General features: G+C 44.5%; 23 protein-coding genes, 3 long non-coding RNA genes and 1 pseudogene across 34 annotated transcripts; 13 read left to right on the top strand and 14 right to left on the bottom strand.

The window, feature by feature from the left end:
- Nucleotides 1-18,458: 18,458 nt before the first annotated feature.
- Nucleotides 18,459-20,852, bottom strand: LOC112890762. 2 transcript variants are annotated; one of them, XR_003228338.1, is made up of 3 exons: nucleotides 20,458-20,852; nucleotides 19,328-19,413; nucleotides 18,459-18,726 (listed from the first exon to the last, which is right to left on the bottom strand). It is a non-coding gene; the product is annotated as an uncharacterized LOC112890762 (long non-coding RNA). The 2 variants fall into 2 exon arrangements; XR_003228339.1 differs by having other exon boundaries at nucleotides 18,459-18,708.
- Nucleotides 20,853-21,486: 634 nt separating this feature from the next.
- Nucleotides 21,487-24,389, top strand: LOC112889152. The gene is made up of 5 exons (XM_025955642.1): nucleotides 21,487-21,713; nucleotides 22,357-22,592; nucleotides 22,728-23,253; nucleotides 23,364-23,516; nucleotides 23,874-24,389. Exons 1-5 carry the CDS (start codon nucleotides 21,582-21,584, stop codon nucleotides 24,183-24,185), a joined length of 1,359 nt encoding a protein of 452 aa, XP_025811427.1. The 5' UTR covers nucleotides 21,487-21,581; the 3' UTR covers nucleotides 24,186-24,389.
- Nucleotides 24,390-26,218: 1,829 nt separating this feature from the next.
- Nucleotides 26,219-29,146, bottom strand: LOC112888710. The gene is made up of 5 exons (XM_025955001.1): nucleotides 28,673-29,146; nucleotides 27,744-27,879; nucleotides 26,996-27,219; nucleotides 26,703-26,876; nucleotides 26,219-26,614 (listed from the first exon to the last, which is right to left on the bottom strand). The coding sequence occupies exons 1-5, from the start codon at nucleotides 28,859-28,861 to the stop codon at nucleotides 26,528-26,530; spliced, it is 810 nt and encodes a 269-aa protein (XP_025810786.1). The 5' UTR covers nucleotides 28,862-29,146; the 3' UTR covers nucleotides 26,219-26,527.
- A 495-nt stretch (nucleotides 29,147-29,641) lies between these two features.
- On the bottom strand, nucleotides 29,642-37,597 carry LOC112888708 (PX domain-containing protein EREL1). The gene is made up of 10 exons (XM_025955000.1): nucleotides 37,129-37,597; nucleotides 35,637-35,765; nucleotides 35,070-35,168; nucleotides 34,048-34,140; nucleotides 33,814-33,922; nucleotides 33,044-33,702; nucleotides 32,644-32,808; nucleotides 32,317-32,559; nucleotides 31,318-31,536; nucleotides 29,642-30,441 (listed from the first exon to the last, which is right to left on the bottom strand). Exons 1-10 carry the CDS (start codon nucleotides 37,231-37,233, stop codon nucleotides 30,163-30,165), a joined length of 2,100 nt encoding a protein of 699 aa, XP_025810785.1. The 5' UTR covers nucleotides 37,234-37,597; the 3' UTR covers nucleotides 29,642-30,162.
- Nucleotides 37,598-39,553: 1,956 nt separating this feature from the next.
- Nucleotides 39,554-43,257, bottom strand: LOC112891093 (proteasome subunit beta type-3-like). The gene is made up of 7 exons (XM_025958002.1): nucleotides 43,084-43,257; nucleotides 42,812-42,993; nucleotides 42,615-42,722; nucleotides 41,320-41,409; nucleotides 40,271-40,355; nucleotides 39,983-40,077; nucleotides 39,554-39,791 (listed from the first exon to the last, which is right to left on the bottom strand). Exons 1-7 carry the CDS (start codon nucleotides 43,087-43,089, stop codon nucleotides 39,743-39,745), a joined length of 615 nt encoding a protein of 204 aa, XP_025813787.1. The 5' UTR covers nucleotides 43,090-43,257; the 3' UTR covers nucleotides 39,554-39,742.
- Nucleotides 43,258-44,353: 1,096 nt separating this feature from the next.
- LOC112889060 (ESCRT-related protein CHMP1) lies at nucleotides 44,354-49,369 on the top strand. Of its 2 annotated transcripts, none has more exons than XM_025955540.1 (2): nucleotides 44,354-45,237; nucleotides 49,096-49,369. In XM_025955540.1, the coding sequence occupies exon 1, from the start codon at nucleotides 44,595-44,597 to the stop codon at nucleotides 45,207-45,209; it is 615 nt and encodes a 204-aa protein (XP_025811325.1). In that variant the 5' UTR covers nucleotides 44,354-44,594; the 3' UTR covers nucleotides 45,210-45,237; nucleotides 49,096-49,369. The 2 variants fall into 2 exon arrangements, with proteins under 2 accessions (XP_025811325.1, XP_025811324.1); XM_025955539.1 differs by having other exon boundaries at nucleotides 44,358-45,237; nucleotides 49,108-49,369.
- An 8,797-nt stretch (nucleotides 49,370-58,166) lies between these two features.
- Nucleotides 58,167-59,751, top strand: LOC112889575 (repetitive proline-rich cell wall protein-like). Its single transcript, XM_025956290.1, has 2 exons — nucleotides 58,167-59,296; nucleotides 59,400-59,751. Exon 1 carries the CDS (start codon nucleotides 58,212-58,214, stop codon nucleotides 59,268-59,270), a length of 1,059 nt encoding a protein of 352 aa, XP_025812075.1. The 5' UTR covers nucleotides 58,167-58,211; the 3' UTR covers nucleotides 59,271-59,296; nucleotides 59,400-59,751.
- Nucleotides 59,752-60,925: 1,174 nt separating this feature from the next.
- On the bottom strand, nucleotides 60,926-64,126 carry LOC112889703 (formamidopyrimidine-DNA glycosylase). 2 transcript variants are annotated; one of them, XM_025956457.1, is made up of 10 exons: nucleotides 63,751-64,087; nucleotides 63,418-63,469; nucleotides 63,274-63,331; nucleotides 62,586-62,654; nucleotides 62,370-62,495; nucleotides 62,223-62,273; nucleotides 62,063-62,140; nucleotides 61,867-61,966; nucleotides 61,657-61,691; nucleotides 60,926-61,575 (listed from the first exon to the last, which is right to left on the bottom strand). In XM_025956457.1, exons 1-10 carry the CDS (start codon nucleotides 63,980-63,982, stop codon nucleotides 61,177-61,179), a joined length of 1,200 nt encoding a protein of 399 aa, XP_025812242.1. In that variant the 5' UTR covers nucleotides 63,983-64,087; the 3' UTR covers nucleotides 60,926-61,176. The 2 variants fall into 2 exon arrangements, with proteins under 2 accessions (XP_025812242.1, XP_025812241.1); XM_025956456.1 differs by having other exon boundaries at nucleotides 61,495-61,575; nucleotides 61,657-61,708; nucleotides 63,751-64,126.
- Nucleotides 64,127-64,941: 815 nt separating this feature from the next.
- On the bottom strand, nucleotides 64,942-67,923 carry LOC112889702 (heptahelical transmembrane protein ADIPOR1-like). The gene is made up of 4 exons (XM_025956455.1): nucleotides 67,392-67,923; nucleotides 67,202-67,297; nucleotides 66,754-66,808; nucleotides 64,942-65,813 (listed from the first exon to the last, which is right to left on the bottom strand). Exons 1-4 carry the CDS (start codon nucleotides 67,679-67,681, stop codon nucleotides 65,142-65,144), a joined length of 1,113 nt encoding a protein of 370 aa, XP_025812240.1. The 5' UTR covers nucleotides 67,682-67,923; the 3' UTR covers nucleotides 64,942-65,141.
- Nucleotides 67,924-71,225: 3,302 nt separating this feature from the next.
- Nucleotides 71,226-79,719, bottom strand: LOC112889701 (probable sucrose-phosphate synthase 3). Of its 4 annotated transcripts, none has more exons than XM_025956452.1 (13): nucleotides 79,365-79,719; nucleotides 79,070-79,178; nucleotides 76,667-76,799; nucleotides 76,198-76,261; nucleotides 75,302-76,000; nucleotides 75,046-75,153; nucleotides 74,765-74,896; nucleotides 74,457-74,633; nucleotides 74,158-74,211; nucleotides 74,010-74,072; nucleotides 73,227-73,928; nucleotides 72,967-73,094; nucleotides 71,226-71,977 (listed from the first exon to the last, which is right to left on the bottom strand). In XM_025956452.1, exons 1-13 carry the CDS (start codon nucleotides 79,623-79,625, stop codon nucleotides 71,701-71,703), a joined length of 2,907 nt encoding a protein of 968 aa, XP_025812237.1. In that variant the 5' UTR covers nucleotides 79,626-79,719; the 3' UTR covers nucleotides 71,226-71,700. The 4 variants fall into 4 exon arrangements, with proteins under 4 accessions (XP_025812237.1, XP_025812236.1, XP_025812239.1 ...); XM_025956451.1 differs by having other exon boundaries at nucleotides 76,667-76,875; nucleotides 79,089-79,178; XM_025956454.1 differs by having other exon boundaries at nucleotides 79,089-79,178; nucleotides 79,365-79,401.
- A 2,346-nt stretch (nucleotides 79,720-82,065) lies between these two features.
- LOC112889340 (phosphoenolpyruvate phosphatase) lies at nucleotides 82,066-87,656 on the bottom strand. Of its 2 annotated transcripts, none has more exons than XM_025955915.1 (10): nucleotides 87,450-87,656; nucleotides 85,923-86,121; nucleotides 85,637-85,837; nucleotides 85,114-85,225; nucleotides 84,521-84,744; nucleotides 83,964-84,102; nucleotides 83,357-83,577; nucleotides 83,089-83,210; nucleotides 82,693-82,854; nucleotides 82,066-82,491 (listed from the first exon to the last, which is right to left on the bottom strand). In XM_025955915.1, the coding sequence occupies exons 2-10, from the start codon at nucleotides 86,091-86,093 to the stop codon at nucleotides 82,410-82,412; spliced, it is 1,434 nt and encodes a 477-aa protein (XP_025811700.1). In that variant the 5' UTR covers nucleotides 86,094-86,121; nucleotides 87,450-87,656; the 3' UTR covers nucleotides 82,066-82,409. The 2 variants fall into 2 exon arrangements, with proteins under 2 accessions (XP_025811700.1, XP_025811699.1); XM_025955914.1 differs by having other exon boundaries at nucleotides 87,447-87,655.
- A 293-nt stretch (nucleotides 87,657-87,949) lies between these two features.
- LOC112888436 (ER membrane protein complex subunit 7 homolog) lies at nucleotides 87,950-91,095 on the top strand. Its single transcript, XM_025954648.1, has 7 exons — nucleotides 87,950-88,130; nucleotides 88,238-88,281; nucleotides 89,225-89,333; nucleotides 89,644-89,707; nucleotides 89,792-89,908; nucleotides 90,019-90,127; nucleotides 90,742-91,095. The coding sequence occupies exons 1-7, from the start codon at nucleotides 88,036-88,038 to the stop codon at nucleotides 90,825-90,827; spliced, it is 624 nt and encodes a 207-aa protein (XP_025810433.1). The 5' UTR covers nucleotides 87,950-88,035; the 3' UTR covers nucleotides 90,828-91,095.
- A 988-nt stretch (nucleotides 91,096-92,083) lies between these two features.
- Nucleotides 92,084-93,564, top strand: LOC112890036. The gene is made up of 2 exons (XR_003228246.1): nucleotides 92,084-93,145; nucleotides 93,223-93,564. It is a non-coding gene; the product is annotated as an uncharacterized LOC112890036 (long non-coding RNA).
- Nucleotides 93,565-97,191: 3,627 nt separating this feature from the next.
- Nucleotides 97,192-102,025, top strand: LOC112890035 (pyrophosphate-energized vacuolar membrane proton pump-like). The gene is made up of 8 exons (XM_025956860.1): nucleotides 97,192-97,558; nucleotides 99,063-99,637; nucleotides 99,780-100,159; nucleotides 100,243-100,329; nucleotides 100,420-100,750; nucleotides 100,856-101,266; nucleotides 101,351-101,410; nucleotides 101,507-102,025. Exons 1-8 carry the CDS (start codon nucleotides 97,300-97,302, stop codon nucleotides 101,711-101,713), a joined length of 2,310 nt encoding a protein of 769 aa, XP_025812645.1. The 5' UTR covers nucleotides 97,192-97,299; the 3' UTR covers nucleotides 101,714-102,025.
- Nucleotides 102,026-103,703: 1,678 nt separating this feature from the next.
- On the top strand, nucleotides 103,704-106,668 carry LOC112889151. The gene is made up of 7 exons (XM_025955641.1): nucleotides 103,704-104,216; nucleotides 104,624-104,803; nucleotides 104,906-104,950; nucleotides 105,083-105,178; nucleotides 105,368-105,421; nucleotides 105,861-105,917; nucleotides 106,276-106,668. Exons 1-7 carry the CDS (start codon nucleotides 103,977-103,979, stop codon nucleotides 106,453-106,455), a joined length of 852 nt encoding a protein of 283 aa, XP_025811426.1. The 5' UTR covers nucleotides 103,704-103,976; the 3' UTR covers nucleotides 106,456-106,668.
- A 1,489-nt stretch (nucleotides 106,669-108,157) lies between these two features.
- LOC112890158 lies at nucleotides 108,158-109,197 on the bottom strand. The gene is made up of 2 exons (XR_003228274.1): nucleotides 109,009-109,197; nucleotides 108,158-108,917 (listed from the first exon to the last, which is right to left on the bottom strand). It is a non-coding gene; the product is annotated as an uncharacterized LOC112890158 (long non-coding RNA).
- A 4,128-nt stretch (nucleotides 109,198-113,325) lies between these two features.
- LOC112888699 (uncharacterized protein At2g29880-like) lies at nucleotides 113,326-114,460 on the top strand. Its single transcript, XM_025954989.1, has 3 exons — nucleotides 113,326-113,374; nucleotides 113,460-113,849; nucleotides 113,937-114,460. The coding sequence occupies exons 1-3, from the start codon at nucleotides 113,326-113,328 to the stop codon at nucleotides 114,458-114,460; spliced, it is 963 nt and encodes a 320-aa protein (XP_025810774.1).
- A 2,794-nt stretch (nucleotides 114,461-117,254) lies between these two features.
- LOC112889465 (protein S-acyltransferase 24-like) lies at nucleotides 117,255-123,929 on the top strand. Its single transcript, XM_025956129.1, has 13 exons — nucleotides 117,255-117,757; nucleotides 118,736-118,876; nucleotides 119,140-119,252; nucleotides 119,390-119,469; nucleotides 119,577-119,740; nucleotides 120,550-120,688; nucleotides 120,770-120,869; nucleotides 121,250-121,307; nucleotides 121,468-121,545; nucleotides 121,630-121,728; nucleotides 122,056-122,134; nucleotides 122,209-122,357; nucleotides 122,854-123,929. Exons 1-13 carry the CDS (start codon nucleotides 117,461-117,463, stop codon nucleotides 123,280-123,282), a joined length of 1,926 nt encoding a protein of 641 aa, XP_025811914.1. The 5' UTR covers nucleotides 117,255-117,460; the 3' UTR covers nucleotides 123,283-123,929.
- Nucleotides 123,930-124,499: 570 nt separating this feature from the next.
- LOC112888905 (U3 small nucleolar RNA-associated protein 21 homolog) lies at nucleotides 124,500-133,340 on the top strand. The gene is made up of 19 exons (XM_025955296.1): nucleotides 124,500-124,817; nucleotides 125,203-125,230; nucleotides 125,313-125,413; nucleotides 125,712-125,915; nucleotides 126,019-126,262; nucleotides 127,043-127,218; nucleotides 127,634-127,716; nucleotides 127,800-127,872; nucleotides 128,694-128,759; nucleotides 128,853-128,895; nucleotides 129,767-129,906; nucleotides 130,043-130,255; nucleotides 130,539-130,623; nucleotides 130,708-131,002; nucleotides 131,235-131,490; nucleotides 131,639-131,855; nucleotides 132,120-132,334; nucleotides 132,446-132,601; nucleotides 132,910-133,340. Exons 1-18 carry the CDS (start codon nucleotides 124,689-124,691, stop codon nucleotides 132,593-132,595), a joined length of 2,718 nt encoding a protein of 905 aa, XP_025811081.1. The 5' UTR covers nucleotides 124,500-124,688; the 3' UTR covers nucleotides 132,596-132,601; nucleotides 132,910-133,340.
- A 359-nt stretch (nucleotides 133,341-133,699) lies between these two features.
- LOC112888906 (amino acid transporter AVT6E) lies at nucleotides 133,700-136,190 on the bottom strand. The gene has a single exon (XM_025955297.1). The coding sequence runs from the start codon at nucleotides 135,645-135,647 to the stop codon at nucleotides 134,172-134,174; it is 1,476 nt and encodes a 491-aa protein (XP_025811082.1). The 5' UTR covers nucleotides 135,648-136,190; the 3' UTR covers nucleotides 133,700-134,171.
- A 1,156-nt stretch (nucleotides 136,191-137,346) lies between these two features.
- LOC112891146 (protein OS-9 homolog) lies at nucleotides 137,347-141,076 on the bottom strand. Its single transcript, XM_025958078.1, has 8 exons — nucleotides 140,894-141,076; nucleotides 140,492-140,568; nucleotides 139,900-140,100; nucleotides 139,726-139,797; nucleotides 138,306-138,421; nucleotides 138,137-138,203; nucleotides 137,903-138,009; nucleotides 137,347-137,826 (listed from the first exon to the last, which is right to left on the bottom strand). Exons 1-8 carry the CDS (start codon nucleotides 140,976-140,978, stop codon nucleotides 137,661-137,663), a joined length of 891 nt encoding a protein of 296 aa, XP_025813863.1. The 5' UTR covers nucleotides 140,979-141,076; the 3' UTR covers nucleotides 137,347-137,660.
- A 3,405-nt stretch (nucleotides 141,077-144,481) lies between these two features.
- Nucleotides 144,482-157,675, top strand: LOC112888831 (isoleucine--tRNA ligase, cytoplasmic). The gene is made up of 27 exons (XM_025955173.1): nucleotides 144,482-145,015; nucleotides 145,989-146,054; nucleotides 146,135-146,278; nucleotides 146,427-146,623; nucleotides 147,173-147,335; nucleotides 147,945-148,058; nucleotides 148,207-148,304; nucleotides 148,763-148,841; nucleotides 150,065-150,223; nucleotides 150,453-150,542; nucleotides 151,150-151,283; nucleotides 152,201-152,360; nucleotides 152,467-152,550; nucleotides 152,719-152,931; nucleotides 153,015-153,140; nucleotides 153,389-153,526; nucleotides 153,618-153,721; nucleotides 154,166-154,229; nucleotides 154,419-154,507; nucleotides 154,580-154,721; nucleotides 155,053-155,116; nucleotides 155,197-155,264; nucleotides 155,693-155,815; nucleotides 155,893-155,958; nucleotides 156,366-156,471; nucleotides 156,599-156,690; nucleotides 156,784-157,675. Exons 1-27 carry the CDS (start codon nucleotides 144,482-144,484, stop codon nucleotides 156,883-156,885), a joined length of 3,519 nt encoding a protein of 1,172 aa, XP_025810958.1. The 3' UTR covers nucleotides 156,886-157,675.
- A 244-nt stretch (nucleotides 157,676-157,919) lies between these two features.
- On the bottom strand, nucleotides 157,920-159,578 carry LOC112888832. The gene has a single exon (XM_025955174.1). The coding sequence runs from the start codon at nucleotides 158,852-158,854 to the stop codon at nucleotides 158,204-158,206; it is 651 nt and encodes a 216-aa protein (XP_025810959.1). The 5' UTR covers nucleotides 158,855-159,578; the 3' UTR covers nucleotides 157,920-158,203.
- A 42,854-nt stretch (nucleotides 159,579-202,432) lies between these two features.
- Nucleotides 202,433-203,455, top strand: LOC112889150 (annotated as a pseudogene).
- Nucleotides 203,456-211,578: 8,123 nt separating this feature from the next.
- LOC112889149 (protein STRICTOSIDINE SYNTHASE-LIKE 10-like) lies at nucleotides 211,579-212,610 on the top strand. Its single transcript, XM_025955640.1, has one exon. It carries the CDS (start codon nucleotides 211,579-211,581, stop codon nucleotides 212,608-212,610), a length of 1,032 nt encoding a protein of 343 aa, XP_025811425.1.
- A 2,254-nt stretch (nucleotides 212,611-214,864) lies between these two features.
- Nucleotides 214,865-217,794, bottom strand: LOC112889842. Its single transcript, XM_025956618.1, has 9 exons — nucleotides 217,524-217,794; nucleotides 217,315-217,430; nucleotides 216,988-217,172; nucleotides 216,614-216,898; nucleotides 216,436-216,494; nucleotides 216,251-216,287; nucleotides 216,054-216,125; nucleotides 215,523-215,850; nucleotides 214,865-215,442 (listed from the first exon to the last, which is right to left on the bottom strand). Exons 1-9 carry the CDS (start codon nucleotides 217,594-217,596, stop codon nucleotides 215,017-215,019), a joined length of 1,581 nt encoding a protein of 526 aa, XP_025812403.1. The 5' UTR covers nucleotides 217,597-217,794; the 3' UTR covers nucleotides 214,865-215,016.
- A 1,479-nt stretch (nucleotides 217,795-219,273) lies between these two features.
- On the bottom strand, nucleotides 219,274-236,573 carry LOC112888497 (transcription initiation factor TFIID subunit 1). 2 transcript variants are annotated; one of them, XM_025954718.1, is made up of 21 exons: nucleotides 236,111-236,573; nucleotides 235,268-235,380; nucleotides 234,181-234,243; nucleotides 234,056-234,098; nucleotides 233,631-233,879; nucleotides 232,999-233,111; nucleotides 232,711-232,882; nucleotides 230,916-231,909; nucleotides 229,946-230,148; nucleotides 229,496-229,733; nucleotides 228,530-228,866; nucleotides 227,501-227,707; nucleotides 227,307-227,399; nucleotides 224,402-224,608; nucleotides 223,476-223,679; nucleotides 222,470-222,953; nucleotides 222,228-222,397; nucleotides 221,997-222,119; nucleotides 221,443-221,496; nucleotides 220,403-221,350; nucleotides 219,274-220,014 (listed from the first exon to the last, which is right to left on the bottom strand). In XM_025954718.1, the coding sequence occupies exons 1-21, from the start codon at nucleotides 236,160-236,162 to the stop codon at nucleotides 219,661-219,663; spliced, it is 5,421 nt and encodes a 1,806-aa protein (XP_025810503.1). In that variant the 5' UTR covers nucleotides 236,163-236,573; the 3' UTR covers nucleotides 219,274-219,660. The 2 variants fall into 2 exon arrangements, with proteins under 2 accessions (XP_025810503.1, XP_025810504.1); XM_025954719.1 differs by having other exon boundaries at nucleotides 232,711-232,879.
- Between the last annotated feature and the right edge of the window lie 5,082 nt (nucleotides 236,574-241,655).

The following is a 241,655-nucleotide window of genomic DNA, read 5'->3' as shown; positions in this document are numbered from 1 at the left end:
CTACTCATTGATGCATATGCCACTAATGTTGTGCCCAAGCTTGCCTCTTCTAGGGAAAAGGAATTGATGGATCAAGTGGCAAGCCTCAAGAGTAGTGTGGAGAAACTCTCAAGGGGAGAATACATCCACAAGGAGATTCTCTTTAACAATGCCCGTGACTATGGTAAGAGAGGTCTTGGTTCATTTCCGGAGCCAAACATGGCTACAACTCCTTCTCCGGAGATCAAGACAGGCTTCATCAAGGAAGTTGGCTCATATTGCCAACATTGCCAAGTCACCGGGCACCACACTAGGGAGTGCACTTTACCATCACGTCCTCTTCCTAAATTACCCAAGAATTACTCATCAATGTTTCAAAATAATCATTTCTCTTGAGTAAAGTGAAGGGCAAGGTGAAGGCCAAGTTCATTGGCAAAATTGCTAAGGAGTCGAAGAAGAAGCTCCCCAAGCAACTTTGGGTCCCAAAATCTCTTGTCACACATGTGCAAGGCCCAAAGCTTGTTTGGGTTCCGAAAACTCAAAAATAAATTCTCATGTGTGTAGGTGAACTACAAAGCCGGTGGAAAATATTGGGTACTTGATAGCGGTTGCTCTCAACATATGACCGGCAATGATAGCATGTTCACCTCACTTGAAGACCCCGGCGATCATGAACATGTCACCTATGGTGATAACTCAAAGGGGAAAGTCTTAGGTTTGGGTAGAATTGCAATTTCAAAAGATTTATCCATTTCAAATGTTTTGTTTGTAGAAGCACTTAGTTTTAACCTCATTTCTATTGCACAATTGTGTGATCTTGGACTAACGTGTGCCTTTGACAAGAATGGTGTTGCAGTGACTCATGAAAAAGACAAGTCATTGGCATTCACGGGGTTTAGGCATGGCAATATCTATTTGGTGGATTTCTCTTCAAAGCAAACAAGCACCATGACTTGCCTCTTCACCAAGTCGTCTCTTGGGTGGCTTTGGCATAGAAGAATTGCTCATATTGGCATGAGCAACCTCAAGAAAGCCCACAAGAGAGGGATGATCACCGGCATAAAGGACGTCACTTTTGACAAAAACAAGCTATGCAAAGCATGTCAAGCCGGGAAGCAAGTTGCAACTCATCATCCTATCAAGACGATGTTGTCTACCTCCAAGCCGCTCGAGCTACTACACATGGATCTCTTTGGTCCAACTTCATACAAGAGCATTGGTGGTAACCTCTATTGCCTAGTAATCGTTGATGATTTTTCACGTTACACTTGGGTCATGTTTTTAGGCGATAAGGGTGAAACTCCGGAAATCTTCAAGACATTTGCAAGAAAAGCTCAAAGGGAATATAATTCTCCAATTGTGAAGATTCGGAGTGACAACGGCACCGAGTTCAAAAATATGAAGATTGAAGAATGGTGCGATGAAGAAGGAGTCAAACATGAGTTTTCCGCCACCTACACGCCCCAACAAAATGGTGTGGTGGAAAGAAAGAACAAGACACTCATCACCCTAGCAAGAGCAATGCTGGATGATTATGGCACGTCCGAGAAGTTTTGGGCGGAAGCAATCAACACGGCGTGTCATGCATCCAACCGTGTGTATCCTCACCGACTCCTCAAGAAAACTCCATATGAGCTCATCACCGGGAAGAAACCAAATATATCATACTTTCGGGTCTTTGGTTGCAAATGCTTCATTTATAAGAAGAAAAGGCTCGGTAAGTTTGAAAGTAGATGTGATGAAGGTTTCTTTCTTGGTTATGCATCAAACTCCAAAGCATATAGAGTATTCAATCAAACCTCCGGGTTAGTTGAAGAAACATGTGATGTGGAGTTTGATGAATCTAATGGCTCCCAAGAGGAGGTTGTTGGCTATGAAAATGTAGGGGATGAAGAGATTGAAGAAGCCTTAAAGAAGATGTCCATTGGGGATATCAAGCCGGAAGAGGTGCATGAAGACAATGATCAAGGGGGAGGAACTTCCTCATCTTTGCCAAACACCTCCACGGCACCCCAAGTGAATGAAGATCAAGATAAAGTTGATCCACTACCTCAAGAAAATGTGTCAACGCCAACACCTCAAGTCCAAGAACAAGAAGAGCAAAATGTTCCACCACAAGCACAAGTCACTCATGATCCACCCCAACAAGCATCCACGCAAATACCGCTAGTGAAGCATGGTCGCATCTCCAAGGATCATCCAATTGGTCAAATCATTGGTAGTCCTTCCAAAGGAGTAAGAACTCGTTCTAAGCATGCTTCATTTTGCGAACATCACTCGTTTGTTTCTTGTATTGAACCCACTAGCATAAAGGAAGCACTTGAGGACTCGGATTGGGTGATGGCCATGCAAGAAGAGTTGAATAATTTCACCCGCAATGAAGTATGGGTCCTCGAAGCTCCTCCGAAAGACAAGAACATCATCGGCACAAAGTGGGTCTTTCGAAACAAGCAAGATGAACACGGGGTGGTGGTACGCAACAAAGCAAGACTTGTGGCAAAAGGGTTTTCTCAAGTTGAAGGTTTGGATTTTGGTGAAACTTTTGCTCCGGTCGCAAGACTTGAAGCTATCCGCATTCTTCTTACTTACTCTTCACATCATAATATCAAGTTATATCAAATGGATGTGAAAAGTGCTTTCTTAAATGGCTTTATTAACGAACTTGTTTATGTTGAGCAACCTCCCGGGTTTGTAGATCCGAGAAATCCTAACCATGTTTATAGGTTGCACAAGGCACTCTATGGACTCAAACAAGCTCCAAGGGCTTGGTATGAGAGACTTCGTGACTTCCTAATCATGCAAGGTTTCAAGATCGGGAGGGTGGACACCACTTTGTTCACAAAAGACGTCAACGGGGATCTTTTCATTTGTCAAATTTATGTTGACGATATTATCTTTGGCTCAACTAATGATTTACTAAGCCATGAGTTTGCTACCATGATGTCTAGGGAATTCGAGATGTCCATGATTGGTGAATTGACTTTCTTCCTTGGTTTTCAAGTCAAACAAATGAAGGAAGGGACATTCATCTATCAAGAAAAATATACTAGAGATATCTTGAAGAAGTTCAAGATGGATGAATGCAAGCCAATTAAGACTCCTATGGCTACAAATGGGCATCTCGACTTGGATGTGGACGGTAAACCTGTTGATCAATCCCTCTATCGTTCAATGATAGGGTCTTTGCTTTACCTTACCGCATCTAGGCCCGATATAATGTTTAGCGTGTGCTTGTGTGCCCGTTTTCAAGCTAACCCTAAGGAATCACATCTTTCTGCTGTGAATAGGATCCTTCGGTATCTCAAGCACACTCCTAGCATAGGCTTGTGGTACCCCAAAGGCGCTAGTTTAGATCTCTTGGGATACTCGGATTCGGATTTTGCCGGAAGCCGTGTGGATCGCAAGAGTACCTCCGGGGGTTGCCACTTGCTTGGGCGTTCTCTAGTTTCTTGGTCGAGTAAGAAGCAAAATTCCGTGGCTTTGTCCACCGCGGAAGCGGAATATATAGCTGCCGGTGCATGTTGTGCCCAAATTCTATATATGAAGCAAACCCTTTTGGACTTTGGTGTGAAACTAGGAAGAATACCACTCCTTTGTGACAATGAAAGTGCCGTAAAAATTGCCAAGAATCCAGTTCAACACTCTCGCACAAAGCACATTGATATTCGCCATCACTTCTTGCGTGATCACGAAGCCAAGGGGGACATTTCCCTTCAAGGTGTGAGATCCGAGGAGCAATTGGCGGATATTTTCACAAAACCTTTAGACGAGAGTACCTTTGTTAGGCTAAGAAATGAGCTAAATGTGTTAGATGCGGCAAACGTCATGTAAGTTGCCATGTCATATAGAAAAATGCATACATATAGGACACTTGTCTAACCATGGTAAGATAGTAATGAGCAAGGGTTTAGCTAGAGGTGGTGGTCCACTTGTTTTCCTCTAGGCTTGTAGAAAGGCTCATCATGATGAAGCTTTCCGTGGGATCAAACTTGACAAGTAGATCTTAAATTCTCGCTATGCATTTCTTGTCATATAGTTGTGCATCTCATGTTTACCTTTCTTTCGCATGTGTTTGTGATTTGCATTATCATTGCATGCGTAAAAGTCACAAAGGAGATCACTTGATGAAGATGAGACTTGTTTTTACATGCAAGATCTTAATTCATGAGAAGTGAAGAGAGTAAAGTGTTAGGTGCGTTATTGCCTAGTGAGCAATGTCATTGTGAGTTTGAAGCTTTCCTCCTTCAATATTCCTATGACATGGCTCATACATTTTAATTTGGCGCTTTGTCTCTCTTGCGACTTATCCTTGATTTTGAAAAGAAAAAACTATTTAAGTTATTAAGCTATCCTATTTTGAGGGGTAAAGTCGCCTATGCAAGTCCATTAACTTGAGTTTAGTTGAATCTTATAAGTTCATTGGACTTAGCATAGAAAAGTGAGCTGAGAGAGGGTTTTTGGGTTCACCGGTTAAACCGACGGTCAATGGATCTACACCCATCGGTTTAACCGGCGTTACTAAGTGTCAGCCACAGCTCAGTCATTTCAGGCGTTCAACCGGCGTATAAAAAGTTTGCAGCATCGGATCAACCGATGAACAGAACACACTTTTGACCTGAAAATCAACTGATATTTGCTTCGTTCAACCGACGAGTTCACTCTTCAGATCATCGGTTCAACCGGCGTACAGATACAGATTTGGCAGAGTTTCTGGTAAACTACACCGACGCAATCAACCGGTGTTCAAAACCTAAGCGTCGGATCAACCGGCGATATGAAAAACTTCGGGGTCCACATGTCATATTTCTCTCTTGCCCGCCTGCGACCCCTCACACGTTTTCGTTTCCCGCTCGACCCCTCGCCTTCGCCCTCGCTCCGGTCACCGCCGCCGTCGTCCGCCGCCTTGCGCCGCCCGCACGCGCCGCCGTCCGCCGCCTTGCGCCGCCCGCACGCGCCGCCGTACGCCGCCCGCGCCGCCTCGCTCCGCCGCCCGTCGCGCCGCCGCCCGTGCATTCCCTCGCGCCGCCGTCACACCGCCGCCCTCGCGCCGCCGCCGCTTTCCACCGCGCGCCCAGCCGCGCCCGTGCATCACCAGCACTGCCTCCGCACCATCACACCGCCGCCCGCGCGCACGCGCACCACCGCCCTCCACGCCTGCGCCAGCGCCGCCCACGCATCGTGCCACCACCACTGCCGCTCTACCACTACCGTCCTGCACACCACTGTGCCACCCGCGCATCACCGCGTCGCCCGCTTGCCACCGCATCGTCGCGTCCGTGTTACTCACTGTGTCGAGATGGGTCGTGACAAAAGGAAGGGTAAGGAGATCGTGGTTGAGGAGCCCGCGCGCAAGCGGACTCGCGCAGCGAGAGAGGCCGAGAGGGCCGAGATGGTGGCTAAGGCCGCCGAGGAGCAGGCGTCTGGCCGTGCTCGTCCGTTTGCGATCAGAGATCCGGCAGCCAGGGGCAGAGGCAGAGGCAGAGGCATGGGCAGAGTCAGAGGTGCCAGGGCCACCAGAGCCGCAGCAGCAGCAGCAGAGTCAGCGCAGTCACTCTCAGCGGCAGAGTCCGATTCAGTTTCAGAGTCAGAGCAGTCAGAGCAGTCTCAGGGGCAGGGTACACAGCAGTCACCAGCTCTACGACGTTCTGGCCGCACCCGGCAGACGTCCCCCGCAGAGGAGACTTCACCTGCGACCGAGCGTCGCACCGGACCTAGGACGCGAGGAGGCCACCAGCCACAGGAGCCTCGCAGGTCCACCGCAGCAGCAGCAGCAGCTCGACGAGCCGAGGCCCTAGCGGCCGAGCGCGCAGTGTTCCGCATGGACACTGTCGTGCGTCTGGAGCCAGGTGTGCTGCTCCAGAACTTGACCAAGGCCAATGCGGCGAAGGTCAAGAGGCTCAGGTGGAGTGTACAGGAGGAGGAGTGGTTCCCGGTGACACGAGACAGCAGGGTCGATCGTAGATTCTGGACGCTCCTTCAGGCCAGTTTCTATGAGACCTATCAGAGGCGGGGCCACAGGATTTTCCCTCACCGAGTACTGGACTGGGTTTCACTGAGGACAGCTGCAGGGGGAGCCGATGTCCGGGAGCACTTCGATCACTTCAGGGGTCTGCCCAGGTTGCTCTCGATTGAGAGGAACAGATACATTGAGGACTGGGTCAGAGTTTTCTATGCCACTGCTTGGATAGCCCCAGAGCGCAGAGCTGTTCACTTCATGTTCGGAGGGCAGGTATTTGGTTTGTCCAGAGCGACACTCGCAGGGATTCTAGGAGTTGACTTGGTTGACGTCTCCCTGCACGAGATGGTATATGGTGATGCTGATCCACCGCGCAGAGCCATGATTGGCGGAATAGCACCTTCTCACGAGGCTATCTCACAGTGCTTCCGCCAGCCCTTCCCGGCTTCCTACGCCAGAGTACCGAGCTTGCTGACCCCAGAGGCCTACGCTGTTCACATGGCACTCCGGAGGACGTTGCTCCCGAGGAGTGGCTACCCTGAGGGGTTCACAGGTCTGCAGCAGCTGCTTCTACTTCACATCCTCACTCACGAGCCGTTCGATATTGTTGATTTTATTCTGGCAGAGATCGAGGATGTTATCACTGACGGGATGGGCGTAGTACGACAGTTTCCTTATGCTCACTGGATCAGTTTCATTTGCTCCATGATAGTACCAGCTGAGTCACCCGTCAGTGCAGTCTTCAGACAGGATGAGACTCCCTGGTTCCCAGTTTACCGTCCTACAGCTCCTTCGGACCGGAGGAGAGGCAGGCAGGCTGATAGAGCTGCCATGGCACGATTGTCGCCGGAGGTACAGGCCCGAGTGGCCCAGGAGGACGAGGCATTACTTGCTGCAGAGGCACAGCTTCCCGGGGGAGATGATGAGATTCATTGGTCAGACCTAGAGTCAGACTCCTCCGAGGACGAGGAATACTTCCCTGCACCTGCTCCAGCTAGTCATGATCACGAGGCAGGAGGTTCCGGAGAGCCAGCTCCAGTGACAGCTGCTACTACAGTTTCAGAGTCTCAGGTGTCTCAGCCGTCTGAGCTCACCGCACTTCTACAGCAGCTGGTCACACAGCAGAGAGAGGATCGCCGTGCTCAGGAGGAGGCCAGGAGAGCCCATGAGGCCCAGCTTGCACAGATTCAGAGGGAGGCCGCCCGAGAGCGAGCTGCTACAGAGGAGCGTTTCGTCGGCCTTATTGACAGAGTCTCTCAGAGGATGGACGCTCAGTTTCAGCAGATGCAGCAGGGCATGATGGCGATGTTCGGGATGATTTCACAGCTATATTCTCACACCGGACTCGCCCCTCAGCAGCCAGGACAGTCAGGCCTTCAGGGCACCGGAGCACCTCCACTTGCAGTTACACCAGCTCCGGTCACTACTGCTCCAGCTTCTTCCGCGACCCCAGAGATCATGTTCTCACTGTCAGCATTACTTGGGTCTGCGTGTCGTCCTCTCTTCTCTCCACTGCCTGCGACCTCACTCTTCCAGGAGTCACCTTCAGCAGTGCAGTCAATTGGCCTCCCCGTCGTACCACAGCCATTACCTTCAGGGGGAGGCGGAGAGGTGTCCTTACTTCAGCAGTCGTCACAGCCGGCAGCATCAGCACTCACTACTTCAGATGTTGACACATCTTCTGCTGAGCCGGCTACTACTTCCACGGACCCTCTCCCAGGCAGTGCTAGCACCAGGGCCTCGACGATAGCCTCGACGACAGCTACACCTCCGGTCAGCTCAGCACCAGCAGGCCCTTCAGATCAGCAGCTACCGGCAGTCACTGAGGATCCACCGTCTGACGACGACGACGACGACGATGACCCGGATCGCTTCCTCGCCGTCCCTCGTCACCCGGATCAGTAGCTACCCTTTTTGGGCTTGGATGCCAAAGGGGGAGAGGGAGTGAGAGTCAGAGGGAGGGTAGCACTAGACAGAGCTCGATCAGGACTTTGTTGTCTCTTATTGTATTATATATTGTCTTATATCTGGTTTTAGTTCATGGATATGTACATTTGTCATTTGAGCATGCTGAGCTTTTGAGACATATCTATGGATTTCGTTTGAGCCTTTGAGCTCTTTGGTTCCTTTCTTTCGAGTTTGCCTGTGTTTATTCCTGCCATATCTTTCTCGCTCTCTCATTATTTATGTCTGTGTTGTCATCAATCACCAAAAAGGGGGAGATTGTAAGCATCTAGGCCCTTAAGGTATGTTTCGGTGATTAATGACAACCATTATTGTGACTAATGAGTTTGTGCAGCTTTATAGATCATTATTGCTCATTTGGTTATATGTCAAAAGAGGCCCCTAATTTTCATTATTCAAAAAGGCGATCTCGGCTTTCAACTCAATAATATGTCAAGACTAAGGATCTTTCTAATCCTAAGTGTCATAAGGTTGAGAAGGACACTTAGGTTAGTATAGGTTTTATAGTTTTGTAGTGATCGCTCTATTAAGAGGGGTTTAGGCTTAGTAACTTGAGCATGGACATGGTCATTTGAAAATGGATGCACACAAAGGTCACTCAGGTTTCTAGAAGCTCAAATAAGTGGTTCTCAACTTATATCTCAAGAATATTTGGATTTCATTCAAGACTCAAGTCAGAATAGGCAAAATCAGAAAAATCATATTCACCGGTTTAACCGACGCTTCAAGTTTTATATACGTCGGTTAAACGAGGTCAGCAGGACTGGACAAGTCAATACACCGGTTAAACCGACGTTATTTGAATTTTGACGTCGGTGCAGTTGTCCAGAGACTCGGTTTTCAGTTGATCAGTGGACAACTACACTCACCGGTTAAACCGACGCTATTTGAAATTGGACGTCGGTGCAGTTGTCCAGTGACTTGGTATTTCTGTTGATCAATGGATGATTACACTCACCGGTTAAACCGATGCAACGATGGTTAATCTGCCCAAGCTGTAACGGCTAGTTTTCAGAAGTGGCAGTTTACATTCACCGGTTAAACCGACGATGACTATTGGAGGGACGTCGGATTAACCGGCGCTACGAAGTTTTCTGGCAGCTTTTTCTCCAACGGCTCTATTCGTGTGAGCTGCCCATATATACCCCTCCAATGAGTCATTCTACCACTCTTGACACCAGGCAACATCCAAACACACATACTATAGTCAAGAGCCACCTTGAGCTTCAACATTTCATACACTTGTTCATTCAATCATTCAAGAAGCAAGATTAAGGACTTGAGTAGAGAGAAGCTTGTGTGCATCCATTCTTGGTGATTGGTTCTTGCTCAAGTGAAGGCCTTAGCTTGTTACTCTTGGTGATTGGCATCACCTAGGCGATCTTGGTGATCGAGGTGATTCTCGCGGAGCTTGCCAAGGATTGTGGAAGCCCGGAGAAGAGATTTGTACGTGGCTTGATCTCCACCACACCGGGATGGTGAACGGAGACTCTTAGTGAGCGCCCTCGTCTTGGTGACTTGGGAGGTGACAATACTCTTTGTGAGTGTCACAACGTGGATTAGGGGTGTGTGCCAACACATCGATACCACGGGAAAAATCCGGTTGTCTCTTGTCCACTTTACTTTTTCAAGCATTATCTTTCATGCAATTCATTCATGTGCTTGATTTAGGAATCACTAGTTAGATCTACCTTGCTAGGCTTTATCTCTTTTCATCTTAACTAGCTTGTGTAGGTTGTTTAGTTATCCGGTTGGTGAATTGGAGCCTTTCTAGTTTTTGCATAGGTTAAGGTTGTTTTACCTTGTTTTAGAAATTGAAAAAGGCCCAATTCACCCCCCCTCTTGGTCCATCGATCCTTTCAGCAGGGGATGGCGGCAGACTGCTCGGACGAGCGTTTTGAAGAGTACCTGCGTGAAGCCCAACCTGTAGCAGAACAAATTGTACACAGTGTACTGCAGGATTAGGGTATGAGGAACAAGTACTCGTTCTCTTGTATATATGTTTATGTCGTTGTCTCTACTTGTGTGTGTGTGCCTATGCTGAGCGAATGTCCAGGCTTACAAGGCGCAAGTAGCAGACACTACCCCGGGGTGCAACGACCCTGAAGGTAGCCGTAGCTCCGTGTAGGAACTCATCTAACAAGTGGCCCACAACCCGAAATTGTAGGCCTAGACTCGTTAGGAAGGAACGCGAGCATCGTCGTGGGTTTGCCGTGCGTAGGGCAAAAAATTAGGACTAGCTCGAGTGCGGCGACTCTGAGTGTAGTCGAAAATCGCTCCTGCTTATGAGCGTGCTCCGTAAGCTGTGTGAGACCCGGGCGGACGGATCGGGCTTATTAGGAGCAGGTGCGGTCGTTGCCGCGTTTTGGCCATTCTTTTGGCAAAAACATGACTGTTCTGAGTGCCGCCACTCAGGATGTAGTCGAGGTAGCTCTTCATGCGAGCCTGTCCAACGTGCTGTTTTTGAGCCAGTCGAGCGGATCAACTGAGTTGGACAAGGTGCGACTTCGGTCGCGTGCGACCACCCAAGGTCGCGGCGGAACTCGATATATCGAGGAGTTGTAGCCGGAGCAGATGGTTCGACAAAAAGTAAAGTCGATAAATTGTGAATGTAGTCACAACTTTATTCACGACGAGCGGCCAGTCTACACGAGTGTTGGTTCGTGGCCGTGGCCGTCGTGCGCCGGAGAATGAATGTTCAACCCGAATATTGTGGCTCATAGCCTCCAATATGCATCGAAAAAAGGAGATCGTCCAAGCCCTTGAGGAATTCGGATATCACCAGGTATTTGCTTATGGGTAGAACTTGCGCAGGTGTTGGACGTTCCAGGAGTTTGGGATGTCCTGGCCCTCGGGGCATTGTAGTCGATACGATCCTGGCCGTGTGACCTGCTCGACGACGAACGGGCCCTCCCACCTTGGATTGAGTTTGTGTAGGCCAGATTCGTCCTGGATACGACGTAAAACCAGGTCGCCAACGCTGAATGACCGCTCCTTGACGTTGTGATCATGGTATCGGCGGATCCCCTGCAGGTACCTAGCTGACTGGACAAGGGCGGTGCAACGAGCTTCTTCCACAGAATCGAGCTCTAACCGCCTCGCTTCGTCCGCCTCACCTTCATTGTACATTTCAACCCTTGGGGACTTCCACATGATATCGGCTGGTAAAATGGCTTCAGATCCATATACGAGGAAGAAAGGTGTTTGGCCTGTGGCTTTGGACGGCTGAGTCCGAAGCCCCCAGACTACATGCGGCAGCTCGTGTACCCATTTGCCTCCCTTCTTGCTGTTTTCATCGTATAGTCGCTTCTTGAGACCGTCGATTATCAAGCCGTTCGCCCGTTCGACTTGTCCATTGGTCCGCGGGTGTGCAACTGAGACATATTTGACTTCGATGCAAGCGTTCTCGCAGAATTCCCAGAAATGGTTGGCCATGAAATTTGACCCCAAGTCCGTGATGATAGTGTTGGGGAAGCCGAACCGGTGCAAAATATCTGAGATGAAGTCAACGACCCGGTCTGGCGTGAGCTTGGCGATTGGCTTGTACTCGATCCACTTCGTAAACTTGTCGATAGCCACCAGAACATGAGTAAAACCGCCTGGCGCCATCGTGAAGGGCCCGATCATGTCGAGACTCCAACAAGCAAAAGGCCACGATGGTGGTATAGTGATGAGGCTATGAGCAGGAACATGGGTCTGTTTGCCGAAGAATTGGCAGTTTTGACACCTGCGCACGAGATCCTCCGCGTCGGTTACTGCAGTGGGCCACCAGAAGCCGGCCCTGTATGCTTTCCCAACCAGCGTTCTTGACGCCGCATGGTTGCCGCAGATGCCTTCGTGGATCTCTCGTAGTATGTTGTACCCATCTTCCTTCTTGACGCACTTCATAAGAACTCCTGACCGAGCGCCACGCCTGTAGAGCTTGCCGTTGACCAGGACGAAGCCCTTGCTTCTTCTTAAGACGCGCGCCGCTTCCGCACTCTTAGCGTCAATTCCCGCTGGTAGCCGCTGGTCTTGAATGAAGTTGATGAAAGCCGCTCGCCAGTCCTCCCCCAGCGTCAGAACCTCTCGATCGGGTTGTTGGGAACCCGAGTCGATGGTTACTTGCGGAGAAGGCTTGATGGATGGCTGATCAAGCTCCTGGACGAAGACTCCCGGCGGGACTTGAGCGCGCGTTGACCCTAACTTGGACAGGATATCCGCGCCAACGTTGTGCTCCCGTAGCACATGGTGAACCTCCAAGCCAGAAAACTTGCCTTCCAGCTTGCGCACTTCCTGGAAGTATGCATCCATTGTTTCCTTGTTGCAGTCCCACTCCTTATTGACCTGCTGAACGACAAGAAGAGAATCGCCATACACAAGTAATCGCTTGATCCCTAGTGATATCGCCAAACGAAGCCCGTGAAGCAAGGCTTCATACTCGGCTTCGTTATTAGATACCTTCCATAAGATCTGAAGGACGTACTTCAATTGTTCGCCTCGTGGGGAGATGAGCAAGACACCAGCGCCTCCGCCGTCGAGCTTGAGGGACCCATCAAAATACATGGTCCAGTGCTCTGGCTTGTCCACTGGGGTTGGGACTTGATTCTCCCTCCATTCAGCCATGAAGTCGACTAGAGCCTGTGACTTGATGGCAGTGCGTGGCTTGAAGTCGATTGACAAAGCCCCCAGTTCCACTGCCCACTTAGATATGCGTCCCGTGGCATCTTGATTATGGAGAATATCCGCCAGCGGGAAGTCCGTAATCACAGTGATCTTGTACTCGTTGAAGTAATGGCGCAACTTTCTTGATGTGATCAAAATTGCATATAAGAGCTTTTGAACAGCTGGGTACCGTACTTTTGACTCGGAGAGGACCTCGCTGACGAAATAGACGGGCCTCTGCACTCCGAACGCATGGCCTTCTTCGCCTCGCTCGACTACAATAGCGCTGCTGACAACATGGGCTGTTGCCGCAATGTAGAGTAGTAGATCCTCTTCCGGTAGCGGAGCGGTAAGGATTGGAGGCGACTGGAGGTGAATTTTCAAGTCTTGTAGAGCTCGCTCGGCCTCCTCCGTCCATTGAAACTTGTCTTGGTGTTTTAGGAGCTTGAAGAAAGGTAGTCCTCTCTCCCCGAGTCGGGAGATGAACCTATTCAGGGCCGCCATACAACCTGTCAACTTCTGCACATCCTTGATTGTGGCCGGAGCCTCCATATCAGTGATGGCCGTGATCTTGACAGGGTTGGCCTCGATGCCCCGGTTGCTGACGATGAACCCAAGCAATTTCCCAGAAGGTACTCCAAAGACGCACTTGGTGGGATTGAGTTTCCACCGATACCTGCGTAGACTATTAAATGTTTCTTCCAAATCTTCGATCAGGCTATCGGAATCCCTGGTCTTGATGACCACATCATCCACATAAGCCTCAACATTCCGGTGCAGCTGATCCGCGAAACACATCTGGATCGCGCGTTGGTATGTTGCTCCTGCATTCTTCAACCCAAAAGACATTGTTTTGTACGCATAAGTCCCGTATGGGGTGATGAATGCCGTCTTGATTTGGTCCTCCTCCCTGAGCGCAATCTGATGATACCCTGAGTAGCAATCAAGAAAACAAAGAAGGACACACCCAGCCGTCGAATCGACGACTTGGTCAATGCGCGGCAGCCCAAAATGATCTTTTGGGCAATGCTTGTTGAGATCGGTGTAGTCGACACACATTCTCCATTCATTGTTCTTTTTCTTTACAAGCACGGGATTCGCTACCCACTCTGGATGAATTACTTCTTTAATGAATCCAGCCGCGAGGAGTTTAGCGATCTCTTGTTTAATGGCCTCACGCTTGTCGTGAGCAAACCTCCGGAGGCGTTGCTTTTTGGGCATGGCCTTCGGGTCTACATTCAAAGCATGCTCGATCAACTCCCTGGGCACCCCTGGCATGTCCGCAGGTTTCCATGCGAATATGTCTCGGTTAGCCCGAAGAAAGCTGACGAGCGCGAGTTCCTATTTGTCGCCTAAGCCCGCGCCAATGACGGCGGTCTTAGATGGATCTCCCTCCTGGAGCTGGATCGACTTGAGGGCCACGCCATCAGTCGACTGGATGCTCGACTTGCTGGCCTTCTTGGAGGGAATTTCTAGCCCAGACTGGGAAAGCTGCTGCGCGGCCGCGAGTACTTCTCCCGAAGCATCTGGCACACGAGTAGTCGAAGCATATTGGATCGCCTCCTGGTTGCAGTCGTATGACTTCTTCAAGTCGCCACGGAGGGTGAGCACTCCACCGAGCCCTGGCATCTTAAGAAGCAGATAAACATAGTGCGGCACTGCCATGAACTTAGCTAGTGCCGGACGACCCAATATTGCATGGTAAGAGGAATCAAAAGTAGCCACCTCAAACTTGATGAACTCGGTACGATAGTTCTCCCGCGTGCCAAAGGTGACTGGGAGGACCACCGTGCTAAGCGGATGCGCCGCATTACATGGGACGATCCCGTAAAAGGGGGACTTGCTGGGCACCAGCATATCCTTGAAATCCAGGCCCATCTTCTTCAGAGTACTGACGAAGATGAGATTGAGCCCGCTTCCGCCATCGATGAGGACCTTGGTAAGCTTGACCTCTGCCACCACAGGATCCAGGACCAATGGGAACTTACCGGGCTCCGAGAAGCTCGTCCACTGATCGTCGCGAGAGAACGAGATGGGGACCTCCGACCAACGGAGCGGCCGTGGTACCGCCGGCTCGACGGACAAGATCTCCCGAAGAAGCAGCTTCTGGTCCCTCCTGGAACCGAAATCCTCATCACCGCCGAAGATAACGTTGACGACCTTCGAGGCATCCTGAAACTTCGGATTACGCCCCTGGTCATCGTGATCGTCATCCTCGGGTTCTTTGTCAGCAGGCTTCTTATTCTTCCTTCCACCACCGGTGTTGCTGAACGTCCTCCGGAGGTGGTAGCAGTCAATGGCGGCATGGCTGGCGCCCGGATGCCATGGGCACTTCTTCTGCAGGAGTTTCTCGAATTCCTCCTGCGTCGTCGACTTCTTGCCCCGCGAAGGACGATCGATAGCCGCGATGACATCATCTGGCTTTCGTTTCCGGGGTGGCCCGGAAAAGTCCCGCTGGCCTTTGTCGCTGCGGTTGTCGTTTGGACGCCGCAGATTACTATCATGGCGCCGCGGGAACCGCTCCCGCATCTTCTCCTCCTGCTCGGACCAATCGTGCATCATATCACGAAGGCCCGCAACGGTCTTCGGCCTGTTCCGCCCGAAATCTCTGTATATGCTCGGGTCGGTGATGCCGTTGTAAAAGTAGTCGATGATGTCCTCCTCCGAGATGTTCGCGATGGTGGCGCGGACGTCGAAGAAGCGACGCGTGTAGGACCGTAGAAGCTCGTTACGTTCCTGCTTGCACTGGGCAAGATCGTGTCGAGTACCTGCACGGGTAATTGCTCCCTGGAAATTATCGATGAAGACCTTCTTAAGTCGTTCCCAGGAGTCGATTGTGTTGCTGCCGAGGCTCTCCAACCAAGTGAGCGGCGCAGGGTCCAAAGCCATCGGGAAGTAGACGACTTTGGTGATATTTGAGCCCCCCGCGACGTCAATGGCCGTGGAGTAGCAACGAAGCCACTGCTGGGGAGCCTGCTTGCCGTCGTACTTGGTGATGCCGATCGGTTTGAAGCCCTTCGGGTACTTGTAGCTGCTGAAACGAGCAGAAAAAGCAGGAAATCGATCGCTGCAGTCAGTACCTTCATTCTCGACTTCTTCACGGGTCTTGCGCCTGGAAGAAATCACGGTGCGCGCATCGCGGCCTTCATTGATGTGTTGGCGCAGATCCTCCGAAGGGAGTCGATGATGGGCTTGTCGTGGCTGACCCCCTTGCGGTGGCTGCTGCCTCCCGCCAAGGGTCTGGCTCCCGCAAGCGTTGTCGTTGCTGGGTTGACGTCGAGGACGGCCGCCAGCCGTTCGGCTGTGGGCCTGACTTCGACTCTCTCCCACACGCTCCTCCCTAATGGTAGGCGCCGGGTTGTGTTGATCCAACTGGATCCAAGCCCTCTGCGCGTACAAGAGTGCTTGACGTACCTCTGGGTCATGGCTGCGCTCGAGGATGGCCGTAACCCTGGCGATGTTGGCCACCGGAGTCCGAAACCCCCGTTCGCTGACGGCGGCGAACTCAGGATCAAGCTCGCGATGCATAGATCGCCTACGCTCGTTAGCCCTCCTCCGCCGGATTGTGCGGGCCCTGTTTCTGGCCCTCCGCGCTTCACGATCGGCGTCGTTCTCGTCACCAACATTGGCCGTGATCTCATCCTCGGAGATCGCTTCAAAATTGTCGATGAGAAAATCCCCACCGTCCTCGCCTTCTTCGGCCATCAGCACCTGGCGGGAGGAAAGCTCATGAGAACCTTCGTCGACTAGTTCAGTCGTCCCCTCCGCCGCGGTGGCCAACGGCCTGCCTTCCTGAAAAGGCAAGGGCTCGAGGTGAGCCACGAGTCGACCCTCTGCTTCGAGTGGTTTGGGGAGCGTTACGCCCCTCCAGTGCACCACGTGCCCCCCCCCGGCAGGGAGGTGACCACCAGATCACCGGCACCGGAACAACCCGAAGCCTCCCGACACGCGGTGGCTTCAAGTTTTCCGATCTGGAGTAACAAGTTCAGGTCCTTCTCAAACATGGAGAGGGACCCAAAGGCGTTGGCCTCCTGAAGACCAGTGGCCGATTCGCACAAACCGAGCTGAGATCGGCTAAGCGAATCCCTAGATTGGAACAAGTCCAAACCAGGGAGAGTTGCCGCAACACCAGAAGAAGTCGAGGCTAAAGCGGACTCCACCTTGTCCTGTGCTGCGGGAGCGTGGAGCGGCAAGTTGTCGAGGTCGTCGACAAACTTGTCGAGGTCGCTGCGGAAATCCGTAGCGGAGGTTCTTGGCTTCATGTCGACAAGGAATCGCCGGAAACTGCCCGCACCATCTGCGATGCAGACCCATGAACCAAAAACAAACGTCGTGCCCTGAGAGGGAACCGACCTGACGAATCTGAACGAAGCCATCGAGCTCGCCGGTGGATCTTCGACGCGCTCCCCTATCTGGCGCGCCAGCTGTCGGTGTTTAACCGGCTGCCCACCGAGGGATATACCCAAGGTGGTAAGTTTTGGGTGAGGGAACGCCGAGATCAGGAACTCGAAGGTGCAAAGAACACAAGACTTTAGACAGGTTCGGGCCGCACGGAGCGTAACACCCTACGTCCTGTACGGTGGTTTGTATTCTCTTTGGTGTAGAATGACCTAATGATCTTCTGTTTTGAGGGGGTCCCTGACCTCCCTTATATACCCGAGAGGTCAGAGTTACAAAGATGCTAACTAACCCCCACCGAGGGATCACACCAGAACTGATCTCGAGTAGATCCTCTCCGTGTTGGTTAGCCCTATCTCCTATTTAAACGGGATAAACAAGAGATAAACAAAATGAATAAGAGATAAGACGGGCTTAATCTCTTAAACTTCGTGACATGCCCAGTCCGGTGGCCACGGGTCTGACAGTGTGGGTGCAAGGGTGGGAGGGTGAATCGGAGGCGAAATCGACGCGGGAAATAGGAGCGAGGCGAGATGGCGAGGAAGGCGCGCTCAACAAAGATGCCGAGGGAAGAGGAGGAGATACAGAGCGGGATGGAGAAGCGAGGTAGATGGCGAGTCCGTTGGAACTAAATTTTACCGTCATTTTTCTTTTTTTACCGAGTAGGATGGGTTTATCGAGTTTGTTGGAGTTGCTATTACTTTGTTCCGGTCCTGCTTTTGAGTGTTGCGCACCGTTAAGGTCTAAATCGAGCGCCCTTTGTTACTAGACCCATTAGTGTTTGAGGCACTGTTGTCTCCGTGAGAGGCGGTCCAACAAGGGTGTTATACTGTTAGTGTTATTGCTGTTACCTGCCCAATTATGGAGTCACGTGACATTGAGCATATAGTAATATAACGAACGGATGTGTTTGTTTCTTTGGGCAACTTAGTAAAAAGAACAGAAAATTAATACAACAGATAAAAAATAACTAGATACATTTGTTGGAACTACTAGAATACAAGTAAAAATTAAAAGAAAAAACAACAGATAAAAACATGTCATGTTTTTTTCTAACTTTAGTAAAACAAATTGTAAAATAAACAACAAATAAAAAGAAATACAAAAACTTTAGGCAGACAAGAATACAAACAAAACTCACAAGAAAAAAATAATAAACAAAAAATGTATTCTTCGAAAAGAAAAATAAACACAACAAATAAAAACAAATCATTTTTTAGGTTGACTAGGATAAAAAAACACCAGAAATAAACAACAAATAAAAACTTGGTGGTCTTTATTTGCCAACTTGAGTACAAACAAAAGTAGCAAAAAAAACAAATAAAATATTGCAGATGATTTTTTTGGCTGACTAGAATACAAACAAAACTCACTTGAAAAAAAAGCAAATAAAAACATGTTTTTTGCATCTTGAGTACAAACAAAAATAGAAAAATAACAAGAAATAAAAGAATTAAAGATATTTTATTTGGGCTGATTAGAATACAAACAAAAATAACAAAAAAAAGACAACAAATAAAAAATACAGTACATTTTTTGGGCTGGCATATATTTCCATTTACAATTTACCCATCTTTCATACAAACAAGAGGCAGGCCATGGTGCACATTTTCAAGTAATCTGTGTATTAGATATATGTATAGCACTAGTACTTGACTTAAAGAACAAATGTACGGTTTGTCCATCTGAAAAATGAATAATTAAGATCTTGTGGCCAGTTTGATGCCGTTGTTGTGGCTTTGCAACTGTCATCAGAAGAGGATCAGCTGAAAAGAATCCAAGGGCTGCATGCAGTAAGTATTAGATAATCAGATTAATTTAGCAAGCACTAATTTTTCTAGGATGGACATCAGGCTAACTCCTGTAAAATTTTGTGCAAATCTGAAATATGTATGCAGAGAATGAAGTTGTTGGACTGGTTCTTTAGAAACAACTTGAAGCTACCAGGTAACATGCTTCTCCCTAATCTAAGTTCCTGCGGCTCCATGAATTTCTTAGGATGGTATGGAACTAGGGATCGATACTAATATGATGAATCTTGCTGTTGTTTAACGAAGCAACAAACAATTATATAGTTTAAAGAAGCTAGATTAATATGCATGTAAATTTGAAGAAGAAGACAGATTAGTATGCATGTAAGTTTTGCTTTTAACTCCCCTGCTCCTTTTCTTAGGGCCTACAGCTCTCATCGAGCCTCTGGCATGGAAGTATTGTGACAAAATCATATAGTTCTCGAAAGATTGCTTAGACATAATGCCGTAACATTGATAATTCTCAGAGGATTGCATAGACATACAGGCTAAGTATTGTGTAAAATTCTAGCAAATCTGATTTTGTACACTAACTAATAGTTATAGCAGGAAGAATTAACCAATAGATACATACTTCATTGCGCGATAGAGAGGCCTATACCACATCAAGTAGGACAAATGGGTACTATATATGCTATCCAGGAAAATATAGTTTGGAATCTGCAAGAATAATAGTATCCAAGATTTAGCAGTGCTGCACTAAAAGACATAACAGTAAAAATTCACTGCTAATTCATAACAGGGAAATTTTGTAAAAAAATTAATTATAGCAAGTTAAAATGGAAAATTAGAAGCAAAAGAAATCACTTTTAATTCAGTTATTTACAGGTTGTGACCTATGCATAGTACTACTACAAGCTGGGGTATTCAGGGTGTATAAAGCTTAATTATCACAATTTGAAAAACCCACACAGCTCATAGAAGAAAAGATTCTTCATAATAAAAATTGACAGTGAGCTATCAGGCTTATTTTAAAAAGAGAATTAGAGCGAGATAGATTATAAAAAAATGTAGAGTCAATACGTTAAAATTTTAAGATATATATGTATAGAATGTAAGAACTATATACAAATATACAACAAATCAGTATGCCAAAAGGGGGTGCTGCCAGGGGCAATTGCACAAACTGAACGTGGACAATCGAACATCATCCCTACTAACTAAAATGAAGTCTCGTAGAGAGGGCAAGTTTAGTTCAAACAAAGCTGCTTATTATTGTGTTCGCAACCGTGAACTTGTACTGGAGGATTTGACCTCTCAATCAAATGCAACAAAAAAATGGAGGGGAACACAATGATAACTGAAGACGTGTGACATGGTGAGTGCTGGACACCATGAGAGCAACAAAAGAAACAGATTCCCTGACAACATCCCTACTAAAACTGAGACCAAATGGCTAAATGGATTACAAAGGAGCTTGCGCATGCTAAGACGTGCCGTGCTGCCTGCTCTACAGAGCACTAATGGACAATGGAACCGATCACTACCACTACCTGATGCCCCCCAAATAGTGAAGCCCCTAAATCAGCCATTACCATTAATTGATCCAAGCATCAAGGTCCTATATTAACAGATCAACGAACATCAATTCGACAACTAAACTATCGCAAATCCCCCACAAATAGAAACATTGAACAGCACACATGCAATGATGCAACACAAAATGGAAGACGCCAGCAGACATTCGATACATGAACTGCAAACCTAATCGCTGGCAAGCTGATGTCGACGAGCCTGACGCGGTGCCGAATCGCCGCCCTCTGCGCCTACCTCGCCCCTACATGAACCCGATATGAAGAATTGGAGAGACGACGTCACTAAGGTTGAATCACCCACCGGGGAAACACGCCGCCGCCCCCGACAGTAATCCGTGCTTGACCGTGGGGAGTCTCGCCGCTGCTTCCGTCAGGAAGCTACACTCACCCGCCGGGAGCCACACCACCGCCCCCGCCGGGAAGCCAGGCATCCCGAGGTCCTCTTTGCTGGGGCCATCGCGCGACCCCTCGACCTCCTCGCCCTCTCTGTAATCTGTCGCCAGAAAAAAATTAAAGAACGAATGGATAAGGAGGATATGGAGGGACCAGAACGACGGGTCTTGGCGTTGCTCACCCGCTAACTAACATGTAAACGGGCACAGAATCGCACAACAGAGAACTCGATTACAGCAATGTGATATCGACCGTCCAGAGCAGATCCAAGGAATGAACCATCAATCGCTTGACAAGGAGCAAATCTCTTATTTTATTTTTTCCTCTTTTGACTCGCCCGTACTTTACCATCCTCGTATCGTACGATTCCCCAACCGTACTCCATTGATCTAATAAAGAAGATGATGGTCTAGCTTCATCTTGTGTGTATCCAATTTGTATTTCCACGGTTGCAGCAATCAAGAAAGACGGAGGAAGAAGATTTGCTTGCTGATGACGTAGTATTTAAAAACAAAGGCCAACAGAAATTCAAGATGCCTAGTAGAACTGAAAAGCAACGCAATGTTTCCTTGACCGTACTATAATCTTGGCATGTGCACGGTTTCCTCGTCCATGTCCAGCTCCTCCGGAGCGGCGCCTCCTGGGAGCTCCCAGTCGAAACGAAAGAGGAGGCTGGCGAGACACCGAGCTCCATGACCACGACGGCGAGCGCAAGGCCGGGGCAGATCCTCCGGCCCGCACGAACTCGAAGTCCGTGCCCCTGAAGTCTGTCCACGTCGACGCCCCCGAACCGCTCCGGCCCGAACTCCTCGGCGTCGCGGCCCCAGCTCCAGGTCCGATCAGTACTTCGATACAAGGGGGAAAATCGGGGGGCTTTATAAGAAGCAGCCTCTCCTCCCCATGGAAACGGATCAGAATCACCACCGTACCACGACACGGCCGCCGGCAACCATTGCCGATGCGGCGGCGGTCACAAGCACGAGACCTGGCGGAAGCAACTCGATCGAGATGGCGGAAACGACGACGACCCAGGTGATCCCCCCGTCCCTTTAATTTGGGTTTCTGCTATCGATCGTCCTGTTTTTACTAAGGTTTTAAATATCCTGGTTTTAAATATCCTGCTAAGGTACTTAGCGGTTACCTTTTCAAAGGGTAAGAAAAGTCTATATCCGGCTATAGCCTTAGCTAACCCATTTAGCTGTTTTGCAAATCAAGTTAACAGTTTTAGAATATTCTGTACATCATCAATTCATCATGTAGAGAAACAAGATAGGACTTCAACTTCATGCTTTCACAAATCCAACACAAAATTCAGATGATGCAACAACCATAAGTTAGCGGCCTAAATGATGCATTGTGTTTAGCAGGTCGGCCAGCGACAGCGACCCATTCGATCTCCGGTCAAAATTTAGCGGGCTAAGAGATGGTAATTTAGCTGATTTAGCTGGCTATAGCGGGTTATTAGCGGGCTATCCTGCTTAGCGCCAAATGGACCTTCTCCTAGCGTTTATGCTCCCAGAAGGCTAAATCCGGCTATAGCTGCGCTATAGCCGGTTATTTAAAATCTTGATTTTTACTGCAGCTTAATATTAGTTGTTTATCCTCCTCCCTGTGCTACTCCGTCAAATCTAACATTACTACAGTATTATTATTATTATTATTATTATTAGTACAGAGCCATGAACAGGACGATAGGCTAAGCAATCTTCCAGATGACGTTCTCGTTCACATCTTGAACAAGCTCGACCTGTTACAGGATGCTGCGAGGACCACTGTCCTTTCAAAACGCTGGAGGCATTTGTTAGGTTTCCGTTCCGAGATCGTTCTGGATGTACTGAACTTCAACACCACGGATGACGATTCCGAGTATACTATCGACGAGTTGGCGGCTTGGCGCCAACTAAAGTCTCCGTAGTTGAAGCCACGAAGAGCATCCTGGAACAGAACTATCTGCACACCATCGAGCTCATGAGCATAACGTTCTACTTGAGGGACGAGTCCATTGCCATTGTTCGGTCCGTAGACGAAACCATGGCGAACTGGAAGATCCTCACAGCGGAGTTCACAATCATACCAGAGGTGTGAGACGACGACTGCACAGATGATGACATGCTCGCGTATGGAGCACGTTTCATGGCATTTTTTTTATGCCTATCCCCGTGCATTTGGTGGTCTCACGGACCTGAGTCTACACAGTCTAAGGCTTGGCGAATCTGACATGCCTAATGTGCCGAGTACATGTAAGAAGCTGGAGTACCTTAGTCTGGAGAACTGTGATGCTGGGATTGAATCTGTCTTACAGACAGAGCATTCACAACTTGTTGAGTTGATCATTATTTTCGATGGATTTGAAACTGTTGAGCTCAAGTGGCTTCCAAGACTCACGCATTTGACATGTCAAAGCTGGCTACCCTCACAAGATCAATATCCATTGCCGTTGGGCCATGTTCCACAGCTTTGGGTGCTAAATCTAAATAATGCTGGCACGACTCGGAACAAAACTATTAAGCCAAGTGAGTTCCTTGGCAATGCAACCGTTGGTGAACTTGATATGAATTTCCTATGTGAAAGGGTGAGTAGTAAGTTGCACTTTTGTAAACGTGTTTATGTTTCCCAGCGAAGATACTTAGAGTTGTAATAGGGTTTTTTTTGTTTATATTTTCTCTACTTTATTTTGAGCAGATTTGGATTCAACCTGAAGGTCCAAAGCGACTAGCTCCTCTACTGCAGAATTTGAGGGTCGTTACACTACGCTTTATCCATGAAGAGTATGACCTAATGTGGACATTATTCATCTTAGAAGCTGCACCCCTCTTAGATGAAATTAACATGCAGGTATCTTTCTAATATCTAAAGCAACTCAAAATATTAACGCCATTTTCAATAGTACTGAGCATAGGATCTCTATATACAAATGTGTTAATGTGTTATTGAAGCAAATGAAAAGTTAAAGCTGCACTGCAGCCTTTTTTTGATCCAGACTATGCAAGGTTTGTATAGGATTGGATTATTTATTTCATTATTCCTAAATCAATGACTAAATTCTAACTCTTCCAAACAAGCTCTCCAAAAGACTATTTATGACAAGTCTGACAAAATTTCTGCTACTCCTAATTGGTCCCATGCTAATTTGCAGGATCCATAAACATATATCACAAGGATCAGTGCTAACTTTTGACTCTCTTGCTGCAGATGTCATACCATACATGTTACTCAGATGAAGAGGATGATTACAATCAAAATGATGAGAGTCCACGAGAAATCTTTCAAAAGGCTCCTGATTTACTAAAATGGGAGACTCGTCATGATTTCAGTCACTGTAATATGAGAAAACTCTCCATCGAGGGGTTTCAAATCGAAGAGAAGTTCACAAGATATATAGACCGTGTCATGGAAGCAGCGGTGAATTTGGAACTTGTATCACTGCTTGAAGTCGTCCCTGTTTGCGTTGTGAGTTTCTTCCATCAACTGTATATCCACGGACTCACAAGGAGAGAGATCTGATCAAGAAACAAATTTCAGGCTGGAGGTCCTCACCTATTGAAATAGAGATTCTGTGATCATATTTTTGTAATTATCTATCTGTCTTCCTTAGTGAAGAATGTATTATGGCTCGTGCGTGGCTGCTACCAGTTCAACCTTCTCGGTTGGCAACATTATAAGCATAATCCATATTATGGCTTATTGCCATGAGAAGTTGCACGCCTATTTATGCGGGGGTTTTCTTAGGAATCGATCCCATAGAGCCTTTAGATCGACATCGGGCAAGTGTAACCAATAGTCTGCACCTTGCACCAAGCATTCTATTTGACTAAAAATTCTCCTTTCCTCTTTATTTGCACGAAAAAGCACTTTCTTTTGGGCTGCAAGTCTGGAGTTTTTTTGGGATGAGAAAAATGGCTATTGTACGAAGGGATGATTGTACTTATTCATTCGCCTTCCATTAAAGCCCACCAAAGAAGTCTTTGTGGCCCATCCAGCATTCTTAAGGTCTATACTAGTGTAGGCAGCACCCAATCAGCATCACCTCATCAGTGACACCTATCTCTATCTCTAGTCTGATGCACCCTAACACAATAGAAGAAATATTCCGCGGTGTTGGGGGGAAACTCTCCAATTTGTTTCTTCAAAAATAATTATAGGATGAATGTATAGTTTTCCATCCGGCTCGAGACCCGTGGGCCGGCCCACAGCACGGCTTTTTGGCACGACATGGGCCCGGCATGGCACGAAGTTAATCAGGCCTGGCCGGCTCGACACGGGCCTTGTGCCATGCTTGAGCCGACGCCTCGGCACGTGGGCTGGCCCGGCACGAATAAGCCTCAGCCCGACTAGGCATGGTGGGTCGGCCCGAGCCCGGGAGGCCCGCAAATTAACAGCCAGCCCAAATAAAAACACACCCACACTAGCCCACATATATATACTTCAATCCCTCCAAATCCTAGCTGCAACCTGCCTACCTCTCCTAAACGTCGCCGCCACTCCATCCTTTCTTTCTCACGTGGCGCCTTCTCCGCGCCGCTGCGCGTGAGCCTGCTGCGCGGCACCTTCTCTCCCTGCGCGGTGGTGCGGCCGGCGCCACCCCTCCACCACGCCGCGGCCGCTTCATCCCCTCCCCTCGTGGCCTTGCGCCGAGCAGCACCGCTCCCTTCTCCCCTCCCCACGTCGCCGCGGGCGGCCGGCGGTGCCTGCTCCTCCCTTTCGCTCTGGACGCTGCGGCACGACCGCTGCCTACCGCACCTCCTCAAGCAGCACCTCTTCTCCATGCGCGGCCGGCGCCTGAACCTCGGCGCTCACCCTGTTGCCCATCCCTTCCATGCCAAGCGGGCCAATCGGGCCTGCTCCTGCTAAACAGGCTGATCGGGCTAGCCCGACACAGAAAACAGGCCTTCGTGCCGAGGCCTCAGCATGTGGGTCGGCCTGGCACGGCCGGGCCAATCGTGCCAGCCTTCTCCCCCCTGAGAGCACATAGCCGCCAGCGGCCACAGACTGGACAGTCACGACCAGCAGAAGCAAGGAGTGGGGCGACAGTGCCGAGCACATAGCCGGCAGTAATCGATATAATAGATGCTGAAATGGGAACACACCAACGAAACCGAGGAGTGCAGAAGACAGCACAATTTAAGCCATGATTAAAGAAGGCAATTTTTTCGAATTAAGGACAAGTGTGCCCTTATTATGTGATATGTCTAATTCTCAATTTGCCCCTCGTGATAATAAGTATGTCAATTGCTTCACTGCACCTACTCTTTGTACATGGGTCATAATACATTTGTACCCAGTACCCACTTTGATTCGCACATTTGCCCCGTTGTTTCAAAAACATAGGCGAAGGCTTCAACTGGGTAAAGCAAGGCAATGGCATATAGTGGTTTTCAGACAAATAGACAAATTCGTGACTAAAGTCAGTGCTCGTTTGACCCAATGTAATACAAATTCAATTAGATCCTAAAAATTCCTAGAGCAATCCCCCTCTTCCAAAGTAGCTGTATTGACTATGGAGACCTGGAGAGAGGGAGAGATCGCGAGACCAAATGAACTTGAATATGGTATTTCATTTGAAGTTGAAAGCAGCATTTCATCTAAACTACCATGAGACAATACTCTCTATATATCACATTGCCGAATATGCTAGCCATAGATCAAAAACCATACACTGCACCATGGAAAAACATTATGTAGGATAGCCAAATTGCATGAAGGCAGCACATTTAAATATATATTGTAAATTTTGGACCCATGGGCAGTGAATCCACCAGTCCCACATCCCCATTTCCAGGGGGAGTTGGTAAAACATGACATCTTCATAAATTATTAATCTGAAGGGGGTCATCCTGCAGCTATGCTTAGAAGACATCAGGATTGAAACGCCCAGGTATGGAGTTGTTCTGCTGAGCCTGCTTGAGGTGCATTGTGAGGGCATAGTTGTTTATCTGCAGTACATGAACAAAACCCAAAATTTTCGTTAGTTGACATGTCACAGAAAAGAAACATGGCTGCAGGAAGGACTAGTATTATTACCTCCAATGTCCTCACTTGTTCCTGGTACTGCAAAACAAGTTGCTTCAAGCTTTGGACTTCATGAGACCTTTCATCAAACTCCTTTTGGCGCTCATGCTGAATGGCGACTGCCCGCTTCAGGACAGCATTCTCTCGCAGAACGACTGTCAATTGCTCCTTGAGCATCATGTTTTCCTATATGACAAGGAAATGTGCAAGTATTATTAATGAACATGCCATCCTCACTCATCAAGATTTCTACAAAATTAATCAAATGCTACAGGTAATTACAGGATGTAGTAACCCGTGGGTACCTTATGCAGATTTTGTGAAGCTTCAGCTCCAGCACGCTCTACAATGGACTTCTCCAAAGCTTCCAAAGCTCTAGACGCACGAGCCCGTGCATCATCTATGTCAGAAGCATTAGTCATCTCTCTGACAAATAGCTCAACCCATTCAGAGCCATTATTACTTGTCTGATAATTATCGGCGGCAGGCGGATGTTCTGTAGCAGTATCCACGCCACCATTAGGAATGCCTGTCAAGGATGCAAAATCATTGCTACTATCAGTAATACAATCTGGAAAACTAGGGTCGCTTTTCAGAAATTAAAAAAATGAATTAGGAAATAAATTGTGGTACAATCATATTTACCATGGCAGTAATACTATTCTAGGGGATACATCAATATGTTAACCACTAAATGCAGTGCAAGAGCTCACAGCTTAATGTTATGTCAAGGTGAAGTTATGAGTAAAACCAGAGATAAAGCAGTATGATCCAATTCTATGTATTATAGATTTATGATCCAAGCATGAGTTTGAGAAAGTGCATGATGGTAACAAATTTATGAATTAACAAATGAAGGAAACCTTAGTAAAATAATAGGGCCCCAAATAATACTGATCGACAAATTCAAATGGGAGTATCAACGCCCAAACTTCCATCAATTCATTGTCTGGTAACTATCATAAGAATGACAAGAACTAAACAGATGAGGAGGTATGATTGTTGAAACATGATTGCATCGAAGGAAAACAAGGGTCTTTGGTGGAAAACAACCTTCAACAGATGGCTGAATTACAGTATGCTGGCCATTTTCGGATTTGAAACCAGTGGACTCCAAGCGCAGCTCGTTCAAACTCTTTATTGCAGAATCTAAGTCATCTCCAGATGCTTCCAGCGCCTTTTCAAGCAACTACAATTTTTTCAAATAACCACTGTCAGCTTAGTTGCACATATAGTATAGATATTAGCAGGGAAAGTAAATATCTGCGTTTAGTATAAATAATACCTAGTTCATACTACACAGAAATAATTCAAACCATTAGGAGCCAGCAGGAGAATATTTTTGTGCCTATGTAGGAAAACCTTGTAGATTAAAGAAATTCATTTTGTGTGCTGGGGACATCACATTCTTGAAGCAGCTACAGGACATGATGTGTACAGCTTCAGAAGTGAGACGAATTAACTATGGCTAATCCATATATTCATAGACCTTCTCTTAGCAATTAGCATTGTAAAAGAAAGCATACATAGGATATCAGTTGATGAAAACATATTAACAAACAATTTTCAGTGCCACCATGCCCCAAAGCCATCAAATGCAGTAGTGGCAACACATTCTAGAATTCTATTTCGATCTTCACAGTATCACAAGCATCTAAGCATATATTAATCAAAGACAACACAGGAAATGGGACATTTCAGCCTATCATCTCGTAGTTTGTAAGTAAAAGATATCAATCCCAGAAAAGGAGCTCCATTCCAGCTTCCAGGCGCCATGATCTTCCGATTCCGCGCCCAAATACCCATCAGCACATGATAAAATCGCTGGGGATCACAAATTTACCAGCAGCGAAAACGCGCCTCAGCGTCAGAGTACCGATCCCACCCGAAGAGGACTAGATCATGGGGACCGAAACCGCATCTCGCAATCTACCACCTACAACTCATGGGGGAAAGGAAAGGATAAAGCTCGGAAGGCGTACCTGGGGATCCATGTCGGGGAAGAGGGGGATCAGCTGGAGCAGGAGCGCCTCCCGGCGGCCGCGGTGCGGCGGGGAGCGGCGGGACCTCTTGGCCGCCGGGTGGTGGTGGTGAGGGGAGGGAGGGGACGGCGGGAGGAGCTCGTCGGCGAAGATGGAGGAGGACCTCTTGCCACAGACTACCGCAGACATGGTGCCGCCGCCCTCCCGCGCCGCCGCCTCGTCGCGCCGCCGCAGCCCCCGGTCCCCGCCGCCGCCGTCGCCCTAGTCCCCGCCGCCGCGGGACATCCGGCACGCGCGCGCTTCCTCCCCGCACCCCACCAGCGATCCCACGGCCGGGCCTCGACCCCGCTCCCTCTCTGGTCGCCGCCGCGTCGGAGCCTCCCTGATTGGTTTGGTCCCGGGTCGCGCGAGATGGGCTGATGGGTTGGGTTGGGTTCGCGACGGCTTCGTCCGCGCTCGCCGAGAGCGGGGGTATTTATCGCGCTGTCCCTTCTCGTTTACCGTTGATTTTTTTTCCGCTCCCTCTTCTCTTTTCCTTTTTAAATAATCTGTTTACGTTGGCTTGTGGGAATTCGCTGCCTGCCTGCGAGTGATCTGCGCGTTCTTTTTTTGGGTAGTGGAACGTGAGTGTGTTCACACGCCGCAGCTTTGCCGCGTGCTGTCTGGCCGACATGTGGGTCCGGGTTGGGGCTTTCGGGCCCCAGCGCGGGGCGCTTTTTCCATCTGACCGTCCGTCCCGTGCCCTAGGGTGATTTCCGTGTGGAATGTCCCTCGAGTGAGTCATGCCAACGCAGCTGCGACGGGTCTCTGCATGATTTGATCAAGGGGCCGCAGATAAGATGCGAAGAACGACTTTGTATCATCCTGACAGCGATTGCGACCAGGATCTGTTCGGACACCGATGATGATACGCACGGGCATACGGACAGGGCACTGACAGTTGAATGATGCACCATAAGAACAACACACTTCCAAAAGCCTGTCAAAAAATGAGAAAAACATGGTGGAACACTCGTTCAAACTGAGATACACATTAATACAACTGACCGCACCTGTTACTCCGTCAGTTCATGGGAGAAGACTGGTCTAGTGTGATGCCACTGTGTATAGTCATGCTGGTGATCCACCGGCTGAGAGCTAGAAACATATCTGTACATACAGGTATCCGCCAGCTTTTAATTACATATATATGATGCAAAAACGGGGGCTCTATCAATCTAACCCCAACTGCGAGTTTATCAATAGCTGGGCAACCTTACTATCCTCGCAACAGGATCACCAATATAACAAGCCCACTAAATGTACTATCCTCCAGTGATTTCCATGTAGATAAGCAATCGTACAACAGCATGTCAAGCTTCCAGGCTCCCTCGGCATGGAGGCAATGTTTATCCTGAGGCTACTCTCTGGCGGAATGCTCATCATATAATTTTGATCAAGCCGCATAGGTTTTGAGGATCTAATTCACAAGAATATACATCGGTGCTTTCTCATCTGTCTAGCAACCAGTTAAGGACCGTCTTCTTAGGGAGAATTTCACCGCTGCCTTCTTTCTCTGGCTTCACGGCGGTATTTACAGCATTGCGGATGACAGCATTGAGGCGCATCCTCAGCTGCGCATTATCGATAAGCAGATCAGACAGCATTTTTGTTGTATCTTCATCAGTAACGTTTGCCTCTTCAGTGCCCATAGTTAATGAGGATCTACTATCAGAATTGTCACCATCATCAGAAGAGTGTTGCTCATCATCTCGTGCTAGAAGTTGAGCCTGGAGGTATGAATGCAGAGCATAGATTACAGATTAGTACAGGCACCCACATTAAGAAGTGGTGGAATGAAGTTGAGTGTTGACCACATGAAATTTGTTTTCCAGAGTGAAAAAAATTCTACAACTTAAACCAAAAGATTCAAGGATCCAATGCAGCCATATCCATGTAAAAATTCATCATACGCGTCTCAGACTCCAAATTCGGAACCAAAGAAAAACTAGCTTCTACTGAAGAAGGCATTGTTACAAAAATTCCAAACAGGAGTTACAACTCAGAGTGGAAGCCCTTGTTGCAGAACTAGATGTGGCGAACTTGTGATTCATCTTAATAATTATAAAGCTAGGAAATTGGTGGGGAACTGGGGACATTATCCAAGTTCACCAAACTACACCCAGTTTCACAACACTGAAAACAATCTAGCTTTAAGAAAAATAATTCAGAAACTAAGCTATTTCACAAGACTGCTCCAGCGCCAGCTTCGCAGCTGGATTAATCGTTTCTATGTTACTATGTTAGGATAAAATATACTCCCACCGTTTCAAATTATAGGTCGTTTTGGCTTTTCTAGATACATAGCATTTGCTATGTGCCTAGATGTAGGTTAGTAAAGACTGTGTATCTAGAAAAGTCAAAACGATCTATAATTTGAAACGGAGGGACTAACACAATTCTAATCTTCTTGCATAACATTCTACTTTACCATAGGGACAAAAAGTATCTTTTTCTATATTGAAGAAAAGAAACATAGCTTGGGCTGCTCTCTAGGAATACAAAACTAGAATTTGGCCAAGAAGACCCAGGTAATAAATGACATTAGTCTACATACATTTAAAGGTAATAAATGACATTAGTCTACCATAACATTTAAATTTTACCTCTGCAACGAGTAGGCGTATTCTGTTGTCTGATGTTGCCAGAAGATCTAGTGCATCAGGCAAGGACGACGGATCAATAGTAAAGTTGTCTTGTTCTTCTGCTAGAAATTTAGCACTACATTCCTGTAGACGCTCACGCAGCAGTCTGCACTCATGAAGAATTTTTTCTCGGGATAACCTCATACGTGTTGACCGCTGCTTCTCTCTATTAATAACCATCTGGAACAAAAAAAGATACAATTAAAAATATTAAAAATACTGAATGCATAAAATTTGAAATTGCAGAATTACAAGCATACAGAAGCTTGGATTTAAGGAAAACCAAAATAAAATCAGAATGATTAATTGATCTGAAGATGTTAGCATGCATAAAAATACACATCCCCTTTCTTCAGCTCATGTAATTTATAAGTAAATAAAGAAACAGCATTAAATTCGAATACCCAAAATCAGGAATGTACAAAGAGAAATCCTTTTAGACCATAGCTTGTGTAAATAGATCAAGCTTTATCCATCCAAGTTTGATAAGAGGAATCGCATGGAGATAACAAAATAAAACAAAGTGTTCATGCATTTATTGATCTTAAGAGCAATCGCAGCCTTTACTGCTCTTCCTAGCTTGATAAAGCAACTTCATCCCATCCATGATTGGGGGAAAAAAAAGAAACACGGAGAGATGTTAAAAACCAACAGAAAAAATACTGATGGTCTAGTGATTGAGATAGTCATATTTTTTAATGCTTGAACATCTTATCAGCTAGCATGCACCAAGCTTAACGTGGCAACAGTTCTATAGGATTTTAAGTTTTAAGTTCCAGGGTACACAAGTGAAAGGAAGGGCAGTTAGTTAGCCATATTGGTCCAACAAGCTTACAAGCAGCTGAAAATGTTGAACATGCTGTCAGTAAGAGCAAACAAGTATTGCTAGAAAACCACCAAAATTGCTATTGCTATAACAATGTTAGAGGGATATCATTTTAGATATTAGGTTCACTATACCTCTAAATCAGTCTTCTCCTCAAGATACTGATTCAGCACTTTCTTCATCTCTTTTTGGGAGTTTCTAAGAGACTTGACCTCTTTGACAAGAACCTTTATATCTGCTTTAGACTTTGCCTCAACTTCTCCCAGACGCTGTTTCAAACTCTCAGCTTCTTTTCGTTTGATTTCCAATTCTTCAAGTAATGTTTCATTTTCACCACTAGCAGATGTTATCTCTGACTCCGCACGAGTTTTCTCATTCTGCACATTACAGCATGAGGAAATCAGTACCATCATATGGCTAATAAAATAACTAGACCACCGAAAAAGTGAAGAAAAAGTTACTTGTTCAGTCTTCAGATTTGACTCCATCTCAGAATACTTCCTGCGGAGCTCATCCATATCCCATTGCATCTGGGTAATCCTCTCTCTTTCAGCCAGGATAGCTTGTTGTAGTGTCTCTCGACCTTTTTGCTTTGTGGCTTCCAATTCAACCTCCAAATCTTTAACCTAAATCAGAAATCATAAATACTAAATAGAGTGCCTAGAATCCACAGAATGGTTGATACACACAAATCCATTGATTGTAACTAACAATGCACAAAACTAACAAAACATAATAACTTGAAAAACTATACAACATGGAAACTGAAAGCACATTTTGTTTTTAAGCATGAACCTCTAACACTAAGTAGAGCTCAATGCATGCAAATCATCAAGTAATGAATAGTATGAAAAGCAATACCTTTGTAGTAAGATACTCTTTGACAGCTGCTTCCTGATTTAGTCGTGCTATGAGATCCTCCATATCAGTTTTCGCTGTCCCTATTCTTCGTTGCATGGTGATCAAAAGTCTAGATAACTTCTGTTTTTGATCATTTGGAAGGATGACTTGTGTATCCACATCATACAAAAGCTGCATATCTAAACCAGGAAGATGCTCTGTTTGACTAATATGTCCATCCACTGGACCATCCCATAGGGAACTACTAGCACCTGGAACAGAGAGTTCACTTCCTCTTAAAGAGCTCAAATCACTACCAATACTTTCAGAAGACTCCTTCCTAGCATGACCGGGATTAGAATCATGATCCTCTTCAGAAACAACTCCCCTGTAAGACGCTACCGAGCCATTTCTACCATCATGTTCCAAAAACACAAGGTTCCCTTTCCTGTGATTCGGGACGCTACTAACATGCTCATCGGGCTGATCTAAGATAGCTTCCCCCAACACACCATTGCCAGTTGCTCCTGTCAGACTGCTACCACGAGTAAGTGCATGATTTATTTGATTGGACTCAGCGAGAGAACCAGAAGCAGGTCCATCAGGATGCGGAGAAGAGTCGGCACTACTTTTAGCAGAAGAACCTGCTTCAGAAGGACGCCCATTCCGTTCTTGGAAATCTAAATTTAGTACAACAATATAATTTAATTCTCTGCTATTATGTTCGGTGTGCACAATTAAGGCAATGAATAATTTACAGTTAGGGAAAATATAAATCAAATAGCACATACATGAACGTGCGGCAGCTTCAAGTTCAAGAAAAGCAGCAACAGGAGCACTTCTTGACAAGTCAATGTCAGAAAGCAACTTTTGCATCCACTCCTCCAATGCATGCCTTCTCTGCAACCAGAACAGTTTGAGCACACAAAGTCTAAGAACAACACAAAATAGTTAACTACTTAACATAAAGTATCCAGGTGACATGGGGAAAATTAACAAGTATATTGAGTCAAGATACATCTTACCTCTTCTAGAAGCAACCTGCTTGTATTTATTCTCAAGAAAGCATGCTTCGGAGGAGCCGACGGGACATCTTTTCTGGGAAATGCACTCTTAAGCTGCAGCATGGAAGAATTGAAGTATGAGAAAGAAAATACTGAACTTGAAAGAAAGCACATGGTTATAAAATGATATATCAAGAGCTAATGAATATGGAATAGCAGAGTTTCCTTGGCATATCATATTCAGGAAATCACCAAGTTAAATAACACGACAAGATTCTCCATAAAAACTAATCATAGCAAATGAAACATATCAACATCAATGATCAACAAAAAAAATCATATCAACATCAGAACAATGCATAGATCATTTTTTTCTGAGGATAACAAGGACAACTGTGCAAACTAGCGTTGGTACAAACTTGTAACTTTAAGAACAATGTAACCGGAAGTGTTAGATGATGAACCACTGCATATAGATGTAATGCATCGCAACAGGTAATCCAGCAATAAGTAGCACAACATCAGTAAGTTTGTGCAGTACATATTCAAGTCATTATCAACACAACTAATTATGTTTAACTACATAATGATACTTACAGACTGAATGCATTTCTAAAACTTGCTAGAGTAGCTCGCTAGTGCACATTCAAATTACTATCGACACAAATTGGTTACTTAGAGCTACACAGTGATTTTTTCATGATGATTGCATTCTAAAACTTAATGTCAGCCCGAGCAGCTTGCCAGGTTAGTTGGGCTAAAGAAGATTGTTCTTTTCAAAAGGAGCATGACTTTATTTTCAAAAAGACCAACTATTCAAAGACTTGTTTCAGTTTGTCATTGATTGTTCAACATTTTCAACCCATAGAACTACATACCCATAGCTATTATCGGTAAGTAATAATGGTATACTCAGATAGTGTGAGCAGATTTTGAGTAACAGGAAGAAAAATAGCACAAGTTTAAGATGCTTGACATTTGAAACAACAAATGGCAATACTTGGAATATTTGAAATAACATGACAACAGTTGCCTCTACTTACATCAGAACATAACTTCAAAAAGTCACTAAACCTTCGGAGAATTCCATGGCTTGAGCTAAAGCCTTCTGGAGATTGTATACCGACATGTATCCTGTAAAACTGTCCTTTATGGGCATTAAAGAGAGATACATAAAAAGAAGAACGGCAAAGTTTAGATAAATCAAGATTCAAGATTTCCACGACATACAAATGATAAGTGTTTTTTCCTGTTGATTGCAACTATTCGCATCACACGCAAAAAAAAGGAATATGTAACACAATCTTTTAGAAACGTATTGAAGTTCCAAACTATAGTTGATAACACAATAAGATGTCTAAATACTGTAAATGGAGACATCCTTAAAAGAAAAACAGTTTTTGCTGAATAATTTCTTTCCTCCATTTTCTATTGGTTCATAAAAGTTTTGTGACACATGTAGCTAAATTTATTGTATAATAATGATAATCCCAGAAACACCTTCCTATTGGCATATGGAATGCAACTAAATTGAGTGTATTCAAGTCATTTATGGCATGCATTGATACAAATGGGAGAAATAAGAAGCCTACAAGGTAAACAGTACTTACAACGACAGATTTTAAAAAGCTGTCAGCTGTCACACCAGCTTCAGGTGTCTGAGTGATCCAAGAAGGTATCATCACACAGTAACTCCATCCTGTTTGAGGGTTATGTGGCCATATGGTGTTCCTTCCCTCCTGCATGCAGGCAACAAACCCATGGGCAGCGTCAACCAATAGACAGTTTCAGAGCATTTTGCTGAAACCAATAAAGTACAAGAAATGTCTCTTGATGGAGGATGAAGGGAGGTAAAGCGATGGGTCCCGATGGCATCCCCATTGAGGTGTGGAGATGCCTGGGCGAGAGGGTGGTAGTATGGTTAACTAACCTTTTTAACCTAATTTTCCGGTCAAACAAGATGCCGGAGGAATGGAGGAGAAGTATATTAGTACCGATCTTCAAGAACAAGGGAGATGTTCAAAGTTGTACTAACTACAGGGGGATTAAGCTGATGAGCCATACGATGAAGCTTTGGGAGAGGGTTATCGAGCATCGCCTAAGAAGATTGACAAGGGTGACCCAAAACTTGCTTGGGACAAAAGGCTAAGTTGTTGTTGTTGTAAATGTCTCTTGATGGAAGCCCTATAGAATAGGGACGCCTTTTCATGGAAACTCTGCCACGGTTTATAGTTTTGTGCATTAGCGAATTTTCCAAATTAAGCATACAGAATTATTTCAGGCAAAAATGTGCTAAAGGTGCCACTGATCATACTAACTCGAAACCTTGATAACTGACACAGCATAGGCAGAAATTTAAATCATGCAATAACGCTGAAGGATCAAAACATTAACCAGCTAAATTACCACGGACACCTGTGATCCTGGAAAAAGAAGCTTTCAGGCTCCACTGCTACTGAGTAACAAGGCAATCAACATGGAGTACAACTGGTTTTTAGAATCCCACTCTCATCAAAAGTACACCATGAAACACAAAATCTACTCCTTACAAGATAAATATAATCCAAAACCCTAGTAAAAAGAGCAGCCTCAAAATTGACTCATCCACTCCCACACTCAGTAAACTAATGCGTAAAGCGCATATCCTACTCCTTGCAAGTGAAATACGACAAATCCAAAACCCTAACGGAAGGAAAGCTCTAAGCTACTGAATCAGCAATTGCGTACAACGTGGCGCTCTACTCGGCGAATTTGGCTGCAGATCCCAACCCACACATTTAATACCCGGACACATGCAGCAACATACAAGTACGCCCAACGCAGCTGCAGCGAAATCCAACCCGAAACCGCCTGCCCCATCGAACGATCGGCAACACCCCAAGCACGGCGAACACACCTACATCCAGCGGAATCGAGCAAAGCAGCACCGAATCCAGCCCGGAACCGGGATCGCCAGCGCCCCACAGGCGCCGGCGGCGGAAGCCGCATCTGCCCCCGAGATCAGAGCGGGAGCCGGATCGAGACGGCCCAAAGCGGGGCAGGGGCGGCGCGACGGGGTTGGGAGCAGGAGATGCGAGAGGGGATCGCGGCGGGGGCGCTTACCCATCTCTTCGGGGGAGGGCTCCAGTCCATGCCGAGCGGCAGCGGCGAGGTGCCGTCGTGGCGGTGTTTCGGGGGGCTGGGGGTCTTCTTCCGCGCCGTCGCCATCGCCGCCGCGCCGAGCGGAACGGCGGCGGCGGTGGGATCGGGGAGGACGAATCTGCCGAGGCGTCGCGCCGACGATTCCTTAGTTTCCCACTAGAGCTGGAGGGAGATTAGAGGCAGCCGCGGAGGGGAGGCGATGGGAGCAGCGGCCTGAGGCGGACGCGGTGGCGAACGGACGGGCGGACGCTCCCGCGGTCGCATCTAGCTGTCAACGCCAGCAAAGGCAGCGTCCGCCCCGCCGTCCCTTCCACGGTTTGGTTCCGCCGCCGCTGTGTGCTGATGGCGCTGGTGGGGAGCTGGGCCGGCCGGCTGGACGGGAGCGGCGGTCGCTTTGGGGGAGCGGTGCGGTTTGGCTCGGTTGGATCTGGACCTCTCGGGCCACGATTTGAGTCAGATTGTTCTGCTTGTGATCGCCTTGTTTCTATTGCTCCCTCCGGCCACAAAGAAATTCTCCCTACTTGAAAAGTCAAATAATTTTAAATTTAATCAAATTTATATAAAATAGTATTAATATTTATATTAAAATAAGTATTATTAGATTAATTTATTTGAAGATATAAATATTAGTGCTATTTTGTATAAATTTGGTCAAATTTAAAATTATTTATTTTTTAGGAAGCGAGAGTTGCATTTTTTTGTTTTTAAACGGAGGGAGTATGCTCAAGAGCTTTTCCGTGCTGAGTGTGAGTAAGAGCTTTTCCGTGCTAGGTGTGAATGCGATCGCCTTGTTTCTAATAATTCTAAATTATGGATTATTGCTGGAATAAGTTATCCATGAAGAATGTGATCATTATTTTCAATGTTGTTTATTGTCTTTATCTCTTAAAGCACTATGGATCGTTCACACATCGATCTGATGAACAAAATAAGTATTTTCTCTGTTCCAAAATGTAGGTCGTTTTGATAAATCTAGATGCATAATTTTTGCTATATATTTAGATACAATGTTTATCTAGGTGCATAGCAAAATCTAGATTTGCCAAAATGATCTACATTTTGAAACAAAGGGAATAGTTGATTTTTTTCTTTCTTTTTGGAATTTGCTTGCCATCTGTCACCAATATTGGTCACATTTTCCTACCATCCAATGCGAGTGAGCTCGTATCTAACATGAAATTAGGGATTTCAGATTGTTGGATTATGTGACCTCCTGCTGTAGAAGATGGCTGGGAAGATCGCTGACCTGGCAATGGTAGCGGTCGCAGGGGTGGAGCGACGAAACAGCGGGGACGTTACTGGCCCCAGACGGCAGAGGACCCCTGGTTAAGCGGGGATGGTGGAAGGGATATCTTGATCGAAGTGGTTAGCGTAGAGGTGGGCTGGGGTGGTGAATCCAGCCAGCTGCGGGAGTCGCTAGAGATAAAGGAGGAGAGCGAGGTGGGGGCGTCTTGCTAGAAATGAAGAAGAAAAAAACATCTCGGTGAAGAACTTCGGCGCTGGGGAGGACTGTTTGTGAGGAGTTTAATGATGACAAGAGGGAATGAGGGACTGAGGGAGTGCAGAAGAGAGAAGGCCACGGTTTGCTGATGTTCGTTTTGTCATGGCTAGTCGAGAGGATGAAGGTAAAGATTATAACGAAAGGAGGATGAATCCAAATCACTGGCATCAGGTCCAATGGGCGAAAAAATTGACATAATATAAGGAAAGAATATGTCATCAAATAAGTAGACACTTCCTTTTTTGAGGCTATAAGTTTATAGCACATATACATGAAGTATTTTAGTAATCAATAGATAACATATGACTAATTATCACCTATAAAAACTTATCACCCATACACTTCATGGAGTACTAGGCATGCGTGTTGGCTTGCTAGGGGCCTGCTAGGGTAAAAATATTTATCAAAACGACTTCGCACAGCTCATGCCCTTAGGGGATGTTTTGGGAGGTCTGTTTCCAAAAACAGATTCGCCAATGAAGCAAAATTTGGTGAACCGAAAACGAATGATTTTAACAGGCCTACATTGATTTTTTTCCTCGGTTTACAAAACAACTTCTCACTACAATATCTCAATTTCGTAAAAATAAGTGAAGCCGAAGTCATTAAAAATCCCACGGAACTAGTCCTTAGTGCAAGCAGTCTTAAACACTGTGGTCATTGCAATAGCTAAATACTACTACCACAGAGCCCAGTCATATAGACCATTTGGTCCAAATACAACGTTGTTGTCCTTAGTCTTGACTGTTGACATAACCGTACAGTCACCACAATCTGCTATTCTGGTGATTTCTGCAAAGAGTACCTTCCTCCAGCTAGAATAATAGTGTCGATTCAGTATTCCACCATTAAGCTGAAATGCACCATGCATAAGAGGCACAAGTCTCGCCAAACAAAGATAGTGGTAATGGGGTAAATAAATCAAATGTTCCCTCTCAGAGAATGTAACATCAACTGTGATGATACAATGTTACTTCACAATCCAAACACAACACGGATATACTGCTGTCAGACCGGAGGTAACATGCCGGCATCAAAGCATCGGAAAGCGGCTAAGAATTCTAGGGTGCTGATTTAGTCCATCCTGCCCTTCACCACATGTTCTCTCACTTCAGTCGGTGTTCTGCACCCACAAGCGCAACACGTAAGGTGATAATAAGCAAATGAAGTTCCCTCGTACTAAAGAGTCAAGCTAGTTTCTTAATGCATACTAAGTAGTAACAGAAAGTTCATTCCAGTGAACTTTTTTTTTTCTCGAACACGCAGGAGGACTGCGTATCAATATATTAAGAAGAAACATTCCAGTGAACTTACACGATCAGCACATAGCCTCCCCACCCGCTAAGGCAGTCACGATCTACTGATGACATCAGAGCTTGGGATACAGTCTCGAAGAGTTCGTCAGGTTCCTATGTTATGAGAAAAAAAAAGGATGATGCCGTTTCACTTTGCTCAAAATAAGAACAGAACAAACTGAAGTAAAAGTACAGCCCAGAAAAGGAACTTCATAAACATGGTAGACCCGAAACAAATGTGAAAAATGCCATCTGCCATGGTTTCTTCTCAAGAAAACAGGCTAATCAAGCGTATCAAAGAGCATACCATGTTTGGCTTGTACATGGATTCACAAGCACCATACAAAGATTCCGATGCTGTCCCAGAAACAACAAAATCCTTGGCTAGTTCCCTGCGTAGGAAGACACATCTTCAATCAGCTCACTAGAACACAGCACTAACAGAGGCATAATGAGGGAGATGAACAAGAGTTATCAAATTTGGTGGACAAACAAATTATCATCAAGCACAGTTCCCCTATTACAAACATTGTTTTAGGATTCTAGTTGGTCAAACACTCAAACTTCTTTAATGTGAAACATCAATAAGTACAAAGTTACATAGATTGACAAATAAATAATTGATGTTACTAGATTCACTGTACAAAATACTTTCATAGTATACAACTTTCTGTAATTAAAATAGCACTACTATTAAAAAAATGCAAGTCAAAGTGTCATATTAGAGACAGTATAGATGTCCTAAAGAACTTACATTTGAAACCAGAGGGAGAACATATGATTTGAGGAGCAAGTTCCAACACTCAGATTATCAATAGATTTTTTTTTTGTCTGAAAAAATTGTGATCAACCATGTATTTGTTTACAATATACAGGTTGCATTCATGTGCACCAAGTGGGAGAATCAAATGAACAATATCGAACATTCAGAATTGTATCTTAGCACAGTTTTTTCTTTTTGCTAAATAACATGTTACATTACCATGCCCTATTTATTGTGAAATCTATCCCCCAGACGAACAAGAACTTAAGTAGGCGTATCAACACAGTAAAATTGATGCAGATGATAGGAAGAGGGGAATTTTCATTCCATCATTCCATGGCATTGAGAATTTTTCACATTCCTTTGGCGTCATGACTTTTTTCAGAACTGGTTCGAACTTCTAGCATGGTTGTTAGTGCCATTTTCAGGACAATAATTGCGAACTTTAAGGACAACTTCTACAAACCAGTGGCATGAGACGATGAGACTCATTAGCCAAAAAAAATGATTTCACTAGTACCATAAAATGCAATTTTCCAAGCAGAAAATACACCAAGGTTCAAAAAGTTAAAACAACATAATCAGGTACCTACTTTGCACCAATGCAGTCCATGGTACAAATAAACGGCTTGTTGTCATCTCCAAGTCCAGCAATGACTGGTTGGCAGAAATATGGCCCGAATCTGAAAATTTCATGTGGCATGATAAAAATTAGATGAACATTGCTAATTTCCATAAGTCAGTACCAGTACTGGAACACAAGAGCTAATTTATGAGCAACTACGAATTAAAAGGCTTCAAAAAACAGTGCATATCAATCAGAATCTTCATAAATATGAGCATACCTACCCTAGTTCCTTAGATAATGATTTAGTTTCATCTTCCTCCTTTAAGAAAAAACTTTGCAACATATCATTCTAGTTGTAACAAGGCTTCTTTAAAATTGTCAATGAGGTTGGTTTATGTTCAGCTAATTCTGGATAGCATCATAGCTAACAGAAATTAGATAACTCATAGCTTGACTATAACAAGCATACAAAGTACATATGAAGTACTCCCCTAGTGTAGCAGCAAGTCTAGAAGACAAAACAACACATCTAGCGTCAAAGTTCTGCATCCCCAAATATTATTACAGTATGGTGTTGAATATTCTGACCAATTACAAAACCTATTATCTTGTGCACAGAAAAGTATGTACTTATTTCTCGATCTAAATGAAACAATTAATGGTGGCAACACCGATGTATAGTTCATAGAAAGCACATTCAGCACAAAGCCGCAAACGGACAAACCGTGCAACATACACTAGCATAAAACTTTCATAGCATAACGGTCAAATCCCTAGGTGCAGGAGCTGCCGGCCAGGGCCCAAACCCTAAAAAAAAGGGCCCTCACTGGCGACCCTAAAAAAAATAGTTGCAGGGTGCCAGTAGCCCTACAGGGGTAGTGGCAGTGGTTGCCAGCCCAGGTAATGGTGCGGCCTGGCCCAGGTAATGGTGCGGCACTATAGGGGTGAAGCTGGGGTTCGGGGCCTTTTCTTGGTCGGTTGACTGAGCTTCTTCTTAGTGCAATACTGTGGGGCGGTCTTTCCCCACCAGCTGAGTTTTCTAAAAAACTTTAGACATAAATTTGTGTGAGCACAAAGCTTCACTTCCATTCCCAAAAATACATATCAACATTAAAATCAATGTACTTGTCTCCAATAGACCTTCCTATGACCAAACCTCAAGCAGCATCAATCTATACTAACAGCCAGCATATCCAGTAAATTTTCCATCAATGTCTGACTATCTGGCAGGACATCAAAACAAAAAACTACCAAGCAAGGTCTATCCACTATTGACTATCCTACACAATTCCACCAAAATTACGCTCGTAAAATTCTGACCTCTTCTCATAAAGGAGTGCAGAGACGAGGCTGGCGAAGGTCTCCGGCTTCATGTCCCTCTCCTCCCGCAGCTGATACAGCTTGTGCCTAAACACCAGCCTCTGGTACCTGCACAGGGACCCAAAACCCTAAGCCGCCGAACCAAAAACAGCAACCTGTGGGGCGGGCGTGGGCTGAATCCGGCAGCCGCGACTCACAGCGTCTGGGCGTCGGTGCCGAGCCCCGAGAGGCCGACGTATAGCTTGTCGTGGATCTTGAACACCCGCTGGAAATCGGTGGCGATGGTCTGCAGCTGCACGCCCAGCCGCCGGTCGCTGGCGATAGCGAAGCAGTTCTTCCCCACCATCGCCATCACGGCGGACCCGTTGTACTCGAAGATCTGCGAGGGGCGGGGGTCGAACCCGTCAGGGAATCGAGATCCGGAGGGGGGGAGGAAGGCACGGGGAGCGGCGGGGTTCGGGGGACTCACCGACATGGCCGGAGCTGCGGCGAGGTCGCGGAGGAGGGTTCGGATGGGTGCGTCGGCGACTCGGCGTCGAGGAGAGGAGCGGAGCGGGGGTGGTAGTGGCGACGGAGGTGGGCTTATGATGGACGCGAGTTGGGCTTCTTGGTGAGCAAGAAGGTCCAGCGATGCCGGAGCCGTCCGACCTCAGTTTGTGAGCGACTTGCGCTCGGGTTTGTATTCGAGTGATCAAGAGCCAGCATGGCTAGTTGGCTACTAACGGTGTCTCTCAAATTCAAACTATACAATTTGATTTTTAAGATAATATCTATTTATGTTTGCAGCAGTCTGTAGCTAGGAGTAGTCGATGCAACGGTGGAACCTTTTGCAATGCTTACAAATATTATTAGGAGATTTAAAATTCACTAACAACTCATTTCAAATAACCTGTACAATCTAACATGTAAGTTTTATATATTTTCAGATACTCTTTCTATACCGATTGATCAAAAAATATAACTGTTTTATAACCTCATGGATGAGTTGCCTTGTTAGAAATTTTACCATGCTTTGATATGTGAGAGCATCAAGAGTAATTCTATTTTCCTTAAGTCTGACATCATAGTACTACATGATTCTCTTATTTTAAAAGCTTTGCACAATTGTGAGATACGTGATTCTTCAACTATCTTCTTATGATGTATGAAAACTAATTCAAATAAAAATGAAGAGTTAAATAATAATTATATTAGTTGGTCGACGGATGCATGATAAATATGAAATCATATAAGATTTCGCCCGGTATATGGAATTCTTCCCTAATTTTTAGATTCTCAATACGAGAGTCATCCTATATCTTTATACTTTCTTTATTTCACATGAGGTAATATATGTAATTGTAATGAATTTATTTGATATTGTTTCTTTTAGCAATTTCGGTTTGCAGTTGCAAGTCCATGCAGCTCTACGGTATAACCATTGCTACAACTACATCACGTTTAGAAAATAATTAAAAGATGACATAATAGGTATTTAAGATAAGCCAATCGGCTGGATTGCAGCTACAATTGCTAGGGCTCGTAGTTGCAACTTGCAACCGAAGCCGCTGTAAAAAATATAGAACGAAACAGCCTCAGAAAGTCAAAATAGATGAGAGTTTTCTATCACTTTTTGGAAAAAGAAAGTCAGCCAAGAAGGAGCGTTGGATGTCCACGAACGGTGGATACGTAGCCGAGAGGCCCGTATCATCAACGGCCGGGACACGGACGCCACGCGACGACCCCACACGCAGCCACCCAAACGGCAGCGCGTTGCTTCGCCGTGTTGCCCCCAAACCGCGTGGTCGTCTTCCCTGATCAAAATCGTATCCAATCCCCCAAACCCGATCGCCTTGACAAAATCCCCATTTGTTCCCCCCCTCCTCCTCGCCGCCGCGAAACCTCCCCGATTCCCCACCTCGATCTCCTCCCGATCTTCCCCAAACCCTCGCCGAATCCCAGATCCAGCCCAGCCCGCCAGACTCCCGCCCGCCGGCCGCCATGGGGAACCCCGAGAAGCTGATGAACCAGATCTTCGACCTCAAGTTCACCTCCAAGTCGCTGCAGCGGCAGGCGCGCAAGTGCGAGAAGGAGGAGAAGGAGCAGAAGCTCAAGGTGAAGAAGGCGATCGAGAAGGGCAACGTGGACGGCGCCCGCATCTACGCCGAGAACGCCATCCGCAAGCGCACCGAGCACATGAACTACCTCCGCCTCGCCTCCCGCCTCGACGCCGTCGTGGCCCGCCTCGACACGCAGGCCAAGATGCAGGTCATCGGCAAGTCCATGCAGTCCATCGTCAAGTCGCTCGACTCCGCGCTCGCCACCGGGAACCTCCAGAAGATGTCCGAGACCATGGACAACTTCGAGCGCCAGTTCGTCAACATGGAGGTCCAGGCCGAGTTCATGGAGGGCGCCATGGCCGGCTCCACCTCGCTCTCCACGCCCGAGACCGAGGTTAACAGCCTTATGCAGCAGGTCGCCGATGACTACGGGCTTGAGGTCTCCGTCGGCCTGCCGCAGGCCGCGGCGCATGCCATCCCTGCTGCCAAGGATAAGGAGAAGGTCGACGAGGACGACCTCTCTCGCCGCCTTGCCGAGCTCAAGGCCCGCGGTTGAGCTCCTTTCAGGCTTTCAGCCTTTTCAGGTGATGATAGATTGATCCTAGCCCCCAAGCAGTTAATGTATGTTTTGCTGTGGCAGCCTACGGATATTGTCGCATACTACTATATTGATTGCGTTGCTGGATAACATTGTGCTCGATTGCAAGTGAATGTGGTTCTGTATGTATCTACTATCATTTGAACCAAGCTTGAGTTTTTGAGTTACAGAGTAGGACAAATACACTTAGCAATTAATGATGTACCTTCTCTTCAAGTTTTTACTACTAAATATGTCCAAGATATACATATTGAAAATGTGGTACTTATTATTTTTTGCACTTAAGATATCTGTATAGTTATTACAGGTGTTATTGTCTGTAGATGCCTAAAGCAGCATAGCACCACCTAAAAGACTAAAATCACTATTATGGATGCTACATGGTTGGCAATGACTCGCAGTATTATAACTAAATCTGATAATGCCATAGACATAAGTTTCTATAGGTAGCATCTTGTGACAGTGGCTTTCATGTCACAAAATGTCTGGTCAATTCTGGGTACGAGGACTATTTTGCTAAAATCACTTGCCCCAGTAATAGTTGACTACGAGGACCCTGCACATTTTTTTTTGTTTTTCCTTGTAATATTCAAGTTCCATTTTGTCTTAAGGAATTGATCACATGAATGCTGTTCCATAAGTTGCTAGTCCCAGCTATAGCCTGAGTGTTTTCTTGGAAAATATTATGTGAACAATTGCATACGCTTCTTGAAGTTACAGCGTATGGAACATGCTCATCTTGTGCTCCAGTATAATGTATAGTATATTTGTTGATGGTGCTGTTACCTGATTACCCATGTGGCTGTGCGTACTGTTGCGGTTTTACCTTTGCTGAAGCATAGGCATGAATAAGTCTAAGATAAGGTCAGATAGAGTTGTCGTAAATTTGATTTAAGGTTAATATTAGAGTATATTTGGTAGTTTAGATATCCCTATCATAGACTCCCATATGTATCCGAGGGGTTGCCTTACCCCCTAAGTCTCTGTAATCTTATATATACCGGCCGAGGCCTCAATGCAATACATCCATAGATTACATGCATCTATTCTCCTACATGGTATCACGAGTTTAGGGTTTTTGCTGCCTCTCGCTGCGCTCCTGTCCTACGCACACCGCAGGCCATCCTCCACGGCGCGCATCCAGCGCGCCCCCTTGACGGCCTCCTAGCGCGCCCCCGGGGAGGTTGCCCATGACCTCCACCAGAGGCAGCGCCCTCCGTCTCCGCGGCAGATCCGTTTAATCTGCGGCACTCCAACGTCAAGCATCAACAGATCGACGTGTACCCCGCCATCCGCCAAGGAAGCCATCGATGACGACCCGTCTCGCGCTGCCGTGGTGGCAGCCGCGGTCTCCCTCCGCTGCCCGTGCTCTACCCTGTGCTGCCGTGGTGGTAGTAGGGGCCTCTGCGTGGTGCATCGACCTCGTCACTGGTGGATTCTCTTGCGGCTGCGCCGCTTCACCCTGTCACCCCCCCCCCTTCGAGGCGGGGTTCATCGCTCCGCGCCGCGCGCCGGGTTGTGCCCCCTCCACGTCGTGGGGCGGGTTCTTCCGCTCCGTGCCGTGCACCAGGGTCTAGCCTCGAGCTCCTCCGTCGTGGAGCCTGGCCTCCGGCCCCTTCACATCCGGCAGTGTGGCTCCACCCGTGCCCTTAGCGGCGGGCGACTTCTCCGCCCCTAGCCCTGCACCACCGGCGGATTGGTTCCGCTCCGACTCCCCGTCCACGCCGCTACCTACCGGACCGCGCTCACCCCTCTAATTCTTTCTCTCTCTCGCACTCTGATCTTTGACCGTGCTAGGCAGAAGAAAGGAAACAGATAAGGGTGAGGGCACCCCGCCGGCTACGTGCACCCCGGGGTTCTATGCGGAGATTTGCTGCTGTGTCGTCTTCTTTTGCCCGATCAGAGATCGGGATTGCATCGCCTACCGCCTGTCGACCTCGTACCTTAACCTCGACGTCAGCATCGACTTCACCGGCTTCTTTCACACCTTCGACTGTGCGGCACGGCAATGTGGACGACGCCCTAGGGAACACCTGTCTGCATTGCCCTCCTCGACGCTTCGCACGTACATCGACCCTCGCTGGCTTGTCTTCGCCTCCACCGATCGGGACCGCCTCCGCCGACTTCGCCCACCGTTGTCTCGCCTTGCGCATACTCGATCTGATCAGCCGATAAGCATGATCCACCCGGCTCCCGTGATGTCCGTCCTCGTCGTGCGTGCCTCTTCACCGAGTACGGAGGGCTGCCGCTGCGTCACCTCTTTGGGCAGCAGCGGTGCCACCCGTGGTCTCCTCCGCCGTTGCATCCTCACCGCCGCTGACCACGTCCAAGTCCTTGTCGTCGATTACGTGTCGCTGCGCCCTGCGCGTATGGTCTTCATCAAACTGTTCGAGTTGTTCGCCATCTCCTTCGAGCTCCACTGCCGCGTCATCCGGATCATCAAGCTTTGTGTCAGATCGTCTGGGTCTACCTCCTCGCTTCGTCTAGCACCACCTCGTTGCCAGCGTCACTGTCTAATCTCCACCTTGTTCGTCTACTCTAGCAACTGCGGGCTGCATCGGCATCTTCTACCACACCGTTCTTCTACGCCTGTGACTGCCGTGGAGACCTTCTCTGTTAGTCCCTCAGACAATGGCACTTGGTTGTGCACTCTCCCTTGCACATCCGGTATTGGCAACACTGGTGCGTGCCATTGTCCCCGGTGTGTTCCTGGGCCTGGCAAACCCGGGAATGTCTTGCTCGATGGCCTGACCGCGTCGACTTTAGCATCGACCCTCCTCTACGATTGCCTCGACGTGTCGCCATCTTCGTCTCCGGCATCTTCTCCGTTACGCCACCATCATGGCGCCTCCTCGTGCGCCCGTGGCTTCATGTGCGGCTACCTCGTCTTCGGCAACCTCCGCGGCTACTCCACGCACAGCTTCCTCGACCATGGCTACTCGCTCTCCAACTCGGCCACCTCGACATCGGCACAAAGGGCTATCATCCGCATGAGTTACTCGCCGGTTTTCTCTCCAGTCGCAGCATCCGCACCACCAACGTTCTAACTGCGGGGGGATGTCAGTCCGTCAACTTCTGCCTTCGGCTTCTTCTCCAGTCTCACCATCTGCGGTGCTCCCACTATGACTGCGGGGGAGTATTAGAGTATATTTGGTAGTTTAGATATCCCTATCATAGACTGCCATATGTATCCGGGGGGTTGCCTTACCCCCTAAGTCTATGTACTCTTATATATACCGGCCGAGGCCTCAATGCAATACATCCATAGATTACACGCATCTATTCTCCTACAGTTAGTATATGAAGTCAGTTCTACTGATACCAATTCATTAGCATGCTCACAGAATTAGCAGAACCATTCGTAGTATGGATGAACTACTAGTATCACTTCAATTTTGTTTTGATATGCTCCTCATTTACTGTATGTTGCCATTTAGATTGCATATCTACAAATGAATTTCTGAAGCACACATGACATTTTGCAAACCATCAGTAGTTTGTCTTGTATATAGAAGCTTTTTTGCTAAAACTTGCAACTTTATGTCTTTATCAAAGAAAACAATGATAATGAATTTTGTGCTGTTGTTGCTAAGATACTATGTGATCCAACTTTCAAACTTCTGAGCTATAAGCCTATAATACTGTTAACTCTGGTCTGTTTATTTATGGTAAGTCATAACTCATAAATGCTCTGCAAATGTCCTCTAACTTATGTGTGCCCTAAACTAATTGATGCTGAGTATCCTCATTATTCCTCTGATTGCTCTTTACCATAATGCAAAATGCTTCCGGTTCATGCTTTTGACTTATTGAACTTACCTTCTGTATACTAATGTCATTGTAGCTCTTTTTGCAGATGCCATTCATGCTATGCTATCGAGCGGCAATTACCCAGTGTCACTTGGACTGCTACTCATATTTGGTAGATTCGTAAATACTGTTATGCTTAAGTGTGTTGGCATCGCCATGGGGGGTCTGTGGACTTGAAAACTTTGCTGTGTCATCTTGTACTATAAAATCCATAATTTGCGGGCTTGTAAACATCTGTGGACAATCCACATCTCGTCTGAACAATGTTGAAGTTGTCAATGCTTGGCATCAGTTTGCCATACCGTTCATCCCCTTGCATTAAGATCAAACTGTTATCAAAGGTGTACTCGTGATGCTGTGCACCTAATTTGATAAAAATGTGCTCCAGCTCGTCTACAAATGGTTTTAGTTGTGAATTGATCTCAATTGCAACTATGATTATCCTGGGTTCTTTGTTTGGTTAATCCTCTCGAAAGAGTTTGAGGGGATTTTGACTTGAAGGTAATTTAAGTGTCATTTGGATGCAGCATGGGTATGAAGAGGATAAGGCTCGGGAGGATATGTGTATCCAGTCATTTTCCAATGTAACTCTGGGTTTTGGACTGGGGTACATTTTTCTAGCAATGAAAATACCCCTTACTAATTCAAGTCCTTTTCCAGTGAAACACTTAAGTTATGGATTGGAATACAATCGTTTTAATAATCAAAATGCCCCTCGTATGGCCAAAATGAAATGAAATCTCGTTGAAAAATCAGAATATGTCTCATGCCACCTCTCAAGCGCTCTTCAATTTGTAACAACATGGATCATTCCTTTCTTCGAAAATAAAAAAACACAAAAAGATGGTGGTCCGTTGGAGTAGGCTGCGAGGCCCGTTGTGGGCCGAGAGCGCAGCGGCCCGTTATCCTTCCACCGTTGGAAGCGGGCAGTTGTCGCTGCTCTGTGAAGCCAGCCTCACGCTGTGCCTGCCACATTATGGATCGTGAGGCCCAGCTTTCGCTTAAGCCCCGCCGACCAACTACCAACTTGGAACCGGGCGGGCCAGCAAGAGCGCAACCGGCCCAGGCCCGCAGCCATACAACAACGTCCAATCACCACCTTAACGCCCCCGCTCGGGTAACAAGCTCGCGCTGCTGAGCTCGGCGAATGGCGGGTTGGGAGTCGATTTTTTAAGCTGTGCGGCGCTTCACTCGTTTCCCGAGGTGGGACTAAAGGAGACGGAATGGGGACCCGCGCCGCGGTTCAGTTGCTGGTGGGGACTGGGGAGTGTGCTTCGACCGCGCACTACCACTTGTGGGCTGTCCAGTCACATTAGCTCCCGGCCCAAATTCGAAAACGAGCACAAGTGCGCGACCCAAGCGTGAAGTGTGTTCCTCTCTGGGAGAGAAAAATCTAAACCAGTAGCTCACAGTTGAAGCGAACTATTTGATGATATATTTTTTTATGGCATATATGGAAATCAACATGGATTTGCTACCTAACAAAGAAGGGGAAAATTTACTACCAATGCGCAGTGAACTTTTGACGAAACGGAATTGGAGATCTATCGGTCTGTTGGTTTGGGGAATGTCCCCGTCGAATGAACCAATACATTGTTTGGTTTTGCTGAACAGAGTGGACCCATACACTGCTTGGTTTAGAGGATGAGTAACAAGAGTATCTCCAGCGATGGCCTCAAATTAGATTTTTTTAAACTCAACTCCAGCAATAACATCTAAATCTCACCTTTTTCTTTTAGTCTGAAGGTGGATCCATTTGTCAGTGGATAAGTGGCTGCCAGAGATTTGGAGATCTTTCCAAAATGAGAGCTTGTTATTTATTTAGAGAGTTTGCAGGAGTTGGTCTAAGATTCTAATTACATGTTAATTCTGTTATGCAAACAACCAAAGAAAATTACATGCACACACCTATGATTTGAACTAGAGAGAGCATTACATGCGCGCGCCACACACACGTAATTCTAAACCAAACAACATATGTGTACCGAGATGTGAACGGCAGGCAGCGCGAAGTTGATTAGCAAGGAGTATTTTGGAGCAGTTCACTACTTTAAACTCTCTCTCTCTCTGTGTGTTCTTTTTGCAAAGAAGCACTATTTTAAATTCTCATGTGAGCGTCCAATTGGCAAGCAAGTTGCACAAGGCGACACCACACACGCTTATCCAGGCAATGATTAAAGTTTGTCCCAGTCACACACGGTTCTGTACATTACTTTGAGCGAGGATATGATGCATGGGTGACAAAAAAACACAGCTCGCATGAACATCTCTGAAAGATCTCTCTCAGTACGCCGAGTTGGGATACCATGCAAGGGCGAGCGCACATGGACCGCACGCCACTATTGCTATTTAGCAGGACGAGAACAAGAGGACTTCCACACAAACATCCAAATACGACTATACCCCATCGCCTCATGTGACCAAATTGTTAAACATATATGCATGCAGCTCATCAGGGACAGCGATATTATTATTTTACGGGAACCCGAATCTAACAATCTCTTGTTTTATGTTACTAGCTAACAATTTAATATGTAATCTTTTATAGAAGTTATCCGATGCAACGGGAGATGCATGCTGGATTGTGTACGCTCGCTAAAACACAAATAAGCCGTGAAGTTTTGTATGTAATATATCATTATTTTTCACAAATTATTTTTTGCTCGACCGAAAAATGAAGAATTGGTTGGTATTCACCCAAACGCAAAAAAGTTTACTATTTTCAGTCGCGGCTAGAGTTAGGCACGGAGTTTATTTAAGGAGGTGCGCCGAGCAATGTATTAGATATCGGCCTTTGACATTTACAGCGAAGAGATCTACTCGGCCGCTATAGCCCGCTGTTTATTACAACACTGTCGTGGAGGCAAGTATCATCGATTGCTATAGTTTCACCAAGCTTAGAAGCCTGAGCTGCGGAGGATAGCGGTTGGATGGCATTAGCAGCGAGGGAGTCACAAAATGAAAAGGTTAGTTTCGCAAAAAGAAAATGAAAAGGTTAGCACGAGAAGAGGCAGCGGGAAGGACACCAGGGACGGGAGGAAGTCGGTGGTAGGAAAGAAGAATAGTGAAAGCTGATACGAAGGACGAAGAAAAGAGCAGGACCACCGGATCTCCATCAAATGGATTATATTGTCGTATTTAACCAAGGCAATTATTTACTGTAGGCATCCGTGGAATAGTACCTCTCTTATTTCATCATTGCATACCTCTGTTAGGATCGAAACTTATACTTAGTGCACGCTCCATTTTTTTTTCCATTTTATAAGACACATACGCATTTGAATGTTTAAACTTTCTAGTATTTGGCCAACTATTTGTCTAGTAATAATTGTGGTTGGAAGTGTTTTGAAATGATCACAATGTTGCTGCAAATTCCCACGTTAATCAAAAAAAGAGAAAAACCTGCACCATTGGATTTTATGAATATCTAATAGTCTAGCCTAACTCAAATAGTCCATATCAAATATGATTAATAAATATATATTTTAAAAATAACAAATAAGAAAAATAGGAGCGTCTAGAAATTTCCATGTTAATCTAAAAAGAGAAGAACCCTAAACCTACACTGTTAGATTTTATAAAGAACTAATAGTTTAGGCTAACTCAAAGAGTCCATATCAAATACGATTAATAAATATATATTTTCAGAATTAATAATAAGAAAAATAGGACTTCATCAAAGAGTCCTTGTGGAATACGATGAGTAAATAGCTAAATTTGAAATTGAAAAATTAGTAGATAGTTAAATTTGCAATTAAACCAATAAAAAAATAGCACTTGTGACAAAAGAGTACATGTAGTAATTTCATTAGTAAATAACTAAATTTGGAAATTAAAAACATAAGGTAATTAATAGTTGATCAAATAATAAAAATTGATAGTTTGATTTCTGTCGGTACATACAGATAGGGGTACCTCCTATTAGGGTGCCCAACCTGATAAGCGCGAGGTTATCCGTGACCTTGCTCCTGGCCTTTGGGTGACGAGGCGTACGGTCCGGGTCTGACAGCTGGGATTATGGTCTCCGGACCTCCCTCGTGCTCTTATAGGTCTGACGCCTCCACGTACCCACAAGGGCAAGGTGCTCGGGTCTGGCCTCCACAGGCCCGAACCACCGCGGGGTGGTCCGGTGCCGCCACGTGTGGAAGCCGGACCCCCAGGGGGCCTGCGCACCTGGGTCGGCCTCGGCGGCCCGGACCTCCCTTCCCTCCGGGGAGGAGGTCCGGTGCCGCCACGTGCCTCTGAGAAAGCGGCTGCTAAGCCAGCTCTGCCACGGGCTCTCCGTGGGACGCCAGCCCAACTACCGCATTAAATACGGGCAGGTGGGCTGCGCGCGCCCAAGACAGGGTATGGCCTGTCCACTGACACACTAGGCAGGTATGCTGACACCACGATAAGCCCGCCTGTTTCCTAGGCGGCGCATCGCATCACTGAGCACTGTGCGCGGGCAGACGGCGTGCATTCAACTCATAGCGCCGCGTGTGTGAGCGAGGGGTGATGATGGTCTGCTGCAGGAGAGCTGAGGCGTGTGCTGCCACAGTGTGCGCGGAGGCGACGGCGCGGCGGGTAAGCGCAGCCCCTTCGCCTGTCAGAGAGTACTAGCCCAACAGTGACGGCACGTCTTCCACTATGCGTAACACTGACAGCAGGTACTGTGCCGGTAAGGCGGCACATGACCATATCCTGGCTGCAGATACACACATCAACTTCTCGATCGAGAGAACTACAGGAAAGAGCTGGAGAGGAAGATCTTCATATCTCTCGTATTACATGCTCCAGTCGCCGGGCCCACCTATCGGGGCCCGTATATTGTACATGCTCCCCTTGAGTCTATAAGAGGGAGAGTGCGCTCGTTAGAATACAAGGTTCCAAAAAGCTCTCTAGGACTCATAAGTTCTCTGGGACTCACAAGGTTCTCAAGGTCCAATAATTTTTCAAGGTTTCTCAAGCAATACAACACACAAGTGGACGTTGGGTATTACGCTCTGGCGGCCCAAACCACTCTAAATTCCTGTGTCTTTTCTATGTTCATTCACCATTTGATCAAGCGTTCGTAGGTCTCCCATACTCATCCTAAACTAGGATTATAGGATTAGGCGGATGCATTCCGCCACCCGGCTGGAGATTTCCTCCGACAGTTTTTATTGAGTTTGAGAAAGAAAAAGTTTTATGTAAATAGCCCATGCGCTACATTTAGAAATATAGCTTGAAAATTGCCACACTAATAAAAGTGATAAACAATATTAACTTTTATTATAATCTAATGGTTTAAGTTAATCCAAAGATTTTGTTGAATATAATTAATATATAGTTTAGCTTAAAATTAAAATAGTATAAAATATATAGTATTATATATGAATTTGGAGGGAAATATAAAAATAAAAGGTGCATATAAATAACAATTATAAATAACTAAATTATAAATAAAAATAATGAAAAATGGTACCTAAATTTTGAAGCACATTACTTAAATAAAAGGCGTAGGCCCCTAAATTTTTCACGCTTGCCGTTTGTTTTCATGCTACTACCACTACTGATACATGCTTTTATAAACAATTAACCATTGATATTGGTACAATGACCATCATAATTATTAGGGTCTGTTTGTTAGGGTTTCTTCAGCGGGTAAAATAAAACGAGTTCACACAATAAGCCCACGTAAAGCCCACAACACTTACACTATAGTGGAGGAGGAAAAAAAGGTGCATCAATCGTAAGACACTATGGGAGCATGCATGCATGAGGCTTCAGGTACTAGAGATTAGAGAATAAAGAAAAGAAAGGAGATTAGAGAACAAAGAAAAGAAAGAAGATTATTTGCTTCTACTTTATACATTGAACTACTCATCTAGGTCTTCTCTAAAAATATGAGAAAGATTTTACATGCCCAGTGATAGAAACTCTTAAGGAAAAAAGTTTATCGCCAGTTAAAAATGTGAGGATAATTTTACATACCTAGTGATGAAAACTCTTAAGGAAAAAGTTTATCGCCAGTTCAAAATTTTAAACATTATATATTGCCAAAAATATTTCAGGTAATCCAAATATGGGGCACTAAAAATAGAAAAAGTATGTTTGTATATAAGATATTATTACTTTTTCTCCTGAATTTAAGTTCTAGAAATACTAACATAATGTTGCAAAAATGTACTCGACATAATATAACAGATATGAAAAGGCATAGATGTTTCCTCAGTTTAGGCATATGGAAAAACAGTTATAATGACATCATTCAAAAAAATCATTTACATCTATTTTTAAATAAAAAATAATATATTGGATAATAAAACTAGATACCCGCGCTATTAGCACGAGAAACCTTGCTAGTTATATTCTATATAAGAGAAACCGTACATCATATTCTACCTATATTCTATATTTCAAAGTGGAGAGATTAATTCATAGTACATCTAGATGCAGAATGTATATAGTAGATACAGCTGAGATCCCTCAGCGCTCTCTCACTAATGTAGAACACTCGACATGACATCGCGCACTGCAATCTACCAAATCGTGAAGCCCTGCAGTACGTAGGCCCCGGCGGCGCTGGCCGCCGGCCGCCCGCGTGGATCCTAAGCAAAACCACTCGTCCAATCGGACGCCCATAGACTTATGCGAGAGACCAGAACCAGAGCCGGAATGAAGAAGGCGACAAGTTAAGGAGGCAGGCAGCGCTGGGCAGCTGGCCAGCTATGGCAGGAGGTCCGGATGGACGATCGGAGCTGAGGTACTGAGGAGGGAAAGAGATAGCGCCGGCCAGCTAGCAGTAGCAGGGCGTCCGCACGGTCGACCGGAAGAGGATAGGGCGTGGCCCGCGCCGCCGGGTTCACGAGTCGCATAAGGCCACGTCCGGTACGCGCCCGGCCCACATCCCTCACGGACGCGCCGGATCGACCGAGAGCTGGCCGGCTGGCCGGCCGCGCAAGTGCAGTGCATGTGCATCATGGCCGCCGCGAACCTGCTGCGGCGTGCGTCGTCGTCTCCCACGCGCGCACAGAGGGATGGAGGATCAGAGGCGGCGTATCTGCACCGTACTGGCCGGTCGTGGCCGATCGACGAGCCGGACGAGCGAGGGCCCGGTGCGTCTGGCTGGGCACGATTCGCGCGCCGGCGCCGACGAGGCGGCGACCGGTCAGTGGAGGTGGCGGTGGCGATCGACATGGCGTGTACCCCCGGTCCCCCACCAACGACGAGCTTGTCGTACGTACGGGGGCGACATCTACTGGTGGCGGCGATGGACGGCATATCCAATCGGCAGCTAGCGGCTGTCAAATCGGCGCTGCCGATCGAGTACGGCGAAGGATTCCGGGGGGCATCCACGGTGCACGCACGCCGACGAGGGCAGCGTCGGTCGGTCGGCCGCGCCGCTCGATCTCCAGACTCAATGGCGCGTGCTGTGTACTGCTAGTGTACGATGTATGTACTGTACTTCACCGGAGGACTCAGCTGTAGCCGTGCCGTGCATGATTTGCGGGTTTGCCTACCATGTGCGATGCGTGCCGGACTACCGGTGCGCTTTCTCTAGACTTTAATTTCGAGATAGGACAAGGTCCGTAGGAGAAATGACACGACAGGATTTGATTTGAGATTCGTGCAACTTTCTTCTTCAGCCAATTTCTTCTATCTGCTCCTGAGACGTCTTCTTCTCCGTCGAATTGAAGTTCGGGTTTAGACGTCTTCTCCTCCGTCGAATTGAAGTTCGGGTTTAGACGTGTTGTGTAGGTGAATTTGAAAGATTCTCAACCTTTAGGTTCGGTGTATATTAATAAGAAGAAGATAATTGATCCAGTTTATAGATAAACCAGATCCGAAAATGTACAACACAACTACATCACCTACAACTCTCCGATCGGTTGGATTAGAACATCAACACAAGCCGCACAACACCATCGCACAATACACCACTCAAACTCAACTCAACAACAACACTAGCCGGTTGGATCGAGACATCAACCGCGATGCCGCACCACTCATCGCACTACTCAACAAACAGGCCGGTTGCATTGGATTGGGACAACAATCCATGCCTCACGACACAAAGCTTTCCAATGGTAAAACCTCCCGATGTAAAAGGTTGGCCCAGAAATAAAAGGTGACTACTTGTAGGCTTGTAGCTGCCAACCATGGGCGGCGGTGAGCACCGCCTATTGTTCAGCTAGGGATGGCTAATGGACAAGTCATGGTATGAGCGCATGTGGACCCGATGGTAGGAGCCACTGGAGACCGAGAAGAAGAAGATATGATGAGGCGTCATTACGGGGCAAATTGAGTTAGTGACTGCGATAAGCACGTCATGGGTAAGTACTGGGTGTGGTCTTCGACGGATCTTAGAAATGCCAAAGGTACCAGTACAACACCGGCCAATAAGACATTGCAAGGTGTGTGGAGCACGTGATGAATAATGAATGATCTATCGGGCTAGGATAATGTTCTGCAACGTCCGTGTTACGTGTAGGGGGTTTAGTTGGATTAGGGCTAGGGAGCAAGGGCGAAGGAGATCTAGGACATCCAATCAAGATTAATCCAAAGGTCACGAACCTGATAGATTTTATGCTCAAAGTTTGTCAAAAGATAACTATATCATAATTCATAACCCTTGTTCTAATACGGCATGTTAGAAGTTCAAGAGTCTTTTTAGAAGTAGACTCATTTGATCATTAGTTTCTGTATTTATAAAACTTTTTATAATAATTATTTTTTTGTTCAATTAACTATAGATGATGCTCAAAACCCATCAAGTTTGATTTTTGTCATCCATTATATAAAATGAAAACAAATGCATTATGTAGGTAGAGGTTAGCTTATGGTAACTGAATATACATGCATTTTTTACTGGACTGCTAAGTGTTAACTGTTACACAACCACGTGATGATCACCATGAAGACATGAACTATCAGTAAATAAAGTCTTACTCCAGTCCACACCCCACAGTAACTTGACTACGTCAGTGACTCCCACAATTGTACACATCCAGAACACTACTAGCTGCACTAGTATACTCCTACCTAGATACCCTAGAGGCCTAGAACTCACTCACGGGCGCCCCTTTACAATCCCTCGCTCTCTTCTATAAAACCACACTACCTCGAAACCCTAGAGTGCACACTCCTGCCCTCTAGCTAGTACCACCACCACCACCTCCAGCAGCCATGGCGGCGAGCGGCAAGAAGCTCCCGCCGTTCCTCTTCACGCTTCTGCTGCTGCTCTCCACCGCTGTGACGCCCATCCTCTCGCTGCCGGCCGCCGACCACGAGGTCGACTGCGACTGCGACAAGCCCAAGGCGCCCAAGCCGTCGCACCCGCCCAAGACCAAGCCCTCCTACCCGTCGCCCAAGCCCAAGAACCCCAAGCCGCCCAAGGGCCCCTCCTACCCGTCGCCGGTGACGCGCCCGCCCAAGGGCCGCCCCTCCTACGCCCCGCCGGTCACTCGTCCTCGTCCTCCGGTCGTCGGTCCGCCCAAGGGCCGCCCCTCCTACGCCCCGCCGGTCACTCGTCCTCGTCCTCCGGTCGTCGGTCCGCCCAAGGGCCCCGTCACGCGCCCGCCGGTCGTCGGGCCACCGGTCACGCGCCCTCCGGTCACGCGTCCCCCGGTCGTCGGGCCGCCGGTGACCTACCCGCCGATCACCGGCCCTCCGACGACGCCACCAGTCGTCGGGCCGCCGGTGACCTACCCGCCGATCACCGGCCCTCCGACGACGCCACCAGTCGTCGGGCCGCCGGTGACCTACCCGCCGATCACCGGCCCTCCGACGACGCCACCAGTCGTCGGGCCACCGGTGACCTACCCGCCGATCACCGGCCCACCGGTCACGGTCCCCCCGATCACCGGCCCGCCCTCGACGACGCCTCCGGTCACCGGCCCGCCCGTGACCTACCCTCCCGGCGGCGGCGGCAGCAGCTCGACGCCGTGTCCGCCTCCTCCTCCCGCCACCCCGACGCCGTCGTCGCCGACGTGCCCGGCGGACTCGCTGAAGCTGGGCGCGTGCGTGGACCTGCTGGGCGGGCTGGTGCACGTCGGGCTTGGCGACCCCGTGGTGAACAAGTGCTGCCCGCTGCTGGAGGGCCTGGTGGAGCTGGAGGCGGCCGTGTGCCTCTGCACCACCATCAAGCTCAAGCTCCTCAACATCAACATCTACCTGCCCCTGGCGCTCCAGCTCCTCCTCACCTGTGGCAAGACGCCGCCGCCCGGCTACACCTGCACCGTCTGATCGATCAACTAGTAACCCGTGCACATGTACACGTCACTACTACCCATAGTCTCTCTGATCTGCTGCAAGCTCATGACATACACACGCATGGTAGCCTGACTCTGATCGATCTGTTTCTACGACGTGCAGATGCAGGGGTTTTGGAGTGAGTTTCTTCGGTATTTTGAAGAGAGATCGACATGAGAGGATGTCATCGTCTGCTTCTTCAATTCCTAGCTAGGCTCCAGAAGAGGAGCACGTCGATCTGCCGATGGATCAAGATCGCTCTAGCTACCTGTGTTTTGTTGTGTTTTCTGCTGTGGTTCGTTCTTAACCGGCCTGTTGAGTTGTTTCAGTTAATTTGGCTGGCCTCGGCAGCTTGCTTGTTCGTGTGGTGTCGTTTCTGTTCGAGGCGAGAGGGTTGGCGGTTGATTTCTATTGCCATGAGCTTGTGATTGTTGCATTGCATATCTCCAATAATTTGTGCACCTATCTTTAATTTTGCCTAAGGTTTATGCCTGTGAAACCTACTAATCTTTTTTTTGAAACGTGAAACCTACTAATCAGTGGCCATCTCAAGTGACACTGGGATCATGCATGAGTACGGCAAGCTCGTACGGCCGATGAGAAAAAATAAAAGCATGAGGTGTCGATGGCTGATTTGCTGCCCGCCTGAATCTGAATATCTGAATTTCTAATTGGAGATTTGGATCTACATGCTTGGCTTTGATGTCAGTGCGTGTGAGACACTGCACAGCCACAGAGATGTTGCCGGGGCTCTCGGTCCGAGCGATCTCTCACATGAGTAAGTGACGCATCGACGCGCGTGGCGATCCATCAGCTAGTATAGTCTTCTCCGGCCGCAAAACCCTAGAGAATAGTTTGACGACGACGGCGGCCCGGAGCTGCTGGCTTCTGCAAGCTCTGCAGAATGCGGCCGACCGGGGCACGCCGTGATAGGCGCAAAAGTGACGCGCGGGCATGTGTCGTTTGGCGCTTTGTCACCCGTGATCCAGCGAGCGAGCGAGCGCGTTGTACAGCGACGTTCGCAGCTGATCGCCGCTTGTTTCCATCGATGTGGCCTGCAACAGTCGCTGCTGTCTGCTTTCTTACCATGTACACTTCGGCCTGAAGCTTTTGGACGCCGGCCGGCCGGACGGACGGCATGTGAAAGTTGAAGCCTCCAACTATCACCAATCAGAGCATGGTCCGATCCCTTGAGCATAGAAAGCGTGCATCATGCATAGCTAATTGGTGGCTGATGATTGGCTTCTCAGTCCACAAGCTAAACAGAAAGGCTCTCTGTTTATGCACCATCTTGCCTGCTTTCGTCAAGAAAAGCTTGTTGAATCTTACCTTGGGATCTCGGTTCAACGGTCCAGATCACTCCGGCAGGCCTTTCAGGAACCATCCTCGAGGCAGATGCAAATTTGAGAGAATGACCGATCTTCAGAAATTTTCATTCGGCAGATATTCAGCAATGTAACAAGAATGAAGAATGACACACAATCGCGTACACACTGCAAGTAGAGAATCAAATGTGGAACTGCACACGCCCAAACAGAGGAAAAGGTCTTTTACCTCTTCCATAGCACCACCACCATGGAGTACATGAACATGAATGCATTGTTACCTAGACTGTTCATAGCACTGAAGAGCTGCGCCACTCACAGGGGTGATAGTAGGGAAAACACGCGTTGAGTAGTGTAAATTCCCCAAGAACATGTGACACGTGTCAAGGACTCAAGGTACAGAATACAGTGATGCATACAAGTAACCAAAAGAGAGAGGGCCAATGATCCCTCCATGTTTCAAGGGATTTCACTCAGATGAGTGGCATACATCCAGCACAAATCTGCTGGCTACATATATAAACCAAAATGCCGTATGCAAATTTCCATTGAACTAAAGGATCGGTCTGATCTATTTACTTGCGGGGTTTCACTTTCCTTGATGATCTTCTTATAACCTGATCTGAGTTGTTGACTGCATTACTGCTGGGTTGGTCCAAATCTTGCTGGCCGTTGCTTTCGGCAACAGCCATTTTCGGGGCCACAGCCTCAGCGTTGGTACCTGGTTTTCTACTGCCACCACCATTTCCCCTTGCTTTTCTGGAACTGGAACCTACGCTATCTTTGTTTTGCTGTCCCCTGACAGCCCTGGAGGTTGTAGCTCGCTTTTTGGGCTTCAACATATCAGCGTCTTCTCCGTCAGTCTCTGGATCCTTGGCATCACCGTTCTCAACCATTTGCTCCAGGTTAGCGGCTATCATTTTGCTGGATTGGGCTCCAGTCAGTTTCTGCAATTGCGGCACATAGGCTGTCGTCTGTGTAAAGAGAGTAGATATCAGAAGCTAGATGCGTCTGGCATAGCTGAAGGTCAAGTACTGAAGAGGACAATCACTTACCCTGCCACCAGCTGTTATGAATTCAATCTTCTTTCCTGCAAGGGTCAGAAACCTTCTAACACCTCAGAAGTAATCAAAATCTACTAGTGCATATGAAGAATTGGAACTAGCATGTTTGATTATTAGTTATAGGCATCACACCAAAAACAGATATACGCAAACTTTGCCCATTCAGTAAAATCATGGTGAAACTTCAGGAAAGAATCTCACCATTGACTGTACCAGGCTTCTTGCCCCAACGGTGATGAAATAACCATTCCTTTGGAAAGCGCTCAAGGTCAGCATCAACTTCAACAGCATATTTCACAACCTATAGCAAGTTCTTGGTCAGGAGTTATGTATTATGCAGGGCTGCATCAGTAGAACGTATTTCAGTTCCTCAAAGCAATCTCAAAGTTAGACCCACCTCTTGGATACTTTGGTGCAGTGCTTCACAACTCTCTCCAGACAGATTTGAAGCAATCTGTAATGGATGGATCCTTGACTGAAAAGAAAAAGGAAACAGATCAAATTTAATTGCTACATTTTATGCAAGCTACATCAACTGTTCTAGAATGGACAAATACCTGGTAAAGCACTTCATCCGCAATCCAATTACCAATGCCTGATATAAAGCTCTGCTCATTTCATAATAAGTGAAACAAGTCAAGTGTGTATAATGCAGGTAAAACCTTTTTGTTGAGGCAAGCTAATATTGGTTGGATGCCGATCACCTGATCAAGTAAAAGAGCTTTTATTCCGATCTTCTTTCTACCCAGGGAGTGCAAAAAATTGTCAACAGACATTGGCTCAAAGAGAGCATCTGGACCTAGCTCAGAAATTGGGGGTACAGTTTCAGGCTGCAAGCATTACCAAGGTGAGAAAGTTTGGATGATAAATAGAAACATACTCCAGATAAATTAGAAAAAAAAAACTGTGACAGTACTTACATCTTCAAACAAACGAACTCTAGCAAAGCGCCTTTTATCAGTGAAGGAAAACTCCAAGCCATCATCAAGCTGTAAATCAAGAAAAAAGGTTATAAAAGTTCAAAACAAAACATCACCTGAGCCAACTTTTGAGTTCTACAAAAATAAAATTGAATTGAGATTAATATTACAATCCGTACAGTCTTTGGACTAAAGAACCGATAAAATAGTCATCATAGGTGAAGTTGAGGTTAGACAACAATCAGATCTGTTTTTTTTCTTTAAAAAAAAAACTTGCCTGCCATGTCTCCCAACTATCGATCCTATTAGGCAGTGCGAAAATCCCAGACTTTGCTACTTATCCATGAGCCTATTCCTTTATTTTATCAAATCAATTTATCACTGAAAACCCAAGCCCTAAGATGGACTCAGGGCTCTAAGCCCTGCTTAGCAAAGATGGGGACATTAACAACCACAGTCCATTTGAAATGATACGTCACTGGCTCATCTGAAGATGAATTTTGCTGCAAGACATTTCTTGCTTATTGAATGTCATTCTACAAACGAACAGTAGTGTGCAAGAACGAGAATTCTATGTTGATCTAAACTCACCAACTGCTACTTCACATCATATTTCATCAGTATATACAAGCACAGTTGCAAAAGCAACATAGTGGGATTGATGATATGTTGTGTTTGGGCTTGTTACCTCAGCAAAGAATTTAGAGTATTTGGAGGGCCACTCATCTTCGGAATTGACAACCGATCTGCAGCCATTTACGAAGAATTATTCCTAACAACATATTGCTGAACTCGCATAGTCGCAAAGTGTGAACTGGAGAAGACCACTCGCCTCTTATAATTTGTAACAGGAACGCCCTTTATATATATCGCACCTGCCATCCCTGCAATCCAAAGCAAGCTCTTACAAGCCCTCACTTCCTCAGAATTAGACAATAGCAAAGCAGCAGAAATAGTGGGTTTGCTAAGGAGAGTTCAACATAAATCACAGCTAATTTAATAAATTTTCGTACAATTGCATAGGAGCACGAACTAAATCGCGACAATTGACCTAACAGCTTCTGAATAACAGCATATTAAAACAGGTTTTAGCAAGACATGGGCTGTGAAGCCAGTAGTAGCATTGTAGCAAAGACAAGCCAGCATAGTACGCAGATATACTGACCGAACTGGAAGGACGGGAAGGGCGGCGCGTCGAGCTGCAGCCAGAGGTTTTTCCCCTTCCGGCGCGCGGCGACGATGGTCCGGCCGACCATGGCGCGCTCGAAGGCCGCGCGGCCGGCGGGCGCGACGACCACCTTGGCGTCGTCCGCCACGGCGCAGCGCGCGATGCGCCTCCCCACGCAGTGCGCCTGCAGCGCCCGCCGCGCCGCCTCCACCTCCGGCAGCTCCGGCATCGCCGTGCGCTCTGCCTCTCTCCCTCTTCCCGTCCCCCTCGACTCATGAGAGGCTTCCTTCTCCACCCGGCCCAGTGAGCCAGCCCACACGTTTGGATCAGCGCGGCCCACGTTTGCCAAGACCAAACAGCTTGACACTGGTTGGTTAGTACGGACATCATTTTTTTTCCTAAAAAGCAGCCAAACAGATATTTGTTAATTATGGTTTTATATGGAAATTAGCACATAAAAATCCTCATCTATTATTTTTCTATTATCACTTGTGACTCTCGATTTCGGATGCGATTGGAACGTATTGGTTGGACATGTATCTAGGAACAACACGTGATCAGCAATTTATCATGGCCAACTCCTTGATGAAATTGCTGGCCAGGTCGGCAAGTCACATCTTATGCAATCTGAAATTCTGAATGGCTCTGCTCCGGATGTACCGAAGCCATTTACCAGTAACCTGGATCCGGCGCAGAGGCAGCCAGCACGTCGTCGTACCGGCGGCGGTGGCAGGAATGCCTCGCGGTCGCGCCGTGATTGGGTTGGCACTCGGCAGCGCCGGCCCGGCTGACGATGCCGACGGCGACGTGCATTCGACGGCGAAAAAGCCCTCTGGCCGGTGGCCGAACGGGGCGTTAAATGGCACGAATGGACGGCCAGTCTACCGGACCGACCGCCGCAACGAGCTCAGGTCCGTTCGGTTGTTGGGCGGGTCGTCCGCCATTTATGAGTCCGGCCGGCCGGCCGGTGAGCGCCACCACCTCTAATGCCCACGGCTCCATCTGTATTGGGTCTCGTCGTCTCCGCCTGAAAGCAACTGCATACTGGAGGAGTAGCGTGCTCGCGTAGTCACCGCAGACGCGTACGTGACGTCTGAACGAGAAACTAAAAACTTGGCATGCAGCCAGGACCTCTACCTGCACATCACCTCTTTGATCAATCAAATCCCTTTTCTTTGGATTTGCAGATTGGATTCAAGCCGGGAAAGAATCGATTAACCAATCATGATCTTCTTCTATGTACAAATTGGGAACGAATCTGTAACGACAATCAACTGTCATTCATCGGAAGGCGGTAATTTCAATATTGCACACTTGCTGCTGCTGCTGCTGCTGCTGCTGTAAGTAAAGCTGTAAAGCAAAACGATCTCTTCCCGGCGGCGGCGGTGCTACGCCGGACAGCCCATCTCGTCGCGGGCCTTGAGGAACACGATGGCGGCGCCGTAGTGCGCGAGCGCGCCGGCGATGACGAGCGCGTGGAAGATCTGGTGGCTGTGCCCGGCGAGGTCGAACGCGCCGGGCCTCCACCGCTCGGGCACCCGGGTCAGGTAGAACGCGGTGCCCGTCAGGTATGACGCCGCCATGGCGCCCTCGTACGCCAGCGTCACGTTCCGCCGGGGCTCGTGCCAGTTCACGGCGGCCGCGTGCACCGCCGGCACCACCCCCGACAGGCCCATCCCCACGAACAGCAGCGCGCGGTGGGCGCGGTACCGGGCGGCGCTCAGCCGCGGGGACATGAGCGCGTACACCGTGCCCACGCCCGCCGCCGAGATCGCCGACAGGTACACCACCTGCCAGTGCGGCTCGCACTGGAAGATGTAGTAGATGGGAGGGAAGAAGGACACCACGATCATGACGGCGATGCCCGTGTAGTCGAGCCGGATCAGGAACAGGTTCAGCCGGTGCGAGTGGCACGAAAGCAGGTGGCACGCGCTGCTGCTCAGCAGGCAGAACATGGCGCCGGCGAGGAACACGAAGAAGGGCCACCGCGTCGTCTGCGACGTCACCGCCATGCCGTACGAGGCCAGGGTCGGGTTCGTCTGGATGAACATCGCCGCACCCTGAACCATGCATGCATCAGATAAATGTGTACCGAGTTAATCACTGCCATGACAGTTACCAGGGTTAACAAGTAGTAGTAAATTCTGACACGCTTCCATTAAACATTGAAAGCAATGTTCTTCGAATAATCTTATGACATCTGAAAACAATGTGCCCCAAATAGTAGTAATTGAAGTGACAGTACAGTGTGAATGCTACATCCAACCATATATATTCTCTCCGAACATTTGGGAAACCATGACAAGCGAGTGAATTCAGATGAAGGCTTGCTATACATTATCAATTAAGCATCAGCATGTTTGCAAACCCAGGATCAACAGTAAAAGCATCAAGTGAAAATGGAAGGTTGATATGAAATCCTTTAGGAAATATGGGTTCATACGGAAACTCAGTACACACATGGCATAGCATCCAAGATCATGCAAATTGCGTCGTGTGCCACAATACATGACACTATCACATCACCTAACCTCCAAGCAATATTCATGATGATATATTGTTTCAAACACGAGGAATTGGCCTGGAAAGAAAGCGGTGACAACACAAGAGCCGTGTCCTTGTGGTCATGACCTCGGGATGAACATAAGCACATCACTAGATCACAATCCAATCCTCTGAACACATCATGAAAAGTTAACTTGTTGTGATGAAGTGAAGCAACAACACATTTGTGCTTTTTTTTTTATCATGGGGACCAGAAAAAAAGGCGCCATAAAAAAGTTAAATCTAGCCATCAAGTCAAGCAATCAGAAGCTCACCCACCCTTGCCTTCCATGTCATGCACACCAGAACAAACAAAAGGCAACAAACCAGTACAGAAAAGTTGATGCATTCAAAGTAGCTGACAGAATTCTATTTCTAACCAGGGCAATTTTACTGCAATCCAGTATATTCTCCAAGAATTACCACGAACTGTTTCAGGAAATGGAAGTTACTTACCGATAAGACATCCCCAATATTGCTGGAGACATTTTCAGCAACCTTTGAGATTGGCCTGCAGTAAAAAGAGAGAGAGGGGATTTGTATAAGCAACTTCTCAATTGTGGAACTACTTCTTTACTCATTTACTCAGCGATCTTATCATAGCAGAATCAAACATATGTAGTATCGCTGTCAAGGTTAGGTGTATCAGAATTAAATTCAGTTGGTGAGACCTGTGAATACAGCTAGATTTAGTAGCACAAAGGTTTCAGTACAAACTCGCAACAATCATCGGCTCCTTGAACCAGAAGTTAAGCATGATGTAAAATCCTAGTGGATAATTTATGGTGTTTCCTTAAGAGCCACTGTAACATCATTATATTGCAACACTAATTCCAACTACGCATTCAACAAAACTAACCAATTTGCACTGACGGAGAGTAGCATAATCTGAAGAGAAGCTCACCAGGAAAGGTTCCCAATCAGATCAGCAACCTGGGGGAAGTACTGGCCGAGATGCACCAGGGTGAGGCCGAAGAAGAGCATGAAGCCAAGGAGATGCCTGAACCCCACAAGAAACACAGGCTCCAACATCAGCAACGAGATTCAGAGAAGAAGAAATAATGGCGATGCGATTGAATCCGCTTCATACTCACGTCCAGATGTTGATGGTCTCGTTGTGCCAGGAGAAGAGGCTGAGGACGGCATTGAGGATGGGCCACTCGGAGCGGTAGTAGTTGAGGATGAACTCGTTCTCCTTCATGTAGTCCGGCAGCTCGTGGTAGCTCACCAGCTTGTACTTCTTCCTCTCCCCGCCTTCTCCCCCTCTCCGCTGCCCCTTCCTCCTCCTCTTGCCGCCCCCTCCTCCCCCCTTCACGGCCGCCGCCGCCGCCGCCGATTCTTGGTGGCCGCAGAGTGCGGCGCCCTCCTCGCTCTCCATGGCCATGCCTTCTCAGCTCTCTCCCTCTCTCTCACCCCTCTGCCCTCCCCTCTCTCTCTAGAATTATCACGGGGCCGGAAAAGGCTTGCCTATAAAGGCCCCGAGCTGGAGATGGGTGCAGTGAACACTGCACCGCAGCACAGTGGTATAGTATGGTGTGAGCTGCACACGGGAGGAACGAAGCTGCAAGCCAAGCCAAGCCAAGCCAAGTCTGCGAGAGGTTGTTGCAACCAAGGCAGGGAAACGCGAGGGGTGCAGGGCTATTTAAGCTGCTCTCGTTTCATCCCCGGAAACGTCCAGCACTGTGTTGCTCCAGGGCTCACATGTCGCCGGCCACGCATGATGGAAGAAGTTATGGTAGATGACAGCGCGTTGCTTGGAGTGGTAGTGCGTGTACACACGAGGGGGCGGGGGTGGCGTGGCTTTGATTGCGCTGAAGGGGACATGGACAAATACACATACAGGTAGGGCAGGAGGACAACCACACCTGGCATCAACAATGTTTGGGAGGTAAATTGGAAGAGCCCACACCAATCATCTTTTTCATTTTACTATTACAAGGACAAAAGGGAGAGGAATAACAATAACCAAACAGTAACAACAGAAGAGAGTCCACTGGCACGTGGCCCCTGCCTATTTAATTTCGAATGGCATCTAAAAGCAACATCAATATGCAAGCGAGAAATTGTATCAAAACTGTACCTTTCTTGCTACATTTTTCCAAAAATTCAGTGTATCTAAACTGACGATGTAGGCTCATCACTGTAAGATCCACATACTTGTGTTTCTGAATGCACAAATCCTTGTACCCAGACCCTAAATTCAGAGAACTGGATGAACTTCCTTGCTTGTGCAGCTACCCACATGCATCTTTTTTAGTCTCTTCACTAATCTTATTAGTAAAACTCTACTTTCAATTTTCAAATAGTTCCACGCCCGGCCATTGAAAAATGCTTCATGGTGTCTTTGCAGCCGCATAGAATTTGGTAGTTGTTGTTGCTCGCCTGGCCCCACATGGAAACCTCCGAGTTGACCCGTTGGACGACCCGTTTGGGCTCTGTTGGTGCTTGCTGGCCACCCATCCTCCCAACCGCCGCCATGAATTCTCCAGCCCAGCCGCCTCTCCTTGACTCCTCCCCGCTGAGGCGTGCGGGCAACCGTCGGGGCGCCGAGAAAAGCGCGGGCCCAGCGCCACCGCGTCAGCGCGCGCGCGCGGCGGCCGACCTCCTGGCCTGGCTTCCCGGTTGGTTGGGAGCTCGCAACCAACCGCCGCGACCTCGACGGATCCGGCGAGGGGTCGGGGGCTGCTTCCGCCCGCTCCCGCGTTCCGACCGACCGGCCGGGCATGAAGCGGTGGCGTGACCCGACGTGTGCCGGTGTAGGCTGGCTGGTGTTAGCTGGAGCTGGAAACGTGCGGGTTCCGGGCGAGGTTGACGGCGGTGATGATTCGGGAATGATGATGGGTCGATGAACAGTGCACGCGCAAGGGTCAGAGATGGCTTCAGCTTCAGTCATCAACTCTTCGCTGATGCCGATGGCCATGGGAAAGATGTGCTATTTTGAATGATAAAATAATTTTGAAGTGGTTCACGGTACGGTGCGTATCCCGCCTGTTTCTGTTTGAGGTGCCGTCATGTTATCGCAGCAGTCTTGCACTTGGAAGTTGGATGAGTGGCAAAGCACATGTGCCACAGGATGGTTAATAACACGTCCTATGCATACATGTCTCGGCGTACCGTCAAATCCAACTGAGGTAGGATATGCAGTGTTGATTTTGATAGATTTTACAGAAAAATTGTAGAACTTTGTTACACGCGTTCATGCCGATTTCGACTTGACGTACTCTGCTTTCAAAATGATTCAATACAGTAATTAATCATATAAGACTATCCGTTAACTATTACATCACTTAACGTATCGCAGGGTGAAAGGATGTCGGATTAGAATGACTAAACTTTTAGATGCTTATGGGTATCATCCATTTTCGTATGTTGACAAAACTATCAGGACGTAGATTCTTGATTCTATGTATGATCTAGCGACATTCATATGCTACTATCGTCCATTTTCGCCACAAAACTATCATCCTCGACATTCTATGTATGATCTATCAGTTTCGTATCACACAAGGATACGTAAACGGGCCAGCGCAGTAGGATTATAGGATTCCAAGGTACATACCGAAGATCTTGGTGCGAATGAACGTACGAAACTGAGGGCTTGTGGTTGCTCATCTAGAAATGTAGGACAACCCCCGTGTACACAATAAATGCCACCCTAAAATGCATGTGGTCAACCTTGGGCACGCAGTTTAGCTTTCTTGTGCGAGGATGATACATGGCAGTGATGTACTTAGAGAAAACACGATGGCTGAAGATTTGCACTGAAGACTATACACATATCCTAAACAACTAGTAATCAAAATGGTGGAAGCATATATTGGACTATAAAGGCATGCTTGGTGAGCTTGGCACTTGTTCTGTTACATGAAGTTGTGTACAGAAATGGCAACTGCTCCTCGGAATGAACCAGAAAGGCAGAAACAAACGAGACCAAGCGTGTAACCCGCATTTTCTTGGGCAACATTTTTTTTTTGAAAGTAGCCAGGAGCACTAGCCTGTCAGTAAGAGGTTAGACGCCCACGCTGACCGGACTCAACGCAGACGAGGCTGCTCGAGTAGTCTCGGGACACGCCATACTGAGCCACTCACACCTCCACACACACACACCCACCCACGCACGCACCGTCTCGGCACCCGGTGAGACACCTGCTGGGTTGCGATTGCTGAGGATCGGGGGGGGGGGGGGGGGGGGGGGGGGGGGGGCTGCCTGGACACCTGCAGCGCTAGCCATCCGAGCTACGCTCGGTTCTCTTGGGCAACACTTTCACCATCTGCTAGCCACCTAATGCATATATACAAATACCCATAGCTGTCACGACTTTGATTCTGATATTATTTCATGTATGTGTTCAAGAAAAGCAGACGTATCACAGTCGTTCCTGATATAGATGGCCAACCACAAACCGATAACCAATCAGTCCAACTGCTCTCCAGTTTTTCAGAACTGATATCGGTTACCATCAATACCAAACTCTTTAATACAGTGGAAAAAAGCTAAACGAAACGATTCTATGAATTCAGAAAAACAAGCAACATGGGACCAAATCAGGTCAAACAAATGGCAAAAGGAAGTAAAAATGTTTTTCATTGAAAAGATGGGTATGGAAGGTGATCATCCCTGGGATAGTGCTAGAAGAAAAGCACATGCACATGGTGTAATTGTTGCAGCTACTACACCAAACGTAGCAGCTGCTTTGAGTGCAAGGCATATCAACACTTATGTCTATGTAGATAAATAGATAATGCAAGGGTTTACATAATAATGAGGTCATAGTTTGGTAAGAGCACTATAGTTGCCACAATAATTTCATAACCACTACAGCAGCAGATAGATACGGTTATTAATGATGTAACCACAGGCTGTTGTAAAAACACGCAACAAAAGAAACATTTTTTGCATATAATATAATATGTGAAAACACACACACAAAAAAAACGTATATATGTATAATGCTCAATTGTGGCACAAAGTATTTACACAATTATAAGGCACCCCTCCTAGAGCAAAAATTAAAAAAGAGTTTAGAGGGTTGCACAGTAATCATACACTCAACTCCCGCGGTGATGGAAAATTGCGAGCTCGGCCAGCTTTGGTATATTGGAAGCTTGTTTGCTGAAAATGCTTCCATAAGATGTTTTTACTATCAACATTTGAACAAATTTGTTTCGTCTGTACAGCTTGGTGTATCCATTAACACGTTCTTCACTCCAAAAATTCCAATGTGAGGATCCAGGGGAATGTCATTCACAGCCCCAAGTAGGGACCACATACACTAAATGACTGGCAGGCAAGATCGGGCATTTCCATTAGAGTGGAAATGATAGTATTTGTATCGTATATTTGTATTGTCCATTTCTTTGTTTCTTTCTTTCTATTAATAACAAAACAGAGCGCACTTGGTGTCATTGTGTGGGTATACCAAGCTGTTGCATTGCAGACCTGATGTCACCACTGCTGAAACCCTCAATTCCAATGATATTTGAGCTATCAAGAGCAACAACATCCTGTAAAGGGTACCTTCTGACCGTATGGATTCTATTTGCAGGAGTATTGAATCCACCCTTAAGGATGATTGTCTTGTGAAGACCTCCAAACAGTTCTTCATAATCAGAATCACCGGATTCGCCAACGATAACAACAGCATCTGGCAACTCCATGCCCCAGCGAATTGACAAATACCTATAATAGAAAATTGTGTTACTAGGTTTGCACACAGGTTCGCTGCAAGGTGCATGTGGAAATTAAATACATAAAACATTCCCCAAAGAGACCACACAATCAAAGAGTACTGATCCCGCATCAATGTACATTTTATTAATGGGTGGCAGTATTCACTATTGCAAAAGAGCTGACGATTTTTGGTCTGCAGCAAATATTTGACAGGTATAAATATAGAAAACATTCCTTTTTCTTTAAGGAAAAAAAAACTTGTACCATCAACTTAAACACTCAATGTAGCCAGTAGCACTGGAGTTCTGTACTCAAGGTTGCACTTATAGGATTTCTTACTTAGCTAGGCTTACTTATAGTCAAATTGCTTTTCACCCATCTGAATTTAAACTGGTTCGGATATTTAACACCTATTTATATCTGATCCTGACCCATTTTGACCAAGTTATAGATTCCCTATTATATTCTGGTAACAACCCAGTTCCCAATCATTTTCCATCAAACCGGCGGGTTATGAGACTAAGTAGGTAAGATCCACTACCAGTTTTGGTATAACCTTGGTTATAGATAATCAGCTGGGACCCAAACAAAGCACTAAGGTAAGGTTTCACACTCCCACTATGTCTAATCTTCTATTGAAAATGTTTATCATTGGAAATTTGGAATAAACCATCCAATGTGGAGAATATTGCTCAGTGCCATCACAATGGTCGCCAAGTTCATAAATAGAATCCAGTGTGGCCTTGAAATGTGGTCTCTGGCGCTATAGGTCATTGTCACGGTGGTATATTCAATTGGCACCTTTTATGATGGCAATGATTCAATTTTTCTCATAAAAAGGAAATAAGAAATTCACATCTTGAAACAGTTTTATAATAAAAAAAAGTATTCGCATTAAATTATATTGCAACTAATTTGCAACAGAAGATAAATGATTCCTCTAGAAAAAAAGGAACAATTTAAATAATAGAAGAATGAAGAAAAATTAAGCACCAAACCTTAGAGCCTGAGATCGTGATGCATGAATTGGAATTACGGATAGCCTGGTAGCACCATGGTTATACAGAGCATGACAACGTAGTGACTGGATTCTCATCAACTTTTGCAGCTCTTTCAAAGGAGGCAACTACAATATATAAACAAAGTTAGAAACTAAAATGTTGTATAATGAACTGTAATAAAGCAATGAATCTGAATGGCCCAAATAATGAATGAGTAAATTTTCAACCAAACTAGAAAATTCTGGAAAGAAGCTTACATGATTTGGATTAACCACTCTAAATGCTAGACAGTATGTTGAAGAGTGTTCCGAATCTTCAAATATGACTTGCTTTTCAGTTCTTCCCCTTCTCTCTACTACTGAAGAAGCCCACTTAACCAAGTACTTCCTTAAACCCTCCCCTCCCCAACGATACTCGATATGTGATCGGTAATTATTGTCCAATGCAAATGTAACAAGAGAATTACTTGGCACATCATTAGACTGTGAAGGATAATATATATCACTCCCACCATTGCATATGAAGGCATCAAAATCTGTAGGGCGCATGCCTGTGTATTTTATTAGAGAACGTATCTCTGCTATTGTCAATGAAGTCGACAGCACGAAACCTGTCGAACCCGACAAAGTTCCGGTGCGAGTAGCCTCGATAGAATTTCTGATAATTTGAATTAAATCTTCCTTGCTAACAGAGTCCACAGCAATAACAAGGATATGCCTCCTGCAGTTCACAGGCACCTTCTGGTCTTCTTTGTTCCCAAAAGCAGGATGCCTTGGGCCAAGAGTTAATATCCTTGACAAGTAATTCTTGCAATGTTCAGGCCAAGAAAATTGGTGTATATTTTTCAGTCCATTCTCTCGACATCTTGACCAAAACTGCTTTTCAGAAAGCATCTTATAGAGGGCATCTGCGATTGAATGCTGATCATGGGGATCAACAAGAAGACCATTGTCCAGAACCTGCGAGAAAAGATGCAGTCTGTTACAGCTGTAAGTTGGTAAGATATTAATTCAAGAAATGGTGCAATGTTATTCATCAACCTGATGGATTTCAACAGGAGCCCCATTTTTTGTTGCAATTACAGGCAACCCATGCATGGCAGCCTGCTCACCAAATGAGCAGATAGGTGGTAAGGATACATAAATGATATGGGATACAAAAATGAATTTCGATTTCAATAGTTATGACCTCTATCAATGTGACACCAAATTGCTCAAAGTAAGCAACATTTACAAAAGTGCCCTGCAGATGTTCAACAGATGATGTCAGTATTGACATACATATAAAAAGAAAACTTGTACTGGTGAATGCCATTTAAAATAAGAAAACACCTACTGTATTGCACACTTGTATATAATCATGAATACTTGTTGAAAGAAAATTTTAAAAAGATAACTATCAAAGGCAAACTACTTCAAGTTTTTGGCATTCAATCGAAGGGGGAAAAAATATGGCACCACCAATTTTCTTTGCTAAAAACAATATACCTTTGTTCTTGCTGCTAAACGATAAATATCAGGAATTTCAGAGTGCTTGTGATGCTTTGGGTATGCCACTTGACCATATAAATCATATTCATCAATCAATGTAAGCACCGATGTCAAAACAGCTGCACTGACTTTATTCATTTTGGAAATCGCCTCACGGTTACCCATTATCAATGTCTGGAATGCAAAATCAAAAGGTGAAGGAAAAGAGTGTCAAAATTCTAGATTATTGACAGCTTTAATACTTATGATATTGGAGCATGATATGTCTGAAACACGAAAATGTTAGGTTCTTAGTCTTATCTTACAAGGTTAGCAAGCTCTCTCAATGGATGGCATTCACCAAATGCCTTCACAAGCGTTGTAATATTCTTTTCAGCATATGGACGGGCAATAGCCAGAATCATAGGTTTCCTAGGATTTGTGAAGAATCGCATTATCTGCCATCACAAACATATCATCAGCACACAAGCTTTAAACATAACATAGGATTAATAGGAATAAACAAGTCACTGCTAATATCAGTTATTGAATAAGTCAAATAAAAAGTGAGGTCTTGCGAGTACAAATCTGAGGATAATTTCACAACCTCAAACCAAATAGATGGATCCTCAGAGGCTGGAGACGGGCTATCTTCATCTCCGTACAAATCAAAATCATGAATGATGTGGCCGAATTCAACACCTGGAGGAATTATCTGCAGAGCAAGTAATAGAGAACTAAAGTGTTTTAAACCTCTATAATAGATGAAAACAACAAGCATCCAAGAAATACAGTTCGCATAAGTGCTACTGTGCTAGTAATAATTGATTGTTCAAGAAAACAGAGTAATAGTGTTTACTCACAACCATACGAGGCATATAGCGACCAAAACAGTTAGCACCACGTTTGACTAGTGCACGGAGCTTCCTTGCAAGCATGACCTCAAAACCGTCATACAAGTTCCACTGCTCTTCTATCTCTTGCCTTGTGCTTGCGATAACTATTTCGGAAGCATCGAGAGACAACTCCTCTGCCTCAATTCGGCGCATTATTTTGTATGTCATGTTTATTTGTTCCCTTGTTTGTCTCCCTTGCTTGAGAAGCCCTTCCAACTTATCTTTCCCAAGAAAATGCCCTGTAAACACCATAGGAACATTGAGCGCTCCAGATAGTAGGGTAGCAGCAACTCCTGCACTGGCATAATGGCCATGGATCACAGCAGGCCAAACTGGACACCCACTGCCAATTTCTTCGCCTATTGTTTTTGACATCCGCACTACATGACCCAGTGCACCATCAACAAATTCTTGAATGAAAGGCCAGATATTTTCTTTAGCTAGATGCTTGTCTTTGGGGCCAAACGGTATTCTGATGATATGTGCACCACTGTTCTCTCCTCTTTCAAATTTTAAGTTCTTGAAGCTTGTCAAAGCCAGCATCTCATCTGGTTCACCGTAGCCACGGTCAAAATTTGGGGCTAAGATTTGTCTTGTCAATAGATCAACACGGTAAACTCCAGGAGATGAACTTAATGCTTTAGCAAGTTCCACGACGTATTTGACCTATGAAACAGCACATAATGGATGCAAGTGAAATCATGCCTTGTATGATATTCTTTTAGTGGATATTTTCGAAGGATAAAATGCAAGTGACAGCCGCTCCACTTAATTATAGGGTATGGCTTGAGTTATTCATTCTGAAGAAAGGAAGAAACACTTTTACTTGCTTCTATAATTAAAAGCATTGACAATACTATTACCTGGCCACCAGTATCTGAATCACGGCCAAGCTCCATATTCTCTCCACGAATCAGGCCATGAAGGCTACAGTACAATACATCATAACACAAATTTAATGGCAAATAGATTACATTAAAAATACCAACTAGCCAAAGGATTACATCATATTTAAACCAGGCTACATGGACACCATGTGAAACCAACAATACTAATAGTATAAACACTGTGCACTGTTCAGGTTAGGAAGTTGGTTTCCTTGTGTGTGTGTTTTGGGGCAATAGACAGAGGACCTCTTGGCACGCAATGGTATAAATTTATTAACCTTCTTCAATTTACTGTATATCATTTTGCAACAATTATGAATAGCATCTCATTAGATGATGAATAAATCACATGCAACTTAATCAATCTGTAACATGTACTTTACAAGTTTACATCGAAGTATAAAAAAATATACAGTAAGAAGTTGCTAAACAAAATACTCCATACCTGATCAACACTATGTATAGCTTGTCAAATGAACTGATCTTAGGTGTGTTCCCAGTTGTGCTATCACCATAGGCAACAGAAGGATCACCAGCATCCTCTCCCTTCACTCCTTCAAAGAGATCTTCAGACATATCTGCAGTAGCATCATTTCGTTGCTTCTCAGTCTCTAGACGGCGTTTTGACAAGCGACTGGCTTCCTCTTTCTCAAACTGAATATTTAAACATTTATGTAACAAACAAACACTACATTAATTGAAAGAGATAGAAGTTCAAATATAAGTGATGATGTAATTATCATATAAGGTGGAAATGTGAAAGTAAACTGGCATCAAATCTACATTTGACGACAATATATCAGATTAGAAGTCAAAATACCCAATGCACCAAGTGCACAAAAAAAAACTTGCTTATAGTGCTTAATAAGGTTGTCATCAAGCCAGCGGATAAGAGCACAGCAACAATAATTTATCTTGTATCTATATATCCCAAGCATTCCGGACTCCAGATCATCTAAGTTATAAGCCCTTGGTGCCTGTATTGCAGGTAACTAAGAGTAACTGCAAATTCTAAGAAAAAGGAGGGAAATGGTAGCGTCTGAAAATGAACACTTCAGTCAAATACCACAAGAAGGGTTTGTTGCAGCTTTGACTTTTTTTCATTCGTTTGACTCTTCATCTTTTCTACAAATATTTATGCAAATAGATAAAACTACAAGTTAAATCTAAAGTACTTTTGATGATAGACGTACTGGTACTTATTTTACTTTGTTTAACTAATTCATTAAATAAATATCATTGGTCAAAGTTTGAGTAAAAAAGTCAACGGTGTCATATATTTAAGAACGGAGGTAGTGCCACTCAACCCCATTTGTCTTCAGAATGTGAAAAATTTGTAGAAAGTATGCTGGATATTAACATAGCGGTAAAAAGACTGACATACTGATCTTTGAGCAGAATTAAAATGTGCCAAAATCTTTCAACGCTGCATTGATAATGAGTTGTAGATGCTACATAGCCATTTTTGCCCATAATAAATCTTCATCAAATTAAAATCCGAATACACATTGAAGACCTTGAAATAAGGTGTGCACAAAAGTTGCTCTGCAGGAATGTCCTTATCAATTGAAGGTTCCACTTCTGCTTGTTCATCCAAACAGATCTCAAATTATAGGTTTAGTGGAGTGTAAATGGAACTTCCAATATACTTTCCAGGCAGCAGATAAGAAATGGCAACCAGGAATGGAGAAGACCATTGAGAATGTTTCCAGATTTTTTTTTTGGGGGGGGGGGCGGCGGGGGGGGGGGGGGGTGGGGGGTTGCCGTGTAAGATATTCTTAGTCTACTACAGATTAAAATCTTCAGTCTATTTTGACCACATGAAGCACACCTCAGCCGTTTTACTGGCATTGAATGATGAATGGACTTAAAGGGACAGAATTAAATGCAGAAGAAAAAACTCTTGGAATTGATAAAAGAAAATGGAATATTAGGATTTGTGCGTAAAAGGTAGAAATTTAGTCTTGATAGCTGAACTTCTTGGCTTTTGAGTTTTGAGGTTGCAATACAGAAACAACCTAAATGGACCCTCCACCTGCCAAAATCATTGTCCAGTGCATTTCTCCATAATTTTCTATTAGCAAAAGAAATTTTCCTTTTCAGAATATGTGGGAGAACACCACGTGGCCTGCACTCTACTAACCAACATGAGTATGCAATTATTACAGATTTTCCAAAGGAAAAGCATATCATTCCATCGCCCATAATATTTTATTGTGGATTGTATTGACACCGATAGCAGCAAAAAACACTTTTGCTCCATCTTTCTATCTAGATCTATAGTGTTTCAAGCTAAATTTCACCAGTCTCACTTTATCTGTTAGTATTGTCGCTGATGAAAACAAAAATAGACTAATATGAGTGGCTGCTTAGTAGAAAGCTTTGCAGTCAGTGTATCCATACATCTATAAGGGAGGTGATGTATGCCTGTATGTTCTTCACATTATACCACTTTATCAAGCAAATTAGACAGTGTGAGAAGTTACCGGGGGGGGGGGGGGGGAAGATGACAAACAGGAGGCCAGGTGATGATAATAGCTAACTCACATAATCCGATTACACATGAAACTTGAAAGGCTTGGCATAATGTTCCCCATCATTGGGGCACTTCTGGCACAATACTGCTCATCGAGAAGGACCATAGCTGGATGAGTGTATGATCATTGCATTCTATCGAACAGATCCCGGTGCTCTCTAAAATGCACCACTAACTGCTAATCTAACCCACTGCTCCTCTTTCGGGGGCCCAACGTCTGTATTGAATTATCGAAAACGGATGGGCACACATCCTCTCGTACCGCATCATCAGGAACAAAACAAGCAGCACGAAGAGAGAGAAGAAACGAACCAAGAGCGAAAAGTCGCACCTCCTTCTTCTTCCTGGCGAGGTTCCAGATCCTCCAGGTCATGTTCTCCAGGCGCGTGTTCTTCTCCTGCGGGCTCCGCATCGCGTTCGCCTGCGCCCACCCACCACGTGCACGCGCGGTCACACACAACACACAGATCGATCAGCACATCCCGCGGATCACCAGCCAAGGAAGAACGGCGGCGAGCAGGGGAGCCAGGGATTCGGAGCGCGTGCCCACCCTCCGCCCACGGCGCACGCCTGGGGGAAGGAGCGGAGCCGCGCCGCGAGCGCGTACCCGGAGCCAGGTCTTGTAGAGGTCCGTCTCGTCGTACCCGGTGATGACCTCCTCGACGAAGTAGCGGGCGGGGGAGAAGTGGCCGCGCTCGCGGAGGAGCAGCGAGGGCCGGTCTCCGTACCCGCCGCCGACGCCGACGCCGCCTCCGCCACGGCCCCTGGCGGCGGCGCCGCCCGCGCCCGCGCCCGCGCCCGCAGCGCCCTTGCCGGCATCGAGGATGGCGTCGAGGTAGCTGTTGATCCAGTTGTCGTTGCCGTACATCGCCGGCGAAATCGAGGCGAATGGGGGAGGCGCGCGGCGGGTGCGGGTGGGAGGGGAGGGAAGTGGTGGTGGTGGCGACGGGGGCGGCGACGAGAAAGAGAGACAGAAATGGAAAAGAAATGGGCAATGGAATTGGAAACGGGTTGTGGTTATTGCCTTGCACCAAGCGCCAGCGACAGCTCCACGGGGCGGGGCGCGGGGTGATCCTGGCCGTTGGATCCAGATCCAACGGCGTAGCCCCTGTCGTATTCGTATCTCAGTGGCAGCCTTTTCTGTCAGTGTGCTGTGCTGCGCAATTTTTTATGACCGTGAAAATTCGATAGCTGCATTCATATGTCAAAAATCAAGAAAAATCTGTACAAAATTGTCATGCCCTAGCTGGTATAGCGAGAATTTGTGTGGTGACAATATGTTACTCACAGGTCGAAAATGTTCGCATTTCGCTTGCAATTCTCAGTTCCTCAAGAAAACGGTTCATTTTTTAAATGAAGAAAACAGTTCATTCACTCAAATTCGCAACAAACCAGCAGGTAAAAGGATTACAAGAATTCGATTTGGTCATAGCTTTTGTTTTTCGAAAGACCAGTCCTAGTGGGGTGGCGTCCACTCCACACTCAATAATGCGTCCATATGCCATACGATCCTCCAACCGATCTCCTTGAGCAAAAGAGATTCCTGCGTTACTTGCTGGGCCAGCTGGATTGGTCTAGTACATGCATACTAGACGAGCATTCGTCAATTCGTACCTTTTTCATTTCGCAAAAGTCCATGCCCTGCTCTGCAGGAAAAGGCATTTCGGCGAGACCACCCAACCTGCTCTTCTGCATAAACATCACGATATATTCCGGAAAGGGAAGTTCAATGCACGCCTGACCTTGGACGCTTTCTCCCCCAGCTTTGTACGGATTCGGAAACAAGGTGACCAGGTATGAACCGGGGCGATGGCCAACGGGCATGGGGCAGCATCGTTTACCTTTCCCGCTTGCCAAGGCAACGGAGTTTGACCTGCAGGAGCAGGGCTCCTTCGCCGTTGAGACCGTGACACCAACGGTCGTTGATGTTCTTTCATGGCTTGAGAGGGCGTGCTATTTTTTAGCCCAACGATTCCGCGGAAGTACTAGCAGCAACGTCTGAACATGTGTCAGCGAATCACCGGAATTGGAATACCATGCGGACGTTGTTAAATTCGACTCGGAAAAAAGGAGGAACTCTCGAGAGAATTGTAACAAATAGACAAATGAATTGAATTGCATCCTGCGAAACAAACCACTCCCCCACACGGCGGCATGCAGCAACCTGCCAACCCATGATCCCTGCCGGTCGCCGTCGCGCGTCGCCGGTCTCGTTTATTGGCCCACTTGCCGTTGTCCGGGCGCGGCCCGCTGACGCGGCGGCAGTCGGTCCCTGTCCGCCTGGCCCGCGGCCGCGCCAACACGGCGCCCTTTACCGTGCGCCAAGCGGTGGCGGCCGGCGGCGCCGCCGCTGCCAGGGCAAGCCCGCCTCGCCGGTCGGTTCCTCCAGACGCGCTCAGGTGACCGTCTCGGATCCGAGTCACCATGCGGAGCTGTGCGGTACGAGCAGGGCTTGGCTAGACCACCACCTGACCACCAGGTGGGTGGTTTTATTAATGCCCGGGCTTATCCTGAGGGAATATTTGCACGGTTGTTTAACTGCTAAGCGGAGGAGGAGGAGGGGAGCCTGATCAAGGTGTGGTCTCTTGCACAGCTCGGATCTAGCGTAGTTTATCATTTCCGTGGCAGTTGGATTCGCTCTTGGTTGGAGTTGGCGGCGAAGAACTCTCTCTTCTCGTGACACTGCTTGCGGCGACGGGGCTTTCCGTTCTTGGGAAAGCCGCTCTCCTCCTGGCGCGAGCTTCTGGCCACGTCGATCGTGAAGCGCCCTGAGCCACTTGCCGGTTTAAAATTCTTTGGATGAAAGTTTTTGAACCACAGGTAGGATGCTGTGTTTGATCTTTTTTTTTTTCGATTTTCCAGAGGGGCAGAAAACAGGGCTTTTCTTTGTGGCATGGATTTAACTGTCCGAATCATAAAGCGAAGAGCACGTGGATTCCGACTGTGACGCGGACGATTCGGTGAAACGGCACTAGATTACGATTCTGACGTGGACGGCTCGAACGGAACGGCAATGAGCTGCTCAGGTGACGCGTGACCGATATAAGAAAGAGAGTTGGCTGGGCAGAGAACGCAGACTATTAAAAAAGGTGTTGAAACTCGAAAGCAACCGGTCAAGCAGGAACTAGTCATTGCCAATTCGGGGGCTGGCTGCCTTCATGGGATTGGGCCAGGTCTGTGGATTTAAGAACGGTCTACTTGACCTGCCACACTTGGCACCTGCCCGTTTCTCGACGGGAAGGGGGAATTCATAGCGCCAGCATGTGTCCACATCAGGATCATAATCCCGTGACGAAATGGAGAGGGAGTAATCCACAGACAACGAATTCCCACTGGCAACGACGCCGACAAGAGGAAATGCATGGTTCCCGGACAAGGGTGGGAAATGATGTTCATTGTATGTAAAGTGATCACATCTGTACTGACGACGACGAACCTCGTATTATTTCTCGCTATATTCATACAGTCCAGCATTCAGATCCACAGGGGTCAGCATGACTGCTTTGGCCTGAAGTCGGGTTGCTGGACTTGCAATGGCTGGTCTGATCGCCGGCCTTGCTGCTCCGAAGAGCACCGGACACTAGCAACGGTGCTATTCGGCCATTGCTCCATGAAGGCCATGCCGCGCAGCGGGCAGGACTAGCCAGCTCTCCTAGAATAGGGAGATCAGATCCTCGAGGTTCTCGAGATGGAAATGGTTCTTCTTCAGCCTCCTGCGGCGCGTGCTGCTTGTCCTGCGGGCAAACAATGTCCGTTCAATCAGATGGATGGCATCAGCAGTCAGAGCTTCGAAAAACAATTGCAGATTATGAAAGGTTATAGTCTGACTATCAGGACAAACTGGCAGGGTATTAAGCTCATAAAAGAAGCAACCGATGAACATTACAGTTAGAACAATAATTGCCCTAGATAAAAGCCGTTAGCAGGGCACTCACCAGTGTTGGTTATGAAACACCACGGTGTCTGCTGGAACGTTATTCCCATCGTCATTTCTATTCCACTGGTAGACAGCATGAGTCCTGTTTTTCAGTTGTAAAATTGAATGGCCGTAACTGGCCTCCCTGAATGCAGAGTAGTCTGGCTGGGGGTCATTAAACCTGCGTCATGGTGGGTTAGCTCATCAGGCAAGCCTCTTAAGAGCTTGCTAAAGAAAAGGAAGAAGCAATAATGCGCAGGAGGAACTGTGTATCTCCGATGCTGAGGTGAGCACGGACTTGAAAGTTCAAACCATGGCCTCAAACACCACAAACCTTGTGGCTACTAGGCCAGATGGGTGTAAGAGTTCAGTAAACGAAATAGTACCAATAATAAGTTTGGCTATTTCCTCTCACCTTGAAGCAAGTCCTTCCTGGTTGCCTCCATCACCAACAGTTATGTAAACAGGAGCAGATTTGTCTGGCACTGGATATCGATTCCCCGATGTTATGTTGTAGTTGACATTTGAAATGCGGTACTGCAAGTAATTTATAAGGTACCAATGAGAAATTAACATTCAAATCTCTAATTCAACTCCAAAGGAACAAATTCACGAAATCCGGACCATGCTCAGCTTGTCTACCACGCCAAATGGAGGACACTTTGCTGAATGGAAGAACTTACTGATCTCTCATAAGCATGAACATGCCCTGCAAATACCAAGTCGACCTTGTACTTCACAAACCATTTCTCAAAAGCATCCCTCATACTCTCACCCTCCATATAATGTGCCTCATTGCTGTTGTACATGGGAGAATGCATGAGAACTATAAGCCAAGGTGTCTTCTCCCTGTCCACGCGCTTGAGTTCATTCTTCAGCCACCACCATTGAGGAGTGTATTTTACTAATAAACATCAGAAGTAAGTTCAGAAGTTAGGACACATACTTGAATCGGAATATGCCACAAAAAACTAACAAATCAGTTAACTCAGTAAAAAGCTATCCAGCTACTAAATCAAACATGCTTCTGAAATCTAGCAATATATATGATGTCAATATAAAGGGACTACTGTAGTCTTCTATTCATTAAGGAAGCGTCAATACCTGTTAACACACAACACTAAAAGTTACAAGTTCATAACACTTAGTTGCAGCTTCAAACTTTCACCAAAACCAAAAGAAATCATAGATATAGAAATCAAAGTATCAAACTGTAACAGACAAATGACTTTAAATATCACAATATTGCATGGAAGAAACAAAACAAAGCGAGCTGGAAGAGCATGTTACCAAATGGTGAGTAGCTAGACAACACGATAATATGAGCAGATGCACGCCTGACAGCATACCACATAGGAGAACTGCTCTTTGATGCCAAGTATGGAGTCATATATCTATGCAGATATGGCTTAAATGTAGAAGTTTCTCCCTGAAAATATCAAATAATAATAGAGATAGAGTCGCTGAACAAAAAGACAACAGGCATCAGTAAAATTTTCCTTTTAAAAGCAGGTTTAGGCAGTTATGTTCAAATGGAAGGTGTTGCTCTGGTCATGTGATAATGTTATAAGAATAAATCCTTGGCAAGGTATGAAACCACACAGCCATAATAGGTAGTTACAACTGACAACCTAACTAACAAGAACATCATTACAGTCTATATCGCGAACTCTCTACAGTGACCCTTTAGTCGCACTTGCCATCGCTTGAGCATGCTTAAACAAGAAACAATAACACAGAAAAGCTTCCAGAGGATAGGCCATAAATGTCGGGAATTTTGCCAACTTGTTATCATTGTCTGGGGCTTTCACCAGTAAAAAAAATGCAAACATGTGAATATAAATTACCAGATCAGGCCTGTATTCTATTTCATGGTTTCCAGAATTCCAAATCCATGGCTGGTATGCAGTACTGCGTTCAACAAGTCGACCCCAAGAATCCCAACGAATGCCATCATCATGTTCATATCTATCAGCATATGACAAGTCCCCAACAAATAGAACAGTTTGTCCTCCGGTTTTCTCATAATGTTGAAGAGTTGATAGAGAATTAAATGTTTGCCCCAGATCACCTGGAACAACAGAGACAGGAAGTGTTGAGATAAAGCTGCCCAAAGCGCTGAACAGCTAATACTATGGCAATATCATTCACCTAATTTCTGTCCATGATAACTATTTATTTTTCTACTCTACCAGAATGCTTTTTATGGAAGGACAGAATGCATTTGGGAGTGATTTCAGGATACAAACTCAGGTAAGATTGTAAATATAGCCATTAGCCATGCTCAATCATTACATAGTTTAAACTGACCAAAATCATCATATGCTTGTGCTCAACTGCAGCTCTGTGTCTAGGGCAGGAGTTGTTCGAGTTCCAATGCAATTAAACAGCAATATGCAGGGAACCAAAATTAATAATAGTTAAATAAGAAAAGACAAACCTATGATGCCAAATGTGTATGATGCATCTGGATCAATTGCTGGAGGTGTTTCAAACCAAAATTCTCGAGCTGAATCTCCACTTCCAATCTTATAATAATATTTAGTGTTATACTGCAAAGTGCAAACAGTAAAGTTATAGCATATTTTTGGAAGTTTACATAGGAACTCACAATGTAAAGAAAGGGCTAAAGACTAGCTCTGCAGAAATGAGAAAATGTCTCAAATCAATTTCAATAGCTGCACGTTATGTTCAAATAAAATAACCTTGTACAACTGAATTTCGATAAATAAAAATTATGTGGCCAGGACTAATAATAATTGAGTGATAGCTGCACAAATAGCATTGTAAAAAGTAGCTGGACTAATAGATTTTCTTTAAACAAGAGATGTCATCTCTATCTAGAAGCGTTGCATTTCAGCTATCACATTTAGCAGGGTGAACAGTGTGCATGGCAAACATTTTGGATAAGAATATAACATAAGAATATATGAGAAGGAAAATGAAGCCTATTAGCATATTACCTCAAGGCCATCAACAAGACAGTGGTGTATGTATCCAGATTTGTAGTCGTAAAACGTATAATTTGTTGTTGTGCCTTCTGCTTTCTGGTCGTATTGCTTCTCCTTCTTGCCATAAAACACTTCACTTGGCCCGGGTTCTTCTGGAGTAACCCAAGATACTATAACTGCCTTTCCATCATAGTCACCTTGAGTGATATGAACCTGAAACATCATGATGTAAGCACTAAGCAGAGTATACAATGATAACACTGACAATTAGCTGGAGTCTGGTGACAAAGCTATTTACCTGCTGCGGTGCATTGTATCCCTTTGGAATTGCAAACCATTCACTTTCTAGTGGTATATCCGTAGACGGGAACTCTGTACGCACATAAGGGCTCGTGCGACCAGAGGCAACACCACTAACTAGGCATGAAAAAACATGTAGAGATAACAACAGAAAACCCCAGCCCTTCATTGATTTAGGATAGCGTTGATGACTCAGCCTAAAATTACAAAATCAATTTGTAAGAATACTTAAGAGATTAATGGGATTGCAAAAATGACCTAGTTTTTCTAATCACTGATCATACAACATAAATATTTACTAATGAACTAGCAATATTGTATTGCATTTGCTACTACACAAAGGACATGGTGAAAATAATAGAAAACTAAAATTATTATATTGTGTAAGCGCAGTAGAACACATAGGCCACATTAGTTTGATATTGCCACGATTAGCTTGGCATCGCCATTGCGCTCTTAGATCCAATGCCAGAAGATGAGCTAAAGAAAAACTAGCTCTGCCTCATTACTTGTCAAACCATGGCAGTATTGCCCTCTTATGAAAATACGAGCAGTCATCTACTACATATTAAAAGTAGATGGCAGCCCTTTTACGGGCACTAAACAAAGAGGAATATGTGGGGAAAAATCTCACTAAAAAAGAAGCATCCAATTTCCTGCTATTAATATTGTCAATCCTACCCCATGACTATAGATCATATCCATTTGAGGTTACTAGGAACCTATTTGAATCCAATTGCAAAAGGATAGAAAAAATATTGAATAATGGGAACCCCATGACTATAGATCATATCTATAGCTTGTACTACAGCATGAAAAGAAGAGAATAAGATAACAGAACCAAACTACACCTTTATTAGCAGTAAAAAGCTGTCATTCAAGAACTTTTTTTTAACTAAGAAATAATAAGAGCAAACAATAGAAGAGAAAAAACATAGTACGAAACAGCATCAAGTGTACGAGTAACGAGTGAGGAAGGTCAAACAATGACAAAGAACGTCTTCTCAACAGGTTCCTTAGGGCGCTCAACCTGATAACAGTCTACTTCTCTGTACTGGTTTTTTCCTTAATGAGCTAAAGATGTGTAGAAACTAGAAAATCTATTCTAACTCCTGGATTTATTTCAACCTGGGATTCGTACTCACGTTCATCTTCATATGAGTAGTAGGTTCTGACTGATTTTTCTTAATATATCAGTGCGCCATATAAGATAACCATTGCAAAAGGTGTTTGCTTTTGTTTATACTCTCTGCACGAACGGCACAAAAAGTTGCGGAACCCGCACTAGGTTCACTTGAATCCCGACGATTTTGTTTGGAAAATAAGCTGCAGTGCACTGGACCTCAAAAAGTCGAGTGTGGCGATCCTAAGCCTGAAGAAGCAAACGAACCTAGCCAAAACATGATAGACGGATGGATTTGGACTAACAGGGCACAACGCAGTATAAAAATCCACAACAAACTGAATGAATATAGAGATAGAGACAGAGAGACTTGGATCTGGTTGGGAACTAAGACCGTACCACCTCTTAGCACCTGAGGAGACCAATTGGCTCCCGGATGAATGAATGGGCGGATGGATCTCCGGTCCGCACGACGGAGATCACGGCGGCGGCAGCGCACTCCGGAGCGGCGGGTGGAGGGAACGTCCCGGCGGGCTCGTCCTCGGCGGCGCTGCCGCTGCGTTGCGTTGGCAATTGGTTTGGCGACGAGCAAGGCAAGCCGTGACGGAACGGGAAACAGCCCACTCCACAGCTGAGTCACTGACAGAGGCAGCCGTGTCCGTCACGATCCCCCTCGTAACTCGTGAGATTGGTTGGTTGGAGGGCCCTGTCACTGTGGGCCCGCCGTCCCTCGTCCCCATCTGTGCCAACACTCTCACAGATTCCGTGGGCTTACGGGCCGGATCTGACCTGCCCGATCACTGGCCCAACACAGGCCCCAACATAGCCCATGGAGTAGAGCCCACCAAGAGAAGAGCCCGTTATTCGCCGTGTCCTCGAAGCCCACGCCGAGACCACCAAACCGAGCCGAAGGCCGCGACGAGCCTCTCCTCTCACCTTCTCTTTCGGCCTTCCGCGACCGCGGCGAGCAACGACGACCACGGCGAAGATGGCCGCTTCCTTTGCCCCCCACGGTCACCTCCTCCTCCTCCTCCTCCTCGTCGCCGTCGTGTTGGCTTGCCTCGGCACCGCTGCCGCGGCTGGGTAGGTGCCCCGCTGCCCTTGCCTCCTCTCGTTTCCTCCATGATCCGATCGGCCGGATGCTTTGCTGACAGTTCTCCCGATTTGACTCTTGTTTCTGGTGGTTCTAGATCTGGCGAGGGGTACACGATCGCCGGCCGCATCAAGATCGATGGTAAGTGATCCAGCTCCTATCCAATTCTTCCGGATGCGTATTTGAGTTGTTGCTAGGTTTGTAGCGTTCAGGGGTCGTATGACCGTAGCTCAGTGGCAAATTAGATGCGTCCGCTGTTATATTTAGGGGGTCCGATCTGTTGGAATTTATATTCCTAGATCACTATGTAGCTTGCTGTGCTTCATAGTTCATTCACGTTACGTTACTTGTCTAAACCTTGGCATTGAAACATTAGTCAAGCGTCCACAACAGTTTGGGATCTATTGGCAATAGCTTCGACGGGAATGGGCAAGTTTTAGCTAAGGTTATAGCTTACAAACCTAAGCGCAATCCTTAATTGTGGAAGAGTGTGTGCTATACTGCTATTCCTGCAATCTGTTGTTTGGAATAACTGAATTAAGGTGTGTTGTGTCCAAAATTAAGGAGTTGCCAAATGTGCAATCTGTTTCAGAAGTTGATTTTTGCTACATCATTTCAATAACCGAATGAACTAGAGATGAGATCTCACTTTTATTCTAGATTGATACTGTGCCACCATGGTTTATGAGAAGTCGCATGAAATAAGTGTAGGCATTCTGATATATTTCTGTTGAGTCTCTACCATGCTGCCCCTACCCCAAGCTAGTTTCTTTGTTTCATGAATGTGTTGCCATGACGTTTGAACCAATATTTTTCTACCAGACTTACCAGAAGTAGTCCAAAATTAACACATTTAACATTGGTTTTATGTAATGTTTCCTTTTCTAACCTGTTGTGTGTTGTCCCCCTCCGAGTAGTTTTGCCTAAATATTGAATTATGGAAATCTGAGCGTTGGATTTATTATCTGGATTGTTACTGCTCCTTGAGCCACGTTTGGAGCCTAAAAGTTTCAAGCTGAAAGCTCGTAATTACCTCACTGCTATTTGTCTGTTGTCTGATGTTATTTATTTGCTATGGCTATAGGTGCGAATGCGAAGGGCTTTGGTCTTCCAGCTAAGACATCAAACACAAAAGTGATACTTAATGGTGGTCAGAGGGTTACATTTGCCAGGCCAGATGGCTACTTTGCTTTGTATCCTACAAAATATGTGAATCCACAAGTTTCAGCTTTATCTTGAAACTCTGATGAACGCTAAATCACCTATTACACTGTGTCTCTGGTTACCATACCTTTTCAGGTTGTTACTTTGTTTTGAGGAAAAAATACAATAGAATAGTAGCCTGCTAAGCAAAGAAATTGTAGCTCTCAGCCTGTCATCAAATGCATGCCGCTAGTTTCTTGTCTGCTCTTGTGTAAATCTTTCTGTGTACATATTCTTAGTGCAGTGTTAGCTTAGCATACTATATTGCTTATTGTTGCTTCTTGACCATATATACTTAAGCCACAATGTGCCAGCTGGAACTCATTTGATTGAAGTTTCCTCAATCGGTTACTTCTTTTCCCCTGTAAGTACTTATTACTTGATTTTTTTGGATAAGGTGAGCAAAAATGAGCTTCAGAAATTTACTCCCTATTCTGTTGCATGATAGGTTCGAGTAGACATCAGTGCAAGGAATCCTGGCTATATTCAAGCAGCATTGACTGAAACCAGAAGAGTTCTAAATGAGCTTGTGCTGGAACCTCTGAAGGAAGAGCAGTACTATGAGGTATCTATTGCTATCTTTTTTTTTCCTAAATATGTTTCTTCACTTATTGATTTTGTCAAGTATCTCACGAAAACAACCTTCATAATTGTTTTCCTTTTCAACCTTTTAAGGTGAGGGAGCCTTTCTCCGTTATGTCACTTCTGAAGAGTCCCATGGGGTTGATGGTCGGTTTTATGGTCCTAATGGTCTTCGTGATGCCCAAGATGATGGAGAACATAGGTAAGTTTCAACCCTTTTACACCCATGAATTGGACAACCTTTCAATATTTAGTATATTACACTATATGCTAAGAAACTAGCACATGGCAGCTTAGAAGAGCAGTGTTCTCTTAATAGTTTAGAGGTGCATTATATAATATAGTAGACTGTGGTTGTATTTATTGAGCTTTGTGCACTGGATAATTTTTTGATCTAGTTGAGACTGTCGCTCTTCTGGATTTATGGTTATAATTTTAGTCCTGATGAAGTAATATGAAATAATTTTTGGTCATGATTTCCTTTATTCAAAACTATTTTTTTATGCCTGTTAAACAATTTATGTTCCTTTACTTAATTATCTGCTACCTATACAGTTTTACATTGTCTTGTCTGTTTCATTTTAACACTATAAGTTGGCAACACTAGCATTTTCTAATCATTTGTAGGCTTCATGATGCCCTCTAGAGAGCTTGTAGATTGGTTAGCCCTTGTCAAAATTTTTTTTGTGTGGATATTTTTGGTTTTTGTTAATACTGAAAGTACAGTTGTGTTTTAATTCAATAACTTTCTTGCTGATGCCTCAAAAATGCTAGTGTTTATATGTGGCTAACTGACTTTACTCTTTGTGGTTGAAGATCCTGAGGAGATGAAGCAAGCTCAAGAACAAATGAGGAACAACCCTGTTTCATTCTCAAGCTTGCTAGCCAGAGCGCAGGGCTAGAAGTAGAATATGGGGATAACGCAAAGGGGTCTGTCTAGTCGATAATGTGATGAAGAGCTGTACTAAAGTGCTTCACACGTCGCTAAGAGTGATTTCCTGGGGATGTGGAAATTCTTTCCCCTATTTTTACTGTATTTTAAGCTGTAATTTATCTGTGATGTAGAACCTTCTGAAACCTCTAGCTGAACTAGTCATGCAGTACATTAACATATACCCGGCAGGTTGAGTTATTTTGTTGAAAATATACGTTTTGTTTGAATCAGCTGAATCTTTGACGCCTCACCTAGTCATCGACCACAGCTGTAAGACATTATTGTTTTTGAGCTGTGGTGTAGTGGTGCGTCAGAGACCTCACCGGATGGACAATGGCTTGCCCATTCTTCTGTTTTGGTCAAAATAGGATTGCCAACTTGTGTTACAATTATAATCAGGTTCCTATCTCAGGGCAAATAGATATGGAATTCAACTGAACAGTCTTGAGGATATGTCTTTGCTGTACTTATCTTATTGAGCCCATGACCCATCGTGCCCTTTTTAGTAAGATTTAAGCTTTAGCCCTTTTGAGTAATGGACTTGGCTCCACTGATAGATTGTGATCTGCCAAAGAAAGTAGACGAACTCTACCATTGTTCAAAAGTCTTGGGTTTTTGACAAGGGTCCATTTCTCCTTGTGTAAAGTCATGAATACGCATGGAGCATCAAGATTAGCATGGAAAGACAACGGTGCCTATCCTAATCCATAGCAGTTTGAAGATTGGTTATGCGCTAAAGCAACGTACAGGCATCGGTTCCTTTGTTTTTTAGAACTTCTGCATACCGTGTCTTGGCATTAGTGGTTCTTGATACTTCCAAGATGACTAGAACATGTGTACATCTCTTCTAGAGATAAGAGGGAGGGGGGTTGTCACCAACTACTGAACTACGTAGACTTGTGCGTCTCCTGGCAGCTGAAAATGACCATGCAGGAGTGAACTTGGTTGTGTGAATTCAGACGTTCACATCTCTTTTAGCACTTTATTTTATCAGAAACGTGCGTGGTCATCCTTCCAGATCTTTCCTAGTGATGTAGCTGATGCTTAGTACATTTCTTCATTAGCCTTTCTATGAGTAAGCAAGAGTTCGCGAAGTATATACATAATAAAGAACTCTTATGATGCCGACACAATCAATCGCTTCATGCAATCCTTTGAACTTTCAACGAAATTGTTAAGTGAGTTTCAACTATGATTTAAAAAAATATCTGGTCGACAGTACTGACATATTCTAGGGTAAACCTTGGCCAAAAAAAAAATTATTCCCTAAAACACTTGAATTTACTTCCCTGCTAAAGTGAAACCTGATGGAAAGGAAGTGAAAAAAAGAAGTGACTATCAGGGGAAAAAAAGAAGTGAATATCAGAGAAAAAATCCTGCTTAATTTGACATCTGGCAACAACCAGACAAGGCCACAGAACATGCTCGGCTAGAGTACAATCTATGCACTATCTCACAACATCCGGTCACACTAGCAAGTCACAGGCTCACAGCCATGGAAATTTGTGTTCTCCCATGGCTTGAAGGAGATAAGAGACGCCAAGGAAGCCGGCCAATGCCTGAACCAGATTGCACCTTGGGAGCTTGACAGGGACCTGCTGCATCCACAGAATCATACGCCATTTGCCTCCTGGCGTTGTCTTCCCAAGCTGGTTGTTCTCCGAGGGCGAAAATTCTCCTCCTTTCGTTCGAGTTTTGAGATCAGAGGAGCCATGGTGCTTGGGACCATCACCAATTCACCATGATGCCTGTCATGGTGGTCCGTGCTAGCTAGCTAGCACAAGCGGGATATCATCGTCGTCTTCGATGGCGTCCCAAGCAAGCCGAATCTACAATTTGGCATTTCTTTTCCTCTCCTTTTTCGCGTCCCAATTTCTTTTTTGCTGGAATATATTCTTGAGAAAAGGATCGTAATAATGTAGGGAAAGAAAGCCCACTTGCAGTAGTAAATGCTGTGACATAGATAGGAAAGGAAGGTGATCGATAAATAGAGAAAGCGGTGTTTGAGCTGTACCAACAGTTGCTTCAGGCCACTTGCTGTGCAGTGTGCAGTGTGCACAGCATAAAACTACCTACTGGTGTTTCTATCTTTATGCCAACAACCAAGAACATGTCAGTTACATTGGCACCTTCTCTCTAGTTACATAGACACAGAAGCAACAGCACGGATAGCTTGTCTTCTCTCTTCTAGGGCACCTCCATTTCAGATCCAAGATGTCCAACCAGGATTGATGGAAGCCGTCTAGTGATTTAATAGCCTGCCGTGTTAACCATGGATTATTGCAGGTAGGTCTCGTTCCAAATCTGACCAAACTGATGTTCTGTATTTCCCCCATTGTTTCTTTATTTATTCCTCCTTGTAGAGAAGAAAGTGTCGGCACCGCACCCCGGTGCATGGCAATATGATGCTCCCATGAATCTACAGAGCACTGGCATGGCGTCACTGTCAAGTGCCTCACCTGCCATTATCATCAAGACAAAACATGATTAATAAATTAATCAAATAAACAAACCTCAATTCACTGAGAGAGAAAAAAAATCTGAACCAGACTACCTTACATGCTGGTCATGCGTGTGAGAGAGATCTGCCTACCGTCCATCCATGGCTATGTGGGTGTGACAGATCATCTGTAGACAAACCTGAGCAGGATGCTTTCTCCATAACTGATTCTATCATGTAGTACCAGAATTTACTTCGTGTTAAATCATGCGATGGAACATCAAACATCTAACTGCTAACTAGTATCTCACAAGCATATGCTCCCATGTACAGGCCGGATCTTCCTGATCCCATTCCTTGACCCAACTACCCTCTTCCAGGTGTGTATTCATTGTGAAACCAGTCGTGCTACCTTTTTGCACAGCTGCACTACAGATTTTTTTTTTAGGACTATGAATTGTTTTGAAGGCGCCATCAGGTCGCATTCGGTTCAGATCCGTGAAACTGCAACTTACAGCTCAATGCCAACTGCCATGAGAATGCACTCATGCATGCATGTTACAGATCCACATCACAAAAAGTTCTATTTTAAAACGACTAATACATAAAACGTTGCAGACAAGATCTCCTACAGTTATGTTTTCTTGTCGTTTTGGCTTTGATCGCAAAACTAATCACAGTACATAGTGGAAATTAAATAAGTGGTATTTACATGGTAAAGACTATATATGTAAATGTTGGTTTTGGAAGATGAATTAGCATGGTAGATTCACAAAATTTTAACACAAAACATGTGCTAGCTACAAATTCTGGACCTGGATCTACCAATTGTTAGGGCAGCTGTTGCTATTGCAGTGATGCAACTGATGTCTCCCCCAAACCAACAAACCAACAGCAGCCTTTGCAGAATAATTAACTCCTCACCACCATGTGATTATATCCTCCCATCTGCTCACACTACTACTACTCGACAACCGCCAGCTGATTAATCCTACTACTACTAGTATTTTTTAAGTAATCCTCCTGCAGCTAGTCCGTCAGGCTGCAGCTGCATGCTCTTCACTGAACATAGAGCACATGCACTGTGTAGTAATAGTAGTATTATTAGTATATTTGAGCTGGCATGATTTTTTTTTTTGCTCTCCTCTGACTTAGCCATTGCTGTTCTGCTCCTGTAAGATCTCCAAATCCAGCTCAAGTCCACTCCCATGGCCTGTCTGGGCTGCATGAGAAATCCAAAATATAAACCATAAATTAACAAGAAATTAAAAAAATATGCATTTTATAAATAGCACCGACATTTATTTATTTTTTTATGCCTATGGAAAGTCCAAATAATGTAGTACAACAACAACGATCGATACACGTGCAGGGAGCTAGATGTAGATTTCCAAAGGGCATTTGGTGAATGCATGCCAATGCAATCATGGAGCAAGGTTGTTAGCCACTAGCAGGCTAGCCAGGACCATGCATGCTCCCAGCACTTGGGCTTAATTACTCCCTTCGTTTTTCTAATTAGGAGTGTACAAAATCTAAGACAAGTTAATTAGTTTATCAATTATATGCGCAAGCTAATTATATAATATGTGCACTCCTTATCTTGGTGTTGCGGCAGCAAGTGACTTTTGCCAAAGTGAACCTGATGGACTGAATCATTGAGGAGTGGAGTGCCATGTGGAATTCGCTCTGCCGGCTCACCTTATAGATACCGTACCATGGATGCTTCGTCTTTCACCTCTCTCTTCCGTGTGTGCGTTGATTAAGGAGGCAAAGTATCATGATTCCCGCAACATTTTTTTTATAGACGCTGCAATTCCTTTTTACGAGCACTTCTCCACAATCTTTTAAAAATCATATTCGAGCACCTCCGCATTTAATTTATTCCAAGGGTGCGTTTAGAAGGAGTGTTCCTCGCACCGACTCATATTTGAATATAGCACATTTTTTTTATAAAAAAATTAGGCGCAATAATTAGTAGCAGCAGCATAGCATTGTTCTAGAAAGTTGAGTTGTCGAGGGCTTGAGGCTTTGCTTGCCCAGACGCAACGGAGCTGACGTGGAGCCGAGCATTCCGAGCCAAAGCCGCCGCCTTCACCCGGGCCGGGAGGCCGGGGACTGATTGCTCCACGTCAGCGCCAGGCCAGCAGACAGCCGCAGAGCTAGTAATCCTAGTATCCATTTCCGAACTGCTACGTCGGCGGCGCTGCTGCCGTTCTACGCGAGGTTCCGCCGCACCCACCCGTACCAGGCCTCCACGTCGGATGGCCTTGGGGCCTTGCGCGTGGGGTAACCTGTGCGGTGGGTAACCCGCGGCCGAGGGAAGAGAGAGGAGGGGATCAGGCGACGTACGTGGCCACACGCTACCCCATGAAACGGATGGGCGTTTGCTGCCACGTCATTTGCCTCCTGTTCCTACCGTTTCGTCTTCACCAAAAGCAGAGTTGTTGAGCTGAGCCGTAGTAGCAGTAGTGAACTTGGGGAAATATAATATACTAGGCTTTTAGAGATAGAGTTGCTCACGAGCAAAATATTAGCATTAGGTTATTGTAGCAGTATTTAATTGTAAAACTGAATACTTATTTCAACAGTAAACGGCCATCCTATACTTTTGGAGGAGCGTGTAACTTTAAATTAAGAAAAGAAAGTAGGCACCAGAATTCGTAATTTTGTACTGAAACCTAATTGCAGTCTTTCAATAAATTTGTTAGACTCCGTTATTAGTTCCAACAAAATTTGTAGTCTTTGAAAAAGAAAAAGAAAAGTAAATTTGCAGGAACATTGATAATATTTGTGAGCTCCACCATTTCCAGTGTCCTTTTTCTTAACAATGAAATTTGTACGTACCAAACAGCTCATAAAATCAGTTGTGTTACTTGGTAGTTTGGAAACGAGATGGATGAGCTCAGCCAAGTAGGTTTGGCATTGACTAATAACATGAGTAAGTGATGAGTCATCGCCTTTTCGTTTAAGCAACCGTTCAAATATACTACTACCACCACTGGCTTGCTTGCTTGCTGCACATTTTAGACCTGGCCATTTATTAGTGGCAGTCAGATCACACACAGTTATAGATCACGGCGTTAATTAAACGAGTATTACGAATTCTATATCGTACTAATGACGCGTCAAAATCATCCATCCATATCCAAGGAGCAAACATAAAAAAAAAATACTTTTATTGAATTCGTGGTAATTCTCTCATCAAAGGCAATCTAAGCATGTCGAAACATTTGTGGTAAAAAAATAGCACTCTCTTTTAGTAAAAAAAATGATTCCGTAGGGTTTATCCAACGTACCTTTTATCCTGGGTTCCGGTAGATGGATAGAGATGAGGAGAATCCAAGAGAGTCTGGTCCACGTGCAAACCAGTCACACAGCCGAACCGTTGGAACGAACTCCAATAGGACCGAGGGCTCGTCAAAAACACATTTGAATACGAAAGAAGTGCTTTAAATTTGTTGTTTTTTATGCAAACATGAAACATCATTAGCAAACAAGTAGTAAAACATTACAAATCTATCAGTCGATAGTATGAACACGCCCAGTAATATCATGAGTTTATGACTTGACTTCAATAATTCCCGGTCCAGATTATACATTTGTACCTCCCTTTGAACACGATCAATCCCAATCCTACAACATTGCAGCACTTCACCAATTTTTCACTCTCGTAGCCATACATCATGAGAAGACATTTATAGTGAAAAAGATCAAATTAAGAAACCAGCATCAAGATAAGCACGAAATTTACCAGAAAATGGTATCAAACAGGAATCCAAACTCCCGAAAATTACCGAAACACCCTCATCCTCATCGCCTGCCCGCACTCGCTCCTCCAGTGGCCTCGCCTCCCTATAAAACGGTGACTCCTCGCACCGCCCGTCTCCTCCTCTCCTCTCCCTCTCCTTCCCTCCCTCCCCGTGCGCTCGAGCGAATTCCCGCACGGGATTCTCCTCGGTAGAGGAACCCTAGCGCTCCCCGGATCCCGCCGCGGGGTGCAATGGCCGCGCCGGCGTTCCTGCCCGAGCTGGCCACGCAGGTGGTGGTGCCCGTCGCGGCCGTCGTCGGCATCGCGTTCGCGGTGCTGCAGTGGGTGCTGGTCTCCAAGGTGAAGCTCTCCCCCGAGCCGCGGCGCGGGGACGGATCCTCCGCGAAGAGCGGCGCCGGCCCCAGCGAGTACCTCATCGAGGAGGAGGAGGGGCTCAACGAGCACAACGTCGTCGTCAAGTGCGCCGAGATCCAGAACGCCATCTCCGAAGGTGAGGCTGAGCGCCTGCGCCCGTGTTCGTGTTTTTTTTTTTGAATTTTGGGGGATCTGAGGGCGCTTAATCAGTAGATCTTGCGCTCCTGGCGGTTTAGTGGTTGATGTATTCGGAATTTGGTGGTAATTTTGCTACTGTTCTGGTTTATTTTGTTTGCTTGTGGTGCCTGAAAAATTGCTTTACATATGAGGCATGTGAAGCGGATCAGTTTGCTGCAGTACATAGTCCCAATTAGGCATGGGAATACAATTTTAGTCGTTCCTAACGCAATTCACTCTAAAACTATGCTTTGGATCAGCTTGTGTTCCGTGTTTAGTGTTTGTTAGTTTGTCGCATCGTCCTCAGTATTTTTTTCTGCCGTGCGTCCTGCGTTCTTTGTAGCTGTGCGCCTGGGTTATAGATATTTACTGTTATATTACTCCTAGTTGTAAGTTGGATCTAACAATAAACTACTGATGTTCCCGCTTTACCCAACACATGTTATAATAATCCTTGGTCCAGTGTGTCCTAACAGCAGTAATTTTTTTTTCTCCCCCGTTAGATTTTTTTGTGAGATATTTGTGGTGGGGGTTAGTTGTTCATATAGAAGTGGTAGTGCTATGTTCTTAAGAGGTCCCAGTACAATCCCTGCGGTGACCATGCTGTGGGGATAGGATGAGTTACTGGAGGTGGCAGATAGTCGTTGCTGCACCTGTGGTCCTTGCTGCCCGATGTAGGATAAGAAGATAATGAACTTTCCGTGCGTTCGTATTATTGTAACAGGTAGGAATTAGTTTGTTTTCAACCACATCCGCCTAGCTTGGAACTTGGAAGGAATCCTAGAAATGACGCACATGGACTGGATCTTGTGGTCCACACAACAGTGTTTCATGTAAGGTAATTATTGGAGCACTGTCTCCGTCTGAAGGTACCTGCTAATTCGGTTTGTCCTATGCTGGACGCTGCATTGCTGGCTGGTTCATGGTAGATATAGGCTGGCTTCTGTCCATGTCGTCGGTCATGATTTCTTTCTAATAAGGATTAGGATGCTCTGGTTGTGCTTTCTTTGTGGCACCACACTGCTCATTGTCTTTCTTCACACGAACCAGCATAGTAGACACAGAAAGAACTTTTATGGCTCTTTTCCTATTATATGTGGACCCTATTAGTACTTCAGTATCATTACTGCTTGCTTTGCTTCCCTTTCTTGTGAAATAGGAAGGAAGCTTTGATTTCATTGGATTTTGAGAAGATAAGGATTATGGTGAATCATTTATTTTTCACTTAGCTATTATTCATTGTCCGTTTTGACGCTGATGTGCTTCTACAAGAAGATAGGATAATTACTGCTCATTATCCTATTGCAAATTTTTACTGCTATGTTGATTAATCTTCAGTGTTTGATATTTCTGTCATCATTTTTCTTATTGTTAGGCCTTGTTTTAGTAAACAGTTATTCTCTAATTATGTTGTAAAATTGTATACACTTCTGTCTCTAAATGGAATTGCTTTGTTTTAACAGGAGCAACTTCTTTCCTTTTCACTGAATACAAGTATGTTGGACTATTCATGGGCATCTTTGCTGTCCTGATCTTCGTCTTCCTTGGCTCTGTTGAGGGGTTCAGTACCAAGAGTCAGCCTTGCCACTACAGCAAGGGCAAGACGTGCAAGCCTGCCCTTGCCAATGCTCTTTTCAGCACCATTGCCTTTGTGCTTGGTGCAGTCACCTCACTTGTTTCTGGGTTTCTTGGAATGAAGATTGCAACATATGCAAATGCCAGGACAACTCTTGAGGCAAGGAAGGGTGTCGGAAAGGCATTCATTACTGCTTTCCGCTCTGGTGCTGTGATGGGCTTCCTGCTTGCTGCCAGTGGCCTTTTTGTTCTTTATATTGCAATCAACTTGTTCGGAATTTATTATGGTGATGACTGGGAGGGCCTTTATGAGGCTATCACTGGTTATGGTCTTGGTGGTTCTTCTATGGCTCTTTTTGGCCGTGTTGGTGGTGGAATATACACCAAAGCTGCTGATGTTGGTGCTGATCTCGTTGGGAAAGTTGAAAGGAATATCCCTGAAGACGATCCAAGAAACCCAGCCGTAAGTCCTTTCTTAAGAGTCACATCTTAAAAAGCTTTAATGAAATCCTTTGTGTTGAAGTTTTGTAGTGATCGTGATAGTGTCATTTTGGTGGTTATTTGTATCGAAATGTTACAATGAGCATTCCTTTTGCTTCTTGTAGGTTATTGCGGACAATGTTGGTGACAACGTTGGAGATATTGCTGGAATGGGGTCGGATCTCTTTGGCTCCTATGCTGAGTCTTCATGTGCTGCTTTAGTTGTTGCCTCAATCTCTTCTTTTGGGATCAATCATGAATTCACTCCTATGTTGTACCCACTCCTCGTTAGCTCTGTGGGTATCATAGCTTGCTTGATAACGACTCTTTTCGCAACCGATTTCTTCGAGATCAAGGCTGTAGATGAAATTGAGCCGGCTCTCAAGAAGCAACTTATAATTTCAACTGCTGTGATGACTGTTGGCATTGCACTTGTCAGTTGGCTAGGGCTCCCATATACATTCACAATCTTCAATTTTGGTGCACAGAAGACGGTGTATAACTGGTACTGCCATTTCTTAAATGGATTTCCATATTTTGAGCCGAATCTTTTTAATACATTACCTCACTTTGATATTAATTTGGTAGGCAATTATTCCTCTGCGTGGCTGTTGGTTTGTGGGCTGGACTAGTTATTGGATTTGTTACAGAGTATTACACGAGCAATGCATACAGGTGCTTTTACAATTTTGGTCATACTTAATAGCGGATGTAATTTGCAGAATGTTTTTCAAGCATCTGACAACTTGAAAAAAAATTTCGCAGCCCTGTGCAGGATGTTGCTGACTCCTGCAGAACTGGAGCTGCTACAAATGTCATCTTTGGCCTTGCTCTGGGATACAAATCAGTCATTATCCCTATTTTTGCTATTGCTTTCAGTATTTTCCTCAGCTTCAGCCTTGCTGCAATGTACGGTGTTGCTGTGGCTGCTCTTGGAATGCTCAGCACAATTGCTACTGGCCTTGCCATTGATGCCTATGGTCCTATTAGTGATAATGCTGGAGGAATTGCTGAAATGGCTGGCATGAGCCACAGAATCCGTGAGAGAACAGATGCTCTTGATGCTGCTGGAAACACTACTGCTGCCATTGGGAAGGTAAATGCCAATCTCAGCGTTAGTTTAAATGTGCCTCTTCAGAGTTGGGCAAACTTTTCATTTTCGAAGTACCAAATTCTCATCGTCATGATTTTGTGCATGTAGGGTTTTGCCATTGGTTCAGCAGCCTTGGTATCTCTTGCCCTCTTTGGTGCTTTTGTGAGCCGTGCTGAGATCCAAACTGTTGATGTTTTGACACCTAAAGTTTTCATTGGACTGATTGTTGGTGCCATGCTCCCATACTGGTTCTCAGCAATGACCATGAAGAGTGTTGGCAGTGCAGCACTCAAGATGGTTGAGGAAGTCCGCAGGCAGTTCAACACCATCCCTGGGCTCATGGAGGGCACCACCAAGCCTGACTATGCAACATGTGTCAAGATCTCCACTGATGCATCCATCAAGGAGATGATCCCCCCTGGTGCACTTGTCATGCTCACCCCTCTTATTGTTGGAATCTTGTTTGGTGTTGAGACCCTCTCTGGAGTTCTTGCTGGTGCTCTTGTTTCTGGTGTCCAGGTTGGTACTTGTTTCCTTGGTAACTATCTTCACAACCGTGATATCTTGCCATATTTCATTCATAACTATGTTGTTTCCATTCAGATTGCCATCTCTGCATCCAACACTGGAGGTGCCTGGGACAACGCCAAGAAATACATTGAGGTAAAAATGTTGAAAACAGCACCATAAGTCATCAGCAGGTTTCTTACCACTCATATTTACCAGACGATTAACTTCTGTTCTCTCCATGGTTTACAGGCTGGTGCATCTGAGCATGCAAGAACCCTAGGCCCGAAAGGCTCAGACCCACACAAGGCTGCCGTCATCGGTGACACCATCGGTGATCCCCTCAAGGACACCTCAGGCCCCTCACTGAATATCCTCATCAAGCTCATGGCCGTCGAGTCCCTGGTCTTTGCCCCCTTCTTCGCCACCCATGGAGGCATCCTCTTCAAATGGCTTTAGAGAAAGATTGATGGATCGGTTACTTTAATTTTGCCGGGGAGAGCACTAGATTTATCTATGCCATAGAGAAGTTTCAGTTTACCCATATAGTGCCTTCATTTCCGTCTCGCCTGTATTGTGTTACGTCATGTTGAAACCTACCAGCCATGGTGTCACCTAGTTTTCGGTTGTAGTTGCAGTAGCCGAGTGGAGAAATCTCTGGCCATTCTACAGGTTTGGACTTTCGACATTTGGTGTATTGGGTGTTGCCTGTAGATATTTCGATGATGATGATCAAGGAATGCGCAATTCAGATTTCCTGTCTTAGTGAAACACTGAGCTTCAGTTTTTTTTTAGACCGAAGACCATTTCGGCCCAGCTTATATTGAAAGCAAGATTGTATGTTTGGGCTGGGGTTACCAGCGCTTACAGACAGTAGGAATAAAAGGACTCCACAAAGATGTGAATCTGGCTAACAAAAGTTGGCGAAAGTGTGAAGACCTCTCTCACACACCCTCTAAACAACACTGGAGTTTCAGTTGTTTCTATGTAGATGATAATTGGATGTCCGTTTGCTGTGTCTGCTGCATCCTTTTTCTTTTGTTGGGCTGTTGGCAAATTTATGTCATCGTTAAAATATACATCCGTCAGTCCAATATTGAAACAGGCGTCCCATCAGAGATTGGATTAGCAAGGAGAAACTCGAAGATTTGGAATCGAGGATGAGTTGGATGTGACTTGCGACTACAGCAGTATTAAAAAAAAGTACCAAAGGAATACTCGTTGAAAACGAAGTCGACGCCTTGTACATGCGCGTCGCTGACCGCCATGCGACCGACTCGTTGGCCAACTGTCATCGGCGAGGAGCGTCGGCCACCGGCGACGAGCCCCGCGGAGGAGGAGCCATGATGTCGCTCTGCCAAGTAGTATCCTATATTTATTTTTACATTTTACTGGTTGGATACAAGATAAACAGCACTCACCAACTCTCATGGCCCGTGAGTCCCTGTGCCCAACCATGAAACCAACTAAATTAAACTAGAGCCAGGATCAAATTAAACTTTCGTATTCTGTCCCAACCATTTTTCGAGCTGAGGCATCATGCAAACACATTTCACTCGTCCCTGTCCCCGTAATTTAACAACCACATGCACCATTGATTTTTGCCATCCCCATGACTTACTGTATTCACATCTCTTTCATCTTAATTTAGCATTAATTCAGGAAGTGGTGGGAGAGAGCAATTGGTGAATATTAATTGTTTTCCATAAAGACAACAAATCTTTTCATCAGTTGAGCCGAGTGCATTTCTTTACCATATCTTTCTTACAGCTAGTGTTCCCCGCAAAAAAAAATCTTATAGCTAGTGGAATAATAATTTCGTCTCATAGCATGGGGCGCAAGAATTTTGTATGTGGTTATTAATATAAAAATATCTAGGAATAGTTGATTTCTGTACATTGTTTAAGCAGAATCCATTTATGTTACATATATCTATCTCTTAGAACAATACTAGTTGCCGGTATTTTATCGCCACGCCCATCGAGAGATACCCCTGAGGTCGTGAGTTTGTAGGTATGGTGTCGCCGAGACCAGAAACTCGAAGTTGCAAGGGACACAAAGTTTAGACAGGTTCGGACTGCCAAGAGCGTAATACCCTACGTCATGTATAGTTTGTATTGTCTTAGGTGGTGATCGAGTGATCTCCTGTTTGGAGGAGGTCTCTGTCCGCTCTTATACACAGTTTGGGGGGACAGGGTTTCATGGAAGTCCTAGTCGGATACGAGCCCAGGAGTCCTACCCGAATATTTTTCGGGTAGTTTCCTACTGTCTACGACTAGTTTTACTACTGTATGAGTAGTTCTCCTACGCTGCGAGTAGTTATAAGCGGTGTAGGGCATAGCCCATATCCCGCCCCAGATGTAGTCCAGGTGCGCAGTCCCGTAGGCCCGAGTGTGACACTAGTTTAGTTTATTTCATTTAGAGCATTGAGCGTAGTATATATCCACAATATAATATATAGTATTCAAATTTATAGGAGTAATTACTTATATGCATTAATTCAGGAGAATGCAATCCTTTAGCCATGCATATCTATCTATTAGAGAATTATTAATTGCTACCTATGATTGATGCATCGTATCCAAATCTACAATAATATTAATTGCTTTGGATTGGTCGATCAGAATGATTTTCTTTAGCCATCTATATCTATTAAAATATTCAAGCACCAATATTTCATCTATATAAAGTGCTGGAACCTACTTCCCCCATCATATCTCTAATGAAGGAGGGGGAGGTATTGTTTGAAGTATTTACACCACTTGTGGGAAAAATGTGGAGATTGGTCCAGTTTGTTGTGCTACTCTCTGTCTTCTGTTCGAAAGGAGTTGCTACAACATCATTGTGCGGCAAGAACCCGCACCTTTGCATGCACATGCTATTCAAAGAAGAGGTATCATCTAATCGGAGCTTGATGCCGATCAAAGAAGAAGCATCCGACAGTTCAGCATATATACACCATGTAAGTAGACACATGGTGAAATGAATTTGATTTATCTTAATCAACCAGATTTTTAACGTGTATAGGGATGTGTTCCTTACTGCTTGATGAATCTGATTTTCCCAGACAATCTTTCCCAGCAGACCAGATCTATATGCATGACAAGTGAATTTTGAATTTGATTTATCTTAATCGATCTTTTTTACAAAAATTATATATTGACCTCAGATTTTGTTATAAACATTTCAAATTAGTATATTGTAAGTCCATAATCTCTTCTATCTCTTGTCCAGCAGTAGTGAGCTCCAGACATCCAAAGAGCGATCTATCCGTGCATGTTTACAGAACTTCAAGGCCTTCCTTAGTATATGTTACCATGACAACTTCTTAAAAATCTTGCTACTGATTGTTTTGCTCTCTCTTGGCAGCATGCAATTTACCAATCAAATACAGGCTATGATTCCGTAGTATACGGTACCATGGCAACTTTAAGTGTTCATGAGTTTCCGGCCATCAAGAAGGGGCAAAATATATTGGCTACTATTAAGGTAGGGAATTTCCAACGGGGCCATAAGGAATATACTAATGCTGTGCATGCTGGATGGGCAGTAAGTCAACAAAATCCTCTATAAGATATTGTTATGCAAGGTACACTTGAAGTGTTTATGGAGACATGGAGTTTTGAAGCACATTTGTTTTTCTTCATGCAGATTCAACCATCATTCTACGGTGACAGCAAAACTCATTTTACGACAGTACGTACTCATCACTCATGGCAACAAGATATTTTATTTGTATTTGCGTTTTCTGATCTTTAGCACCTCAAGGCTAAAATATATAGGGATTTGACTTTTACTTCTTTCCCCCCACTTTATCATAATAACCAGGCTGATGGATACAAATCTACCAGGTGTATTGACTTAAAATGTAATGGATTCGTGCCGGTTAACTATGCACCAATTACCCCAGGAGATACTCCCTCCGTCCAAAGAAACAAGTCATTCTAAGATTCAAAATTTATCCCAAAAACAAATCATCTTACCTTATTTAGAAAGTGCATGTACATGCAAGAATTAATTAGTGTCAAATATGGGTAATAAATAGGGGCAAATACGATCATTTTATCTTCTTGTTAATTTATCCTGAAATTCCTAGGATAACTTATTTTTTAGGACGGAGGGAGTAGTTTGGAGGGGCAAAGTAAGATATCAATCAAGATATTCAAGGTACAAATTAGAAGTGAATGCCTACAATGTCACCAAGATACTAAATTTCATCATGCAAATACTACTCCCTCCATTTTTAAACATATGACGTGTAGGAAAAGCTATCATATATTAAAAATGGAGGGAGTATTTATATAATAAACCCCCACCGTACTTGTACATCGATTTAAATTTCAAAATATCATTTTTTATGTTGCTTTACAATTGGTGAAACAATAATTTCGTGAGAAAGTTAAAAATTATTTATGAGAAGATTAACTAGCAGTAGTAGACTGGTTTAGTAACTAGCTAGTAATGATTGAGGGACAACATATAGCTTCAATCACGTCGAAAACAATCAAACAACCCCTGTACTATATTGAACTTGAACCAGAGACATAGTAGTTTCTTGTGGAGTTCATTTCATATAATAATAGGAATGCTTGGACTTATTTCGCAGAAAAAGGATGATGGAGATTGGTGGCTGTACTTTGGTCATGATGGTCAAAACCTTAGGGCCTGTTTAGTTCCTTCCGCAAAAACGCAAAAAAGCTCTAAACGCAAAGATGCTAAAGGAATCTTGCTAATTTGAAGTATTAAATGAATTCTATTTACAAAACTTTTTGCATAGATGGGTTGTAAATAGCGAGACGAATCTAATGAGCCTACTTAATCCATGTTTTGCAACAGTGATGCTACAGTAATCATCCGCTAATTATTGCTTAATCATGGATTAATTAGCATCATTAGATTCGTCTCGTGATTTACAACCCATCCATGCAAAAAGTTTTGTAAATAGACTTCATTTAGTACTTCAAATTGGTAAGATTCCTTTGCAAAATTTTTTTTTCATTTTTGCAAAATGATCTAAACAGGCCCTTCCCGTGGGATTTTGGCCAAAGAATATCTTCAACAGTTTGGCAGACCATGCAAATATAATAACTTGGGGAGGCTACACAGGATCTTATTCAGGAGATTCCAGCCCGCCAATGGGGAATAACATGTTCTACTGTGGGGTCCGGGAGGTTGTCGTGATTAGAATCATTATTCACTAAAAGATCCGTGTCCAATAAAAATAAATCAAAAGATCCATGCCATTGCCTAGTCAACATGCCACTCGGACGGTTGAATGGAAGTCCTGAAGATTTGGATCCATATGACACAATTAGCAAGTCTGAAAATTTAAATGTGCATTTTAGAAGTTTGATGATCCAGTTAGATGACACAGTCGGACAAGTTCATGTACCATCCATGCATTTTACTCCGCTTCTTTTTCAAGCGGGGGCGACACTCACGGAGAGTATCGCGTGCCTGCGTGCAACAATCAAATACTACCTAATCAGAATGCAGACACTGATAGTCCAGTGCTAACATACCTTTCCTGAATCTGCACAGATGGCGATCAACGTATTACTGACACACAACGCTTTCTCGCGAGCAAGCTCAAGCGGAAGCTAGCATTGGCAATCTGGCTTAGAGAAACAACTATAATCGCGTGTGCGAGCAATAACCACACAAAACCAGTTCATCACACATTCACACAATTAAGAACCAGTAGTTCACAAGAAAGGTACCAACAATAATGCAGTGAGCAATAATATAATAATCCTGTAAACATTTGTCAGAGAAACAAGAAGGGCAGGTCGATCTGGTCATCTGAGAGATTATGTGCCTGCAACCATAAGGTGCGCATCAGGCTAGGTAGGACGACACGATAGAACCCGGTCCGTTGGGCATGATCCGCTGGCATGAAATGCACACGAGCGGTCTGACTAGATGATGAACACACAAACAGGATTTGCTTTGAGATTAGTGCTAGGTTTTTAGGAGAGTGAGTATATACCGTACCATGCATAGCATGCATGGGCATGATCAGGCTGCTGTGTCCGCAGGCGAAACGGGCGCCCTGCAAACTGGGCACCGGGGGTCGTGGTCGACGGCCAGCGTGATGCAGAGTCGGTGGTACGGGTGGCCGCAGGGGCAGCGTGACCGCGTCCTCACCCTGCTCGACGTCGTCCTGGCACACCGTGCACATCGGGATCGGGGGCTGTGGCTGGGGCGCCCTCCGGCGGCGACACCACCACCTCGCCCCGCGCGCTTGGCGAGCCAGATGAGCAGAAGCGTGGCGAGCAGCGCGCCAGCGATGATGAGCATGAACTTCCACCGCCAGTCTGGGCCGAGCGCCCGCACGATGGGGCTGGCATCGTCTGGGTCATCGATATCGACGTCGGTGCGCGTCTCGAGTACTGCGCCACCCATCCCCTGCGGTAGACAGTAATAATAATTTACTCCGTAGTAGACAAGACGTATGGCATATATGCAATTAGGGCAAGTACAACAGTGTAGACAGCTGCTGTATTTTTGTCACAAATAGACAGCTGAACAGACAGCTTGTACAATATGTTGTCTATTTGGCTGTCTGCAGAGTAATTAATTCATCCTTTAACACACAAACTCATGATGATCTGGTACATATTTGATCTTTGTAGCCATTTTGTTACATACACGAGACAACACACAATACATTCAAATAATTCGAGCTCTGCTGTTAGAGGCCAAATTTGAGGATGTGCTTGAAAGGAAAAATGTAGCCAAATGTCAGGTCTACAACTTTTATGTTGAGCGTTTTTTATGTTTACATGTGAAATTTGGAGATCCAAGGGCTGCAAGTTTCGGGTTCAGAGAGAGTGCAACTCAAATTCAGAAAATGCACACTAAGTCCGACGTATTCAGAGCCCTTTTTGAGAAAGATATAGGTTGAATTAAGCATATGTCTGTAACAAAAATTGAAGAGGAATATGAATTCTACAAATCTCCTATTGGCCGATTTCAAAGTTCATACACAAATTTTGGAGATCTTTGGGCCTGAAGTCACGGGTTCAGAAAAGAAAGGAGCAGAACACAACAGATAACAGGGCAGCTCGAGCTTATCCATGGCCGGCATCGTCAGTTGGTTCCCGTGTAAATTCAAAGCACTCCACGCATCCTACATGCAGGAGGACAACACACCAAGCACTAGCATGAGGTGGCCAATCCTGGGGCAGTGCTAATTCAAATAAAAACCACCGTGAGACAGTCATCTTCAACCTCCTGTCATTCTCCCCCTTTGCACGAGCTGTCTTCTCCGGTGAAATTCGCCGTGGTTGCTTGCCCTCCTTTAAATTCCTTGAACACACAGCCTCACCACACCATTAGCGACCCGTTTGAGTTGTTCCCGAGTTGAATCTACCATGGGAGCACCAAATTCCGATCATCTTCTTTCTCAGTCCGCCGCCGTTCAAAAAAAGGCAGTTCCGCCACAAGCAGGCAGGCCGCCGGAATTGACCTCCTAGAGAGGAAATTCCCCCAGCGCGCGGTGGATCCGAGCTTCCGGCGTCTCCCCGCAGCAGCTCCTACAACGGGCTCCGAGTCGTCGCTCCGGCCTCGGAGCACGCGCTCCGCTCGTAGACGAACGAGACGACAAGGGCGCGTTTACCGCAGTCGCAAAGGGGGATTTCTGCAAAATTTCATTGCATGTCTACGGGTCTCGACGACCCGTTGTACTTGCCCTTAGCAGCAGAGATCACCAAGACAATAAAGAACGAGCGCAACGCTAGATTTCTTCATACCTCTCGGCCGGCGAGGAAGAACGAAGCAGGACGTGTCGACGAGGAGTCGAGCTAGGACCCTTCTCCTTCTCCCTGATCTCTCTTCTCTCTGCGATGGACTGACAGGAAACCTCTATTTGTAGCATTACGCCATTACCTGATCGAATGCGGGGAAAGATAATGCATGCGCTTCAAGCTGGCAACTGATTCAGAGAACTACTGGAGGTGAGTGGAGACGAGGAGTTACCGTTTTGGGGTGTTTACATCGTCTTCCATACGCTTCCTTCATCCTCTCTTAGACTCTGCAAGAAATGGGGTTTCCATGTCAGATATGCCCAGGTCGTGACGCCTATTGTACAAGGAATTTGATTCAGTGGTTCTCCCTTTAGTTCAAGATACATGTCATTTTACTTTGACGACCGTTAATAAAATCTTTAGAAAGATTGACAATATAAGATAAAAGTTGCCAGATTCACCGTGAAAAGTACTTTTAATATATTTAGTTACCAATATTTGAAACATCATATATTATAGAAATTATCGGTGAAATCTTTACCTAGTAGACCATAAGGGGTATCCTAAAGGACATGTAGTTTAAAGAGGAAGTAGAGTTGATTTTTTTGCAGAAAAAAAAATGTTTAGCAAGATTGCTAACTCTTGAATTTTCACGAGTGGCCAATGGTTTTTTTATATTTAGCTAACTAACCACAAAACTGTGGTAATGAGATTATTGTAAGCCATTATGTTGCTGGCAATTTGCCAAAACTGAGGGAAAGCTTGAAATTAATTAGTGTGAATTGATGGAGCTTTGGGTTGGAAGGCTCATTCAGACTATTTCGAGAAGGATATGTTTTCTTTAATTTCAAGGAGTGCACCATAAGATGGACACAGCTAGATCAGATTTCTTCTAGCATGGGCCTGGGTTGAAGGAAAAAAATCACATAGTAGTTAGATGGGATGTTGGGAACTAATTCCATGCCTAAAGACTATGGAGGGCTGGTTTCGCAGAAACTAGAGTGATGAATATTAGTCTACTTGCAAAATGGATTTTCATATTAGAATCTGGTGACCAATGTTTATGCTGCACTCTGCTGAGGAAAAAGTACCTAGAAGGGCATGGTTTTTCTTTTTAGTAGCAATGACTGGTGTGCCAGAGGCATGAAATACAAGCTTGGAAATGGAAAGGTAATTAGGTACTGGCAAGATGTCTGGATATATAGAAGAACGTCCCCTCAAAGTCAACAAAATTTATGAGTACTATACTCAAAAGGACTGGTCAGTGACTCAGTGGAAAGAGTTCTGGTTGAAGGAGAAATACATCTTTCCTTTAGAAGAACTTTCTCAAAGATAGAATGCTTGACTGGGAAGAACTTGTTGATACTGTAAATACAGTTGCATAACAGATGAAAGTGACAGTGTTGGATGTGGAAGGAGTACTAAACTGCCCCCGAAAATTAGAATTTTCCTATGGCTGATATATATGCATGGACAGCTTACATATATACCTTGTCACTGATCCTCTCACACACGCGCGCGATCAGGATCAGTTTGATTACTTGATAGCGTTGCTAAGTGTTAATTCAGTCTAGGTTTATGCTTCTACTTCAACAACTCTTCTTCTGCGCCATTGCTGATTAGGATACACAAAGCAGGCTGGGTTATCTATCCTGGACCCTGATCACTTTAATCCGCAGCTGATCTTGCCATCGTGGCGTCAACTGCGAAGGCATAACCGCATAAATAGTATATGATGGCTAGGCATTATCTGAAAAGGACAAACTGGCTGATTAATACATCGATCTCGGGCATCGCATGCAGTTTAAGTTCTTACGTATACGTATCCAATCGCCTGTATACACTTGTCAAAGGTTAAGTTCTTGCACAAACTCTTGACTCTGCTGCTGATCGAGAGGACATACACACTGACGAGAAAAAGAATGGTAAAGTTCAATCTGATTTTTTCATCGAAGTCACCTTGTCTCAATCTAGATGGATTGGTCATGCAAGCAAAAAAACCAATGGATGTGCCTATGTTCTCTAGTGACATCTCTAATTTAAAAGTAGATGGATATTGCAATTCAGAGTATCCAGGAACATCTGTCCAACAGTGCTACCTTTGCTGCTCTCTTAGCAGAAATAAGGCCAGACATACTCGGCAAGGATAAAACGCACCGACAAATTTCTGGTACAATACGGCATTGTTCATTTTCCTGCACATTGCGGTATGACGATCAAGGAGCTCAATGAGCTTTTTTAGCTGGTACACCAGCAGACAGCTATCGACTAACTCAAACTATGAGTAAAAAGTCACTGCAAGTGCAAGATATCCATTTCTGCAGAGAAGTTCATTGTAGAGACAAACTGGAGCAAAATCTAAAAGCATCCATGCTGCAGAGCTGGAGACTTGAACCTTCCACAGGTCAGAAACTATAATAATTTGTCAACACGCCAAAATCTATTTCATTAACATGCTTTTGATTTTAGTGATCGTTCAGGATTATTGAGAAAGAAAAGTGGTGTTTTCCACATTAAGAAACTTCCAAGCTAGGCTAACACCATCCACAGCAAAAAGCTCAACTTAATCCCTACAGAAAAATCAAAGAATCCAATAAGGGCGCACTAGAAATCTATGAGATCAGCTGACATACCAGAAAAAACAAAAGGGACAGACCAAGTCATTTCTCATCATTTGCAATGCTTTATTTACATCATGCCCACCAAAGCAAAAGGAAAAACAACTCAAGTAGCACTTATCCTTGATAAAGTGGAGAACATCTAAGGAAATACAAGTTTGCCGATCTAGCAACTAGTTAGGGTGGAGACAAGAGTTTCACGCACTATGACTCCAAAAATATCACATGTTTTAATCAGGTCAGATTAGTTTAATTTCTTGCATGTTTTGCCACGCTGCCTTAGCCCGTGATAAGTGATATGCTATTCTGCTATATAGTACTCCATTCGTTCCTCCAAAATGTAGATTGTTTTGGTAAATCTAGATATATAGATTTTGCTATATATCTAAATAAACATATTGTATTTAGATATATAATAAAAATTATACATCTAGATTTTAATACTCTCTATGCCCTCGTCACCTGGGAAGTCTGGAAAGAAAGAAACGTCAGGATCTTCCGAGCGGCATGCTTGCAATAAGAACAGCTGCTCTTGAAGATAAAGGCTGAGGGCCCCTTTGGATTGGAGGATTTCTAAAGGAATTTTGTAGGATTACTGTTTATTAGGATTTTTTTCTATCTGATCCTTTGGCTCACCAAAAAACGTATGAAACAATCCACAGGAATGCATTTTTTAGCGTGATTTCACAGGAAAGTTACCAAGAGGTCTGACCTCTTGGAACTTTTTCTAGCGGGAATATTACCGCGTTCTGCTCCCTTTTGCGCCGCTTCTCGTTGTTTTCACGCGTACTGCTCCGTCTTCCCCCTAGCGAAATAAAAGAGGCGGAGAAACAAAAACACACTCTCCCCTCCCCGGAGAAACAAAACACACTCTCTCCACTCCCCTTCCCATCGTGACCAACGACGAAACCTATCCGCTTCTCAGATCGTCGACTACCGGCGACCACATTCATCCCCACCAGGGAAGGCCAATCAACAGTGCAGGTACTCTTCTTCCGTGTTTGATTTCTGATTTGTTGCTTCCTTTTCGTTTTTCCCCATCAGATCTGAGCATCATCGGCCTCCTGTCCATTCGACGGCCATGGCGACCATAGGGCCTCGTTTCCCATTGGAGAGCACAAGGCAGCATTCCCCATGACGGCCAACCAGTACTGCAGGTATCCGTAGGTTCTTCCCCATCTGCCGGCGCTGCCCTTTTGTTTACTGTAGTTGATTTGAGGCGCGGCTCTGCTTCTAAGCATGATCGATTTCCCATGCGCACTTCCGTATTTGGCTATGTGGTGTTTTGATGGAGGCAACGATGCTTGTACTAGCTCACATGCAGGCACCACGAATGCACTAGTATAGATTGACGGAGGCTTTCTCTTCTTGTAGTTATTTATTATATCTAAGTTTGCCGTAAGATATATTATAATATTCTGATGCACACGATGCGCTTGATGGAGATTCTCTGCTTCTTGAAGATGTTTATTATTTCTAAATTTGTAGTGAAATATAGTACAAAATTATGTTACACACGACGCACTAGTCTTGCAGTGAAATATACTATAAATTTTGGTCAGCTCCATTTATTTTGGCATTCTTGATCAGGTCCAAAATTTTTCTGGGAAAAATTACATTGTAATGTTCTTCTAGGGAGGTGATGCCGGGTAGAGGTCGTGCACAGATAACTGTCCAAGGTGATTTGTCTAACGGATGAGGTCTCATGAATGTTGACACAAAGCATGATACTACTGAGCCTACTCCTGAAATTGGTAATGCTTCTATCTTTTACTGCATTTGCACACTGAAAATGTAAAGTAAATTTGTATATATCTATTGTTGAATGCTGGAATACAGGAACCACTCGTAAGAGAGCCAAATGGAGCCATGAGATGAAGTTATTTCTTATTGGGCTCCTCAAAGATCATGATGTGCCAGGTTTTAGAACACATAATGCTTGGAGTAAGGAGGCATGGACAAATATTGTTTGTCGCTTGAATGCAAAGTTTGGTTGTTCATTTACTCTCAACCAAGTCAAACAGAAGGAGCAGGACTTAAAGATGGATTATCGTGTTGTGAAAGAATTACAAGAAGAAAGTGGTTTTGGATGGGACAGCGAGAGAAAGATGGTGACGGCACCTCCAAATGTTTGGGCTAATTTTGCTGCTCGCAAGAACAATTCTGATGCCCTCACTTGGCAAGATAAATCATTTCCATATTTTGATGATTTATTTGCACTCTATGATGGTGAGATTTTGGACCAACAAAAAGTTTTATTCTCAAACAGGAGCTGTAATTTCTTTTTTTCACCAGTATTGCAATGTAATTGTGCAGGTTGTTATGCAGAAGGGAGGACTCGTCATGGAATGGATCATTATGCAAACAAGGCAAAGAACGCATCAAATCCTTCAACTCAACAAGCACCAGCAGCTGAGACATATCAGTCACCGTCTCCTACTTGGCCTGCTGAATTTGACTCTGTTTTGCAGTTTTCTTTTGATGAAGAGGCTGGTGTGACTCCTAGGCAGCACATGCAAACTCCTCCTAGCTCAACACCGACACCTTTAGAAGGTACGGAATCTCGACGTGGAAAGAAACAAAAGACTAAATCTTGTAGTCCTGAAGAAGGATTTCATGAGAGGTATCTAAAGCTGAAAAGGGAAGAAATTGATAGATTTGCTGCTATTGAGGAAAAGAAATTGGAGGATCCTTACAGCATCAACAAGTGCATCACGGTGCTTGAAAGCTTAAATGATCTACAAATGGGGGATATATTATTGGCTTCTGATATTTTCCAAAACAAGAATAACAGGGAAGTTTTCTTATCATTTCAAGGTGATGCAATTCGTTTGGCTTAGGTTAAAAGGGAGATTGGGCGTTTGCAGGCTGAGAAAAACTAATGGGGCTGGTTGCACTGATGCTTTTGTTTGGGAGTATTTTGTAATACTTTTGTTTGGGAATATTTTGTGATACTTTTGCAGGCTGAGAAAAAACTAATGGGGCTGGTTGCACTGGTGCTTTTGTTTGGGAGTATTTTGTGATACTTTTGTTTGGGAATATTTTGTGATACTTTTGCAAGCTGAGAAAAAACTAATGGGGCTGGTTGCACTGATGCTTTTATTTGGGAGTACTTTGTGATACTTTTATTTGGGAGTATTCTGTGATACTTTTGCAGGCTGAGAAAAAACTAATGGGGCTGGTTGCACTGATGCTTTTGTTTGGGAGTATTTTGTGATACTTTTATTTGGGAGTATTCTGTGATACTTTTGCAGGCTGAGAAAAAACTAATAGGGCTGATGCTTTTGTTTGGTGATAACGTAAGGACATGCAACTTATGGCTGATAGTAGTAGAAGTACTATAGTTCTAGCAGTACAATAGTAAGAGTACAACATTTCTAGCAGTACAATGTTTAAGTCCTGTGAGCTACATATTGTTCTAGCAGTACAATAGTAAGAGTACAATATTTGTAGCAGTACAATATTTAAGTCCTGTGAGTTATATATTGTTCCCACATCTGATGTGCTATAGCATCTCTCTTTTGATTTCCAACTTCTCTAGAATTATCAAATCTCTGTATATCACTGTTATAGTTGTGGTCACCACTTGGCATTTCAACAACCTGTTCTGGATCTAACTCATCATTGGAATTAGTTGGCCACTGCATATCTCCATTATGTAGGCGTATAAAGTTGTGTAGAACACAACAAGCAACTGATATATCAACTTGCTTATCAACTGGATAGTGTGAGCCAGTCCTTAGTATAGGAAATCTCATTTTCAATATACCAATTGATCTCTCAACATGGTTTCTCAGTTGTGCATGTTGAAGATTAAACAGCTCCTTGTAATTCCGAGGCTTTTGATTGGCTCTTCCTTGTTCTTGTAAGTGATACGTTGTTCCACGATACGGTGCAAGGAACTGTGTTGTGTTTGCATAACCAGCGTCCACAAGAAAAAATTTACCAGGTGGTACTACTAGGCCATGATCAAGTGCATCTTGTAGAACTCTTGCATCTGAAGCGGATCCCTCCCAACCGGCATGTACGTGGACAAACTTCAAATCAAAATCGCATGCTAGCATCACATTTTGAGAAATTGTTTGCTTTCTATTCCTATAAGGTTCTTGCTGTTCCAGCGGAAGTATCATCGGCATATGTATCCCATCAATAGAGCCAACACAATCCTGCATAAAAAGAAATTTAATATTCATTGCTGTTCATATGATAGATATTTTGAAATTCTAAGATAACAACTGGAATATGTATTTGTTTATACCTGAAAAAAGGGGTGAAATTTTGGTCTTCTCAAGATCTGATGTGGATGTAGAGACGGTGGACGAATATATATATATGCATGTTAGCTGTGTAATTGCATCAAGCACAGCTCCAAAGTATCGACTTACTGTTTCTCCACTGTGTTGGAAGAAATCTGCCAATGTCTCATTACTTGCATTTTTTGCTAGTGCATATAAAAATATAGCAACTTGTTCTTCTACCAAGACAACTCTTGAATCAGTAAGGAGTTGTTTCTCACGACGCTTGTGTACCAAAGCATGAAAAACACTAAGTTCCATACGGAAATTTCTTTTACTTAGGATCTCATGCCCAGTTAAGATTTCTTGAACATGAGATGCTCCTGAAAGTTTGGATGTGTGCATAGGTGTCTTTGTAGATGGTTGTGATGAACTGCTTTCTAAAGTCGGGAGAACAAAAAGCATGAACTCATCTTCATTTTATGACTTTTTTGATAGTTTCGATCCATGAAAGTGACAACAAAAATAACACTTTGCTAGCTTCTTTTATCAACTGCTATTGCCTGGAATGAATTGAGCACAAGAAAAACATCTACCATCATAACTAACATATATGCAGAAAAATTGTTAAGTATGCATGAAGAGCTAAGTGACTCACCAGATTGCCTTTGTTTGTTGAAGGAGGAAACAAGTTTCGCTTCTTTGTGTTGCAATGTATAAGCTAGTGCTTTATAAAGGCATACAAAGGCAACGGTCTTGCAAGGCAACAGCTAGCTAGCAAGGTAACGGCTGGCTAGCTGGGCAACGGCTAGCATGCAAATACAAGGCAACCGATAGCTTGCTGCAACGGCTAGTAGCTTCTTTCAAATTCAAAATCAAAGCAAAGTGATTCCTTTATTTTTCCTATGGTGCTACCAAAGGCATTCTCATCTCAATTCATGTGGTTTCAATTCCTGTAGGATTCAAAACATCTACCATCTCAATTCCTGTGTTTTTCCTATTCTTGCATTTTTCCTATCCTACATTCCAAAGGGGGCCTGAAGCGGAAGCTTGGGTCACTGCAGGAGCAGTGGCGTTGGGTTGTCTTGGAGGGGAGTAGTCCATCGGTGCTATAGTCCATCATGTAATACTTTCTTAAAGTATGAGGGGAATGTTGTAACACGTTATAAAAATTCCATATTCTGCCTTAATGCAAAGATGCGTATTTTTTTTGCATATTCGATAATTTTTTTGCTAAAACGACCTACATTTTGAAACAGAGGCAGCAATAGATTTGGAATGGGAGGATCATTCCAGAATTCTGAGATTTTGTAAGGATCCACATCCAAATCCTCCAGTCTGACAGGTCTAAACTTTGAAACGAGAAGAACCGAGGCCCTGACACGCAAAACCCGACATCCCCATTGGCCCCGCCCCGACCTTTCCCTCTCGTTCTCCGCCTCCGCCTCCGGCCACGCTCCTCACCTGGGTGGGACAAGCGCGACCGCGACGCAATCAACGAACGCCCAGCGCCCAGTCAAACACTCCTCCCCGTCCTCCACCCCTCCCTTCCCCTACCCGCTCGCCGCCTTCGCTGACCCCGCCCGCCCCGATCCCGCCCGACCCATGGCGTCGGAGATCGAGGTGCTCGAGGACACCACCACCTCCTCCACCTCCCTCGTCGCGGCGGCGTCCACGGCCCCTTCCCCCGCGGATGGCGCGGGGGCGGAGGCGGCGGCCCCGGAGGACGAGTCGCTGAAGAACGACGTGTACACCGCGGCGGCCTACGGCGATCTGGAGAAGCTGCAGCGGCTGGTGGAGGGGGAGGGCCGGCCCGTCGGCGAGCCCGACGGCGGGGGGTACCACGCGCTCCAGTGGGCCGCGCTCAACAACCGCGTCGCCGCCGCGCAGTACATCCTCGAGGTTGCCCTCTGCCCCCGCACCCCCCCCCCCCCCCCCAACCCGCCTCCCAACGCCTCGTAATTGGGCTATTATACTCGTTCCTTCCGTGTTGCTATTGGGGAATTTCGGGTAGGTTCTGTTAGGCTGCGTTGCGATGCAATGCGCTCTCTGAGCTGGAATTTTGTGTACCAAAACCGTGGGCTGCCTGCGTGAAGGAGCTATGCACCTTCGGACAGTCACCATTCCGGTCAATTTCTATGGCCGAGGCCTCCTTGTTTGTGAACAAGTGTGCAGCTGCGAGCTGAATGCTTTGTCATGGACTCGTGGTGGTGAGTTTTGGAATTTTGGACTTGGCCTATGTGGTTGTTGGTACATCTGGAAATCAATGTGCTATTCATCTGAGGCTTTGGAAGTTTGTGTTAACTTGAGATCTTCTGGCTGGAGTTTTTTCATGGTGTTAGGCTGTAATCAGATGAATGCCGTCGGTAATGTTAGGTTTGAACGGTAAAACGGTATCAGCATTCAGCAATGTCTCACTATGCATGATTCTTCCTCATGGATGTATATCTGTGTTGGTTAGCTGCATCCACTTATTGCTTGTGGAGTAAATATACTTGCTGACAGTTGCAACAGGGCAGTGCAGGAAGAATTTAGATGTCTTTTGCGGTGTCAGCTAGCTATTTCTATTTATGCCTTCAAGCTTTTCAATTAAAGCAGATGTATATATGGTATGCTTTGGATAGAGTCTACACCGAGATGATTACTACTCATGTTATGCCTTTTATGTGCATGAACGCACAATCTCATGCAATACCCATATTGTGATGATGCAGATTATTTTGTATATTGATGCCATAGTAGATATCAGTTTGTTATTCTGATCAGGTGGTTTTGGCTGAAAAATATATCATATTGGCATCCTTTTCTGTTCTTGTTGACTATCCTCTGTGAATTTCTTTGGTTCCCTTTGGTGATGATTTTGTGCTTATATATGGACAGCATGGAGCAGACATAAATGCTGTGGATCATACTGGACAAACAGCACTTCACTGGAGTGCTGTGCGTGGTCATATTCAAGTTGCTGAACTACTTTTGAAAGAAGGAGCTAAGGTGGATGCTGCTGATTTATATGGGTATCAGGTATGTATTCTCTTCCCTGTTGTGTCTTGTTGTGCCTGTGTTCACACTTTTAGCTGCCTATTGTTAGTTCACAACCAGTAGGCAACTTTGTATTTTTGGATGTGTACCAGAATGTTGGTTGATATTAGACTAAAACAATTTGTATTATATGATTGTTATGTGTTAGAAAAAAATGATCGTTCTGTCTTAGAAAAAAATCAATGAAGTTGATGTATGCAGCGAATTTGTCACAACTCTTTAAGTCAATATACTTCTGCTTTCAGGCCACACATGTTGCAGCACAGTATGGTCAGACTGCATTCATTTATCATATTGTTGCGAAATGGAATGCTGATCCAGATGTCCCTGATAATGATGGAAGAAGCCCTTTACATTGGTTTGTACTTGTATTATATGCTTCTCATTTGCCTACTTGTAATTTCTGCTTGTGCACTTTGTAACATACCACCCTGCTGAATTTTGACATTTTTCTGCTTATTTTTCTCTCTTTTCTCTTTGCATATACCCTTCTAGGGCTGCATATAAGGGATTCGCAGACTCAATACGGCTTCTTTTATTTTTGGATGCGTATAGGGGACGACAAGACAAAGAAGGCATGTGTCAATTTATTTTATACCCATATTATTTATAATCCTCCCTTTGGCTATTATATCACCTTACACCGGTTGGTGTTCCTTTTAACTGCAAATGCTACCCTTAGGTTGTACTCCTTTACATTGGGCTGCGATTCGAGGGAATCTTGAGGCCTGCACTGTGCTAGTTCAGGTCGGCAAAAAGGATGACTTGATGGTGAAAGACAAAACTGGTTTAACTCCAGCACAGCTTGCTGCTGATAAGAATCACCGGCAAGTTGCATTTTTCCTTGTGAGTAAAACCATGACTTTTTTATTCTGTAATCTACATGAAGTCCTGTTTGTGGCAGCACCTTAAGAGTTGGAGCCCCAGTGTCCTAGCAGTAAATCTGATAGGGATTATGGTGGCAAGTTTCTTACTAGTTTAACATGCAGACATGTTATAACCATAGCAAAACATATTTGGGGTGGTCTTTAGAAGAAACCTGACAAGGGCCACACGAACCAAAAGAAAAAGAAAGTAATAAAATAAAATAAAATGGTAATATAACACTACACTACTAGCGCTAATGATTGTTGTAAAGGATGTTTGATTTTTAAGTTTTGATTGTGGCACATGGATGGCTAATATACAGACATGTTACTGTTAAGAATTAATTATTTATGTTCCACAAAAAAGAGTTAATTATTTGTATCATTGTATGTTTTGTATGCCTGCTGCCTTGTCAATTATTGTAAATTGATTATGAACTAGATAATATGCTTTCTAAATCTGGTAAGTGGAAATTTTCCTCTGAATTTGAAGTAGCAACTGGATGGTTCGGTTTAGTTTGATCTAGCACCTTTGTAATTCTTAAATGCTATCCGATATGTTACGGATATTCCATATGAACATTCAAATGATCAGTTAGTGGCTTGTGATGGCTATTGTCAATGGATACCTTCTATTTACCACTTAAGCTGGAAAAGAGTGATCATACTGACCTTGAGCTGAAATGACTTGTATTGCTTATATTTTCAGCAGGGAGATTCTAGCTGGCAATTTTATGTGTTCTTGGTGTTGGAACAAGCAAATGACTTGATTTTGTTGCTCTATTTCAGGACAATGCTAGAAGGGTATATGACAGAGGATGTGGTGCGAATACCAAATTTGGGAAATTTTCAAAATTAGGGCTTGCTCCACTTCTTTGGTGCACCATTATCGTCATGCTTATTACGTACATACACTCCGTTATATCAGGTAAATTAAGTAGCATCTTTTTGTTTTTCGCTCACTTGATCTTCCGTAATATGGTGTTGCCTATGTTTCCTTCTTTTTCAGGACAATATGCCATGAATATGACAGCACCATTTGGGATGTTCGCGTGGTCAGGAGTTTTTCTTGCAACTGCTGGGTTGGTCATGTTCTATAAATGTAGCAGGTATTTCTGAAAAATTTGTATTTGGGTGATAGTTATGAGAAGTTCAAACCTGACCTGAGGGCATTGATTGCCAGTTACTAATTACTTCTTGATAATATTTTGGGTCAATGAAATTTTTTTGTTGCTTATGTGTTCAAACTCTATTTTTGCATAACATGTGGAGTGTGGTAAATTAAATATTCCCCCTTTTTTAGTTGGCTGACTGTTTGATCAACTCTTGCATGTTCAGATAAACACCAGATTGTTTAAATCACTATATTCTTTTTTGATATAAATATCTGTTGATTTTTTCCATATAATTATCCTACTACTTTCATAGCACGTCAAACATCTAGATAATCGTTTAACACCATCATGACATTGACTTTTGCTTTATGCAGGAAAGATCCTGGCTACATCAACATAAATACAAGGGGCTCGCAAAATCAAAGGGATGATGTAAGTTTGAAATATCAGCAGCATTAATGTAGTTTCCTGCACATAGCTTTATCTTCTGATTGAACTTTGGTTCTTTCAGCTTGATGCATTTCCAGACTTCAAAAGTCAAAACATAATCCCAAATTTTGATGTCTGAATCATGGAGTATTTGTTCCTTCAGGAACCATTGTTGAAGATGGAATTAGAAAATCCTGCACTTCTTTCTGGCAACTGGTCACAACTTTGTATAACCTGCAAAGTAAGTAGAACTCAATTGAGGGATTCAATTGTCTCTTTCCTTGATTGATTGTTTCATGAATCCGATTTCCTGACTTCATTACAGATAGTGAGACCTGTTCGTTCAAAACATTGCTCTACATGTGATCGTTGTGTGGAGCAGTTTGACCATCACTGCCCCTGGGTATCTAATTGCATCGGAAAGGTAGTTCCTTTTGTGATTTTGTACTTGCATAGAATAGTTGTGATTTAATGTAGCTGCCTTCTCTGTTGGATTGAGTTAAGACAATCAAGCAGCAAATCCTGACAACTTGAATTCAACATATGGTCAACAATAAAACTTGAAAGTAAAAGTTGAGACAAAAGATTATGGTATTCACTCTCTAAGAAGATTGCTGAATTACTCCCTGTAACATTAGAAAAAGAATTATGGTCCCTGTTTTCTGTTTCACGTCTGTCCTTTCATTAAATCCATCGTTTCTTGAATTTGGATTTGTCCTTTGGTCTAATCTATTATGAACTGTAACTGCAGAAGAACAAATGGGAATTCTTCATGTTCCTCACTCTAGAAGTTTTTGCAATGATCATTACTGGTTCTGCTGCCATTATGAGTAATGTCTTGAGTCCTTTATCCTTACAATTTACATTGGAAGTTCTTGGTGCTTCATTGTTGTTTTTGTTGCAGGAATTGTAGGGGATCCAGATTCTCCATCATCTTTTGGTGATTGGATTCATTATTCTGCGTTTCAGCATCCTGGAGTGGTTTCGTTTCTTGCAATGGATTTTTTCCTTTTCTTTGGCGTTGCATTTCTAACAGTTGTTCAAGCGTCGCAGGTATGTCGAATTGTTTTTTTCTTTGCTTTACCAAGTAAAGTGGGTTATTTTTATGCAGTGCTTTTATATTCTTGTACAACCGTGGATATTGTTTGATCATTAACTGGAACATCAACTTTGATTAAACATCATGAACTTGGAAAAAGAAATTGTTGCTGCTTCCATTTGTGTTTACTGTTGAAATCTTCGAAGCCTTGTTGGATTGACATGCTATTTTCAGCTTGTTCATGATTCATAAGTGCATGGCTTCTGATAGTATATACTAACATTGGTACTGATTGTGGCTCTGAACTCTAAAATATCAAGAATAAAACTGCTCTTTTATTTTGGACTCGTTATGAAGGTCAAGAATCCATTTAGCTTTATATGAGGTTTCAGCGTAGGATGGTGCCTTTCATCCTATAGCTAACCTTTCCATCAATCCAGCATACATGAAAGGCATGCCTGACTCCACTGTTTTTACTGTGTTCATGCCTTGCTTCCATCTCATTTGCAGATAGCAAGGAACATTACAACAAACGAGATGGCAAATTCCATGAGATACGCCTATCTCAGAGGCCCAGGTGGCAGATTCAGAAACCCATATGATCATGGGATTCGCAGAAACTGTTCTGACTTCTTGTTAAATGGATACAATGAGGACATTGAACGGCTAGAACAGACATTGCACACTGATGAGGAAATGGGAATGATACAGATGACAAGTGCAGTCTCACAGAATGGTGACAACCCTTTACATCATGGTAATGGCACTGACCATAGTTGCACTGATTCACAAGCCAACTCAAAACCTCATAGCCAAGTGGGTCCGTCTCAGTGTTGTGACCACAGTAAGAGGAATGATAGGACGCCATTGGGCCTAGGATTGGGCCTTGGGCGAAACAGTGCATCCCGGCAGTACGTTCGGTCTCTTATCCCATTGTGATCCATAAGTTGGAAACTTGGAGATCATGTGCTTGTTTCACTGTAGATTGTACGTGTTCACTGCTCAGGCTCCATCTTTGGTTCACCTTCTCTTGCATTATTTACCATATAGCATTGGCTAGGTACTATTAACATTGTTGGGGCATTAGCTCGAGTACTCAGATATATCTAGTGCTGTAATTTTGCGGTGAATACAAAGGAGATGAAGGTAGCAACTTGCTTGCGAATATCAGCTGATCTGCAGTTTGGAAATATCAGCTGAGAGCTGCGGAAAAGATATCAGTTATGGTGGATGCAGCAGCACGAAATGTCTCCACAGTTGTTGTATACAGCAGGTTCCGTGGTTCCCCCATTGTTAAGCATGATACGAGTTTGGAAAATGTAACTGTAAATCGAGAAAATTGTAAATTGATTAGTAAGCTCACTGTAGCAGAGCTGTTTTCCTATTTCATTCATTCTCCAGTCATATTATTGTTATGGGCCACGGAATTTTGCTGTTTTCCGTTGTGGATACCCCAGTTGGTCTGGTTATGCAATGTACTGGTGGAGCACGGTTGTGGATGTTTTGGGGTTTAGGAGATTCTTCATTTCTTCTTGCTACGAAACGTGTTATGAAATGACAGTGTCATGACCGCATCTTTTCCTGTCTCTTTTTGGGTTGTTCTCTCTTGCCTACAGCAACTTGCCTGGTACAATGGTCGTCTTCATTATTGTTGCTATAACTTTTAAGCCATTGATATTCGCTGCATGGTATCAGCACACTTTTTTTTGTGAATTTCTGATCTAATCTAATGACATAATAAACAGTTAAAAGTAGAATTAATTAACACGAACTAAGAATTAAAAGAGTAGGCAAGAAGTATATGGCTTAGGCACGAATACCATTCAGATTCAGGATCAGAAATACGCTTGCTACTCTATCGTCCCGCCACGAACATAATTGACGGCAAACTAGCTCATAGCGCCATCCATCAGTTATTCTAAAGCAGCCACTAAGTAATCCCAGAAAGAATATACACTTATACAATATACACTCGTAGAAAGGAATAGCAAATTTGTAAGAGAAAATACCAGTATTAGCGATAAAAGAAAAAGGAAAGGGCAAAGATTCGGGCTGGGCCCAGCACACCCAGAGCCCAGCCCCCGGCGCAACAGCTCCCCCGCGCCCACAACCCGGCCCATCTCACACGGCCAACCCATTACACGCCCGACCAAACTGACCTACTCGCTAACCCCCGTCGTCCCCCGCCTCCCGCCGCCGCTCTGCCTTCGCCTTCCCAAACCCACGCTAAAACCCTCGCCGCCGGCGCGCGCGCCTCGTCTCCTGCGAAGCCAAACCCTAGAAAAGCAGCGGCGGCAGCATCAGCAGCGGACGGAGAGGGAGAGGGAGAGGGAGAGGGAGAGAGGATGGGTATCTTCGAGCCGTTCAGGGCGATCGGGTACATCACTGCGGGCGGCGTGCCCTTCTCCGTGCAGCGCCTCGGCAGCGAGACCTTCGTCACCGTCAGCGTCGGCAAGGCCTTCCACGTCTACAACGTAAGCCGCCACCCTACCAGCAGGCCCCCGTCCCTTCTGCGGTTGGGAAATTTTGGACCAGGACTCGTGCGTCGAGGTGCCGTGGTTTGGAGTAGCTTGTTTCGGGAGCTTGGAGGAGCCTATTGCTCTGCGCCTCTGCCCAATTCAGGATCACGAATAGTTGGAGCAAAGTGAATATACTAAATCACTAAATGTTTGGAGCTTTTGTGAAGTTCAGAGTTTAGTTACTGATTGCTCCTAGGGGGTAAATTTAGTCAACCGAGCTGCGTGATTGTTCATTTGAGCCTTACCCTGCATCTGTTCCTTGCATTTCATGCCTCATTTGCAACCGAATTTCACTCTAGGAGCTTGCCAGACTCGTCTAATTTTTGCTCTTGTTCTGCAGTGTGCTAAGCTGAATTTGGTTCTAGCTGGTAAGCCTATTCTTTCACGTCCATTCTTTTTTTTAGCGTTACTATGTTTCTTGTGGTTTATGAGTTTTTTATGCTATTAAAGGACCCCAACTTCCCAAGAAGATCCGTGCTCTAGCATCCCATAAGGATTATACCTTTGCTGCATATGGAAGTGATATTGCAGTTTTTAAGAGGACTGATCAGGTAAGGATATTGTTGTGCTACTTACCTGAATCTGTGTTATCTGTCCGCCATTAGTTATATTGCTCTCTGAGGCTGTGCAAATTGACAGTTCTTTACTGGAAGCCTTGTGCATCTTTTGTGTTTACAAAGTAGTCAAGATATACTAATATCATGGGCAGTTAGAATTTTTGGATGGTGCTTATGATATTTTCACTTACAAAATTACAAATGGAGATCCATGCATCACCATATATGTCCATCAACTGCTACTTGGACAAACCTTACTTATTTATGCTCCCTCACAATCACTTTCTATCAGGTGGTTACTTGGAGTAGACATGAAGAAAAGGTCAACATGCTATACCTGTTTGGAGAATATGTTCTTAGTGCAGATGTTAAAGGCAATATATTCATTTGGGCCTTCAAAGAAGCAGAACCAAACAGTGAGCCGGTTGGAAGCATATCATTGGGAGACAAGTTTACCCCAACCTGTATCATGCATCCTGATACTTATCTAAATAAGGTTCTTGGATATATATATGACATTTTGCTTCAGAAATAGTTTGCATTCCAAATCTCATGTGCACAATGTCTGTATTCTGTTAACAAGTCTGTTTCTACATCAGGTAATTGTTGGTAGCGAGGAAGGCCCCTTGCAGCTGTGGAATATCAGCACAAAGAAAAAACTGTATGATTTCAAGGGTTGGGAGTCACCAGTTCGCTGTTGTGTATCCTCACCTGCTTTAGATGTAGTTGCTGTTGGATGCTCTGATGGGACAGTTCATGTTCATAATATACGATATGATGAAGCATTGATGTCTTTCAACCATCAGATTCGTGGTGCTGTGACTGCACTGTCATTTCGAACAGGTGATTTGATAAATATTGTTGAGTAGAATCTTTATTACTGCATTTAATCAGACCAGACTTTTAGAAGAACTGCAAAAATCGTTTCTGGTTCATTGTTCCGTACTTGTTAGTTCAAGCCCTAAACTTCTATTCCTAAATATGAATCATTATTATTATTATTATTATACCGAATACTGGTTGACACGGATGCCACCCAATTCATTAATACCTTAGGTCCAGCTCAACTTGTATACATACTATCGTTGACTATGTGGTTTTTGCATTTTGTGATTGTTTGGAGATGTACTAAGCTTGAACAAGCTTATAACATTATGGAGCCCACATTTAAGTTATTATGGAAACACATCTGCATTTTCTGATAAATTGGCTAGGTACTTTGAGCATGTTTAGTTCACGTATAAGCGTGTCATGACTAAGCTTAGGCAAGTGTGCCATGCCAAAGATTTTTATGGTGAAGAATCTGCGGCCACAACTGTGGCAAACTTGGGCAAGAAACTGACCCCACGACATGTGGGATGCATGCTAAGAAGGTTTGGTGCGCCAAATTTGTGGCAGTGAACCAAACAATCAGCTAAGATACTGTGGCACGACAATACTGTGGTGTGGCAATTTTTGGCAAGAAACGAGGCATGCTCCAGCCATTAAGAATCTTATTTCTTGTTCTTTTGGTTTTGGGTGTCTTAGGTCTACCATTTCAGTAACATGAAAATTGCATTATTGCAATATTACCACTTTCATGTCTCAAGCTAAGTGTTCTTTCCTAAATTTGTCTTTCCTCAGATGGGCAACCGCTTCTTGCCTCTGGAGGTTCTTCTGGCGTTATTAGCATATGGAATCTTGAGAAGAAACGGCTGCATTCCGTGATTAGGGAGGCCCATGATGGCTCTATAGTTTCACTTCATTTCTTTGCCAATGAACCTATTCTGATGAGCTCAGCTGCTGATAATTCAATTAAAGTGAGTAACTATTTCTGCTTTCAACCAGCTTTCTCTGCACCTTATTGATGATGCTAATCCAGTTTAATGTAAACTTTTGTATACTTTATCTTCCCAATGCTTCAGTACACTGAAATAATACAGGCCATTATGCCTCAAACCTAGTTGTATTTTTCCTGCGTGTTTGCAATATTTCAATGTTGGCCTGCCTCATCTATTTTGTTAGAGTGGGGGCAGCAAGTATCTTCCTTCTAGCAACTAGGATCTAGCTTGATAGCTGCTAATAAGTGCTGTGAACAAAATAGCCAAGAAACAAACTTACAATTTCCTTCACAATCACCTAGATATCTAGAATTCTCTTAACTACCAATTTAGTTAGCTACTAAATTGCTAATTTCCTCATTTAACTTTCAAGTCCTGATCTACTATGCACCAGATGTGGATATTCGATAATAATGACGGAGATGCTCGTCTGTTACGGTTTCGAAGTGGTCACAGTGCTCCACCTAGATGCATAAGGTGAAAATTGCTCTCCAATTTGTGCCTCATCTTTTGCTTCCAATCAGTTTTGCTTTGCTGAGTCAACCTATTTTTATTTTTAGATTCTATGGCAATGGAAAATGCATCTTATCTGCTGGTCAAGATCGTGCCTTTCGTCTTTTCTCAGTTGTCCAGGTAACTAATTGCATCTTACATTTGCTGTACTATTTTATAAGAACATATCAAATGCGATTTCTAATCTAGCAGGAGTAAAATTTTCCTTTGGTTTCATATTCTAGACACCATTTTTATGGTTTAATTCAATGTACCACTTGATAAAAATCATATAAAATTCCTGCCATGCTAAGTCAGGTGCCTTATTATTGTTGCAGTAGATTGACACGCTTCTGATTAGTGTTTTGATTGGTCCACTCTGAGTTTCATGTTTGCTTATCTTTGGGCATTCGTCATCAGATAAAATTTGTTAAAGTGAATTGCCCACCTATTCCTATTAGCTTAAGCTTTTGGGTTGAATTGGTTGGTGCATGCAACTCAATATGGTATCAGGACCAGAGGTCTTGAGTTCGAATCCTAGCAGGCACAATTAAATAAAATAATTGCAGCCGACTCCTATTTCCACGTTTGAGGCCTGGCGGAGCCTGCACGTGAGGGGGAGTGTTGAAGTATAAGTGAATTGCCCACCTATTCCCATCAGCTTAAGCTTTTGGGTTGAATTGGTTGGTGCATGCAACTCAATAAAAATCAAGTTAATTAAAAAAATATAATTTGTTGAATTGGCAATAATTTAACACAATCTACATAGTTGAACAAGATAGTACGGAGCGAAAGTTGCATTTTCTCTGCATGTTGTTTTCTGGTGTGTTCTGTTGAGTGAAAATGAAAATTCTAGTCACTAGATGGTTATACAGATTCCTGCATGTTTTTCTTCTTACATTGCATTGCTACTTGGCCTAGACAGAAAATAATGTTCTTGTTGTTTAATCCTCTCTTAACAGGATCAACAAAGTAGAGAACTTTCTCAGCGGCATGTCACAAAAAGAGCAAAGAGGCTTAGAGTAAAGGTGCAAATCTGGTTTTTCTTCATTTATTGCATTCAAATTCTTTTATCTTGACTTAATTTATTCAGGGTGTTTAAAAGTTCCCTGTTTCTGCAGGAGGAAGAGATCAAGCTAAAACCAGTTATTACATTTGACTGTGGTACTGTTTTGGTTTCTTGCAGCATTTCTGAATGTATTTGGTAATCTTGTATAGAATTCTGTGTTTTTGCTTAGGAGTTCTTTTGCTGTATTTGGGCATACAAAATCAAGAGAAAGAGCAATGATTGTTTTGATGTTAAGACATAAATACCAGCAGCCCAGTTTACCCTGCTATTGCTAGTATTGATCATAGACTTATATTTCATCAAAAAACTGTATTTCTGGACCTTCATCACATTATATGATATTTTTTGCATCTATTACCAAATTTGGATATTTAAGAAAAGGACAGGAGGAGAGCAGTAGCTGAACTACTAGTCAAGTGGAGAAACTGTAAAAGTAGGAAGCGCCTTATGCTACCTGTTTCGTAGGACAAACCTCATCATCTCATAGTGTAGTCACTTATAGGCCCATTGGAATGTTATGATCGTACTGCTAAAGTCTTATGACTTGGCTAAGAAATTATGACCTCTGATGGTTTCCAGTTGGGGCCTTTCAATATCGGCTATCATGTTGTTTATATTGTATCAAAGCATGGCAAGGGGCATACATGTTGGTTAAGGCTTTCATGACACTGTAAATGCTATCCTGAAAAACTTTTTACATGGCAATATTGAATCTGGTAATATGCTTATTTGTTATGCAACAAAACTTGCTAAATGTGGCGATTATATACCACACATGCTACAACCAATGGCACCACCACACACAGCTATCACCTAAATGGATTAGTAGAATTTTTGTGTGAGATATTAGCGTACATCTTGGACCTGTTCACAAATTGCCATGTCTTTGTTTATATATTTTTGTATAATCGGCCTTCTGTTTATATATATTTCTATACAAATTTAAACTGAGGAATCTCTTTTCAGCTGAGATACGTGCGCGTGATTGGTGTAATGTTGTTACGTGCCACATGGATACTCCACAGGCATATGTATGGCGTCTTCAGAATTTTGTTATTGGTGAGCATATTCTAACACCATCATCAGGCACTGAGACACCAATCAAGGTAATGCTTGTTTTTGTAGTTTGCATCTATGAAACTTTAATTGTAGAATAGACAGTGTGACTTCTAAGACTCAAGATCAACTACTAAAAGTATTTCCCTATTTGTTTCTGTAATGTTCATTTTACTTTTGTGGCAGGCCTGTGTGATAAGTGCATGTGGTAACTTTACTATCTTGGGCACTGAAGGTGGTTGGATCGAAAAATTTAACCTTCAATCAGGGATTAGTCGTGGTGGTTACATCGACACTTCATTGGCAAGGCAATGTGCACATGAAGGAGAAGTTGTTGGGTTAGCTTGCGATGCTACAAATGGCTCTCTGATTAGTGCTGGATACCATGGTGATATTAAGGTATTGCCTTCTCTGTTTTACTGTAGCGTGTATATAAGCAGCATCTGCTTTAAGGAGTACTTTGTGCTTCGTCCTTCCGTGTCCTATGTGCTGAATGAAATTTTTCCTTAACTGCTTTTAGTCTCATTCAATAAAAGTATTCCTTATAGTCCTACAATCAAGGATAATTGTGTATGCTTCAACTGTTTTCATCAATTTGCTTATTTTTGAACTTCTCTTAACAAGTCTGAGTGAAATTTCCACCATGATTGCTTTAACAACTATAGAATCATCTATCTTGCAGGTGTGGGATTTTAAAACATGCAAGCTAAAATCCAGATTGGATGTTGGTAAATCTGTCACTAAAATTGCATACCACCGGGCAAATGGTATATTATATCTGTTCAGCATATTTGGTTATTCCCATGTAGAGTTTTTCCAGATAAATAATAATTATTTGCTATTTATGGCAGGTATTCTTGCAACCGTAGTAGATGATATGGTACTAATATTGTTTGACACGGTGGCCATGAAAATGGTTCGTAGATTTGAAGGACATACAGACCGTATCACTGATTTGTGCTTCAGTGAAGATGGAAAATGGCTCATCTCATCTAGTATGGATGGGACTCTTAGGATATGGGACATCAGTTTAGCGAGACAGATAGATGCGATGCATGTTGATGTATCTATAACGTCTCTGTCTATGTCTCCTAACATGGATGTGTTGGCTACCACTCATGTTGATCAAAATGGCGTCTACCTCTGGTAGGATTTTGTTGCATCTCCTTTTGCTCACCTGTTATGTATAATCTCAGTTTATTTTTATCTATATAGCTTGGAAAAAGATAACATAATCCAGCTGGTGCAATCTGGTTTAGGCTACTAGATATTAGTACTATCAGTTTGTCCCATTTCAACATATGCACCGATCTTAAATTCTGCATTCTTCCATATTTTGTCCTCATATATTCTTAATACTTTTATTATATATTGACAGGGTTAATCAATTTTTGTTCTCGACCTCAACAAATATTGAAAATTATGCAAGTGGGAAACACGTCCGGAATGTATGTTTGCCAGCTGTTTCATCAGTGGAAAGATCTGAGGAAGAGCAAGCTCATGATTCGGGAGACTCAAATCAGTCTAATATTAAACCTTTTGTCATAATGGATCATCAAATACCAAATCTGATCACCCTTTCCTTGCTTCCAAGGAGTCAATGGCAAAGTTTGACAAATCTTGATATTATAAAGGTAACAGATTGTTCCATTCTATGCATCAAGTTTCAACATTACTGACAAATTATGTGGCCTGGCCTGAATTACTGCTTTACTTTTTAGTAAGGCTATTTTGTATTGTAAAACTAGATTAAAGGTCTCCTTATTGATCTTTTGTCTTTAGGTTCGGAACAAACCAATTGAGCCGCCAAAGAAACCTGAGAAGGCACCTTTCTTCTTACCGTCTGTTCCATCCCTTTCTGGGGAGATATTGTTTGAGCCTCCTGCCAGCAGTAAAGAAACAGACAGCAGTACCACTGAGAACACAAAGCATAAGAAGATGGCGGAACTCTCCTCTCAATTGGGTCTTCTTTTACAATCTTGTGGAGAAACAAAGAACTGTGAGTATTTATGTGTATTCTTGCTCAAGTAAATTTACCTCCTTAATTCAACTTGGGTGTTTTAGCTAATAAATGAGACTTTGAGATGTTGCTGTCATACAGTCTTATTGTTGTTCAAAATACTTTGCTGGTGTTTCTTTTCTATCTATAATACCATCATATACAACCAGAAAAAAGGCCAAATATTCTACAGTGATACATCCTGTGTTGCTTCTGGTGATGTGGTGGATTGTTGTAAGATCTGACCTTGAATCTGGTTTGCAGATTCGGCTTTTACTGACTACATGAAAGGCCTGTCACCGTCATCTTTAGACATGGAACTACGACTACTACAGATAATAGATGATGAAGAGTCAGAAGATCTGGAGCAGAGACCTGAGCTTCAGTCCATTTCATCGCTGTTGGATTATTTCATTCATGAGCTTTCCTGCAGGAATAACTTTGAGTTTATCCAGGCTATTCTGAAATTATTTTTGAAGGTATGTGACGTTTATTCTTCAGGCTGTTTGTCTAAAAGTATTTTCAGAGGCATGTGCATATCTTAACCCATCAAGTTTGTGCTTAGAAATATATATATTTCTTGGAAGCAGATACATGGTGAAACAATACGGCGGCACTCAACTCTTCAGAGCAAAGTAAAGAAGCTCCTTGAGGTCCAGAGCTTAGTTTGGCAGAAGATCGACAAGATGTTTCAGGGTGCACGATGCATGGTTACATTCCTCAGCAACTCACAGTTTTAGTAGCAGGTGGTTGCTCACCATTCACTTTGTCAAATGGGTTAGCTTCATTAACTGGATGGTTAAATTTTGACCTGCCCTTTTCTTACAAGAAATTATTATGTTGTATTACTTAGTTTGGAGCAAGAATATTTCTAGAGCATAACTCAGCTTGGAGTTAGAATATTTTCGGATCTTTAACTCAGCAAGATCGTAGTCATCTAGTTTCTTTTTATTTTTGAATAGCTTCTAGTTTATTTATATACAGTTGTGAAAAGCCTGCTTCTTCATGCAGTTGTCTTCAATAGATAACCTTCTATTCTCTTGCACCCAAATAGGTCCAATCTCTCCATACCAAGGCATACCTTAGCCATTGCAAGGAATCTTGGCCTCGGTTGCGAACTGGCAGAGTGATGATATGGATTGAGTCTTTAGATGAAAGGAAAAGGAATCTCCTAAAATTGTCTCAAGGGTGGCAATCCAAATTGTCCGCATGAGATCCTGGAGCATATAAACTGAGCAGTGTTCGTGGCTGTTGTACCATTCTCCTTACCCACTGTCACAGTGAAGCTGCAAGGAGTCCACTTGATAACGAAACCGTTAGCTACCAAAACTGCTCCAGATCATGGTGTAACAATTTTGTAGTTTTATAGTTGTTTCCTGTGCTCTTGTAGCAAGTTGGTGTATCAACACTGTTTTACAAGAAATCTGAAGGGTTACTGCCGTTGCTATTCGAGCATAATTCCCATCCGTGGGAGTTTCTTTTGCATTCTAGCTATCACAAGTAGTGTTCATATTGTCTTGCATATCAGTTGAAAACATCCGAAGGGTAGCAAAATTTGCAAATATAATGGAGGCCCTATGTAGAAGCTTTTAGGAATCTTTAAAAAAACTCAGCTATATGAGATGTTATTTTGTATATCAATGTAATATTTCAAGAGCGAACTCAGATCCCGTTTGTGAGAGAACCAAAAAGAGAGATCCAGGTGCAAGTGTAGCTTTGTTGAACCTTAAGTTTTTAGTGTTTTGAGAACTGCGTATATATACAGGCATTCAATGAGAATATACTGCCCTGAAAAATGCTGAACATCAGAGCATCAGGCTGATAGGAAAATCTGCAACCAAAAATGTCTAAATAAGAATCAACCTCCACAGTTCGTACATAAAACTGCAAATGTTGAAAATTTCATGAATGGCAGAAAACATCTTGTGTCATTGTGGATGAGTTCTCATATGAAAATTCTGTAGGAATCGTATGTTTCAAAAAGTCCAAACATTCATCTCGTAGAGACGCTCAAGCTACAAGTGAACTGGCTTCTTGTGTTCTTTATCAAAAAATAACTCCAGGACCCTCGTAAATTGTTGCATAAAAAAATCTGGTTAAAGTACAAAAAATAATTCTCTCAAGAACTGTTCCATGATGCACCACGGAGGTAAACAGAATGTATCTGAGATCCTGTGGTTCTCTCGAATTGCATCATAGCTGACTACTGTATAATGACCATGCTTACACAATCTCTGTCTCAGTTGTAAAACACCATGTCATGGTGTACAGCTTCGTCTAACCTAGCTACAAATTTGTTCATCTTCGATAGATCACTCAAGAGTTACTCTTCAGGGTGTATACATTTCCGACAACTCCGATGACACTAACAGCAATAGACAGCCCCAGCAACCCAAGTGACAGGAGCCTCTCTCCATGCCCCAAGCGGCTCCCTTCCTTGTCCAGCCTTAATGCAACCAGGGCCGGGAACATGAACCCCAATGCCAGCCCCGTTGTCGCACCGGTGAACTTGAAGGCCATCCAGATGTTGGGTATCATCGTTGAGCCAAGGTAGATGAGCGCCAGTAGAACAACTGTCAATGTGAGTGTCTTCTTCCTGCTAGGGGTAGCCAACTCCCCAAATATCAGCGAGTCCACAGTCTGTCTTAGTGAGAAGTGGACAACAGGGAACACAAGGATCAGGTGGATGACATAACCAATCCTGACAATGTAGTTGAGGACTGAGCTGAATCTGATCCCGAGATCCTTGTCGAAGTTGGTTAGAACGTCTGACTCAGTATCGTTGCCGAACAAGAGGTAGCCAGAGAGAGCAGTCAGGGCATAAACCACAACACATAGCACTGTGCTGATCCTCCCAACCTTGTACATGTTCTGGGGTGTCTTCTCCTTGAGCTCATTATAGATTGGCTGGACATTGAAATGGCAGATGTAGGCATTCGTCATGATCGGTATCACGACAAGCAAGTCTAGCATCGCCGCTCTTGAGCTGAAATCTGGCCCCATCCTTGGCATGCTGATCTTGCCCTCAGCAAACTTGATCAAGGCAATGATGCAGGAGACAACCACAAACACGACAGCAAGGGCAACCGATGCGGCAGATGACACGCTCAGAGAGTCAATCTTCTCAAGTGCACACAATGGCGCAAGGAAGATCACAAGAACCACCAAGATCAGCAGCTTCCGGTTATCCCACTCGCCATGGCCAATCAACTGATCCATGACGCCAATGTGCTTCAGCGACCCGGACATCACATCTCCGATGATGATCAGGTACACCACTAGGACTCCAGCATTGTTGATGATGACACACATCTGTGCCACAATGCTTGCCGGCCGGCCCAGTGCCCTGTGCACTACCTCGCCGTATGAAAGCGCTCGGCAGTATGCCGAGAACCTCACTAGCAGCTCGATGGTGATCTCGGAGAGGACCCCCATGACCAGGATCGAGACAAGCCCGACGGCGACGCCAAGCACCTTCATGGTGGCGGGGAGCGCCATAATGCCGGCCCCGATGATGGAGGTCGCGAGGTTGAACACCGCGGCAGGCACGCTGGACCCCTCCGGCGGCCCAGCGGGGCCGTCGCCGATGAGCGGGAGCTCGTCGTGCTCCCCGCCGCCGCCGCCGACGCCGCCGCCGCCGTTCTCGAGCTCGCCCAAGAATGAATCTTGCTTGGAAATCTTGGCGTGGCCGTTGAGGACGACGCCATTGGTGGCGGCGCTGGATTTGGCCCCGTTGGATTGGAGCTCGATGGAAGGGGAGGTCAATGGGAGCGCCGAGTAATTCGTGTTCATCTCGCCTCTTGGCGCATCAAAGATGGATCAGAAAGCCACGAACAATATGAAAAATTCTTGGCAAGAGAGAATACAAAGGGAGGAACAAGATCCCAATGTCTAATTCGGACACGAATGGAAGGGAACACGCACCCAATCTACAGCTCCAAGAGCAAAATTGCTGCAGAAAGGGGAGGGGAAATCTGGGTACCTATCTATTGTCAGGGGGGTTGAGTTGAGATCTCAGAAGATATGCCGGGCAATGGCGATTCTTGCGGCGCAAAGCACCTTGCTTTTCTTCTAACCCTTCTCTTTGCAAGATTTGGAAGCCAAAATTAATCCTCTCTGTGGAGAAGAGATTGGAGGATACAACCGCGGAAGAAGATAACCGCGGGGATGAATGGGTTGGGAGCAGCAAGGGGGATTGGATTGAGAGGGAGGCTGGGGCGTTGAACTGTGGAGAGTGAGATCTGAGCTTTATCTCTCTTGTTTATTTGTAAATTCTTTTTGTTTATTTTCCACTCCCCCTGTTCTTGCTTCTCCCCGATGAAAGTATCTCGCAAACTAGAGAGCACAGTCAATTTACGTTAATTCCGAGTACGGATGGCTACACCCACCATGTGACTCCCGTGTCGCCTCGCATATAATCAATGACGTGTGGACCCAGGATTACGTGGGGCCACGTGACAGAGGGGGGTAGGCTGGCGATCCGTGAGCGTTGCCTGGCTCGACCTGTGACGCGTCCGTCCACATGGGAGATGGGGGACGCGCGGATACAGCTCTTCGATCTGATTGGCCGGCAATCTGGAGTCGGAGCGGGACCCGCTTGCTGGCTACTGGTGCTACCTACCATCTGGCCCACCTGTCTGTGAGCAGAAATATCATTCCTGTCTGGTAGAACAGATCATCTAACTCGGGGTCTTCCATCATGTGGTGGCACGGACTGAAATTTTAGATGTTGTTCAAAGCAAACTTTTATTTGGAGATGAAGCAAAGCAAAGAGTCCTTCATTTTTATTTTTTAATGTGACTATGGATCCTTTCTTCAAAAGGAAATGCCACTTCAGCCTTTCCTATTGGCTATTGCCAGTTGATGAATTTTGTCGGTCTCCTATTATATTTCCAAACCATTTTAGTTTTTTTCCTTGAATTTTTACACTCTTATTAAGTCCTGTTAGTTAACACAAAAAGGGAGTATTCAAAGTCTTTCGGTTCACAGGCCACCATCATTTCACACAGGCAAGTTGATTCGTTGAAGATGTCTTCAGTTGACCAAGTACAGCTCGAAGTTTCTTCGCGGCAGCATAAAAATATCAAGGAGATCGTGTTGTTTGACCTAGCAGAATGACTGGGTGTCCACCCTCCGCAAATTGCATGCGAATTCTCCTTAGCATGCGGGCGATCAATTTCAACTGATGATATCCTAAGTTGTGATATGAAAATCTGGAAGAAAACTTTTATACTTTCGTTATATATTCTTTAAATTTAATTAGATGGAAAAAATGTATTTTAGGAAACATTGAACACATGCTTCTGAGGCATTTGTATGACACTGTAAAGCCGACAAAAAGAAAATTACCAAGGCATCCTAATACTAAATAAGTTGGCCCTCTGAGTTGCCTTGATCTGCACTAGAAGATCAGGTGCCTTTGTTTTCTAAGCACTGAAGCACATGCTTCGTGGGATTTGCAAGTGCATCACTGTAAAACTGCCCACGAATATGATCAAGCCATCCTTACAATTAGACAATTCTCTCTGGGCACTAAAAGGATCCCAACTTTCAGCTGAGTGTTCTTCGCGCTAGCAAATGTTAGTGTCTCAAAATTGTTTCTTTACTAATACAGAGAAACTCTCTTCCTTCTTAATCATCCCCTATAATTAGCTTTGTAGACTAGTAATCTCAGCCTGCTTTACAAGGAGCACCATGTGCCACTGCAGGGTTTCATGGGACAGTAAAGACATAGTGTTCTCAGTTGCCACTGCGCCTCCAAAATAAGTGTTTCTTCTACATCAGACATACATTATTGGAGGGAAATCAAGTGGCATAAGCTATGAAACCATGTACTTCATCCTGACCAGGAATGATGGAGATCTGCGCTTCTTTTGGGAGCGAGTCATCATCCACAGTGACAGTCGATTCTGTTTCAGCAGCCAACTCGTTGCAGTGGATGGAGAGGGTGCGTTTTTCTTGATGGAACAGCCTGTAAGCAGAACAAGATAATGAACTCAATGCAAAGATAGAGATTGCTATACTAGGAGGAGAATGTTAGCACTGACGGGTTTTTGCAAAGCATCGGGCTTTGAATTGTTACAACATATTTGCAGGAAGAGATCTCCTTGATCGAACTGATCAGGACAGTGGGTTCCGAGCAGACAAATCTAACCTGTAGCAAGAAGGCAGGGTGTGAACAGTCAAACGTACTGAAATGGATATTTTGATACTGTAGTAAAAATTGCTTTACTTAGAAGCAAAAATTATAATAGATTCATAGCGTTAATTTTTTTCCTCACCTCAGTCTCCCGGGGTATGTCTGTGAGATCACATACAGTCCCATTCGTGTACAAATGGACATGATATCTGCAAGAAAACAGGGACAGCAGAAATTCATTCAAGTGAGCTTTGAACCCAGATATAATATGCTGCTCCTCTCTACACTTTCAAGAGATTTCAGTACAACACCTCCTAGAAATATCTTTCACATGATGGTCATCGTCAGCGAATTCAGAGGTGCTATTTTCATGGTAAGCAGTAGTTGCATCATCATCATATTCACCTAGAACATATTCTTGAATAACCTTCAACAAAAGAAACGAAATTAGCATGGCATTTATAGAGGTCTAGCAACTTTAGACTACATATATGACAACGTCAAAGTATAAAATATAGTACAACACTGAAGTTTGTTGACACCGTTTTTTGGCACGAGTCTAGCCTATGATGAGGCGAAGGAGGTGGCCGATGGAAGACCGGCCGTGTTGAAACAAAGTTGGCCTATTGGCCAAAGTGGCGTCTCAGCCGATGGAGCGGAATTGGTGCTGATTGATTACGTCAACAAAAAACGTTGTGTCTGAGTCTTGTGCGAGTCGTTTTATTTAGAAAGTTTGTTTTCTTTTTAGCCAAGTCATATGGTGTCGTGATCGACTAAGATTTGTTAGCTTAGACTATAAATATTGGCCTACGGGCTTGTAATCAGAATAATCCTCAATCAAATACAACAACATTTACTCCTTTTTTCGGCGACTTCGCCAAACCCTAGCTTCATAGCTTTTTTCGTTTTCTTCAACGAGCTCTTCTGGTTGGCAGGGCTGCATCGCTTCGATCTCCAGCTTGCTAGTAAGTTCCGTGTTTTACCGAATGAATTAGGTCTTTGATTGACAGCACATCGCTTCTTTCTCGATCTATTTGTTCACCAAGTTATCGATACTAGCCTCTCTTTGCAAGATTAATTCGTTTAGTCTTGTTTAGTTTAGCTTTTATCACAGTTATCTAGCTTAGATTTGAGTTATCTATCGGCTTTTACTGCAGTTTCGTTGTTTCGATTTATCGTATAAAGCATAGCCGATTAGATTTAGATCTAGGTGTTGTTTACCAGGCATTGTTAAGTAAAATTAATACTGCCTTTACGATCGAATCGGCTAACTCTAGCCGATTACTTATTAATTCATATCGGACCCTTGGCCGATATACTCTGCGGACAATTCGGAATACCAGCCGATACGTTCTAGTATTTAACATTGTCTTATCCCTTGTCAATTGCAGGTCAAATTGACTGGCACGCCTAGCACCTCCGCGAAGCTATTTTGGAGCCTGCGCCGGAGGAAAGCAAATCTCCCAGGTCCTCGTGTGGGGTCACGCAGGAAGCCGATCGTCGGGTTTTTTTGCGTCAACAAAGTTATATTTACCATTGTTCATGGAAACGGACAAGTATTTAATTTTCTGCAGTTTAACTCGGTTCAGAATTTGTTTTTCTAGTTAAAAACTAGCAAACCTTGGACTGCAACTTCCCAAGGTTTGTTTGAGATGGTGGAAATAAAGACTATCAAATGTACTGAAATTACAAGCCTGAGCCAAAAGAGACTGAAGGGAGAGAAACTCTTACCTTATCACCTTCCACATGAACCTGTCGGATTTTCCCATGATAACAGAACTCATAAGACCACCAACCTTCATGCTGCGTCAAAATGGCATAATAATCAGAATTTTCCCACCCAGGCACACATGACCAATAACTCATTATGTGTGCTGGTGCATAAAGAAACAGCTGTATGCTCACCCTGTAGAAACACTGATCCTTTAGAGGCTCAAGCAGCTCATCTGGCTCCTTTGGCTTAATTCTCCTGTCACTTTCTATTATAACATTAGTTGCATTTTGTGGGAGAATTGACTTCATGGTTTTAGTTTCTTCAACTGGTAGAAAGCATGTATAATGTTTCCCCTCATGGCTAGCCATTGGTACTGATTCCTGGCCATTCTCCTGTTGAATAGACCAAAAATGTTAGGATAAAAGGGTAAGGTTTGAATTATGCCAAGCAGCAATTTTTAGACCAAAAATGTAATACATCTACTCAAATATGATTTTTTTTGACAAAAAGGGTATGAAAATTATATGATTTGGCATTGCCTGAATTTTATCAACTTGTCTTTTACACACAATGACCAATTGTAGTAAAGTCAAGAATGAATTATTCACATATACATGTTCAAGAATTACTGGTAAATTTTAATGTAGTCTCAATTACAGTTCACTAGAACCTAACATCCATACGTCCACACATAATCAACTATGAAACTGAAGTTAGAACAAAAGAAAGCTCTTGCTTTGCTACAAACAAGGATTCAGACAGAAAATCCATTATAAATCTTACCGGTTGGTAGGGCGAATCAACTGGATGGAACTCGACCCGGTACCTCGGCTCACGCGAACTCCGCCCAAATGGAACACCTGACGATCAGCAGAGAGTTCAGACCAAATCAGTACTCAAGGAAAGCGAACCGAAGCACAAGTATCACTATAAAACCACCAGGCAATCCATTAGCATATCCAGACGGCACAGACTCAAAACGACGAGTCTTTTCGACTACAGGGTTCTAGATCTGGCAAGAAGGTTGTAGCAATGGGCACAAGGCAGCTCGCCGCAATCGACCTACAGCCGGATCGCTTGTTGACCCCAGAGTCAAAATTCGTGATAGAAACATAGCAAACGCATCGACGAAGCGGTGGATTTAATGAGGCGCCGCTGAGATTTAGCGCGGCCCGCAGCGCTCACCTGAGGCGGTGAAGATCTGGTCGGAGGCGACCGCGCCGGCGACCAGGAGGAGGAGCAGCGCGGACAGCCGGCCGGCGAAGCCCATCGGAGACGGCAGGTGGGTCCTAGCTACGCACTACGAGACCCCCTCCGTCGTCAGCGCCAGAGAGTCTTCACGTCGCAGTCGAGCGCCGGCTGGCTGCGCGTGCGAGCTTTACGCCTTCAGACTACTGGTTACGCTTTCCAACTTCGTTTACAGAATTCCATGTACTCCTAGGAAAAACGCTTCCGTACCGGTTGGCGGATTCCTAGGATCATCCGCCTTCGCGCGCGGTTGCAACCTACCGGGCAAGTCGATGAGCGAGCACGAGCTGTGTCCCGACCCTTCTTCACCCCATCTCCTCAACCAACCCAAGCTAATTCTGCCATGCCTGCATCGGGTGCCTCCTGGGCGCTGCTGCTGCTACCGCGACTCGGGTGTCCGCTCTCCCCCCGGCCGAGCCTCAGTACCCAACCGCGTTCCTTCCTGCGCGGCTACGCGTGGTGGCGCGTACTACCGACCGTGAGTCGCCAGACATCCCGATTCATCGAACCAACGCCCGTGGAACAAATTCAGCGTACCAATTAGCGATTATCGTTTGCTGCTTCGGATGCATGTTCCCGTCCAGGATTATAAGTTTATAACCCGATCGTCCAGCGCCTAGAATCGGCGTTGAGCTAGAGCTTGGATGCACAACACGATGGCGACTGATCTTTTGATTATGTTGCCGCGGTCGTCACCGCGGCGCCAGTCAAAGGCGGCGACGGGACAAGGCGAAGGTTCGGGAGATGGCGGCGGCGGTCTAGAAGGGCAGCACCGTCAAGAAGCCAACACCGCGGCAGCTGCAGCGCCTCCCGCCAATCGGCGGTGGCGCCAAGGCGGACTGCAGGAATAAAAACGGCGCTGCCACCGCCACAGCGTGTGCAAAACCCCGCGGCGAAGGCATGGATGCGGCGGGCGCTGGCGAAGCAGGTCGCCACGCGCATGCTGAAACGGAGCCTGGAGCCGCCGGCGGCGGCAGATTAGGGGAGCGATGCCTAGAAGGTCCTGGCGTGCTGCTGCGTGAGGCTCCCATCGGGCATGCGCTGCGCGCTGCACCAGACCGCTGCGCCAGGACGGGGTTGGATGCTACGCATGTAGCAGCGCCGCGGTTGTGGCGGCGAGGAGTGCGAGGCCGTGGCGCCCCCCAGGTCACACGGGTGGCCGTTCAGCGAGTACGTGCAGTGGCATAGGCATGTGTGGATGCTGAGCCGGTTCTACCTGGAGCACCTCGAGGAGCACCAGTCGAGCTGTGTATAGATTCGTAGATAGGGAGACGATCAAGTGCACGTTAAAATGGACATGCATTTAATTTAGAGAAAATTCCTTGATAGCCCTAGAAATAATGGCAGTTCCCTCCTCCATGGTCCTGGAAATTTGGAACTACCCTATTTGACACTCTTTTTAACTTTAGTTTCTTATTTGGCGCTTCCTTCAACTCTTATCTCACGAGAATATTAACTTGTGGTTTTCATCCCTCTTTTCTTTGCTAAAACAACCTTCAAATCACCTCTAAAAATCATAAAACTTTTTACAACTATACAACAAATAGAAATGAACCCATTTCGTAAAAAAATCACATGTGTAACATTTAGGATCTTAAAATTAAAATTTACCAAATTAGGCTACTTTTTAAGAGTATCTGGTTTTTTAGACACAAAAATAGTGTACAAAAATTGAGTAAAAATAACTAATATTTCTAAGACGGGATATATTAATTTATAAAATTATTTTATAATATATGTTACTTTGAGAATTTTAAAATTATCTTAAAAATTTGTTTTTTGAAAGAAAGTTTAAATTTGTTTTTGTTAAAGAACTTCTAAATTCTCTATGTAAGTTATGATACTAAATAATTTTATAAAATAATTCATCTCCTCTTAAAAATATTAGCCATTTTTTTCAATTTTTGAATAGTAGTTTTATACCTAAAAAATTAGATAGTCTTAAAAAGTAGCCTAATTGGTGAATTTTAATTTTAAGATAGTAAACGCTATATATGTGGTTTTTTTTCCAGAATGGGTTCATCTTCATTAGTTGTATGACTGTAAAAAGTCTTATAAATTTTGGAGGTGATTTGGAGGTCGTTTTAGTGAGGAAAAGAGGGATGAAAAATCGCAAGTTACTGTTCATACGAGATAACTGACAAAGTTGATGGAAGAGCCAAATAAGGAATCAAAGTTAAAAGGAGGGCCAGATAGGGGAGTTTCAAATTTTCAGGGCCATAGGGGGACTGTTATAATTTCTAGGATTATAGAAGGAATTTTCTCTTTAGTTTGTGCACACGCGCACGAACAATGTACGTTCTTATTTGTGTTCAGTTGAGCAAATTCATGAAATTTGGTTGCTTTTTGTTTTGAGTTGGAGTTAAGCCGTACTTTCAATATCGCGAAATACATGAGTAAATTGCATTATAGGCTAGTAAACTTGCTTAAATCATCCGACTTACCTTTTGTGGTCAACGTGTTTGTGTTTTCAATTTCATCATTGTTTGATTCTTTTTTACAAATTTACAGAAATAGAACTTTTAGTAAAAATGATGTGGATGCAAGGTAAGGATCAATGTGAAATCCTCGGTTCGCGTTGGACTGCCATGGCCTTGGGATCGACGACAATGACAAGCGCACCGGACGTCATCGAGGAGTTCTAATTTGATTGTAAAATCTGATCTCGAGATCCAGCATGGGAAATTGTAAATTTTGATTTGCAGATGTGCGTGCAGGTGTAAAAGTTCACTTATTTGTCAAAAAACTGTGGGTGTGTTTTTAGTTCATAGTATCTTACTCAATTTGACACCATCCTAGTTCTTAAGAGTTAGTGATATTCATAGTTAATGATTCAAATATATTTTCAAGCCTAAACAGTTGAATCAAAATTCATTTGTAAATTATCTATTCACCGGAGGCAAAAAAGGACGACACAAATTTAAAGCATCGAACATTGTCATATTGCATATGAATGCTGACATTAGCAGCATAATATGCTATAATTACTACTCACTCCGTTTCAAGTTTAGGTTGTTTTGGCAAATTTAGATATATAATTTTTGCTACGTATTTAGATGTAACGTTCATCTAGATGCATAATAAAATTTACGTAGTTAGATTTTTTAAAATAATTTATAATTTAGAACGGAGGGTGTAGACTAAGCTGTTAAAGGGTTACTTGACAACTACTGCATCCATAAAAAGAAAATGTTTTACTTGAGCACTACTCTACCCGCGAAAATAAAAATATGGTTTACTTGCCTGCTAGTACCGCATAGAAATTTGAATGTCTTAGGGGGTCGAGGTGGAAATTTCCTTCGGACCCAAATCCGGCATGGGAAGGAAAGGATGCACGGCCGCAGCACGTGAGCTCTAGCTCTAAACCCTCGTCTTCCCCTCCCGAGCAAATCCCACCCCACACCCCTTTTCGCCGCCGCCGCCGCCACCGCGCCCGAAACCCTAGTCGCATTCGAGGCCCTCGCCGCCGCCTCGCCCGGAATCCCAGCCCCCTTCGGCGCCGCCGCGACCGCCGGAGAGGAGGCCATGGACGACGTGTGCGAGGGGAAGGACTTCTCCTTCCCGGCGCAGGAGCTGCGGGTGCTCCAGCTGTGGAAGGCGATAGACGCCTTCCACGAGCAGCTCCGCCGCACGGAGGGCGGCGAGGAGTTCGTCTTCTACGACGGGCCCCCCTTCGCCACGGGCCTGCCCCACTACGGCCACATACTCGCCGGCACCATCAAGGACGTGGTCACCCGCCACCAGTCGATGCGGGGCCGCCACGTCTCGCGCCGGTTCGGGTGGGACTGCCACGGCCTCCCCGTCGAGTTCGAGATCGACAAGGCGCTCGGCATCACCAACCGGCAGCAGGTGTTCGACATCGGAATCGCCAAGTACAACGAGACGTGCCGCAGCATCGTCACCAAGTACGTCTCCGAGTGGGAGGCCGTCGTCACGCGCACGGGGAGGTGGATTGACTTCAAGAATGACTACAAGACCATGGACATCAACTTCATGGAGAGCGTGTGGTGGGTCTTTGCACAGCTCTGGCAGAAGGACCTCGTCTACAAGGGCTTCAAGGTCGCTTCTCTAATCCCGCACATGGCTAATTTTTGAGTCTGTGTTCATAGTTCTGACTTTTGAGTTAGTTGTACAAAGTCCGACAAGATTAGATTCAGGCCCCGTTTGGAACCTTGGATTTGCTATTGTTGGCCATATGAGAGAGATACTTATACGCTATATTTGTACTAAAGAGGAGTGAGCCAAAGAGCGTGCTATAAGTTACGGAATAGAAACATAGATTGGTGGTGTATAGAATCAATTTCCATCTCCCATCCTATGAATTTAGGATAGGCTTATATCTAAACTTTGGAAAGTGGTTGGAAAGTGGTGGGATGTCAAATTCTAAGCCAAATAGCCTAGTTTATTAAGTAGATTTCAATTCCTTCAAAATGAGAGGATCCAAATGGCCCCTCGGTGAATTTAGTCCGACAACAGTGAATCAAAACTTAATGGTGCTTTTAGCTTTTGCTACTAACTATTTTTCTTATTTTGGGTTTTAAATTGCTATATGTTGGTTAGTATCATATGCAACTATCAGCATATTCGGATTTTTGGCAGCATTTCTATAAGAGAAGTACATATCAACACATAGTTAATGCTGTACTGATCTGCAATTTTCATTGTTTAGCTTTATGTATTACTTTTGTTCGCCTGCTTTATGTATTGCTTCTGTAAGGGAATCCTTCATTTCTAATTTGTTGATCTGGGGCTTGTGACCGTGTGTATGTATTTTAAGGCTGGGGTATGGTTGTCATCTCAGGAATTATGTATTGGTTCTAGGGCATTCTGCGTGCTGTAGTTACCACTAATATTCAAATATTATTTCTGTACAACTTGCCTTATGATCCTTCCTGAAATAGGAGAAGAACAAGAAACATACATTATATCTGGCAATAGGTTATGCTCTCTAAAATAATGAAATAGTTCTGTTTTTGTTCATTGTAATGCAAGAAACCCCTTGAAACCTCCTGAATTCTTGTTCTTGTTCCAGGTGATGCCTTACAGCACAGGCTGCAAAACTGCACTGTCAAACTTTGAGGCAGCACTGGACTATAGGGTTGGTTATTGGCTTCCTCGCTGATCCTGCTAATTTTGTTGTTTCAGTTTATAGTAGCTGATTTTTAAATTGTATCATAGACTGTTCCTGACCCAGCGGTGATGGTATCCTTCCCTATTGCTGGTGATGCGGACAATGCAGCTCTTGTTGCATGGACTACAACACCCTGGACACTTCCAAGTAACCTAGCATTATGTGTCAATGCCAACCTCACATATGCAAAGGTTGGTACTTTTCATTTTTTGCATGCCTTCTGCATATTCTGCTCCATGTCTACAGCCCGCCCTGGTTGTTTTGTTACTAGAGCTTTATTATTCATGCACTTGTCTGCCTGTACTGTTGTCTGAGGATGCTTATATTGTATACAAACAGGTTAAGGACAAGTCAACTGCAGCAGTATATATTGTTGCGGAGTCTAGGCTTGGGCAATTGCCAGTTAAGGTCAAAGCTTCAGGAAAGAAGCAAGCACCTTCAAAGGGAAGCAATGCTGAAGCTGTTCAAGATGGTTTGGATAAGGAATCATATGAGCTGTTGGCAAAGATTCCTGGGTCATCCTTGGTTGGCTTAAAGTGAGTACTTTTCTTTTGAATTTTAACCGATTTTGTAGTTGGTCTTTTACCATTGGATCAGATTTCGAAAACATAATGCTTATGCGTTTTATGTTACATGTACTTTCACTTGCCTGCACTTCTGTAAGTGTTTGGTAGAACTTGTAAACTGGTATTTCCAATGCTATTTACTTGAGTTGTGGCTTGAATATAGAGCACTTCCTTAGACCAGCTTCCTGTAATTTTGTTAACCACTGTCGTGTTTTGTAAGACCTCGCTACTCTGAGCTAAGTGGTCCATATAGCTTGTGATTTGGACGTTCAAATTCTAGAAAATCGCTGCATGAGGATATTTTGCACTGATAGTTAGTGTACTCAAACAACGATTCCACTCCTGTCTATTGAAGTTCTGTATGGTAGACATTATATCTTTACCAAGCACTACCACTCTTGAGTCTTGATTGCTGAAGATTGTTTTAGAATCTTGAATTCATTAGATTGCCAATAATAATTGGAGCATATTTGAAACTTCTTCTATTCTTATGACCGGTGCCTTTTTATATGGTTGCAGATATACTCCTCTATTTGATTTTTTCATGGAACTTCAAGAGACTGCCTTTAGAGTGATTGCGGATAACTATGTCACTGATGATAGTGGAACTGGTGTTGTCCATTGTGCTCCTGCTTTTGGTGAAGACGACCATCGTGTTTGCCTTGCTGCTGGGATATTTGAGGTTGGATTTTTTTTCTTCTTTAGTTCATGAATATCCAGACTAACTAATATTTCGCTAAGGTATTTATCCCTGAGAGAAAAGAGAACAAAAACCAGGAAACTCATTTTCGGAAACACAGGGCAGTAACCCTATCTATTTTAATTAAAATGATACAACACAAAATGCTAAATGCTTGAATGCTCAGTTTTTCTAACACCTCCCTCTCTATAAACTTTTCTTCCCCCTAAGAGTTCTTGTTTTTAGATCAGCGGAAGTACTTATATGCACATTTGATTTATTGAAAATAGAGCTAGAGCTTAGTTCAGTATTTCCCTAATCTTCACAGTTTGACTTGAAGTCCGGGACTAAAATTTTCTTCATAATGTTGTTGAATTATCGATGGATACAATTTTGTCATGCTGCTTCATTGATGCAAACCATCTCTGGTGATGGGATGCAATTTTGCTAATCTATTCGTTCCCAATTTGGAAGAATGGTCATTGTCTAGAATTACTTGTTTTATACATCTTTTTGTTGCATTGTATCTCTGGCTAGTTGTTTATTCTTACACAAGCATGATCTTGTTTAAATATTTATTTAATCTTACCTTTTCGATGACTTCACATGCAGACTGCTGGGCTTGTTGTCGCTGTTGATGATGATGGGTGTTTTATTGAAAAGATTACTGATTTTAAAGGGCGATATGTCAAAGAAGCCGATAAGGACATCATTAATGCTGCCAAGGCAAGTTGCTGTTTCAATTTTCCTTGGGCTCGTATCCCTAGCCTTTAGAAAGCTTTGCTTCTAGTTGCCCAACCAACATTCCTGCAATGACCCATTATTTTTATTTTCATGAGGATTGCACTCTGAAAAATGATAGCAACATGAACAGGATAAAGGAAGACTTGTTAGTAAAGGGAGCATTGAGCACTCTTATCCATTTTGTTGGCGCTCGGGTACTCCTCTTATCTATCGGGCTGTTCCAAGCTGGTAATCTTCCTCTACAAAATTGCATAAATAATTTGTCCAAATGCTGACAATTGATGATTTTTTCATTCAGCTTGATTTTAAGCATGTTGGTCCTTGTTCTGATAATTTGACAATCCTTTCTGTTACATCTCTTACAACATGGAAAGATCACTATATGGATTTTCCCCCATCATGTTATAGTGAGCCAGAAACATAAATAAATCCTCCTCAATCTTTTTTGTTTCCTTTAATCTCTAGTAATATTACTATTGCTAATGCTTTTTTATTTGACGTATGAGTTTTCCTTTGAGTTGATGACTCATGTTGGGTTCCATCTCTAGCCTACTTAAACTTGCTTGGGACTAAACGGCTTTGTCCTTGTTGCATGTTACTTAAGTTCATCTGCCCTTTACTTCCATTACAGTCATCCTGCTGAATTGCTATTGGAGGAATGTAGACCTGAAATAGCTTTTCTGCAGGTTTGTCAAGGTTGAGAAAATTAAGGACCAGTTGCTGGAATGTACTAAGGAGACCTACTGGGTGCCTGAGTATGTTAAGGTATCTTATGCCTTGCTGCCCCTGACACAGTGCCATCTGGAAAAAACCTTGTTGAGAGAAACCGCATGTAGAATTACTCCTCATAGCCGTTAAAACTGTATTTTGCCCATGCTTAGATGGCTGTGAGGGAATGTCACGTGGTATTGTCCTCGTAGAGGTTCTTTCTGTGCTTTCTAATAAATCTAGGCGGGAAGTAACTCCTTAATTGGGGATTTCGTAATATAAGATTAGCTAATGATTATGTTGTGTTTACCGCTGAGTACATTTGATTGTTAGGGCTGGCTCTATATAAAGAAAAATTTATCATGAGGAATGAATTATTTAGTTGGTGCCACAAGTCCTGTCACCCGTCTTGGTCTCTTCTTTCCCAAGAATGTTAATGCTGCATGGTGATCCTCCCTGGCTCCCAGAGGTGCTCGCCTGCCATTTTCTCATAACATTACTTGGCTGTAAATGACATTTGGCAATGCACACAAGCTGTAGAATTTTTCTTACGTGTTATCTCAGAGCCACTTGTGAATGAATTGCCACAGGAGCCTCAACATTACTGTGGCTGTTTTTGTTAATAAATGAAGTATGGATTGGCTAAAGGTGTTGTAAAAATAAAGGAGGCTTTCGATTAGGGATTGAAGATAGTGAACTGCTAGGAATATGGTCAGTTCCCGCAAAAAATATGGCGAGTTGCTATTTCACAGCAGCTCTTGGAAGTACGTTTAGCTGTATCAAAAGTTTCATGGTGTCTGGAATTTTTTTAATGACCACATTGCTGCTTATGAAGTTTTTTTCCAGTCAGAGCCGACGAATGCTGCAGGCAGTATTGGCATTTTTTTTTCCTGAAACTAGGTCCAGCAAGTGCTTTTAGAATGCATGTTAAGAAAGTCCAATGATGAGGTTGCCTCATTATGACAAATCCAATAGAAAGTCCCAGTGTTCTTATCCCCAATGATGAGGTTGGCTGACATGTGATTTGTACTTATGCATACTTAATGGTTTTTAGCTGCATGTGCCACCAATGCCCATATTGTTTTGCCTTTTCAGTTCTGTTTTGATCCCATGTTTCTAATACTCCTTCCAGTTTTCATTGTTTGCAATACATACATAACCTGAAGTATCAACATATGACTGTTTGGAGGGTTTATGTGGTTAATAACAACATATTCACGAAGGATGATGCAGAAGGTTTCTGTTTTAACTTTTTATTTGTTAACAATGAATGCATGCAGGAAAAAAGATTTCACAACTGGCTTGAAGGGGCTCGTGATTGGGCTGTTAGCAGAACTAGATTCTGGGGCACTCCACTTCCACTGTGGATGAGTCAAGATGGTGAAGAAATTGTTGTTATGGATTCCATCGAGAAACTTGAAAAATTATCTGGAGTAAAGGTTAACACATCCACTGTGCAAGATATATCCAATTATTTTGATATATACTCTCTTGATCTTACTTTGTCTTGACTGAGGATTTGAATCAATGGTGGACTTGTTATATTCTCTTTCCTTGTTGCTGAGACATTTCATGTGGCAAATAATAGGCACTTATTATCCAGATTCTCCTGATCACTCCCAAACATGTTGTGGTAACCTTTGTTTTCTCTTGCTAAAATATCATCAGGTTACTGATCTTCACCGACACTATGTTGACGATATTACAATTCCCTCTAAGAGAGGACCCGAGTTTGGGGTGCTCAAACGTGTTGACGATGTAAGTTTCTTTGGACCCTAACTAGGAATTCTTATTTACATGTGCTGTGCATCTTAATTTACAGTAATGTCCTGGTATTCATTATTGACCTTTTCCTTTTCCATCAATTAGTAAAACATTTAGATTGAATATACCTGTAACTGAGACGTTCACATAATAAACCTAAGATGATTCAAGTGCAAAATGTTTGCTCCTAATAATCTCTAATTTGATTGAATGTAGCTATTTTGGTCTCAAGAAAAAATAAAACTACTTGTGTTTTCAACATTGACTGAATACATATACCAATGGAGTTTTTTAATTAGGTGTCTAGGTGAGAAACTCTTGTGGGGCTGTGCCTTATCTTTTTGTTGCTTAGATTGCTGTAGCATTAGATGTTACCTTGATTTTGCTGAAGTGGTTGGCACTATGCAAGTTCCCTTTGATGTTTGAATTTCAATAGATGGCTGAAACATGTATTAAATTTCTGCTGTTTTGTAATGTGACATCTATTTCTGCTTTTTTTATCAGAGTTATTCATATTAAGTTGATGTGGATGTTTAACGTATCAGTGTTTTTTTCTTGGTTTTATAATGGTTTTCACTAGGCAATTCTGGTTGTTGCTCAGGTTTTCGACTGCTGGTTCGAGAGTGGATCAATGCCATATGCCTACATTCATTATCCTTTTGAGAATAAGGAGCTATTTGAAAAGAACTTTCCTGGCAATTTTGTTGCAGAGGGTTTAGACCAAACACGTGGATGGTTCGTTACTCTTGTCAGAATAATGGAAAGTGATATAATGGTTTCATTAGTCAGTAATGATTGGAGGGTGCATTTTCTTCGTTCTGTCTGTTCAATTATGGCCTTTTGTGATGTTTCATAATTGTATGCTATGCATGTTTTTTCTTGCGGTATATTTGTGCAAATCATGGGACACTTATCAAGACCTGTCAATTTATTTTGAAGCCATGTACTTCCTAGCACTTTGCTCCTCTTGGCTTCAAACTCTGCTTCCTTGCTTGTGTGAAGACATGATTGATTTGCTCTGTTAACGTGATGTTTCTGCTGGGGTGATTTTACTTTCCTGATCATAATTTATGAACATATAGTATTGTATTTTCAAAATTTGGTGAAGAAACAGGTATTTCCTGCCATATGGTTGTGATGCATTCTTTTTTACCCAAACGAAGTGAACATCTTTCATTTCTTTAAAGTCACACCTCTATTTTCTTATGTTTTCAGATAAACTGGCTTACTTACAAAACTGTATAGCTTACAGTATATATCAAATGAGAAGTAGAGGTAAAATAGAATAATAGGGACTAATGATCATAAATAACCAGTGGAAGTGATATTTCTGTTTGCTGATACTGTGCACTGAAGACCCCTAACTTGCTCCACTTCTTACTTTTGTCCTTATACTTTTTACGTCCTTGTAAAATGAGTAATCTGCATCAGTCTGCACTTTTGAATCCTATCTAGTTCTTAATATTTCCATTTTCTTTATCCTATATTAGTTCCTGCCACAGGTGATAAGAATAGAATCCTCATTATTTTGGGTGTAGAATGTCTGCTAAAAGCCTATAATTGCAACTCTGGCACTTTGCGTCAAACCGTCATACCATACTTATTAATGGTGGATATGAATTGCATCTTTATGATGTAGCTTAATACTGCAGGTTCTATACTCTGATGGTGCTCTCAACAGCACTGTTTGGGAAGCCTGCATTTAAGAATCTTATATGCAATGGTCTTGTCTTGGCTGAGGATGGTAAGAAAATGAGCAAGAGTAAGAAGAATTATCCTTCACCCACAGATCTCATCGATGAGTATGGAGCGGTATGTGGTGCTTGCTTTGAACAAGTCAATGGCTGTCATCGGTAGATACATGCATATTGACTCTGTGTTGCAATTAGAAATTAAATTGGAGTTTCTTTTCTTTCAGGATGCTTTGCGACTATATTTGATAAATTCGCCGGTTGTACGTGCAGAGTCTCTACGATTCAAACGTAGTGGTGTTTACAGTGTTGTAAGTTGATCCTTGAAAACTCTGTGCTCCCTTAATGTCATTTAGTCAGGCTACTGGTCTGCATAAAAATCATATGATATCAATTGTCCAATGATATTGTGCTATTGTTAATTGCTACCTTGACGAAAAGAAGATGACCTCCAATTTGATTTGCTTTTAATTTATCAGGTGAAAGATGTCTTCCTCCCGTGGTATAATGCTTACAGATTCTTTGTTCAAAATGCAAAGAGACTTGAAGTTGAGGGTCTTGCTGTATTTTCTCCAATCGATCAAGCGTCACTTCTGAAGTCATCCAATGTGTTAGACCACTGGATAAACTCTGCAACTGAAAGTCTAGTCAGCTTTGTTCAACAGGAAATGGATGCATATCGGCTTTACACGGTTGAATGCTTAACTGTTTTTCTTGATATTTGTTCCCTTGTAAGATCTTGTAGATGTAATTTGTTAGCTTTGGTACACTGCAGGTTGTGCCATATTTGGTAAAATACATCGACAATCTTACTAACATCTATGTGCGATTAAATCGCAAACGGTTAAAGGGACGTACTGGAGAAGAAGACTGCAGAATTTCTCTTTCAACGCTATACTATGTAAGTACATTCCAGTAATGCACACTTTTCAGCTTCATTTGGTAAATGGCATCAGTTTACTGTTAAGGTGCCAATTTCATCTGTTCTGCCCATCTATGTCTCTATCATGACTAATATTGTGTTTTCAACGATGCTGATAAGTCATTTTCTTTGTAGCTTTTGCTACCTTCCACCAAATATCACCCATTTTTGCACCTTTATTTATTTTTCTTTCTCTAGTTTAATACACTCAAATTATGAAAATGTAGGCTCTTGTTACAACTTGCGTGGCGATGGCTCCATTTACACCATTCTTTACTGAAGTTCTCTATCAAAATCTACGGAAGGTGTCAAATAAATCTGAGGAGAGCATTCATTTCTGCAAGTTTCCTTCCACAACTGGGGAGGTAACAGTTCTTCATCTAAACATTCTATTATGTCGTAATTTATCAGATTGGCTTATGGCTTAATGTGCAAATGATCTTGTTACATTATCAGAGAGATGAGCGTGTTGAACAAAGTGTGAATAGGATGATGACCATCATTGATCTTGCACGTAATATTCGTGAGCGGCATAACAAAGCTCTCAAAACACCACTCAAGTACGTCCAGGCTCCCTTAATTTTTTTGCATGTGTATATTTTCTATGACGATGTGCGTTGTTCTGCATTTATTAGTGTTGGACCAAGGATAAAGGCCCCCACCCCTCCCACTATAACACCTGGGTTTTATGGTCGGGTTGGTTAGGTGGGGCGTTCTAACTTGGTACCAGAGCCGAGGTCCTGGGTTCGATCCCTCCCGGCCACGCATTTCTGCTGCGCGATTTCCCCTGCGCCTCTCGTGTGCTGAGACCTGCTGCGGGCTACGCCGGGCAAACCTGCTGCAGGCTACGCCGGGCTCGCACGCCGTAGGGGGAATGTTGGACCAAGGATAAAGGCCCCCACCCCTCCCACTATAACACCTGGGTTTTATGGTCGGGTTGGTTAGGTGGGGTGTTCTAACTATTAGCATTCAGCTGTCATATGGCAACTAATTTGTGTTTTCAGGGAGATGGTGGTTGTGCATCCGGACAATGAATTCCTTGAAGACATCACGGGGAAACTGAAAGAGGTTTGTTTTTTATACTGAAACCTATCAGTTATGAGCTTGTTAGTTGTATCCCATTCTGAAATTATATAGAACTTTGTAGCAGTCACCAACCAGATGCATTCGTTGCTGTTCAAATTCTTTTACTTAGTATTCACTTACATTTGATTCTTCAGTGTTGAATGCTGATGACATCTACTTTGTACCATGTAGTATGTCATGGAAGAAATCAATGTTAAGACTGTCACTCCATGTAATGATCCCTTAGTGTATGCTTCTCTGCGGGCCGAACCTAATTTCAGGTATGATTAGTTCAACACACTAATTATCGCACATTTCGTGTCCACTACTCAGTGTTTGTTGTGTTCTCATAGTGTGCTAGGCAAAAGACTTGGAAAAGACATGGGCAAAGTATCAAATGAGGTGAAGAAGATGACACAAGAACATGTCTTAGCCTTTGAGGAAAGAGGGGAGGTTACATTCTTTGGTCATTGCTTGAAGCAAGATGATATTAAGGTAATATTCCATGGACACACATCTCCTGTTTGATGGAGCAAACAATTGTCACGGTTATTACTTTGGATCAAGACTGGGTGATATGTGCTAGTTTAGTAGTTCATCTCCTCCCAATTGTACGCATAAGCATAACTAACTTCCCAGTGCTTGGATGCTGTAGAACATATCTTCATCCAGCAAATATTTTTTCAACTTGTATGATGAGACAATATTTGGGATTTCCCTTTTTACTGGGAGCTTTCTATCCAATTAAATTCAGAAGCTGTTTTATTTCAGTCTGCTGCATCTTCATATCTACAGAATTTACCATTTAAACCTTATATTTTTATAGGTGGTCCGGCAATTCAAGCGTCCTGAAAATGTGTCAGAGAAGGAGATTGATGCTGCAGGAGACGGTTTGTAATGAATATGCTACTTTATCATGGTAGTTTGGCTAATCTTTTTTGTTAACACCGTGTTGTTGTTTTTGTTGCAGGTGACGTTTTAGTCATTTTAGATCTACGAGCTGATCAATCATTGTTTGAAGCTGGAGTTGCTCGAGAGGTAGTCAATTAGTTCTTTATTTGCGTCTAAGCTTTGGTACATTGTGACTGAGCAGATATGTCTTCGCCAGAAGCGACTAGTCGCTTCCCGAATGCCTCTTTCTTGTACTAATTAATGTGTATGGTCTAGTCTTTCCAATGCCTCTTTCCTTGCCGCCAAAGGGTGCCTAATAGCCTAGCCAGACTCATCGGGTAGGGAATCCCATCCTCAGCGAAGCCAGTAAGCAAGCCCAAGTCCATGCAAGAAGGCCCACTGGATATATCCAAATTCAAAACCCATCAAAGACTCCCCCACATGAAAGGATCTGAGTCCATCCAAATGATATTTACACGAACGAAAAAGATAAATCATCTACATTTGTCTGGGAACACGGTTGCTTATTGCAAAAGTTCTAGTTTAATGTGATTAATATATGCATCTCTGTTCAGGTTGTGAACAGGATCCAAAAGTTACGGAAGACTGCTCAGCTTGAACCTTCTGATCCAGTTGATGTATATTACAAATCTGTGGACCATGACAAAAATACGCTGGGAGAGATTTTGAATTCACAGGTCAGCTAAAATCGGTTGGTCTAAATGATACTTGTTTTGGAACATGTTTTTCAGGGAAACTGGTTTATTCTGTACAGGATCGGTATATTAGGGACGCACTTGGTTCGCCACTCATTCCGAAGGAAATGGCACCAACGGATGTGGTAAGTCTGGATCTTCAACCCTTGTTTGTTGCATCACTGATCTTCAAATTCAATTTGAATAACGCATCCTTGTCAACCTTTTTGCATCCTTGGTATCTTAATCGATGATATATTTTTGTAGTTTAATATATTGCATTGGGAGATATCTGTACTCCGGTAGTCTCTTTCAGTTCCATAGCAATTGGTCTCCTTTAAGATTTAGGGTTCTAGGGTTCTAGTCAAATTTTCTTTTGCTTGGCTTGGTTTGTAAGTTTGAGCAGTTATTTGAAGGACAAACCAGCAGCAGATACCATGCCTGATCTATATTTTGAGCCTGTCATTTTGGTCTACATTGGCATATTTGGAGTTTATCAAACTGATGTTTAATAACCTGGTTTTGACAAAATTCAAAACGGTGGCATTTGCAGGTGTTACTTGCTGAGGAGTCTCATGATGTACATGATATGTCATTTGTCATATGCATTGCAAGGTCATGCCCTGTTCTTTCGCCAGATCTTCTTGCTCATGCCTCAGGTAAATCTTGCAGACTTCAGAGGATGTGTATGAACCTCCTCTGCAGATACTTGCTATTTCAGTTTTGATACCTTGTGCTCCTATGGATATTCTGCAAGTAATGTATGCATGAACTCTGATGTAACAGGCAACAACGACCATGTGGAGGCGTTGAGAGTACATCTTTTGTCAAGATCTCTTTCCAGATTGAAGAACCAGTTCCAAGCAGGAAATGGCATGGTAAGCAGTCATTCCAGTGAACCACGTTGTATATTTCTTGCAGGCCCAATGTGTGTATTCCTCAATTCTTATATTTTTTGTCTATCTGTCCAGATTACGGTTGACTGCATTGAAGGTTACCCGCCAATCAATCTACAACTAGGAAAACATATTTTCCTCAGTGCAGGGGATTTCTATCTGGCTAGCCGATCCTGAGTTTTGTTTGCAGCATCCCAATTTTGAGTGATTTGCAATTTGTTTTACTGCAATCGGTTTTAACAGCCCAGTTCCATTTATGCACCTCAGCAAAGTCATGTATTCACATTCATCGGCTGTTAAAGATGAAATGGAGAAAAAATTCAATGCATGTGATATCAATTTTTGCATACTGGTCACATGCGAATTAAGGTGTACAAAGAACAGACTATGGGTTCTCTTATGTGTTGTAAGATAAAGAATAGCTAGTCATGTTTGTTTGCTTTATCCCTTTAGTCGCATGACTTGGTCACCAGTTGATGTAATTGCAAGGTTCAGTAGTTGAGTACTATCATCGCTGAGTTCAGGTTATTGCTGCGGATCGCGTCGTGGGATACCTGACCCTGTGAGCCCCAGGGTGGGTTGTTCTATCTCCATTTCTTTCGCTGGCTGCTTTTGCTGACATTGTGTCGGTCAAGATGACTTGCCTCACCGTAGTGTCATTATACTTTCAGTTTGTGCTGAAACTGTTCTGCAGTCTAATCTTAGTTCTCGTCATCTAACTTGCGTTGTCGACTGTCACGAGGTCGGTGGCTGTCTGGGCCATCAATTGTGAGAAAAGGCTTCATCCACCAGCCGGCCAACAACTGCATAACTGCTGACAAGTTTCGAGCACGTATGATGATGAAACGAAAAACACTGCCTTTATGTAGAAAGACATCATTGTAAAGGAGCAATAACTATAAAGATGTCGTGTGCTTGTTGCTTATTTTGTTTAGTATAAGGGATGATGTTTGCGCCATGGTGCCAATTCATAATGTGGTTTCTTTTATTTGGTCATAGTCTAGTTCTGCACGTTTAGCTAACTCTTATTTCACTACTCTCTGTATGACCGGTCTGGAGAACCCAAGAAATTGGCCAAGTGTAGACATCTTGTGTTGGTGAGGGCGTGAGGCATTCATCATTGTGAATCCATGATTGCAGTTTCAGACAGGCGAGGAAAAGATCCGAGGTCATCAAGTATCAGCAATGTTATGTAACACTCTGTTCTCCCGTATTTCCGTTGACTCTGCCTCCATTCTTGCTCGAACTTAACACTGCAAAAACTGCAAACTTAACACTGCAAAAACTGCGGAAACTACACTTTTTTCGACATTATTTTCTGAACATTGCGAAACAAACATTCTTCCAATGTTCTTCTCTTCTCAAGGAAGAACAAACACCAACAAGAGAGTTGTTAAAATTCTCTCACGCCACAACAAAACCCATGACGACGCACTCACACTACACCACCAAACGAGAAGATGAAGATGTGGGAGGAGACAATGCAACTTGTCCATCACGTGGGCTTCAGGTCCTGAAACATGGAGTCCCACTTGATGTCGTCGTCGTCGCCGGCGCCGCCGTCGTCCTCCTCGTCGTCCTCTTCTCCTTCCTCGTCCTCGTCGTCGTTGTGGTAGCAGTCATGGAACATCAGGCTCGCCTTCTGGGACGACGCGGACAGCCGCGCGGTGGCGCCGCCGCCCCTGGCGAGTCCGTCTCCTCCGCCTGCGCCGTCGGTGATCATGAGCACCATCGACTTCTTGGTGTTGGCGGCGCTCTTCCGCTGCACGGCGCCGACGCGGACGGCGTCGTCGCCGCTGCAGATCCTGGGCACGACGGTGACCGACGACGCGCCCCTCCTCCTCCTGCCCCCGCCGCCGGCCAGCCGGCGCACGCAGCGGGCCAGGCACCTCGTGGCCCTGCGCGCGAGCCGTGCGGCCGCCGCCGATGCGCCCTCGCCCCCTTCGCCCCCCTCCGCCTGCTTCCTGGCCAGCTTGAGGATCTCGAGGCGGTGCTTGGCGACGGCAATGCCCATGCTCTTGAGCAGGTCGTGGTCGAAGTGCGCCGCGTCGCCGGGCTCCAGCTCGTTCCGGCTGAAGAGGCGCCCGTACTCGTGCGTCAGCGACGGCGCCAGCCCCGTCCTCGACAGCCACGCGTACCAGTCCATGGCGCCCTCACCAGTCACCTCCCCGCCCGCCCGCTCACTCCCTCAAGTGACCCAGGACCAGGCGCCACCCTCTCTCACTGCTCACCGCGACCACTCGTGACGACGCGCTAGGCTTTATAGAAAGGGACGGGGACACTGACCCTGAACCGGTAGAAGCTCGCAGCGCTGCGGCAGCAGCCAGCAGCACGGCGCAGCTCACATGCCTTCCCGGGCACAAAGATTACTGCCTCTCTGCAGCAGCAGCAGCAGCAATGGCTGCCACCTCACTCAGATTCTACTCTAGCAGCTGCAGCGAGTAAATTCGGGGACGTATCGCTGCGACACCGACGCGTATTGCGCGTGGCAGTAACGCTTGGATTCTGCGCACGGGCACACAAGATCCAACACCACACGAGGTCACAGCCTCACCAATGTTCATGCAGTACCGTGTCCACCGGTGCGCAAATCTTAATCCAAAACGGCACAGGGGAGATCGCACCAGCAAACTAATTGAGCTCGAAGCAAAGCTGCCAGGCTGATCTAGAGCAGATCGCGGTGCGTCCGCTGGCTGCGGCCGCTCACATGCCCCTGCAAAGCGGTGGCGCCGCAGCCGGTGGATGGCATGGCTTTCCTTTTCAGCATGGACTAGTCTGAGGTCGTCGAGTTGCTGAGCACTTGGGTAGCTGCGTTGGGCTGGCTTTATGGCTCAGGTCATGGCACTTTTCTATGAGAAAGGCAAAGGGTAATACACTATCTAATTGAGATTTTTTTTTACTACAAGATCACTTGAGATGTTTTGAGGCACGTATGATGATGTATGTTTAGTTTGTGTTCGTGTTCCTGTGCAAGGACCACGAACCCGTAAAGGCTCAAGAGGACGCGAGGAAAAGCGGTGGCAGGGGAGAATGTGAGGTGGGGCCTACGTGTCTGTTACTGCTACAGTTTTAATCTGACGGTAGAAAATTCAGGACGAATTCAAAGCAAGCCAGCCGACGGCCGTAAGGGATGTGACTGTGTGAGATCCATGCCCTCAAAGAGAGAAGGATGTGAGATTCATTTTCCGGCACAGTACTGTACTACTGTGCAGCGTGAGTGTGGACAGCGTAGGGGAGGGAAAACCGTGACGGGTCTTTGGATTGGAGCCACACTTCCATGTGTGGGGCTTTAAGGTCTTGTCTGGTTATGGGGAGCGTGTTTAAAGGCGTCACGAGAAACTTTAGAGGTTAGGCATGGGCCAAAGTGAGATCGGGTGGTAAATTAACAGGCGGGTGGAGTGGTGGTAAACAGGGGCACTCGCTGCTGCTGGGTGTGGTTGGAATCTAGGGTGATTCCAGCTTAACTACTGCATCTATGTGGGTAGCTTGTGTTCTTGTACGAATGCATGCTGCCTAAAGAATCTTCGCCCTTTTGAGCTTGCATGTAGGCATGTGCAGTTTCGCGCCAAAAGGATGCAAGGATCATTGAAAGTATTTCCTAGAGAGCGTAGGGGTTGACTACACCAAAGCATGTAGTAGTCAAGACTGCAGAATTTCATTAGAATTTTTTATGTCCCAAAATACGGTCAGCTCCAGTGTACTAAGGAGACGTTAAACATCCTCTTAAAATGATTCTTCAGCAGAATGTGGTACGGGCGCCGAATCGATTGCAGGGGTGTTCTGGAACCCGGCCGTACGTGCAGAGGCTGCAGCTTGCTCGCGGTCGCGGCAAAGGCAAGCGTCGTCAACGCCGGTACGAGGCGGGTTAACTGAGCACGAGCTCCCCCCGCGCGCCGCTCGCCGCCGTGGGTTCACGGACCGGCGAAGCGCGTGCCATCAATGCGGCGTCCGTCCTCGCCCGCGCGATCTCTCAGCACAGGCCGCGATCTCTCGCCTGCCTCGTGCACGGATGCTTCGCTTCGAAACTGCGCGTCCACCGAGGCCTCTGGATTCTGGATCCTTCCTTCCTGTCTTCCTGAGCTGCGGGGCCTGGCACTCTGGCAGGCAGGGTTGACCCGGCGGATTCCCCAGACCCCGGTTTCCCAGCGCGCGGCGCACCGGCCGGCCGGAAACCCCCGCAGCGCACGACGCGCGCGGCGCGCTGCGTCCTGCGTGCGTACGCGCGCGCGCGTCGCGGCGTCGGCGGGCGGACGAGATGATTGCGCGGGGAAGGCGGGCGATCTCGTGGCGGTGGGGTTTGGGCGAAAAGGACGGGCAGGATCATTGCGCCGGGCGCACCGGTGTCGCCGTGCCGGCCGGGGCCGCTGGTGGTAGCAAAGGGCCGGGGGCAGGGAGCGTTCCCGGTTCTGGCGTTTCTTATGTTATCCTGTGTACTCCTCGTATCATCACGTTGCCGTAAAGGACGCTGCTTTTCCTTGGCCATGTCCCATGCCACGTTTTGTGGATGGATGGATGGGCGAAAGATGGATGGCGTAAGCAGCAGCAGAGCTCGTGTGTGAGCGGCCCGTGGGCTACGGCTGGGCTCGCGATGGTGGTTCAACAATCAGCCCATGGTTCCTTTTTTTAAAAAAATAAAATCAGCCCATGGGTTCAGACTTTCAGACAAAACACTCAACTACGAGGCACGGCTTCGATTTTCGAGATTTTTTTAAAAAAGGGTTTAATAAAAATAAAATTTGAAAAAGGGGTGCCGATTGACAAAAATTCGAAAAATGGGTACCTTCCGACCGATCAACGGGCGGGAGGCGTGGGGCCGGGGACCTCCCGCCCATCCACCGGGCGGGAGGTTCCAAAACCATTTCCGGGCCCCTCCCGAGAGCCTCTTCGCGAATAAATTTTTTTCTTATTCGCGAAGAGATCCCTGACGCGGCCGCGGGGGCGTCCCGCTCGCCCAATGGGCGGGAGGTAGTGCCGAGGGGCATCCTGCCCGTTGGGCAGGCGGGAGGTCCCCCTGCTATATAAGCCCCCACCTGCCCCTAAATTTCCATTTTATTCAGCAAAAGCTAGGAAAAAAAGAAAGGAAGGTGAGGAAGAGAGAAGAGAAAGCGGCGAAGCCCTAATCACACGTCAGTTTGAAGGTATATTCTCATTCTAATCGTATAATTACTTAAAACTAATTATAATCTAGGAAATATTTCTTAGGATAGTTATGTTTTGAATAGTTTTTAGCATTTTCAATTGTTTTTAGTATAATTTATATTCTGAATAGTTTAGAATCTGGAAAATATAATCTGGGAATCGCTGAAACTTAGGTTCGTTGTGTATTAATATATAGTATAACTAGTTTATTAATGATTGACAGATATGTCTTCTGAGAAGGGTATTTTTAGTATATATTACGGAGAAGAAAATGTGATTTATGGGCCGAATGGGGTAGATTTAAGTGAATTCAACTGTGCGGTCAGAGGAATTACCAGACCGCACGAGAGAACATTTGAATCCCTATGCAACTGGTTAATGAGGGGATTAAGGATTAATCAAGAGACACACACTGTGAGTGTTCAGTGCGTCATAAATCGTACCACTCACGCTTTGATCTGGGAGCTGATGCCACTTGCAAGCAACGAGAACTGGTTAACTTATTTGCAAAATGCAAGTCATTGGCAATGGCCACTGGTACTCCTTGTCAGTATGCACCAGAACCCTTTGATAAACATTGAAGCTGCTCCGGGGATGAAAATGTTGATGAAGAAGTTGAGGAGCCAAATATTGAGGTAGGTGGCACCGCAGCACCTCAATGCGTGGCTGATGTGAGGGAGAACATACCCTTTATTGTTGAACAGCTGCAAGATGAAGAACGTGAATTGGATAAAGCAATGAATGCCGATTCGTCTGATGATGACGAAGATGTGCTGAAGAGGTAAGCAGCGACTTCAGTCATCTTGTCGTAGATGAAGGATCCAGCGTGCCTTGGGATTGCAGGGAGAATGAAGTTGTACAGGGTGTAAGATACCACTCAATTGATGAGGTAAAGGAAGCTGTTAAGTATTGGTCTCTCTCTGTTATGCGAGAGTTCCAAACAATAGAGTGCAAATCTCGTAAGTACGATGTGGTATGTGTGAGGAGGGCTGTCCGTGGCGGGTGCATGCCTATAAGAGCAAATTGAAAGATTATTGGGAATGCTCAATTATTGGGAAGTCCTATCGCAATCTTAGATCGCAATACATCACAAATGAGATGTATGGGATGATAGTAGAGAACCTATCATTTGAACCAAAGTCTATTATCAGGCATATTCAGGAGAAGTACAAGTATACCATCTCATACAGCAAAGCGTGGAGTGCAAAAAAGAAGGAGTTTGAAGTAGCTCCCAAAGACAGAGCATGACGTGGCATGAGACGTCAAAGTCCTGTAAAGGAGTGCATCCTCAAGTTTGATGGAACTTGTTGTTGCTCATGCATGAGGCCAAAGTTACTGCACATACCTTGTTCTCATGTAATGGCTGCTTGTGCGGATATTGGACATCCTATCGATATATATGTTTCCTATTACTTCAGAAAGGAGACAATTGCCAGCACCTGGCAGTATGAGATCTATGGGTTCCGTATGGTTGGATCGTTCACTGAGACAGCGAATCCTGTGATATATATTCGAAACCCAAGAATAGCTCGGGTTAAGAGAGGGAGCCGTCAGACACGGCGTATTCGTAATAACATGGATGAGTCAGAGCTCCGTCCGAGGATACAGCGCTGCAGTGCATGTAATCAGAGTGGACACACGTATAAACGTTATCCAAACAATGATGCTGGGCCTAGTTCTGCTGAAACTGGCCTTACAGGTGATGCTACAGATGGAAGACCTCCGGTTGCATCAAGGAGTGGGAGACGTCGCCGATCGAGTGCTACTACAGCATCAGGCATCGTTTAGTTGTAATTTTATTTGAACGTTGTTTGCTCATGTGTAATATTTGCCGCGTTGAGTTTGTATCAGACCTGGATGTGTATTTGTAATTTTAACAGACCATTATATGTATTTGTCATATTTGCGTCATTCACTTTTAACAGATCATTATGTGTGTTTGTAATTGTAACTGTGACTTGTCATTTGTATATTTAAAGGTGTTTGTTCTCATACTATTTTATTTTTAATGGCTTGATGTATCGTACTATCGTAATATTTGGATTCTACGTTGCAAAACGTTATCACTTAACCATCTTCATACGAGTTTTAGATACCGTAATCTTTTTCGTAAAATTGAACTAATTTTTTATGTATACAAAAGAGTATGGCGAATAAATCTTATATTTGAAAAAAATATAAATTTTAAATAGTTTGTAAAACATAAATTTCAACAAAAAATAACAAAAATAGGGCACCTCCCACCTGCTGGTCGGGCGGGATGCATCAGGAGCCTCTTCGCGAATAAAAAAGTTTCTTATTCGCGAAGAGGCCCTCGGAGGGGCCTGGAAATAGTTTTGGAACCTCCCGCCCGCTGGATGGGCGGGAGGTCCCCGGCCCCACTGAAAGCATCTAGGCCCCTAATTCGTGTTTTGGTAATTAATGATAACGGTTTGTGGATTAACAATTCTTTTTGAGAAAATGAGTATAGGTTGATCCATGGATGAATGAGAGTTATTTGCGAACGTGTGGATTTTTGGAGACGATGAGAAAAGTTTGGGCTCAAGGCAAAGGTATAAAATAGGGTCTTTTGAATTTTACCGGTCACAAGGTGTTTAGTGGATGATAAGTGACCGGATTTGTTGGATAGATAGCCGTTCTATCTAGAGGGGTCATGTACTCGTGCTTGACAGGTCTCTAGTGCCATTTTGCTCAAAATATCTAAGTGCATGCATGAGGGCTAACTACGCTTTGCCGGGTTTTGAAAAAGAACATGTTTGAGTGCTGACTGCTCAAGCGCGGACGGTCCGCCCCTCGGGTGCGGACGGTCCGCTACCGTTTCAGAAGGCTTAGTGGAAATATCTTGTGGCTGGCGGACGGTCCGGCTCTCCTGGGCGGACGGTCCGCCACTCTAACTCTTTTTCGTTTCAGAAAGGATGTTCTCTGGTCTGTCTGAATTGTGTGGCCCGCGGACGGTCCGCGGACGTGGCGCGGACGGTCCGCAGGCTCTCCGTTAACTTGATCCAGAAACATTGTTGTCTCTGCTTGTTCTTCTAGGATGAACGGCGGACGGTCCGCCCCTTGGTGGCGGACGGTCCGCTGGCTAATTTCAAGTTTGTTCCAGAGACTCTCATGCCTCTGGAGTTGTGGAACTCTTAACTGCGGACGGTCCGCTGGTTGGGAGCGGACGGTCCGCCAGGGCTGTAACGGCTAGTTCTGACACGCATTAAATGCTCTCTGACTCTCTGGTTTATAACGGCGGACGGTCCGCGATCTCGCAGAAAAGACTGTAACGGCTAGTTTTTGATGGGATGTCTATATATACCCAATGCCCGGCCTTTGGGTCGCTCTCTTAGCCATTTGGACTGCATTCTTGACCCTCTAGAGCTAAGACATCCCTCTCTCTCACACACTTGCTAAGGATTTGCATTTTTGATAGTGAGAGTGCTTCCTAGTGCATTGCATCAAGAGTTTGAGCTTTGTGGCACTAGGGAATCTTCAAGCAAGGATTATTGGCTTGTTACTCTTGGGAGTTGCCGCTCCCTAGACGGCTTGGAGAAGGTGATTTCGTGGAGCTTCTTGAAGGAGATTGTTGAGAAGCCCCGATTTCGGTTGTGAGAGGTTTTGTGCTCACCTCATCGGAGTGGTGAAGAGCAACTATAGTGAAATCGAGGTGTGGAGTGGTTCCTTGTTTCTAGCCGGCTCAAGATCAAGAGGTTCTTGATAGAGGAGCGGTTGATTCTTGGAATCCACCTCAACGTGGATTAGGGGTGACCGGCAAGTCATCGACACCACGGGATAAATTTGTGTGTCAAGCTTGGTTATTTCTCTAGATCTCTTTAATTGTTGTTATTTTGAGAAATTTACTTTACTAGAGCTTGAATTGTATTGTGTCACCCTAGGTTGCAAACCTTTCTAGACATAGTAGTAGCATGACATAGGGCTTTCTTTTGTTACTAATTAAATTTCTCTAGTGTTGTTGATTTTAGTTCTAAACCGCCTATTCACCCCCCTCTAGTCGGTGTTCTTGATCCTACACCCACGCCTCCCGCCCGTTGATCGGGCGGGAGATATCCATTTTTTGAATTTTTGCCAATCGGCACCCCTTTTTCAATTTTTTAAACCCTTTTTTACAAAAAAAGTCTCGATTTTCAACTCTTGGATCTCTCCGAGGCCTCCTCCAACAGCCTTGGCAATTTCGCCGGCTGAGGTGGAGATCACCGTGAGTAAAAAAAGTAAAAGCGGTTCCCAGCACTTCTCGATCTCCGTGCCCCCTCTCTTCTTGCTCTGCCAAACTTGCTATGCGCTAGTGGAAAAAAATTGGCTGGAACACCGATCCAAAGCCACACCGATGGAGCCCCTTGAAAGTACGCCTAGAGGGGGGGTGAATAGGCGATCGTCGCTTAAAACCTGCACACAAAAAATTCAGCCCGAGGCTGCCTGGCGGACTGTCCGCTGGGAGTGTCCGCTGGGCACTTCCAACGTCCGCTGGGGGGTCTCGGGAATGGAATGCAATCTTTCGAAAAATAAAACTTGTATACCAAATTCCACTTGAATAGAAAGACTCTAATACAGGTGAGGAACACTAAATGTGGAAGCAATCTAGTTCAAAGTAAGTACACAAGTAGATCGGGCAAGAATACTAGACGAAGGTAGGAATAACAAAAATACTAGAATGAAGTAAGATAATCAAGCACAAAAGACACAAGATTTTCACCCGAGGTTCGAATCCACTCAAGGATTCTACGTCCCCGTTGAGGAGTCCACAAAGGACCGGGTTCCTCTCAACCCTTTCCTCTCTCAAGCAACCACAAAGGTCAAACTTGAGTTTTTCACTAGCAACAAGGGTAATACAAACTTCTCAATCCAACCACACCACGAGTTGGTTGTTCTTGAGCACCTCTAACCGTCTAGGAGCTAAGCTCCAAGAGTAATAGATGTGGAAAGTGTTGGAGAATGCCAAGAGATGCCCAAGAGAGGTGAATCTCTTGGGGAGAACTTGAATCTTGCTTGGATCTTGCTCAAATCAAACCCTACGCCAAAGATTTGGAGTTGGGAAGCTAGGGTTTCACTTTGGGAAGCTTTGGAGTGCTTAGAATGTGCTTGAGACTCAGTTTCACAGGTTAGGCAAGTCTTTTTCTCGAATGGGGGTCGTGGGGTATTTATATGGTCTCACTGGAAACTAGCCGTTAGGCAGTTTCCAGTGACCTGGCGGACTGTCCGCCAGGAGCTCTCGGGTTTAGGCTGATTAAGCGCCCTGGCGGACTGTCCGCCAGGACTGGCGGACTGTCCGCCAGGAGCTCTCGGATTTGCATAAATTTCTACAAGGCTTACTCTCCGGATTTGATTTATTGGTGATCTTCCACACACTTTCCACATCCCCCTTGATAGTACGGTATACCTATACTCAAGAAAACATAAAATAAATAAATTTCTCCACTTGCAACTCTTTTCTTGATCCGGTACCGTTCTCCAACTTTGAATAGTCGTCAAGATTCACTCCTTTTTCTTTTCTCCTTTTTTGTTTCTTTGACCCCTGCTCATTATACTCAATTGAAGCATTAGATACTCATTTAGGTTGTTATTAATCACCAAAATAGGTCATTAGGCCTAGATGCACTTTCACTTCTTCAATCTCATCCGAATTAGAGTCGGAAGCGGGATCATGCATGAATTTGGTCCGCCTCTCATGCACCATCTGAACATGTATAGGAAGTATAGTGCATGATTAGAAGAAATGAAAGAATGAATGTTAACAAACACGGGAGTAGGCGGGAAGATACAGAACAGACCCTTCCTGGCGGACAGTCCGCCAGGCCTGGCGGACTGTCCGCCAGGAGGGTTCGGTTTTGAACTTCCCGCGAAATCACGCGATGTTAAGGATTAGTTTGTTGAGGCTCAAACTTTGTAGGCATGTTCTAGATGATAATGGAAGGCTAGAAATAAATTTTGAGCAACTTGGGATGGATAGATTTGGAGATCGGGTTAAATCAAAGTTTTAGGTATGAAATGAGCATGAACAAGTGAACTTGAAACCTAGCCATCCATTCTTCAAGATTTTCAAGGAGTAGCATGCTTTACCTAGCAGGAATTCATAGCTAAAAGCATTCCTCAAGATATGCATCGAGTAGAGAGATCGATCGAAGATTGCAAATACCTTGTTCTTGCCCTAGGTTGAACGAGAGAGAGATTCCAATGGATGAAAATCCAAAGGAGAGAGGTCCTTGCTGCACGAAGAGAAGCTTCCCTTGCCGTGGATGGGTGGAAGCTTTGGTTCCACGGACAATGGAGGTGGTGTCCGTTGGGGAGGAGAAGAGAGTGAGTGAGAGGGAGGAGAGGGTGTTGTGTTTTGTGAATGAGGGAGAGGGGAGATGACCCCTTGGTTTATTCCCCACGGACATAAGACAATGGGGCCACAAAAAGAGACGTTGGACATTAGGAAATCGGGCAGCCTTGCTGGCTGAGCCCGAAGCTTCGAGAGTATATTGAAAGAATATGATTTAGGACATTTGGGATATAATACATGGTTTTTCAAGAGAACATCATATAAAAATGACCATGTTAACCAATTCGATCCAAACGATCAAGAAAATCCAATATTTTCACAAACAAGGCATACAATATTTTAAAAATCATTTTGTTATTAGAAGGTTTGCCATTATACAAGCAGGTGTGCAACACTTCATTCCAAATTTCTAGAATCAATGATGTTTAGCTCATTCCTTAATGCACAAAATCTTTTCTCATCTAAGGGTTTGGTGAAAATATCGGCAACTTGGTCGTTTGATCTCACATGAGAGATCTCTATGTCTCCTTTAAGATTGTGATCTCTCAAGAAATGATGCCGGATATCTATGTGTTTGGTTCTAGAATGCTCACAAGGATTTTCGGCTATTTTAATGGCACTCTCATTGTCACATAGGAGTGGAATACGATTCAAGGTGTAACCGTAATCCTTTAGAGTTTGTCACATCCACAAAAGTTGAGCACAACAATGTGCGGCTGCAACATACTCCGCTTCGGCTGTGGAAAGAGCAACGGAATTTTGTTTCTTAGATGCCCATGATACAAGGGATTTACCCAAAAACTGGCAAGTCCCGGATGTGCTTTTCCTATCAATTTTGCATCCGGCATAATCCGCATCGGAATAGCCAACTAGTTTGAAATTTGAACCTTTTGGATACCAAAGACCTAGGTGGGATGTATGAACTAAATATCTCATGATTCTTTTAACAGCTCTCAAATGGCATTCCTTAGGATTTGATTGAAATCTTGCACATAAACAAACGCTAAGCATAATATCAGGCCTAGATGCACAAAGGTAAAGTAGTGAGCCAATCATGGATCGATATACCTTTTGATCCACGGATTTACCTCCAATGTCAAGATCAAGATGCCCGTTTGTCCCCATGGGGGTCTTGATTGGCTTTGCGTTTTCCATGTTAAACTTCTTGAGTATGTCATGAGTGTACTTGGTTTGGCATAGGAATGTCCCTTCCTTGAGTTGCTTGACTTGAAATCCTAGGAAGAAGTTCAACTCTCCCATCATAGACATCTCAAATCGCTTGACCATTGTTTGACTAAACTCATCACAACAACCTTTGTTAGTAGAACCAAATATAATGTCATCAACATATATTTGGCAAACAAATAAATCATTACCAACTTTTCTAGTGAATAAGGTAGAGTCGGCTTTACCAATTTTAAAACCATTTTCAATAAGAAAATCCCTAAGGCATTCATACCATGCTCTAGGTGCTTGCTTAAGCTCATAGAGCGCCTTATGGAGTTTGTAAACATGGTTAGGATACGCTTCTTCCTCAAACCCCGGTGGTTGCTCTACATATACCTCTTCCTTGATTGGGCCATTCAAGAATGCACTTTTGACATCCATTTGATAGAGCTTAAAATTATGGTGAGTAGCATAGGCAACAAGAATACGAATTGACTCAAGCCTAGCTACGGGAGCAAAAGTTTGATCAAAATCCAAACCTTCAACTTGTGAGTAACCTTTTGCCACAAGTCGTGCTTTATTTCTTGTCACCACACCATTTTCATCTTGTTTGTTGCGGAACACCCATTTGGTTCCAACAACATTTTGCTTGGGTCGCTCCACCAATGACCACACTTTATTTCTTTTGAAGTTGTTGAGTTCCTCTTGCATGGCCATTACCCAATCCGCATCTTGTAGAGCATCTTCCACCTTAAGAGGTTCAAGAAAATAAACAAAGGAGTAATGTTCACAAAAAGTAGCAACACGAGAACGAGTAGTTACTCCCTTTGCAATGTCACCAAGAATGTTGTCCACGGGGTGATCTCGTTGAACACTTTGGTGCACTCTAGGATGTGGCACTTGATTTCTTGACTCCTCTTGTTCATCATCTCTCTTTTCTTCATCTTGTTCAACACTTCCCCCTTGATCATTGCCATCTCCTTGATGATCATCATCTTGAGTTGGAGGAGATGCCTTGGTTGAAGATTGTTGACCTTGGTTATTGCTTGATTCTTGAGGACGTACATCTCCAATTGACATGTTCCTTAAAGCTTCAATTGGAGCTTCTTCATCATCTAGTTCATCAAGATCAACTTGCTCTCCTTGAGAGCCATTAGTCTCATCAAACACCACATCACATGAGATTTCAACACATCCGGAGATTTTGTTGAATACTCGATATGCACGTGAGTTTGAATCATAACCAAGTAAAAAACCTTCCATAGCTTTAGGAGCAAACTTAGAGTTCTTAGCTTTCTTGTTGAGAATATAACATTTGCTCCCAAAAACTCTAAAATATGAAACATTGGGTTTGTTACCGGTGAGAAGCTCATAGGAAGTTTTCTTTAGTAGACGATGAAGATATAGTCGGTTGATGGCATGACAAGCGGTATTGACCGCTTCCGCCCAAAACCGGTCGGAAGTCTTGTACTCATCAAGCATTGTTCTTGCCATCTCAATGAGCGTGCGGTTCTTCCTCTCCGCCACCCTATTTTGTTGAGGTGCATAGGGAGCGGAGAACTCAGGCTTGATTCCTTCTTCATCCAAGTAGTTATCTACTTGAGTGTTCTTGAACTCACTCCCGTTGTCGCTTCTAATCTTCTTGATCCTTAAGTTGAACTCGTTTTGAGCTCTCCTTAAGAATTTCTTGAGAACCCCTTGAGTTTCACTTTTATCATGCAAAAAGAATACCCAAGTGAAACGTGTATAATCATCAACAATGACTAAGCCATATTTGTTACCGCCGATGCTTATGTAGGCAATAGGACCAAACAAATCCATATGAAGTAGTTCCAATGGTCTACTTGTTGTCATGATGTTCTTGGTGGGATGGCTAGATCCAACTTGCTTTCCTGCTTGACATGCTCCACAAGGCCTATCTTTCTCAAATACAACATTTGTTAGTCCTAGGACATGACCACCTTTTAGGAGCTTGTGAAGATTTCTCATACCAACATGGGCTAGGCGGCGATGCCACAACCAACCCATGTTGGATTTTGCAATTAAGCATGTATCAAGTTGAGCTTTATCTTTAGTGAAGTCCACTATATAAAGCTTTCCCTTTAATACACCCTTAAACGCAACCGAGCCATCACTTCTCCTATAGACGGTCACTCCTTCATCGGTAAACATACAATTGTAACCCATGTTACAAAGTTGCGACACGGATAGCAAGTTGTAATCTAGGGTTTCAACAAGAAAAACTTTTGAAATGAAGTGCTCGGAAGATATAGCAATGTTACCGAAACCCAATACTCTTCCTTGGCTATTGTCACCAAAAGAGATTAAGTCAGTAGGGTCGTCGTTCTCTTCATAAGTTGAAAACATGCTTCTTTCTCCGGTCATGTGGTTAGTGCATCCACTATCAATGATCCACTTTGATCCACCGGAGGCATAGCCCTGCAAAACAGATTTAGACTTTGTTTTTAGGTACCCAAACTTGCTTGGGTCCTCTTACATTAGTCACAAGTGATTTGGGCACCCACACACAAGTCTTTGGACTCTTGTGGTGTGGCCCAACATATTTAGCAAACACTCTTCCAAACTTGTTTCTCATAATCACATAAGATGCATTAAAGTCGTAGAAATGATTAGTAGGAAGCTTTGATGCATTGGAAGAAGTGGGGCGAAAGGCTGAAATTCTGCCACCCGAGGGTTCCTGGCGGACCGTCCGCTGGGTCCTGGCGGACTGTCCGCCAGGCCTGGCGGACTGTCCGCCAGGCACTCTCGGGTGCCCATTACCGGAAGCAATTTTCTCACTTGTTGCTTCCCTTACAAACTTAGGGAACTCATGCCCATTGATCTTGATTCTTGCATTATGCTTTTCAAAATGTTGAAAACCAATACCATCCTTGATGTTGGGGCGTCTTGAGTTCAAGTATGCACCTCTTGCATATTTGAGCTTTTTCTCCTCAAGATCCTTCTTCTTTTGTTGTGCCTCACCTTCTAAGGATGTTATCTTAACTTTCAAGCTTTCAATCAACTTTATGTTAGTAGCACATGCATCAATATCAATATCCTTGCATCTAATGCATGATTGTGCTATGGAAAGACTAGCTGATGAGTCATGTTGAGATGTTGAGGCATTGGACAAGAAAGTGTCAAATTGCAATTCAAGGCTTTTGTTTAAGCAAATAAGTTCATCTTGAAGTGCAACATTTGCACTCTTGAGACTAGTATTAGTCTCCTTGCTTTCCACAAGTTCTTTGTCCAAGGCCTTACATTTTTCTTCTTGCTTAGTTATGATCTCCTTGAGTTCAAGGTTTCTCTTCTTTTCAAGAATGAGCAAGTCCTCTTGTTTATCAAGGAGATCATTCTTCTCATTTAGCTCTTCTATGAGTTCATTAAACTTAGCAATAGCATTTTTATCTAAATTCTTGAACATGGCAACCATATCAATATCATTATCATTTTCATTTGAGCTACTAGATGTACTTTCATCATCACTAGTAGTATATTTAGGAGAAGAGCATGGGATGGCTTTTACCTTTCTTTTACCTCCCCTTGCCATAAGACAAGTGTGAGTGATGTTTTTCCCATCCTTGAGGTTGGGGAAGAGAGAAGTCTTGTTAAAAGCAAGTGTGGCCACATCTTCTTCATCCGAGTCGGAGCTCTCATCATCGGAGTCCCACTCCTTGCCAAGATGTGCTTCACCACTTTGTTTTTTCTTGAAGAACTTCTTGTCCTTGGTGAAGTATTTCTTCTCCTTCTTATCCTTCTTCTTCTCTTCCTTGTCTTCTTTCTTCTCATATGGGCAATTTGCAATGAAATGCCCACTCTTGCCACAATTGTAGCAATTTCTCTTTGTCCTTCTCTTGGAGCTCTCATGCCTCTTGTTGCTCTTGTAGTTGCGATTTCTCATCAATTTGTTAAAGTTCTTCATGAGAAGAGCCATGTCATCATCATCAAGACTTGAGCTATCGCTCTCATTGTCACTTGATGAGGACTCTTGGACAACTTTCTTGCTCTTTTCCTTCTTGTTTGCCTTGAGGGCAATGTCTTGTCCTCTTGAGGTTGAGGTTCCCTTGGACAAGCTCTTGACATATTTGGCCTCACTTTCCATCATCTCATGGTTGATGATCTTGCCAAGAACTTCTTCCGGTGTCATCCTTTTGTAGTTAGGGCTTTCCCTTATCATGGTACATAAGGTTATGTTTCTCACCGAAAAGGCCCTAATCATCCTCTTGACCACTTCATGGTCGGTCCACTTCTTGCTTCCAAGGTTCCTCACTTGATTGATCATCTTCTTGAGCCTTGTGTACATCTCTTGGGGAGTTTCATCATCCAAGATGGCAAACCTCCCAAGTTCTCCTTCAAGCATCTCAATTCTTGCTTTCCGGATACTCTTGGTGCCTTCATGTGCCACTTTGAGAGTATCCCATATCTCTTTTGCACTTTGCAATCCATCCACTTTATCAAATTCCTCTCTACTCAAGGATGAAAGGAGGATGGTTGCGGCTTGAGCATTGCGGTGGAATAATTGTTGCATGGTTGGTCCAAAACTTTCATCATCGCTATCCGGTTGCTCAATACCTACACAAACAATCTCCCAAAGACTAGGGTGAAGAGAAAACAAGTGCCATCTCATGTTAGTCCTCCATTGGGAGTAGTTAGTTCCATCAAAGTGTGGGGGTTTTCCAAGAGAAACGGAAAGAAAATTGTTGTTGGAACTCATGTTATCATAATTGAATGGAGTGCGAGAGTAATTTGAAGTAACCGATTTCTTCTTCTTCCTTCTCTTGATGTAGATGGACCCTTCATCACTACTTGATGTTGAGAATGAGGATGACTCAATCACTATCCTCTTGCTCTTGCTCTTGCTCTTACTCTTTTTCTTGTGATCTCCAATCTTCTTGGAGCAATCGGATACATCAAACTTGGCGTTATCGTCTTCCTTGTGTATCTCATCTTCTTTGCCCTTGTTCTTCTCAAGACTCTTGTGTGAATCTTCTCCGGCCATGATCTCCTCGAGTTGTTAGACTCAAATTTGAGGAACCAGGCTCTGATACCACTTGAAAGTACGCCTAGAGGGGGGTGAATAGGCGATCGTCGCTTAAAACCTGCACACAAAAAATTCAGCCCGAGGCTGCCTGGCGGACTGTCCGCTGGGAGTGTCCGCTGGGCACTTCCAACGTCCGCTGGGGGGTCTCGGGAATGGAATGCAATCTTTCGAAAAATAAAACTTGTATACCAAATTCCACTTGAATAGAAAGACTCTAATACAGGTGAGGAACACTAAATGTGGAAGCAATCTAGTTCAAAGTAAGTACACAAGTAGATCGGGCAAGAATACTAGACGAAGGTAGGAATAACAAAAATACTAGAATGAAGTAAGATAATCAAGCACAAAAGACACAAGATTTTCACCCGAGGTTCGAATCCACTCAAGGATTCTACGTCCCCGTTGAGGAGTCCACAAAGGACCGGGTTCCTCTCAACCCTTTCCTCTCTCAAGCAACCACAAAGGTCAAACTTGAGTTTTTCACTAGCAACAAGGGTAATACAAACTTCTCAATCCAACCACACCACGAGTTGGTTGTTCTTGAGCACCTCTAACCGTCTAGGAGCTAAGCTCCAAGAGTAATAGATGTGGAAAGTGTTGGAGAATGCCAAGAGATGCCCAAGAGAGGTGAATCTCTTGGGGAGAACTTGAATCTTGCTTGGATCTTGCTCAAATCAAACCCTAGGCCAAAGATTTGGAGTTGGGAAGCTAGGGTTTCACTTTGGGAAGCTTTGGAGTGCTTAGAATGTGCTTGAGACTCAGTTTCACAGGTTAGGCAAGTCTTTTTCTCGAATGGGGGTCGTGGGGTATTTATATGGTCTCACTGGAAACTAGCCGTTAGGCAGTTTCCAGTGACCTGGCGGACTGTCCGCCAGTCCTGGCGGACTGTCCGCCAGGAGCTCTCGGGTTTAGGCTGATTAAGCGCCCTGGCGGACTGTCCGCCAGGACTGGCGGACTGTCCGCCAGGAGCTCTCGGATTTGCATAAATTTCTACAAGGCTTACTCTCCGGATTTGATTTATTGGTGATCTTCCACACACTTTCCACATCCCCCTTGATAGTACGGTATACCTATACTCAAGAAAACATAAAACAAATAAATTTCTCCACTTGCAACTCTTTTCTTGATCCGGTACCGTTCTCCAACTTTGAATAGTCGTCAAGATTCACTCCTTTTTCTTTTCTCCTTTTTTGTTTCTTTGACCCCTGCTCATTATACTCAATTGAAGCATTAGATACTCATTTAGGTTGTTATTAATCACCAAAATAGGTCATTAGGCCTAGATGCACTTTCACCCCTCACAATCCATACTTGCAGGCCCACAACCTGACGGCAAGCGGCGGGCACACGATGGGCTCGGGCGCTCGGCTCGCGTGCAGTGACTCGGCTCACAGGACGCATGGGCAGCTTTACCTGAATAAAGTCACGTAGGGTCTCTAGTTTGTTCTTGTGTCGTGCTGCTGCCGCACGATCTATCATTTATGTATGTGTCGACTGCCCCCTTCTGGCGCTAGTAGCCTGCTAGCTAGTCATGTGTCGTGCAGGCCGTGACGTAATATGTTTGTTACCCCAAACGAAGTATTACCGAGTGAGTATAGCATCTTGAACAGTGCCAGAGCGTGCTTACATCTTGAACAAAGTGTTGCAATGTAACATCCCGGATTTTCCGGAATGTTATCTTAGTGCAAAAATCGTGAATTTCAAAAACTTTTCGTGATGTGCCCTAGTTAGAACATAATATAAGGTTAATTTCTCTCTTCCTCGAATTCTTAGTAAATTTAATTGAAATTAAGGACTATTAAAATACTAGTGTGAATATTTGAAGTCCTTTCGAGTCTATTTGCAATCTTCTTGTTATAATTGATTGTTGGAATTTCTTGTTTGGCTTTCAATTTTGTGTGAACCAATTGTGTGGAGTTTGAATTTGAATGGGCCATTCAAATTAAAACTCAGACTCTAATACCCTCAAAACCCCTGTGGGCCGAAACCCATGAGCGCAGCCCACAAGCCGGCCCAGTTCCCTCTTCTTTCCCCCGCGCAGCACAAACCACACACGGCCCACACGGCCCACGGCCGCACCCCGCGCTCGCCCTTCACCTTTCCCCCGGGGCGGCTGACAAGCGGACCCCGCCAGTCAGCTTTCCCCCTTCTCCCGTCGCGACCCGAAGCTTCGCTCCGCCCCGCAGCGCTCCGCTCCGCTCCGCCCGCAGCTCCGCTCCGCTCCACCCGCTGCTCTGCTTCGCTCCGCCCCGCAGCGCCCTGCCCCGCAGCAGCCCGGCTCCGCTCCGACCGCGTCGCCGCTCGCCCCGCTCCACGACAGCGAGCCCAACCGCCGCGCCCTGCTTTCTCCTTCGTCGCGCTCCTTTTTCCTTTTTCTCCCCCGCCGTGAGTATGTCGGCTCATATCAAAGCCATGAGTAGAAAGCTATGGAGAGTGGTAAATGATGGATATATCATTTTGGACTCAAAAAATTTGACACCCCTAGAAGAGGAAAATGAGATACTAAATGATCAAGGGGTCAATGTGCTCTTTAGTGCCCTTGGTGTGACCGAATTTAATAGAGTCAAGAGTCTCACAAATGCACATGACATATGGGAAAAGCTCATGGAAATTCATGAGGGCATATCAAGTGTGAAAGAGGCTAAGTTATATTTGCTTAAGGGAAATTTTAGTGAATTTACCATGAAGAAGGATGAGAGTATAGCCGAGATGTTCAACCGGCTAAATGACATTGTGAATGACCTCAAGGGATTTGGATTTGAGGTACCGGATGCGGATTTCAACCACAAATTTCTTAGATGCCTTCCGGAAAGATATGATACAATTGTGACCTTGCTTGAAAGGTCAAATGTGAAGACCGCAACTCCCACACAAATATTGGGAGAAGTTCTCACTCATGACATGTTCAAGAAATCTCAAGATGAAGCTCATGGGGGAGAAATTGATATGAAAAAGAGAAGTGTGGCATTCAAAGCTCAAGATAGCAAAAAGGAAGAAGAAAGTGAGTGCCAAGAAGAAGAATCGGATGAAGAGATGGCTCTCTTTGTCAAGAGATTCAATAGAATGATGAGCAAGAAGAACTTTGGCAAGAAAGGTCAATCATCAAGAAAAAATCCTTTTATGGACAAGACTTGTTTCCAATGCGGTGAAATGGGTCATATTATTGTCAATTGTCCAAACAAGAAAGATGACAAGAACAAGAAAGACAAGAAAAATGATGAAAAGAAGAAGAAGAAGTTCATCAAGAAGAAGAAGAATGATCAAGCTTATTTTGTTGAGTGGGATTCCGATGCAAGCTCCGATGAGGATGATGATGATGATGATGACAAGTCATCCAAGGGAGTTGCCGGGATCGCCATCAAGGAGGCTCCATCTCTCTTCTCCACACCACATTGTCTTATGGCAAAGGGTGGTGCAAAGGTACAACAAGATGATGAACTTGATGAACTTTCATATGATGATCTTGTTGAAATGCTCAATGATGCCGATGAATTCATGACTAAAGAAAAGGCCAAGTTAAAGGAATTGAGGTTGAAGTTTTCTTCTCTTCAATATTCCTATGTGGAGTTAAAGACTTCACATGAGAATCTCAAAGAAACTCATGAGAAGCTTGAGGAAGCTCACAATGCCCTACTTAATCATGAAAGAAAAGCAACATTGAGCATTGGTGTGAGTTGTGACTTAATTGATGATAAATCTTGTGGTTCTAGTCCTACTAGCTCTTTTTGCACCAAAATTGATGACTCATCTTGCAATGAATCTCTCATTATGGAAAATAATTTGTTAAATAAAGAGGTTATTTGCTTGACTAATGATTTGAGAAAGTGCTATGATAGTAGAGCCATGTTTAATCATTGTTGGGCAAGTCAAAAGTTCACCTTGAACAAGCAAGGGTTTGGATATATTCCTAAGAAAGGGAAGAAGGCTTTTGTGCAAACCAAAACTACCTTTGTGAAGAGTAGTGGTAAGTCATATTATGAAAAATGCAAGAAGGTTGGTCATGTTGAGAAGAATTGCACCAACATGAAAGTCATATCCTTTGATTCAAGTTACATTATTATGAGAAATTCAAATGGCAATGTTAGTGCAAAATTTGTTGGAATACCTATAGATGGTGCTAAAAAGAATGCCATTTGGGTACCAAAAGTCTTGGTTGCTAACGTTGAAGGACCCAAGAAAGTTTGGGTATCTAAAAGAGTTATTTCTTTATTGTAGGTAAACTACAAGTCCGGAGGAAGACATTGGGTACTTGATAGTGGATGCACTCAACACATAACCGGAGATCCGATGATGTTTTCCTCTCTAGATGAGAATGTGGATGGCTATAGTGATATTATCTTTGGTGACAATAGCCGAGGCAAAGTCAAAGGAGTTGGTACAATTTCAATCTCAAGTGATCATTTTCTTTCAAAAGTATTGTTGGTTGATTCTCTCAAGTTCAATCTCTTAGCGGTCACTCAACTTTGTGATTTTGGATATAAATGTAGTTTCACTAAAGATGATGTAGTAGTGACTAGCTTGGATGGAAAAAATCACATCTTTACGGGATTTAGATATGAGGATGTATATCTTGTGGATTTTACTACTAAAGAGGCCAACTTGTCTACATGTTTGTTCACTCAATCATCTTTGGGTTGGTTATGGCATAGAAGACTTGGTCATGTTGGCATGAAACAACTCAACCGTCTCATAAAGCATGATTTAGTAGTTGGCTTGAAGAATGTGAAGTTTGAGAAAGATAAGTTATGTAGTGCATGTCAAGCCGGGAAGCAAGTTGCAAATGCTCATGCAACTAAGAGTGTCATGTCAACCGAGAGACCATTGGAATTATTGCATATTGATTTATTTGGTCCTACTACTTATAGAAATATTGGTGGAAATTGCTATTGTCTTGTGGTAGTGGATGATTACTCAAGGTATACTTGGGTTTTCTTTCTTCATCACAAAGCCGATACTTATGACATATTCAAAAAATTCTTGACAAGGGCCGAAAATGAATTTGAACTCAAGGTGAAGAGAGTGAGGAGTGACAACGGAAGTGAATTTAAAAACACAAGAGTTGAAGAATGGTGTGATGAGAAAGGAATCAAGCATAAATTTTCAACTAAGTACACTCCGGAACAAAATGGTCTTGTTGAGCGGAGAAATAGAACCTTGATTGACATGGCAAGATCAATGCTTTCCGAGTACAATGTTTCCGATAGTTTTTGGGCCGAAGCAATCAACACGGCTTGTCATGCGTCTAATAGATTGTATTGTCATAGATTCCATAACAAGACCCTATATGAGTTGCTCATTGGAAGGAAACCAAATATATCATATTTTAGAGTATTTGGTTGCAAATGCTATATTCTCAAGAAGGGAACTCGGTTATCAAAGTTCCAAAGCAAATGTGATGAGGGTTTTCTTCTCGGGTATTCATCTTGTAGCAAGGCTTATCGGGTCTACAACAAAACATATGGTATTGTTGAAGAAGCATATGATGTTGAATTTGATGAAACAAATGGGTCTCATAATGAACAAGAAAATCTTGATGATGTGAGAAGTGATGGTTTAAGAAATGCAATAAAAAATATGTCAATTGGTGACGTTTGACCAAGAGAAGAAGATGAAAGTGATGATGGTCATTCTATCTCTATTAGAGTTAATTCTTCAACGTCTATCTCAAATGATCAAGCACAACAAATAGTACAAGATTCTAGTAACAATGATTCTCAAGTACAAGATCAAGTTGGTTCATCAAGTGTACCTTCTTCATCAACTCAAGAACCCATCGCTCTTCAAAGAACTCATCATATTCTTGCAAAGGATCACCCCGTGGATCAAATTATGGGTGATATTAGTAAGGGTGTCCAAACTCGATCTCGCATTGCTTCATTTTGTGAACATTATTCTTTTGTATCTTTTCTTGAACCTAACCGTGTAGATGATGCATTGAGAGATCCGGATTGGGTGAATGCTATGCATGAAGAATTGAATAATTTCACCCGGAATCAAGTTTGGGACCTAGTTGAGAGGCCTAGAAATTATAATGTCATTGGCACTAAATGGGTTTTTAGAAACAAGCAAAATGAAGATGGAATGGTTGTGAGAAACAAAGCAAGATTGGTGGCTCAAGGCTTCACTCAAGTCGAAGGTTTGGATTTTGGTGAAACTTTTGCCCCCGTTGCTAGACTAGAAGCTATTAGAATCTTATTAGCTTATGCTTGCTCTCATAACATAAAACTTTTTCAAATGGATGTGAAAAGTGCTTTCTTAAATGGCAAAATTAGTGAACTTGTTTTTGTTGAGCAACCTCCCGGTTTTGAAGATCCCAAGAAGCCAAATCATGTATATAAGCTCTCTAAAGCTCTTTATGGTTTGAAGCAAGCTCCACGAGCTTGGTATGAAAGATTGAGAGACTTTCTTATTTCCAAGGGATTCAAAATTGGTAAGATTGACACTACCTTGTTCACTAAAACTATTGGTAAGGATTTGTTTGTTTGTCAAATTTATGTTGATGACATTATCTTTGGTTCAACTAACCCAAGTTTTTGTGAAGAATTTGGTGAAATGATGTCTAGGGAATTTGAGATGTCCATGATCGGTGAATTGAGTTTCTTTCTTGGACTTCAAATCAAGCAACTCAAGGAAGGCACCTTTGTGTGTCAATCAAAATATGTGAAGGATATCTTGAAGAAATTTGGTATGGAAGATGCAAAACCAATCAAGACCCCTATGGCCACAAATGGGCATCTCGACCTAGATGAGGGAGGTAATGTAACACCCTGAGGTAATTTATTTAAATTTTAATGAATTTATTTTGGGCTCAAATAAAATTTCCGGAGTTTTCTCTAATTTATCTCGCATTTAAAGTAATTTTATAACGCAAGTAAATAAAATTTATTATAGGTTTAAATCGTTTGTGCATACATGCTGCTGCATTATTTCATTTGTGTTGAGTGTATAGGTTTGAATTCAAATTTTGTTTGAATTCAATTAGATTTGTTTGATTTTAGTGGGAGTTTAGAAAAGGAAAAGAAGGAAGTAGGCAGCCCAACCCAGCAGCCTTGGCCAGCCCAGCCTCTCTTCCCCTCCTCTCTCCCGCATGGGCCATCCGAGGCCCAGCTCCTCCGATCTCTCTTCCTCCCCCGCGTGGGCTGCACGCCGGCCCATTCCCTTGCCCCAGCCCGAGCGCGCCGCGCCCCCTCTTCTCTCTCTCTGCCAGGCCGGCCCCGCGCGTCAGCGCCTTCTTCTCCCCCTCCTTCTTCTTCCCTGTGCGCAACGGCCCCCGCGAGATCGCCGGCGACCCTCTCTCCCCGGGCCCGCGCGCCAGTGTGGCTCCGCCGCCCTACAAGTAGCGGTCCCACGCCCCTCGGAACCCTAACCCTAACTCCTGCGTCGCCCGAGGATCTCCAGCGCCGCCGCCCCTTCTCCTCCGCCGCGCAGACTCCCTCGGCCTCACCGTCGCGCCGCCACTCCGCCGTGCCACAGACCTCAATAGGCCCCGCATCCGCTCCGCCGCCTCGCCTGGAAGCTTCCCAAGTCCAGTTATCGTGCCCCGAGCCTCTGCATCACCGGGATTCCGCGAAGAGACCGCCGCCGGTGGGCCGCTCCGCCCCTGCAATTCTTCGTCGCCGGCGACCCCTGAACCTCCCTAACCCCTCTGGCACCTTCACAGGACCTCCACGCAACGATCCCCGGTGACCAGTACCCCGGAGAACCTCGGCAACACCTCTCCCCGCGGGAGCCCGAGCCCTTCCGCCGCCGGTCGTCGTCGTCGTCCTTTCTCCGTCGTATTCCCGGCCTCCACAGCCCCTCGGTGAGCTTCGCTCCCTCTCCCTGGACCTCTTGCACCGGTTGCCGTAGCTCTTAGCCACCCGTAGCGCCCGGAACCCGCGCGCCGTCGTTACGCCGGCGAACCGAGCCGCCGGTCACCGCGGGCCGTCCTCTCCGGCCGATGCCGCCCCTTCCTGAGCCCACCAGTGGATTACTCGCCCCGCGCTCGTGCTCTACGGCCAAACCGCGGGCCAAAAGACCCATTGTCGCGCCCAGACCCCTGCTCCGGCGAGACCCCGGGCCGCGTCGCCGCGGCAGCTGCCGCCGGCGTCACCACACCGCCGCCCGGACCCCCTTCTTTTCTCCTGAGCCGTTCGATGCAGATCCGGTGGCACAGATCCGTCCCGCGCGCGAGTCAAAGGAACCGCGTACCGGTCAGCGCTGGTAGTTTTGCTAAAGAGTCCCTGCGTTTTCCTGGAATTGACCCGCAGTCCTAGTTAGTTGAGAAATAATTCCAGAATGACCCAGAATCTTGCCCGGACCCCCCTGAGCTTCCTGGATTTTGAACCCGCAGTCCATATCTTGGGTTTTCTCGCGCTAGCCCCTGAGTCTAGGGTTTATTTACGTTTAAGTCCTCGGTTTTTTGTGCAGAACCCCCTGGAAGTTAGGTTTCCTTACAAATAGGTCCCTGGGTCATGTCTTGAGCGTAGTTTTCGCGTTTTAGCTCCGTTTTAGGTGTTCTTTATATCCACGCGATCGTTGTAACGCGTAGAATAGTTTTAGGCCAGTTTTATGTGCTGTTCCATTGTATTGGTGTACTGTTTCCTTATAGTTTGCTATTGTTTGTGCATGTGTGTATGTATGGACTATGCTTGATGATCGTGAGTAGACGCGGAGCCTTTGGACGTGTACCAGGAGCAGCCCTCTTCCGAGCAGTTCGAGCAGCAGCCGGGAGAGTACGAGGAAGGCAAGTATAACATGAACCTTCTATCACTTTTAAATACAATTTCATACTGCATTTTAATACCGTATACCTATAAGGATTTCCTAGCCACTTTATATCCTATATATATATATATATCCTATGGGTTGCATTTTGGTTACTTATGCTAGGTTGCTGCGCTATAACACACTTGGTCCTTTTTAATTAAATTTGATTAATGGTCTTATGCAACTTAATTCTGGAGCCGGCCCTCTGTGCTGTGTGCTTGAGTGGTTTGTGCGTCCTTAAAAGATGTTTTTGTTAGAAACATGGTTTAGGGGGCCAGCACGGTGCTTAGTGCTTGGTTGGCCACTCTCCATAAGGACCGGTTCATAGAGCGACAACCTGGGACAACCGCGCAACCACAAGACTGGAATGGGACGGTCTTGACTTACTAATTAGGTCGTGTTGGTTCGGGAGTAACTTACCTGCGTGGGCAAGAGGGGTGGTAAGCTTCAATGGTCCCTGCTCCTCCGGCTTGGTCTGTGCTGTGTGTCTTGTACCCCCGGAGGTGGGCCCCATCGTCGCTGATCCAGAATCCTTAGCGGTTACACCTTACCAACGTGATCCTTTGTAACGGTCTCGTAGTGTGCTTGCTAGCCATCTCACCTAAGGAAGTGTGATGAACAACTAGCGTAGCTCACGACTTGTGGGTAAAGTTGTGCAACCTCTCGAGAGTGTAAAACTGATATATCAGCTGTGCTCACAGTCATGAGCGGCCCAGATCCTCCTTTTGATTAGTGGGGTTATCAACCTTTGACGAGGGAGATTCCCCGGGTGGTTTTGGTTTGGGTGGTTCTTAGTAGTTCTTAATTAATATTGATTAATTTCTTATGCAATTTGGGTTATGGTAATTCATCCACTTGTAGTAATTAGCTTAAATAAAATTTGCCAAGATTAAAAGCTAATGCAGTTGAGTCAGCTAGCCTAGAGCCTCATAGTTTGTGTTATACTTGTTGAGTACGAGTTTGTACTCACACTTGCCTCTTTACTCTTCTGTTCTATTTCGGATATCTTCGACTGCTGCTCAGTGCCTGGTAACGTGGAGGATTACGTCAGCGGCTTTGACGACTTCTAAGCGTTTGTCTCCCAGTCGACGTCCCTGTGGCGCCCAGCACTTCATGTATTCATTTTACGCTTCCGCATTCCTTGAACTGATTCTTGATTCAGTTGTAATAAAGATATTCATTTTATAATTTATACGCTTTTATTCGTGACATGCGTTGTGATATCTTGATAATCTGTTGTATATATGCGTGACTTGATCCTGGCGCATATATGATTGCTCGATTTATGTTCTTATAAATCGGGTGTGACAGGTAATCCGGTTGATCAAAAGCTTTACCGTTCTATGATTGTAGTTTGCTTTATTTGACCGCATCTAGGCCCGATATCATGTTTAGTGTTTGCATGTGTGCACGATTTCAAGCCGCACCTAGAGAATGTCATTTGACCGCCGTCAAAAGGATTTTGAGATACTTGAAATGTACTTCTAATATTGGTTTATGGTATCCCAAGGGTGCTCACTTTGATTTGGTTGGATTCTCGGATTCGGACTATGCGGGGTGCAAGGTTGATAGGAAGAGCACTTCCTGTGGTTGTCAATTTCTTGGAAGGTCTCTTGTCTCTTGGTCTTCAAAGAAACAAAATTTCGTGGCTCTTTCAACCGCGGAAGCGGAATATATTTCGGCCGGAAGTTGTTGTGCACAATTGTTATGGATGAAGCAAACTCTTCTTGACTATGGTGTGAATTTTGATGAAATTCTCTTGTTGTGTGATAATGAAAGTGCCGTGAAGATTGCTACTAACCCGGTTCAACATTCAAGAACCAAGCATATTGATATCCGCCATCATTTCCTTAGAGATCATGTAAACAAGGGTGATATCAAGATTGATGGTATTGGCACGGATGATCAATTAGCCGATATATTTTCTAAGCCCTTGGATGAATCTCGGTTTTGCAAGTTGAGAAATGAGTTAAACATCATTGACTTCTCAAATGTGGCTTGAAAACTAGCACATGTGGCATATGGTTTTTCCATGTTTTTCTTTGTTTCTTTTTTCTGAATTTTTTAAGGGACTTTTGAGCCGTTTATGACTTTTCATGATTTCACTCAATTTATTTTTGAATTTTTGTTACAACTTGCTCATGAGAGAGTTTGGAAGGTTTTCATGCAAGATTTGAGATTTTTAGATTTTTATATGAGCAATGATCCCATGTTGAAGTTGGAATTGTGAAAATTGGCTGATTTCTGAACAGATTGAAATTTGGTCGTGCGGACGGTCCGCGGGTAAGAGGCGGACGGTCCGCCGTTCATGAGTTTTGGTCACCACCAGCACTGCAACTTATTTTGGGCCGCAGAAGTTATGGAGCGGACTGTCCGCGGGTTCGTGGCGGACGGTCCGCGGACTGATCACCAGAGGGACTGCAAAGTTATTTCGGGCAGCAGTGTTACGAAGCGGACGGTCCGCGTGTAAGAGGCGGACGGTCCGCCGGTCATCAGGATTGATCTGCAGAGGCTGTGCAGAGTTCATGTCCGTAGTGAAACTTCATCGCGGACGGTCCGCATGGACGTCGCGGACGGTCCGCCACTAGACAGAAATATAGGGCCGACCAGACTTGGCTTATATTGGGCTGTCTCTTTCTCTCCTCTCACCAACCCGAGACATTCTCTCCAAAAGCTCTCTCTCTTTCTCTCTCAAGCACGTGGGGAAGATTTCAAGGTCAAGGATTTTTGGCGTGATTCGCGGACAGTCCGAGCACATCCCCGGACTCTTATCGTGATTCTTCATCATGTCCTCTCGGTATTTCGATGAATCCCTAACTCTTGTTGTTGGATTTGTTCATTGGAAAGAGTTAGGGTTAGTTGCTCCGATCTATTTTTGGGCCATGGATTCTTGCAAATAGTTGGGGCACTTTGTTTCTAGTGATGAGGAGATGGTGTAGTATTAATTCAGTTGGTGGATTTGAATCTAAACTCAAATTGTGGATGGATCAAATGTTGGGGCGACTGCTGTGTTTATGCGCTGAACAGATGAGTCACGGACGGTCCGCGGTAAGTAGGCGGACGGTCCGCCTCTGCAAGCGGACGGTCCGCTGGTGTCACGCCGACGGTCCGTCGGTGGCAAATTTTTTCAGCAAGAATCAGAATTGACTTATATGATTATGGATTGGATATCTTATTTTTGTAATTATTCTTATGGTCAATTCTTGATCTCAGGCCACCTCGGAAAATTCTCAAATCTTTCACATCAAAAATCAAGGAGGCTGGAACATCAAAGAGGCAAAGGGATGGTGATAATTCCGATGACTCGGACTATGCTCCTAATCCTAGTGACATGGCTGCTGCATCCTCAGTGGGTGGTGTTGGTGATGATTCTTCAGAGGAGGAATTTGAGGATTTTGAAGATGATGTTACTGTCTTGATGGGGCTAGATCTTCCTAGCCGACAGTGGACTGCTGAGAGCTATGCTAATGCTAGAGCAGTGAATCAGTTCGACATGCCTTGTGGCACCAACATCCTCTTTTTCAGAACCAAGGTACAACAAGATGCTTACTTCGGTCATTTGGTTAAGAAGACTGTGTTCAAACATCAAACCATTGACCTGGGGTATATGAGATCACATCCTGTCATGACTGATCTAGTGGACAGATTTGAGTAAATGGGATTAGCAAATTTTCTGCAACATAGATGTGATTGGAATGAAACAGTCATACGCCAGTTCTATGCCACCCTAGAAATTGATATGGTAGCTGGCATATTTAGATGGTCCACTGGGAAAAGAACATATTTTGCTACATTTGCCCAGTTTGCTGCAGCTAATCAGTTGGACTATGATTTCATCACCAGTGAACAAAGCATGAATGTAGTCTTAGAAAATCCTCTAGATGAGAATGACTACCCCATGTACTATGAGCCTGCACATCTTGGTATTGCCAGAAGCTTTGAGGGAACTCAGGGTATGAGGCATCATCCTGCAGTGATCAATAAAATTGCAAGAGTCACATTCATGCCTAAGAGTGGAAACAAGGACAAGGTTAGAGGGCTCTATTGGAATGTGATCTCTCATGTCATGAATGGGAATAGAATTGATGTCATTGCCCTAATCATGGATCAGCTTGCAGATTTAAAGCTCAATATGGAGATGAACTTATACTTTGCTCTATACATTATGTCCATCATCAAGGCAACGACCTCTTTCAGAGGCATTTGTGAGTGCAAGCATACTCCTTTTAGGCCCTTCAAGAACGATCATGCTTTTCTTATGAGGCCGTTGACTCCTTTCCCTGGAGATGCTGAAGCACAGGGGCATGGTGGTGATGACGATAGCGACGATGATGCTCACATAGGAGCAGCTGCAGCTCAGCCTGGCATGCCACCTGTCACACCCGATTTATAAGAACATAAATCGAGCAATCATATATGCGCCAGGATCAAGTCACGCATATATACAACAGATTATCAAGATATCACAACACATGTCAGGAATAACATTAATATAAATCGTAAACGAATCATAAATGAATTATTTTATTACAACCGAATCAAGAATCGGTTCAAGAGTTGCGGAAGCGTAAAAGAGATACACGGAGAGCTGGGCGCCACAGGAACGTCAACTGGGAGACAAACGCCTAGAAGTCGTCGAAGCCGCTGACGTAGTCCTCCACGTTGCCGGGCACTGAGCAGCAGTCGAAGATATCCAAAATAGAATAGAAGAGTAGAGAGGCAAGTGTGAGTACAAACTCGTACTCAACAAGTATAACACGAGCATGAGGCTCTAAGGTTAGCTGACTTAACTGCATTAGCTTTTAGTCTTGGCATATTTTATTAAAGCTAATTACTACAAGTGGATGAATTACCATAAACCCAATTGCATAATAAATTAATCAATATTAATTAAGAACTACTGAGATCCACCCAAACCAACCACCCGGGGAATCGCCCTCGTCAAAGGTTGATAACCCCACTAATCAGACGGAGGATCTGGGCCGCTCATGACTGTGAGCACAGCTGATATATCAGTTTTACACTCTCGAGAGGTTGCACAACTTTACCCACAAGTCGTGAGCTACGCTAGTTGTTCATCACACTTCCTTAGGTGAGATGGCTAGCAAGCACACTACGAGACCGTTACAAAGGACACGTTCGTAAGGTGTAACCGCTAAGAATTCTGGATCAGCAACGATGGGGCCCACCTCCGGGGGTACAAGACACACAGCACAGACCAAGCCGGAGGAGCAGGGACCATTGAAGCTTACCACCCCTCTTGCCCACGCAGGTAAGTTACTCCCGAACCAAAATGACCTAATTAGTAAGTCAAGACCGTCCCATACCAGTCTTGTGGTTGTGCGGTTGTCCCAGGTTGTCGCTCTATGAACCGGTCCTTATGGAGAGTGGCCAACCAAGCACTAAGCACCGTGCTGGCCCCCTAAACCATGTTTCTAACAAAACATCTTTTAAGGACGCACAAACCACTCAAGCACACAGCACAGAGGGTCGGCTCCAGAATTAAGTTGCATAAGACCATTAATCCAATTAATTAAAAAGGACCAAGATTTGTTATAGCGCAGCAACCTAGCACAACTAATCAAAAATGCAACCCATAGGATATATATAAAGGATATAAAGGTGGCTAGGAAATCCTTATAGGCATACAGAATTAAATGCGGTATGAAATTGTATTTAAAGGTGATAGGAGGTTCATGTTATACTTGCCTTCCTCGTACTCTCCCGGCTGCTGCTCGAACTTCTCGGAAGACGGCTGCTCCTGGTACTGCTCCAAAGGCTCCGCGTCTACTCACGATCGTCAAACATAGTCCACACATACACACATGCACAACAATAGCAAAATATAAGAAAACAGTACAACATTACATAGAAACAGCACACAAAACTAGTCTAAAGCTATTCTACGCGTTACAACGATCGCGTGCATATAAAGAACACCTAAAACGGAGCTAAAACGTGAAAACGGCGCTTAAAACAGGATCCAGGGACCTAATTGTAAGAAAAACAGGACTTCCAGGGGCTTCTGGACAAAAACCGAGAACTAAAACGTAAATAAAGCATAGATCTAGGGGCTAGCTCGAGAAAACTCAAGAGATGGACTGCGGGTTCAAAATCCAGAGAAACCAGGGGGGTCCGTGCAAGATTCTGGGTCATTCTGGAATTATTTCTCAACTAACTAGGACTGCGGGTTGATTTCCCGGAATCCCGAGGGCTCTTTGGCAAAAGCGGCAGGCCGAACCGGTACGCTTTAATCTGGAGCGTTGGATCATGATCTGATGGCTCGGATTAGATCTGCTACGCGAAGGGGTATGCGAGGACCTCACCCGTCCGATCGGGATCTAACGCGCCAGGGCCTATCATAATGGAAATCAAATCCCACGCGCCGGATCAGGAACGGACGGCTCAGATTCAAAGCAAAGGTGAACCGGTATCTTCTAATCCGGATCGTCGGATCGCGATCCGGCGGCTCCGATCTACTTCGGCTCGACCTAATCCTGTCCGCTCACCTCGCATCCTACGGCTCGGGCAGATGGGCGCGTGGGACGGCGGCGCCGGCCACCGGAGCTCGGCTCCCGCGGCGGAGGCTCGCCGGCGATGGCCGATCTTGGCCGTTCGGCCTCCATCCGGGACGAGATCAAGTCCTGGAGGTCGAGCACGACGTGGGGAACTCGTCTAGGCGCTCAGGAAGGCGGACTAGGGCTCGGGTAGGGGATCCCCACGGCGAGGGCGGCTCGGGGCGGCGAACACGCCGGCGTGCGCGCGTTCCGGGCTCGGGTGCGGCCTACGGCCTACGACAACTGGCGCAAAAGGAGCAGGGGATGGAGGAGGAGCTCACCAAAGTGTTGTAGAGGGCGGGGCTACAGCGGAACAGGGAGGTCGACGACGACCGGCGGAGGAAGCGGGCGGCGCTCGTGGGCAGGTGGCAGCAGAGAGGCTCGGGCGCCCGTGACCGCACGGATTGGTCGGGGAACTTCCTGCGAAGGTGGAAGAGGGGTCATGGAGGCATGGAGCTCACCGACGACGAGCAATTGCGGCGGCGGATGAACCTACCCGCGGTGGAGCTCCGGGGCAATTCGAACGGAGGAACGGCCCGAGGTCACAGATGAAGGGCTCAGGAGCTCCGGGGTGACGAGGCGGTGCCGATGCGCAAGCTCTCGCTGGCTGTGGTGCGGTGGAACAGCGTGCCCACGGTGGCGCAGAGGAGAGGGTGCGGCGGAGGAAAAGGGGACCGGCGGCGCTGGGGATCCTCGGGCAACGCAAGAGCTAGGGTTAGGGTTCGGGGGGCTGCCCTTTGTACAGTGGCGGAGCCACACTGGCGTGCGGGCCCGGAGCAGGGGGGGGTCGCCGGAGATCTCGGAGGGGGGGGCCGTTACGCCGGGGAAGAAAGAGGAGAGGAGGAAGAAGCGCTGACGCGTGGGGCCCGACGGTCAGAGGGAGACGGGGGAGAGCTGGAGAGGGCGAGCGCGCTCGGGCTGAGGGAGAAAGGTGGGCCGGGGCGCGGCCCACGCGAGAGAAGGAGAGGGAGGGAGGGTGGAGCTCGGGCTTGGCCCACGCGGGAAGGAGGGGAAAGAGGAGAGAGGGGGAAAGAGATGGGCCGAGAGAAGAGCCGGCCCACGGGCTTTGGTTGCTTTCCTTCTTTTCCTTTTCTTTTTCTATCCTCAAACATTCAAACAAAACCATTCGAATTCAAATGCAAATTGAATTCAAACCTATGAACTCAACACAAATAAAATAATGCTGCGGCATGAATGCACAAACAATTTAATCCTATGATAAACTTTATTTCCTTGCGTTATAAAATTACTTTAAATACGAGATAATTTAGAGAGAACGCTGGAAAATTTATTCAAGCCCAAATAAATTTATTAAAAAATTTGAGGAAGTTACCTTAGGGTGTTACACCACCACCACCCCCTCCCGTACAGCAGCAGTGGGCTCCTCCAGCTGGCTATTTTGATCCGTATTTTACATCCATGCAGGCAGGTCTCTCCTCTCAGATTGCCGGGTTGACTAGTCAGATGCAGAGTCAGATGGATCTCAACTTCCAGAACATGCAGCAGCAGATGTTCCAGCCCATGATGGCTCAGATGCAGGGTGTTCAGGAGAGTTTACACTCAGATATTGCAGCTCTTGACTCCCGTTTTGAGGATTTGCCTTCGTCTGAGCAGTTTGAGTAGCTCGAGCATAGGCAGCAGCATTTAGAGCAGCGCTTTGACACCTTCAGCACAGCCTTCACCGGGTTTTCTGACCACTTCTACTCAGTGTTCCCGGCTCCAGTGCCGCCTCGAGAGTTCTTCCCGCACCAGCCGTTCTATCCACCGCCTCCTCCTCCACCGCCGATGGATTGATCCTTTTGGAAATTGATGCCAAAGGGGGAGACGGAGCTTTGGAGTGCCTTGATCTAGGGGGAGCTCATGGATTTCTCATGGAACTCATTCGCTTTTGCTTCCGCTTGCCACTAATATTTTAATTTGTGTTGAACTTTATTGGATGGACTTATGTTTTATATCTTGCATGGATTTGGCTTGTCATTTGTGATGAACTATATTGATGTACGCTACTTCTATTTACTTATGTTCATCTTGTGGTTGTGAGGCTATGGTAATCAAGCTAAAATTCATGTCATATATATTGTGTATCTTGTATGCCTCGATTTCCACTTGTAGGGAAAACTCCGTCAAAATGCTCATATATAAATATGTGTGCTCTGGATATTCATTCAAATTTATATGTACATATCAAGGGGGAATTCTCTCTACTCATCGAACTTGGTGAACTTATTCATACAATATTCTGAAATTTTCAAGAAAAATGAGTAAGTTTTTCCAAAGTTCAATTTCAAGTTCACCTTATGCCTAGCGTATGAAGTTGACTTGAACACTTTTATCACTCCAAAACTTAGTGTTGTCATCAATTACCAAAAAGGGGGAGATTGAAAGCATCTAGGCCCCTAATTCGTGTTTTGGTAATTAATGATAACGGTTTGTGGATTAACAATTCTTTTTGAGAAAATGAGTATAGGTTGATCCACGGATGAATGAGAGTTATTTGCGAACGTGTGGATTTTTGGAGACGATGAGAAAAGTTTGGGCTCAAGGCAAAGGTATAAAATAGGGTCTTTTGAATTCTACCGGTCACAAGGTGTTTAGTGGATGATAAGTGACCGGATTTGTTGGATAGATAGCCGTTCTATCAAGAGGGGTCATGTACTCGTGCTTGACAGGTCTCTAGTGCCATTTTGCTCAAAATATCTAAGTGCATGCATGAGGGCTAACTACGCTTTGCCGGGTTTTGAAAAAGAACATGTTTGAGTGCTGACTGCTCAAGCGCGGACGGTCCGCCCCTCGGGTGCGGACGGTCCGCTACCGTTTCAGAAGGCTTAGTGGAAATATCTTGTGGCTGGCGGACGGTCCGGCTCTCCTGGGCGGACGGTCCGCCACTCTAACTCTTTTTCGTTTCAGAAAGGATGTTCTCTGGTCTGTCTGAATTGTGTGGCCCGCGGACGGTCCGCGGATGTGGCGCGGACGGTCCGCAGGCTCTCTGTTAACTTGATCCAGAAACATTGTTGTCTCTACTTGTTCTTCTAGGATGAACGGTGGACGGTCCGCCCCTTGGTGGCGGACGGTCCGCTGGCTAATTTCAAGTTTGTTCCAGAGACTCTCATGCCTCTGGAGTTGTGGAACTCTTAACTGCGGACGGTCCGCTGGTTGGGAGCGGACGGTCCGCCAGGGCTGTAACGGCTAGTTCTGACACGCATTAAATGCTCTCTGACTCTCTGGTTTATAATGGCGGACGGTCCGGTTTTTGGAACCGGACGGTCCGCGATCTCGCAGAAAAGACTGTAACGGCTAGTTTTTGATGGGATGTCTATATATACCCAATGCCCGGCCTTTGGGTCGCTCTCTTAGCCATTTGGACTGCATTCTTGACCCTCTAGAGCTAAGACATCCCTCTCTCTCACACACTTGCTAAGGATTTGCATTTTTGAGAGTGAGAGTGCTTCCTAGTGCATTGCATCAAGAGTTTGAGCTTTGTGGCACTAGGGAATCTTCAAGCAAGGATTATTGGCTTGTTACTCTTGGGAGTTGCCGCTCCCTAGACGGCTTGGAGAAGGTGATTTCGTGGAGCTTCTTGAAGGAGATTGTTGAGAAGCCCCGATTTCGGTTGTGAGAGGTTTTGTGCTCACCTCACCGGAGTGGTGAAGAGCAACTATAGTGAAATCGAGGTGTGGAGTGGTTCCTTGTTTCTAGCCGGCTCAAGATCAAGAGGTTCTTGATAGAGGAGCGGTTGATTCTTGGAATCCACCTCAACGTGGATTAGGGGTGACCGGCAAGTCATCGACACCACGGGATAAATTTGTGTGTCAAGCTTGGTTATTTCTCTAACTCTCTTTAATTGTTGTTATTTTGAGAAATTTACTTTACTAGAGCTTGAATTGTATTATGTCACCCTAGGTTGCAAACCTTTCTAGACAAAGTAGTAGCATGACATAGGGCTTTCTTTTGTTACTAATTAAATTTCTCTAGTGTTGTTGATTTTAGTTCTAAACCGCCTATTCACCCCCCTCTAGTCGGTGTTCTTGATCCTACACCCACGCCTCCCGCCCGTTGATCGGGCGGGAGATATCCATTTTTCGAATTTTTGCCAATCGGCACCCCTTTTTCAATTTTTTAAACCCTTTTTTACAAAAAAAGTCTCGATTTTCGACTCTTGGATCTCTCCGAGGCCTCCTCCAACAGCCTTGGCAATTTCGCCGGCTGAGGTGGAGATCACCGTGAGTAAAAAAAGTAAAAGCGGTTCCCAGCACTTCTCGATCTCCGTGCCCCCTCTCTTCTTGCTCTGCCAAACTTGCTATGCGCTAGTGGAAAAAAATTGGCTGGAACACCGATCCAAAGCCACACCGATGGAGCCCCTCACAATCCATACTTGCAGGCCCACAACCTGACGGCAAGCGGCGGGCACACGATGGGCTCGGGCGCTCGGCTCGCGTGCAGCGACTCGGCTCACAGGACGCATGGGCAGCTTTACCTGAATAAAGTCACGTAGGGTCTCTAGTTTGTTCTTGTGTCGTGCTGCTGCCGCACGATCTATCATTTATGTATGTGTCAACTGCCCCCTTCTGGCGCTAGTAGCCTGCTAGCTAGTCATGTGTCGTGCAGGCCGTGACGTAATATGTTTGTTACCCCAAACGAATTATTACCGAGTGAGTATAGCATCTTGAACAGTGCCAGAGCGTGCTTACATCTTGAACAAAGTGTTGCAATGTAACATCCCGGATTTTCCGGAATGTTATCTTAGTGCAAAATCGTGAATTTCAAAAAAATTTCGTGATGTGCCCTAGTTAGAACATAATATAAGGTTAATTTCTCTCTTCCTCGAATTCTTAGTAAATTTAATTGAAATTAAGGACTATTAAAATACTAGTGTGAATATTTGAAGTCCTTTCGAGTCTATTTGCAATCTTCTTGTTATAATTGATTGTTGGAATTTCTTGTTTGGCTTTCAATTTTGTGTGAACCAATTGTGTGGAGTTTGAATTTGAATGGGCCATTCAAATTAAAACTCAGACTCTAATACCCTCAAAACCCCTGTGGGCCGAAACCCATGAGCGCAGCCCACAAGCTGGCCCAGTTCCCTCTTCTTTCTCCCGTCGCGACCCGAAGCTTCGCTCCACCCCGCAGCGCTCCGCTCCGCTCCGCCCGCAGCTCCGCTCCGCTCCACCCGCTGCTCTGCTTCGCTCCGCTCCGCAGCGCCCTGCCCCGCAGCAGCCCGGCTCCGCTCCGACCGCGTCGCCGCTCGCCCCGCTCCACGACAGCGAGCCCAACCGCCGCGCCCTGCTTTCTCCTTCGTCGCGCTCCTTTTTCCTTTTTCTCTCCCGCCGTGGCCCCGCTCGCGTGCGTCATCCGCCAGCCCCGCGCTCCGCCCCGCTCCGCGACAACCCGGCGTAACCGCCCGCGCCACGAACCCTAACCCTACCCCGCGCCGCAGCCGCCGCGACGTCGCCACGCGTCCCGGCCCGGCCGCCGAGGACCCCCGGCCGCAGCCGCTCCCGAACCCTAGCGCCCCCTATAAATCTGAGGCCGCTTCGCCCCAAACCCTAGAAGCCCCAGCCTCCCTTCCGCCGCCGCCACACGAAGAGGAGGAGAGGAGGAGGAGGAGCCGGAGCTGCGCAAGGAGGAGAAGGCCGATGCCCCGGAGCTTCACCAGGCCGGCGCCCCGTACGACGACCTCGACGCCGCCGCTCGCCCTGCACGGCCCCGATCCGCCGGCAATGACCCGCCACCGCATCGAGCCTGTCTCCCTTCAACCCCACCGGTGAGCACCACGGCCGCCGCCCCTTTTTCTTCCCCCACTGCTGCCGGCTAAGCCGAGGAACCCTCTGTAGAAACCATAGGCGCCCCATTTCCCTTCCGGCCGCCGCACCGTCTTCTTGTGCAGGGACCCGCCGCGCCGCTTCCGCACCCTGCAAACGCCGTCGCCCTACCGCCACCGCATCGTGCCGCGGGCCCGGAATGCCGGTGCCCCGCGCACGGCACGGCCACGCCGCGGCCCTGGGCAGCCAGGCCTCGCGCGCGTACGTGCGCACCTGTGCCGCAAGGCCCGAGCCATGCTGCTGCCCTTCTGCCTCGGCCCTCACCTCGCCTTACCCGCGCCTCGCTCCACCACCATCGCCACACCACGACCCCGCCACGGCTTTGCCGTGCGCGGTGACCACGCACCGCCGCCGCGACATCGCGTTCGCGTCGCGGCCAGCCCTTTGGGGAATTTCCTCGAACACCTCGCGTGCACACATTCGCGCGCACCCCCGGCACCCACACGCACGCACACACCCTTGCCCGCCACTCTGGATCCAGACGGCGCCACTCCAAATCCCACCGAGGCTGACGCATGGGCCCGGCCTGTCAGCGAGAAGGAAGAGGGAAGAAGCAGCCGGCCAGCGAGGAAGAGAAAAGGAGGGGGAGCAGACGCAGCCAGCCCGCGCGGAGGAGAAGGCCCAGCCGCGAGGAGGAGAAGAAATGAGGCCCAGCCCACGGAGGAGAAGAAGCCGGCCTGCAAAGGACCCAAGCCGAGGCAGCCCGCGCGCCTAGCCAGCCCGCTACCCGAGCCGGCCTGCTGAGCCGTAGGCCGAGCTGAACCCCAAGCTGAACCGCGAGCCAGCCGAGCCTTCTTGGGCCAGCCGAGCCGGCCCAACTCCTTTCAGCCCAGAACCAAAATGAAGCCCTTTTTCTTTTTCTTTTCCGGCCTGCTCCGTGGGGCCCGCCTGTCAGCCTCAGGGCGAGGCTGACCAGTGGGGCCCGTTGACCGTGGACCCACCTTTGACCGCTGACCGTTGACCGGTCAACGCTGACGTCAGCAGGGCCCACTGCTGACGTCATCACCCCGGACCCCCCCCCCTCTGATGACGTCATGCTGACGTCAGCATGCCACGTGGCACGCCCTGGTGCTGCCACGTGTCCCTATTTTCAGACCTTCTTTTCTGAAACTCTTTTATTAATTTCAGAAATAGGTTTTTCCTTAGAAAATTCATAATAAATTATCCGGACCTCCGAAAATTATGAAACCAGTTTCATAATTCTTCTAAAATCATGAACCACCTGTTAGAATAGGTATTGTGGTGATTTGGATCTTATTTGCAACCTTTTGTGCACTTTTGCACTTTGGTCCCTACTCTTACTCGTATTTACGAATAGGACCCGTCCGCGAGGAGCTGACCGACGACCAGGACTACCTGGAGGCTCAGGAGGACTTCGAGGAGACGCCAGGTTCATGCCCATCTACGATTTGAATCCCTATTAGGCATTTGCTTGTAGGTATGCTATCGCTGTATGTGTATATATGTATATCGAGATAAACTTGCATGGCCTCTTTACGAACCATACTCCTTGCCAACCTACCTTACTTGTTTATTATATGAAAAGCCTTGTAAATCCTTGAATGTGTATGTGTGGGATATGGATGGATAGTCTTGGCGTGTGTGAAGTGGTTCTCTTCAGGAGTTGGTGATTAGGGTTTAGCCGGGAGTGGGCAACCTAACTCGATCGTGGATCGAGGGCTTGGGGTGTGTATCTTGGCACACCCTACGGAGTACCTGTGGCAGGTACAGTTTTGGTTACGTGTTTGAGGTGTGTGGGGCACCCGTTAAGGGTGCAGTTGCGGACCACCGTGGTGGATACGCTTTTGTCGAAGATGCCCGCTCCGGCAGATAAGGACCGGGTGAGAGTAACCATGACTTGTGGGAATTTGTTAAGCGTGCACACCACTTACCCATTATGAGGGTGGGCCCGGTCCGGAATTAGCAAGCGCGGTACCAAGCCGGTAAGAGGATCGAGTATCGGTGCAGGGGAAGGAGGTGCTGACCTCACGTTCCCCGAGACGCAAGGGAGGCTTCACAGTCCCGGGGCGACCTCTCGTGGGAGGATGCGCCCAAGACCCGGGAAAGCCGGATGGTGCCGTGGCTCCTATCTCCGTTTCAGTAGACCGGTGTTTCGTATACTAGTCGGCTGATCTCCGGCTAGTGTCGATTCGAGTGGGTCCAGGTGTACAACCCCTGCAGGGTGAAAACTATACGTATAGCCGCGTCCTCGGTTATGGACATCCCTACTCCTCTGTTGCTCTTATTAGTTAGTGTTACTCATGATTTCTACCCCCCTCTAGAATATTGTCCTGCCAGGGGGCAGTTGAGATGCGAGGAGAGGGAGTCCTCGCATCGACTTGGTGGCTTTGGAAGGTGTGTGTGACCGGGAGTCCGGAATGCCGGAAGAGCCCGAGTCGGAAATGAAAGGAGATGTGTATTCTTATATATATATATATTGCATGCATAGGGAAACCCCAGCTTTACTCCTTGAACTCTTGTATATCCGTAGAGTAGACCACAGTAAAGCTTGCATACAGATGGTGACGTGAACCTATCCCATTCCTTGGGGATAGCCTGGTATGATGCAGGATCCGACCCAGAATTCGACCCCAACGACGACGAATGGTACGATTGAGGCCCGAGCTACGCTCAAGTCGCCTGTGGAGGTGGATCCCGAAGATGGAGGACGGCCGAAGACCTAGCTACCGCTATGCGCCTTCTACTTGTTCGATCTAGCCGAGAGGCTTGTAATAAATTCCGTACTACAGATCCTCTGGATTTATGTAATAATTAAACCCGTGATTGACCTCTTAATGAGTATGACTGTGATATTATGCCTGAAATGAGTTCTGTATGTGATAGCGCTTGATCCAGGGACTATCACGACGATACAGGGAGTCGGATTCCTCGATTCGGGAATCCGGTTCATTTCATGCAATATGTATGGTGGAATCAGAGGTGTATACATTTTTTAGGAAGAGTAGCTGAGCAAATAAATCGTGTTGCGTCTGTGTTTGTAAATAGATTGTAACACAAATATGTCAATATGGAAGAATAAATGTTTCAATATTTTTCGAGTAATAAGGAAATTTAAGTGACATGACTATTGTCTACCATCAGAACCAGAAACAAGCACACGTAAAGGAGTTCAGTTTTCTGATATAGCTCTTCTGTAACTAAGACGAAACAGAATGAAAGCAACTTAAGCAAGTACGCTGGTGTAACTAACTGGAATATGAGGCATGCAGCCACTAGAGGACAAAAACTAAGATGGCCTATTCCTCAAATGTTGTATCATTTGCTCCTGTTTTAAAGTGTAATTTCCGTGCAGCTGAAGTATTTTGATCAAGACCAAGCAATAGACTTGTATATCCTCCTTGCATCAAATTAGGCGCGGTGGTCGAAAAGTTCATCGAGATATTGCTAGAAGTGTTTGGTACCACAACATTGTCACCAATATTGTCTCCAGTGTTCCTCACTTCTTCTCCTACGATATCTGAAATATATTTGCAACAATTAAAAAACATGAGTTGGTAATAAACAATTCAGTACATGCAGCAATAAATTAGTACCTTTCTCTTCACAACTTTTCTTTTTCTTTCTTGTCTTCTTTTCCACAACATTCTTTTCTCGTTTACTTTTGGGGCCTTTTATGACATGAGGAACTCTAAATAAAATTGTACTGTTTTCTGTATCTGTAACGTGATCATTTGAGATCATTACAGGAGCTTCATTTTCTCGTATTTTGTTTAGTGAACGATCAGCCTCCACTTCCCACTTTTCTAATGACCTCTCCAAATCATCAAGAAGTGGCTCTGATGCTGAACATTTCAATGCAATAGATGTTGCCATTCGAGAGATACGTGCAGCACGTACTTTCAAGTTTAAATTCTCCCTTCCTTTCTTCTCAACATAATACCCTCTTTTTGCATATTTTGTCCATCTATTTAGTATATACTGAGATGATAAAATGAAAATATCATTCTTATTGAATACTTTGAAGGTATGCTTGCACAATAGACCTATAATGTACAGAAGATATTGGTTAGCGATATATATGACAACCAAAACTCTATTTTAAAATTAGTGTACATACCTATGGATTCAAACATTCTACAAGAGCATGTAATGGTCATATCTGCAATGTTGAATACAACTGTTGCTCCATAATCTGAATACATATGTGCAACAATGAATGTCGATATTGACCCCTCAGTCTATAACAACTTACATGAATACTCATGTTGTTTTCTAAATTCTACCTCGAACTCTGCATACATCCTCCTAGTGTATGATTCAGTAGCAGTCTTCAACAAAGGTAAATTGGAGAGATAATTAACTGGGATCTTTATAAGTGATTGAAAATCTTCATCCAACTCATTTTCACGTAGAGAAGCGGAAACCTTGTCACATTCGACAAGGAGTTCAGAAATACCAAATTTCCTACAAAATCTTTTCTTAAAGACATTATTCATACCTTCACTTCTTTGAGTTGTGGTCATATCAGCTGTAAAAGAGGTACGATAAACAGCAGCCCACCTTCTTCTCAAGTCATATAGATTTAGCAACCATGAGTTCTCTTTCAGGTCATATTTAGTCAACAATTCATTCCACTTCTTTATAAAATACTCCTCCGATCTATCTTCATAGACACATCCTTTAAAAGCATATAGAAAATCAGGATCCTTATGAATTACATGACCAAGATGTTTAGCAACATTAAGATAAATGTGCCACAAGCAAAGTCGATGACTTGTATTAGGAAATACATAAGTAATTGCTCCTGCCATGGCTGCATCTTGGTCAGTGAAAATTGTACTTGGATGCTTACCTGACATTGCTGTCAAAAAGGTTTGAAACAACCAAATAAATGATTCAATAGTTTCATTAAACAATAATGCAGCTCCAAAAATTATTGTTTGCTTGTGATGGTTGGTTCCAAGGAGTGGAGCAAAAGGCATCTCAAACTTATTTGTCTGAAATGTAGTATCAAACGACACTGCATCACCAAAGCATACGTAATCCATGATAGACTGACCGTCGGCCCAAAAAAAATTAGCTATCCTTCCATCTTGCTTATCAATTTCCATGGCATAAAAAAATGCAGGATCCTCTATCTGCTTGTTCTTCGGGTATTCCAACAATATTTGTGCATCATTGGATTCTAGGTACTTGTTCCGCTCGCGACCAATCTCATTGTTGCAATCCATCCGTAAGAAGGGAACTTTATCAGCCCCACCATAAAACTGCTTCATGAACTCATAGACTTGCATTGGCCTCATTCCGGCTTCCCGTATTTGAGCAATGAGTTGTCTGTCTGCATCTATAACATGTCGTTGCGACCTCAACATGTGTTTCTTTTTTGGTGTGGCTAAAATATAATTGTGATCAAGTTCAATCTTTTGTACTGTCCAAACTCCCTCCCTGCTGACACTGAACTTAATAAGATCTTTGCAACCTGTCCTTGTAGTGGCATGTGATGACCCTGTTTCTGCATATCCTTGGCTGCTACAGACTATAACTCTGCTATATATAGTTTTATCTGCTCGACGCTTTATGATGCTCTTTCTAATGCTGAATCCAATCATTACCGGTATATGTGTTGTACATCTCATACGCATCATTCTCCGACGCAAAAGACATTCCGACTTTAGGAACAATCACAGGTGGTCCATCTTTATCAACAACCTATTGTGAAATTTTGTTTAGAATAAAAAACAAATATTATGATAATACAATTTAATTTATTACCATATCGTCATCAACTTGGGTGTTTGCACCGACGGACAACGATGATGTGTGCGGATCAGCCACTGGTTCCATAATCATGGACTCGTTGTTCTGCGTCATCTAGTATATATATGATGAATCAGATCGATAATAATTAGAATACAGATCGATGGTAATTACATTACGTGTAAAAGAAAGTTTTATTTGCTGCTCTGGCTTGTGGTACCGACCTGGAGGCGCGCGAGCTCTTCCTTCGTGTACTCCATGGCTCCTGGCGGCGGCGGCAGCAATAGCAGGGGACGGCGGCGGCGGCGGTAGCAGGGGGCCGCGGCGGTGGCAGGAAAGAAAGAGACGAAACAAAGAGACCCTACATGATACAAGAACAAACTAGAGACCCTACGTGACTTTATTCAGGTAAAGCTGCCCATGCGTCCTGTGAGCCGAGTCGCTGCACGCGAGCCGAGCACCCAAGCCCATCGCGTGCCCGCCGCTTGCCGTCATGTTGTGGGCCTGCAGGTATGGATTGCAAGGGGCTCCATCGGTGTGGCTCTGGATCGGTGTTCCAGCCAATTTTTTTCCGCGCTAGCGGCGAAATTACAGTTAGTATAGTACTTTTTATAATTTCTCTCTGCCATGTTATTAGATACTAGCGATATCGCTGCTTGTTGGAGGCCTAACTGTGGGAGTACGGGAGCACCGGCTTGCGTCGCCGTTCAAGTGCCGCCGAGGCTGCTGTGGCGAGCGGGCAACCCAACAAAGCGTGGCTGCCGATCGACGACCGGGAGCACCGAGCGGGTGGGGCGCTGCCGACCCGTCGCCGGCGCGGCAACCGAGTGGGAGTGGGGGTATCGGCGGTCGCGCTGCCGTGGCAATCGCAAACATTCTTCGCTGGGCTACGAGCGATTCCGTTCTCCGCTCTGTTCACCTCTGCCGAGGCCGACGGAGATTCGGAGTTCGGCTCTGGCTCCGATGATCCCTGCCACTCTCGGTCTTCGGCCGGTCGTTTTTGATCCCCGGGGTGATACGGATTCGGAGTCCGTCGGTGTTCCTATCTTTCCTCTTTCTCCCTTCCAAGACAAAGACCCCGAGTCTGCTCACCTGCCGGTTTCTGACGCCGAATCGGAGCACCCACGGCGAAGAAGCCCCCAATGAAACGGGAGCCACGGAACGCCGCTCTCCAACATATCAAACCAAATCACAACATCGATGAGCCAACCACAGCAAGGGAGAACCGGAAACACCACGTACTCAGTGCTCACCGGCCGGAGTAGAAACCATGAAGCGGACCACGTCGAAGCTGCCTCTGCTCGCGGCCTTGCTCGCCGCCGTCCTGCTGCTCCTGCCCCCGGCCGCCGCAGCCAAGGCCATCGACGCCAGCAAGACGCAGCGCCTGGAGCTGCCGGACACGCTGGCGATCGGCCCCGAGAGCGTCGCGTTCGATGGCCACGGCGTCGGGCCTTACGTCAGCGTCTCAGACGGCCGCATCCTCAAGTACGGTGGCGAGGGTGCCGGGTGGACGACGTTCGCGTACAGCCCGAGCTACACCAAGAACAACTGTGACGCGTTCTCCGACCTGCCTCCAGTCGCCACTGAGAGCTCGTGCGGCCGACCGCTCGGCTTGAGGTTTCATGTCGAGTCTGGGAACCTCTACATCGCCGACGCCTATATGGGCTTGATGCGTGTCGGGCCGAACGGCGTGGAGGCGACGGTGCTAGCGACGGAGGCCGGCGGTGCGCCGCTGCGCTTCACGAACGGTGTGGACATCGACCAGGTCACCGGTGATGTCTATTTCACTGACAGTAGCACGACGTATACACGAGCGCAGCATCAGATGGTCACCACGACGGGAGATTCAACGGGACGCATCATGAAATACGACCCACGGGACTGATCAAGTTACTGTGCTCCAGTCCGGCGTAACGTACCCTAACGGAATCGCCATCAGTGCCGACAGGACTCACCTTATCGTCGCGCTTACTGGACCGTGCAAACTAATGAGATACTGGATCCGAGGGCCCAAGGCCAACACGTCCGAGCCGTTTGCTGACCTGCCGGGATACCCGGACAATGTGAGACCTGACGGGAAGGGAGGATTCTGGGTGGCGCTGCATCGGGAGAAGTATGAACTTCCATTTGGTTTGGATAGACATTTGCTCGCTACTAGAATCGGCGCCGACGGTGAAAAGATGCAGGAGATGGACTTAAAAATGTGAAGCCCACCGAGTTGGTTGAGAGAGACGATGGGAAAATATATCTTGGATCTGTAGAGTTATCATACGTCGGCATTGTTAGCAGGTAGAAGTTTAGTTGTGTTTAAGTTATTGTATTTGATCTTTTTTAATATGTCACAGTAGTATTTGTGTACTTTATTTTGTTCTTAATTAATAAAAATTGCAGTTATTTAAATTATGATATTTTTGAATCTTTAAATATCCGGATCAGAATCTAAATATTTGATCATGTTGACGGACTTACAAGAAGCCCACCTATCGCCACGCCCAGCCAACACCCCCCACCCCATCCCACCCCACCCACCAAAAGGCACCAAACCAGTGCACGCGCCTCGCTGTACCCTAAACTCAAGCTGTCATCTACGACCGTGATCATCCGAGACAGCAACAATCTAGAACATGTGTACCGCACCGTGCACAGCATGTCCGCATTACTTGAAGGAGCCATGGTTAATAGCTAATGCCCTAAGGCTCAAGCAGGTTCCAGTGCTGTTCGAACGTCAGGCTAAGTGGAGGTCTCCCTGGAAGTTGGCGCAGCCGGGGACGGCTTTGAGTCCACATTGGTGACCCCGGTTCACAAGCATCCAGATCTCCCGTCTCTGTTTTTTAAATGCATCAGGCAGAAAAAAAGAGTGCCATATTATATCTTGAAGACATGAACCTCAAATGTAGGAACTGCATTTACAAAAATATTTTGTGTCCTACTATCACAGTAGACAGCACAAGAACATACTAGATTCCTAAGAACCGTACAAATACTTGTACTCCCAAAACTGCTGCATTCATACACATCCAAACTATGCTCAATTCAGAGCATGGAATTTTGAAACTATAAAAAGGAGCACGGAATTTTGAAATTACAATGAAATTCATGTGCTGCAGGTCTGCCTCGAGCAGTCGAGCTGATGATCACAACCTGTTACACTGGCCTGTACAGCCGTCTCAGGCTGTTGAGTGCTGAGCAACACCTTCTGGTCTCACCTGACGGCACTGGAACGGTCCTGCTGCTGTGAAGATAGGCAAAAAATTGCCAGCAGCCGGCTGCAAACAAGTGGCACTGCAGCCTCCTTTCGATTCGCGACACGTGTCCGTTCCCACGAATCTCAAAGAAACGGCCCAGCTTGGCTTCGTATCGGCTCAAAGTACCGATTAACCCAGCCAAGTTAGCTTCGGCTATTGGCTCAAGCCATCGATCAGTTTGCTCCTTGCATCTGTTGGCTCAATCTCTTTTTTCGCATCTGCATCACGGGGTAGAAAGAAACAACCGTCAAACCACGTAGCGCCGCCGGCGCCGATCATCACCTCACCGGCGTCAATTTGCAGCGATCTGCACTATTCCCCCGTTTGAGACAAAGGTGATCTATCCTCGACTCAGATATAACAGTTCTCACGTATGTTTTAGGACTATCATCCACTGACCACCATGGCAGAAAGAGCGGACGAGGACATGCAAGGAGAAGAGGATATGACAAGACAATTTGGGCTCCCTTCTGCAAATGGACACATGACAATAATTGGAGATCATGAAGCCAACGATCAACGGGTACAATCTTTGTTGCTCCCTTTTGCATCTGAAGAATCTGCAACCATCGATGATCAGATAGGCGATGACCAACAGAAAACGCAGGTATAGTGAAAATGTTTCTCTGATGCCATTTTTTTTTAACTATGGTTCGATCATTTTTATATGTGCAAATTTATAATACTTGTTGTACATGAAAAATAGACATCACACATAGCATCGCTGGCTATTAGTGAAAATGGTCAAGGCAACGACAACACAATTCCTAAATCAACGGCACATCAGGTAACATGATTATGCATATTTTAAGAAAAAAAATTTAGTTTGTGTTGTGATAATGTGACATTGTTGATGGCGCATTTTATAATAGGATGTTAATAAGTATGGACCACCTGTGATAGTTTCTGAAGTTGGAATATCTTTCAAGTCTGGAGACATTGAATATGAGATGTACAACACATATGCTGGTAAGGTCGGGTTCAGCATCAGAAAAAGTGACACAAAGCGTAGAGTGGATAAAACTATGTCATCAAAACTGTTAGTTTGTAGCAAACAAGGGCATGGAGACGCTGGTTCATCACGTGGCAGTACAAGGACAGGTTGTAATGCTCGTATTCTGTTCAGCATTAGTAGAGAGGGGATTTGGACAGTGCAACAGGTAAGACACACATGTTGAGATCCCAGCGACATGTTATAGAAGCGGACAGAAAACTCATTAGTCAAATACGGGAAGCTGGGATGAAGCCATCACAGGTGTTCGAGTTCATGAAACAATTTTATGGTCGTCCTGAAAATGTTCCATTCTTAAAGGTTGATTGCTACAATGAAATTGGTCGTGAACGGAAGAAGTATTTAGAATGCAATGATGCACAAATATTGCTGGAATACCTAAAGAACAAGCAGATGGAGGATCCCACATTTTTTTATGCAATTGAAATAAACAAAGAAAATGATCGGATAACTAATTTCTTTTGGGCTTATGGTCAGTCTATCATGGATTACAAGTGTTTTGGTGATGCTGTGTCATTTGACACCACATTTCAAACTAATAAATTTGAAATGCCTTTTGCTCCAATCCTTGGAACCAACCACCACAAGCAGACAATCATTTTTGGGGCAGCACTGTTATTTAATGAAACTATTCCTTTATTTATTTGGCTGTTTGAAACTTTTTTGACGGCAATGTCTGGAAAGCACCCAAGCACTATTTACTGATCAAGATGCAGCCATGGCAGGAGCAATTGCTTATGTATTCCCAAATACAAGCCATCGTCTTTGTTTGTGGCATATTTATCTTAATGCTGCGAAACATCTTAGTCATATAATTAATAAGCATCCTAATAAGTTTTTACTTGCTTTCAAAAGTTGTGTCTATGAAGATAGATCAGAGGAGTGTTTTAAAAAAAGGTGGAATAAACTGTTGACTGACTATGGCCTAGAGGAGAATTCATGGCTGCTAAATCTATATGATTTCAGAGAAAAGTGGGCTGCAGTTTATCGTGACTCTTTTACAGCTGATATGACAACAACCCAAAGGAGTGAAGGTATGAATAATATCTTTAAGAAAATATTTCGTAGGAAACTTGGTCTTTCTGAACTCATTGTGGAATGTGAAAAGGTTTCTGCTTCTCTTCGTGAGAATGAGTTGTATGAAGATTTTAAATCACGTATGAAGAACCCAGTTAATTACATCCTAAATTTTTCTTTGTTGAAGACAGCTGCTGAATCTTATACAAGGAGGATGTATACAGAGTTTGAGGATGAATTTAAAAATCAGTTTGTATTTTCTTGCAAGTTAGTACAAACTGAGGGGTCAATATCAACATTCATGGTCACACATATGGATTCAAATTATGGAGCAACAGTTGTGTTCAACATTGCAGACAAGACTGTTACTTGTTCTTGCAGAAAGTTTGAATCTATAGGTACGTATACATTATTTGAGTTACAGTTTTTCTTCCAATACAAATTGCTTACCGTTGGTTTTATAACTTGTAGGTATATTATGCAGGCATGCCTTGAAAGTATTCAATATAAATGATATTTTCATGTTACCATCTCAGTATATACTGACCAGATGGACAAAGTATGCAAAAAGAGGTTTTTATATTGAGAAAAAAGGAAAGGAGAAAGAAAACTTGAAAGAACATGCTGCAAGACTGTCTCGAATCGCAACATCCCTTGCATTGAAGTGTTCAGTGTCAAAACCACTCCTTAATGATTTGGAGAGAGCATTAGAGAAGTTGGAAATGGAGGCTGATCATTCACTAAACAAAATGAAAAAAACTGAGGTTCCTGGAATTTCAAATGACTGCAGTATGGATAATGTAAATAGTAAAATATCATTTGGAGTTCCTCAGGTAGTGCAAGATGCAAAAAGTAAACAAGCAAAGAATACAGTTGAAAAGAATACAGGGAAGAAAAGGAGAAGTTCTTCTGATAAAGGTTCTTATCCTCTCCATATCACTTTTTTTTAATAGTTCTAAATATATATTACATGTTCCTGTTCAATCATAGAGAAAGTAAGCTCATAATATTTTTACTCCTCCACATAGGAAAAGCTTCAAGGAAAATGGACCAAAGTACTGAACATGATATGTATGCGGATTTTTAAACCGTGGTTGCTCCATTGATGCCAGGAGGATATACAAGCCTTCTACTTGGAGTTGATCAAGAAGCTTCAGCTGCTCGTAAATTACATTTTGATGAAGCCCAAAATCTTAACACATAAACAGCAGGCACTCTTTTATCAATTTCAATGTAATTGGAGCTGTAATAATTTATTTGCATTGTTTTGATGACAATAGAAATTACAACTGATCACTACAGAAATGTAGGTTGTAATCACTAGTACAGAGTATACACACTGTTGAAGAAACACACAGGATCAGGCCAGCAAGCTCTGATCAGTACTACTATACAGACTATACAGGGTTTATCTTTGCTTCTCTTCTAGCTTGATAACCTCATGGGATGTTTTCTTCATTTCCCAGAAATATTCAGCTCAATTTTTGTTACACATATCAGTATCAGATTCTCCAAACTTCATTATAACATCTCCATCTTGGTTCGAGTCTTGTTGATTTCCGAGGACTGATAGCTTCTGGTTGCACAACATTGTCAAGGATTTTGAAAACGAAATGGCATTTCTTCAGTATTAGCAAGATATTTTTTTAAGATTAGGCACACTTTTAAAACAATATAGTTAGTTTGGTTAAATTTATAAAACTGACAAGAAGTTATGTGGTAGACCAAAACAGAGTAAAGACAGAGCATGTATTGGAATTGGAATACGAACAGAATTGTGAGCCTGTTTGATCAAATGCTGGCAAACCTGCTAGCTGTTGGCTAGCTACTGCTTGCTACCATCCGCCTCTGCTGGGAGTATAACAAGCAGCTAGCGAGCAGTGAACTACCGCGAGTCCTAGGCCAGAGCAGCGCGCCGTCCACCGTCGCAGTCTACTCGAACGGCTGCAACCTGGGCTGCAACCTCGGCTGCTACGAAGAGGCCGGCGACGAGGCGGCCTTCGTAGCGTGATTGGAGTCGGCGGGATCGGTGTCGCTGGGCAAGCTCCTCCACCTCCAAAGCGGCGCAAGGCCGGCCAGTGCGTGCCATCGCTGGACAAGCCAAGAAGGGGAGTGGAGACCGGGCCTCCCCGCTCCAAGCCGCCGGCAGCCTCCCTGCTGGAACTCCGGACTTCGGCGAGGAAGAAGAGGATTGGAGGCACGGTACCACGGGCCTGTGGCGCGGCTCAGCCCAGCGGGCTAGCGGCGCGGCCCCTGCCAGTTTCACCTCTAACGGCAAGGAGCGTTTTTTTCGGATCTTCACGGAAGTAGATAGCGGAGCCGAAGCCGGAGCAAAACCAATCGATACTTTGAGCCGATGCGAAGCCAAGCTGGGCCGTTTCTTTGAGATCCGTGGGAACGGACACGTGTCGCGAATCGAAAGGAGGCTGCAGTGCCGCTTGTTTGCAGCCGGCTGCAGGCAATTTTTTGCCTGAAGATCATGGGGAAAGGATGTGCTGCGTGAAAGGTCCAAACTGCCACTTGGTTTTAGGCTCCCGAAGTCCGCCGTGACTATAAGCCACGCGTGCTGCGAATCTTCTTCCCATCGCCAATTATACGGCATTTTGTACTGATCGAATATTGGCCTGCCATATAGGTGTATATCATATCAGATAGTATGATCTAGTTTACCTGCCACGTGCTGCCTGGTTAGTGGACACTATCAACTTTGGTCTGCTAGGTTGATGTATATTAGGCTACACGTTCCTCCGGATAGTATGGTCTAAGTGTATTTTTTTCCTTCCCTCTGTATATTTCTTTTTTCCTTTTTTCTTCCCTTTCTTTCCTTTTTCATTCCTTTTCTTTCTTCTGACTTTCTCTTGTTCTTTTCTATTTGTTTTCTTCTTATGTTTATTTCTCTTGTTCTTTTCTTTTTCTTTCCTACTTTTTCCTTCTATTTTTATTTTTATTTATTTTCCCCAATCCTCTGTATCTATTTATTTATTTATTCATTTATTCTCTCTCTTTCTTTTTTATTATAAATCTCATGCACATAATCTTTGTTTGAATTTATAATTTATTACTTTTATAATTTTTATCAATCATGTTTGTTTCTTATATAATCAGATACTAATAGACCTATACTTACATGGTACTATAATATCAAACTATTTGTTCACATTTAAGATCAAGTCATGCTTAATGGATATTAATTTATTTGCATTGTAGATTCATAAGTTGGGATTGAAATGATTTATTTCCTTTTTATGCTAACTTGTTTAGCACGTGTATATGTACTGATAAAATAATTTTTTTACAATGTAGATGTATTTGTTCTTCATGTAAAATTATTTATCTGCGTGTAACTAATTTGTTCGTAATGCAAAATCAATTGTTCGCTAGACTAAATTGATTCGGTGATATTGACTCATTTGTTTGCAATATTCATTTTCTATTATTTATTATGTACGATCAAATGTTTGTGATGTTTAATATTTTGTTCATAGTACTAATTTGTTCATGATGTTTAACTTTTTATTCGTAGAAAATAGTTATTTTTTCGTGTTGTTAAAATATTTATTCCCAGTAGCCGAAATTAAGTATTTAATATTAAAAAAATATTTTTTTCAAAATATCAAGCTAACACATGTAAGTGGGGTCTTGTTTTAGAAAGAGATAATGGTTTATTATAAAAAGATAATGGTGCAATTTAAATTTAATTTGGGTACTTGGTTTAATAATTACAGTATAGTTTGTTTAGTTTTGAATTTGCATGCATGTGGGTGACGTCAGCATCGTTGTACTCTTCTGCATGCACAGAATTTTTCTCCTTTTAAGCTAAATTATCAGCTCGCACTACGCATGGAAATAATTCCACAATTAGGCTGATGACGGCCATCTAATGTATCCGGTGATGGTTCTGCAGTTGTGACCCTAAGTGATATATAGACTCATCCCAAAAGTCTCTGATCTTTTGTTTATCTCTGGGTGCATGAACTCCTTAGAATATCCCTGTTTCCTGAAATGGCCTAGCTTTGGAACTGCTGGTTCTGGTATTTTTTTTTGGATAGTATTAGTTTCTTCATACTTTTGATTACAGCCGGTTATTCCAACTCGGTCCCTCCAAAAGAGTAGGGGTCACGAAAAAGTTGCGGTAGCCACCAAACTGCGGTGTGCTACCTGGTTAAGACTGTATTTCGTTGCTTCTAATGGTAATGAAATTCAGGTTCGCCCTGTTGTGAAAACAAATGGGCAGCCTGTATGGCGACGCCGGGAACCATTTTAGAGCTTCTCAGAGAACCTGCTACCTGAACAAGAATTGCACATTTTCAGAGTTTCTTGTAATTTCAGAATAGTGGGCAAGCACATTTTCGGATGCTCCTCACTTTCTCCTGGGCTGAAAAATCTATATCTCTATGCTGTCATCTCCTCAAGTATATTTTTAGTGATAATGCTGGACTTACTGAAATCACCTTGCTCACGCAATGGCGTTTTAATGAGCACCAAGGAGGCTGGGTCCATTTCCTTTCCAAACCCAGAAACATGTTGCCCCCATGGCGTATCACAAATCACCAGCTGAGCACAACCTGCTCCGTTCCCTAGAATAAGAACGGCAAAAGTCTCACCAAACAGATTTCCTGGAAGCTAAGTTCACTATTTGCTATGCTCCATTGCACTCCAAAAGCAGCAGCGCGTTCTTTGCTCGGCTACAAGCCTAGAACGCACTGCATTTGTTGGTTATTGCTCTGCTCTTTCTGCCCTCCCGATCACATGCATGTGCCGCTAAAAATTGCGCAGGCCGGACCCAAACACTTTCGCAACCAGCTTCCATCAATTTCCTTCTCCGCTCCATTATTCATCTCTGTCGAGGGAGATTCGGAGTTCAGCTTCGCTGCTGACACCGTCCTCTGACTTCGATAATCCCTGCCTCTCTCTCTTCCCTCGTTCCCTTCCATGAGAAAGACTCGGACTTGGAATCCGCTCACCTGCCGGGTTCTGACGCCGATTCGGAGTGCGCACGGCGAACGAGCCCCCAATAAAACCTAGCGGGGGGACGCCCTTCTCCAACAAATCAAAACCAAAGCATACCAGCGATCAGCTAACAATAGCAAGAGAGAACCGGAACCACCTCGTACGCAGTGCTCACCGGCTGGAGTAGCAACCATGACGTGGACCACGTCGAAGCTGACTCTGCTCGCGACGATCTTGCTCGCCGTCCTGCTGCTCCTGCCCTCCGCTGCGGCCGCCGTAGCCAAGGCCATCGACGCCAGCAAGACCCAGCGCCTGGAGCTGCCGGACACGCTGGCGATCGGCCCCGAGAGCGTGGCCTTCGACGGCCACGGCGCCGGACCCTACGTCAGCGTCTCGGACGGCCGCATCCTCAAGTACGGCGGCGAGGGTGCCGGGTGGACGACTTTCGCGTACAGTCCGAGCTACACCAAAAACAACTGCGACGCGTTCTCTGACCTCCCGCCGGTCGCCACGGAGAGCTCGTGCGGCCGACCGCTCGGCTTGAGGTTTCATGTCGACTCCGGAAACCTCTACATTGCCGACGCGTATATGGGTCTGATGCGCGTCGGGCCAAACGGCGGGGAGGCGACGGTGCTGGCAACGGAGGCCGGCGGTGCGCCGCTGCGCTTCACGAACGGTGTGGACATCGACCAGGTCACCGGTGATGTCTATTTCACTGACAGTAGCACGACGTATACACGAGCGCAGCATCAGATGGTCACCAGGACAGGAGACTCGACCGGACGCATCATGAAATACGACCCACGGACTGATCAAGTTACTGTGCTCCAGTCCGGCGTAACGTACCCTAACGGAATCGCCATCAGTGCCGACAGGACTCACCTTATCGTCGCGCTTACTGGACCGTGCAAACTAATGAGATACTGGATCCGAGGGCCCAAGGCCAACACGTCCGAGCCGTTTGCTGACCTGCCGGGATACCCGGACAATGTGAGACCTGACGGGAAGGGAGGATTCTGGGTGGCGCTGCATCGAGAGAAGTACGAGCTTCCATTTGGTTTGGACAGACATTTACTGGCCATTAGGATCGGCGCTAATGGTGAAAAGTTACAAGAGATGAACGGACACAAGAACGTGAGGCCAACCGAGGCGGTGGAGAGAGAGGATGGCAAAATATATCTTGGATCCGTGGAATTATCGTACGTCAGTGTTGTTAGTACGTAGAAGTCTAGCTAGGTTTAAGATATATTTAGAGTAGTATTTATATTTGTATCTTTTAGTGTTGGTATTTTCTCGAAAGGGTTTAATTTTCTTCGAAAGGTTTTCAGTGTTGGTTTGTAATATATATATATATATATATATATATATATATATATATATATATATATATATATATATATATACACACACACACACACACGTAATTGTAGCTACTCCTACATGTGTATCTCATGATGTAGGACGTAGTTTTTCCGACGAAAGGTATGTACGAAGTGTATATGATCATACTAAACTATCTGTGATGGTATATACTTTAAGTATGTAACCATATATGAAGTATATAGATATACTCATTTTTATATACTATTATTAATGCATTTTTATATACTATTATTAATGTATAATCATGATATATTTAAAAAATAGGGATGCTTTTGAAATTTCATATATATCACTTTGAAGTAATTTAGAATTAGTATATGAATATACTCAAAGTAATAAATGAGTATGGACATACGCACGGTGGTATACTGATGATGAGAGTAGCTACACGCGAGTGTAGAAAAAACTCATAGTTTTACGCATGGTTACCCAAGAGTCGAACATCAAGGCATGCTCCGCTCCTTGCACACAATTGTGTTCTTGTTCCTCTAAGAACATCTCCAAAAGTGCCTAACAATAGAATCCCAAAAAACTAGTTTTTGGACCTTGCTAAAAACTATTGGGTGGAGAAAAAGAGCCCTCTCTCCAACAGTTCCTAAAGATGGTTTCTGAAATTAACTGTTGCCACATCATTATCTATGGGCCCAGCGCATGAATTTTTTTCCGGTGGGAATCACCAATTGCCGTCCGAGATTGTGTCAAAAAAGAATACGATCGCCTTGACCAAGCGCCGTGCTCCCGTAAAAAAAAAACAGAATGTTGTACTGAAATTCAAGCACAAAAAATCCAATAACCAAACTTACAGCTGCATCCTGTTTTCAGTCAATCAACAGTAGTAGGCATTAGCAATTTTTTCTTCACTCGGGTAGCAAAAATGTGGCAACAACAATACGGCAACGTCAGCAGGAAGTACTAGTTGATTAAACACATGCACCACAGAGTAACCTTGCTCAATACAACTAGTAACTTCAGAACAAGATCGAAACTTGGTAAATAATTTGATTGCTCTGTAATCCAACAGGTCATACTCAAATTAGAGGGCACAAATATAATTAGTTGGCTTCAGATAATTAATTGGCTTGATCCCGAACCTAATAGAAACACTCACCCATGTGAAACTTTGACATATGGCTACACATGATTAAACATAACAATAGGACCTGCTTGTTTCTTTCAGCAGCGCAGCACGGCCGAATTAATAATCACAAAGCAGTTAATCGTACTTGAAGCATGCAATTTTCTGCATGGTAGCAGTACTACACAAGCAAGCATAGGCACTGCAATTGGTAAAATCGCAAGCTATAACACATTAACACCACGATTCAGAGGGTACAGTGATCCAATTTGGCCTTACACCTGACTCTGCTTAACCCTAATCCACCCAGGAAGAAACTATAGAACGCGAATCCACTCTAAAAGTTAGATCTATTTGCTGGAAAATCCAGTAGCACAAAAAGAAGGACAAAATTACTTCCGATTGGAACCTTGCGGAGGGGCGTGGTGTGGTCGTCGGACGCCGGGATGCAGTCGACGGTGCCGGCGACAACTCGATGGTGCCCCTCCCGCGCTGCGGAAGAGAGCAGGAGATTCGCTCCGAACCGGCAGCAACTTGATGGCGGCGGCAACTCGATGGCGATGACACCTTGTCGCCCCTCGCGGAGAGCCGGCCAGTGGTGGGACGCAGGGCACGCGTCATCGCCGACTGCGGTCAGAGGACGTATGTGGCGGAGGGAGCGCACCAGGTGCACCGTCGCCGACTGCGGGAGGACGAGGACCGGAGGAGAACGAATGATGCGGAGGGAGTGGGGCGGGGGCAGAAAAATGGCGCGCACGGGACAACAACGGAGGGAAGGAGCACAATTTTTGGCGGGCACCTGTGTTTCCTCATCCAGTTTTCGCGATTGGGAGCTCGGCGGGCCGGTGGAAATTTAGCTCCAGACGCCGCTCCGATTGGGTACGCGAATAGATTGGGAGCCGGTTTAGGTTACTGTTGGAGACGAGTTTTTTCTTTTATCAATCCCAAAATAGAGTTTTAGGAGGAGATTTTGGGCACTCTCGGAGATGCTCTAATGACCCGCAAGACGACGTTGCGATGTGATAGAGCAAGCCACTTGCATTTCACTTTACAAGGACGTAGATCGATTACCGTACATATTTGTAGTTCCAAAACTGCTGGATACATCAAAATCAGGCCCAATCCGAACACGGATTTTCCCCGGGTTTCTACCGGAGCTGATGATCGAGCTGTCACACTCGCCTGTACGGCCGTCTCGGGCTGTGGAGCAGCACCTTCTCCTCGATGGGCAGCCTGTATGGCGACACCCGGAACCGCTCGCTCTCGCGCCGCCGCCGCCGCTCCCGGGAGTGCGCCAGCCACGCCACCGCGGCGAGCATGGCCGCCACCGACGCCGCGAGCAGCGCCTGGTACACCCGGCTGCTGTCCCGCCGCATCGGGGGGCAGCCGCGCTCGCCGATCGTCTGGAACGCGCGGCGCACGGTGGCGCAGCTCGCCAGGTCGCGTAGGCCGGGCGCCTGCCGGCGCAGCCCGTCGCTGACGCTGGCCACGGTGAGCATCTGGGACAACATCGGCGGCGTGAGGCGCCCGGCCGTCGCGCACACCTCCGAACGCGACCCCGGCGCCGCCGCCGTCCGGCACACGAACCGCTGCCACACCTGATGCGCACGCAAGCAGGAACGGCAGTGTCAGGATCAAGATCTCATCAACGGCGGTTCTTCGCCCGCACCGTACGCACCTGTTGCGCGTTGTCGGCGGTGACTTCGCCGGCGGCGCAGGGGCGGCGGGTGAGGTCGGCGTTGTAGGGGTTGCAGAGGAGCGGCACGGGAGGGCCGGACTGGTTGTAGTAGAGCGGGGGGCCGGCCTGGGGAGGCACGTTGCGGTTGGACACGTTGGAGACCAGCTCGTTCAGCTTGGCGACGAGCTGGTAGTTGACCTCCTCGCTCCGGCGCAGGGCCTCTGCCGTCACCGCCGCGTCGGCGCAGGGGAGGATGTCGTCAAGGGCGGTGCGGCCCTGCGGCTGGGCCACCCATTCCTCCATGGCGGCGCAGGTGTCTCCTATCACGCTGAAACATGGGCAAAGGGCTCAGTGTGCTCTGTTAACTTCTAACAAAGATATGAGATGCAAATGCACGAGAATATGTTATGCTATAATGTAGCTAGAAGTAGCAAACGTCTGAAATTTTGAACGAAATTTGACCGAATTGGGACAAGATGATCCAAATTTGATCAAATTTGTGTAAATTCGCAAGAAGTGGCTGGAACTAACTTGTGCAGGAGAAGGAAAGTGCCGGACAGTATTAGTGTCGCTGTAATTATGATCCATCCAAGAAACACCACTCTGCCAAAATACAGCAACTGAAACTTAGTACACCAATCTCAAAAGAACGTGTTCAAGGCCTTCAAGCAACTGCAGTCGGAAAGAGGATGCATGTTCTTTTGTATGCTGTGTGCTAATGTGCTTACGTGTACACAAGCGACTTGAACCCAGTCAACGAGAACACTGCAAGAAATTGATAGGAGAAGTTGTGTAAAAATGTCAAGAGGTTGAAGAAAGGTGAGTAAATAATGTTGCAACTTGAAGCAGATTAGGTAAAGATCATTTTTTTATCCTTTAGCTGAGGACTTGGGTAAGAGCAATTCGTGCTCACCAAAGCCAAGGAACACGAGGACCAGCATCACAGCGGCGACACCGATCAGCACCTTCTTTCTGCAATCACGTAAACCGAAGGAACTTGTCAAGATCATCCATGGATGGGTATCATGAGTTCATCTCGCGCCCATCAAGAGTTAGGCTGCAATCGATGAATCAGTGACGACGTTTCGTACATGGTGTCCAGCGCGGTCCGGATCCTGCGCGAGTTGCTGGCCGTGCGCGCGGCGAGCTCGTCGGAGGCGGCGTCCACCCGCCGCGCGACGTCGTCGATGGTCCGCGCGAGGTCGGGCGGCAGCGACGCCACGCCGCCGCCCGCGCTCTTCGCCGTCTCCAGGAGGCCGGTGAAGTCGCGCATGGTCGCCGCCGCGCCGTCGGCCTGGCTCACCACGTAGTCCAGCGTCGCCGTCGTGCTGCCGTTGAACTTGCGCTGTCCGTCGTACAGCACGGCGCACCCGATGCTGCACCAGCCCGTGATTCCACACATGAGAAACCTTCGACGAACAGCAGCGGTGAACGAGTACCTGGGATCGGTTGGTCGGTTTCTTACACGGCTGCTGCTGTGAAGACGATCAGGAGCACGAGCGAGATGGCGAACACCCGGCGCGAGTAGGAGTAGCTGCTGCCGACGCCGCGGCAGCAACGGCAGCAGCAGGCAACGAGCGCCGCGGCCGCGACGGAGACGAACCAGAGCGCGGCGAGCACGAACGCCGGCGCCGCGCTGAAACCTGCTGACTGCATCCAAACAGCACACGGGTCGCCGGACGACATGAAGCATCAGAACAGAGGACAAGGGCACCGTACAGGGTGCTTTGAAGTTTGAACTGGCATCAGCGGCGGCCGGCCGGCCGGCGACAAGAGGAAACCAAGAACTCACGGCGAGGTAGTGCCTGTTGCTGATGTTCCAGCCGCCGGTGTAGTACCTGAGCCGGTCGAGGGGGTCCTTCCGCCGTGTCCGCTCCGCCGCCAACACGGTCGTGTCGGCCGCCGCAGCTGCGATCGACGGCGACCGATTCATTTCACTTTCACCTACCTCGGTCCGCCACAACTCACACGCTTCAGCGCAAGGAGTTCTTGAAGCCTTACCTGATACATGGGCGCAGAGGGATGCAGAGACGAGCAGCAGGACGAAGAGACAGCGTCCGCGAGATGGTCCCATGGCTGCCTACACAGGCAAAGCTCTGATCGAGGCGACGATGAACGAATGGAATTGAAGTGTGGATTTTGTTTTTTACATGGCCAAGCAAGTAGATGGTGGTTGAAGTCGGCAACGGGCTGCTGGGTGAAACGTTTGGAACTGGTCGTGGGGAAAATTGCAGCAGCGTTTTGTCTGTCGTCAGAGATGTGGATGCATGGGCATGATGTGTTTAGGTGTGACCGTGTCCGTGTCCGTGTGAGATGATATGGGCAGGCGCTGGCCGGGTCTTCATCTGTTGCCAAGTTAAACAATATAAAAGAGCATCTCCAGCAGTTTCAGTAAATATTTTTTAACAAAATCGTATTGGAATATCTTAGTACCATTTTTATGGATTATTGGGAGAGAAGCTTTTTACAGTTTTCCAATAACCTCATCCCAACTAATATATTAGGAGAGTCAAAATTCTTCCTTCATTTGAGGGGGGATTTGAGGTGAAATATTTAAATAACTTAAAAATTATCAACGAAAGAAAGAAGTGTTGGAGAACTACTGAATTATATTTTCTTTTAAATATTATAAATCTATTGGAAAAAGAGAGACGGCCGTAGATGCTCCAAACCCAATGCGAAAAAGCGATCCTTGTGCCGAGTAAAGAAATCCCCGGGTCATTTCGCAGCTTCGTCACAGCAGAATGCAACTAGTTTTTGGCAGTGTTTTTTTTCCTCTCTAAACGATTATTTATCAGTAGTTTACACCTCTATGTTACTGTGTGAGATCACAGATTCAGATGTTCCTCTGCCTCTGAGCAAAAAGAAGTGTCAGACCAATCCGAACAGAATATCTAGCAGGCGCTAGTGACCGAGGTATCTTTTTTCCTTTGTCATGATCAGACAATCCAAACCCCACCGTGTGTTTCAAGGTTTTTTTGGGAGTTTGCTTAGCAGTGTGGAACTGATAGGCATGAGCATCTCAAATCGAATATTTAAGGGAGCTGCTGATTCTTGGTACTACCTGGGTTGTCTGTAGTTCATGTAAAACGTCAACATCCTTGATACAAACATATACTACATCCTTTGTGGCTCTGTTGTACTATCCATTTTTCCTTTTATTTAAAGAAGATAATAGTCGGCAGCTCTCTTTTGTGGTTCATTTCAAAAAAAATACTCCCTCCATTCCAAATTATAGGTCGTTTTGGTAAATCTAGATACATAGATTTTGATATGCATTTAGATATACACTATATCTAAATACATAGTAAAAATTATATATCTAGATTTGCCAAAATAAACTACAATTTGGAACAAAGAGAGTATATATTACATCTACTTTTTGGAACAAATAGGAAATACAGGAGTACGCGTAGCACATTGTTTACCTGGGTACATTAACGTCCAATGACATTGTCATGAGTACCCAGTCAAGGTCTGCACATCACTCAGCATATCGCACAAGTTACACAAAACACATTGGCTGGCGTTGATGGTGCAGGTTGAGTATTGACTTTGGGCGTCCATATGGCAGCCTTCTGATTAAGAACACGTAGGTAGATGTAAATGTAATCATGCAAAGATAAACATCTTAAACGGTCTGATCAAGATTTAGGTACTGGTCATTCGGCCTGACTGAAATTTAGGCACCAGCTCTGCAGATCAGAGTTCAAAATAAACAGTTCAAGATAAGCAATGAGGCTACCAAAAATCTAGTGAACTTGACCGGTGCACCCAGGCACGTGCTTTGACCTTGCTCACTATATTGATTCTTTCATCATTCTACAACTGAAGGCCATTCTACCCGATGCTGAAAGACCATCAGATCATTAAGTTATGGGTTTAGACAAATTACATTCTACACTTTTACAACAAGAGGGCATAGTTACAGAGACCCTCACTGACTAACCTAGACCCTGTGTACATCCACTAACTCCCAATACCAACAGAAGGTAAAACAGTTGGAATTGGGATTGCATTTACATTACTGCCAGGACCCAAAAATGTACAGCTACTCCCCCCTCCCACCTCCAGATCAGCAAATACATCATCTATGTTAGGATATGGCAAGTTCTAAATGCTAAATCTAATTATTGTATTAGTGCTCAATAGCATCTTCCGCCTCAGCAAGCACCTCTGCGCTTTCATTGAGCAGATAATCGCACATCTCCATGAGCGAATCAGCAAGTGGAGGTATGTGAGGGTGACGTTCGTCATTGTAGATGTGTGCATTCAGTTGTATCTGTGCTACATCGTGCCTGAATTCATACCGGTTTCTGTACTCCATCTTCCTCACCTTGTCTCTGATGGTACCAAGATCCATTGGGCGACGTACGATGTCAAGGTAATCAGGAGCATCTTTCCTCGTTACTGGTTTTAGAAATAGTAATGATATCTGAGTTTCTCCCCGCAGGTGATCAACTATCTTTTCCAGTATGTTGGAGAGCTCAACCTGCATGAGGATGAAAACAGTTAATTAAGCCTGAATTCCTTGTCCAGCAAATCCCTTCCAAGTGTAATTTAACCTCTCCCTTTTAACATTTATATCAATGTGTGTAGTAACGCCTATTGTATCAATCTTTGCACAGAAATTATTCACCAAAACAATTATTGAATAGTGGCAAGAATCAAACAAAACTACAGAAATTTACTCCATTTCAAAACACAAGACATATACTAGCTTTTGCCATCGTGTTTCAAAACATATGGTTTTAGTCAACACCTACACAGCTGTTTTATTATTCTCAAGAGACAAGACATTAACACCATCAACACTATTGTCACTTTCCAAAGCATTTGTAATCCAATTAAACATATAGGTGAACACTAAGTAAATGTACCTCTCCCCCCCTGCGGCGCTTAGCAGATGGTGCACATTCAATCACATCAGCAGGAGTAGATCGTTTTACTGCTCGGTGTCTTTCAGGTACCCTTCTGTCATTTTTGTACGGCCTGTGATCAAGTAGGTCATCATCTCTAAATTCATGTTTTTTCTTTTTCTTGTTTTTCTTTTTTGCTTTCTGATGATCTTCCTCCCTCGATGCATATATCCTAGCATCAATAAGCCTCTGTTGCGGCATTTCTCTTTGCTCTTCAAAATCTCTCCAGGACTTCTCATTTTCCATTATGGTTTTGCTTCTTCTTTTTCCTTCCAGATCTAGCCTCCTCTCATGCGAGGAACTCATCTGGCTGGGTTCTCCACCAAACCAATGATCATCCTCTCTACTTTTCTCCTCAAAACTTGATAATTCAACAATTTTTCTTGTCTTTCTTGTGGGCTCCTGACCATTCCTAGGTTCAACAAGTCTTTGTTGATCTACTACCTTAGGCTGCTTGATGGTGATCTTTTTGCGAGGTACATCCTTTTCTTCAGCAGGAGGCCGAAATACAACAGAAGGCTTTGGAGTGTCAGGAGGGTAATCTTCTGACTTCATCTTATTAGGTATTATTATCTTGTTTACCTTTCCAGAAGATCTATGGTCTGTAACATCCATGATGCGTTTATCAGAAACCAGCGAACCGGAGACTGACATGTTCCTCTCCAAGGATTTATCAGGTACCCCTAATTTGAATTTTACTGGGACAGATTTTGTCTTTTCAATACCTTCTGGTCCTTCAGTTTCAGTAACTTCAGAGGAAACTTTGGTTATCAACCTTTTAGGTGTCTTCGTTTGCAAATGGTTCCCTATATCTGTAGGATTGGACTTAACTGAATTTGCATCCATTTCTGACGCTTCTTGATCCTCCCCATACTTAGGGCATAGTTTGTTAGTTCGCATATGCCCAAGCTATACAACAACAGAGAAACAAAAATTAAGTCATGAAACACAATAACAGTTTTTCAAAAGGGCACATGCAAGAATCACGTTACTGATCTTACCAGACCACAGGCACCACAAACAAGAGTATCTCCCCTTGCACCCTGTCTCTTTTCCTGAAAAAATGGAAAGGCATGCCACTTAAGAGCCACAATAGCAAAAGACCAGATCAGCTTTGACATGAATCATAGAACTAAAATGTACTCAAACTTCAAAAGTTTAGCAGCATACTTCCTACCTACTTTTATAGGCACAATAGCAAAAATAACCAATTGGACTGCAGAGCAGCAATACCATAAATTGCCACCAGGCTACAAATACAAACTTTGGAATTTTGTTTTTCAGTTTAGAAGCTAATAGCGCCCATCGGCTACTTCATGTGAAGCCTTTTTTTTCTCGAACACACCGTGTGAAGCCTGATGGCAACAAGGGCAACATAATCGTTGTACCAAGTACATTACACCATAAGTGCAACATGATATTCACACATAGCACAGGCGTAAGTGTCCAATATAAAAAATAAATATAATGGAGAAAAAAAAAGCTGATTTGAGTTGACAAATAAAAATATTCACATGGATAGAAATTCACAAGTCATAATCATGTCCTGGGTTACCTTAGTAGGTCCATCCTTTCCTGGAGCACTTTTCTTTTTAACTAGAAGGATATCATTTCCATCAAACGCCATTTTTGTTTTTAGTTTCGTGGGCAAACTGCCTTCAGCAAAAGAATTTTCAGCCTGCATGCAGTAAGATGACTAACTTCATTACAACTTGTTTCTCCACAGCAGCAACAAATGCAGGCAAGACAACTAAGACCATGTCCAGAATCTCAGATGGAGTAATACCTCTTTTGCTTCTCTTGGCATGCCCTCCTTTGGGGTCAACGCACCAGAGTAACCGGATGATTTGATCATTTGCCCAGTCTTATTCTGCTTCATTTTATTGGCACCTATAGAGGTGCCACAATTTGTTAAACCCTCAGGCTGTTTTTTCCTCTTCATATCATTACCATTGTCTGCACCACAAGAGGCCATAAATCATATGCACTAGATCATTCTTGTAAGAAAAACATAAAAGAAATAACTACCTTCAAGCAGTTTTTTTGCCAGAGAAGCTTCTGCTTCATCATCTTCAATTTCCTCATTAACTTGAGCATGAGTAGGGCACCTTCTCATTTTAAGTCCTCTCATTCCATCAGCTTTGTCACTTCTCAAGTCTGCTGTACTAGTATCCTCATCATCAAATTCTTCTGCGTCTAGTAAGTTCTCAAGATCCCCAGCAAACGAGTCCAGATCACTGTTAGCTTCTGTGTCACTGCCATTGTCATCACCATCTATAGCTGAAAGTGACTGGACTTGTCTGTCCCAAATTTCCTGACACTTCTCCCTAGTTTGCTGTTGAAGTTGCAGAAAAGACATCCTTTGTCCACGTGCAAACTTACTAACAGGAATTTCATCAATAGTAATTCCTGATGCAGCTTGCTCACTTGACAGCTTCCTCACCATAGCAATCCGATGCCACCTTGTTAATTTATCAATTTGCTCTTCAGGAACGCCAAATTTCAGCAGCAACTGTACATAGCAATGCATTAATTACTAGTAAATAAAGTAAAGGCGGAACAAGAGGAGGACATGCAATTCATGCCAAGCTTTGAGGTGATTCTTTTCACCTAGATACATGGTATTTGCTATGCACCAGGATATATCTAGATACATAGGAAAAAATACGTATCTATAAAGGTCAAAACGACCTATAGTTTGGAACAGAGGGAATATATGGCATGGATATCTGCTCCGATGGTACTTGGTGAAAGTCACAGTACGCCAAAATACCACTGGGTTTGTCAATGGCTTATGGGAGTAGGTCGCATCTGTTATTTTTACAGCCAACACTATACTAGCAAAATGAGGATAGTTTTCATTGTATGAAGGCAAGAAGAATGTCAAAGGCCATCAGATAATAATACATACATCTATCAGTCCAGACAGAAGCATGTTCCATGATATTAAGGCATGCCAAAAACTCTAAAACCAGGCGTTTCTTATGTATGTTATTGTATATTTGTATTAGAAACCACTGCACTTGATGAGTACCTCTCTAGCTGCATCCATGCTCAACCTGCGGAGATCAGCATCAGTTCCAGTTACAGTGGTACCCTTTGCAGCAGCTGACTTCTTCTTGAGCATTGAATTGGAGGCAGGTGCTTTTGGTGCTACTCGCACATAGCTGAATCCTAGCCCACGACCAGATGGATCACCGACGCCAGTAATTTCTAATCTTTCTATATTTTCTCTGTCCTGAACACCAAAGGAAATTAGATTAAAATTTTCAGGAAAATATTTACCAATAAACACTCAAGGAAAATTAGCAGCATATCTCTAGACATGCATTTGAACATACATACCCAACCAAACTAGGACTGCTATTGTGTATCCTTTACCTTTGCCAGAATAGAATAACTACTGATGAATCTGTTTGTAAACTGCCTCCCGCTCTGTGGCAGAGGGCCTTTTTATGGGGGTGGGCTGATATTCCATGTAACACAACTATCCTAGAGAATAGACTGAGACCACCCCCCCCCCCCCCCCAACATTCTAGCTCAATTCCTGTGCACCCAACTAGCCCTTATGAAATCAACAACCCATTGCCCTCCACAAATTATCTATCTATCCATTGATAGCAGTGACCCTTATCTCCCAAAGGTTATCTGTAGTATCTCTAAACATAGAGCACGGGCGGAGCTTTCTCAATGGCTAACATGGGCCATGGCCGCCCCTCAATTTCCAAAGTCCATTATCCCAACAGTATGCTAAACTTAACAATAATCACTCTATCCATTGCTCTCTTATATCTGGCCCTGCTGAAATTAGGGCAAGCTCCGCCACTGCAACTAGTACCCAGCAGTTTGTAGGAACAATACTTGGTTTTAGGTCAATGAACAGGTACTGAATGAAAATAGTGTTGCTCTGGATCACTGATCACATGAACAAAACGCTGCATGAGACCAAGACTGAAGTACCTGATTAGTACAGGCAACAAAATTACTCGTAAGATTCCAGCTAGTGATTTGCAGTTCCCTCTCGATATGTGATGCAGCAGCAAGCTCAATAGCTTCGTCAGGAAGCTGATTCATGGCAGAGGCCAGTCCAACAGGCTGAGTAAGCTTCACAATTCCTAATCGCTTGAGACGATACAGGCCAGCTTGCATACTCTCATAACAGCAGACCTGAAAAATGATGCGTTAGTTAAAATAATCTCAATTGCAAGTTATCATGATATTTTCTGATAAGAAAAGGAAATTGTTATTAAACACCAATGCAACAAGGTACGTAACCTTCGAAGAACAAATATCCTCAGCTTTCAAATAGACTTTTTTTTTGCAAGGAAAACATATTCGGAATCCACTTACTCTGATGATGCGATTTTCAAAATATTTCAGTGCCAACCCAATTTCAAGCTTTTGCATTTCAAGAATGTAAGTATGCCTTTTGAAGGCAAGCATGTTTACATTATGGAAATCACTGGCAATTACTGCATATTTGTATTATAATTCTTTAGAAAAAGAAACAAAAAATATCAACATCCTTAGATCAGCTTTGTTGTGCTAGATGGGTCCATAAACTCCAATTGTAGTGTGACAGGTCCATGAGCTTCCTCAGTTGCACCAATTAGGTGCAACAGTCAATTATGATGAAAAATGATGCGGAAAGCTACAGAGGTCCAGGAAATGCTTAATTGTGTAATTAAGTCCTTGCATTCAATCGGTCGTGTTGCAAGGCAAATGGCCCATAGTGTCACAAATAAGAAAGCTGAAGGATATATCAGAAAATTGTTAAGCATCTGCATTACCTCATACAAACGTCATGAATAATCTGAAACCATGCTTCCCCGTAAGGCCCCATTTGGATCCTTGGAATTGAATTCCATTCTAATAATCATAATTTAGATATAAATTAATTAAGCTAATATAGTTGTACGTGGAATATATTTGTATATTATTGTTGGCCAAATGGGAGAGATACTTATGTACTCTACTTCTGCTATAGGGAAGCGAGTCGAAGAGTGTGCTGTAAGTTGTACATTAGAAACATAACATGAGAATCTATAGAATCAATTTCCATCTCCCACCCCCTTGAATTTAAGATAGGCTTATATATATACTTTGGAAGTTGTGGAATGCCACATTCCAAGACAAATAGCCTACTCTATTAAGTAGATTCCAATTCCTCAAAATGAAGGGATCCAAACGGGGCCTAAAGAGAAATCATTGACAATGTTCTAGCACCGAGTCTATTTATCGCTCGCGCTGCTGCGTGCCGTTCTATCGCAGAAGCGTTTCGTGCATCATGCCCCCAGCTGTTCGGTCTGTACCCACTTTTCGGGATCCATTAAGCAGGATGTCCATATTAAGCTGATCATGCTTAACCATTCTGAATCCATTTCTCAGGTTGGTTTGAGTTTGAGCTATGACGGGCATGCTCGCCTCTCCTCCGGCATGAGTATATTCACAAGAGAAATGGACGTGCTTGCCTCTTCTCCTTCATCTGTTTGTCGTTTGTCTATTTATAAATGTTTTAACATTCTGAAATGGATTCAGAACTTTTTTGAATAGTTTGAAACATTATGAAATGTTTGAAACAAACATTTATAATGTTTCAAACAATCTGAAATGGTACACAACTTTTTTTAATATTTTGGGACATTTATAAAATGTTTCAAACATTCTGAAATGGGTTCGGAACTTTTTGAAGACTACAGAACTTTTTAAAACAGTTTAAAAGTTCTGAAACGTTTGAAAGATTCTGAAATGGTACAGAACTTTTTTGAATATTTTGGAACATTGATAAATGTTTCAAAACATTCTGAAATGGGTTTAGAGCTTTATTTTATTTAGAATCTGAGATTAACGTTTTTTCAAATGAATTCAAATTTTCGTTCGTTCCTACATTCAGATTACTGATGATGCACTCGCTAGCCTGTTGAAAATGAATATATGATCAGAGCATTTCCAATCCCTGTGCCGATCAAGAATCAATAACGGGCCTCCAGTTTTGGCCCACGAGTTTGCGCGCGCGCGACCCACTCAGAATTGCTTCTGCGATACGTCCATCAAAATTCGCTCGCGCTACATATAGACGCCCCCATGTTCTAGCCAGTAGCCACTAGAATAGATCAGGGGAATATCATGGACATCCACTAAACACCTGGTTGTTATCTTTCCATTTAATCTTATTTAAGATCAAATCACAATTATCGTTTCCTGTTAAGCGCTAAGCGGAAAGATATGACCTCAATCTCATCTCCCAATCTTCATACGCACACCAGGAATTCCAGCACAATGCCCGACAGCCCATAGAAGACATGTTCCGGACCTCCAATGCAATCTACTATCTAATACCACTCAATAACTAATCTCAAATAAACAGGGGTGAAACCGTTTTTATATATGGAAATCCTTTTTATTTATAATACTATCATAAAGAAACTAAGTGACTACTCCCTCTGTTTGGGAATACAAGGCCTATTCTTCATTGGTACTTTCAAAACACAGGGCATGCACTCAGATCTCAAGTTGCAACCAATGCTTTGCTTCCTATCTAATTCTACAACTAGCACCAAGAAAGCAAAAGAGATTTAAGCAATAGATCATCCCTAACAGGAATAGCATGGTCCAGATTTTTCTTCTTCCCTACCTCATTATTTCATTTTCGTATGTGCAAGGAACTAGTGCCTTATATATTGGAAAATGTGTGGAGTAGGTAATAGACCATGCTGGCGGTCATTATATAGCCAGCACAATGTAATGAGCATTCACATTTCCTTGAGAGTATCCACTCAAAATAAAATAATTCTTCAAGAGATAAGGCTTGTTATCAAGAAACAATTGATTGAGACAAGAGCAGCAGTAATCAGAAGAAACTCACACTTTCTGGTGTCAATAATCTTCTCAGTTCTTCCTCTGATGGAACCCGAAAATCAGCTCTCTGTGTCCAGAAAAAATGTCCCTTTGGTCCTTTCTGTAAGAAAATGCAGGAGAGCATTAAATCTGGTTAAATCAAGAGCCCAGAATTAAACTATAAAAATGTATAGATTAAAACATGTGTGATGGACATCCAACCTTGAAATCTGCACAATGCTTCAATCGTTTCTTCACTATAGCTTCTGTCAGAGGACTTTGAATGGGTAACTCATCTGCTCGAATCTGAGGAGTAACATCAGGCCTCTCCCTAGCACGAAACTCACGATAAACATATGCAAGCACTCGATTCAGAAGATAATTCTGCACATTTTTAGTCCCTGGTGAAAAGACTTCCATATGAGGTTCCTGCAGGAGAACATGACTATTATGTTATGGATGAAATTGTGAAACTAGACCAGCTCCTATAATAATGGCATTGAAGATTTGTTTTAAGTGTGCTGTCCTACCAATAACAGAATTTGAATGGCAACAAGAACTCAAGGAATATTCACGACAAAAAGTGGTAAAAACTCAAGGAGTGCCATTTACACTTTGTCGATAAATAAAGTGAATATCAATGGAACATAATTCTTCAAACTTTACACAGAAATATATCTAAATCCATATTCCAGTCATATTTGCAGTGTTTATGTTCTCCTGTACTTCTGTTACTCACAAGCTGGCAACACGCTGCCAACATGAAGGATCATCCAAAAAGTGTGTGCATGACATTCCAAAACAGTACCAAATAAGCTTATAAACATGCAGCTTTCACGAGCAAAACAAGACACTACATTATTCAACTTCATAGCAGATCCATATCAATAAAAAAATTTGAATTTCCATGCGAAATATAAATATAATAATGCAAAAAACTGATGGATGATATTACTACCACTGTAACAAAGGAATACCCAGCCCCTGTTCACGAAAATAAGGCAAGAAAAAAAAGGTCAAACTGTTTCTGCTATGTTCCCGCACTACAACTGCCCAAACTAAACCCAAGAGGAAGCAACGAATATTTCAGAACATGGTCGGCAATGTAAAGTTTGGCAATGCAACACAGAAGAGAATCCAGTAAAGGAATTATATCCTTGACATTATTAGGGCACACAGCAGATATAAAGGGTTGGAAACATTGCACACCATACCTATACAGAACATAGTATTTCGGGTAGCAGAGCTTACTTGTTGGCCAACAGCATATAGCTTGTCAATGCGACGAAGGGAAAGCGCCCCTTTGGCCGAACGGACTAATAGGTAATCAGTTTGTGCAACCTTATGAGGAAATATAGGTGATCTGTACATGTTTGTTTCAAGACAAGATTGATGGGACCCGGAACGTATGTCTCCTAGAAAAGGGGATTTGTCAGCAGGATCAATCGCAAGCACTGTGCCCAGTCCATCACCGTTGTTTCGCAGTGATGTAGCTGTCTGATCAGCAGGTGAAGTTTTCTGGTAATATGTACAAAGTCGGGCTCCCATTCCGGCATTCGAAAGAAGCAAAGGTCTCTCTTCACAATATCTGCATTCAAGGTAATAAATGACAAATGAATTACTATAGTGAAAAAAATTACATAATTAAAATTTGCCCATGTGCATAACCAACACAATCTTACACATACTAGCATAATGATAAGCACTTGGCTAAACTCGAAGTAAAAAAATGAATGTTAAGTATCAGAGATCTCTCCTCACAGTATCTGCATTGAGTGATGACTAACACATTTGGTACCATAATAGAAGTCATATGCACAATCAACACAACCAATAAGCAATCATGCACATACTAGTACTCCCTCCATCCACAAGTTTAAGAGGCACATGCATTTAAAATTCAAACATGGTAACTTTTAGCTAACAATTAGGTCAACTATATATTAGTTTAGTGCTACAAAACTGGTACAAATAGATTCACATTCCATTGTATGTTTTTATGTGTATAATTTTGTAGCTCGTAACAATATAATGCAAGAGATAGTTATGGTCAAATTGCAACATAGAAGATCATGCTACATCAAAAGATGTGGTACACCATATGGCTGAACTAGTAGCAACTAAATTCAATAAATCTGCGCCTGTACCAAGTCAGATATGTGAAAGCTCATCGAAATTAATACTTCCAGAATATAAAGCGAAATAAATTGGGCTTACTCCATTAAAAATACGTGTCCATCCCTGACAGACAAGTCAGTTTTTTTCCTGAAAGCCCCAGGAGGGCGTAGAGGCTTGTCCTCGCCAGGTAACTTCTGTGCTTTTGGCCATAGATTCACTTCAGTGCGAACAACATGCAGAATAGAGTTCGGTCGCACATTTTGCATGGCTAACGAGATGTCATCCTGAAGCTCTTTTCCAGAACAGAATAATTTGATCTTCTCAGAAGGCTTCAATTCTGCATTAGTTAAGGCATCAAAGAAAACTATTAAAATAGGAGGAAGTGATCATTTGTTTATTCTTTTTTTGTGTGTGGGGGGGTTGGGGGGGGGGGGGGGGGCCTTAAATTACGTAGTAGAAAACAACTGATCAACCAAAAGCAGAAAGCGAATCAGAATGTTCCAAATAAATGAAAAACAAAGGCAGTGGGGATAGTAAATGAATACTAACCTAACTTCTTTGAAGCTTTTAATTTGACAGAGACCGGAGTGTCCTCTGCATTTACCAAAATCTTTATTCCTTTTCCTGCCAGTGTCATAAGTATAGCAGTCATCTTCCCATGGCTGCAAGTAGCCCCTTGTAATTGAGCAGTAATTTTATTTTCATGTGGATACCACTTAGCTTTTGGTCTATGAAAGTTTGCAATTTCCTTGCTGCACAAAGTTGATAGCAGGAAAAACTATTAGAGATGAAGTGACCAAAGAACAATAAACAAAGTGCAGTTGGTGATGTAATGCATGACAACTAATGTTGTCATATTTGGTTAAGGGCATGCAAATATGGTTCCTTTGCCTAGCCATACATCTGTGGGCAAGGTGCGCAAGGACTCCCTTGATGAGGGAAAGCCAAAGTGGTAATCCTTTTCTGGCTAGGGTTTCCTTGCCCACTAACAAGGCTAAGCAAGGTTGGACAAGAGCATTTTGCATGGAAATCTAAATAAGAGGGATGAGGAAATTTCCACCTCCCACTTGGGCCATTCAAATTGGATTCGAGGCATGAGATTGTTTTAGTGTATTCACAACACCAATATATTCCTGTGCATCTGATGCTTCCTCTTTATCTTACTCATATATCATATGAACAGGAGCAAAACTATCTCCGTAATCAAACTGCAGTTGAAAGAACCTAGTTCTAAATTGACGAGGATATTCATAGTTACAAAAATATTTCCTCAAAACAACAATACTGACAGTTGGTCTCTTCATTGGATATGATTGATAAGTTGCACAAACTTTCAGTTAAAGAAGGTATAAGTTAAGAAACATTATTCGCTCCATTTCTGGCCGCCTAAATTAAGCAACGATGTAACAGTAGATAGCATGAAAAAATCATTCGAATACATATTTGTAAGATAATATAAGATGAGAAATCATAGATGCACATATTCAGAATTTGGCAGGAAGGAGGGGAGGCCTCATACTTGCTCAAGACTGGTTTCATGGTTTGCAACTTATGAGCTGGAGCAGAATGAACCACCTTTATGCCCATTAAAGCACGTTTTTTAGTATGAGATTTAGCTTGCTGCGGTGTCTTCCTATTAGAATAAAACTTGTCATTGGAGATGTTGAATCTGACACTCAATGTCTTTGCTTGATTGTCAAAATTCTCCACTGTTGGTGTTGAAGTCTTCATTGACTGACTAACAATCATCGCACTAGCATGAGAGCGGAGGTGATCCGCATTCTTTTCATCTAGGATCTCAAAAAGCATATGATCATCTTTGAGGTCAAATATCAGTTTAGGCTTTGGGGTACCCTCACTGGGATCCCAAATTATGTTGTCCAACCATGATCCTTCTAATAATTCCCTGTTCAGTAAACTCAAGTTGTTTAAACGCAGCATGGTGTTAATTTTAACTGCCTCATCTAAGTTATTTGGCCTTATGTGGTCTATATTATCATCATTTGTCAGTGGAGGGTAATTATTCCCAGGTGAATGGCAGTTAGCTGGAGCAGGCATTTCTGTACAACCAAAAGGCTCTTCTATTACTGGGGAACCATTGCTTTTACTCTGCACATCCCAACACCTGGAGACCTGGCCATAATCCTTGCCCTGGTCATCACTGTGTCTGTCCACGCTATCTTCAGATTCACAGATTTTTGCACAAGGCTGACGATCAGTTGATGGTGAATTATTCCAAATGATATCATTTTCCCAATCATCATGCTCAAGTGGATAAAAATCAGGACAAACTAGAGATCGCTGGACAGTATGTGCATCTTTCATAGGTTGTTCAGAAAGACACGAGTCCTTTAGCCTTAAAGTGACATCAGTAATTGACTCATCACTGTCACTCTCAACAAAATCTTCATTCATCTGGATATGATTCAAAGTTGAGAAATTTTGTATACTGCTTCGGAGAATTATTTCCTCATCTTCTTCAACAATGTCAGCAACATTTGTGATCTGAAGCTCTGAAAGCAATTACAAGAAGATAAACACGACATCAGATGTATTCAAATGTTTTGGCCAGGATTAACAGCCATAACAAGCTATTAACTTAACATCAACAACCTACAAGTTGGTTATTGGTATTTGTTCAGTCACCTCCCTTGCAGCAAATATATGCGATAAAGCTTTGTGAATAGTTCAATGTTGAAAAATCATAATTACATACGAAAATTCATATAGCAGTGAAAGAATCCAATACATTTTTCTCATGCACGTTGGTAGAGAATGAAGCAATAATCATTTATCAGCAATGTTATGCCGCAAAAAGGATCAATCGATAAAAATAGAAGTCATTTAGATGCAGATTAGGTTCACATGTTCATACTTTTTCTTAACACCAATCAATTACAAAGTTTGTGAGCAATAAGCCAATAACCTAATTGTCTATCCATATAATTGGCCTCATATGCAGCATTTGTTTTTGGCTTAATAGGCCTACTTTTAGAAGACTGTAATTAATCAGAAGAGATATTTTTTATAAAAATTAATGTTTCATCAAATCAGACACTTGCTCAGACAGAATGAACATAATGGAAATAAGACTGGCAGTGATAAGTATATAGTGTTGACATCAACAGTGGCAGTTAAATTTCTTCATCTCAAATTGAACAGCCCAAAAGAAGTAAGGATAACTATGTTTCAAGTAACCATTGTTTCCAGGTAACACCCTCCACTCCAGCTACTCACTATCTATCCTGGGTCTTGGGTATATAGGGGAGGATGGTGCTTTTGGATCTATTTGTTGCAACCAACATGTAGAATACCTTTATTCACTGGGCGTTTGTGGTGATCTGTCTTCACTTTTCTTACAGGCTCTTGGATACCAAAAATTTCAGAGAACCTCAGGATCACATTCCCATCCTCTACACATAGAACAGGGAGAGAAGTCACACTTTCAGGCTCATGTTGACCATCCTCGGTGCCCATTTCATTCTGCTTCATTAAAGATGAATAAGTCAGTGACATTAAGACATTAATTGTGCAATGTTAACTAGATATGATACAGGACAGATGACAAGCAATGCTAGTTTCAAGATTTGTGCTTCATATACCTCCAAAACTTCATATTCAAAGTCCATAATTTCTTCTGGATGTGATAACGAGCCAATATTTTCCAAGGCAAGATTATCACTTGAGGTTGCCATATCTGTCTGCTCAATTGAATCTACAGCCAAATAGATAATGGGAAAAGAGAATCATGTCAGTTAGCAAAAACAAATATAAATAGGTAGAACTCGGATTAAAACTTTGATGTGTTAGCTCCGACAGATGACTGCTCTATTTATTTTCAAACATGTACTCAGCAATCAAAATCAATTCTGCTTTAATAAAAAGGTTGCATAACATTCTCTCTAGTTTTCATTTTCAATCATTCAATCATGAACAGTGAAGGTTTCGCTTACTCTGAGCCTACGACCACCAAATAAAAGCTAAAAACGATGATCAAGTCTTCAGTTTAGGTTTTCTAGAGCCAGAGTGGAACATACTTGATCATTACCATCAATGCTTGCAAACATGAAAATAAATACAGTTGCAGATATAAAAAAACTCCAACCTACAAAATGTTTGATCGATAGAAGGAAGAGAAAAAACAGGGGTAGCATGGGAGCCAGAAAGCAGCAAGAAATGGAATGAATGCTAACATAAACAATGGAACATGAAAAAAATTATGATCCAGTATCACCTGAAGAAAGATTTTGAACAGCATTATCACCAGGAGGCTCATTATCATTGGGTGTCTCTTCATCCTCATCGTAATTCTCCTCATCAAACACTGAAACTGTATTATTGACCGATGCATACCCTGCAGATGATAAGTAATCTTTTTTTGACAACAAGTTGTCTTCCTCTGTAGCTGCTTCAACTTCAGGTCCATCATATTCTTCATCAATATCTTCATAGTCAACAGCATCTTCTGCCTTCTCATCATAGTCTACATAATAGTAAGATTTGTTATCAATCGTGTGCATAGTCTTATGTGGAAGAGAAGAATTAAGGCGTTCAAAAGCAACATAAAGGAATTGGTAATTGGCAAACTTGGCTTGATGAAAGTCGTTGGTGTAGCTTTTATGGAAACAGCTTATATGGACACGTTAAGATGTCACTAACCTTGCTCAGAAGGATCAGTTGGTGCTGGAGAAGACTTGATTAACTATATTAGCAAACAACAAAGTATTAAATTGTTTGGTAATGAAATAGGTAAATAGCTTAAATATATGCATAAGATAACATACATCGATGTCTTTGAGAGATGGACCAAGCTTGTCTGCCAATGCAAAAAGGTGTTCCTTTGCATCCTGAATTAAGTAAAATAAAATTAACAAAGGAATGTTACATCTGAATTACATTATAAACACAAATAAATATTGTGTTGTTTTTCCTGCAGAGGGATTCAATGGGAAATAATGAAACACAAGTACCCCAAGTCCCCAAGCCAGCACAACAAACTTTTTTCTGGCAAAATTTCCTCAAGTCCACCAAGGACTGTTCAAGTTTTATCCAGATTATGAGAAAATTACAACGCATGGACTGAGAAGCAGCTTGTGCATAACCTTGATCCACCCATTTTCAGAAGTTGAATCAATTTATTTCAATCAGTGGAATATGATTTCTTTAGAAATGCTGGTTCGTATAAAGCAACTGAAGACTCTAAAATATAAATCATAGAGATCAAAAAGATAAGAAAACGAGCACCCACAAATAAGTTAAAGTGTATCAAATCAAGAACAATTGGAACGCACTAGCACCATCAAAAACAGATTGAAAGATCCACACAACTAAGATTGTCAAAAGAATTAAATGTATGGCCATGGAAAAGAATTAAATGTATGGTCATGGAAAGATATAATCTCTAAATTCATGATACACAACAATGTCACATCATGAAAAGGCTCTTTTTGGCAAAGCAAATGGCTTTTGAAGCACTACATTTCTAGTTTTAGATGTACCAGTTAATTACTAATACCTCTATTAACTTTTTTTTGACCTCTTTACTGGCAGTTATTGTTGCATTTCATCTCTAGCATACCCCAACTTGCATGTGGAACAATTAACAGTTACAAGCAGATTCAGGATCCGTAACAGCAAAATCTACTAGACATTCCGTAATTAACTAAACAAGCTTCCACAGTGCACCACAGCACAGCATATAAATCGCATTCTTGCAATGAGTTTTTCATCAAAGCCTAGAGGCATCAGTTAGACATATGGCATATAGACACTCAAAGACCTATCCGGAGCTGCATGACACCTGCTGGAGGCAGACACATGACAATAGAAGGATCAAAACAGTCAAGAAAATCAGAGATTAGAAGTCTTTACCTCATCAAGATAGTCAGCATCTAAGTCACCAGAATCATCTACGTTGCCGAACATAAACCCCAGGAAGTGATTTCCTCCACCAGGCTCCTCATAATCCTCATCGTCGTCATCATCTGTAAGTTATGACAGTGTTACTAGTATCAACCAACATTTCATCAATTGGCTTGTACTAAATCCAGTTTCAGAGCAACCTCATATAATTGTCAGTGTCATGAAACTTTAAGAATCCATATTGCGGACAAATGGGTCATGACAGTAAATGATGACGCAGTGCGTTCCCAAACAGCGGCTTACGAGGAACTCAATTTTTGGAACTCAAAATGCTAACGGATACAGCGGTTGCAGCAAGGCGCTAGAATAGAAGTTACAAGGTATCACAGAAGCACAGAAGATCATCACTATGGAACCGTTAACCCTACAGAAGATCAGACTGCATGAGTCATGCCAGCATTTTTGCAGTTTGATAATTAACACAAACTACTCTAAAGATTGTGATTTCACAATTACAAGCGCATGGTAGCTTAGCATGCCAACCACCTCGTTTTGCATAGGAGATCCGCGTAGCTCCAGCCACCAAAATTTCCCAAAAAAATGGAACATCCAATCCCATATAGCACCAGACAGTGTGTCATTGGCTCATCAAATCGCATTTGTAAACAGGTATGACAAATATGTGGCAGAAAATACAGCAAACGCACACGTTAACATAGCATACCCAACATAGTGAGAATTCACATCAGAACGCGGCAATTTCACAACCCTAGGCGCCCCCAATCGACTCGCACCAACGCTAAACCAAAAGCATGCGATGACTGTGATAGAGCTCTGGGGCGTCGAGCTCACCTGCGGCACTTGTAGTCGGGTTCTCCTCGTCGTGGCGCTCGACGTCGCTCATGACTGCGGCTGCCGCTGTCCACCACTGCCTCCCAGCCTCGCGACGGCACCAGCAGCTACAAACCCTAGCCTACGCCGCGGCGCCCTCCGGCCCCCAATCGGCGTCTGAATTCGCGAACTCTAGAATCGCCAGGCCGGATTGGATTGAGTAAATAAAAATTTGCCGAGGTGCGGCGTAGAGGACGAGGCCGAACACCGAGGCGGTGCAGGGAGAAACGGGGAGATTCCCCCACAGGTCTCCGCTGGAATTTTTGGCGCGTGCCGGCGCCGCGTCAACAGACGGGTCTCTATGCGCGAGCTCGGCGAGGATGGCGGGGTTCCCGGTGACGATGAGAGCGGCGGCGCTGCGATCAGGCGGAGGCGGCGACGGCGGCGGCGGCGGCGGAAGGGCGGAGAGGGGGGGTGGGCTTGGGGGGCGCTAGATGGGGAGCAGAGCGGAGGGCAGGGAGAGGCCGGGGCGCCGACTGCGGGGGCGGCGCGTGTCGGGCGCCGAGGAGGCGGGCCAGGCCGGGCCGGCAAGAAACTTGCAGCCCACAATGAGAGGCCCAATTTGCGGGGGCAATTGGGCCGGGAATCCTATACATCTTTGGAAGATTTTTTCTTCCCCACGTTCTAGTATTTGAGATTGGTGCAAACAAACCATCACGACTATTGGATCCACATCCAAATCCTAGCTTCCTCTCTCCCACCCGCCGCTGCGCGGCCAGCTCGCCGGAGAAGAAGGCGCCAGCTCGTCGGAGAAGAAGCCCCCTGTTCAACATTTCGATTTTAGTATTTTCAGCATTTCATACTTCCAATTTCAACATTTCATCTTTACAGTTTTAATATTTCAAAATTAAAATGTTGAATGTTGAACCTGTTTAAGGAAAATGTTGAGTTGATCTTAAAAAAATGTTGAACATATTTGCAGTAGCTTAATTTTTCTGCATAAGATTGGGCCAAAGTGGATTTTAAAGATGGATGGTTTATCTATCTTCTACAAGATGGATAGGAAGCCCCCAATCAGGCTGACCAACCTTTCGTCATCATAATATAAAAAAAGATATATATTTCAAAGAATAATTGCTAAGTGCCTGGGCCAGCAAGAAAATTGCTAAGTGCCCACCGCGTACGACAGATTTACCTGGAAAAACTGACAAAACCAGTATAAGAATCTACTGCTCCCTCAATTTCTGAATATATAGCATTTAGTACAAGCTAATTAATTTATTTTAAAACTAATATTTTTTCCTAAATTTCATATATTTAAAGTATATTTAAAAATGGAGATTATATATTGTACTACTTGAAAGCTTAAACACTTTGTAATCATTCATTCAAATTAGTAGACTACTATTACATCGATAAGCGAGCAACATGAAAACATTACGATAGAAAGCGAAGTCTCCAAGAAAAAAACATACAGTAGAAAGTTGAGTCTCAATTCTCCAATAGATCTCAAGACCTACGGATCCAAGATATATCTTGCTGCCTCCTCCTATTGCCACCACCTCAGTCAGCCTGATGTTCTTGGGAGTTGGGACCCTTTATCTGATTATCTTTTGCATCTTCAGCACAACTCCTAATGGTGACCAAGTGCTTGAACGCCGAATGAAAATTCATTCTTCTCCCTTGTGTTATTTTGATCACATCCAGGCATTCTTCTTCCAGAGGCTGGCGTTCTTTTTTTTTGGAAACAGGAGGGGTGATGAGCCCCTACTAGTTAAATATTAAAAGATAAAAAGAGGTAGAGTTTGTACACAAAGCTCTCAGGAAACAAAGAAAGAAACAAAGAAGATCAGAGAGAGAATAGAGTCTAAGCAAAGTTTCATAGCCATTCTTCTAAATGTTGTTAGTGTTTTGCTTTTTCTCGGTGCAAAAGTAGTCTGAGCTCTTTTTTGAAGGCAAAGTGGCATCCCTGGATCGTTGGCTGTACTCCTTGGAAAATAAGATCATTTCTTGTAGTCCATATGGCCCAGCAAAGAAGGATAGTCAAGCTCATAAAATAGGAGATTGTAGCCCATTTCTGATGATTTCCACGGAATCAAGAGTCGAGGCTTGTGTGGGTACATGCACATGAAGAAAATCCTAGCAAATCTGTGAAAATGGGCACTGGAAAAAGAGATGCTCAGAGGTTTCCTCAACAGAACCGTGGCATAAGACACAGTGGTAAGAATTCAGGACCATATTTTTTCTTCTGAGAATGTTTCTTGTGCTTAGTATGTCTTCAAAAAGAAGCCAAAAAAAGATCTTGTATTTGTATTGGCAACTAGATTTTCAGAGCCAATTCAAGGCTGGACGAACTTGTGCATGTCGTGTTAGCTGTCTGTAAGCCTTTGTGGAGGAGAAGTGAAGGTTGCCCTAAATGTAGGACCAAGAGTCAGGTTCATGAGAAAGCTCTACCGAGTTCAAGATTTGTTCCATTGACAATAGCTGATCATAAGCTGGTTCTGAAAGAGGCAGATGGAAGAGGCTGTGAAGGGGTTCTGTAATCATAGCCCTCTGAAAAGTTATGCTTTTGTTCTTTGAGAAGGAGAAAAGCTCTGGAAATGATAAGTTAGGGATCTGATCTAGCCACATGTCTGTCCAAAAGAGACAAGTTGTTCCATTCCTTAGATCCACTTTTGCAAGCCCTTTATATTTATCTAGGAGTTTTAGAATGTCTCTCCACCAATAGGAATCTTTTTTTACTTGGTTTGGTAACCTGCCATTTCTATAGTGCTTTTCTCAGATTAAATTGACTCAAGGTATGTCCATTTTGTTGAAGAATTTATGCAGGTTTTTGAGAAGAAGTGCTTCATTTTGGATTGATAGGTTTAGAACCCCTAGTCCACCTTCTTCTTTTGGTAAACAGACCATAGTCCATGCTAGTTTTGGTGGTTGTTTTGCATTTATCTTGGAGCCTCTCCACAAGCAATATTTTCTGTACTTGTTAATTTGTTAGATCACTATTTTGGGCAGCAATAAAGTTCCAAGCTGAAACATTGGTATTGAAGTAAAGACCGCATTAGTCATCTGTAGCCTTCCTGCTTGAGAGAGAAAGGTTGATGTGGCCACTAATCTTCTTTTACATTTTTTGACCAAGGGTAGGAAATCAGCCACAGTTGGCTTTGTTATGCTTAAAAGAATCCCCAAGTATGTGAAAGGGAAGCTGCCAGTTGAACGGTTGAAGGTGCTGGCAAGGAGATTTAGCTTATCCTGGGTGATGTAAATTGGAACTGTCGGAGGAATTCTCCAGCCGGGTGGCGGAAAGCACCCGCCTAATTATAGTCAAAGATGGGTTTGGAGGAGACTTAAGAGCACTCGATCGGTGGACAGATGAACACAGGAGGGACAAGAAGATTAGAGTGGTTCGGGCCGCCGGAGCGTAACACCCTACGTCCACTTGGGAGTTGTATTGGCTGCGTGAGCCTGAATGGAAAGCAGCATAAGCTTATGTGTCTGAGCCTTGGATGTTGGAACCCCATCTAACGAGTGCACTCTCCCTTTTATAGTCTAAGGGGGAGTGCTTACACTGAGCGGGACCCCGACAGGTGGGCCCGGCCAACAGGAGCTGTTCTATGGGAGATGTGGAGATCTTCATCTCCAGCTCCTCTCCGTAGTCTTCTCGATCGAGAAGTTGATGTGCGTATCTTCAGCCAGGATATGGCCGTGTACAACCTTGTCTTGCACAGTGTCCGGCGTCAGCGTTGCATAACAGTGAAGCCGTACTGTCACTGTTATGATGGGACCTCCCTTCAGGCGGTGAAGCAGCGCTGACCCGTTGCGTGTGCACTGTTACAGCGCACGCCTTGGCTTTGCCTATTACAGACCATCATCACGCGCGCAGCGCCGTGACGGGACTGTACACAGTCCGCGCACTGTGCACGGTGATACGACGCGCCGCCTTCAGATCACGCAGGCTTATCGTGGTGTCAGCCTACCTGCCCCGTGTGTCAGTGGCAGGCCGCTCTTTTTGACTTGGACGCGCCCGGCCCACCTACCGCATTAAATGCTGGTAGGTGGAGAGGTGACCCGCAAGGGGCCTCCAGCCGCAGGCACGTGGCAGTGCCAGCCCCGCTCCCTCTATAAGACGGCACGTGGCGGCACCGGTCCCCTTCCTGGGGGGGAAGGGGGTTCGGGCCCTCCGAGGCCGGTTGTAGCAGTCTGGCCCGTGATGGTCCGGCCATCGCACGTAGCGGCCCCGGACCCCCTGGGGAGTCCGGGTCCGCGGGGGCAACCCATGAGCCCTCCTGCCCTCCTGGGTGCGTAGAGGCCCCGGACCTCCTAGAGCTCCGGGAGGGTCCGGAGACCGTAGTCCCGGCTGTCAGGCCCGGGTAATGTGCCTCGTCACCCAGAAGGCAAGGGGGAGATTATGGATTATGAGACGCCAAGGGCCTGGACACCCTAGCAGGAGGTACCCCTATCTGTATGTACCGACAGGAACCATCATAGATTTACTGAAGTTAACTATGAGACCTGTTGTTCTTGAGAAAATGCTTAACAACTCTTGAAGAGTTTGTAATTGCCTTGTACACCCTTCCATAATGATTAGAGTATCTTTAGTGTATTGGACAATTGGGAAATTTGTTGCATGCTGACAATGAATTGGAAGATGCAATCTGCCTTGGTCCTTAGCATGATTAACCAGTGTTTGCAAGAAGTCAGAAGCCAGAACAAAAAGCAATGGGGATAGAGGATCTCCTTGCCTTACACCTCTTCTGCAGTGGAATGTCTTGCCAGGTACACCATTTAGAAGTATAGAAGATATTCCACAAGAAAAGATGTTTTTCATCCAGAGTAACCACTGCTCTCCAAACCCTTTAGCTTCCATTAAGGTTAGCATTGCTTGATGCTCCATCTTGTCAAAGGCCTTTTCAAAGTCTAACTTGAGGATGATAATTTCTTTTTTTGATTGGTGATAGAGATGAAGATATTTCAGAGTTCAGGCTAGGCAATCTTGGATGGTTCTGCTTTTGATAAAACCATATTGATTGACATGGATCAGACTTTATCACTACTTGTTGTAGTCTATTGGCCAGCAGCTTTGTAATCAATTTCATAGAGAAATTGAGAAGGAGATTGGTCTATAGTCCCCTACCTTTGATGGGTGATCAATTTTAGGGAGTAGTGTAATGTATGATCCAGTTAGGCTTTGCAGACATAGATCTCCTTGCTGGAAAGCCTCACATAAGTTATAGAAATCTATGGCAATGATTAGCCAACATTTCTTCAGAAACTCATTGTTAAAGCCATTAGGGCCTAAGGACTTGTCAGATGGCAGATTTTTTACCACTAAATCAATTTCCTCATGTGTAAACGGTGATTCCAGTGCACCCAAATGTGCTGCTGCTTGGATTAGCTCTGAAGGGTTTTGAGGAGGAAGAATATCTATAGAGGTACCCAATCGTTCCTTAAAAGTGTGACAAAGTATTTCTGCCTTGTCTGCATGCAAATGAACTTCTTAACCATTCTCTTTCTAAAGTGATGTGATAAAGTTCCTCCTATGCTTGAGTGTGGCATTAGCATGGAAAAA

Source organism: Panicum hallii, chromosome 4 (genome assembly GCF_002211085.1).
Source record: "Panicum hallii strain FIL2 chromosome 4, PHallii_v3.1, whole genome shotgun sequence".
In the NCBI taxonomy this organism is placed as follows: domain Eukaryota; kingdom Viridiplantae; phylum Streptophyta; class Magnoliopsida; order Poales; family Poaceae; genus Panicum; species Panicum hallii.
Note: the sequence above shows the minus strand (reverse complement) of the source record. Positions and strands in the feature narration are given on the sequence as shown.

What these genes read in the sequence shown, in the direction of transcription:
- LOC112888699 (XM_025954989.1), top strand. Translation starts at nt 113,326, where the DNA reads ATGAATGTTGACACAAAGCATGATACTACTGAGCCTACTCCTGAAATT. An exon ending in TGAGCCTACTCCTGAAATTG is followed by an intron (nt 113,375 to 113,459) that starts GTAATGCTTCTA and finishes GCTGGAATACAG; the next exon opens with GAACCACTCGTAAGAGAGCC. An exon ending in TTTATTTGCACTCTATGATG is followed by an intron (nt 113,850 to 113,936) that starts GTGAGATTTTGG and finishes GTAATTGTGCAG; the next exon opens with GTTGTTATGCAGAAGGGAGG.
- LOC112888832 (XM_025955174.1), bottom strand. Translation starts at nt 158,854, where the DNA reads ATGGACTGGTACGCGTGGCTGTCGAGGACGGGGCTGGCGCCGTCGCTG.
- LOC112888436 (XM_025954648.1), top strand. Translation starts at nt 88,036, where the DNA reads ATGGCCGCTTCCTTTGCCCCCCACGGTCACCTCCTCCTCCTCCTCCTC. An exon ending in GGCACCGCTGCCGCGGCTGG is followed by an intron (nt 88,131 to 88,237) that starts GTAGGTGCCCCG and finishes TGGTGGTTCTAG; the next exon opens with ATCTGGCGAGGGGTACACGA. An exon ending in CGGCCGCATCAAGATCGATG is followed by an intron (nt 88,282 to 89,224) that starts GTAAGTGATCCA and finishes CTATGGCTATAG; the next exon opens with GTGCGAATGCGAAGGGCTTT.
- LOC112889575 (XM_025956290.1), top strand. Translation starts at nt 58,212, where the DNA reads ATGGCGGCGAGCGGCAAGAAGCTCCCGCCGTTCCTCTTCACGCTTCTG.
- LOC112889152 (XM_025955642.1), top strand. Translation starts at nt 21,582, where the DNA reads ATGGAAACGGATCAGAATCACCACCGTACCACGACACGGCCGCCGGCA. An exon ending in TGAATTTCCTATGTGAAAGG is followed by an intron (nt 23,254 to 23,363) that starts GTGAGTAGTAAG and finishes TATTTTGAGCAG; the next exon opens with ATTTGGATTCAACCTGAAGG. An exon ending in TAGATGAAATTAACATGCAG is followed by an intron (nt 23,517 to 23,873) that starts GTATCTTTCTAA and finishes CTCTTGCTGCAG; the next exon opens with ATGTCATACCATACATGTTA.
- LOC112889702 (XM_025956455.1), bottom strand. Translation starts at nt 67,681, where the DNA reads ATGGCCATGGAGAGCGAGGAGGGCGCCGCACTCTGCGGCCACCAAGAA. An exon ending in GAGACCATCAACATCTGGAC is followed by an intron (nt 67,298 to 67,391) that starts GTGAGTATGAAG and finishes TGTGGGGTTCAG; the next exon opens with GCATCTCCTTGGCTTCATGC. An exon ending in CTGATTGGGAACCTTTCCTG is followed by an intron (nt 66,809 to 67,201) that starts GTGAGCTTCTCT and finishes TTTTTACTGCAG; the next exon opens with GCCAATCTCAAAGGTTGCTG.
- LOC112889340 (XM_025955915.1), bottom strand. Translation starts at nt 86,093, where the DNA reads ATGAAGGGCTGGGGTTTTCTGTTGTTATCTCTACATGTTTTTTCATGC. An exon ending in TTCATGCTTATGAGAGATCA is followed by an intron (nt 83,211 to 83,356) that starts GTAAGTTCTTCC and finishes AATTACTTGCAG; the next exon opens with TACCGCATTTCAAATGTCAA. An exon ending in CAGGAAGGACTTGCTTCAAG is followed by an intron (nt 82,855 to 83,088) that starts GTGAGAGGAAAT and finishes ACCATGACGCAG; the next exon opens with GTTTAATGACCCCCAGCCAG.
- LOC112889465 (XM_025956129.1), top strand. Translation starts at nt 117,461, where the DNA reads ATGGCGTCGGAGATCGAGGTGCTCGAGGACACCACCACCTCCTCCACC. An exon ending in CCGCGCAGTACATCCTCGAG is followed by an intron (nt 117,758 to 118,735) that starts GTTGCCCTCTGC and finishes ATATATGGACAG; the next exon opens with CATGGAGCAGACATAAATGC. An exon ending in TGGTTCTGCTGCCATTATGA is followed by an intron (nt 122,135 to 122,208) that starts GTAATGTCTTGA and finishes TTTTTGTTGCAG; the next exon opens with GAATTGTAGGGGATCCAGAT.
- LOC112888497 (XM_025954718.1), bottom strand. Translation starts at nt 236,162, where the DNA reads ATGAGCGACGTCGAGCGCCACGACGAGGAGAACCCGACTACAAGTGCC. An exon ending in TGTTCAAAATCTTTCTTCAG is followed by an intron (nt 233,112 to 233,630) that starts GTGATACTGGAT and finishes ATTTGGCTGTAG; the next exon opens with ATTCAATTGAGCAGACAGAT. An exon ending in TGCCAAGAGAAGCAAAAGAG is followed by an intron (nt 222,120 to 222,227) that starts GTATTACTCCAT and finishes TACTGCATGCAG; the next exon opens with GCTGAAAATTCTTTTGCTGA.
- LOC112888905 (XM_025955296.1), top strand. Translation starts at nt 124,689, where the DNA reads ATGGGTATCTTCGAGCCGTTCAGGGCGATCGGGTACATCACTGCGGGC. An exon ending in GCTGAATTTGGTTCTAGCTG is followed by an intron (nt 125,231 to 125,312) that starts GTAAGCCTATTC and finishes ATGCTATTAAAG; the next exon opens with GACCCCAACTTCCCAAGAAG. An exon ending in TTTTTAAGAGGACTGATCAG is followed by an intron (nt 125,414 to 125,711) that starts GTAAGGATATTG and finishes ACTTTCTATCAG; the next exon opens with GTGGTTACTTGGAGTAGACA.
- LOC112889060 (XM_025955540.1), top strand. Translation starts at nt 44,595, where the DNA reads ATGGGGAACCCCGAGAAGCTGATGAACCAGATCTTCGACCTCAAGTTC.
- LOC112891093 (XM_025958002.1), bottom strand. An exon ending in ATGGACTGCATTGGTGCAAA is followed by an intron (nt 40,356 to 41,319) that starts GTAGGTACCTGA and finishes CTTCCTACGCAG; the next exon opens with GGAACTAGCCAAGGATTTTG. An exon ending in CCATGTACAAGCCAAACATG is followed by an intron (nt 40,078 to 40,270) that starts GTATGCTCTTTG and finishes CTCATAACATAG; the next exon opens with GAACCTGACGAACTCTTCGA.
- LOC112888708 (XM_025955000.1), bottom strand. Translation starts at nt 37,233, where the DNA reads ATGGCGACGGCGCGGAAGAAGACCCCCAGCCCCCCGAAACACCGCCAC. An exon ending in GCCCTCCCCCGAAGAGATGG is followed by an intron (nt 35,766 to 37,128) that starts GTAAGCGCCCCC and finishes GCCTGCATGCAG; the next exon opens with GAGGGAAGGAACACCATATG. An exon ending in CAAATCTGAAGACTGAACAA is followed by an intron (nt 32,560 to 32,643) that starts GTAACTTTTTCT and finishes TGTAATGTGCAG; the next exon opens with AATGAGAAAACTCGTGCGGA.
- LOC112889842 (XM_025956618.1), bottom strand. Translation starts at nt 217,596, where the DNA reads ATGGGACCATCTCGCGGACGCTGTCTCTTCGTCCTGCTGCTCGTCTCT. An exon ending in CCTCTGCGCCCATGTATCAG is followed by an intron (nt 217,431 to 217,523) that starts GTAAGGCTTCAA and finishes CGTCGATCGCAG; the next exon opens with CTGCGGCGGCCGACACGACC. An exon ending in GTCTTCACAGCAGCAGCCGT is followed by an intron (nt 216,899 to 216,987) that starts GTAAGAAACCGA and finishes GGGCTGGTGCAG; the next exon opens with CATCGGGTGCGCCGTGCTGT.
- LOC112889703 (XM_025956457.1), bottom strand. Translation starts at nt 63,982, where the DNA reads ATGCCGGAGCTGCCGGAGGTGGAGGCGGCGCGGCGGGCGCTGCAGGCG. An exon ending in GAGTTCGTTTGTTTGAAGAT is followed by an intron (nt 62,496 to 62,585) that starts GTAAGTACTGTC and finishes TAATGCTTGCAG; the next exon opens with CCTGAAACTGTACCCCCAAT. An exon ending in TGCACCAAAGTATCCAAGAG is followed by an intron (nt 61,967 to 62,062) that starts GTGGGTCTAACT and finishes AACTTGCTATAG; the next exon opens with GTTGTGAAATATGCTGTTGA.
- LOC112889701 (XM_025956451.1), bottom strand. Translation starts at nt 79,625, where the DNA reads ATGTACGGCAACGACAACTGGATCAACAGCTACCTCGACGCCATCCTC. An exon ending in CTCCTGTTGAAATCCATCAG is followed by an intron (nt 73,929 to 74,009) that starts GTTGATGAATAA and finishes CTTTTCTCGCAG; the next exon opens with GTTCTGGACAATGGTCTTCT. An exon ending in GAGTGGTTAATCCAAATCAT is followed by an intron (nt 73,095 to 73,226) that starts GTAAGCTTCTTT and finishes TATATATTGTAG; the next exon opens with TTGCCTCCTTTGAAAGAGCT.
- LOC112888710 (XM_025955001.1), bottom strand. Translation starts at nt 28,861, where the DNA reads ATGTCTGCGGTAGTCTGTGGCAAGAGGTCCTCCTCCATCTTCGCCGAC. An exon ending in AATTCAGCCATCTGTTGAAG is followed by an intron (nt 27,220 to 27,743) that starts GTTGTTTTCCAC and finishes CATCCTTGACAG; the next exon opens with GCATTCCTAATGGTGGCGTG. An exon ending in AACAAGTGAGGACATTGGAG is followed by an intron (nt 26,615 to 26,702) that starts GTAATAATACTA and finishes CATGTACTGCAG; the next exon opens with ATAAACAACTATGCCCTCAC.
- LOC112889149 (XM_025955640.1), top strand. Translation starts at nt 211,579, where the DNA reads ATGACGTGGACCACGTCGAAGCTGACTCTGCTCGCGACGATCTTGCTC.
- LOC112891146 (XM_025958078.1), bottom strand. Translation starts at nt 140,978, where the DNA reads ATGGGCTTCGCCGGCCGGCTGTCCGCGCTGCTCCTCCTCCTGGTCGCC. An exon ending in CCAGATCTTCACCGCCTCAG is followed by an intron (nt 140,569 to 140,893) that starts GTGAGCGCTGCG and finishes GCTGATCGTCAG; the next exon opens with GTGTTCCATTTGGGCGGAGT. An exon ending in TTCATGTGGAAGGTGATAAG is followed by an intron (nt 138,422 to 139,725) that starts GTAAGAGTTTCT and finishes CTTTTGTTGAAG; the next exon opens with GTTATTCAAGAATATGTTCT.
- LOC112888906 (XM_025955297.1), bottom strand. Translation starts at nt 135,647, where the DNA reads ATGAACACGAATTACTCGGCGCTCCCATTGACCTCCCCTTCCATCGAG.
- LOC112889151 (XM_025955641.1), top strand. Translation starts at nt 103,977, where the DNA reads ATGAAGGAGGGGGAGGTATTGTTTGAAGTATTTACACCACTTGTGGGA. An exon ending in GTTCAGCATATATACACCAT is followed by an intron (nt 104,217 to 104,623) that starts GTAAGTAGACAC and finishes CTCTCTTGGCAG; the next exon opens with CATGCAATTTACCAATCAAA. An exon ending in CTGTGCATGCTGGATGGGCA is followed by an intron (nt 104,804 to 104,905) that starts GTAAGTCAACAA and finishes TTCTTCATGCAG; the next exon opens with ATTCAACCATCATTCTACGG.
- LOC112888831 (XM_025955173.1), top strand. Translation starts at nt 144,482, where the DNA reads ATGGACGACGTGTGCGAGGGGAAGGACTTCTCCTTCCCGGCGCAGGAG. An exon ending in ACATCATTAATGCTGCCAAG is followed by an intron (nt 148,059 to 148,206) that starts GCAAGTTGCTGT and finishes CAACATGAACAG; the next exon opens with GATAAAGGAAGACTTGTTAG. An exon ending in GGGTGCCTGAGTATGTTAAG is followed by an intron (nt 148,842 to 150,064) that starts GTATCTTATGCC and finishes GAATGCATGCAG; the next exon opens with GAAAAAAGATTTCACAACTG.
- LOC112890035 (XM_025956860.1), top strand. Translation starts at nt 97,300, where the DNA reads ATGGCCGCGCCGGCGTTCCTGCCCGAGCTGGCCACGCAGGTGGTGGTG. An exon ending in ACGATCCAAGAAACCCAGCC is followed by an intron (nt 99,638 to 99,779) that starts GTAAGTCCTTTC and finishes TGCTTCTTGTAG; the next exon opens with GTTATTGCGGACAATGTTGG. An exon ending in ACGCCAAGAAATACATTGAG is followed by an intron (nt 101,411 to 101,506) that starts GTAAAAATGTTG and finishes CATGGTTTACAG; the next exon opens with GCTGGTGCATCTGAGCATGC.